Source organism: Squalius cephalus, assembly GCF_949319135.1.
Source record: "Squalius cephalus genome assembly, chromosome: 20".
NCBI classification, from domain to species: Eukaryota; Metazoa; Chordata; class Actinopteri; order Cypriniformes; family Leuciscidae; genus Squalius; species Squalius cephalus.
The window spans coordinates 22,406,431-22,677,303 of NC_137141.1; the positions used below are offsets into that span (position 1 = coordinate 22,406,431).

The following is a 270,873-nucleotide window of genomic DNA, read 5'->3' on the forward strand; positions in this document are numbered from 1 at the left end:
CTCCTCCGCGCACCCTGCTGGCGCAGACATCACACGTCATGAGCATGTTCCATACTATAGGGATCTCCCAGTCACGTGACCCCTAGCCGTGTGTCAGCCATTTTGACGGTATACATCCGTCAGCTACTCACATTGGCTATACTGTCTATGGACTGTCTAATGGCAATAGATCTATTATTAGGGGTGGGTAATATATTAGGGAGTATATTATTATACTAATAATATAATTATTAGTATAATTGTTTTATAATTAGCCTAAATATTGCAATACTTTGCGCTACAGTATTGATATAATTGCGTGCGCAAAATATCTCGATACTGAACAGAATCGAGTTTTCCCCCACCACTATTATTAGCTTCAGCTAACTCTTCACGTCATGTCATCGCACTTATTAGCATCACAAAAATATATATCAAGTATACAAGAGGAAGATAGGAATCATAGATCCATATGAAGCACCGCAAGTTCTTTTTACAGGCATTTAATGTGTAGAAAAACTTCCTGACATTGAGTTCGGTGACATTTACAGCTGACGTTACCTTATTCACTTCCCATCACGCTACACCAGAGCTTCATTAAAAGCATACAAAAGCAGGCTATCGGTTGTCATGGACATGTTACAAAAACTGAATAGACGTAAAAAGTCAAGTAACCTTGTATAATTTCATCTCAACTTTATTGTATATTTTACATGCACTTTTATTATTTGTTTACATTTTTCTTCTTGTACCTTATATCACAAACAGTTGGAAGCCAAGCACCACCATCAGCGTTTTGCCTGTATATTGCCGCCAACCACTTGTTTCTCCGTTTTGTTTCTTTCGGGATACGGTATAAAGATAGGCCTATTCCTTTTGTATGATCACGTATCTGATCGCATCCAACTGCACAGCATCGCTCGGGCATGATAGAATATCGCGACGAGCTGCAGTATCAATGTAGTTTATACCAGAGCCCGTCTCTGTTTATACTGTCTATGAGTATCACCGGCGGTTTAGCATTTTCTATTCCGTCAAAATGGCTGCTCCAAATGGCGTGATGTCACGCGGGATGTCCCTATAAGGCTATGCAGAGTTGTAGACAGACATTCACGATCACCGAACACCAAAAACAAACAGTAGCCGCCTTTTACGGTTCCTCTTGAACCAAAACAATGAGCTTATGCTGTGTTCACGCCATGTCGTAACCGTAATGGCAACCCCTGTCTTTCTTCTCAGAGCTGTTCACGTCCTCAGAATCGGATGTCAACACTATCAACACCGAAATGAATCTGCAGCAGTCAGGTGGTACAAGTAAGAGCTCTGTAAGTTCTTTACGATCATTATTATTGTAATTTTATGTGCTTTGAGACATGAGGTCATTTAATGCTGTCTCTTATGATGCTTTGCTGAATCTCTCTGGCTGTGCGCATTCATGTGTTTTGGAGGAGTTGCTTTGGAGAGCGCTGTGAAGGGAGGGTGGGATCTCATGCTTTCAAAGCTAGATTTTGAGATTTTGCGAGGTTTCCCATTTTCGCAGTCAGGACTCTGGTTGTTTGTGAACAAAACTGTTAAATCTTTGATTTTTTTTTAATCGTCATGTTTGTGGTCTCGCACATAGTGAAAATCTGATAAGATTTAAAAAATATTTTTGTGTGGGACAGCCTTAAGCAAACAATCAGTTCTTGTAATCAACGTGCTGGATGCAGGAATAAAGATCTGAGTGACTTTGACAAGGCGACTTTCTACTGCCTATCCAGTGGTGACCAATGTCCACCATCGAAAGCGCCTACAATGGGCACGTGAGCATTGGAACTGGAACTTGGAGCAGTGGAAGAAGGGCGCCTGGTCTGATGAGTCCTGTTTTCTTTTGCATTAATTGAACAACTGTGTACATGTTTGCCATTAACCTGGGGAAGTGATGGCACCAGGATGAACTGTGGGATGGTGACAAGCCCCTGGAGGGAGTGTGATGCTCTGGGAAATGTTCTGCTGGGAATTTCTGGGTCCGGACATTTATGTGGATGTAAATTTGACACGTACCACCTACCGTAGCATTGTTGCAGACGAGGTACGCCCCTTCAAGACAATGTTGTTCCCTGGTGGAAGTGGCCTCTTTCAGCAGGATAATGAACCCTGCCACACCCATTTTTCAGGAATGGATTAAGGAACATGACGAAGAGTTCAAGGTGTTGCCCTGGCCTCCAAATTACCCAGATCTAAATCCGACTAAGCCTCTGTGTGATGTGCTGGACCAACAAGTTCAATCCACAACGACTCCTTCTAGCAACCTTCAGGACTTGAAGGATCTGCTGCTAATGTCTTGGTGCCAGATACCACAGGGGAACTTTAGGGGTCTTGCAGAGTCCATGCCTCAGCGGGGCGGTGTTGTTTTGGCAGCACGCAGAGGACCAACAGCATATTAGGCAGGTGGTCATAATGTTTTAGCTCATCAGTGTACACTCGACACAAGGCCCAAAACCATAAACAATAAGAAGAGATTGGGTTTCTGTTTTTTGTATTTTTGCCTTTATATTGTTTTGTTTTGTTTATTTTATGTCACATGTTATTTATTTCTGAAATTAACTTGATGAAAAGAAAAGTGTTTCAACCAAAAAACAAAACAAAACTGAAATGCAGTTCGTGCTTTTAACCACTGGATGGCGAGACAGTCCTAAACTTGCAGGACCTTTGTAATGTGCTGTTGCTAAATAGTTTCTATGCTGCTGCGTGGGGTTACGGTGAGCTTATGCTTCTGTATAGTCTCATGTTTTCATTTTTAGGATTTGAAAACAAGTCCCTTCACATTATTATTGTGGAAGATTATAAGTGGAAGAAATGATGGATTTCTATCCAGGTAAAACATCTGTTTTTGCAGTGACTTTTGCCATAATTATCTATCCAACATTTGACAAACAACATTCGAATGCTATAAACAAGCTACTGAGAAGCAGTTACAAGATTGATGAGGGCGTTTCGTTAGAGTGTCACATGCAATAATAATGATAATGATCCTCCCTCTCCTGTTGATAACCATAGGAGGCGGCGATGGATTGAATCATAGAAGAGAATAAACAACTTTCTGTAATTCAGCTCTCCTTGATTTACTAGTTCAGAGTCATTCAGTCTCATACGGCTGGTCTTAATATTTGTGCGGGAATGAAAAGCTGCAGCATCCTAGCCAAGATTAATATGGGATTAACACCCACTGACTCACTTTTGAATCAAAAACACACATACATTTGTTTTTCTGCCATGGTTGGGACTCACCATTGACTTCTTTTGTTTTATATTGAGATAATGATAATGAGACTGCCAAAAATCAAAGATGGCATAAGCAACCAGCTAGCAGAAATAATATGTACTTAGGAGGAGGGTTATTTCATATTTGTATCACAGCACCTTCATTTGCATCTTGCACATTTGGTGTAGCACAGATATGTACTTTTAAACTATGCATGTTATCCGTTTAAATTTAAAAATCACAGAATTATTGGGCATTTAATAACAAATATATTGAAATTGCAGCATGTTGATTAGGAGTGTTGTGAGCCCTTGTAATGCTAAATAAATATCTGAATGATGAAGAATTTGCATCATGAACACATGCACATAGTTACAATTTACACAGCATTGATTTACTCTATTCATCCTCCATCATTTTCTCTTTCCTTCCTTCCTCTTTTCCTCTCTGTGAATCTCATCATCACCACACAGCTGTTGGTTAATGAGACTCTCAGCTCTCATTTTCAGTGTTGGTTGTGATGAAAATGATTTTTCTGCTCTTCCAAAAATACAGAGCGATAGTTGTGGCAAGTGAAAGAAGAAAAGATTAATTACCAAAACTAATGTTGGTGGGCAGGAAGGGTTTTCTGTGCTTGTAGTTACACCGAGATATGAGTCTAAGACAGTGCTCTTTTTCGCTTTATGGAGTTTTTGATGGCAAAACTTTTTGATGGCAAGGACCCCTAATATGATGATTCCCTCTCAAAAGACCCTTAAATTATAAAGGTAATTATATTTTGTCATGCATATTAAAAAATATTTATTCTGTGTTATAAAAATAACATGTTATCAGGGGCTCCTGCAGGATTTTATCTCGGTACGCATGAACTAGGCCTAGCACCCCACCCCTCTAAGAGGTCAATTAAATCAATTATTCCTTTGATACCATATTTGTGTTCTATTGTGCTTTGGTGGGAATGATCTAATAAATAATCTCTTTCCTGTATGCTTAGGAAATCTGATGCATGTAGCTGAGCACTCGGATGTGCTTGTGTAGATAGATGTTTTTTTGTTGTTTTTTTTTTTTAACGTTACTCCAGTGTCACTCACGTCATTGTCTATTTTCTGTTGTATATTGTCTATTTTCAGAGAAACACGTGGTCAACGTGTTTCACTTTATTTCCTGTCACGTGAAAGTTTCATTTTGCATGTCGAAATGTTTGAAACCAGACCACTACTCTACGGGTTTATGGAAGTTCAAGTCCATTTACTCACTGGTGACTGGTAAAGGCCAAGTATGGTAAGGTAACCCATTCTTGGAGTTTGTCCTCTGCATTTAACCCATCCAAGTTAGTGCAGTAGGAGTAGCGAGTACACTCTCTCACACACACACACCCACACCCACACCCACACACACTAACACACACACACTAACACACACACTCACACACACACTGCAAACCGTGGACACAGAGCTGTGGGCAGCCATTCACTGTAGCACCCAGGGAAATTTATAACATTTGTATATATATATATATATATATATATATATATATATAAAAGTTATATGTAAGCCTTTAATACATTATCATATATTCTGCCATATAAACCGTATAAAAAACATAAAATAATTAGAGCACAATTTTCTTGCCTCAAACAACTCTGTTGGTATTATTATAATACTATATATATAAAATACAAATATTATTATAACTGTTTCATGAAACAATCAGAGAAAAGCGTCAAAGATTTAAGAGGCTTCATTTCTCCATCCCGATTCCCTACTCAATATTTTAAGGCCTTTTTGCAAATGCTTCAATCAAGTGAACGTTTACTCATTTTGAGCCTGGTTTTAAACACTACCTATCTGTAATGTAATTTTTCATGTGTGGAAAAAGCGCCAATTAAACAAAACTAAACTATTCAATCATACAACACACAAACGCACACCTTTATTTATTCTTATTTTCTCTTGCTTTCTCAATATGTCGAGTGTACACTGATTAATTATTCATTATCAAAATTCTGTAAAAAATAAAAATGGCTGTAATTAGCACCCTCTCATGTTATGCACAGTGTGTACAGCCATATAGCTGTAGGCACTACTACATGTGATTATAAACGGGTGCATATAACTTTTTTGGTTGGTTCTCCAGGGAGCACCTGGGGATGCTGCTTGTTACTCACACTTTACACGGCACACTTATCCTACCAGCTCTCGTCATCGGTTTCCTGCTGACTGCTCTCCTCACTATCTTCTTTTCTCTCTAACATGGTAGATGATGATGATGATGATGCTTTTATTTTATTTTATTAACATTAATGACACAGACAACAGCAGGAATATTAGGCTGCTGTCACTTTAAGACCGAATGCACGGACCGAATATACTGACACATATCCGGTTTCTTTCTCAACTGTTCACTTATGACATAACCGGGAAAATACTTGCTGAGATGGGTATTTTGACATAATTTTGTGAGTATGTGTTCGTTCAAGTAAATGCGAAAGAGAAATCAATTCGGTGTTCGAGCGCTGTCTGAAACTCGCCTCTCTCTCTCTCTGTGAGTCCCGATTTTTGCCTCATCTGCCGCGTGTAAAATATGTGTAAATTGGCAAGACAAAACATGCCCAAATGATACATTTTCACTCTATGATGGTTAAACTTAGCAGTTAATCCGTGATGAATCACGTGCATGTCGAACTGTGGGGCATGGTCCATACGGATAATGGATCAACTGCGATCCGTTGCACCCCTAATCATTCATGAACACAGTTGGAGAAAAATCCTACTCCAGTAAGTAAACCTGTCCCTGTCTCCAAAAATGTTGGTACTCAAAAGCTCTTCCCTCCACGTTTTCTGGTGCGCATCGTTTATTTTTACCACTTCAGTTATGTGCACCCCTGATTATAAAGACAACAGTGGCCTTGGTCCTGGAAGTTTTTTTTCCCCATAGGGATTTCAAAACCATTTAAGAGTTATAAGCCATGAACAAAACAAATCAGCTATGAGGTGAATCACAACATTACAATCTTTGATTTGAAAAGTTTTTGAAAAACAGACAAAAAGACAAAGGTACAAAACAGTGTACTTAACTATAATCCCATGAAGCTGACTCTACGTCATTTGTAGTGTTTCATGGGTGTAGGCGGTAATGTAGTTTTTCACCAGGAATTACACTGCTGAACTCATTATTTAAAAAGATAAAGCTGAAGTAAACCAGAGCAACAGCTTCAACAAAAGCATAAACCATTAACAACGTCATAGCTCATTGTAGGTCTGTCTTTAAAGGTTTATGCTTAGATGTTTTAAAGGTCTGTCTTAGAAGTTTTCATTCAAAATCAATACCCCTATGGAGAGAATGAATAAGATTTTACTTACGGAACCAGAGTTTTCCACTCAACAGCAGAGAATGCCATATTGACCAATCAGAATTGTTGGCTTATGTCCCCACAACAAAGTTGGAGTTTGCAGTGAAAAAAGTCAAATGTAAATAAATGAAGAAAAGGCACTGAAGTGAGTAATCTAAAACCATGAGGCTCTTTCACTCAGTAAGTGAATCAGATAAACAGCAAAAACTAGGGCAGTCAGCACGACTCCTGATTACAGCTTGTAATACAAAAATTATACCTCTTTCCAAACACACACACACACACACACACACACACACACACACACACACACACACACACACACACACACACACACACACACACACACACACACACACACACACACACACACACACACACACACACACACACACACACACACACACACACACACACACACACACACACACACACACACACACACACAGCTGCCTCCAGCTGTTAGTCAGAAAAGGACCCATCCCTGCTGTGCCCACAGATTGCCAGAGTTGCCTGACGACCCACTTGGTTAATTGCTGGGCACATGTGTGAATCTCTGCCCACATGTCTAAAGACTGAGTTATATTTGCATTAGCAGCAAAGACTTTGCATTGTACTCAAATAGCGCTGAAGTGAATGAAGATCAATGGAGCATGTGACAATCCGAACAAAAGCATCACAGCATGTTTCTTGAGTGGGAAAAAAAGTGTCAGTCAGGATGTCATTCTCTGTCAGAACACAAATTTATACGCAGCATCAGTTCAGATGGAAAAGTGAATCTTAAAGTCACTTGGTTCAATCCATCAGTTGTTGATTGGATGGAGGTTTAAGCAGACTAAACGATTGGAGAAGTCCTGCATACGTCACCAGAGAGAAGTTTGTCATTTCAGCGGAAAACCGAGTTATGACAGGTAAAAAATATGTACAAAATGAAACATGCATTGACAAATTGTTCACAATAAGATCAATAACATGCAATTAGAAAATAGATTTAATTTCACTTAATTTATGGTGGGATATACATTGACAGGAAGCATTTGAATATCTTCTCATTTTTCATGCTAATATGATTTCCAGTTTGTTTTGTTGCATGCTAAACTCATTAGAAATTTCACAAAAAATATAGAACTTAAAATAATTTCTAAATATTTTGTAAAAATAGATTTTGCTGAAATAAAGAGTTCCCTTCAAGCTGTTAGCTAGACTCCAACATAACACACACAAACCCAACATTTTGCGGTTCAATTGCTAACCCAACATTTTTGCATTGCATGCAGATTAATTTACTTGTTGATGTCAGGCTACAATCTATTTTGAAATTTTAAACAAAAAGGACTGAAACAAAAGCCAAGAAAATACATCCTCTCTACTCTTTTAATTCTCCAGGCTAACTGTCATCATACTCATATAGCATATTCAACTACTCATATAGCTAAAGGCCAAAGTATACTTCAGTACGCACTTACTATGATATATATGCATTAAAACTGAAGTATACCTTGGAATTTATGTCCGAAGTTAGCGGTTTTGCTCATTTATTTAGCTAATCCCCAACGCTATATACAGTAAATGTATCCTTGAAAAGGTGGTAAAACCTTAACATGTGATGACACCATAGGATTCTGTGCATGCTAAATAACATCAGTTGGTAAAGCATTCTGAAACACACACACACAAGCAGAACAATATGAATAAAACAAACAATGTAACTGGTACGTGTGTTTTTGGTTGTGTGTGTGTGCATTCATCTGGCTTTGTCTACTGTAATGGGCCTTCTGAGGAGATCAGACTGACATATAATCAATGAGTATAACCACCACACTTGGCTGATCCTGCATACTGAACTCACCAGAGTGCTGAAGTTACCGGTCGACACCACAACATTTCTCAAGGACTTCTTCATTTCTTTAGTTGCTTAATCTAATCACGAGAAGCACCTGTATTTTTTCTATTAAATTCTGTTAATGGAGTGAGTGAATGAGAGTTGTGTGTTGGTATGTCAGACAGCAGAGGGCACTGTTAAAACACTATCAGTCAGGCATTTAAACCAGACAGACATTCTCACACGCTTAAATTCACACATATGAACGCGCACACACATATTCACATCCCTGCTGTCAGGTTGTTGAAATGTCACTCTTCTGTAACTGCCACGTTTCAGAGCACATATGAGACACAGGGCAGATTATCCTAGCAAGTGCGCTTCAGTAAGAAGGTTATAGTGAACAGGGTCAGATACAGTGACCTCTCCTCCCCGTGTCACTGACAGTGTGTGTAGAGAGCTCTCAAAGGCTGGATCGCATTGGTAATCTCAGTTTAAATACACAAATCCCCAGCCTCAATCCAATCAAAACTAATACTCATTTCCACACACACATAAAGATTCTCAGCCAGTGTTGTTTAATGCTGTCCCTACGGGATTTAATCCAGATTACCCAACGTAATCTGCCTCTTTCAAATACACACGCAAACACACACACACACACACACACACACACACTCCTCTAGGGGGTGCTACAAACCAGATGTTTTGGATGATTTTACATTGTGACAAGATTAGAGACATTTTAAGAGGAGGATAAAGCATGTATGTGTGTGTAGAAATCATAATGCTATATATGGCAGCTGTTAAATACTATATAGCAATATCAGTTTAAAAATTGTGAAGCACAACTTATGATGCCATTGTTGTCAGATGTTATGATTTAAAATGCTAAAAATGTCTTGAGTTTTAGAGATTTTGGTCTTTCGCCATTCAAGTAGATAAGAGCTGTACTTGCATGAATAGAAATAATAGCAAATATAAAATTAACCGACTTGCCTTAAAAGGCTAAATTCAATGGCTGGTCTTGGTCTCTTGGTCTTGAGAATTCTTTTGAGGGCTGTTTTTCTCTTATTCATGAGTTCACATTTTTATTTAATACTTGTGTGTGAGGTGAATGTCTAGGGCTAAATACTCTCACGGACTACAGAATTCATGAAGACTAAAATATTTATCCGTAATAGAAATGAATAGAAAAAGAGATGGCAAACAGTAGAGCATGGAGCAAGCAATGCCAATATCATGGGTTTGATTTCCAGGGAATGCATGAGGTTAGCTGTATACCCCATGAAATCAATGCAAGTTGCTGTAAAGCGTTTGCCAAAATGCCAAATGCGTAAATGTGAATGAGATGGTGTTGGGGAGGTGGAGGGATGTTGGATGTATTGTCAGTGTCGCTTTATTACACAGAAGTTAATAACAAGTAACTTATGTTTCAAATAAAATCTGGGCAGTAAGTAAGTGTATCTTCTTCTATGCCAACAAAAATAGTTCCAAAAGAAGCCAAATAATCAAATGTTGTGTGTTGCCAAGTGATGCAGACTGGAACAAAGCATGTGTGTGGCTGTGGACTGGAACAACAGCAATTCTGTAGGTCTACTGTAAATCTGATTGAGTTTTTCCATTGATGAGAGAAACAATCCAGGAGCGAGAGAAGATGCAGACACCTCCAGGCAAAAACATCTCTGCTCCAAATCCGCAATGCTTGCATATTTATTAACTTGACTGCATTATGTTATTAAAATGATATTTTTTCTTATTTTCATTTAGTTTATTATATTTATTTGAATATATATATTTATAGCTAAATACACACCTAGCAAATGTGCACCACTCACTTATAGCCATGGCCAGACAATGGTCATTTTCCCCTCAAATAGATGGTAAATACAATTTCCTCTGCTAGATAAGAGGGAATGAGACATGCCTTGTCCAAGCTCACAGCCGCCGCGTGCTGTCGCCCGGCTTTCCGATGTCTTTTTGATTTGGTGCAAATTAGGCTGAAAATGAAATATTAACCTCCCGAGAAGCAGGGAGATTCCTTAATACGCTTTGATCCGTTTTCGGTGCATGTCTCTCCATGCCAGCCTCGTCAAAACAGCATTTAATTAAAGCACTTAAATGAAATTAACTACTGAGAGCACAAAGAGAAGACTTTTTAGTTAGAGAGGAAGAGGTCTTCAGCACACGGCACGCTCAACTTATTAACAGGGAAGAGATGAAAAGGGTACACAGAGTCTGGCTGAAGTGAAATTGCTTATTATATGCAAATGATTTGTGCCTCATATGTAACAGTATTGGACAAGCTACTAATTTAAAAATTAAAATGCAACCCACACATTCAAAATTTTCAGGAATGTTTCACGACATGATCTTCAGTGTCTAAGGAGAGCCGTGTGAATGTGATCAGGTCTGTTAGCTGTTGTCATGGGCCGTAATTGTTTGTAAGTGTTTTGATGTTACTGGTATTCTCAGTGTGTCTGACACTAAGAGAAGCACGCAGATATCGACTGTTTCTAATTCACCCAGACAATCAGAGTACACTGTTCTCTCCCTCTTCCATGAACCCGCTCTGACCCGTCTCTTTTTCTTTCTGCCTTTTCCCTCGGCGCCTGTTCTTATTCAGACCTTTGTGCTTCAAACAGACAGAAAGATTCACCAAATCCTCCCCTCGTTTCTTGAGGCTTGTGTCACAGAGCTCCCTCAGGCAGGACTTGACCTTGTGGCCTTTGGCTGCTAATGAAGGGTCTCAGCCCTGCACTGTGTCTCATGTCTCTGTGTCACCTCTGCCTGTCTCATCCTCAGACAAGCCCACCAGGTTTGTTCCAGCAGGTACGGCTATTGACCACTTATTGATCTGACATCGGGACTAATCTATCCGAGTCACATCTTGGATTCAGTGACCTTTGGAAAGCAATAATTTAAAACCTGACCACACTGCCAAGTTCAGCTCCTGGTTTATAGTAACACAGTTGTTCTTAATAAAAAAAAATAAAAAAAAAGATGTTAGAGGTGACCCTTTTGGGAGGAAGGGTCTTGGGACCCTTGTGAAAAAGAAGTGTGCTTGATTGTTTTCTATGTGCACTTAAAGAGACACTTCCATGACTGTTAAAAAAATACTTAATGTAACCCTACATTTTAATTGTTTTAATAGTCTTTTGTTGTTCTTTAAAGATGCTTATTTTGATGTGTTAACTAACACTAACATACTCACATACACATAGCACTTGATTAGAATTTTAACTGTAGTGTGTTACATTTAAAGTTAAAATAGTCACGACTGTGTTTTGTTTAAGGACTTTTATTGTGTTTCATGCCTTAGTTTCCTGTGTCTGTTTGTAGTCCCTTTGTAGTTCTTTTGTTGATTGGTTCCCCTTGATTATATCTTGTTAGCTTCTCTGTCCAATAAAGTCAAAAAACAATTGCATTTAAAATACATTTAAATTGTAATACATTTTCATTTATTACATGTCCAAAAATATTACATTCAGTTTACACTTAAGTATATTAGTAATAAGTTCTCCAATGTGGAGCACAAAATGAGCTGTTTTGTAGAATAATTACTCTTGTCTCTTCAATACAATGAAAGTGGATGGGGACCAGAGGCTGTCAGGATCCAAAAAGCACTGTAAAAGCATATGTTTTTTTGCAGTATATTGCATGTCTTCTGAAGTCAAACACTATCTTTGTGTGAGATTGTTTGAAATTTAATTTATTCACTGAAAATCTTGCCTTAAAGGGATAGTTCACCCAAAAATGAAAATGCTGTCATCATTTACTCACCCTCATGTTGTTCCAAACCTGTATGATTTCCTTTCTTCTGCTGAACACAAAAGAAGATATTTTAAAGAAGGTTGGTAATTAAACAGTTGCTGGTCCCCATTGACTTCCATGGTATTTTTTTTCCTACTATGGAAGTCAATGGGGTCCATCAGTCGTTTGGTTACCGACTTTCTTCAAAATATCTTCTTTTGTGTTCAGCAGAAGAAAGAAAGTCATACAGGTTTGGAACAACATGAGGGTGAGTAAATGAGGACAGAATTTTCATTTTTGGGTGAACTATCCCTTTAAAGGGTAACTCTTGCCAAAATGCAACCTAGGGTCTTTTTGTTAATCTACCCGAGGCGAACTTTCGTTTAAAAGCATGATTAGAATGGAAACGCCACTTTTAAGTTTGACCGTATTTTCGTTTTCGGTCAAATTGCCTTTTGAATGGGAGTGCTTGGGTCACTATACTATGATAGCATCAAAAATCGCTATTTTTAAAACACTAAGAAGGCTCGACACAACATGAAACTTTGCTTGAAGTATCACCAGGGTCTCTACACATGAACTCGAGCATTGAGAAGATTGTTTGTGTACAATATTATTCTTATTCAAAAGGCAATTTGACCGAAAACAAAAATACGGTCAAACTTAAAAGTGGCGTTTCCATTCTAATTATGCTTTTAAACGAAAGTTCGCCTCGGGTAGATTAACAAAAAGACCCTGTTGCATTTTGGCGACAATTATCCTTTAACATGCTTGATAGCCGTGGTACCATTCACTTTCATTGTGTAGAAAAAGCATCTGCTTTAAATATCTCCTTTTGTATTTCACAGAAGAAATAGGTCCTACAGGTTAAAGACATGAGGGTGAATAAATGACTAGAGCATTTTTATTTTTCTAGGTCTTTGACGTACAGATAATGACAGACAGCATCCTATATTTGGCTATTGAATCTCCATATTGCATCTGACTCATGGCCCTCTCACGCTCTAATTGTATATTGAAAGCGATTTACAGTAAAATAGACCTCTACTGCGCCTCGCATTGATAAACATCTAAACTGATACTGCGGCTTTCATTTGTCTGCCCGCCCTGCATTTATCTGTGCTGACACAGCTCTTCCAGTTACAGCAGAACCTGTCAATTAACCGACATGGTGATGAATGACATGGTAGTTAAATGATAGGCTGTGCTGTATTGCCAGTGTGATTAGGTGGCCTCTTGAGTGCCTGAGCAAAAAGCTGCTCAGCATCCCACAGAGGTACTATATGGCATGGCACAGGGCCCTCAAAATACATGGCATCAGGCAGACGGCTAAATGAAAAGAATGGCACAACGGGTAAAACATGAGCTGAGCAAACATGCCACAATAAAGAGAGGAGGAGAGGACCCATGAGTGTGTGTGGACAGGTGTTCACTGTTGGCTGCTCTCTCTTACTAATTCACTGCTAATTAATGGACTGTGTAATGAGATCATAAACTGATGTGTCAACAGACAGGAGTGTAGAGGGGTGGATGTGTCACAATGCTCTTACAGTATCTCGACGGCAGATGCATGTCAATGAGTTACTGGTATAGGCTGATCAGGCAAAGTCCTCATTTTGTGAAAACAGTAATATTGTGAAATATTACAATTTAGAGTAACTGTTTTCTATTTTAATATATTTTAAAATGCAATTTATTCCTGTGTTGGCAAAGCTGAATTTTCAGCATCATTACTTCAGTGTCATGATCCATTAGAAATCATTCTAATATGCTGATTTGGTGCTCAATAAATGTTTATTAGTATCATTCTTGAAAAGTGTTTTGCTGCTTAATGTTTTGTTGAAAACATGATATATTTTTTTTTTCGATGAATAGAAAGCATTTGTGAAACAGATTTTTTTGTAACAATGTCTTTGTTAAATATCTTACTGACCCCAAACTTTCAAATGTTAGATCGGTTATACATTTCAGTTTGTGACTGTCTTCCTGTGTGTGTGTGTTTGACAAAGCATCACGTTGTTTCAATTAATGAGTGCTAATTTTCTTACGTTATCCAAACTGTCTTGCATAACTAATAATGCTCACACGGATAATTAAGTTGGTATTAAATATGGGAAACCTTTTTTATCTATATTTGCATGCCAGCGGCATGTTCAAACATTTCAGTCCTCTAGAGTGCTGTACATCAGGCTCACGCTCATTTCCCAGCCTTCCCTCCCTTTTACTTCTTCCCTCCACCTGTATCCTCATTATTTCATTATTTCTCTCTCATATCTTCATGCGCTGTGATTTTCCACTCAGTAAACAATGGTTTATTCAAATGATTAAAAACATGCACGCTGCACAACCAAAACAGCAAAGCAATTCCACTTTATATTTGACTCGTTCAGAATCAGAGTCAGAACTAAAATCGTGAGTTGGATGTTGATTCAGTAACCACTATGCTGGATTTAGTTCAGAAAAGAATTTATAAAGACAGGGAGCTATTCATTTAACGAACAGGATCAGTGGAGTCACTTATTTCGGGAATCAGGTCGCACTATTTGTGATGTACTATAAGGAACCAGCTCACTATCATAGTTTTTATTAATATTTTGAATTAGTTATATTAATATATTTAAAAATAGTGGGTTTATTTTTTAAATATGTTTTTTACATTTTCTCAGCTAATGTTCTTTTAGTACATCAAGTAAACAGAATGAAAATGAGAAATGTTTCCTTGGCAACTAACTGAAATAAAATAAGTTTAAGTAATATATATATATATATATATATATATATATATATATATATATATATATATATATATATATATATATATATATATATATATATATATATATATATATATATATAGTTTTTATTGTTAGCTAGCTATAATAACTCTATATAACTTGCGTTGTAATTTGTTATTGTTTTGTGGCATCATATTCACAGACTGCCAACTCAAATTCTATAACCAGAGCGTTTAGTGTGATTGTTCCAGGTTAATGAAGGGGAAAGAGACAGAGGTGGATGTTCCTTCTACCTGGTCATCTGAGTTTGATTAACCTGTCAGCTTGGTTAAATGTTTCAGCTCACTCACACAGCTGACCAGCCTGCCACTTTATCTCCAACAGGGTCCACAGAGGCTCAAGTGACTCTGTCAGAATGACCCACTCATGCACACTTACAACCACACACACAAACATCCACAGAGGTGTGGAGCTGACAAGTGTCAAAACAGCACCCTGACAGGGCATCACTCAAGAGTCTAACACATTTGTGCCTCAAGACCGCATATTTCTTTTTCTCTCTCTCACTGACACACACAACATTTCAATTGATAGTAGTAGTACACCTCTTTCCCTCTTGATAACAGGGTTTTCAAAGCACTGACCATGACTTATATCAGCTACACAAGATGAACAAGAACAAAAATAGTTTGAAGCGTAATCGTTTACATATACACTCACAGATAAATGGACACAAAAAACACATAGTATTGAACTTGTAGCATATATTTAGGTATGAATTAATATATTATTTATATGTTTATAGTCCTCTGGGGACATTTTCAGAAATTTTGAAATGCGTTGAAACATTCGTTCATCATATAGAGTTAGAGGAAGTCCTTCATGCTTATGTTTTTTTCTCTAAAAATTTACATTTCTGTACGCCGCCCGTATTTGCAACAACAGGCAGATATTTCAGGCATCCAAGACCAAGTCTTGTCTACTTGAATGGGGAAATCCTGAAACCTCAAAACCTGCTTGACAAACTCACATTTAAATAACAAATTTCAAATCAGCAACTAAATCTGACATGAACTGTCCCATAAATGTTGTTGCTTATGCTCAAATAGCATTATAAAGCTTATTCTTCAGGCTATGCCAGCCAATATGCATGTGCAGTCCTACAATATTTCCCAAAGGAGCAATTAAAAACAGCTGCACATAAAGCTCATTCTACAAAAGGCCTAAATATCTGACAAAACAAAGCAAAAATAGTCATGCTAATATGTCCCTCAACACACAACACAAGTTGCTTTATTTATTATTCCATCTGTTTTATTGTGTCAATATCTGTCTCCTCTCCTTTCTTCTCCTCCTTTCCATGCCTCTTTATCATATTCGTCCCCTTCCTTCTCTCTGTCCCAATAAGCCCTTGTAGAATAATGTGTGTTAAGACCTAGACATCACTTCACTTTCATTAGTGAAGAGTGCTTCTCTTCTTTCCTTAATGAGTTTCTGGGGGACAACAGCTGCCTCAATATGATGGCTGCTTTATATGAACCTGATTTATGAGGCATTTACACAGGAAAAAAAAAAAGGAGAGATGACAATAGAAAAGGTGAAGGAGAAAGAGATAGAGACAAAGTGAGACAGAAAGGGAGAGAGAGCAATGTCTAATTCTCAGGGGTGATATAAAGAAGAAAAGCTGTGATTAACTCCCATATCTGATCTGTTATTATTCTCTCCCAAATTAAAATCCAGACATGAGGATATATAAATCCCCTCCACACACACACACACACACACACACACACACACACACACACACACACACACACACACACACACACACACACACACACACACACACACACACACACACACACACACACACACACACACACACACACACACAGACACAGACACAGGCTCAAATAACTCACCCACATTAGCACTTCAACCCACCAGCAGAGTTCCACCTGTGACACTGCAGCTTGTGTGCATTGATAACTGACAGGAAATGAGAATTTTGAGCTGTCTTGTGTCATTTAAATGCACAAGAAGGGAGTGTGAATGCTTGATATGATTGTGTAAGATTGAGGGCATGTTCCTTTAGAAATTAAATCACAACTGAGATGTGTACAGACAGTAAGTCAAATGCTCACAATTTATTTTTAATATGACGTACAACATGAATCATCAGTTCCTGCAGGAACTTATCTGACGGTATACGCACAAAAGAGAGAACACACAAAAAAAATCTATATATGCTTATGTTAAAAACCTGAGTGCGTCTAGGCTAACTATAGGCTTTGTCGAATGTCGCATGGACAAACAGGAAAAAAGGTCTAATCACATCCACTTGTCCGATTGGAGAAAGTGTTAATGGCAGTATGAACATACGCTGATATCTATGGATTTTTAAGGTAATCAGCTGACCAAGCTAGTTATTTTTATTGTTGCAGTTTTATTTGATTTTAAAGGGGTGGTATAATGCCCCCTTTTACAAGATGTAAAATAAGTCTCTGATGTCCCCAGAGTGTGTGTGTGAAATTTTAGCTAGAAAATATCCCACAGATAATTTGTTATAGCATGTTAAAATTGTCCCTTTTTGAGGTTGAGCAAAAACACGTCATTTTGTGTGAGTCCCTTTAAATGCAAATGAGCTGCTGCTCCCGGCCCCATTTCAAGAAGAGGGCGGAGCTACAACAGGAGTGTCCTTAGCAGCTTGCAGACACGCATTAAAATGTCAGAAACTGTTCTGCCTTTTATGTTCAAACTGGAGTCGGACAATGATGACTCGAGAGACTCAAGAAGAAGTGTAAAAATGTAGAATGTAACAGGACATTTCTGAATGGTTAGTTGATGAATTTATGTAGCTGATGTGGAGTTAAAAAGTCATTGATTTGCATATTCTAGCATATTATCTCATGATAATCTAATAAATCACTTGTGTTGGAACTGTTGTAAGATGCCTACAGAGTGACATGATATTGCATTTGTGTTACTGTATTGCAATAAATGTGAAAAGACAGATGCGACAGCTTGAGCAGACTCACAAATGTGCTCTAGTACAACAACTCTTCCTCTTCTCATGGACTCTCCCCCTTTGTTGCATGTTCCCGGGAGCAGGGTTTATGTACATTTTAGGGTTTGTGATGTCACTAACCCGGGGGGAAGCTTGTTTAGTCCCTATCAATCGTTTGTTGTAGTCCTTAAAAAGCGATTTCTGTAAAAGAAAATATCTCCCTTTGCTTTGAACTTTGAGCGTTGTAACTTTGCAGATGTTGTTTATGCTCAAACAGCAACATTACACACTAACTAAAGTTAAAAAAGTGAGTTCATAATCAACCACCCCTTTAAAGGTGCTCTAAGCGATGTTGGGTGATGTCACTTCTTGTTGACGTTCGAAGTATTGTCAAACAAAACGGAGGCTAGCTCGACCCTCCCTCCTCCTCATCCTTATTCTGTCCCCTCCCCCTCCCTTCCATGCTTCCTGAAACAGGCTTTTCCAATGTAAATTCAGGACTTTGCGCATTCCTTCTCCTTTTCCCTCTTCTTTGCTATTTGTTCATCAGAACGTCGTCTCTTTGGTCGTGTGTCAGCCATATCAAAATTCAAGAGAATATAATTCTAATGTTAGTCGTTGTCGTTGTTTAGGACATCTCTCCTCTAGCTAACTTCCCTCTTCATGCTTCTCTCTCCTCCACTCCCCACACCCCCCTTCATGTGCATGCGCACTAACCCCCCAACCCCCACCCCCAAATCATTCTTGTCGGTTATTGGCTGGAACACTGTTTGTTATGTTTCGTGGTCCAGGTTGGGCCAATTTGTTTTTGTTGCCGTTTGTGGAGCCTGGGCTGTCTACAGAGACCGCGTTTTTTTACAGTGTGTTCAGGGGACAGGCAGCTAGCCGATAGTGAGGAGATGTTTGCTGTATGTGACAAAAAACGCGTGACATCACTTAAACACCTTGAATGTTATTGAGTTACTTTTAGATATCAATCTATATATGCGATGGACGTCAGTTATGCTCATCTTTGGTAGCTTCTTTGAAGGTATCTTAAGTAAAACAGCCTTATATTTAACAAAGCACATACAAAAGACCTGAACCGAAAGCGATACAACCTGTTTTACAGAATACGGAAGTTTGTTGAGCATAACACCCATTATGCACTTCTATAAGACTCTTTTATTTAGACCAAATGATCATGTGAGAGCAATGGTACACCGGAGCAGAACAAAGGTGCTCAGGATGCATTTTAAATCCGAAAACGGCAAAAAGTAAATTGTCAAAGACATCCATCTAGCGCAAGCTGAAAAACAACGGGTTAACACCAAAACACTTTGGGTGTGACTGACACAACTGTAGCTGAATTGTCCTAAAGATAGTTCTCAAAAAGTAGCTGTGCTGCAATCAATAATGAGCTTTCAGGCACATTAGACATTGTTTTCCGTGACTGGGATTCCTGTATATTTGTCGCTTTAATGTGCCATCTATGTGAAGTAAAATTGCTCTAAATAGGCAAATTAACCATAATGTAATTGCCTCATATTTTGAGATGGGTTGAGACTGCTCTATACCGTGGGGGGCTGTGGGGGTGTCCCATTCACCAGTGCACTAATTCCTACACGCCCATTTGAAAGCTGTTTAGTGCATGAGAATGAGCTGTAAATGATCGCAGAGGTTTGCCAGAGTGGATTTATGCTGCTGTTTTGTGTCCGTAGGGACTATCCTGCACTACCAGTATTGTGATAAACATGGACCTGGAGAGGAGTTAATGGGCCCATAAGCTCAGCTTATAGGTCTGGCTCTGTTTGTTCTATCAGATGGGGTGAAGTCCAATGAATTTATAAGCAGTTCAAACAGTAACCTGGGGGCCACTCCAGTTACATGGCCACTGCTGCTGGTCAGCGCTCCAGTCTAAGTCTATCAATATGCAATATACATGCAAATTTAGATCTCAAATGATGTAATTGACAGGTTCTCATTCAGTTGTGTTTGTTCTGTCTTTGACATCACAAATGCTTGTTTGATTGTTCGACTGTTCCCCATACAATTCCTCTCCTGTGAATATATACAGTAGTGGCCAAAAGTTATGTCTTGAAGGGATATTTGGGTTTAATGTCCCTGCAAGACTCCAAGCACAACTATGCAATATGCTTGCAAAATCTTTAAAATTTGTTATTAATATTTAAATATTAATATTTCCTTGGCCGGACATAACTTTTGGCCACTACTGTATGTTAACTGGAGTGCTTTACTTTTGAGGTTTCACTGGTGGGGCGTGTGTGTACTGTATGATAGTTCATCAGTTTGTTACTTACAATGAGTATTGACATACAGACTGTCTGAAACTGCCATCAGTCAACAGGTCTTAAGGAGGCAGACCTGCACATTAGCCTTTTAAATGGGATTTTTTTATGGCGATTTACAAAAAACAACAACAACTTGGCGTAGTGAAAAATTAGCGCTGAAAGGGTGTGGGCACAGTTATTTTTGAGGCTGACCTTATTGCATATGCATTTGTGGGAGTTTCCCTTTCAGATGCAAAAATTATGGGAGGAGAGTATTGAAATGAATAATTCAAGGCGATTTACTAAGGTTTGCGCTAGTCAATTTACTGGTATTTGCTCCATTATTTACTGCCCCAAAAAAGCATGTCTTAAACCAGATGCTAATTTGCACTGCTCTTAGTAGATTGTGTTGGTCATTATAGAAATGATCCAGCTGCTTCTGGGTTCATCAATTTGCATATCATCAGGAGATCACGCGCAGAACTTACCACTCCCATCGCTTTAACGATAATTTGCCCTGTTTATTAAATCTGGCCCAAAATTATTAGTCTGTGGAAGGGGAGGAGTCTGTCTATCCTCACCTCACCTCACAGACCTTTATAGCAAAAAACATATAAATATACACTGTAAAAATGTTCTTAATTTTAACTGAAAAAGAATGCAAAAATGATACAGCACACACACTAAAAATGGATTTAGTGTTAGTTACCTTACCATGAGGTAAAAAAATTATTATATGTGCACCACCATTCAAAAGTTTGCAGTGAGTAAGAACAATTAATACCTTTCTTCAGCAAGGATGCATTTAATTGATCAAAATTGACATCCATAATGTCACAGAAGATTTCTATTTCAAATTAATGCTGTTCTTGTGAACTTTCTATTCATCAAAGAATCCTGAAAAACACGTATCACGGTTTTCACAAAAAACACTAAGCAGCACAGTCATTCTCAACATTGATAATAATAACAAATGTTTCTTGAGCACCAAAATGAGCATATTAGAATGATTTCTGGAGGGATTTGTCTTTTGCCTATTCATCATGAAAAAAAAATAAAAAAAATAAAGCACTATATGGCAACAGCTTTCTTACCTGTAGTTTTGCTAGTTTTGCTTCAGGGGATTGGGCGAAACTGACAGAATTCTTTTAGTTTTTTCCCCTCCAATTGAGCAGCATGTTTCCAACAATGATACAAAGTATGAAATCAGCATATTAGAATGATTTCTGAAGGATCATGTGACACAAAAGACTGGAGTAATGGCTGATGAAAATTCAGCTTTGCATCACATAAATTATAATTTAAAGTATATTAAAATGGAAAACCATTTAATATTTTACAATATTACTGTTTTTTTCTATATTTTTTTTTATTAAAAATATATGCAGCCTTGATGAGCATTGAAGAGACTTCTTTCAAAAACATTAAAAATAGTGATGTTTTTTCATAAATAAATAAAAACCGTACTTAGTGAAAAACGGTAAAAGTACTGAATCACCAGATTTGATTATATTTGATAAATGTTAAGTTAATTGAAACTTTTTTTACAGTGAATTTAACATAATATTTTGGCATTGGTCTCTTGCAAATAACAGCTGTTGGGAATTCAGTCGTGAAGGATAAGAGCAGAAGCCGTTCGGTGTTCGTACTTTAAAGGATGTCTTGCACTCTGATTTGTATGTTTGGCAGATAGAGATTGACAGGTAAATTAGAATGAACATGTTAATTTTTGTAATCTTATAATTTTCTATAAAGAGAGGTATATATTTAAATATATAAAATGCTTGTGATACAATACAAAACAATGCAACTTTATTAATACCCACAGGGATTATTGGGACTCATCCCCAGAACATTTTTGTTGAGGACTTTATTTAAACAGTAAGTAGAACAGGAGGATTGATAAAAGGATGTTAGATATTGTATTCATCCAATAAAAACTGCAATCATTGCAGATATGACTTGCAGATATGACCAGATTAGCAAAAGAGAAATAAAATCCCTAAGCCCTTGGTTCTTGTCTCATGTGCTGCAGCACCATGGACAGCACCACAGTTAAGCAACTTGGCTGGCTGGATGTCAACCAATCACAGCTGCAGTCTCTCGACACTCATCAACTACAAGGACAAAAGGAGTGCTGACATCTGTGGCTGATGAGTAACAAGCAGAGAAAAACGTGACCGTGCCAGATTCTCATTTCGTGTCTTCACAGCAGCGACTTCACATCTGCATCGCAGCACATTGTGACTGAACGTATATTGTTTCAAAGAAATAAAGCAAAAATAATTTCGCAAAAAGAAGTTTTTATATTATAAAATAATTGATAGCCTATTGTTTAAAATCAAGTCAAACGTGTTTTTGATTGTCAAATGTTAGTGGAACATTGTGATGTATAGAAGATTGTTTCCGCTACAGAATAATAATAAAAAAAGGTAATTGCGACTTTTTTTTTAATCTCACAATTCTTTTTTTTTTTCTCTCGAAATTGCGGGTTTACATTTACAATAGCGAGTTATAAAGTCAGAATTGTGAGAATTAAACTCAGAATCATATTATATAACTCACTATTCTGAATACTTTTCTCATAATTGAGTGTTTACATCGGCACATTCTTTCTTCAGAATTGGGCTTCCATATCCATATTATATTACTCTCAATTGCGAGTTTTTATCTCACAATTCTGAGAAAATAAGTCCAAATTGCAAGTTATTAACTCGCAATAGCGAGAAATAAAGTCAGAATGGTCAGATAAAAAGTCACAATTTCCTTTTTTTATTCACGGCGGAAACAAGCTTCCATAGTGTTGAAGTACACCTGTGATTATTCTGCTAGGAACTAGCTTTGAACTTGAAGTAGCTTAATACACCTTGACAACAGATGGGCAAAAGTCATTGCAAAAATGTTTCAGAAAATTTATAAAAAGGGTACAATTTGTTTGCAGATGGCACTTGATTTAATATTTTATAATTAATGCAATTATATTCAAAAGTGCTCAGATTTTAGGGCCACTGTATATGGATAAGTCTCAATCTGTCATTCAGAGTTTAATTAAAGCTGTTATTAAGTATATTTCTGCTTGAATACGCCATAGTGTGATCAAAGCATATGGAGGACCATCCCCAAGGTAGCAATGGCAATCCGTTGATGTTTATTTTTGCTGATCTCTGTCCTCAGAGATAAAGCATTAGTTCACAGCAATTCTGTGATTCATTTGCACGCTCACTAACGAACTGATCCATTTCAAAATGTAGGACTTTGTGAGGAAAAAGAAAATCATGTAAATATAACTATCGAATTATACGAGGTGGCTAATTCGTACGAATTCATACGACCTCACTCGTACGAATTCATACGATTTTTGCTAAATCGTACATATTTTACGAATTGCCCAATTCGTATGAATTCATACGAATGACCTACCCCTGACCCCGCCCCTAAACCTACCCATCACGTGGGTTTAGACAAATCGTACAAATTCGTACGAGTGAGGTCGTACGAATTAGCCACTTTTTTATCACTCGTACGAATTGGTCGTGAGATAGTGTTGAACTATCAGACATACAGGATGTTATTGTGCTGTGTGTCTTTTATTAGTTGATCAATCCGCAATTGCTCGCTCACTTTCGCTGATTTGCACTTGGTCGAATCTTTGTTGATATGAATATGTTGACAGGATGATTTTAATTTGAATGATATTCTTATTTTTAATTAACTGTAATTATCTGTGTAGCAAGTAAATTAGTTTTTTATTGCTCTACATTGAAAAAAGGAATATTTCATATTTGTTTACCCACTGAGAAATCATTAACCCCATACTGGAAAGGGACCTTACAGCAACAGCAGGGAAAATTTACTCTCTCTATCTTATACTCTCAAAATGAGGCAAAGAGCCAAACAAAATAATAAAAGTACACCAAAAAACAAGCTTGTTCAATCTGGCCAGATCCTCTCCAGGGGTTTCGGATAATTTTACAAAAGCACTGCGAGACTCACACAAGCACACATATGAATATTGTATAATAAAGTAAGGATGCAGAAAAAATGAGAAGTAAGAGTACAACCTACCAGGCTTTACATCACAGGAGGATCACCTAAAGCTTGCCCTTTCCTTCCTATAACAACCATCTTAATTAGTAGTATTGCACATATGCTTGTCTACTTTCTGCATTGTAGTTAGAGCACACAGAACTATTTGCTCCCTTTATCTGGCTATTCACCATTGCGTATAAATTTAATTATAAACAGCTGGCTTGTGAATGCCGCTAAGAGAAGGGGAGATGAGGGGAACAGCAGGTCCGAGACAGACATAGCAAGGCCTGTGTGAGATGCATTAGACAGATGCATTGATCTTTACAGTGATAAACATTTCATATATATATATATATATATATATATATACATACACACACACACACACACACACGTATATGTTCAGTTCAGTTAGTTCTCTGTCATTGCTGTTTCCCAGCTTGCCTGAGTTTGTTGTTAGTTACCTTGGTTACTCATTTACTTAGTCATTCTGTTCAGCTGTTTCCTAATTAGTACCCTTTCTTTGTTCCTTGTATTTAAGTCCCTGTGTTTCATTTGTGACTGGTCCGGTGTCGTCTATGTATTGTGGTTGTGTTATTTTGCCTGCTTTCATCTGAGTTTGCTTGTGGATTAACTATTAAAGTCTATTTTGATTCTTTATCTTCTTCGTCATGCTCTTGACTATGATGGAAGAACAAAAAGGCAGATTACAGGTTTAATTTTACTAATGAAAAAAAAGTAAAAAAAAAAAAAAACTCTCAGAAAAAAGTATACACCAACTACAACCAATTATTAATGTTCTGTTGGCTCTCTCTTGTTTTTGCATGTGTTCGTTTCTTTATGAAAGCCTGGGCATATGTCCTCACAATTTGCCATGTTTCAATGCATTATCATATCACAAATCACACGATTCCCTTCAAGCACAACTACGCAACACTCTCAGAAAATAAAGTACATAATTGTACCTTTAGGGGTACAATGGCTTGTCACTGGGGCTGTACCCTTAAGGGTACAATATTGTACCTTAATCTTTAAAAGAAACGGTACATATATGTACCTTTTAATGCTTTTTGACCCTCAAAAAGGTACAGTGCTATGCATAAGTTTAGACACCCATGCTAAAGTTGACTAAAAAGAGGAATAAAAAATCATTTTTTGGAAATTGAACTTAATGCCTTTATTAAAAAAATTAGGAAAAATCCAACCTTTAAGGACACAAATTTTCTTTGTGAATGAATAATGTATCATAAATAAATAAATGTTCTTCCTTAAAATACAGGGTGCATAAGTTTGGACACCCCTATGTTAAATTCCCATAGAGGCAGGCAGATTTTTATTTTTAAAGGCCAGTTACTTCATGGATCCAGGATACTATGCATCCTGATAAAGTTCCCTTGGCCTTTGGAATTAAAATAGCCCCACATCATCACATAGCCTTCACCATACCTAAAGATTGGCATGGTTTTATTTCAGTTAGCCTAACAGCTGGTTTAATTTGCATTGAGAGATGATCTTATGGAAAGTACTCCATGCCAATCTCTAGGTATAGTGAAGGCTATGTGATGATGTGCGGGTATTTTAATTCCAAAGGCCAAGGGAACTTTATCAGGATGCATAGTATCCTGGATCCATGAAGTAACTGTCCTTTAAAAATAAAAATCTGCCTGCCTCTATGGGAATTTAACATAGGGGTGCCCAGACTTATGCACCCTGTATTTTAAGGAAGAACATTTATTTATTTACAATACATTATTCATTCACAAAGAAAATTGGTGTCCTTAAAGGTTGGATTTTTCCAAATTTTTTTAATTAAGGCATTAAGTTCAATTTCCAAAAGATGATTTTTTATTCCTCTTTTTAGTCAACTTTAGCATGGGTGTCTAAACTTATGCATAGCACTGTATATGTACCTTGAGGTCCAATAATAAGCCCTATGGGGTACGTTAGTGTAGACTGTACCTTGGGGGACAGAAATGGACTCCTATTTCTGACAGTGAATATGTCTTTAACAAACTATTAATAAAAGGGTGATATTGTCAATTTTCCTGTAGGCCGAACATCATTTTGGCCACTACTGTATATTAAACAATCCATAGATCAAAAAACAATAAATATAGGACATAAAAACACATTGTCAATTCAATCTGAATGTTTAATGAATGATGACAGCACTGTAAAACAGATGACATGAGTGTGAAGTATCTGTCACCCAGAGGTATCTTGCTAAAGCACATTGCTCTGGGTTGACAGGTCATGTGACTCAGCAGAGGGATTTTTCTCTTTCCTTTGTGATAAACAGACACATTCTGACTGTGTCTTTTGCATTGGGGTTACAGAGGGGTGATCTCACATTATTCTATTGGTTTGAGAAGTTCAAAACAATAATTTAGTGATTCTGTTTGGTATTTGGTGCTATATTTATATTCTGACTTGCAGAATAGACATATATTCAACATTTATCCAACATCAAGGTTTCCCTTAAACTCTCCCCAATAGTTTAACCTGCTGACCAACAGGTGTGCTTGACTCTACTAAACAGGCATTTAGTAGAGTGAGCCGTGTCACCTTGCCAATCCATCAGGGTCTGTAAATAAATGAGTTTGTTAAAAATCCATTCATTAATCAACGTACTTGAAAAGCTTAGTTTTATGTTATTATATCATTCATGACATCACTCTGAGGAATTTTGTAAATGCTGAGGGTTTGTCGCAGATTTGTCACCAAGAGACATTGTTTTGTCAGAATAGTTTCGAAACAGGCGGTCCAAAACGGAAGACACATAAACAGGATGTGTCTGGCTGAGTGAGCAGGCTAATTAACTTGAAAAACTATAAAAATGTAAATTTGCAATTTGGTACCACAGGCAGTTAATTAACTGCAGTGGGACAGTTAGGAGCAAATTTAATTTGCTAAAGGAAAGTGGAGAGGGGGAAAATATGATTTCCCTGGACCAAACAATTGGACATCTTGGAATACTTACCGCTAAAATAAATAAATGTAAAATTAATAAAATATTAATAAATAAGTACAAATAAAAGACTGAGAAAAGAGGGTGTTAGGGGTAAAGTGGATGAGAGAGAGGGCTGTAACATCTTGTTGTCACACTGAGTGTGACCTGTGTTGTTCATGTGTGGAGTGGGACCAAACAGACCATTTTTACACTCACACACTCGCATAACCAGTCACCATGCACTTCCACAGAGAATAGATATATTACAGTATCTGTCTAAGGGTACGTTTACACGACAACTATATGCTTAAAACTGAGAAGTTTTTCCTTTGAGTTTTCTGTGTACAGACAACACCATTGTCAAAACGATCCCCATTCACACGGATCCGCGAAAACGTCTAAAAACGCTGTATTCTGCTGCCAGATTAGATGGCGATGAAACACTATAGACTGAACACGCAATACGCATGTGCATGACTTCATCGTCTTCAGAGATTCGCGTTTTTGTTGTTTACACGTAGACCATTTTCAAAAACTTGCACTTTGAAACCCGCTTTCAAAATTTTGCGTTTTCAGGCACCCAAAACGCCGTTGTCGTGTAAATGAAAGGCTAAAACACATAAAAAGTTTCACGTTTTTAGTTGAAAACGGTGTTGTGTAAACAGCCCCTAAATCATCTAGGGCTGCGTTTCTCAAAAGCATTGTGAGCCAAGTTGATTGTAGAGACCATTGGTGCCAATGGCTTGCAATGCTTTCTGCGTTCATGCAGCCTCTGCTACAGAGGAGGTCACATGACCCCCGCTATACACTGATGAGCATTATGACCAGTCACAGGTGAAGCGAATATCATTGATCATCTCCTAACAAGGCCACATATTAAGGTCTGGGTAGATTAGATGGTAAGCAAACAATCAGTTCTCGTAAACAATGTGTTGGATGCAGGAGAAATGGGTAGGAATGAAAATCTGAGCTACTTTGACAAGGGCCAAATTGTTATGGCAAGGTGACTCGGTCAGAGAATTTCTGAAACAGCAAGGCTTGTGGGTCACTCCCGGTCTGCAGTGGTGGGAATTTACCAACGGTGGCCCAAAGCGGGACAAACCATAAACCGCCGACAGGGTGTTGGGTGGCTCATTGATGCACAAAGGCAATGAAGGCTATCCCATGGTACTGCAGTGTAGCTGCAGACCAAGTAGTGGGCCAATGGTGAGCCCCGTTCACCGTTGAAAGCGCCTACAATGGGCACGCGAGTGTCGGAATTGGCCATAAATGTGCCGTTTACCCAGGGAAGTGATGGCACCAGGATGCACTGTGGGATGACGACAAGCCCGTGGAGGGAGTGTGATGCTCTGGGAAATGTTCTGCTGGGAAACCCTGGAGCCGGCCATTCATGTGGATGTAAATTTGACACGTGCCACCCACCTTAACATTGTTGCTGACCTTCAAGGCCTTCAAGAAAATGGTGTTCCCTGCTGCAAGTGGCCTCTTTCAGCAGGACCTGAACATTCACCCTACCACATTGCAAGCATTTTTCAGGAATGGATTGAGGAATAAGATGAAGAGTTTAAGGTGTTGCACTGGCCTCCAATTTCCCCAGATCTCAAGAGGGATGAGCCTCTGTGTGATGTGCTGGACCAACAAGTTCGATCCACGGCGGCTCCACCCTGCAATCTACATGACTTGAAGGATATGCTGCTAATGTCTTGGTGCCAGATACCACAGGACACCTTTGGGGGTTTTGTAGAGTCCATGCCTCAGCGGATCTGCACTGTTCTGGCAGCACGTGGAGGACCATCAGCATATCAGGCAGGTGTTCATAATGTTATGGCACATCAGTCAACATTAATTTCTTTGCATAGTGGCACCAATGAACGATCTAAAAGACAGAAAGTACAAAGATATTGAGAACCAACTCCCAAAACTCCTTCGAACAAACATCATAAAGGTGCGGTTATGATAATACGTTTTAATTACAACACAAGCTCAGCTGTTGTTTTTGTATTTTGCCTTGTGGGTACACATTTAGTGTGAGTGTCGGGGGGGCAAAACTAGCTTTATGGGTATTTGTTGAGCTTTATTTTAGTACAACGCAGTGCTGAAGATTTGAGATGCCATTTTAGCAGATGGAAACAAGCAGCACCGGAATGCAGAAGCTTTTATTGGGCCATGAAAAAAATAATCACCCCCAAATGTCTGATTTTAGAGCAACCCAAAACCACTCATTACTTTGCATATTAATGCACTTTACTGATGTGAGTAATCTCAAAGGGAATGAAGCGTGTTTTGCTTATTGTGTCTGCACAAAGATAGCAAAGCCTCAAATTATACATGTTGTAGGGGAATGGCTTAAACATTAAATAATGAGTTAATAAAAATGCAAAAAGGTTTCTGTAAGGTTACATTTAGGTCAGGCGATAGAAAAAGGCATTAGTTCAGTTTTTAAAACAAAAGATGTCAATGGAAAGTATGCACCATGATACAGTAGAAAAACAAACATATGTTTATTACTTTTTTATAAAACTATTAAGCCCATGCAGCATTTCATATAACTGAAACATATTCAGCACAGTTAGCTTCGAGCTAGCTGGAACTAAGAAGACAGGCTGCCAGGACAAATTTACAAGCAGCTATTTATCCTTTTCAATCCTTCTCTCCCTCTCTCGCTCGCTCTGTCCTCCCATGGCAGTAGCTGCAGTTTGTTATCTTTGCAGCCCTGTAAAAGTTTTATCTCGTAGAAGGAGAGGGATGACCCTGTCAGGCGGTGGTCTGACTTACGGTCCGCTGTAAACAAAGCAGAGAAAGGAGATTAATCGCTGGGAGTGGCATTGGGTTGGAGGAACCTGGAAAAGAAAAAAACAGGAGCAGCAGGTAGGATGCTGTCTTATCAGGCCCGTGGCCCTGAGCCCTGTGAGGTGTAGATCAGAGACCAATCCACAATAGCTACTGGAAACCTAAAGGGTTAGACATAAGGGTAGTTGAAGGACTGAAAAAAAATAAAAAATGCAAGTTGGACTTCCAGCCATTTGTGTGTGCAATGTAAAAATGCTTTTGAATTTAACTGGAAAAGACTGCAAAAATTCTACAGTAAGTTTCATTACTAAATAAAACTGGGTAACACTTTATACAGGGTCCTTGTTACATATGTTACATGTACTTACCATAGTAATAACAGTAAATTATGCATAATTACATGCAACTAACTCTCAACCAAATCCTAATCCTACCCTAACCCGTGAGTACATGTAGTTGCTTAAAATTATTAAGTACTTAAATATATAATTACACTGTAACAATGACACCTTAAATCCCCTTAACGCCTGAATTTATATAGCTGTATATATAAAAAAAAATTATGTGTGTTTTTGCCTTTAAGTAGATGGTAAATAATGTTGAGATTATCAATTTCACTTTTGCACAACAAATAAATAGAAATTTTGGTATGTTGCAAATTTGCGACAACAGGCATTTAGGGTAATTTTTACCCTAACCTTGCACGCTTAATAAACAAACTACAGCTAGTTCAAAACGCAGCAGCTCGAGTTCTTACCAGAACCAGGAAGTATGACCATATTAGCCCGGTTCAGTCAAAACTGCACTGGCTCCCTATTAAACATCGCATCAATTTTAAAATATTGCTGATTACTTACAAAGCACTAAATGGTTTAGCTCCGCAGTACTTGAGCGAGCTATTAACGCATTATACTCCTTCACGTCTATTGCGATCTCAAAATTCCGGCCAGTTGATAATACCTAGAATATCAAAATCAACTGCTGGCGGTAGATCCTTTTCCTATTTAGCACCAAAACTTTGGAACAGCCTTCCTACCATTGTCCGGGAAGCAGACACACTCTGTCAGTTTAAATCTAGATTAAAGACACATCTCTTTGACATAGCGTTCACATAATACATTATAGACGTCTATAATTCAATATTAGGCTGCATAGATTAGGTCAGCTGGAACCAGGAACACTTCCCATAAATCCTGATGTACTTGTTACATCATGAGAAGAATGGCATCTACGCTAATTTTAGTGTCTTTGTTTATCCCAAGGTTTTCCCGCAGCCTGCCGGATCCAGGCCGTTTCCAGATCTGATGAAGGCCCTTCGCCTGGACCCGATGTCAATGCAGTGCTGAAGTGCAAACTAGCCTCTCCCTATGGAGGATCCCTTTCCCACTCTACAGATAAAGCGTCGTCGGGAAAACTCAATTTGCGTATCTACCCCGAATTGATAAAATAAAATAAAATTCTGAATCAAAACTATAAGGAAACACCAGTAATTTGTTTAGGCTTGGTTTTTAGGGAATTCCAAACCTGCACACATATATTCAAACGCACATAACTATTGAACCCGTTCTTAATGCGCATCTGAACGCCATCAGCGTTTCTCACAGGTTCGCGTTTAAAGTCTGTGTAGAGAGAATGGTTTCGTCTTGGCGGCCCTAATTTAAAAACAAATGATCGTTGCGACAGAAGCGAATCAATCAAAACTAACTTTAGCTGGAAAATAACTTTATTAAAGAACCGCTATAAAGCCAAAACAATCTTACGTTAAATTATACATTTATCTCTGTAAAGCTGCTTTGAGACAATCTACATTGTTAAAAGCGCTATATAAATGAAGATGACTTGACTTGACTTTACAAAATGGTAAAATTAATAAAACACATTTTCCCATCTCAGGTATGTAGATTTTATTCATGGCACAAAGTTGTTAGAACTTATAAACTTTAATTGACAAATTAATGAATCTTGACAACAGCAAGAAACAAAACACTCTCCTACTCCCTAACATTGACAGTAGTTTTTATACATTCCATGTTACACTCTGTTTAACTCTTTCCTTGTTTCTCCAGTGCATACATTATATATTCTTATAGTGTTATATCCTAACATGCTATTTTTTGTGAAAAAAAAAAAAAAAAAATAAAAAATTTTTTTTTGGCTGAAACCATCTAAATACAGCATTATTATAATATGTAGCCATTAGCCCAATCCAGCCGTTATGGACCAATGTCGCAAATTTGCTACAAACAGAAATCTACAAAGTACGTAAAAAATATTCGTCACATGAAGTCTATATGAATAACATAGCTATAGAAGCAATCAATAATCTGGTACATATTTTTATCTTAGCACAACTTAACTCATTTTGGGCAATTTCTCCACATTTGCGCCCTTGATATGCGGATTTTGCAAACCAAAATATTAGCTTCGGTGAACCGGATGTAGTTCCCACTCCGACCGCTCCTACGAGAAACCAGTGCGTGCAAAATGTTCCTAGGTATGTATCGAATGTGCACAAACAGGCATTGGGGGAAAACACACGCTATCTCGCCTGCAGTCTGAATGGAAGGGGTTTGTTGCAAATTCGCGACAGTGGGCGTTAAGGGGATTCAATGTAACCAAAAATTGTAATAGATCGAACCATGTGATTTTACAGTAAAACTGTTAAATGTACAATTTAACAACAAATTATTATATTATCTTAGCCTGGATGCCAGCCGAACTTAGCCCCGCCCACAAATTGTTTAGGTCGGAAAGTTCGGTCTGGACTCGATCCGTTGAGGAGCTATTATGCCCGAACAAAAATTGTTCGGACCAATCAAATTGTCAGGGCGGGCTTTATACGATGATGGACAGATGAGCAACGGTAACGTAATCATCCACGTCATCAACGAGCGCTTGGGTTGAATTCAAATGACTGCCGCTGGAGAATTGAGATTTCACGAGTTCACGCTTACAAATAAGTCAGATAGAATAAATGCATATTTGGCGTGCTGTCTGAGGAGAGGGCTCGGGCTCGGTATTCGTCCCGAACCCAAAGTACTCCCCCGTATTCCTGGCTGTGGAAGGACAAGCCGAGAGTGAGTGGAGGGATGCTGAAAACTGTCAAGGAATGTTAGGTGAGTTGACAGAGTGAATAATATGCCTCCTCTCATGCTGATAGTGTAGACATTGTGTTTGATGACAAGTTGATTGGATTGATTATGTGAACGTGCTCCTGCCGAACTTTGTTTATGAAACATCATGTGTAGATTCCGCCATCGCGTCTGTTATAGAAGATATCGACAGCGCATTAATTTTAAAAGAGGAACAGAGAACTGCGATCAAGGCATTTGTCGATCGGAAACATGAATGAAAACTTACTACGTTGCTCTGATTGGTTGTAGGTCTATCCAATTGAGTGCAGAGGCATTTTCTTTCCTGGTTCGGTTAAAACACGCCCCATAATCAAAGCTCAATGGACCAGTATCAGACTCACATTCTGACTAGAATCTGAGTATGACGACGTCAGGCTAATATTATCTATATAATTTAGACTTTTACTTGGGCACAAAGATATCACGCAACACCTGAAATCCGCTATCTCTGCGCCCAAGATATCTGATATCTCTGCGCTCAAGTAGCAGTGCTTCGCCTGTGCTTCACCCCAATATAATCCCATGTCAATATCTGCCTAGGAAATCGCCTAGTCATAATCTGCATTGCTATTTGTACTCGTTGTGAATACACAGGCCACAAGAAGTAATTCATTTTTTTGTTTGTTATTTTGGATCTCTTTTACTCACGACATGCTTTCCGGCAACAAAGGATTCCATTCATTATGCTAAGCTAAGCTAGCGACGGCGCTGCCAGACTAAGACAATACATGCACTGAGACAAAAATGCATTTGCCCACCTATCTAAATATAGGGGAGATGGTGAACAACCCCTATTTCAAAAAACAGTGGTGTGTTCCTTTAAACAAAAGCAAATAAATGAAACGAGCATAACAAAAACGGTGTTGATACCCACAACGTTAATCAAAATACATCCATTAAATCGAACAATTAAAATGTTTGCTGCAGTAAAAGGCTAGCCAACAGCAGAAAGATGTTTTTAATGGTGTCTTATGATAGATCCACTAAATGAAATCAGAGAAAAACATGACAATAAAAGGGTATGAGATTGGAATAGCAATCCCATCCAGCAGTTCTAACAAGTCTCAAATGGGTGTGACCCATTATCATTTACCGACAGAAGTGAATAAGCCTGAAGTCTGACTGCAAATTATTTAACAGATGTTCTGAATAAAACAGGTGTGGTTACAGCCTCTCAACACAGCTAATGAAATCTCATTGTTCACAAGAGAGGAAAGGACTGCTTTTACAGTTTAAAAAACGAGTTGTTAATATTGAGTAACTTACATTTTATAAACAGTATTTGCATTTCTTGTATTTTTGCTTTCCCCATAATCTCTGAGCAACAAGCACAGTTTAGTTCCTGAATGAATCAGTCTTTCAACCAATCAATTTGGGTGAATGATTCAATGACTCGTTCACAAAGACAGTCCTGCGTCTTAAGCCTGGTTCACACGGCAGGATAATTAGGCCGATTTTAGTCCCGATTCACCCCTTCCGACAATCTTAAGGATGCTCCGATATCGTAAAATAAGCTGATCAGATATTCCTGCAGTGTGTGCATACTAGTGTGGATCTCAAATCGGGGATATTCAACATGTTGGATTGTTTTGACCCGATTTCTCCTCATGTGTGGTGTCCCCCGGGGACAAACGAGCACACAGCCTGTGGACTGTGGCGTGTAGATTTTTCTTTCATCCATTGGCTGCTCTATACTATAGTATTTTATCACGCTATCATTCATTCAAGTGCTAAGAAACAATTCAAGCGCGATAAAACGCAAAAAAGAACTTAAATCTGTACTGGCGGCTCGCTCGCTGTCTGTAAATCTCCTCTCTGTGTGATGCACACACACACACACACACACAGAACTCATGCGCACAGAAAGACAGCGCGCTGACGCATTGAGTTCTCTTTCACGCTTGAACGGACAAAAACACACAAAAGTATGCCAAAATGTTCACTTTGTCAAGTATCCTCGTAAGCACAGTATTAAATTACGTTTGATCTCGAGGGATTTTGCGAGATTTCCCGTCTGACATGGGAATGCTCGGGAGTCAAATCGGTTCGTGTGTGATGTGTTGATTTTGCCGTGTGGCTGCGCACCACACACTGTACGACCAAAACTGTTAGACACGTGATTTTTTATCGCCGTGTGTGGGGTCTCTCAGGTTTGGAAAATCGGCCGACAATTTTAAAATCGTCCCGTGTGAACCAGGCTTTAGTATTCGAGAATTGTAACCTTGAACGATCAATCGTTTGAGTGAATTATTGAAGGACCTGCTCATAGTCAAGACAGTCATCAAATTCGAGTACCTGTACAAACTGTTGTTTAATTATAAATATAAAACCTTACCTTGTATATAACAAACAAATCAAATGCACGAAATGTATGTAAACTATTTTACTACTGCAAAAAAGTAAAATGGCCAGTACAGGTTATGTCATATTTCCACACAGCATTGTATAACATATTCCAGTTTTTTTATTGTCTTTTATGATTGTCTTTTCAACAAAACAAACATTTATCATTTTAGTCAATAGAAAGTGTGCTGAACTTTCAAAATTGTATGCGTCTAGACACAAGAGGTTCTATCTCAGCAAATAAGCTATTATAATGGAGTCAGTCCCAGCCTCCCAAAAGTCTTTTGTGGAAATGATAATTAATATTTTAAAGGCTTCATGATGCAGAGAGAAGTAAATAAATAAAGAACAGAGGAAGTGGAGCATTCTGGGATTGGGTAGGAATTGAAAGAGAAAGAGAGAACGCAGGAAACACTGCGTTGAGTTCATGCCAAGAAAAGAAAAAGCAGCCGAATGAAAAGTGAGTGTTTATTAATTTGAGCCCTTTTATCTGTGTAATCGCTCGTGAAGGATTTTTACTGAGTGAAGCGATGAAGACGCAAACATGGTTTGTACAAAGCTTCAACAAATGGACAAATTTAACAAATCTCTTTAAGAAGAGAGCTCCAAAGGGAGCAATTAACCTTCCAATTTTAAAGAACAGCTGCAGGGTTTAGCTGTTCAATTTTGAAATACAACCACCTGAGGGGAACTGTTTAAAGTTTTAATAATCATTTTCATTATGAAGTGTGCACACTCTTCATGGCTTTGCTTCAGTGGATAAGTGCCTTGGGTGGCCCTATGCAGACAAACTTTATCAAAAGTGTTTTGAATTAATCTTCCACATTCAGTATCTTCACAAACTTCATATTTGTTCATTTTATCTCCAATTAAATATTGACAATTAGTGGCATATACATCTACATGATTGTCACCAATCAGAAGAGGAGAATGAAGGTTGTTGCCAACGCAATGAAGAAGATGACCAAACAGGGTATTTTCAAGGCAGATATGCAGATAGGTACATGATCCATACACCAGGTAGAGAGTGGCAAGCACCAGAAAGTGTGGATGGCGTGCTTAAATGTGGTGCTGCTGATGAGGGTGATTGATGGCAGGTGCGGGTGATGATTGAGTGTGTGCAGGTGGGAGCCAGGAGGGATGCTGGGAAATGTAGTGCTGTGGTGACTGGGCTGGTGACTGGAGATTGTGACAATGATATAATGACAAATGTGACTACAATGCAATATTAAAAATGCATATTGAATTAAATCTGATGTAAACTGCAAAATGTTCTTACAAACATTGCACAAATTAAAAAGCTTTTTGCTAAAAGCTTTGACAGACAAACTCCCTGGTGAAGAGCCACACATATAATATTATTATTATTATTATTATTGAGTGCCTCAAAGTAGTGTTTTCTCACAAATATTTTCTTCTTCTTCCTTTTAAGAATATTTGAGACAGAGAGAGAAAATGGTGGGTTAAAACCACAGTCTACCTGCATCCATGCTAACTCAAAGGCTTCTTCCTAAACCACAGTGTTGACCATGAAATCCACATTTAAAATTCTCTGCTCAAACTGTGAAAAACATCAGTGCATTTAATAATTAAGATGATTTTAAATGGTGGACTGGTAGATTGTTCTGTCATGAGTGAATCTTAAGGGTCTGAGGGTTGAGCAAATGTTGAGAAAACACTGTATATGAATAGAGAGTAGAAATGATCTTTGACAGAGATAATGATTCCACAGGCAGTGCAGAAACACTCTCGATATGAGTTCTCCTGCTTGGACTTTGACTGAATAAGAGCTCTGTGATGCTCTCAGACAATTTATCCCCCTGAGGCAAACCTAGCTGACTCTTCATAACAGCTGATCTCGGGAAGATTTATTAAAATGCTGTTTACTGGGAAATTGCTGAATGAAAATATTAAACTGCTCTGATGTGGATTCAGTAGAACTTAAATCAAACAGAGTGTACATCACGACGGTCCTGGCAGGTGTATTTTGTGTACACAGCGTAAAGATGAAAGAGAGAATCATTCTCGCTGTCGTTGTGAACAGTATTACTACTTCAAGAAGTTTCTCAGATTAGTTTTGGCTCCCACGGGTGAAGTTATGGTCAGCAAACCCAGAATTGTTAGACCAGCACTGCAAACTAACAACATCCCCAGATAATTTGAAACTGCCTAAGGAGCACTAAGACCATGTCCATGTCCATAAGAAAGTTAGAAATATCATCAAGGTTTGCTGGAGTGAGTTTTCGCCTAAAACCTTTTTGGCTGCAGTTTCTGAGACTGGTGAAATTTTGAAACATGACAGAAAAAGAAACAAACCATATTTCTCCATATAAACACTGAACATGTTTTGTTCAGAGAAGTCATTCTGACCTTGACTCGTGCATGCTGACATTCTCCTTATTTAAAGAGAATAAATATTATTTAGCTCATTCTGCAGCCTCTAAAACCTGCTGGAGGACAAACATTAAAGCTGTGCATCTCAAGCGAGAACAATAAGAGCCATGTTTTTAAATCCCTGTCAGCAGTTTCATTTTATAAGGAAAACACAATAAAAGCACTAGTCCGTTGGGCGTCACAAAGGTTTAGTCTTTGTGCTCTATAATAGAGGGTGGAGAGAGGAAAATGTGAAGTTATAAGCACATTGTTTTTTAATATGTAAACACTGGGAGGTTATGAGTCACAGGCAGATGTCTGAGAGTTTGTGCTGGGCCGCTAAAAAGAAAGATGAGCTTAAAAGACTCCATGAACTGGCAAAATTGGATCTGATTGGTCAAAAATCTTGTACAGGATGAGTCATCAGTATTTTTGGCTTGTTTAAAAGTGCCAAAATCTGCTAAACTGATTTTTGTTATTGTTAAAAAAAATAAATCTTAAAAATAGACAGGGTAAAAACCTACAGCGCAAATGTAATCTGATTCATGAACCATTAGATATGTTTAGATATACTGTATATATTTCGTAGCCTATGACTTTAAAGAATGTTATATATTGCTGGAAACTTGTTGTATAATTTAGATGATTAAAAGCTCATTCAAATGATGCCACAGTTGGTGCTCACTAAATTTGCCTGCAAATGGATACACAGCTCACAATTATGAGATAAATAGTCATACCATGTGTTTACCTATTATATGTTCAGTCTGCCTGTTGTCATGTTGCAGCCAAATCTATAATGGCGTTGTTGAATGCATCACTTGAGGAGAGCAGTGTCTGCTTTCTCCAGCGAAAAGTATATTTCCATTACAATTATCACACGCTTTTATCCAAAGTGACATACATTGCATTTCAAGGTACACATTTACATTCTTATCAGTTCTTACTTTCCCTGGGAATTGAACCCATGACCTTGGCATTGCAAGCACCAACGCTCTACTGTTTGAGCTACAGGAAAGCCTGTGCACAATCAAAATCAACATGCCATCTGAACAATTTGAGACTTTAGTGGACCCCTGCTCAGAGACAGATTGCAGCTATCCTGTCTGTTTCATTCAATTTGTATTTGTCAGGTTGTTTTTCTCTATTTCCCTGACCACTTTACTTAAAAACGGTCTAATCCATTGTAGTCTTGTATAGCCAGATCTTAGACAAAACATACCGTCTGAGACTCAGGCAGGCACTGAATATGGTTGTGTGTGGGTGTTTTTAGCACAAGTCTAATACAGTCTGTTTATCCTCACTGGTGAGGGTAATGCCAGTTATCATTCAAGCATTCAGTAAGAAGGCAGACAAATCTGCAAGGCGCTCACTCTCTCTCTACCTCACTCTCTTCCTCTGTCTTCTTATGCAGTTTGCTGGAGAAAATCCTGTCGGGATCCATTATTTGGTCTTATGCACCCTGATCCAGCCTGTCAGTGAATTCTTGGCATTTGTTGTTTAGTCACTATTACAGATGAATATTCATACAGGGAAAACAAATAGAGCAAGAATGAATTTGTTAAACGAGCACATTTACAGCAAGTAATCACAGCCAATTTTCTGACAAATAGATTGTTTATTTTTATTTTCTTTGTTTATTTTTTCTTGCAATTGAAAATTCACAATTTTTTTATTAAATAGTAGATTTAATAAAGGTTCACAATTTTTTATTAAATAGATTTAAAGCAGAATCATTGTTGTGCATCTCTGAGTGTTTCCTTCTTGAATGAATCACCTTTTAAATGAACCAGCAGAGTGAACGATTCAATGAAGCACTCATTCATTGAAGTCGCAATTTATTATGTCATGTAAATGTATCATGCCAATTTCATAATCAGTTCAAAGATAATAAATACAAAACATCAAATGCTCTGGAATAAAGAGAAAAGATGCGAACCTGACATTAGAAAATACATGATGCGGAGTGTCTTGCACACACTCCGCATCACAGGCTAATTAAATCGCCCTGAGCCTCTCGTTGCATTTATTTATATAGACAGAAACTTCTTTCACGTTAACAATGGGAATTTGCATTCAGAGTTTACACCTTTTGGGCAGGATGCCATTTGCCTGGAAGACACACACTCCTCTGTGTGCAAGTTATCTCTAAACTCTTAAGAACTTTTTGAACTTTTGGTTTACTTCTTTGGGAATGAGACATTTGTACCAGTCGCACTGAGACATATCAAATGACACCTAACATGTACAATACTATATGATAATTGTTCATATTAAACCATATAGATTTTTGGGTGAATTCAGGTAGGGATTGGCGAAGGGAATGATGTGTAAATTGGGAGGTGATCAACTCAAGTGTGATCGTGTCTCGAATGGGGATGGTAATATAGCAAGAGAGTTCAAATGTTAATTTCCTTTGTTTTCTCAGAGAGTAGCCCTGTCTTCCAGTTCTTCCAGTTTCTCCAGTCTTACAGTTAATTGCCCTTCATTTGTTTTTCTTCTCATGCGAGTCTTTGTGAGATCTCGTCTCATTGTGAAAATATTACTACAATCGACATTGTGTGGCCTCACGGTCCGGATGATTCTTCTAGTGTGTGCATTTGGAGGATTATATTGCTAAAAATCGGTTTAAACTGTCCGTATCTCACAGTTTTAAAATCGGTTAAGATTTGAAAATCATCCAGTGTGTCCCAGTAAAAAACAGATTCGCAGCCTGTCTTAGAAGTCCTTGAAATTTAGAAGTATCTGTATTTTAAGTTTTTCATCTAATGTTTATAGTTTCCCATACAGTCCATACAGACCTGCCCCTATCTGTTTTCCATTGTTCAAACAATAAAAAATTGTTCCTAAAAATCCCCCTAATTCTCAGCTATACTTCTTATTACAGGTTGTCTTGCCGCAAAAGGGAGGAAAAAAACACAAATGACAGATTTCTTCTATGTGAGTATATAGTAGCAAACTGTCCATCCTGCAAAGAGGGACAGAAAGACACATTCTCCTGGGAGATAGACTGTGTCAGGGGAGGTATCTCTGAGTGAGCTGGCTGAAAGCCCTGGAACAACAGCTAAAACACACACACAGCAGCCTGACACACACATAAACACCCAGACATGCACAGAGTATTTTGTTCCACACACAAGCTATGAGTATGACTTCCATTATGAACTTGACCCTGTGACCTCTTGGCAAAAGATAAGACAGATCAAGAGTGAGACCTCTATGGTAAACAGTGTGGGGAAAAAATAAAAAAGAGAAAAAATATTTTCTCCTGTGGTTTCCTGGGTAACACCGTTTCCCCTCGAAGCACTTTATACTGGGAAAGCTGATACAGTGCATGAATCCTGAAACACTCTTCCTCTTTATTTCTCCTGCCTTGGATTGAAATGAAAATCCCAGTGTGATCTGACGCAGGCTCTTGGCTCTATGAGGTTTTGTCATAAAAACGACTGAAACATACTTTGTCTTTCAATGGAGATTCTCTTGGGGCTTGTGTGAGGGGCTGCACTATTTTATTTCATGACTCTGTTGCACTCACTGCAAATATTCAGCCTAGTAATGCCCTACTGTATGTGTATCTGTATTTTGTATGTGTACCGTGCCAAAGTCATGCCTTGTTTTTTTAATGATCTCATTTCCTCTGTGTGTTTGCTGAGATATGGAGTTCGAGGAGACACTAGAGGTCATATATGTTTGATACATACATATTTTTTTATTTGATTTTTTTTGGTCTGGTGCTTTCACGTGGAGAACAAAGTTTAAATGCTTGCTTTATCCAGATGAGATAGGAGAGTGAAGGTCAAGTGTCAGAATAGTGGGATATTCTGTACAGTCTGGATGTGACCTACAAGAGTATTGCTTTATTCCCTTTATATTAAAGCTTTTTCTTTCTCTCTTCATGTGTTTGTCTCCCACACCCACACTGACATGCTGAAATATCAGCTCAGAATATAGCACAGCCCATTTTTTCCTTTCTCACTCTCTCTTCATATTCATCTGCTGTCCCTCTCCATCTCTTTGGCTTGGAGTCATTCTGCTGCCTAGTTCCCTATGTGAATTAGTAGATTGTGAACATTAATTCAGGCACAGGCAAGGACTTTAAACAGTTTGATTGAGACATGATTATGAGGTTGTGCATTACAAAGCAGCTGGTATTTATTAACAAAATCACTACAACATTTCATGGCTAGTATTCTTCTTCTGATATATTTTTGTTTATCATGCAGTGCTGTAGCTAACTCCATTATGAAGTATGTACTCGTCTTGCTTATTAATTAAGCAAAACATTCAATTCTGTTTAAAAGTTTGGGGTCAGCACAAGTTTTCAATGTTTTTTAAGGTCTCTTAAGCTCACAAAGGCTGCATTTATTTGATCAAAACTACAGTAAAAACAGTAATATTGTGAAATATTATTGCAATTTAGAATAACCGTTTTCTATTTTGAATATATTTTAAAATGCAATTTATCCCTGTGATGGCAAAGCAGCCATTATTCCAGTCTTCAGACGCGCATGATCCTTCATCATTCTAATACAGTATGTTGATTTGGTGCTCAAGAAACATTTCTTATTATCACAGCTGAAAATGGTTCTGATGCTCAATGTTTCTGTGGAAACCGAAATGAACTTTTTCAGGGTACTTTGATGGATAGAAAATTCAAAAGAAGAGTATTTATTTAAATATATTTTTTTGTAACAATTTATAGTCTTTGCTTTCACTTTTGATCAATTTAATGCATTCGTCAATAGAAGTATTAATTATTAAAAAAGTATTACAAATTTAGTCACTCACTCGCTTGACCGATGCTAAGGCTAGTAGGAGAGCGGTCTTTAGCGAAAGGGGCCATAATTCGACCAGCTGAGTGGCTTTGAAGGGATGGCCCTTGAGGGCCCTGCGGACCATAGACAGGTCCCATGTAGGAACTGTGATAGGGCTGAGCGGGTTTAGCCTCCTAGACCCCTTCAGAAAACGAACAACCAGGCTGTTCTTGCCTACGGCCTGGCTGGCCACAGGAGTTTGGAAAGCTGCTATGGCTACCACAAAGACTTTGAGCGTGGAAGGGGTGCAACCCTTATCCAGAAGCTCCTGAAAGAATGACAGTACCAGTGAAATGTCACAGGACGTCGGGTCTTCACCAGCTTCACAACTATGCACCAGCTGTAGAAAACAGACCATTTAAGGGCGTAGAGGCATCTTGTGGACGGGGCTCTAGCCTTAGAAATAGTGTTCAGGACAGAGGTCCATCGGCTCCCGTCGAGGGGCCAGGGGTAAAGGGCCCACAACTCTGGTGGGGGTGCCAGATTGTTCCTTTCACTTGGGAAAGGAGGTCCTTCCTCAGAGGAATTGGCCACGGGGCTGCTGAGAGCAGCTGTGTCAACTCTGGGAACCACGGTTAGTTCCACCAGAGGGGGGCCACCAGAATCAACCAGGGGGGCCTTCCTGATCTGTCTGATGACCTGAGGGAGCAGCGCAACTGGAGGGACGGCGCATAGGGGAAGACTGGGCCATTTCGTGGGCCAGCACGTCCCTGTCCCTCGAGAAATATATTGGGCAGTGAGAGTTGTCTTCTGAGGCAAAGAGGCCAAACTCTGCCTTCCCGAAGATACTCCAGATCATACGAACTATCTGGGGGTGAAGTGTCCACTCTTCCGAGGACACGTTGCCCCAGAACAGCATGTCTGCCCCTTGGTTCAATCTGCCCGGCATGTGCGCCACTCTCAGTGAGCGCAGGTTGGGTGGTGCCTATAAGAGGAGGCGTCTCACCAGTTTGTACAGAGGCCTCGATCTGAGTCCACCTTGGTGGTTTATTTAGGACACCACTGCCATGTTGTCCGACCGGACTAAGATATGGTGTCCTTTCAGATCTGGCAGGTAGGTTCTGAGGGCCAGAAAGACTGCCAGCATTTCCAGGCAGTCGATATGAAGCCTTTTTTCCGCGCTCGACCAGGAGCCGGAAGTCAGCCTGCCCTCGCACAGAGCTCACCAAACCGTGTTGGAAGCATCTGTCAAGACCACCTTCCTTCTGGAGACCATTCCCAGATCCACGCCGGATTGGAACCAACAAGGGTACTTCCAAGGGGTCAGAACCATGATGCAGCCGTGATCCACCCTGATGTGGAGGCGTCAGAGACTGTAGTACTGTAGGGGGCTGCATGTGAAGCAGAACAAGCTGAAGTACTGGTGACGCAGAGGCCATGAGGCCCAGTATCCTCTGAAACGTTCTGAGGGGGGCTGAGACCCCAAACCTGAAAGTCACCGGGAGCTGTTGAATCATCAAGGCTTGCTCTGGCGTGAGCGTGGCCCGTATTTGGGCTGAATCGAGGACTACTCCCAGGAACGAGATCCATTGGCTGGAAGACAGTGAGCTCTTGGCAATGTTGATCCTGAGTCCCAGGCATTTCAAATGGCTGAGGAGCAACGATCTGTGAGCGTCCAGCTCGATCTCCGACTGGGCCAGTATGAGCCAGTCGTAGAGAAAATTTAGGACACATACTCACTTCTGTCTCAGAGGGGAGAGAGCCGCATCCATGCACTTCGTGAAAGTGCACAGAGCTAGAGACATTCCAAATGGAGGACCATACATTGGTAAGTCACCCCCTTGAACGCGATTCAGAAGAACGGTCTGTGATGGGGGGCTATTTGGATATGAAATTAGGCATCTTTCAGATCAAACAATCCCCTGGCACACCTGCAGGAGGATTTGTTTCAATGTTAACATCTTGAATGTCTGTTTCATAAGGGTGCGATTTAGATGCCTCGGTGTAGAGAACGTGAGCCATGCTGCTCCTTACCAAGGTGGAGACCACGCCCCTGAAGCAGGGGACCTGCAAGCGAAATAAAGCGAGTAACCTCATTTGATTGTCCCCAAAATCCAGTGTCAAATGGTTGAAGTATTATAGGCTGCGTCTCACGCTTAGGCGGGAGAATAGCACCTGTTGTATCATTGAGATGAAATGGGTAGCGTTTGGCTGGGCAGACGAATGGCTTGACTTCGGGCTTCGCTTTCACTTTCATTGCATTATTCTATAATCTTCAGCAGTCTGAGAAAAGGAGTTTTCCCATTGCGTCTAGCAATGCAGTACGAGTAAACCGAATCGAAAGTGAACTGTTGTTTTAAACTCTTGTGCTAAAACTGCGCAAATGAAAGCTATTGCTTGAAAGCGCCGCGATGAGCAGCCTCAGCTTGTGTAAGTCTTTGATTTCATTTTGTTAACCATTCTCACCTGTGCGCTGGGCAAATAGAGTCTGCTGCTGTGTGTGATTGCAAGGAGGTGCTAATAATATTTTACTTAAATGCTGTCTGTTCAGACTGCTGAGGTGGAGAAAAAGACAGCAAGAAAAGAATGAGAGAGAGAGAGAGAGACAGAGAGAGAGAGAGAGAGAATACTACACCTGTCTTCAGCCATACAGTACACAATTCTAATGGTAAAACTTACTGTACATGTAAGTGTCTGAAAGTTTTGCATCACATTTTTGTCTTAAAGGAGAACTCCGGTCAATTTTAACATCGAGCTCATTTTTTTGTACATTTGGAGTGCTGTCAATACAGAGAACAACGACAAAAATCGGTGTTGCCTACACCGTGTTATCCTCTTTTTAAAATTTGCACCCTGTTGACTTCAATGGGGCAAGTTTTAAACCTGCTTTTAGCCTCATAACATCCTTGATGTGTCATTACAAGTGCACAGGTCATGTGAGTGATTCCTTCGGAGTGAACGCGGTGAATCTGACTGCAGTAGATGTGAAAGATATGAATAAAAATGTTTATTCAGCCAGCGCACATACCTGTATTTACATCCTGTTTTCGTTTTTACATCCTGTTTTTCGTTTCGTTTTCGTTTACTATTTAAGTCCATAGTAATCGATTGTCGAGTTCACGCGCGTGATCATAGGTACTAAACCAATGCGCGTGAACTCGACAATCGATTACTATGGACTTCGACCGAAAACAGGATGTAAATATAGGTATGTGCGCTGGCTGAATAAACATCATTTTTATTCATATCTTTCACATCTACTGCAGTCAGATTCACCCGCGTTCACTCCGAAGGAATCACTCACATGGCTGTGCACTTGTAATGACACATCAAGGATGTTAAGAGGCTAAAAGCAGGTTTAAAACTTGCCCCATTGAAGTCAACAGGGTGCACATTTTAAAAAGAGGATAACACGGTGTAGGCAACACCGATTTTTGTCGTTGTTCTCTGTATTGACAGCACTCCAAATGTACAAAAAAATTTAAAGCTAGTTGTTTCGAAAATATGAGTGGGTTTTCACAACAGCAAAGTTCCCACAGTGTTCTAGGAGAGTAAACGCAGGTACTACTGAAGTGTATAAAGCCCAGTCTGTTGCTATTAAACTTTCAGGTGTCATGCAAGGGAACATAATATGTGTGGAGGCCCATTTGATCTGAAGATTAACCTGGAGAACACATGTGCCAGTCACCATGGAGATTAATGAAATAATATAGTGGACCCTACAGAATATCTCAAACTGTCAGAGAATGAAATTCACCAGGTAATATCACTCTTTAAAGTCAATACGAATCAAAATTGACAAATATATATATATTCCTGGTCTTATTGTGAATGATTTGTTAGTGAATGTAATTCTTAAGACAAAAATGTTTGTCTTCATAATTTTCATAAAAATGTTCATCACAAAAACTCCTTCTTCATCTGAATCAACTTTATTTGCTGAAATCACTTATGCCATGCAGGCATTTGGATATTGTAAATCAATAGTCAGATAGCTGCTTAGTCATCATTTTGGCAAATTCTGGTAACACATTTCACCACCTAATTAATTCCAGATGGATAACATAAAGTCCCATCCAAATTGATTTTTAATTGAATAACCTGTTTCTTTCATTCATTACATTATGAAAGAAAAATGAGTTTCAAATAGCATTTCATGTTGACTATAGAAAAAGGCAATAAAATAATGAAATTGCATAAAATAGTAGATTTCATGTGCTGTTAAAAGCAGTTTTTCCATGGGATTCACTGGTTAAAGAAAGTAGCCCCATCTGATTAAAAATCCTGACTAAATTGGTGTTTTATTCTACGGCATTTAGATTAAGCTCAGAGAATTAATAATTCTCAGGCAAATAAAAAAAAAAGTCAAAAGGGGCAGTCAGTCGGATCAGAGACTGGATTTGGAAAGAATGAGCAAATAATCACCAGAAAAGATTAAAACAGGCCAACCATGGATGACAACAACCGAAAACAAAACAAATTACAAGGCCTTAATATGTCCCTGCAGGGTATTGATTGCTGTATGGATCTGATCTTTGGAATATTATCTAAAGAGTGTGTTGTTTTTCACTGCCTTTAAGAGAAGACTGACTTAAAACAGCTTTTATAATTCAGAAGGATACTATGCCAATTTAGGGGCTGTTTACACAACACCTTAGTAAATCACCTTGCATGATTCATTTAAATAATCTCCTCCCTTAAATTTTGCATTTGAAAGGGAAACTCCTATAAATGCATATGCAATAAAGTCAGCCGCAAAACAGACGCTTTTAGTAACAGCCGTGTCTTTAGTAAATCTTGACAGTAGTTTTCTAATGCCAAAAGAGGGTTTGTACTGGCGCAAGCTGCTAGTAATCTTAGTGAGGATAAGAAACTTCTCCAAAACATAAAAAAATCTTACAGATTACATAACCCAAACTTTCCAAAGGTGGTGTGTGTAATGTATGCACACATACAGTATATTTACTTTTAACTCTGTGGCATTTGATCTTGCACTAGTGCAGATATTCACCAGAATATGATGCGTAAGATGGCTGCATCTGCTTTTGAGCTTCTGAATTATTTGCATACTCTCACAAAACAGCAAATGCAAGTGGCGGAAGGGAAAAGACAAGTAAACAATGAAACCGAACTTGAGAGAATATTGCTACGTGCTCTGTGAATCTGAAGTAAACTCTTGTGCTGATGAATTTTTGTGATGCTGTACAAAAATGTGCTTTCAGATGCTTTGTTTACTATTCCGTTTTCTCTTCGTTACAGTCGCACATTTTCACTTCCTGACAGTCAAGATGCTTATGTGTCGTAGGCTGTGGCTGTTCTGCAGAGAAACTCGAACCTGCAGCCCTAATGGGCCGTTTGGGGGATGCTGATTGGCACATCCGACTAGTCCTGTCGGTGGTTTTCTCTGTGTCCAGCCCAGCTCCTGCTTCTGTTAGTCTGAGGCGTGCATTTTCCTCTGTTAATGGTCCTGCAGCACCAAACTTTCTGGTGATCGCTGTCTAATTGCTGCCTGTGTCAGTGGGATGCTGCATCAGCCCTGAGAGAAGCGGCCAAATGAGACACACATCAAACACGAGCGGAGGCCGTGATGATGAAGATGAAGGTCGGCTGTTTACTCATTACATATCATGTGTGTGCGGCGGAAGCAGTGGGACTGAGTCCTTGGCACATCAAAATGGGGCTCACTCACATACACATCATTAGTGCCATGAGAATGGCATAAATGAGGCCCACGCACTCAGCATCTAATGGTTTGTGTCTGGGGGCAATTCTTTGAGCAATGTCATATGGAAAAACAACATGATAACAGTAAAAATATGTGAAACTATCCACTATGTGTCGTTTAGATTGGACAGGCAAACCAAGATGGCAGATAATATAAAAACCATGGCTAGTTGATTTGGTTACTAGGGACTTTTAACGTTTTTATGCATTAAAATGATCACAAATGCATGGCTCTAATAGTAGCTTAACATTGCAAAATTGTCCCCTCAAAAAAAAACACACACACATACACACACACACACACACACACGCACACACACACGGCATTTCCTTCCTCGGCAGAGTCATAAAAACCAAATAGGAGTTTTCAGAGAAACTGCTTGCACACCACACTGAAGATTAATTACTGTAGCCTACTGTTGCGAAGAGTCCAGAGGCAAAGACACACCAGAGATTAAAAGTGCCAAACTCTTATAGTGGAATGATTTAGTACAGTGGAATTCTCTCTAGATTTAACAGACAATGTGCTAGTAAACCTGAGGATACAGCATCAGTGCTTAAGCTCATGATGCAGGATGGACACGGTGCCATCATCAAAGCAGGGCAACTGGGAATCTTTCCTTCAGGCACTGTGATGAGGGAGACGGAGGCCCCAAGGTGAACTGCAACAGTGGTTCTTAACCTCAGGGGAGTGAGATCAATCAATATACAATTATTTAAAAATGTATATCTGTCAAGAGTTTGGAGACCCATACACAAAAGAAATATATTTGAAATATATTTTCAAAATATATTTTTGGAATATATGCAAATATTTGAAATTGGCCCAATAAATATATTTTAGTTAAATATATGTACTGTAAATATATTTTCATATATGTTTACATATATGTTCATATACTTTTGCAAATTGTTTCATTTGAAATATATTTTGAAATTTAAAAAGTTAACATTTTCACAAACAAACGACACATTTTCAATTTATTTTTTAGATAGACCACTTCAGCCGTGGATGTGGGCATGGGAGAGCAGTGATCTACCACTTCCCCCGCCCACATTTTTCCTACTGGTTGGGGATTGAACCGACAACCCTTCGGTTACAAGCCCGAAGCCCTAAGCCCAAAGCCCTATAACCAGTAGGCCACGGCTGCCCCTTTACTGACTTTATTGGCCTAAAATGACAATTTTATGTAGGAAATAACACACAGAATGCAGAGTTTTTTCCCTTATTTTTACAGAATTGAATACAATTATTTAATAGTGTGTGTATGCAGTGTTAGACACTGAGTTCTATCTATTGTTTAAGTGTACTTCACTGTTGGAGTGTCACTGTTATACTTGCATCATAAATATTGTGCATATTTTCAATATTTAAATGACTTCAGGAAAGATGTCAATAAAACAACAATTCTAATAATTGCACTTAGTGTTAGGTACGTGCCACCTAATATGGCCTAATAGTCCTAGGATAGCAACTATCTGTCATTTTACATTGCAGTCATTTAAATGTAAGTACAGTATTTATTATAGCTGTGTGTCATAATACAGTAGTGAAATATGGTAGCCTACTGTTGTGTATAGGGGAAAAGGTAGAGGAATTACTATGATCAAAATACATTTTCGACCCTTCTTTAGCAAGCTAAACATTTTATGACCATATATTTTGTCATATATTTTACATATGTGTGAAATATATTAATATATTTCACACTTAACATCATATATTTTTGTTATATTTCAGAATATATTTCAAAATGATAAATATAAGTGAACAACAATGCAAATATATTTCAATGTATTTGGAATATATGCCACATATACTTTTGACACTTTAAAATATATTTCAATATATATTTTTTTCTGTATGGGGACATTCATATTTTTTTTTTATGTTTTTGAATGCTGCATTTATTTATTAAAAAAGAAGTTTCCAAACTTATAAGGCTTTATTAGGCTATATATTGTACAAAATGCGGTTTATTTATTTTGTAATATAATTTAAAAAAGAACGTAACATACAATAATTTTTACTGTAGATTAAATTTCTTAAATAGATTAAAGCTATAAATTACATTTCAAAACATATGGGTGACTGCATTTTATATTTAAATTAAATGACAAAACTTATTGTCAAAAAGGTTGAGAACCACTGCAGAATGTAGCCAACTCATTAGACCTTTAAAAATGATCCTAAGGATGTTACTTGCTACTGGTCTCACATGTTTACTTTTAATAATACAAAGAAGAGCCAAACCAAAAGCCCTAAAATAATTATTGGAAAAACACAAATCTAATTAGACTGAATAAAAGATAGATGTGTTGAGAAAATCCATGCCTTATGCACGCACATATATCACTGGAACATAATCACACTTCCCGGTATTGATTATCATTTTGCTACACTATAATTTCCCATTTCCCTTTTATTTTTAAATGACGTTTGATAAACGACAACGGAGTGCGTGTTGTTTCCATGGCAAGATGAACATCCGGTTTTTTTTTTAACCATCCATAGCAACCGCAGCGCGTCTCCAAGTGAGTCCTTGGCAACCCAAACAGACGAGCACTAATGCGACACCAATGAGTTAGCTGGCGTTCTCCGTGCGGTTTTATCCTTTGAATTTGTATTGGTCTTTTTAAACTGAAACTGATTAATTAGCGATGTGTACGAAAATGAGAGCTTTTGAAACTTTGGCTAAAAAAGAACTGAAAACTGAGGGATTTACGGTGAAGTCCACCATGAAGAATTCAGTGGTAAGTTCATGGTTTATTTGTTATTCTTGTTTTGAACAATTTTATTTAGTGACTTGTTTTTTAAATGTATTTTTTCAGGGTGGGATGTTTGCGCATGTAACGTTAGGCATAACCATTGTAAATGATTCGTTGTGATAATGGCCTAGCACTAATGTTCTGTATTCTTCTGCTTCTACAAATGTGACTACAAATCTGTGTTAATGGTTTTAATGGTGCCTGTTTTAATGGGTTTGTGACTGGGTTAATGTCCTACTCTCTGACTTAAAAACCGCATTTCGGATGAAGCTGCAGTCACAGGTCATTTAATGAAATGATTTAGATGTTTGTGTGATATGTAATTTTAGCATCAATCATATTATTAAATGAAGAATTATCCTGTATAACGTTACTTCATTAATTCCGAGCAGTTTGTGATCAGAATTTCCACACTGATTCTCTTTAGAGTCTGGTGGGAATTGTGGGATGCTATTGCCAGCAGTATTTAATTGTTAGACACATAATGGGCAAAAAAATATTTAAATTCATAATGAAAATCCCTCAGACTGGGTATCAAGACATTTAGCTTTAAAGGTTAATTCACCCAAAAATTATCATTAATTACTCACCTCATGTCATTCCAAATCCGTAAGACTTTAGTTCATTTTCGGAACACAAATGATTTGATTAAATCTGAGAGCTTTCTGTCCCTTCAGACAGCTACTGTACGCAACTGAAACCTGGACGCTTCAAAAAGTACTTAAAGAGATCGTAAAAGTAATCCATATGAATTGAACAGTTTAGTGCAACATTTCTGAAGAGACTCGGTCGCTTTATATGCTGAACAGTTTGAATTTAGGCTTTTATTCATGTAAACATTCATCAACTCACACATCACTTGTGGTAAACCAACAGAAGCATAAGCATGTTCGCTTGACGTGCGAGAACTAGTGAGGTTCATTCTTGTGTGTTACGCAGCGCTTTTGAGCTTCCACAAGAGTTTTGTTATCGCGCAAGCAGGTTCGGTTGAGCGTTTGTTTATGTTCTCTGATCAATGTTTATATGTGAATAAAAGCCTAAATTCAATCGATTCATCATATAAAGCGATCGAGTCTCTTCAGAAATTTTGGACTAAACCGCTCAATTCATGTGGATTAGTTTTACGATCTGAACTTTTTGAAGTTTCAGTTGCATAGCTGTCAATGGAGGGACAGAAAGCTCTCAGATTTCATTAAAACAATCTAAGCCTTTAATCAGAGTGTAGGTGATGACATTCCTATGCAACAATTTTATTTTTGTATTCTATAGTCTATACTCTGAGTGGTAAAAACAAAAAGGACATTTGCTAACTTGACCAGGTTGGTCATGATTGGTAGCATTGTCCTGGATGTGCTACATTCTTCTGTATTTTTTTTTCTTTTCTTTTCTTTTCTTTTCTTTTCTTTTCTTTTCTTTTCTTTTCTTTTCTTTTCTTTTCTTTTCTTTTCACTCATATAGCCTTCTATCATCCACAAACAAACAGTCACTTCAAAATGGAGTTTCTGCTTGCTTAACACATATTTCATCACAATGTGGATCCCATTTTTCACTAGACAGCTGAACTGACAGTTACCCATCATTCTCATGCCCCACGACATCACCCCCATCAGTGCAGGCTTGGGGTATAATTGCCTAAAATGGGCTCATCTCTTGATAGCGTCTACTTGTTGGCCAGAGATGAAGATGTATTAGATGCCCGTAACAAGTATAAAAGCCCATCAGTTTAAACTGGCAGCTCTTATCGCCCTGTTGAAAGATAGTATTTTCTTATTTTAGACTGAATCTGTGCATTAGTTGAGAGAAGCATTTTCAAAAATAAGGACATAAAGATGGATTATTACAGTGGCCCAGTAGTGCACAACCAGGGCAGGACTTAGTGGGCTGGGGGCCCCTGGGCTTGAGTTTATGTTTGGGCCCTACTTACGCTACAAACATCATTATGGAGTAGCACAAATTACACACAAATTAAAATATGCTTTGAGGTTCCTAGAACAATTAATATGCAACATGCCTATAGTCAAAGTTTAGTGGTAGGCTAATATTAAATAGCTTAGTCATTATAATACAATAATGCAGGATGTGCTCTCTCGGTTGAGAGAAGATCAAAACTCTAAAGCCAAGAGAAAACAATATTTTTAAATTCATTGTCATAGCTATCGGTCGTCTTATGTCAGATGCTTAAATTTAATCAACAAATTCAATCAGAATGCAATTACACGGTGTATGGCTATTATGACCAAATAAAAGGAAGTCTTTGGAAGGAAGGGGGGCTTTGGGTGCTCGAGCCCCTGCCCTTTTTCAAAAATTAATCAAAAGTGCCCTTCTCAAACTAATATCAATGATAATATTGTGGTCAATCAAACAAAATGCATTTGATTATAATTAACATGATAATGTGTACAAAACTAAAGTATAAAGTAGCTAATAATTTCTGGATATCTGGTGTAACGACCGAGACAAGTCAGACACAAGTATTTGTTAGGCTATAGGTTAACAAATGATATTTAGAACTCACTCTGGGATCTGTGGCCCCATCCCCCCAACAGGGCAAGATCAGATAAGTTGGTTTTATGACTCTTAGCAATGTGAACAGGGCCCCTGCTCACAAGAAATACAGACATCAGAACAGACTTTCCTGCATTCATTTGAACTGATTAACATGAAATGAACATGCATTCCAGAACATTTTGTGAATGATTTACTGTCTTGTGTTGTGTCTTTTAATACTATTATCTGTTGATACTATTATCTCTTTGATTCTATGTATTTTATTATAGAACCAACGGTCAACGTAACCTCACGTATACCATGTTTGGTCTCTATAAATTGGTACTTTGAAGATCGAAATGATTGTGTACATGATATGCCGATAGCTGTGCAACATTAGTATTACAAGAATCTTTCTTCGTCATCAGAAACCAATCCAGCTGCCATTGCAAATGAGCACGCTTAGAACAAAGATTCATAAATCAACCACAGAGGAATCTTCCTGCTTGGAAATTCCACCCTTCTCATTGGTCAAGCACACCCAGAGAGCTGGGGCCTTTCTCAGGCTTTATTAGAGACAAATCCACAGTTACCCGCCTCTCCTCTTCTCTTCTGGCCTCTACTGCTGGGTAGAGGGCCCCAGCAGGCCGTGAGCACCGCCTGCCATCCTTTCACTCTCCCAAAGGGAGTCAGACTATCTTTTCTTCAATCCAACCAAGAAGAAAACTGTAACCTTACCACCACTCTTGCAACGATCAACTCTTGGCTTCTCTGTACGGCTGTTTTTTTCCACAGCCATGTGCTCACTCAGGAGAGAGAGGACTCTCTCAACCACAACAGCATCAAGGACAGCCTCAGGAGTTCAATGTCTTCATTCTGCTCTGCTTGCAACAAAGTCCATTTTACAATCTTGATCTTGTTACATGCTCTCAGCGCTGTAAATGCTAAGAAATAATTATTTTTCGGTGGCCATGAAAGATAGGCTATGCTTTTCTTAGAATAAATGAATAATCAAAAGAGTTCGTTGGAACTGCTTAATTGATTGTAATATTAATTTAGCTACCTAAAGTTAATCCAATTAATTGACCCAAATATTAATAATTAATCATAATTGATAATGACTAGTGCAAAATACCCGTGCAAAATCAGTTTTTGTGTGTGTTTTTAGTAATTGTTGGTTTGGTGTGATTGAATGCTCATTGTTACAATTACACAGAAAAAGTTCAGTGACATTTTTATTTGTGCATGGTAGAAAGCACACAGTGAACTCCGAGAAAACGCTATGCTTGAGCAAACAGTTTGTGAAAAGGCCACTACAAATGATGCCCGTGAAAGAGACTGTGAACGCATTGAATAGGATATGTTTAGTTGGTGAATAGCATAGGCTACTATTACACAGTAGCGTTAACGTTAAGCGCACCTGAATGAAATATAATATTCAGAAGTAAACAGCATAGCTGACATATAGATTCAGTTAACATCCACAAATGAATAAGCGTGTCGATTCAGGGAGCAGTGCAAAGTGCCCGTGCAAAATCAGTTTTTGTGTGTGTTTTTAGTAATTGTTGGTTTCTTGGTAAAGAAAACACATTTTTACTCAAATTAATCAAAATGGATTTATCACATTTTGGAACCAAACTATAATATTCAGAAGTAAACAGTGTAGCTGACAGATTGTCAGAATGTTTATTTTTAAACCACAACCTTCTTGGGGCTTCTTTGACCGATACAACCCTCTAGTGCCAGAATGTTTATTTTTAAACCACAACCTTTTAAAAATGATATATTTAACGATATCTTTAGCATTTCTCATCCAAACAACGTCAAACTTGGCACTGCACTTACTCGTGACCGTAGCGAGACACCTGTCAAGTTTGAAATCCATCGGACTAACGGTTCGAGAGATATGTGGTTAACAGACACACAGACAGACAGACACACAGACACACAGACAGACAGACGTTTCTGTAATTTATAGAGAGATGAGTTATTATTAATATTTCCCCTTTGAGCTAACTTGTTAAACTGGCATACAAGTTAACCGAACAAAAAAACCGAACGAAAACGGGTAAGGGATGGGGCCCCCTACTGGACGGGACCCATGGGTTGCAGCCCAGTCAAGCCCAATGTCCGGCCATGTGCACAACACAACGAAATTTAAAAAGCAAACATAAGTGCACAACACAACGAAATTAAGCCACGACACAACAAAATAAATCCACAACACAATTGAAATGAGCCACAACACACCGGAAATAAGCCAACACAACAGAATAATGCCACAACACAACAAAATAAAGCCGCAACACAACAAAATAAAGCCGCAATACAACGTAAATGCTCCCGCCACCAGAGGGCTCTTGGAGCGCGGTAAAGTTAGTTTTCCATGCCACTGTTCTATAGAGTCAGCAGTCTAAAAAATAATATCAACACCACGATTAGTTTTAACACTATGTAGCTAACCATTGCATATCGACATTTCTTAGCCTAATTCAAAATCATCTACGTGTGTTATAGCTGCATATTTATACTCTAGAATGCTTTGATGCGCTTCCACAGCGCATGATGCCTAAGGGAACGTCTGCCAATTCTTCCAAGTGGTTAAAACGTATAATTTGTATTATACCATGGTCTGGGTGAATACTTGATTCTGATTGGCTGCAGGGTGTCCATTAACCAGGGAAACCAAGTTATTGTTTGTAAAAACTTTAGATTTCGATTGTAAAACTAATTAAAATATAAACTAATGTTTTAAAAATGTGTTATTTGGCATGTGACCATGGTATAAGCTTGGTCTCTGCGCGTCGGACAGTTCACGCCTCGCCGTCGTCCATTAATACCTGACAATGGACACCTCGTCGGGCATTAATCCTTACTTAATTAAAATGACTTTTAACATTCAAAAACAGACATGTTCAAAATCCAAAGCTTGATTGTAAGACTGACTTAGCCTACTACAGGTGACTTTTTTCCAATACCTTCCTTCATGTAATTTACAGTAAACAATTATTTTTAGGAAACAACATTTCTGTAATATATTTGTATTGTATTATATATAGTTTTTTTTTCTTTTATCATGTTTTAAAGGTTGTTGTATGTTCCTAGTAACCAGACTGACTTACTACAGGTGAAATTGTGCCAATAGCTCCCTGTATGCACAGTACACAATTTGTTTTTTATAAAAACATTACTGTAATTCCCTGAAAGGTTTTTTTTTCATGTTTCAAAGCTTGTGGTAGGTTCCTAGTGACCAGACTGACTTATTACAGGTGAAATTGTGCCAATACATTTCTGTAATTCTTCAATTTACCAAATGGTTTTTATTTTTAATTATCAAATTATATTATAATAAATTATACGTTTTAACTAGGCTACTTGGTGGAATTGCCAGATATTCCCTTAGGGATCATGCACTGTGGAAGCAGTTCAAAGCATTCTCGAGTATAAATACGCATGCTATAATTCATGTAGGTGATTTTGAAGTAATATTTTATGTCGATATACAATGGTTAGGCCTATATACTGTTAAAACCAATCCTGGTATTGATATCTTAAGACTGCCGACTCTAGGCTATAGAACAGTGGCATGGAAAACAAACTTTACCGAGAGCCCTCTGATGGTCAGGAGCATTTCCGTTGAGTTGCGGCTTTATTTTGTTGTTTTGTGGCTTTATTTCGTTGTGTTGTGTCTTATTTCCGTTGTGTTGTGGCTTATATCCGTTGTGTTGTGGTTTATTTCCGTTGTGTTGTACATTTTTCTTTGTGTTGTGGATTCATTCTGTTGTGTTGTGGCTTAATTTCGTTGTGTTGTGAACTTATGTTTGCTTTTTAAATTTCGTTATGTTGTGCACTACTGGGCCACCGTAGATTATAGAAATAATCTGACAGATTATAAAAAATTACATTCATGGAGGCCTCAGTTTTGTGTCCTATACCAGAGCTGCATTTGTTACAGCCACACACCATGAAATGAACTATTTCACAACATGGATTGTGTTAATTTATTATCTGTATTTATGATCACAACTATTAACACATGCACAGACACACACATGTCATTTAGCCAACAGTCACTTTTCACTAATGAGCCTGTTTAGCATCTGTATGTGACTAATTAATTACCCTCCTTAACCCATGGCTAAACCCTCGCTCCTGTGCTTAAACTGACCTAAATTTCCCCCATGTGCTAATTAAGGTTGTGATCTAAAGTGTGGTCTCTCACAGGAGATGCTGGGTTGTTGAGGGCATGTCTATTAATTTATGACTGTTCTTCATTATAGCCATCAACTCACTTCAGTATGACAACCAACTAAGTTTAAGTCTTTCCTGGAGCCAAACAGCTGTTTTGTTTCATTATTGTTCTGCTCAGAATATGCAGATATATTTCGGACCATACAGTTTTCCTAAAACTTCATCTCTAAGTGCACAGAGTTAGAGACTGCAACAGACTGCGTCAGGCAACAGACATAGACAGGCTGACCGAAAAAACCCCAAAAAACAGACATGGTGCCTGTTGCTATCTGTCGGTGCAGTGTGAATTGGCCTTTAAATGTAACCAGTATTGGCCTTTAGATAGTGACCAGTGGCTTTTTTAAGAAACTCAACTAAAGAACAACCAACAACATAAAAGAATCATAAAAGTAGGTCACATGACTTGTGTTTTCTGTTCTGAGGAAATACACGATGATAGATTTTTTTTGGGCAAACTATTCCTTTTCCACTTCTAAAGACTTTTCTGATATATTTAAGATATTTTATGGTCCTTTTGCATCCTTTTTGAAGCATGAAAGCTTCCCATTCATTTTAATTGCATGGAAAAATCTCATCTAGTGCACTCTTCAAAATGTCATTGTGTTCCATGGAAGATAGTGGAATGACATGAGTGTGAATAAGATTGCACAGTTAACACAGACTGCATATTTGTATTCCAATGCATCAATTATTTTCTATAGTTTTTCTATGTAAACATGCTAGATTGATGTCTTTGACAATTCTAAATACTAGTGCAAAATGCCCGTGCAAAATCAGATTTTGTGTGCAAAATCAGATTTTGTGTGCAAAATCAGTTTTTGTGTGTGTTTTTAGTAATTGTTGGTTTGGTGTGTTTGAGTGCTCATTGTTACAAATGCACAGCAAAAGTTAAGTGACATTTTTATTTGTGCATGGTAGAAAGCACACAGTGAACTCCGAGAAAACGCTATGCTTGAACAAACAGTTTGTGAATAGGCTACTACAAATGATGCCCGTGAAAGAGACTGTGAATGCATTGAATAGGATATGTTTAGTTGGTGAATAGCATAGGCTACTATTACACAGTAGCGATAGCGTTAAGCGCACCAGGATGAAATATAATATTCAGAAGTAAACAGCATAGCTGACTTACAGATTCAGTTAACATCCACAAATGGATAAGCGCGTCGATTCAGGGAGCAGTGCAAAGTGCCCGTGCAAAATCAGTTTTTGTGTGTGTTTTTAGTAATTGTTGGTTTGGTGTATTTGAGTGCTCATTACAATTACACAGCAAAAGTTCAGTGACATTTTTATTTGTGCATGGTAGAAAGCAAATACTGATACTGACATAATGACATACAATAAATGTGGAAAATTGAACTACACGATTCAGGGAGCAGGCTACACAGTAAACTCTGAGCTACTTAAGCTCCACTGCTTTCTTCAAACCTCTCTGTGAGGGTCAAAAGCCAGAGCTTTTGTGCTTCTTTTACCAATATATATTTAAAGATATCTTTAGCATTTCTAATCCAAACAACGTCAAACTTGGCACTGCACTTACTCGTGCCCGTAGCGAGACACCTGTCAAATTTTAAATCCATCGGACTAATGGTTCGAGAGATATGCGAATAACACACACACACACACACACACACACACACACGCACACACACACACACACACACACACAGACAGACAGACAGACAGACAGACAGACAGACAGACAGAAAGACGTTCCCATAATTTATAGATAGATATAATATACAGAAGTAAACAGCGTAGGTGACTTACAGATTCAGTTAACATCCACAAATGAATAAGCGCGACGATTCAGAGAGCAGGCTACACAGTGAACTCTGAAAAAATGCTACGCTTGAGCAAACAGTTTGTGAATAGGTTTCTACAATGGCTGTGAATAAACTATAATATTCAGAAGTAAACAGTGTAGCTGACAGAGTGTTTATGTCAGAATGTTTATTTTTAAACCACAACCTTCTTGGGGCTTCTTTGACCGATACCAGAGCCATATAGAGAGAGAGTTGCGACAACTCCATTGACAACAATGGAACGCTTTTTTTACAGCAATGGCGGCTCGTAGAGCCTCTCAATAGTTCCCGGAAGTAACAACAGCGCGGTAGAACAGACCGTTTGTGATGCACTTTTAAAAGGTAAGACGTTTAAAGAATAAGATTGTATATTATCAGTACATCTGAATCAAATAAACTTGTGTTTTAAAGCATGCTAGTTGATTCCGAAGCACTTCCTGGAACTATCTGAGGTCTACGCGAATCACGTGACAACGAAGCATTTTGAACTTCCGTTGTCGCAACTCTCTCTCTCTATGGCTCTGACCGATACAACCCTCTAATGTCAGAATATTTATTTTTAAACCACAACCTTCTAAGTGCTTCTTTTACTGATATATTTAACGATATCTTTTGTATTTCTAATCCAAACAACGTCAAACTTGGCACTGCACTTACTCGTGCCCGTAGTGAGACACCTGTCGAGTTTGAAATCCATCGGACTAACGGTTCGAGAGATATGCGAATAACAGACATACAGACACACATACAGACACACAGACAGACAGACAGACAGACAGACAGACGTTTCTGTAATTTATAGATTTAAGAGTTAAAAGTAGTTGGGCAATTCCAGCGTTATGGACGTGACATTTGCAGTCAAAACTTGAATTTTTAATTCTCAGAAAATGCATTTAATACCAATAAATTGTAAACATCTGTTTATATTTCCATACTACCTTAATAAAGGAGTCCAGACATTAGAAAAATATCAGTCTACGCATGCGTTTTATATTTAATATGAGGGAAATACACATGCGTTACGGACGTGACAAAAAAAATCTCTAACTTTTTGTTGCCAAAATATTTTTTAGTAATTCTGTGAATTACACTGCGCAAACCAAAAGTAATAGTACCCACCGAATGAAGAAGGGTTGGCTCTCCACAGAACATAAAATATTCATTTTATGTTATTTTTCGTTTTCGCATTTATGAGGAAAAAACAATGTTACGGACGTGACGTTACGGACGTGACCGCTCTGAAAGCGGCACTAAATACTGCTTTAAACCGTTCACAGAGACCTCAAACAGGCATTTAAAACACCAAATATTAAGGATTGGCATTATAAGCAAAAATAATATTCGATGTTTGTTCGAAAATCGTACCTCTCCCCCAACATGCTCACCGGTAAGACGTGTTCACTCAAATCCAGCTCCAACATTACATTTGAGTAGGCATTTAGTCTCATATTAATGTTTAAATAAAATAATTGTATTTTTTATTTCATATGTTGATTATATGAAAGGATAACAGCATGAGTAAGATCATAAGATGCAAATATATCGGATACGGACCATATCATACGGTATATCAGTGGGCAGACATGATTTTGACCAATTCTTTAGTTTTTTTTAGTTTTTTTGTAGAAAGCCTTTCTTTAATGTGAATTTCGTTTTGTATAAATTGTATCTTAATTTTAATCAATGTTTCATCAACCAAGTGCCTGGATTTTTTTAAATAAGAAGAAAATAGGCTATAGCAGACAATATAATCAGGACACAGAGGCGCCGTCGCGTGAAGTGGAGCGCGCCTCATAAATGAACCGAAACTCCGCGTATAATGTAGGCTACTTGCCTCACATACCTGAGAAATATATCTATAGGACGTCTGAAATGTCTACTTTTAAACTACTTTTAAGTCGTGAGTCAAAATGATTGCAATATCACTGTTATTTTGTCAGCTTGATCGCGGGATTATGATGAATATTCATGTTTTAACCAAGAGGGAAAAACGCGACATCCCGAAGGAAGTGTCCTATGGCTATAAGACATGCTCTTCTTTAAGTTGTACTGTATCATATACTACCTTCTGATATTCATATTTCGTTCTGTAACTGGCAGAGGAAGAGAAGATCCGTTAATGTGCGCTTTATCCGCCGCGCACTGAGGCGATATACAGAAATATACCACGCCGTATTAAAGAGCGGTCTCTATTGTTTACATTTTGTTATAAAATAGACTGAATTTGAAAGTTGAGACATTTTTTCATATTAAAACTAACAAAGCACAAATATTATTGCGATTATTGGATATGCACTGAATATATGTTAAGCCTGAAACCGATCACAAGTGCATATGATTTGATGTGAAGCGTCCGTAACGGTCACGTCCGTAACGCATTATTATGGTTGTTCAAAGCAAAGTAGTGGAATGAAATGTCGATCCTAGTAAGCATAAACATAGTTTAGCTTTGCATATAAAGTTTCAAGTTATTTGCATTTATAATTGTTATATTATATAAACTTAATCTTTAAAACGTTACGGACGTGACAAAGCACTGAAGCGTCCAGACCTCTTTATTAAAGCCCTTATAAATTCAACAGGCAGTGCTGTTATGACCAAATTAGTATATTTATTTCTCAGGCATGCCTCCATCTTTCAGCAAAATGCTTTATGTTCAAATTAAGTTTTTAAAAGGGGGGTCTTTGATACCTCTTTTGAAAGCATGAAATATGGCTGGTTGAAATTAAAATTTTAGCATTGTTGCTCACCTCATATGTGGTGGAAAAACAAGGCAATTTTCTTAAAATTTCTGATACAGCACATTAATACAGTATATTACAGACCTAAATGGACAACTTAAAAGGGGTTTTGATCTTTAGGTAAAAACTTTATTTTTTCATGGTAAGGATGACCTTTGCGTGGAATTGCCCAGTTCACCAATGTGTCTCTAGACCTTGAATTTTTTTTCATTCCACTTCCCTATGTTTCATGTTTTTTTTTTAAATGCAAAAACACATTTTGTTAGCCTAGAAATCTAGACGCACCCTAGCGGCAGCAAAATGTATTTTGCAGCCAGGGCAGTCTAGCAACTCTCCATTGACTTTCGAGCTGCAAAAACCTAAATTTGGTCACGCCAATCACATCGTGTATAGAGTAGGTGGGGCTAGGGCTGTCGCGATAACCGCAATATCGCAGTACCGCGCTATTGACAAGCCAACCGCAGAGGAATTCAAGTAACCGCAGCAACCGCGATATTCACGTCTTTTCTTTTTTCATAAGGCGAAACCCTTCTTGTTTTGAACTTCGTGCATGTGTATTGAATGTTAAATAAGTTAATAATGATAATAAGACGTGGTGATCATGGTTTTATCATGGTGATTTGTACAGAGGCTTCGTGGATTTGCACTTAAGCCTAAACAGACTGTGAATGAGAGAGATCGACTGAGCGCGTGCGATTACCTGCGTCTGTATTTGAGGTCAAGTCATACTCGTGAAAAGGTTGCCGTGTCCAAGGAAAGATAAATATTTGTCCTGTCATCCTTTTAACGTTTAAAATAAAGGGTATTTACCATGAATGGCATCAGCGACAGCGCTGGTCAGCATCCACAGCGCAAGGAACTCGCGGTCGCGGGAAACAAAACTCAGTGAGTCACGCATTGAATCAATGCCATTTGTCTCTATTAAGTGAAGCTTCAGTGTTACCCATGCGACGCATTGCTGGTCAGCTGAGCCTTGAAAAGTGGAGCTCAAAGTTAAAAATAATTAACCTTGTTTCACTACTATCTTTTAATGAATCAATCAGCGTTTTTGAACGTGTTGTTGAATGAATGGTTTAATGACTCACTCAAAGACAGTCCGTTGCCGTAACAACTGCGCTCTGAGTGACAGGCTTTCAATGCGCAGAGACGCTGTTTAGATTCGGTTTATTTTATTTTTTTACAGTCTATGGTTTATTGGTTACTGAAAATGTACTCGTTTTTGTGCATGCTGACCACATCATGACACTTATTTATATAGCAACAAATAAATCAAAATAAATTAATAAATGCGGTAAAACCGCATATCGCGCTATTGAGCCACTCAAAATTACCGCAAGGGAAAATCCTTCACCGCGACAGCCCTAGGTGGGGCGGGCTTAACATAATGACGACAGAGTTGCGACGGTTACTGCATTCTTAATTTTTGTCTGCCTGATTTTTTCTGGTTTTGCCGGCCAGATATGGCAAAAGTTGAATCTATCAACTAGCTCCGCTGTTGGGAAAACGCTCTGGTTGGTTGAAGCGCTGTCCTATTGCGTACAGAGTGAATTTGAAAGACAGCCGTTTATCCCGCCCCTCGGATTGAGCCGTGTCTATGGTGAGTTGCCAGACCCAACATCTTGATGTAGGTCTGGCTTGCCAGGCTAACATTTTGTGTAAATGGCCCCTAAATGATGACATCATTTTTTTTTTGTGCCAAACTTTTTCTTTGTACTAAGAATTCTTTCTGTCTGATTGGACTAGCTCTGTTTAACGAATGTGGGACATGGCATTAGAAGTTCCATTAGTGAAGGAGCATCTTGTGCATGACATATTCTAAAGATACAGCAGTCAAGGTAAAAATAGTTCAACTTAAACGTATTTCACATTTTTAAAATGAAAAAAACACGTTTTGTGTGAATGGCCCCCAAATGATGTCACCATGATTCCCTTTATACTTTTGCAAAGATTCTAAATTATAAATCTGTTAAAATTGGATGGCTGAGTGGACCAACTCTGTTTGTGGAATGTGGGACATGGCAGAAATAACTTGCTGTCTGTAAATTGTGCGGAGATTATCGTCATCTGCACATCGACACGGTTCTGCTTTCAAAGCTGCTAATCTACATCATATTGAAACAGCAGCCCACATATCCTACTGGCTGCATTAAACATTTAGAGGTGTGTTGCTCATTATGTGTGTAAGAGGTAGAAGAGTCACTGGCTGATTCATCCAACAGTCACATCCTCTCTCTGATGGCAAGCTCATCACCGGGAGACGATTAATATCTCCCATACCGCTCTGTGTGCTTAGAAATGCAAGGCGGGGGAATGCTCTGCTAAGTTCGTTATACAACAAAGCGTGTCACCCAGTCTGTGCTGCGTGCACTTCCATGTGCACACAGATTTTCAATACACGTACGTCTCCTGTCAAACTCACCAGCAGTTAATCTTCAAGTGTTGTCTTTTCGATAACACAATGCCTTTCATTAGCACCAGAAAGAGAAAGAGAAGAAGAGAGGGAGAAAATATTTTTTCCATGTCATTCTGTATTCTCCTTCATTTTTATGTTTGTTCGCTGTGTAAATTAAAGGGATAGTTCACCCAAAAATGAAAATTACCCCATGATTTACTTGGGGTAAAGCCATCCTAGGTGTAAAACTTTATCGACTAGTCAAGTCAAGTCACCTTCATTTATATAGTGCTTTTAACAATATGGATTGTTTCAAAGCAGCTTTACAGTGATAATAGGAAATTACCGTAACAGATTGTTTAGGCTTTACTGCAGCTCTAGAATAAAGTTATTGTCCAGCTAAAGTTAGTTTTGACTAATTGATTCACTTCCATTGTGAAGATCATTATTTATTAGGGGCCGCTTATACAACACCGTTCTAACTGGAAAAATCCTTAACGCGCTCCGGCCGCTCATCCGCACAAAACAGTGGTGTCTCGAGAACACACTCCCTGAAATAGGTTTGAAGGTGCAAACGATTATCCGTTATCTCTGCGCAAAACTCAAAAACACAAACCCGTTAAAACACAGACGTCGCGCACATGAGCATTAGCCTACGTGTTCAGTCCAAAGGTATGCGCGTTTGAATGTATATGTGGGTAGGTGTATAGTCCTTCTTTACAAATCAACCCTCAATAAACTACTTGTCTGGCCTTAAAATTTATAATACAGAAATCTTTGTCGCGTCTGAGTAGCCATGCAAACCGGAATTATCACGACAACATTTTATCTGTACTGAGGTAAAGGGATGGGAAGGAGGCCTTCACAGGGGATGGACTGGTTGACTCTTCAGGACTGCATTGTCATCGTTTCCAGGCGCAGGTCCTTTATCAGATCTGGATACGGCCTGGATCCGGCGGACTGTGGTAAACCTCGGATAAACAGAGAGACTAATATTAGCGTAGACGCCATCCTTCTTATGATGTAACAAGTACATCAGGATTTATGGGGAGTGTTCCCGGTTCCGGCTGACCTAATCTATGCAGCCTAACATTGAATTATAGAAGTCTATAATGTGTTATGTGTATGCTAGGCCAAAGAGATGTCTAGATTTGAACTGACAGAGTGTGTCTGCTTCCCGGACAAAGTTAGGAAGATTGTTCCAAAGTAGGGATGCAAATTATCGATTAATTCATTAATCATTAATTGATTGACCTTATCGATCGATTAACGATTAACTGATAAGCGGCTATTTTCCTGAGAATGTAAATTTCTCACGGTATCAATAGTGTCTTTAACATAAAAAGCTAAATATTGCTTATAGGCTACTGAATAAAAATGCATGTTATTGCTCAATTGATGTTTTATTGTAACAGTTGGGATAATGGCATTTATGTAGTTTTAACAAAATAAATTATCTACAGAAAATTAAAATACATAAAAAATAATTGTGCACTGGCTCACCTGTTGCATGTGAAACATTAAGCAACATAAAATAAATTTTAAATAAAAATCTACATGGGTAGGCTTAGCCTACAATATTAAGCCTACATATAATAATCTATCTGGTAAACTACTTGAATGAAAAACTTGAAACATTAGCAGCAGCAGCACGTTATCTTTAACATCTCTAACGTAACTTTAGCCTAGCTTCTAGTTGCGTTGCAGTTTGACGAGTACAGTTTGACAAAAGCACAATGTTGTGTTTTACACAAATATAAGTAGGCTAAACACTTTGCAGTTTTAATGATGTCCTGTATGAACAAAATGGAGTATGTTTTTATGTTTCCACTGTTCAATCGCGCCCGCGCCTCTCTCTCTGACACACACACACACACACATTCCAGCATTGCGCAATCTTGACAATGCAGCCTGTTCATTATGCTGCGTTCACATAAAAACGCGAATAGAGCGTCAAATTCGCGCGTATCGCGTCTAGTTCGCCGCTTGAACATTTTGAATCCATTTGCGCGTCCAAAGCGAGCGTTTAAAGCGAAATAGCACCAAACTGACCACACACTGACCTGTAACGTTAAATCTTTGTCTGGAGCTGAAGCTTTTCATCGACCTTCTCAAAATAAAATGATTAATATAACCCTCCAATGCATAGTTAAGGCCCTTTTGGTGTCTTTGAGATGATATATAATCTTTCTGTCTCCAAAAATCATCAATTGCCTCCTGTGAAATGTCTCCAACTGTGACAGCTGCCATAGCGTCTGTTACCGAATGTTGACTATTTGTCCGACTGAGTGGAGGGGGCGTGGCTTAACCATAGGTCAATTAGCCGACAATAATTTAATTTAATCGAGTAAATTCTTGTCGACAATTAATCGATAATCGATTAACCGTTTCCATCCCTATTCCAAAGTTTTGGTGGTAAATAGGAAAAGGATCTACCGCCAGCAGTCGATTTTGATATTCTAGGTATCATCAGCTGGCCGGAATTTTGAGATCGCAATAGACATGAAGGACTATAATGTGTTAAGAACTCGCTCAAGTACTGGGGAGCTAAACCATTTAGTGCTTTGTAAGTAATCAGCAATATTTTAAAATTCTTACGATGTTTAATAGGGAGCCAATGCAGTGTTGACAGAACCGGGCTAATATGGTCATATGGTATGGTAATATGGTCATACTTCCTGGTTCTGGTAAGAACTCTGGCAGCTGCATTTTGGACCAGCTGTAGTTTGTTTATTAAGCGTGCAGGGCAACCACCCGTAATAACATTACAATAATTTAGCCTTGATGTCATGAACGCATGAACTCATTATTCTGCATTTTTCATTGTGAGCATGTGACGTAATTTAGATATATTTTTAAGATGAAAAAATGCGGTTTTACAGATACTAGACACGTGACTTTCAAATGAAAGATTGGTATCAAAGAGCACACCCAGGTTCCTAACCGACGACGAGGACTTGACAGAGCAGCCATCAAGTGTTAAACAGTATTCTAGGTTATTACAGTACAATTAACTAGCTTCCGGCAGACGGCCGTTATCTCTTTAATGACTGATACAGCCAGGGAGTGTTTACTTTGATGATTGTTTTGAATGGGAGGGTTTGGTAGAGGAGTGCTTTTTGGTATTTTGCTTGTTGGTAGGCTTGAGGTTTACTGTACAGTCAAGAGTACGTTCTGTGGAACTCAAAGAGGAGAGCATAAATTTACAAGTGTAACCTACGTTTATTTCAAGAGCCTTGTTTGTTAGATCATGTAAAGTGGTTCTCAACTGGTGGGTTGTGACCGAAAATCCTGTCACAGATGTGTTCTGATAGGATGAGAGGGACATAACTGCAGCCGGGTGCTCTAAAAGGCTGCCTAACCTATTGTCCTGCCTCCTTTTTGAGTTCCTGCTCTACCCTTGGAGATCTCCGGGCTGAACCTGTATCCACTTGGATAGGGTCACAGACAGAAGGGAAAAACAGTGCTATGCAAATTACAAAATGCAGCTAACCATATAATCACATTATTAGGATGAAAAAATGGGCTTATCAACATTTATTTTAAACGGGTAGAGAAAATGTTTCCCATATCTTTGCATGCTGTCATCAGGATAACCAAGTGTTATTAAACTTAATGCTAATAATTGTTTCGGCCCAGTATGTTGCATTTAATATTAATATTGATTAATCAATTAATTAATTACAATAGGCATTAGATCATTAAACATGACATCATTAGGTGTCTTGGAATCCTGTCTGAAAATTCTTTCATATAAAAATGCTGTCTTTTAAGTCATTGACTGACTGGGCAGCAAGGCAGGTGCCTTCGCTCTTGGACACAGCCAGTGACTTCATTACTTTCTGCAGGTCATAAACAAAGCCCCTATAAAGGACCCTCCATAACCCATCTACTTACATTCCTGGACATTTAGCATCGCTTCAACACACCACTGACCTGAGATCTGCCTCTAAAACTATTAATATCTACCTCTCTCTGGTCTTTTCATGCGGTGGCTGATGTATAGCCAGCCTGTGTGGTGAGCAGCATGATTTGCTGATAAAAGCAAGGCCATTTGATGCCTTAAAAGCTGTGAATCTTGAAGCACACAGGCTTATTATGCTGCCAGATATTTGTGGCCATAGAAACTGAATCAATACAAGTCCTCACATCACCCTCTTCTCTCCCATTTATCGTGCCACAGACAATGAGTGGAAGAGAATTTTATATTTTCACATGGTCTTCACCTCCCTTTAGAGTGGGAAACGCATCATCCTTTCCATGCCTGGTGGCAGACAGCGTGAAGATGTTTCTGGGGGACGGAAGGGAAAGAAACACACTCAAAATCTCTAGAGGGGAGGAGTAAAGGTCCATTCATTGACAAGTTTTTTGTTTGCCATTCATTCCAGAACTGAAGAGGCCAGGGGTCGGATTCACGAAAATCTAATTAAGAAAGAAGTCAAGACATTTCTTAAGATTCATTCTAAGATGTTCGTAAGAATGTTACCAAGTGCAATTCTTGAAAAACTCTTAAGTTCTCAAAAAATTTCTTAAGAACATCTTCTTAAGAAGAAATGTAGGCTTTGGTGTTATTTGATTGAAAGGCGGATATTGCTGAAGACTCGCTGAATGAAAAACACCTCAAGGCCCGTCTTTTTGGAGAAGGGCATAGCTGCCGCCCATAGATCTCTAAATGGGGGTGGGAACTCCAAAACTCTGTATGGCTTTTTCCGATTGACAGACAAACACATGACATGCATGCATGATTTTCCCTCCCCCAAATATTTCATTGGTCATGTCAATCACAGTGCTGATTTCCTACACAATGCTACAACAAATACTAACCCCTAACCCTACCCTACACCCCACCTTTAGCTGTCCCCTGGAGAGCTCGTGGTGGGGAGACTGACCCGGAGCTTTAAACTTGGGGGGATGAGAGGTCTCCTCGACTCTGTCAGAACGCTACTGGCCAAGAGCTCTGAGGCCCCCTCATACGGAGCTATTGCCCCAAAGAAGAAAGTTTGATTGGCTATGTCTGGCGGGCATATTTTTTATATAGCCATATTTATTTTTATATAGCATGTTTTATAACTTTTTTTTAACATGCCTACGGTGTGCCTCCTTTACTTAGAAGGCGGGACGTATTCCGCAATTTTGCACGTTGCAATTTCTCCCATTCATAAGTTGTAGGAGTGAACCGTCTTTCTATAGTCTTTGGTTTAGCTTCAGCCCTAATTAAACACACCTTATCCAGCTCATCAAGTCCTTCAGGCTTATTTGAAAACTACAGGTATGTGTATTAGAGCTGTGTTGGAACTAAACACTGCAGGGCTGTGGCCCTCCAGGAATTGAGTTTTACACCCTGCTCTAGAGTGAATGGGTCCTGCTAGTTGAAGCTAGCGTGCCGTGAACGCATCATGTTCACTCTCAATCACAACTTTTGCTACGGTTACGCCTGGCGTCCACACTACTTTTACGTCTTCGACCCTCGCAAACAGAGAATTTTGAAAACGCTGCAGATCCCATTTTAGTTTGAAAACTCTGGGTTTGTGTTTCACTGTATACAGACCAAAACAGAGACTTTTCGGGCACACATTCGCTTCCTGATTGGGTCTTCTAGAGATCATTGTGTCTCCTTCCCTGATTCGTCAAGCCCCTATCATATGACCATTACGCTACCAGAACACGACGTTTAACAGACCAGATCCGTCTCTCTCAATGTCTCTGTAACAGACAAGCCTCAACAACCATGTAAACAATAACATGGAGACGGAACTGCAAGCTTTCTGACTTTGTTTGCTGTGGTGTGAAGCTGGGTGGGGCCGAGAGCTGTAGAAGTGGAGAGATGCTGGTGGTGCAAATGTTAATGAGCGCCAGCTGCGCCACAGTGTCTCTCTTCTAGTTTATCCATCCATCCATCCATCCATCCATCCATCCATCCATCCATCCATCCATCCATCCATCCCATAAACTGTCTCCATCTATCTGTCCATCCATCCATCCATCCATCTCTGTCCATCTATACTTATGTCTGCTTGTCATGCTTGATGGAGAAATGGATATGGGAGACAGAGTGTGAGTGTCAGTTGCAGGGCTGCATTTCAGCACTGGCTCTCTATTGATCAAACAAACTCTCTGCTCTGAAGGTCCTTGACTGAACACATAGCATCTGGAAATGTTATTGCCTGCATAATTTTTCACCTTTCTCCCCTTTCCCTGGGCACTTTTCTTGTGCATTTCACATTTCAAACAGCAACATGAAACTGTGGATTAGGACTTTAGAGGCTGCATATGCACGCTAACTTCTAAATGCTCTCTTTCTTTAAAATTAGATAACTGTGGATTCTTCTGCACTTTATAGTTTATCTGCAAAAGCGCCTTGTTATGAAAAAGCTTCTTTAAAGATGAATGGATAATGGGCAGAACTCAGAAGAATGTTTGCGTGTGTCACTCTCGGGCTCTCTTTGACCTTTTCCGTGGTGTTGAGAAAAAGTGGAACTTTGGAAGACAGTTGCCCTTTTAAATTAGGTTCTCTGTTAAAATGACGTCTAGGCATATAAATGTACAGGATTGAAATTCAGGATGTAGGCCTAATGGCTGATATTATAGTCAGCTTTATCACATATTTAATTTTACATTACTGTAAGTCATTCTGTGGAATATAAGGAGAAATTTTTATGAATGTACAGGTCACATTTTCCCATTTAGTGGCAGTGGATGGCTATTGGCTATTTTTTCATATATCATAAAAGTAGTCGGTGTGACTCATTTTTTGAAGCCATACAATAGGTTTTGGTGAGAAACATAAGAGACATAACTTAGAGATATTCCAAGTCCACATGGAATGAAAATGTATCCTATCTATTTCCTAAATGCATTTATTGATCTGATTTTGAACAAATCATCCATGCATTTCTAATGTTTCTTTTCTTTTTTCTTTTTTTTAAATCAAAATTTCTCAATCTCCCTATGAAACGACTTTGCTTTGGTGGCGTATGTCGGACTTATGCCCAATCATTTAGTCTGCTTAAATTCCTGCTCTTTCTTATAATTGACTGCAATCTCACATTCAGATCTGCCTCCATTCAATCAACATCCGATGGATGTAGCATTTTTTTTCTTTTTCAATAATCCAAATTATCGGGTAAACTCAGGTATGTATGAGTTTACCCGATAATCTGGATATACAAATGTCATGTATATATGCCACTTCCGTTACATTGCAACTTTAAATTGAAATAATCATTCAGCAAAAACCTTGCTGTCCATTATTGGTCTCCTCTTGTTCTCATTCTTTTATGATATATGAAGCTTTTTTGGCCCTTGGAGGACAATATCCACACACTGCCATTGTGTGGGAAAGAGTGACTGGGACATTCCTCAAAATCTAGGCAGATGAAACAGGTTTTCAACAGGTTAGGTGTCTCAGTGAGTATGATGGTGAAGCCCAAGATGAGGCCGGCATGAGTGACAGCAGCATAGAAAAGGAATGGTGACAGTTAGAGCACGACTCAGATAAAGCTGTTAGGCCTAGATAGCATCTGTGACCCATGATTGGGGTTCGATTCTGTGTCTTTATGGACAGCAGGCTTAGGAAAGTATGATTGGATGTGTTTGTCAATATCGGTTAGCGCAAGGCAGACAAAAGACAATCAATACGTAACATATGCTAGCCGTTCTGGAGATAAGACGACTTACAACCATTTGGCAGGAAGGGAAAACATCAATATCAGCTTTTCAGAATAAAAATTAGAAAATAAATTCTCAGTTGAAAAAATAAAACTAACCAATTTGTTTTGGGTTTGACAGCTAATGGGATCCTGGAGGGAAAAAAATTGGAAGTAGAACTACGAGTAAAAGGCTAATAAAACAATAATGAGCAAAAGGAAATGCAGAGTTAAAATGAGATGAGCCTGTTGCTGAAGATGGATACGTGAGGATTTAGTATACGGTGAAATCGTTTTGAGATGACAGAGAGTATCCTTGGTTCAGGGTCACAGCCAAAGGATGAACCATGTGTCATGGACTGTTATTTAGCTCAAGGCCTTGTGACCACCCACATGCTGTTAGCACATGAGGAGGCACGAGAAATCAATAGGCCTACACTCTGGAAAAGTCACATCATGCCAATATGCTGTACAATGTCCTTTCTCCGACATTCTTCTTTAATAATCCATAAGAAGTACACTGCCATTATGTTGACCTGACCTTTTGGAATGGGAGGGGTATTGGAAGTCCTGAATGAATTGGATGCAATTATTCCAAATAAGCCTGTTTCCCTCCTTTAGCTGGCGCTTGTGACAGACACGTACATCCAAATTGATTATGGTACACTTATTACAGGGACAGTCATTGTGGAGCAACCTGAGGCTAAGTGTTATGCTCAAGGGTGCACTGACTCATGGATCACCTTTTGTGGGGTTCAGACTCTTTGCTTTCCAGCCAACTGTAACAACTATAGGTTGTTGAGTACCCATAGGAAGTTTTCGGATCTGTATTTTGGACAGATCATTTCTTCTTATTATCAATGTTGAAAGAGTTTTGCTGCTTAATATTTTTGTGGAAACCATCCATGATTCATTTTTTTCAGGATTCTTTGATGACTAAAGTTAAAAAGAACAGCATTTACAGTAGTCAACATTTGAAGTGGATCAAAAAAAGTTAGGCTAATCAAAGTTGTCCTAAGACAAGAACGGGTATTGTTCAAAATTCATGTATACTTTGATGAAAGGTTTTGATCCACTTCAAATGTTGACTATTTTATTTGAAATAGAAATCTTTTGTATCATTATAAATGTTTTACTGTCAATTTTGATTAAATTAATGCTTCGTTGCTGAATAAAAGTAAAGTGTTAATTTCGTTAAAACATTTTTTACTGACCCCAAACTTGTAGGCTATATACAGGTGCTGGTCATAACATTAGAATATCATCAAAAAGTTGATTTATTTCAATAATTCAACTTAACAGGTGAAACTAATAGGCTATATTATATAGACTCATTACATGCAAAGTGAGACATTTCAAGCCTTTCAATGCAAATCCTGCTGGAAAATGAAGTCAGCATCTCCATAAAGCTTGTCTGCTGAAGGAAGCATGAAGTGCTCTGAAAATGTCCTGGTAGACGGCTGCGTTGAGTGGACAGCACAGTGGACCAACACCAGCTGATGACATGGCTCCCCAAACCAATACAGACTGTGGAAACTTCACACTGGACTTCAAGCATCTTGGATTGTGTGCCTCTCTATTCTTCCTCCAGACTCTGGGACCTTGGTTTCCAAATGAGATATAAAATTTGCTCTCATCAGAAAAGAGGACTTTGGTCCACTGTGCTTTATTAAATCCAGAGTCAACCAGGACATTTTCAGAGCACTTCATGCTTCCAGCAGGATTTGCACCTGCCCACACTGCCAAAAGAACCAAAACCTGGTTCAATGACCATGGTATTACTGTGTAATTACTGTGTGATTTCATGTAATATTCTAATTTTCTGGTATTTTGATTTTGTGGGTTTCATAAGCTGTAAGACATAATCATCAAAATTATAACAAATAAAGGCTTGAAATATCTCACTTTGCGTGTAATGAGTCTATATAATATATTAGTTTCACCTGTTAAGTTGAATTCTTGAAATAAATCAACTTTTTGATGATATTCTAATTTTATGACCAGCACCAGAGACAATTTATATGAGACATGCCACTTCCTCAATCCTCAATACAAATATATAAGGAAAACCCGTAACGGCAAAGATGGCGGTTGTATGCACATGTCCCGCCCCTCCCGCTGGAAAGCCAATCATCTGCTTTTAACAGTCAGCAACTGACCACTAAGGAGCGAATGTACAGTGACGTGACATAACTGCCATATTCAACCTGCTTTCGCGCTGTGACTGGCGCTGAGCCAAAGACGGACGCGCTCAGCGCTTGTCATAGGCTATTTCACAACTGTTCAGTGTTTTTAACCACATAATGTTTATTTTAGGTTTCAGACATTTAAATACATATAATTGTTTAAGTGCTTGGCACAACACCGGCATTCTGGATAGAGACGTGAATGAAGTTGGTGTCGTGAACGTGAATCCTTGCGCATGCGTAGTAAAAGTATAAACTGTGGGGGAAAAGGCGTTTTAAACCTTATTTTGGGGCAAAGTCATCAAAATTTTTCAGCGATTTTTATCATATTTTACTGCTGTTTCTATACATGCAGTTTTTATGTCCCGGTGTCCAGTGAAAGTGCAGTTCTGACTCTCTGCCCATTCATTTAGATAGGAGCCTGGTCTTGTTAGTCCGAAATAGCTGCCCGGAGGCGTTGCCAAGATGGCGGCCGAGTGGCACGACTTGCCTAAAAGGACTTTGCCAGCACCTGTATTTGGCTTCTCTATTGCCGCATTTGGAAACTTTTCATTTCACATTTGAAAGTAACTTAAATCAGTGGAAACTACAAGGCAGCCAAAACTTCTATTGCTTTATCTCTCCTTTGAATAAATGTTTTTATTTCTTACCTTTTACTTAATGTTTTTGTTTCTTTGAATCTTGAATCTATGTGTATTATCTTTCAGACTTTGAACACAACTGCAGTGCAGGCTTTCTCTTCTGAAGAGCAGTCTTTGTGTGAATTTGTCCCACAAATGTCCCACTCCTTTCTTGTAATATTTGTCTACTTTGATTAGGAATTGTGATTTTTTTCTTCTTCTTCTTTTGCAAACTCAATTAGGCCTAGGCCTAAGTGTTTGGAGGGTTGCCTTCAAAACCTGTACTTTATATGTCTTCCTTTCTTTCCCCAGTTTTCTTTCTTCTGCAGAGACAAATTGTGCCAAAGGCAGTAGTAAGTCCTCAGTTTGAGGAGAGTGAGATCAGTTTAGTTTAGTCACATCCTTTTTATGGTTTTCTTTTATCTCCCTGCATTTATCTGGGCTGCGTTTCCCAAAAGCATTGTAAGCCTAAATAGATCGTAGAACCATTGCCACCAATGGTCCCTACGATCAACTTAGCTCACGATTGTCATGGTCATGTTCTGTTTTGTTTAGTTCCTGTCGTGTCTGCATGAGTTCTTGTTAGTTCCTATAGCTACACAATACCTATACTGTAATTCGGTTCAGCTGCTCCTGTTTAGTTACCTCTGTTAACCTGTGTATATATACTTCCTGTTTTGTTCCGTGCCGTCGATGTTTAATAGTATATAGGAATATCTGTTTCCCCTCAGTTTTCCCTTGAATTAAAGTATTTTTGTATTGTATTTTCCTGCGTCGCGTAGTCATATAGGCCTACTGCTACGCCTGACAACGGTTCTTTTGAGAAACGCAGCCCTGGTGATGTCACTGTTACTTTAGTGAAATATGATGCATGAAAATATATTTAATGATATATATATAATGTTTTTTTTTTTTTTTTTTTTTGTTTTTTTTGAGGAGGCACTGCTTCAATTCTCTCCTGTGAAAAACACCCATGATGTGTTAATCACAAAGGCTGGCAGCTCTAAAACAATTGCAGATACAGTGGATTTGATGATTAGGCTTTTTCAGATGTTGGTCCTCGGCAATTAATTGTTCTGATTACTCAAGCAAAAACCACAGATCAGCGATTCAATGGAATTAGCAATAGAGCATTTAGATAGCTTAATGAAATAATGAACATACTTGTTAGCTCTTTTTTAATGATGTGAAACAATTGTCTAAATAATATTATCATCTTTTCTTGTAATTATAGATTACCAGATTGCGGTGACAAATTTATATTCAAGCCTGACTAAAAGACTACTATAATTGCATGTCAATTTCTGATTTTCTACACCTAAATGTCAAAAAGTACATTGTCCTTTTCATTTATTATTTTATGTTTTAGTAAATTAAATCCCCCTCAGCTATTTTAGATATGCCCTGGTTCTCAGCAAGAGGTTCCAGGTGTGTGTGTGTGTGTGATAAATGTTCCAGATGTTTTATCACATGTCCGGTGTATGGCAGACAAGGCAGTGGTTTTCTATATGAATGTCATAGGGACATCATTACAGTGGTTATTAGGCCTACACAAATCAACACAATAGGCTATAACATTTTGTCATCATGAAAATAGGTTCCTTACAACAGACTCAAGGATGATACATGTTTTTGAAGCCTTTGTGTTCAAAGGTTTTGACATTTTCTGAAATAAAATGCGTCCCTACGATCAACTTAGCTCACGATTGTCATGGTCATGTTCTGTTTTGTTTAGTTCCTGTCGTGTTTGCATGAGTTCTTGTTAGTTCCTATAGCTACACAATACCTATACTGTAATTCGGTTCAGCTGCTCCTGTTTAGTTCCCTCTGTTAACCTGTGTATATAGGCTACTTCCTGTTTTGTTCCGTGCCGTCGATGTTTAATAGTATATAGGAATATCTGTTTCCCCTCAGTTTTCCCTTGAATTAAAGTATTTTTGTATTGTATTTTCCTGCGTCATGTAGTCATATAGGCCTACTGCTATGCCTGACAACGGCGCATAGTCTTTCTTTACAAAGTGACATCGCCAACTACTTGTCTAGCATGCATAATACAGTATTATTTGTCGTTTTCGCGGATCTGTGTGAACGGGGATCGGTTTGATAACTTTGTAATCTGTATAAAGAAAAAACGTTTGCGTTTTTCCGTTTTGCATTTACAAGCATCCAAAAAAGACGTTGTCATGTAAATGAATGGCCAAAACTCTTAAAAAGTTTTACGTTTTTAGTTGAAAATGGTGTTGTGTAAACAGCCCCTTATACTACAGACTCTCTAACCATGATACCTGTTAGATGTTTGTTATACCTTACAAGCATTAGCTCGCTCAAGTTGTTGTCTATTGTCTCTTAGTCTGATCCCTTGTGTGTGTATATGCTCTGGAAATCTGTCAGACAAGCCCATTGTTACTATTAGAATATTGTGATTATGAATGCAGCTGTAGCTTGATAATCTCATGGTGTTAAGAACATTTTCTACCAAAGGAACTAGAATCATATCCGGAATCATGAACCATTACAAAGTAGTCTACAGTAGATGCTGGCAGCATAGCATGGGTCTCAAAGTCTGCCTCTTGACAGCATATAATGCAGCAACAATCTGAACAGCTGCTAACCAAGAGTCAAAATCTCTCAGCTTTCACACATCTGGATGGATACACACTCTTAAATGTGTCCAGATTCCTTTGTAGATTGCAGAGAGTGTGCTGATGGAACATGTCCGATGTTCATGGCCATGGGTGTTATTCTTTGGAGTGCTGTTAAATTGGTTTGCACAGGGCTGAAGGCTGATTACTGGTCATGGCAGTAAATGCAAAGCCTGGCAAGACTGATCAATGTGCTTGACTCATTGAGCTGGCTCAGCAAAAATCAGCACTGGTGACCAGATGCGTGTGTGTGATGCAAAAAGCTACAAGACGTTCTTTATCCACATACCAGCACCCCGCTTTATAATGGCAGTGATCCATCGAGTCCATCAAAGTGCATCCATCCATGATAAAAGTGCTCCACACGGCTCTGGGGGGTTAATAAAGGACTTTTATCATGGATGGATGCATTTTGATGGACTTAAAAAAATATACAGCCGATCACTGCCATTATAAAGCTTGGAAGAGCCAGGACATTTTTTAATATAACTCCGATTGTATTTGTCTGAAAGAAGAATGTCATATACACTTAGGATGACTTTAGGGTGAGTAAATCGTGGGCTAATTTTCATTTGTGAGCTATCCCTTTAAGCATTAAAGCATAGTCCCAGACTTAAAATATGTCAGTGCCATTGTTTTGTCTTTGTCTTTTTTTTTTTTTCTAAGGCACGTTTATAAACGCTGCTTAAATGTCCTAATTGAACTAAGGCCTAATCCTGGCTTAATCTAATCCCTGTCTGTGAAAGGCTAGAATATTATAAATTATCAGATAATAGATAAATATTGCGCAATTTTTACTCCCTGATTTGAAATGTCTGGGTCAATATTATCACTTCACATTTTTGCCTTGAACACTTGCAAGTTTCTCATGCTGGTGGTAAGTGTATGGACAGAAAATACTCTCTTTGATACAAATTGGAATGACAGACAAATTTTTAAAATGCAAATTTGATCTCTTTTCCAACAGCACATTGCTCATCCAGGTTTAGATTAAAACTATTAAACAATAAACAACAACATCATTCTCAGCAAACTTTTGTGCCGTAACTGAGTGAATGTGATACTTATAGGATTATAAGGTTATGGAAGAGAGTTTTACTGGGAAAGCTGAAAAATGCAGATGAGGGCTGTCAAAGGAGGATTTTTTTTTTTTTTTTTTTTTTTTTACTCTGACTCGGCTTTGTTGTATTTGTGTTTTTGTAGAGCTGTGGAAATGTTTGTGATCTTTATGCACTTTAGGATCAGGCTGAAAGCTGGTTGCCTTTTTGAACCGTTTTGAAGCCCAAATGCATTTATTTAGGTTTTGTGCAAGAGTAGAGCTACAGTCTAAAGAAAATCAGCATCAAGTAACCATTTTCAACCTTTTAACTCTTGACTCTTTTTCATAATTGAAATAATGATGTTTGTTTCATCTCTTGTTGTCTTTTGTTCTCCGCAGCGAGCGTTGGCGTTATTACCTGCATGTTGTCATTTTTCCTCAGAATCAGGAGTGACTCAGTTGAGCTCTGTCTCCTCACAGGAGCAACACACTGACTAGAATGTAGCAGGCTACCAGCAGGGAGGAATGTTAAATCAAGCTCTAAACACGACTTTAGGCTCCAGTTCCCCTGATAGCAAAGAATTCCATTTCTCTTATTTGTATTTCGTATTCTACCCAGAGAAGGAAATCTCAAATGTCAGATTTTGCTTACACAAACTTGATAATAGATGGGCTAAAAGTGATTAACAAATTGCTGTATTAATTGCAACAAACAACAAATGTAAATGTATTCGATTTTTATATACCTAAGCTATTCAGAAGTTTGGGGTGGGTATGAAAGAAGTCTCTTAAGCTCACCTTGACTGCATTTATTTGATAAAACACAGTAATAACAATTAGGCCTATATTGTGGAATATTAATACAATGTAAAATGTAATTAATTCCTCAAAGTTTTATTTCCAGCATCATGCACCAGTCTTTAGTGTCACATGCTCCTTCAGGAATCATTCTAATATGCTGATTTGGTGCTCAAGGACAATTTCTTATCATTATCAATATTGAAAACAGTTGTGCTGCTTAATATTTTTGTGGAAACCGTGATACGTTTTTTTTAAGGATTCTTTGATAAATAGAAAGTTCAAATGAACTGCACTTATTTGAAATCAAAATATTTTGTAACATTATAGGCCTAAATGTCTTTACTGTCACTTTTAATCAATTTAGCACGTCATTGCTGAATAAAAGTATTTATTTATTTTTTAAAAATCATACTGACCCCAAACTTTTGAATGGTTGTGTATGTTTAGCATGTCACAGAAGAAAGTCGAAAGCAGACGTCCTATCCGAACAAACCCTTGATATTTCAGAGTTTTATCACCATCACAGAAGGCTGTTATACTCATTTAAAATCTCACATTTGCAGTGTAAACGTTATATAATGTCTGTCTGTCTTGTATAAATTGGATCATTATTTAGGAAAGTTGTAAAATAAGATTAAATCCTCTATGGTTTTATGGACATTAACACCATATCAAACAGCTGACACTATATTTCCCCATTTGATTCTATAATGAATTGCACTACTCATTCCAGATTAGACAGACAAGTTTGGTGCTGCGTGACTTTTCTGGGGACCTTCCGTTTAGATTGTGTGTATGACTGCATGTGTATTAGTGGGTGGACCGGTGAGTATGTGTGTGAAGTGTGGAGGTGAATGCTCCATGAATAAAGGGAGGTAATTTAGTTGCCTGCAGCAGTTGTGTGCAGTCTGACCTTATCAGAGCAGCCTCTGTTTTTTCTGCTAAACCTGGTGAGTCACCAGCCACACACACACACACGTTATCAGAAATTGAATGATATTGTCAGGGGAATGTGTCCTATGAGAGAAGGAGGCGAGAGAGAGCAGTGGAAATGTTAATGCGGGTTTCACCTGCCCAAGCGGAGAGCTGCAGCCGCTCACCAAGCATCCATCAGATGCTCTCAGAAGCAGTTTAGGAGCCCAGAGAGAGCTAGAGAGATGTGGCCTCAGCTTGGGCAGGTGATTGATCACCTTCGTGGAATTACACCTTCTCCAATGCGACGTCAGCCCGAGGATTAATGAGCTGCTCTCTCTCCCTGAGGTAGAGCGGTTTTCAGTGATTGAAACACAGCTTTCATAGAAAGAGATGGCTGAGGACTCACAACTCACTTCCCAGATGAGTGTGTGTGTGTGTGTTCTCAGGTCAACGGCAGATAGAATGGACTGTGCTGTCATCATCTTCCTTTACTTACAGGAAGTGCTCACTTGACCCTGTGTGGAGAACATTTACTTCCTGCCTGGTCATCACAGGCTGAATGCCATCTGTTAAAATTCTGCTGCCATCTAAAGAAATGATTTTAATTGTGTACTAGTGAGTCTCATGTACTACATTGAATTTTCTCACAGGCATTGGTGCAACTATATATTAATTTTGTGATTTTTTTTCTCTAATGAAATAATTTGCCCAATAATGAATATTTTCAAAGCTGAAATCCAGTCATTTCAATAGAAATCCATGCAATCTTGAAGCGTTCATGAAAGTTTCTGAGAGAAGTACAGTAAATTAATCGTTATCTGATCTCTTCAAGAATCACTTGATCCGATTTGCAAATAACATGTTTTTGCTTTTATGTAAGATGTTTACATAGAAAAAGCTATGGAAAATCAGCGCAGTGGAAATGGAACAATCCGTCCTGTGTGAATGCCCCCTAAAGGTGCGGTCAGTTACTGTCGTTTGCAAAATTTTTGCAGGAGAAATCCATTTAAATTAGAGTTCCTTTAATCTGGGATTTTGCATAAGCAAAAGATTTTGCAATGAACAGAAGGCTGCTTGGTTTGAAAGTGAGTTCTGCACTGAAAAAACATCAACAATTGAAATAGAAACAATTTTCACAATAATTACAAAGAAACGGCAAGTACCACATTAAATTAAAAGTGAAATTTTGAAGTAGAAGGAAAAGTATTTTCTTGTAAAACGTACTCCAATAATCTTTGTTAGCCTATATTTACAACTTTCAAAAGTTGTGAGCTGTGCTTCATATATATCTAGAGTCTACACTATTGACAATTGACATTTTTTGCTTGTGAAAGTTTTTGCTTGCCAATTTGTTCACGAACTGGACTTTTTTCAAGTTCAACTCACTGATTCAATGAGCTCAACCAGCTAATGGTTAAATAGCTGGCATTTGTAATTCATGTTTACAGTAAGAATATATCAATCACAAATTCAGGATATATTTCATTCAGACAGCTCGATTCAATCCTGCAAAAGTTTGTTTGTGGCCACAGAGATAGGCCTATGCATGAATGTGCCAAGAGCATGATTCTCATATAAACACATTAGCATAGTTGCATTGTTAACCAAATGCTTTATACATTAATTTAAATTTGAACAGCCATTGCAATTAAGCAAAACAGCACCAGTGTGTGACTTGCTGCATGAATTTATTCAGATGAAGTCAGAGTTTAACGCCAAGGCCTGGAGCAAAGCCCCAGGCTGCCACATTCTCACTGCAGGGGCCTTCATGAGTTCAACTGTTTTCCTGAATAAACATCTCTTATTTCATTTTCTTTAGCTTGTCACATACTCAGTATCCCATATGTTGTGGCGAATGCATCAGTTTATTTATGCTGCTAATACATACTTTGTGTGATCTGGTAGATTGTATTTTATGAGGCAGACATCGTGAATAATTTATGGTTTGTTGTGTGTCGCTATAAAACAGATAAATGCTTCTTCCAACATCAGAAAGAAAGCAGATTTACATTGGGATGAAAGAGGATCAAACACATTTCATTTTCTGTGATGGTTTTAGGACTGCCATTCCCGCTGATGACACAGTATCTGACAGGCTTTCTCTCTCTGTGTGTTCTATAGGTGGTGGGCCCTCCGGCGGCAGGGGCTTTCAGAGAGAGGCCAGCTAAACCCACGGCCTTCCGTAAGTTCTACGAGCGTGGAGATTTTCCCGTCGCCCTGGAACATGATTCTAAAGGCAACCGCATTGCATGGAAGGTAGATAAAACATGACTTGTGCTTCTGTTGTCTTTCTAGTATGTTATGTATCTCTATTCAGATGTTCAGACACACCTTCTTAAATTCACACATTAAACAACCTGTAGCAGATTTCTTCTTTTAGATGCCACTTTCTTGAATGATTCAATTACATTTTACTTGAATATCACATTTCTCAATACATGTACTAAAACAATGAATTGTCTCTGACTAGTGCTCTTTTTACTACATGAACTGAACTTGCCTTGGCTAATTTACCTTGAGACACAGTCATGACTCATGAGAGGATTTTCTCTATGAGAACATTTCTTTTTTTGTTTCTGCTTTTTTGTTGGACCACATGCCCTTGATTTTGTAGAAGTAAAATATGAATAAGCAGTTTTGTGAAAATATTTTTTAGCAAATGACAATGAAAATGTTATTTCTTTTCACTAATTCAATTATTAATTCATAATTTTATCACAGAAGGGGTGTTTTCAAGTCATAACACTTTATGTATGAATTGCATTTTACAGATGCAATAGGTGATTCTCTACAGAAACATTTTTTGTTATACTGGTTGAAAGTCTCGTCATATCCTGATAGCAATCACTATGTTAATCAGTCTAAATGTATTTTTATAAATACATGTACGTTATGCAGACAGAGCGAGAATGGCAGGCAAACAACCTAACTTTCCTTCTGAAAGGACAACAAGTGGCAAGTATCTACATTTCATATTTGACAGGACAGTATTATGCACTGCTGACTATGGCCTGTGCAGATAATTCAGTGAGATTCGACTGTGTTGCCGCTATGTCCAGAAATCACATATGACTGAAGCTGAAATACAGTGCATTCTTTCCTCTGTCAACTTCTGAACTGGAATCATTTCACAATCACGTACTTATGTATGCAAGCAAGCGCTTCTGTTTCTCCCCTCACTGTACTGTAAAGTGTTCTCAACGGTGAATGACACATGATGTAGTCCACTAACTTGTCGTCTCGCTTCTGGTCTGTGGGCTCATATGTTTTCAATGCTAGCAGGCTAAAGTTAGCATTTCCCAGATCACCTATCGCACCTTTAATATACACTTAGGTCTAGGGTCAGTACGATTTTTAAAAATTCTTTCATTCAGCAAGGATGCATTAAATTGATCAAAAGTCTAACATAAATGTATTTGTTTACATAATATATGTGTGTGTATATATTATTATATTTATATGTATATTACATGTCTGTGTGTGTGTGTGCATAGCTGTGTATATATAGACATACACATACCCACAAAAAAACAAAAACTTTTATGTTAGATGCGATTAATAGCGATTAATCAATTGTACAGCACTAGTAATAATATTTCAGTTTTATTTTTTACTTTTTTTTCATCCATTAAAGGAACACTCCACCGTTTTTTGAAATAGGGCTTATTCACCGTCTTTCCTACATTTAGATAGGTGGGCAAACACATTTAGTGCATGCATTGTTTTAGTTTGGCAGCGCCGCCGCTAGCTTAGTTTAGCATAATGAATGGAATCTTTTGTTGCCAGCTAGCATGTCGTGAGTAAAAGTGATTAAAAAATAAATAAAAACTAATTACTTCTTGTGGCCCGCGTATTCACAACGAGTACAAATAGCAATGCAGATTAAGACTAGGCGATTTCCTAGGCAGATATTGACATGGGATTATATTGGGGTGAAGCACAGGTGAAGCACAGCTAGAGATATCACGCAACACCTGAAATCCCCCAACTTCCGCCAACATACCGGCGTGAATAGTAGCTAGCTGGCTATTTTTCCTACAGTAGACATAGTGAATGGCGATGAACATGGCGGATTTTGTCAGAGACGAAGAGGGTGATTTCTCAGACAGTCAAGATCTAGAACCATACCTCTATGAACCAGAGAGAAGAGGAGCTGCATGCTTTGGAAATAGAACAACAGGAGAAGGAGGTTGCGATTGCTCAACAGCCTGAGGATGTGAGGATGAGAGCCAACAAGAACTGGTCTTGTGAGTGTGGGGGAATATGCCAACCTATGCCATCTGAAATAGAGTGTCTGTGCTGTGGCGAGTGGGACAAGGTACTGCCATCAATGACCAGGCTCAACGTGGGGGGATTTCAGGTGTTGCGTGATATCTCTGCGCCCAAGTAGCAGTGCTTCGCCTGTGCTTCACCCCAATATAGTCCCAAGTCAATATCTGCCTAGGAAATCACCTAGTCTTAATCTGCATTGCTATTTGTACTCGTGAATACGCAGGCCACAAGAAGTAATTCGTTTTATTTATTTTTTTTGTTTTTTGGATCACTTTTACTCACGACATGCTAGCTGGCAACAAAGGATTCCATTCATTATGCTAAGCTAAGCTAGCGGAGGCGCTGCCAGACTAAGACAATGCATGCACTGAGACAAAAATGCGTTTGCCCACCTATCTAAATGTAGGAAAGACAGTGAATAAGCCATATTTAAAAAAACGGTGGAGTGTTCTTTTAAATGCATGGCAAGCATTAGAGCATTCAAAAGCATAAAAAAATCAAAATGACCCCAAACTTTTGAACGATCCCCATCTTCATAGGAAAACAAACGTGAAAGAGCTCTGATCAATCAGAGGGATGTTCATTGTCCCCACTGTACTGCAGTCTTACAGCTTGTGGCTGGTTGACCTAATAGTGGACTGTTACTAGTCTGTGTGTGCCTGCAGGTTAGACATTGTGTTTATTTCATGAAGGCCGGCAGTAGTGTTATCAGTGTTAACCTGCTGTGTTCGCTCTAATTCAGAGGGATCAGAACAGCCCCTGACAAGCACAACTTACAAAAAACAGACATTCACCTCTCTCTCCTTCATGAGTATTTCTCTTTTTCCAGGTTGAAAAACTCAAAGCCTCGGCATGAATTATTAAAAGCAAGTTTCAAAGTGAATTTTCCTACGTTTTGAAAAAATAATGTCTCTTTTTCTTTGTGTTGTTATGAAATTGCTGGGAGCCGACAGGAAGTGGTGTATGAAATTGTAGCTGTCACATCTAATGCATCTGTAATGCTTATTGATTTTCCTTCTCATGCTGCCGTTGATTTGATTCTGCTTTTCACACGCAGTATTTACACGCCTTCGCTCCATAAATATAAAACACGTATCCATGAGTAAAATCATGCCCCCATCGACCCCTGTGAAATAAGGGGTAACAGGTCACCTAGAGGTCATGCTGAGGCTGAGAGCATTTGTAAGTGTTTCATTAGGTTTAGGTTAGTGTAAGTGGTATCAGCACATGTGCGTATGAAAGGCTGGTTTATTACGTGAAGTGTTAGCACAGACGAACCCTTGGGGCAATAGTTCAAGATGAGGTGACCAGATCAATCTGTCTAAAATAGAGGTAGAGAAAGCAATAATAGAGTCTTGTTTTCGTCTAGCTGGTTTAATCATATGATGTCAGACCAACATGCTGCAGATCTGTCATTGGGTCAAAGATACGACACTCCGGATCTATTCATTTATTAAACAAATACACAAAAAAAATGCAATTATCCGGCTTGAATAGACCTGATTCTATATGAGCATGTGTTTAATTTCTGAATTAAAATTCAGTTTGATATTTTCATACATGTCAGGATTATACAGTTCTCTTGATATCATAGTTAAGAAAAAAAGCATAAAAAACCAACATGCAAATAAATTTAAAATGAATGAATTAATGATAGCCTACATGGGACCCCTGCAGACCCTCATGACAGTGTGTCATAGTCAAAAAATGTCTTAAAGTATCAGATAATTGGACTTTTGACAAAGCAAGGTATGTTTAAGATGTAATATGTCATGTGGTGTGACTTAAAAATCTGGATATTTAAATAACGATGTTTATGAATGAATAATTCATGATATGTGAAAAAAACAACATTTTCCCTTGGAAAATATAGCCTATTTAAATATATTTAAAAAAAAAAAAAGTTAAGATATGTGCTCTCAAATGTTTGCAGAGTTTGAAAATGTTACATTTCTTTATGGTTACACCAAATGACATTTAGAGTTATTAACTTTAAACTTTTCTTTAAAATTGAATAAAAGTTTTTCAAAACCAACAAGTGAAAAAGAGTGAGTGAATTTGTAAGAATTGACCTTTGTGATGGCCAAAGATGATGTATCCAATGCCTTTAAACATCTGTATCTCGTGTCACCTCATCTCGTCTCATGTCCTCTGTTGAGTGTGTATCCCCCTCTCTGTGCAGCAGGGAGCAGCAGTGCATTCCTGCAGGCGTTTTAAAGTGTTTCCCCTTCTACTCTCCTATGTACCTCCCTGTCTTTATGCTTCATGGTAAACATGGTCCTTTAGAAGGCCCCTTCGAGTTGGTTATTACTGTGTGCGTTTGCATCTTTAAACATTGAGTTTGAAACTTTTGCTCATGTGTGAGCCTTCAGATGTGTGTATTCAGACAGGAGATGTATGTGTGTGTGTTGATGTATGAGGACAGACGCTGCTGTTTAAATGTCAAGGGCAGCGTTTAAATGCACAGGGATGTGAAGTAGAGAACTGATATTTTTAGAGTCCTCACAATTCTCTCGTGCTGTCTCCGCAGTTAAAGCTTTGACATGCGGTGTGTTAAGAACATGTGCGGTAGACTGATAACAGTAAGCAGGAGGTCTCTCTCTTTCTCTCTCTCACTATTTTTCTCTCTCTGTGTGTTTGTGCATCTCTCGCATTTGGCCCTGTTGCTATCAGAACAGTCCATCAATTTTATGGCGCTCCAAAGTATTTTTTTTTAGGGATCTCCATTAAGAGAGAGAGAGAGAGAGAGAGAGAGAGAAGGAGGAGAGAAAGATCTGATGACCTGGGGCCTCATTTATAAAACTGTGCGTAGGAACCTGACTAAAAGTGTACGTGCGCCCGAAAGCCAAAAATGGCGTACGCAAAAAAATATTCAGACTTATAAAACCGTGCGTACGCCAGAACCTGTGCAGAATTCACTTTTTAAATCCCAGTCAGCGGAAGATTGTGCGCACATGCGTCTCCACCCGAAATAACCATATATGGAGCTTACAACGCCTAGTTTTACTATGCAGATCCTCATCTACATATCATTTGCATATGATTATTCATCCACGTGATAACTTAAACGTTATCACGTGGATGAATAATCATATGCAAATGATATAAACGGTAGGCTACAAGAAACATTACATTAATACAAATCAAGTAGTTGTCTATCCTTGCCTTGTTTTTGAATAGCCTACATAAATCAAATAGTGTAAAATACATTTCAGAGAAAGTTTTTCTCAATCTTTTCCACTTGCCGAATTGTATTTTTAATTGATTTATATTTTTAATGGAAACAGATAGGCCTTTGGCATTATTTGCATGAAACTATTTTCTCAGACAATCTGGTATTATCATGATAAGCAATTATCTCTGTGGTTAAAACATTAAAGCACGCCACAGGAAAAGTGTTCAAAAACAATCGCATCCACAACAAATATTTCTAATGATTGAATTAAAAAAAAAAGTTGTAACTTCAGTAATGATTTCATGTTTAAGTGTTTAACTCCATTAATTTGAATGGCATATTTAAATGTTTATATCAGAAGTATTTTATTTATGTAAACTGTTATTTGCGTCAGTTTCACTAAACAGCTCAACACGCTCGCTGCCGCGGACATTTAAGAAGGAATGGATATTTGCTTCAAGTGACAGGCTTGGTGATTGAAATTGTATTTGTATAATCTTTCTGTATATGTTTAATTTTCTTTAGATTTTCTGTATAAAAGTGACCAAAAATACATTTAACTCCAGCTCACCATCGGTGTCGCCAAAGTGCTCCATCTCCAAAACGTACGTACGCATGGGTCAGAGTTTGCGTGCAGGAGCACAAATTTTCCCGTCAAGTTTTTCTTTATAAATCCCACCTTTTGCGCAGGAACTGGCGTACGCATGTTTTCAGCCCCGTTTTGTACGTACGCAAGCTTTATAAATGAGGCCCCTGGTCACTGACAGGGATGATAATCTGGCCAGTCCTCCCCCAAAAACGTGTTTCTATATGCTGTTCGCATCTAAATGCCAACTGCAAAGAAAGAGATTATAGATTAAGCGCTTTAGTGATCAAATATGTTTAATGCTAAATACATGAGCCCATATTTTGTTTTCTGTACTTAAAAAAACGAAATGCTTGCCTTGAATCCATTCACTACAAAAACATTCACAAAAAAATAATAAAATAAAATAAAATAGCTGAGTATGAACTTCTATTCATTTGTTTCTATGGAGTCAATGACGCTTACCTCATTGCCATGGCAATGATTAGCAATGAAGTCAGATTACCTCAGCATTTTTGGAAAATTACACCAGACTTCTCAAACTTCCCAAAACTTAACAAACAACAATTGAACATGTTATAACAGACTGCAATAAAAGGCAAGCCAATTAACATACTGATTTAAAAACAGCTAGCAATCACTGGATTTTGGTGTTGGTTGGGGAATTGTGAACTAGCTTTAGGCTAATGCCTGTTTCACACTAAGACGAATATTCAGTGTTAAAATTCGGTGCAATACATTTTAATTTGAATGAATGTTAATGCTGTTAATGCATCTGTTCAGACCGACATGAAAATTTGCTGTGAATGTGACGATTATTTTACAAAGAGGTGTTCTAATCTCTGTGCCATTGAACTTGTGATAAATACTGACCAACCAATAGGATTTGTGACTGAATTGACAGATTTTTTTGTGCCAAACATGTGTTCTTCTAAACAGGCTTTTGAGGAATTTAATGATTCTGTTTCCACTTAACAAGTCTGGTTCCCTATGGTTTGTTTTTTGAATGACTCGTGGCTCAGTGTACAAGTCAAGAACTGATCTAGTCAGTGATTGAGTCATTATACTGATGCAGATCCTTAAATCATACATTTGAGTATTTGAGCCTTTGTAAGAGGTTCATTCAAATAAACTAGCTCAGAAGAGTCTTTTGATTCATGATTCAAACCACAGACTCTTCTGACTAAGAACAGGTTCTCCATCCATTGATTAACCCATCCATCCATCCATCCATCCATCCATCTCTGTGTTCTATTTTTTATAGAAGCATTTCATAGCAAACATCAATATAAACTTGTTATCATGCTACTGACTGGGGAGGGGGAGTGGAGTGGGTGGCAGGGGGGCCGGGGACTGGGAATCAATTAATCTGATCAAGTGCTTTAGGAAATGGAGAGGGTTAGCGATCTCATCCATTCAATCCCCTGATTGAATTATGCCATGAGGAGGGGGAGGAGAAGAACTGTATGCGTAAGTGTATTAGTGTGTGTAACACTGCAGACACATCGCTGAGGTGGGGTGTTTTTATTCCCCTTCTATTTTATCTCCATCTGCACATTAGCATTTTAATGGGCGGTACCTTATGTGAGCACAGACCCTCTCCTGACAGCTATATGACCCGTCCAAGGAGAAGCATTACTCTCAGGAGTTAATCCCACGGTCCACTTTGGAATCCGAGAGCAGCCTCATTATAGACCTGGCAGGGTGTACACCTGTTTAAATACAGAGAGAAGAGAAGACCTGCTCCTTCTGGATGCCTTCAATCATTTTGCAAAAACACCCTGTCACTGGTAGTTGCCCGCATAGATTTTTGTACAGATCAGGCAGTCCAATAACAACCTCTTGCCCTTCAAAGGGAGATATTGAGTTGATATGGAAAAAGGTGAAAGCATATTTCCAGTGTCGTGTTCAAATGCTAATGCCATCTTTGGCATGGGCACTAAGTTTTGGATACTGTTTTGAGTCAATCAACTGAGCCATAAATGCCATGCCATTAATCACTCTGCATGAAAATGACATAGTTGATGGCAGCACTATGACTGTCATGGGCTGTGACGTCAAAGGAAGCATGAAAGGGAATATAGTCCTCATTTACTCACTCTTATGTTATTCCAAACCTGTAAGACTTTCTTTCTTCTGCAGAACACAAAATAATTTTTTTTCTTTGGTTTCTGTAAAACATGCCATTGTTAGTGTTTTTTTTTTTTTTTTAGTTTTTTTTTACAAATTATACAGTAAAAACCTAAATGTATGGTGAAAACTGCACATTGTTTAACATTGCATCAGGGCTCTCAAGTTTTGAAGACAGGCAAGAGTGACATATCCCCCCCCCCGGGGGGGTTGGACGGGTCACGGGAATGGGGGTGTTTCATTAATAATATTTTTAGTGTTTTTGTTGTTGTTATTAATAATTGCTCAAATACCAAATACAAAGTATTTATTCAATTTCCGCGTGTGTGTGTGTGTGTGAGAGAGAGAGAGAGAGAGAGAGAGAGAGAGAGAGAGAGAGAGAGAGAGAGAGAGAGAGAGAGAGAGAGAGAGAGAGAGAGAGAGAGAGAGAGAGAGAGAGAGAGAGAGAGAGAGAGAGAGAGAGAGAGAGAGAGAGAGAGAGAGAGAGAGATTATGACGGGTGTTGTTTATTGAAAGTGTTTGTTGCCTTTTTGGACTTGTTGCCTTCCACCTGCACTGTCTCCTCCTCTAATGGATCTACCCTTTTCGCCACCTTCTCTGGGACAGCATCCTCTAACCTGGCCTTTTTAGGGGACTTTCCTCTCAGGGCGAATGAGAGGATGCTTAATTGCTTTTTACCTGACATCTTTGAAAGACAGATGCAATGATTAATGCATCCATGGCCAGGATATAATTATAAAATATGACATGATTTTAAAAGTGACCTATAACATCGACTATGCAATACACTTTAATTTATTTAGTGCTAATAAAATTATTAAGCCTATTTGGAGAGAGAGAGATGTTTATAATGTGACAATATATCAGTCATCGTGTGAAAACGAAAATATGACAAGGCCTAGACTACTTGTTCTGAGCAGGTGTTGTCAGTGAACAGGCTGTAAAACTGTTGGCTAAGTTAGACACTCAAGAAAAACTGATGCTAATTATCTGGGAAACATTCTCTAACAGCAGTCAAGTTGTCACTGTTTGTGTCAAACAAGTTGTGAATTTGTTGTAACATTAAAACAGGAGATCATCATGACTTACTCTGTGCTCAAAGTGATGCTCGGAGCTCCAGTGGTTTCCTCTATGGGTGAACGAAACTTTGAACGAAGACGCTGTAGCAGAATCACGTTAACAATTCCAGGATGTGCTTTTTTTCATTGGTTGTTGCGTTAAATCTTACCCAGATACAATAGTGCTATTTTCTGATTGGCTATTGTGTAGCCCCTTTCTTTTTTTTTGATTGGCTGATAAGTGGCAGGCTCGGCTAGGGGAGACGCGCTTGATTCCTGGCTGCCGGTTCCATAGTGAGATCAGCACGGCCAGAGAAATTTTGGGCGCTGCGGCATAAATAGTTTTTCCGCGTGAGAAATACAATGTGTGGCGGGAGTACGTGACAAAAGACCGAAAGGAATGACTGTCACGCTCAATGCGTGACACTTGAGAGCCCTGTTGCATTTTATGTATTTTTATTTTACTGTAAAATACAAATTTACCGGTAATGTTACAACTTCCTTTACTGGTAAATTACTGGAACCAATTACCGTTTTTTCTTCTTATTATTATTCCCGGGAGAGAAAATTTGGCCAGCAATTTTGGACAGAGACACCGTTCCAACTTTAAAATGTCCGGTTAGTACCGGTGTAAGTTGCTCGCGAAGATGACATCACAAGTCCATGTCGTTCGTCCGCCATATTGGATTGAACAGAAAGCGAAACAAATTTTCACAGGTCACCAAATGAAATCGGCGGCGTAGTCGCCAAAACAGGAAGTAGTTCATATTTCAGGAACGCTGTCACGTATCGAAACCAAACTTTGTACATTAACTCGAGACTCCAATGTGAGGATGTACAAGAAAAAAAACAAAAAAAACATTCCAAAATTTTACATCATTTGGCAACCCCCCCCCCCCCCCCCCCAGCTATTTGGCCAGCTCCTGCGCCTAGGCCCTTTGAGACAGAGACACCGTTCCAACTTTAAAACGTACGGTCAGTACTGGTGTAAGTTGCTCACGAAGATGACATCACGAGTCCATGTCGTTTGTCCGCCATATTGGATTGAACAGAAAGCGAAACTAAATTTTCACAGGTCACAAATTTGGTCCGAACTTCACGAAACTGGACATACATGATCATTGGACCAAGCTTCACAAAAGTTACTAGAAGGATTTTTGATTTTCGGAAGCGTTTGCCCGTCACAGCCAAACGAAATCGGCGGCGGCGCCAAACAGGAAGTCGTCCATATCTCAGGAACTCTGTCACGTATCGAAACCAAACTTTGTACATGAACTCGGGACTCCAATGTGAGGATGCACAAGATCTGAATTATTATTATTTTTTTATTTCAGGCTAATTGACAAACCCATTTACTTATGTCTATGCAAGAGTTTCACCTCACACTTTTAATGTTAATGCATTTAGACAGTAGGTGGCACTGTTGTATTACATTTCACAGAGCTGCTAAGTCAGTGTATAGACTGCATTCGTTTTTACTAGGTTTGTCTTAATAAATGCAGGACCTGAATTTCGTTTTTTAACTGTTTGTGCGCGCGGGAAATATGCTGCGCATAACAATAGAAAACAAGGAGAAACGCACAGTCACATGCTCAAACAATCAACAACGTCGCTCTAGAGGTGCGTTGTGGACTGCGAAGTGGACTTCACAGGGTATTCCGCCATCTTAAGTGAGATTCCAAACCGAAGGGAACGAACATGTTCAGTTCGAAGGGCACTGCGCACGGCATAGGGAATAAGGGAACATCGATACATCACTTCACAGGAAGTGGAGAGCTATGATCACCCCACTGTCATTTCGCGCACCACGTCATCACCAGTCAGAACGGTCATAACTAACGTGTGTGTAAGTATTCATACATTTCGCCATTGTTAAATGACAGTATTTTTAATGGTTATTGTTGTGAATATTACATATACTATTTTTGATGATTATAATTTACCTCAGTGAATGCAGCCAGCTTAGCTAGTTTGTGAAGTAAAGTGATTTTATTTTAGGTAGTTGTAAAATAGTGCAATATAATTGTAAATATATAATATAATAATAAAAATTAAAATATGAATGTAGTCCTATATATATTTATGTTATATCATAAGGTGTGTTCGACATCGGCTGCGGCTGGATATAACCGATCGGCGAGAGTAGCTGCGTGCAAGCGGGGAGGAGCTGCAAACGGAGACGTGAAGTCGGACACTTTCTGGTTCCCGTAGTGACCGCTCACGTGGTGTTTGCATACTTTACCACAGCTGAAGTGAAATAAATGCAATATTTGCCTAATAATGCACAGATGTTTCAGAGACATTTTCATTCAATACTTTATGTACTGCTTCATACAGCGTCTGTTTGAACAAGAATAAAGGTCAACATAAGCTACTTTCAATGAAGTGGAGTCTACGTTTTTTAATCAGTTTTAATTTGATAAACATGACACAATATAACATCGCAACTACATGAAAAGAGTGTTTACTGTTATAAAAAACTGATTTGTGAGCTTTAGAGGAACTAAAAGTGTTCGAATAAACACGAAACACACGTGATCGTTGTCATGCGGTGAATCCGGCCAATCATGGAACAGCTGTGTCGTCATCAGCCCTCGTGCAGCCACTCTTGAGAAGCTGCGCTGGCTGAGTTCTCCGGCTACTCTCAAATCACTCTCGCGGTACTTTGATGGCACACGTCACAGTCACGTGGCGTCGTGACGTTGACTTTCTTTGATGACGTTTGCAGGGCGTTTCAAATGAGCGGTTATTGTCAGTGAAGTCCACTTCAACTGATATACCGTGCTCAGGGAGTAGGGGAGCAGTGAACACTGCGTATGGACCCTGTCGAATGGAACGCACCTTAGATGTGTAAAAACAAGTGGAAAGCGCGGGCGCGCCGCTGTCTCCTTTCGCGCTTGCTCTCCCGTGGCGTCTGTCGTTGCTATGCAAGTTATGCAACCATGAACTGCGCTCTCCATGATGACAAGGAAGTATCAGCAAAAGATTGATTGATTTCTAGCCCTTGCATTAGCTTTACTACTAGACATATTTATGGAGATGAAAAATAATAAGGCGCCCTGTACAGCTATGATCAGCTGTTCGGCCGAACATTCAATGTTGTTACGCTGCAAGTTGATCAGTTGGTTCATTGCTGCTGCGCTCTATCACTCGCACACCATAAAGAGCAAATTGTTTTTTAATGTTCAATTTCATGATTAAAATGACATAATTTGGAAGCGGATAATTTCTTCACAAACAGCTCATTATGACTCAGTGTTAGAATGCTGCACCTACACTCGATAGTGTGAATAAGATCAGCGCAACGCAGACCACTGCATTGACAGCGTGAAACATATGATCTGTCTACGGCCAGGGCTCAGCGGAAGACAGAAAATGCCGGTCCAGCGCTGATTGAGGAATTAAATTAGAAAATAAAAGACAGTTTGACATCTTTTTTTCTCGCATCTGTGAATTTATTTTTTAATCATTTGTTCTGAGATGAAGCGAATATATTTGTGCGGGAATTTCTCGCACTATAAAAGCTAACCTTGGTGAAATGGTTTAAATTATGCGCAATCCCCACATTCCCGCACCGAAATTCAAGCCCTGAAATGGCAGCGGGATGTGTAACTCTAGCATATGGCGCATATGTCATATAAAGTTAAACAAGGCCAAACAGCGTTATCCATGTTGTTGCGATTGCATCGCTAGAGTTAGCTAATAGTGAAACTGATAGCGTTTTTCATTTAATTACAATATGAGAACTGACGGTAGGCTATAAAAATCAGCGTTTCTGTGTAGGTGATGACAACCATCTTGACAGCAGCAACCAATGCATCGCTAATTACGGTAGACCTTAATTTGAGATAGTAAATTTGTTCCTAATCAAAGGGAACACTCAACCACAGAACAGCTGGGTGAGTTTTGTATTGGCTTATTGGATACAGTAAATGAAGACTTTGTCAACTTCTTATCAATAGGCTGCTATTTCATCACCCAAAACACTCCCACTCTCTGCTGTATATTCATAACCAAATATTTCAAAACCAACAACCAAGCCACATAAACAATGCCATTGGCACTAGTCTACATTGCAGACATGTCTCTTAATGCACATAACTTTTCACCTTTTTGCACAATCTTGAAAAAAGTACTATTGTTGAAATTCTCAGATCAAGCAAACTTCAACGCACCCTTATCCACTACCTGCTCACGTTAGTGAACCGCACCCGAGCAAGCACACTTCGCAGTTCCTCCGGAAATGCATTTTTTACCAGTAAAGTCTGTATATGTGAAAGGGGCACCACTGCCACTTTTTTATGACTGAAAAAAAAAATTATAATTTTTTTTTATGTTTTATGTTGGTGCTGTATATTTTTATAATTAACATTATAATATTTTAACTACTTTTGAATGGCCGTCAGAGGAGAAAGATGCTTTTTGCCCACATAATGATGTAGTTACGGCATCTGCCTGCAGGGGCTAACTACCCATGCTAACTAGCCAAACCTTGACCCCCCCTTGCTTAAGACCGTAGCCTGTAACTAATCACATAACCCAACTGCAATCAGCAGAGAGGGCAAAAAATAAAAAGAGAGGAATGAAAATGAAAGACCACTCTCTCGAGAATGGAGAGTAAGTGCTTAATTAATTTTACTTATGGGCTGCTACTAGAAATGTGTTTTATCGATCAACTACTGTACATTTGCTCGTAGCCCTACCTAATGTAATGGCCTGGAATAACTCCAGAAAGGCATTGTGGCAATTTATAGAAGGACATTTGAAGATTTGGATGTCAGAAACTTCAAACTGATACAATGTTTGTATGGCAACAGTGCCCAGATCTACTGGGGTTTAAAGCAAAGGCAAAAGAATGTGAAATGCTGGGAAGTTTAAAATTGGATTTTCTAAATCACTAATGATGCTCTTTCCAGCACTCTCGTGTTTTCCAGCCCTGAATAAAGAGAGTCTGTCCATGCCATTCACTATAAGGAGAAATTTAGAAGTTGCAGTGAGTTGCAGTCTTTGATGTATCTGAACTTAAATATGGGTGCCTTTGAGAGCCCAGACTTTGGCCGAAGGAGCAAGACACACCGGGGATGGGTGGATGTCGGATCAGTCGTTCTGCCCCACATTGAGCCACAGAGCTGCAATTGATTGACATGCTCATAGCCAGCAGGCTGCAGATCTAAATGGAGCTTTTAATTAACTAAATGGAGCCAAAGCAGCTGGATGCCAAACACTCCTCAGCATAGAGAATGAGCAGGGCACACACTAATGTCAAATACTAATGCTAGCAGCACACCGGGGCTGGCGGAGGGGAAACGGACTGGGGGGAGTCAGACATTTGATGTTCTACCTCCGTCTGCCTCACTCCGCAGTCTAACTGTCGCTGTCATGCTGGTCTCGTCACTATCTTAGACCCCTGTCACTCACTCCGTCCCCTTGCGCAGAGCTTTTCCCCTTTTTCTTCTTTTTTTTCTAAAAGATATCAGCCTCTTTCTCCACCACACTCTCTCTCTCCCCACTTGCTCTCATTCCTGTCCACTCATCCGTTCTGTCAGAGGTTAATTGGTTTGGAAATGATTCTATTCATTCTGGACCGTAATGCTGTTATCCTGAGAAAGAAGAAATACGCCACACACGCACTTAAGCCTAATTTAAAAGAAAGGATGGGTGGGGGGTGGAGGAGAGAAAGAAATCCAATTTAATCTATTTTTTTTTTTAAATATATTTTAGCCCTGGCCTGTGCCCACAAGTGTTTTATTTAACTTATGGCAGAATTTCATTACCTTGAAAGCTTTTCCCCCCCCTCTTTTGAGAGGATAGACGGTCCTAATGTCTTTCTTGTAACCTCAAGGTCGGCGTGTTTGGATTGGCGTCCCTGTGATTAATGCACTGTAGGGTGCGCAGGCACATACCGGTATGCGCTTGCCGCAGATGAAAGTGCCCCTGTCACTGCCCTTGTTGTGAATCAGGAAAGACATTCATATTCAAATTCAGACACCCACAGGGCTGTTCATGTCTCCCAGGTGTAGCGACACCTCTTCCCTGGGCGCAACTCTATCTGGTTTCTTTCCCTGTCTGTCTCCCAAATGGCTGCTCTGTAACTTTCTGCGACTGATCTGACCTTCTCTCTCCCTGCAGCTGCTCAGATGATGACTGCCTGTCTCACTTACTGTCTCTCCGGCGGTTCCTGTCTTCCTGCTGCTCTGCAGTCACCTTACAGCTGTTTTCTCTGTCTACAGTCTCTCTGATTGTCTTTTTCTCTCTGTAACTACCTTGGCGGTCTCTGTCCTCACATGCACCCTCTACTCGCTGTTCCATCTCAAACTGAACTAAAAATACTGTACTGTTGGTCTGTCAGTCTGACAGTTTCTATCTTTTTCCATCCATCCATCCGTCTGTCGATCCGCCTGTTTGTTTGTCGGCCTATCTACCTGCCGGTCTGCGTTCATTCAGCCATCCATTTCCTCTCGGTCTTCATCATCCATCTGTCTATCTGCCTGCCTGTATATCTGTACCTGCATGTCTCCATCTATCCATCCATTCATCCATCCAACTGCCTGCCTGTCTCAATTCCCCCATCTGTCGTTCTGTCCGTCCATCCATCCATCCATCCGTCCATCCATCCATCCATCCATCCATCCATCCATCCATCCATCCATCCATCCATCCATCCATCCATCCATCCATCCATCCATCCATCCAACTGCCTGCCTTTCTCCATTCCCCCATCTGTCGTTCTGTCCATCCATCGGTCCATCCATTGGTCCATCCATCCATCCATCCATCCATCCATCCATCCATCCATCCATCCATCCATCCATCCATCCATCCATCCATCCATCCATCCATCCATCCATCCATCCATCCATCCATCCAGCTATGTCCATTAATCTGTCTGTATCCATCCATCCATCCATCCATCCATCCAACTGCCTGCCTGTCTCCATTCCCCCATCCATCTATCCATCCATCCATCCATCCATCCATCCATCCATCCATCCATCCATCCATCTGCCTGTCTATCTGCTGAAGTATCCACCCATCCATCCACCCATCCATCCAGTGTAAACCCTTATGGACTATATCGGATGCTACTGTATGTACCACATCAATTTGTGATTATAGATATATTTTTGTTTTGTTTTTGTTCTGTGAATTTATTTATGAAGATAACTAAAGCTACGGCAACACCACATGCTGAATGAAAAAGTGAAATATCATTTTATCTCTCCAGGCTTAGTAGGTCCCTCTCCCTCATGACATTAATTTCTGATGGCAGTGTGAGGAGGTAGGTTGTAGCCTCACCACTATCTCTTTCTTTCTTTCTTTCTTTCTTTCTTTCTTTCTTTCTTTCTTTCTTTCTTTCTTTCTTTCTTTCTTTCTTTCTTTCTTTCTTTCTTTCTTTCTTTCTTTCTTTCTGTGACTCAAATGACATTTTAAGGTAGATGAGATTAGGCACAATCACCTATTTCTGGTGCTCTGGGGTGTTCTGAGAACCCCCAGATATTTGCAGAACAGTGACTGATCTTCAGTCAGTTTAGCTATTGTTTGTGTGATGTGATTGTATGGTTGGTTCAGACTGAGAAACCTGAAAAATGCTGAAACCTGAAAAATGGCATACGGAATACACAGAGGTGGAAGGCGTTGAGGCATGCTCGATTCTGATGTTTTGACAAGATGCCTTTATTGTGTGTGTTGAAACATTCTTCAAAATATCTTCTCTGGTGTTTTGCAGAAGACAGAAATCCATGCAGGTGTGGATAAGTAAATGATGACCAGAATTGTAATTTTTGGGTTAACAATCCTTTTTAATAACAATTGTGTGTGTGTGTGACTTGTAACCTATTTCAAATTAGAAACAAGCATTGCAGTCCATTACTATGTGCTTGATCATGATTACAGCTCATTTGAATTTGTTCTAGATGATTAGAAGCACAGGGATCAACATGAACCTTCAACCTTTTGCTTTCCAGCTCAGATCTGTCCACTGCACCACCCTACCCATGATTACCTACATTAGCAGCTGTATAGATCTGTCTCATCCTGAGTGGATGCCACTGAATATGTGTCTAGGTCACATTGTAAAGCTCATTAGCGAATTTGTCACACTTTCCTCCATTATGGGGTCTGACTGCCTTTGTGTCCTGATGGATGTGGCTTTGAGTCACTACATCAGAACTGATGATCCTGCCCCTGAGTCCTTATCTCCCCACCTAACACACACAAAGATGCAGGATAGAGGAGAAATAGAGATGAATATAGAGAGAGGATGGAGGAGAGAGAGGGGAGGAGTTGCTGACTGCGTTCGTCTTTCTTTTCCTTTCTTTTCTGATAATGCGAGAGTGATGGAGGAGACAGCGAGCTATGTTGTCAAAGTGTCACCTTGCTTTGTTCTCGCCGTGCATAAAAGGCAGAACGACTGGGTAGGCCAGAGAATGACGTGACGTCCTGCCGGCTGTATCAAACACCTCCTTTCACACCAACTGCTCTCAACAAACGGACAGCTACTGTCAGTCTGTGTCACAGAAAAAAAGGGCAAAACAAAAGGAAAGCAAGGTTGAGGGAAAAACAGAGGGAGAGACGCGATGGTGGTTTGTAAGCCCGCAAGAGTGGGGCAGAGGAGGTAGCGCTTTATTAAAACGCTGAATTATTTATGAGGGGCCAAGGTGACAACCACATCTCTGACCCCAATATGGCTGAGAACTGACCCAGCACTGTGACTAAATCTTATTACAGCCCCAGAGCACCTCTGACTACGGCCAGCGTATGTGAGTTTGTATTGCGATGTGTGGCTGTACAGTAAGTGTTTGTTTTGTGTCTCATAATGTAGGGGTGTGTGTGTTTTGTTGTCACTAGCATGAGGCAGAGAAGTAGCCAGGTTCCTAAAAGTGCTGAGCTGTTGTATTTGTCTCCTCCCTTAAATTCCACATATCAGCATATTTTTCTCTTTGTCACAGAGGTCCTCTGAGACACAGACCCCCCCCCCCCCCCCCCAATCCCACACCCACTCCCACCCCCACACTGTTTACTTTTGCGTGTGTGTGTAAGACCCCCTTAAACTGGCATGTGTGAGAGACACAGACCCCCCACAGACCTGTTCACAGGAGGTTTGAACAGTCTCTGTGTGGGTTTCCATTATCTCTGCACCAAGCACCAAGCTCTATTCCAAAGCCTAGTGAAATGCCTTGTTGGCTACCTACAGTAGGCAGCATCATAACTGATATGGAAACTCATTAGTGACTGATATGAAATCCTCTACATGGGCAGGAAATCAGAAAAAACTGACTCGCAGTTGATTTAATAGATTTTGCCGTTAACTAGCATGTTGCTTTTAAATTCATTTATTTTTCATTACATTGAAATTTTGTGTTGATGCTAGCATTTCTCTGTCTTGGATTTCTTTCACTAGCTATGCTTCCATCCAAAGTTGAGAATTTAACTTTTGCGCAAAATTGGAAAATCGCATAAAACATAAAGCAGCGTTTCCATCCCATGTGTTCAAATTGGCTTAAAATATCTGTAATAAAAACGGAAGTCGCTGCAATCGCGGAAGAAACTGTGACTTTTTTCCCCTACATCATAAATGACTTGCATCTCAGAGCGCACAGGCAGAACACAATAAACGCTGTCATGTTATCTTGCGTTCGGATGCCTGGTGTTAGGGAATGCAATCATGCGAGACACTTCTGGGAGGTCATCATACCAAGTCATTCTGATGATAGACTTTGGCTCAGGCATTTCAGAATGACCAAAACAGCAGTTGAGATGTTGTGCAATGAAAAAGGTCTGCTGGTTTGTCCAGTTATCCAATCACAACCACTGTTGAGACTAAATCACGCGAGTTCTTTTTTGTGCATCGAGGGATTTATTCGGTAAATGTGTTTCCATTGTAGTTTATGCGCATGTCTTCTTATCGGATAAAAAAATGTATCCACCTTAATTGAGTGCATTTTTAGAACTTATGCACGTCTTGGCGCATCCCAAAATGCGCATAAAATAGGTGGATGAAAACACTGAGCATGTTATGTTATGCTACCTTAGAAAATGCGCAAAACAAGGTATCTTTGCATAATTGTTTTGGAACAGACTTTGTACGTAGCTCACTAGGTTTTGGAACAGAGCTTAAAGTTTAAAGTTGAAAAAAGGACCATGGATATTAGAAAAATTGGGAATGAAGCACAAATGCACACTAACGTTCACAAACATACACACTTAGAAACAGATGGTTTCTGAGCTTGTCATTATTTTGCTGTCCAGCTGACCATTTGGCTGATCAATGTATGTTTTTTTTGTCGGTCTTAGATAGTCTACCAGCTTGTACCTACTAATGGCTAGCTTGGGCCAGCTAAAAACCAGTTTAGACAAGCAAAAACATTTCTAAAACACAGCTATCCGCTTAAGATTGATTTTTCATATAAGGAGAATATTAAAGGGGCAGTCATAGATGTGAATACTACAACGGATGAGATAAATTCAACATAAATTTAATAAATGATAATAAATAAAAAATGTAAAAATATACATTTACTCTCATTTCCTGCAATGCTGCAGTGAACACCTGTACCTTCCGTTCATGTTGCTTGTTAGGCAAATTACTTATTTCAGATATCTGATGTCTCTCTGCAAAGACACCGGGCTTTAGATTGTTTTGTTGAAAAATCACTTTTTGTGATTTTGTGAACATACAGCTAATCTGTGAAGCGAAATGCTAGATTGATCCATAAGAAATGACCTTTTTTTGATGACTGCACATCCTTGATGCTTTTTCTGACGACTTCAATTCATCAGCACTACAAATGTTTTCCACCGGCTCGCTGTCACGGTCGCGTTCAAGGGGGCCTCGTGGCACCCGACAACCCGCAAGGCTTTACACGTACCGTAGTTAAGCTTCATTATTAACCATTCTGCACTCCACGTTTTCCCTTCATTTTTCAACTATTTATTTGAATCTACAAGCCCCTGCTGTGAACTCTCAACAATTTTTAGCCAGACTTTTTTAGTTCTACATTTTTTAGTTCCGTGTATATATGTAAAATTGTGTCTCTTTGTGAAGCAAGCACTTTGATGTTGCATCCGAGACTTTGAAGTGCTCGAACACATCCGTTGGTCATCCTCGATTTCTTCATCTTTGATCAGGTCCTTTAGAGCAGGGGTGACTAGTTAAAGAGCAGTTACTTGATGTCACACCATGATTCGGTTTACTTTTCAGATGCGCAAGGGCTTCAGAGCCTAGACAAAATCATTTTTCACTCTCTCTGGTCTCTGATGGGATGACAGGAAACCCTGGAGCTCGAATTTGTTGGAAGAAAATTAGAAGCAAAGTATTCATTCAGTCCTCAGAGCCGGCCCGCCCTCTCCCCCGCTTGGAGAAATGGCCTCCATTTTCCACAGTCTTAATGACCTTTCATAATGGCTCTTTGTCAGGGCTTTTATTTATGACAAAATTCAATGCAATCTGTCAGTCTGGGAGGTGATGGCGTTTATAAGAAATGGGCACACTAAGGGAGACTCCATTATGAGAAACATTGTAGTACTGCTTTCCATCTCGAAATAATAACAATAAAAACAACCTATGAGTAAATTTGAGCTTTAATGAAATTAAGCTGGAGCCAAATGGTGCATTTTAGAGAGAATCAACGTAGGATGGAATTGAGTAGGGCTGTATAAAGATGTTTATTGGAAGTGGTGGGCAATCAGATCTGCATTTGATTGGTCGGTAGAGGATTGAGTGTGTTTACCATCTTATAGTCTACTCCTCTGTCTCAATGAACGTCAGTGCCATAGTCCAGCATCTCCTGTGCCACCTCTGAGTCACAAGCAGCCCTTTTCATCTTCCTGTCTGAGCACTTTAATAACCATAATGGCTTTCACAATAAATGACCCTTGGCCCAGACAAGAGTACGCATTGCAGGGTTTGAGTCTCTCGTGAGGACGCTTGTTGTTACCCATCCTCCCTCAAAGGCTGGGGTCTGCGGCAGCTCCAGTGCTCAAGCAACGCTAAATCACTTCCTAAGTGGACAGAAATGTTCTGGTCCTGAGCCATGGTGGTTCCGCCATTCTGCTTAGCATCTTTTTCCCATTCCCTCCCCTGACAGTTAGAGGTGAGATGAAGTGCTGTATTATTTTGAGTCTAAATGAAGATAGGTTGACCCTTCTCACGCCCGACTCTGACAGCCTGTCCACCTGACGGTCGTGTCTTTCGTCCCCTCCTCATGTTTCCATGCAGATGTGATTTTATTAAAGGCACTGGGGCTGAGGACATGGCTCAGCTCATTTACCATCAGAGGGCATGACGAGGACAAATGCAAATTGAAGTAATAAAGAAAAGGTGGAAAGCGTCCCACAAATAGACTGAACATATCAGCTTCAGTCAAATCAATTACAGCTCCTGATAAATTTTGTACTGATTTCTGACGGTAAATAGTGTGCGCTGCTACACGTTGAGATGTTTTTATTTGTTGCTAGCAGTTAGGGCTTATGCACTTGAACACGAGGCTGTTTTTCGCAGCAGAACCTTGAAATTATGAGGACAATTATGTTTGATTAATGTGAGAGCTGGCACATCCACATGAAACTCTTTATTATTTACTCACCTTTGTGTGTTTTATTTTTGGGAACACAAAAGGAGATTTTTTTGCTGAATATTTATGTAGTATATTTTTATTTCAGCACCATATCAGTTATTGGCTGATTTTTCATATTTTTATAAATATTCTTCCTGTGTGTTCCATAAATATCTCCATACATGTTTGGAACAACAACAGTTTTACATTTTGGATGAGCTATTCCTTAAAAAGTCTATCAAAAAGCCATTCCTTAAAGTCAAAATGATTTTGTTTTTTTCCTGTATTTAATCGTTGTAATGTGATAATGTAATCTGATAAGATCAGTGATTTGTGAATTTTTTTTTTCTTTCTTTTTCTTCTTGATCGCAAGGACATGTACACCCCGTGTCTTTGTGTGTGTGTGTGTGTGTGTGCATGCTCACTGATTGCTGTTTATTCTCCTAATACAAGAGAGGTTAAAATAAACTAAATGCTATGCTGGGTACTGCCAGATATGCTTGAGGTCAAATTTTCGAGCTTTGTAAATGAATTCCTGCATTAGTTCTATGATATTGCAGTTCTTTTATCAGAGGTGAGAGAGATGTTGAATGAGTGATCGAGAGAGAGAGGAAAATAGCACAAGTGAGCTTTTTAGTCCATTCAGAGAGGAAAAGTGCTCCATTCACAGCATTTAATGTGCTCACATTCCTTTACACTTCCTCCACAATCCCTTTCTCCTCAAGAGCCGAGCAGGTGTCTGGAGCAGACACACACAGGAGCCTTTTCTTCCTCCTCCTCATTTATATTCTGATTAAGAGCAAAATGACACATCAGTGGAGTTTTTTTCTTCAGCGCATGGTTCCTCTTCACTGCATTGCCCCTCTAGTCCGGGTCTGGCTGTGTAAAGAGCTCAGCTGCGGTTAGATGCGGTCTAGAGGAAATGCATTTGTTCAATGATCTGAGCTTTGTGTGTGTTATTGCCCCTGAAATTGATTGATTCTGGCACATTTTTGTACATGCATACACATTAAATTAAAATATATAGTTCACTACTGTTCAAAAGATTTTTAATGTTTTTTAAAAGAAGTCTCTTATGCTCACCGAGGCTGCATATATTTTATCTAAATGCATGAAGGGACCATTCTAGATACAGTACCTGTCAAAAGTTTGGAAACATTAAAATGTTTTAATGTTTTTGAAAGAAGTGCTCACAAAGGCTGCAATCAAAAATACAGTAAAAACAGTAATATTATGAAATATTATTACAAATGAAAAGAACTGTTTTCTTTTTTAATGTATTTTTAAAATGTAATTTCTTCCTGTGATGTCAAAGCTTTATTTTCAGCATAATTACTCCTGTCTTCAGTGTCACATGATCCTTCAGTAATCATTCTAATTTGCTGATCAAGAAACATTATTATTATTAGGAAAGGAAATGTGTGTGGAAACTTTGATGAATCGAAAGTTCAATGAACATAATTTATTTGCATTTATTCAATTTATTTATTACATTGATTAAAGCATTTATTAAATTGACATCTTTTTGTACCATTATAAATGTATTGCTGTCACGTTTGACCAATTTAATGCATCCTTGAAGAATAAAAGTATAAAATTCTCTCTTTTTTTAATCTTTCCACAAATGTTTGAATGGTATCATTGTTTCCACAAAATGTTAAGCAGCAAAAATTTGATAATAATAATAATAAATGTTTCTTGAGAACCAAATCAGCATATTAGAATGATTTCTGAAGGATCATGTGACACTGAAGACTGGAGAAATGCTGAGAAATGCTGTACAGGCCCCCACTGAGATGCTGATATTTTTGACATTTGTTGTTTTAGATTACAAACTGTATTATTGGATTTTTCTTGTGTTTAAAAACATATAAGACCGTCTGAATCCGCATCTACAGTACTGTCTGCTTTAAGGTAGTTCGTTTCTGTGATTTATCAGCTATGCTGGCAGAGATTTCAGCATCCAACATTCTGGCCAAAGGTGAGAGGTTTCTGCTGAGTTTGGTTTTCTCTTCTCTCTCACTCAGTCTCTTTACATTCTCGGCCTCTCTCTCTTGGCTGGAGAGCTCAGCCAGATCCTGCGTCCCGTGTAGATGTGTGGGTGTTTGGTCTCCAGAGGGGCCTGACAGCATCCCTGCCTGCTGTGTTATAACCCCGCGCTGAGGCCGACCCCCTGACGACATGGATCGATACAGCACAGCAATGAAGTGGCCCATCGATTAAGCCCATGACAGGGCATTTAAAGGTTTAATCTGGCTAACGAGGATAACCTTTCCCTCAGAGGCAGCAGCCTGCATGAGAGGAATGTACTTAAGGAAATCAGGAAGCCCAGAGCTGGATTAGATGACCTTTAGTGCATTCAGACATACAGTATTTCTGGATGAATACATCCAAAATGAACTTTTTGCAAAACCTCCCAATTTTGGACCCTGTATCCAGGTGGTTTATTAACCCTTGGAGCGAGTTCCCCTATATGCAGACTGTTACATTATTGGTGTCTTTATTGCTGTTCTTATTGATATTGTTGTCTGCCTGGACGCTTTGGACAGTTTAAAGGCACAATGTGGAAGATTTTTGGATTACAATATCCAAAAACCACTTGAACAATGTCATATATTTTGTTTACTTGTGCACTTACATTATCTCAAATGTTTCCAAGAATGTTTAAATCCAGAGAAATAAGCAATTTTAACCAGGACACGGGCCGTGTCCATGCGTCATACCCGCGTTACCGTCGATTAACGGTTTTATTCTGTAGAAACCATGAAAACACCAAAGATGCTTTAATATATTATGTGTTTTATTAGACAGGTGCGCAACTGTTTGGATACCTTTATTGACAGAAAAATAATCATTGTTATATAGCTAAACACAGTCTTATTGTTTAAATCTCGTTTTCTTGATTTACCGCGAGTACCATGTTTTACCATACCTAATATCAATCTAGCTCACTGCAGTGTGTAACAAGTGTCTAGTAGCCACAGAGTAGCGAACACACAGAGTAGCATTATAATATAACTTTCATATAAGTTATATTATATAATTATAATAAAAGCTCTATTATTATGAAATCACGGAGTCATCAAGCTACGCCTTTTTTTTTTTTGAATAAGCGACCTCTAGCGACAAAAAATTACATAGTGTGCCTTTAACACACCCTGGTGAGATAATCATTTCTGTATTTGTCATGCACACGTCTGAGTGTAAAGAGTCATGACTTCAACAATGCTTCATAAAATATTCATGTGTGCAGCTCCTTTAGATGTGAGTGTACTGTAAACTGCAAGCTGTGAGTCTGCTCATAAGCTGCGTTTGTTATTGCTGAGGACGTTTTTAATTTCATGCTTTTGGGCTGTCAGCCCTATTTCATACTGAAAAGCTTTGTAAACTAAACTTCACCCCTCTCCACACAGCGTCAAGGCTCCACAAATGGCTGTAATATTTTCTGCCACTTTTAAGTCCTCAAACGACAGTTAGTACTAATGCAAATGTGCAAACTACTGTCACTGGATCTCTGAATGCAGTTAGAGGCATCACAAACGCACATGCATCACATTGACCGCTGAACATGGATGGCTCTCTGGATATGTCACTGGATGTTGTGAGATTGAGAGAGAAAGACAGAGATGGGAGGAAATTATGCAATGATTATGCAAAGCTGTCATTATAGCAAGTTTTGCAAGCCAAATTAGAGTTGTTGTGGTATTTGACTATACAAAACTCCCTGCCACAATATTGTAGATGGTTTTCAAGGTGTTACGATGCAGTTGCTAATGTGTTTTGTGTGGTTTTTAGCTTTTGCTAAGCAGTTGCTAGGGTGTTTAGAAAACAGTTATTTTAAATTGTAATAATATTTAATTATATTACTGTTTTACTGCATTTTTGATCTAATAAATACAGCGTTGGTGAGAATGAGACAACATTTAAAAATCATACCAACCTCAAACTTTTGAAGTTTGAACTTTGTAGTGTACGTACACATTCTCATTGTGAAACAAAACAGAACCGATTACATGTGCAAGATCAGTTTAACAAATATGTGTGTGAGACAGAAGGCAATATAATGAAAACACAGGGTTTGAATCTCAAGGGTACAAACCACTCTCTGTCCTCAAACAGCCTCTTAGAACATGAAACGCCTCATATCTGCTGGAGGGGTGAAAGAGTCAAACTCTCCTGTGAAATGAGGTGTGGGCATTTACACACACACACACACACACACGCACACACACCATCATCAGCAGCCGTAATAACTTTAAATGTGTATGACTCCCTGTGAGCAATATAGCAGTACCATTACAAATCAGTACAAAGAGAACTCTCTGTATGTCTTAGAGAGAGAGAGAGAGAGAGAGAGAGGGAGAGAGGGTGTGCAAGAAAATGAAGATGATAGGGAAGCTGTAGGAGAGGAGTTTGTGAGTACATTAAGGTTTCAGAGCCAGCCCAGCATGTATGGCCTCAGGCTACCTGCTAATACTTTCATGTGAGAGCTGTACATGAGAGAAGATGAGCTTCACCTGGAGTGAGATGCAAACTTAAGAGTCCTTCCTCTTACTTCCTATAGAAATAAAGATTTTTGACTGCTGATCTGGGTCTTCCCTTCAAACAAAGTTTTTTTTTTTTTTTTTTGTCTGTCCATGTGCTAAAGTGCTATCTGCATTGCCTTTCCAACCACTGGACTGGAGAACTGCCTGCCACAGCATGCCTCCTAGCCAAGGCCCTGAGGAGTGTGTCACTGTAAAAAGACTACAAACTCCCAAGCCACAACAGTTGCCCTGTTCCAACATGTAGTGAGTTGACATAGTCAGCGTTTTATGCCGAGTTCACACTGAACGATTTTAGGCCCGATTTTCACTCGTTGACAGGTTTTGGGAGATCGGCGACAAATGCCCGAAATCATAGGCAAATCTGTGCTCGTTCACACGAGTGACAATCACCGTTAAAACATATGTTCTGCATAGTATGAATGTGAGTTATGAATAAAATTTGGACATCCGCCATATTGTCACTGTCATGTGACCTACTACAGTGTCAGTTGTCTCGCTTCACTGACATTCACAATTCCATCGAATGCACACTTCAGACTCTCAACGAAAGTAGTAGATCATCCAGGTATCGCCTACTTTTTTTTGAATACTACATATTCGGACATACTACTTTGTTGGCGTTCTGTTTTTCACATACTAGGCTATATATACTAGGGAAGTATTCTGTCCCACAGAAGAAAAAAAGCCATAGCCTACATGTTTAGAATTGCATGAGGGTGAGTAAATGATGATACCATTTTTGTTTGAACTATCCCTTTAAGGTTACTGTACTTGTAGTTATAGCTTTATTTAAAACAATAGAAGTCTGCAGTATGTGTGTGCAGGTGCATGTTTTTATGTGTGTCCTATGCTCTGGATTGAACAGGCTCAGATTTACGAGGATTCAAAAGCATTTAGATCGTAATGTCTTCCCGTCAAGTTGTTTTTACGACTCTGCTGCCGTCAGCTGTGTGGTTTTAGCTTGTTTATTGCTGATAGTGGACTAATCATGACCAAATCATCAAAGCTTGCCTGACCATGCAGCTTATCAAAACCACCATTTTATGGTTGAAGACACAGGAATTGCTCCCTGTTGTGTGTTTTTGCGCACCGGCATTTTAGCACACGTGTGATGTAGGCAATGTTGCTTAGTTATTGCTCTTTCTTGGCAGTACTGCATGTGGCATCTCAAACTGTGCGTTTATCCTTCACATTCTCTCTATTTGCATAAACTTACTAATCATTTCACACATCCATTGCTGTTGTTTTATTCGTGTTGAAGCCGTTGTCTCCCAGATGTCTCTGACATTCTCTCAGCGTTCGGAATTGTTTGCACTTTTAAGTCATAGTTTTTCCCTACCAGCACTCTGGAAACAAATCTTTGATAATAATGAATCAAGGTTGTGGCAGCCATTAGTAAACTGGCAGTGTGGAATGGTAGTCTTTTACAATCAAAGCTATCTGTGGATCACTGCAGCATACACACACAGCGATTTTATGAGGAATGATCTTCACATCTTGAGCTATTTGGATCCATCACGGCTCGTTCATGTGTGTTCAGTGTTCCCTGTCCCCCTGTCAGAGAATAAACCAACAATAAGAGGTAATAAATGAATGCATGTATAGCATGTCTGACTTGTAATATAGTTCTCTTTGTATGGGCCACAGCCTTAATTTTTTAATTGAGCTGCTGATACATCAGAAATGTAAATGCTTGCTCGTAAGAATGATAAGGTAACTATAACAATAACTATAAAGTTTTAACAATCGTTCTAATTGTGTGAGAACAACTATAATGATAATGACACAGAGGAACAATATCATTGGAATCACTTTCAGAGCAATTTTTTCCAACTGATAATAACAATAAAAACAGCCAAATTGACAGCCAATCAGAATCCCCTTGAACATTTAAAGTGGCAGATGACAACTGCAATGCGCTTAGGATAAATTGAACTTTATCGTACTTTGGTGTGGACGCTAATATAATTATCATTATAGTTATCGTTCTTGGTGTGAACAGGCCTTAAGAGTCTAATTAATTAATTAAATGAATTCTAATTAATCATATCTGCATTGTGCTTTTGCTTTTGAAAGAGGGTGTGTCTTAAAATTAGAAAGTCAAAAATGTATTGGTTGTTTCCATTAGTGAAAACATTAAGAAAAACAAGTAAAGATTGAGAAAAGTAAGTGTCAAATTCTTTTTTTGAAATGATTGAAAAAATTATTTATTAATTTATTGTATATGCTCATTTAAAAAGAATATTATAATTATTTTTATGGAATATTGTAGTATTTATTAATAATGATTTATCTGTGCACATATTTTTTTAATTCATGTGCCTCCTTGTAATCTTCAGTCAGATCAAATCATAATCATTGAAATATCTGAGTTTTCAGCTCAGCTGATCAATATAAGTTAGTCAAACGGATTGCTTTTGCTTTAAATGCATAAATATTCCTGACAGCCAAATCAACCATACTGTCTCCAACTTGAATTTTAATCAGTATTAAAACAATGATGTCATTCTTTTGTAAGGGGGTGATATGTAAGGGATAATGTAGAGGAAGCGGAGGGGTCTTGAATCAGCCTGAAGGGGTTGTATTCGCTATAACAACTGCCTCGCTCTACATTATCACGCTTATTACATGGCTACCTACCAAATAAATCAATAATTTGACACAAAATATTGATTTAAAAAGGAGTTTATTGATTTAAAAACGATTGTATTGCTTCCGCTAAAGAAAATAGTCCGTTCCGTCCCTACGGTTAGAATCCTGCGTCCATAGCAACGCTCTGTTTTTCATGGCAACGGTGTGTTATACTTAGCAGCGGTCTGTTATCAAGAAATAACAGACCGCATTCTACATTAGAATTCAACCAAGCCATGCAATAATGTATTATAATTCATGATTATTTTCTAGTCTTTCCCAATGTAAATACTGACTGGTGACATACGTTTCTTATACCAAATGATGATGAGTAGATGACCTCAGGTCTCTTTTACACATCTGATATATGACAGTACAGTATATAGACCTGATTCACATATCACCTTGATTCTTTTTGTTGTTTTACGTGTGCCATAAAATGCAATAAATAACTGGGACAAAGATACAGAGAGGGGAAATTATGGAGTAATGACATCATGTGCCACCGGGTGCCTGTAGGAACAATGAGGGCTTTATGTTGCATGGAAGAAGAGAGCACAGATCTCTAATGGATTCACAGACTGTGAAAAAAAAATAACACTGTGTTGCTCTCCATGCTGTCATTTCAGATTTTATATAGCATTATAAAAATGATACAGTAGCTTTCATAATACAATGTGTGCTATAAATTTCTGCAGAATTAGATATTCTTTGAATCAGTCATGTTGAGAAACCATTGTGCTTATAGGATGTATGCGAGCAGCTGAGGTGTGACCTCAGTGCAATACCTCAGCCAGCTGTTCTTACACATTAGCACAAACATCTGTCAGAAAACTTCTCCTCTGATTATGATTTAATTAAAACATTGCAAAAGAGCCTGGCGAGATTAGGAGGAGGGATAGAGACAGACAGACAGACAGAAAGGGAGAGCCTAATAAAGCGGTATTAAGAGCAGCTGAGTGTGCAGATTGAGCCCCGGGCACAGCAGTGGTCACCGTCTGCCCAATCTGGAGTGGTGGAGAGCAGGTCTCTCTGAGGCTCTGCCTGCAGCTGCACTCTCACTCATCTGCTCATTAAAACTGCTGCACATAATTGAGGCCTATTTAAAGTGGCCAGACTTAAAGGGTGGTCACACTGATTTGCAGCTGGAAAGCAATAGGAAGTCATTCATTTACAGTGAGATCATCCATCCATCCATCCATCCATCCATCCATCCATCCATCCATCCATCCATCCATCCATCCATCCATCCATCCATCCATCCATCCATCCATCCATCCATCCATCCATCCATCCATCCATCCATCCATCCATCCATCCATCCATCCATCCATCCATCCATCCATCCATCCATCCATCCATCCATCTCTGTGTTCTATTTTTTATAGAAGCATTTCTATTAGAGATGTCACAGTTTATCTCTTTGATGTTTACAGATAAAAGTGAGCTAATTATGGAAATAAATGGGGTTATTAATAAAACAGGCATACAGTGCTCTAATGAGCTTGTTTTGTGTATAATTGGTCAGCATCATGCTCAGTTTAATTAGTCTCTGAGCTATTGTTGACTGGAGCAGTTTGTGTTTGAAGTGTTAGCATCACCAATAGCATCTGGGAGTGGAATGGGCGTAGCACTTCCTGCTCCTTTTACTGGATGGTTTAGTCAAAATTACCAGTCAGTTTCCAAGTGTTTAAATTTTAAAGTCTCATAAAGTGGCCGACATGAAGGCCACACAGCATTTTGATTTAATAATGAATGAAGGCAATCAAATCAGCATGTGTAATGGGTTTGGCTAGAGTCTCCGGGCGTTCCTGGTCCGGTACTTATTAAAAACATCCTCACAGGGAGAGAACAGAACTGATAACTCAGTATACCTATTTGCCTCTAAGCATTAAACCAGCCACTGAGGGAATCAAGTCTAGACCTCTTAATGCTCCTCATTGCTAATGCTCAGGGAAAAGCTATTTTTTGTTAAAGAGAGTGTTGCTAATGAACTCAGACCTAATCAGGAATGAAGTGATAATTGCATTTACATTTATACATGGGGCAGTTGCTTGCTTTAGCAACCATGATGGCAACTAAAAGAGCATATATTTGTTTCAAATCCTAGATGGCAGATGAGGAGAGAAAAATGTTGATTATTAATATTAATATTTAACTCAACACTGAAGAGCATTAAAAGTTTGGCATTATTTACTGGTACTCACTTTTAGCTTAGCATCATGCTAACAACAAACTATTGAAATGAATTATGGGTCAAGTCTCCTGTGCAGAACATTATTTGTATAGCGTTTGATTATGTAGAGTGTTCCAAATCCATCACATCCTACTTAGTTATAATGGTTATAGTGCTGCATATGTAGGCAGCAAGCTTACTAGGATTTGAAATTGTTATTTTGTTTGTATGATTTACATTAGCAGTTAGCTCACTATTCAAGTCACGTTAAAAGGAGATAGCTTCTGTGCTGGTGAAATCTCAATGCTTTAAATCTTTTGGTAATCAAGTTTATGTCTCTTTGATCTCCCTGTCTGTCTCTCTCATATCAAGACTCCTTAGATATGATCAGAGTGCTGTCAGTTGTCCGGATTTGTGTGTCAGCCGACTGACAACTGTGATTACATCTGATTATAATGATGACAGATGGATGTGATGATGACATTTAGTCAGCACTTAATATTTTATACACTCTTTCATGTCTTCCCATCTTTCTTTTTATTTCTTCTGTTTTATGACTATGCCACCTCAGCCAGGGATCAGTCATCCCCCGTCTGTACTGGACACTGATTTAGAGCCCTTAAACCGAGGGATGTACCGTGTTCAGCACGGAGCAGCTTTAAACTTAGAAGTAGATACAGAAAGGTCTAGTTGCTTGTATTAATGTGCGGTCACATTTACTATTGTTCAGCGGATTTTGGCGGGTCATTTTAATAGGTATTCATGTGATAGGGGATTTCGCAATAAGGACAAAATATTTCCTCAGATATCACTGTGTTGGCCTACAGAAAGCTACTTGGTTTTGAAGTGACATCTTTGTGAGTTATGCTTCATGCATTATACATCATACACTAATGACAATAGACCTTTTTTCCTGCAAAATTTCGCTAATGTAACTGCACTTTTATGTCAGCTAATACAAGCATACTCTTGATTGATTTCAGAGAAGTTTCAACAATGAAATGAGATAAAGGTAGGCTTTTAGTAAAGTGTTGTTATTGAATATCCCTACGTGCCGGGAATTACTAATAAACCGTGTAAACAAAACATTAGTCATTTAAATAGCCTTCTCTATTATGCTGTTTTTTATTTATTTATTATTTATCATTTGACAGAGTGGCAAGCGCATTTATAGAAACAAATATTGGATACGTGACTGGATCCATCATATAGCATGCTCTGTCACATGCTTCTAGAAAAGGCTTTACTGTGAATACTGTAAACATTTATGCATACAAAGAAGAAGAGAAAATTGCCTCCAATTCAATATGTTCTCCAATTATCATGTGTAATAGGCTGTGAAATCCTCATATCTACGCAGTCGGTTGGAAAGGCAACAGAAATGGCCTGAACACTTAGCCTAGATTCTCTGCCCTCAGTGTGCTAATGACAGACAGCCCTGTCTCCACCGCACACAGAGAGAATACCAGCCATATTTCATTCAAAGGCCTCACAAGAATCCTCATATTTTCTCATTAACTCACTCCTTTTCCATTTCTGCCAATCTTTCCCTAAGCCCAAAAGTGATTAGCAAAGCCCAAAAGTGAATTCCACTTCCACCTCTCTCCGTACCCTCCTTATTCTCTTTATCTTCCTCCTGACTATAGACAGGATTGGCACTGTTCTAAGTTACTAGAAGAGAAAAAGTTTTGGTTGTGGTTTTACCAATCATTGCTAACCGTGTTTCAGTGAACAATTCAGCTAGAGAAACTCCATTTATGAAGACAGACTCAAAGAAGTGACAGGAAATGATGGAGAAAGAGGAGGAACGGGGCTGAGAAATGTTAAGCCATATTTAAACTCACATGGCCCATATGAGTACTAGTTCAAGAGCTGGATCCTGGCATGATAGGTAATATTGGCAGTTGCCTAGGGCAGCAGTGTTCCACACACAGCTCTCAAACATGCACTTCACTTCTCTATCACTCTCTGTTCTGCCTGTCCCTCTCGTTGAAAGTTTTGAATTTACTTGCTTTATTAAAAAGTAAATTCCTCTGAGATCTGAATTAAAGACTTTTATTGCTGACACTTTTTATATAAATTAATGTAACTGTTTTTAATTGTATTACTGCATGTTTGAAACTTGAATTCTTATTTTTTTCTTTCAAAGTTAATTTAATTTAGAATTTTTGTTTTGTTTTAGGTGTACAGTACATAAGCAATTGTTTCTTCTAGGTAGGGGATACACATTAAAAAAGATTTTGTGCATTTTTAAATACAAAAATTGGAGTACGTTTCTACAAAAAAAAAAAAAAAAAAAAAAAAACATTTCAGTATTTCTACTTTAAAATTTCCCATTTAATTCATTGTTATTTGCAGATTCTTTGTAGTTATATTTTATGTATTTTTAAAAATATTTGTATTTTTTATGGCAATTTTTATCAGCATACCTAATATCTGATTTAGGACACTATATGAGTCAGGACCTTTACTGACCAGTTCAATAGGTTGGAGCACATAGCCTACTACTAACCAATAGACCATAGCTCAGTCAATATTTAAGTGTTTTTTTAATATTTCTTTTTTTCTCTCTCTCTCTCTCTCTCTCTCTCTCTCTCTCTCTCTCTCTCTCTCTCTCTCTCTCTCTCTCTCTCTCTCTCTCTCTCTCTCTCTCTCTCTCTCTCTCTCTCTCTCTCTCTCTCTCTCTCTCTCTCTCTCTCTCTCTCTCTCTCTCTCTCTCTCTCTCTCTCTCTCTCTCTCTCTCTGTGTGTGTGTGTGTGTGTGTATGCTCTTCCCCCTTCTGAATGCATTTAGTGCCTAAAGAAATGAGAGGAAAAATGTGACTTAGAAACAGAATGAGAAATAAGAATGTCTATGTATCGTGAGTGTGTGTGTGTGTGTTGTAGAGCCGTGTTGGCTCAAGCTGTTTGCGCCTGCAGCTTTTTCAATAAACCCGTCAGAGACAAACTCGTCTCCGTCTGCTGGCCGCTCACTGAGTTTCCTGACAATACCTGTCAACTCTCTCCTACCTCTCACAGCCTCATGGCTGCAACTCCAGCCTGTCTGCTCTGGAGCGCTGCCGTTACAAGCCATCACCATCCTAGAGCTCTTCAGAGCTGATGTGTGCCGATGGTCTCTCTTGACATTAGCTTAAGTACATGAAGAAGTGTTTTTGTTTGGTGATGGAAAGCTGAGGGTGAGTCACACAGAATTACAGTTATCCAGGCCAACTGTACGTTACGCACATTATCACAGGCTTTGGATTTCTTTACCTTAGGTGACCGGAGAAGCAGAAAAGCTTGCCTCTTCAATGTAATACGATTTTCTCGTTCCTATATGTCCTAATGGTTTATTGTTCTGCTCATGTTTGCTCAGCGAATATAGCTTTAGTAGTAAGGTAGAGAAACTTTTTATATATTATCACATTACATTACATCATACAGAATGTATGTGTGTTTACATATTATTTTATTATAAAGCAATTTAAATGAAAATCATTACTCAAGGTAATAATTAACCATTATTAATATTATTACGAGGAGGCAATCATCATGCATTAAAATCATTTAATGCACAGCTAGCTTTGGATTATCTATTACATATAGCATATGTAAACAGTACTGACAATGTGACTGACACAGCCCTTCCATATCCAAGAATAGACTTTTGTCCACTGTAGTGGACATTATATTTTAGTGAATTTCTCTGACGTCATACATGTCACATGACACAACCTGGGTGTCCTGTAAAGAGCACATTCAGGACTTTTCAGAGATACCAAATGTTTGGAGGTTTCACCATGAAAACAACTTCTCCTTGGTCTTTAAAAATGTCTGACATTAATTTAGTGATCAAATGTAGCATTCTTATGGAAATATGATAATATATTGTAATTATAATTTAAATTGGACTACTTTTCAAATTGTATTTCATAAAACAACATCTCAGGAAAATGTTAAGGGGTTTCAAATAAAAAAAATATTTTCTGTTACAGAACAGGGCATTGATTTCAAACGTGTCCACTGTAGAGGACATCAGGACTTAAATCATGTTTATCAGGCATTTTGTGAGACACAACAAGTGAATATGGAAATAAATTATACATCAATATTCCTATGAAATATTAGATATTATTATTAAAATGTTGCCAATTATTACTCCAATTATTACACTTATTTTTTCATTAAATGTTGCTCCAAGAACACATTAAGGTGCAAATTAGATACAGTTTATATATACATTGCATTGAATGGGAATATTAATTTATGGACATTTTACCCACATATTGCATAATGTAAAATGGTGTATCAATTCATTCCGTTATTTCTTTCATAACATAGTTGAGAATAATCTTTATACAAATTTTGGTTGAAAAAATCCTGAAACCCCCAAATTTATTGGTGATTGAAAAAAAAAAATCCCATTGTTTTTGCCTATACATATAATTTCATGTCATTTTATTTTTTTAACAACTTAGTCCTGGCGTCTACTACAGAGGACATAGCATAACTTATGAATAAAATATTATTTTGCAAAAATGTTTTTTTACCATATGTTTATTGTGATCTAAACAGTGTGATGACATGGAAAAAAAACTAAATTCAAAAAACTTTTTTTTTCTGGGTCCCAGGAGGATATGCCCTGCATTTCAACCATCTCAGAAAAACTGAAAAAACAAAAAAAAACAAAAAAAAAACAGTCTGATTTCCTTTCAGAATGAGCCTCTAAATGTATACACCCCCCTCCTCTCATGCTTGAAAAAACACTCCTCTATCTTACAGCCACAGTCTGGGAAAGAGAGAATGTCAAGTTATTTTCCTCCCTCTGAAATGCAATGACATATTTCAATTGCACAGGTCACACTCTCATAGCCAGGACATTGGTTTGAGCATTTACCTCCTCTCACATGGAGGGCAAATTTCAAACTGTCATAATGTGTGTCAGGCTGACTGTCCAACTTGAAATTTGTGTAGTATTTCTTGTATAGTTCATGTCTATATTGCGTTCACTACAATCTCACACGTCCTCAGGTACTCAGAAAGTGTCCTTGAGTTTCTCCTGCCTACAGTGAGTGCCTGTGATGGTATAAACTCAAGTGGCCAGTTTGGTCATTCATCTTCATGATAGACACCACGGGTTGGCCATTCCCCCCCTACAGGTGTCTTTGTGCTCGGCACGCTGGGAGAAATGTGCTGCTGGCGCTCACATCAAGCCTTATGTCTCACCTCAATGCCAGAGCGTGTCTGGACTGCCGACAGTTAGTTTCAGCTCTGCCTCCTCCGTTCCACTGCAGCCATACAAGCTCAAACTACACCTGCCTGTCTTTCTGCCCAATCTGTCAGGCATTAAGAGCTTTCAACAGCCCTGCTCATGGGCAGATACAGTTTTAATGGCTTCCAAAAGGATCATAATTGCAACCATTCAACAGAAACTCTTTCAGTGAGACCAGCACTTTACACATTTCACTGACTCCCATATTTGACTATTTCCCTGCACCTGTAGTTTCAGTGCTCACTTATTTGCCACTGAAATCTTTACTGTCGTCATAGTGACTGCTATATGACTCTGGCCTCTGTCTGGCTGACCCATTATGATCAGACTCGCTCTCTTCAAATCCCACTTGACATTTCACTCATGTCTTTTGAACAGACAGCAAATGAAATAATGTGTAAATAGTAAAGAATGGGTTAGAAATAAATCTTACAGATTGCATTAGAAACACACAATGGTGTCTCTTCTGAGCCATTCTGTGGTTTATGACGCGGCATGTGTGACACTTCTCATATTTCCTTGTTTTTGCACTGGTGACAAATCATTTGTCTTCCCTTTAACATCTCTGCCAGCCCTTAATCAATATGTTGCACAAATAGTTTGACAGACGTAAGCTATCCAAATCTTTCTGAAGGACAAGCGCTCACACACCAGGAACGAGCACTGTTCAAAAATTTAGAATTGTCTCTCTTTCAGTTCAATTGAATTCAATTTGCCACACCCCACAGGATATTGAAAAGCAAAATGAATTACAACAAGTGGAATTTATTGAATTAGTGAACACATGTGTGAATACTGTGATGTTTTAGTATGTGCGGTAAAATGAAAACACTCTGCTATTGTGTGTGTTGTAATTCGTGAAACAGGCGTGAAAGTTATGGCATGATGCAGCAGACACAGTATACGACAGCCTTCAGATTGCTTTTATAAAATGGTTAGACATGCTACATAATAACAAAACATTCAATACTTGATTGAGATGTCATTTTATTAGGCAAATTTATCAAGTATGCTCTGCTGGAAGGGAGATTGAGTGACAGGAAGTGTATTCTATTTTTATAACTTTATGTATTAATTTTCCAAAAAAATAAATAATATACATACATATTTAATTAAATGATGATAAAATAAAATAATTAAGGTACAACTTTTGTCATTTGGCTTTATTTAAAAATTATTTAAATATTTCAAAATTTCTATTTCAAATCAAAGCTGTTCTTTTGACATTAATAATAACAAGAAATGTTTCTTATCACCAATTACTGTGTTAGAATGATTTCTGAAGGATCATGTGACTCTGAAAATTCAGCTTTGCCATCACAGGAGAATAAATTGCATTTTAAAATATATATGAAAATAGAAAACAGTTATTTTAAATTGGAATAATATTTCACAACAATATATTATTATTATTTTTTTGTATAATAAATGCGGCCCTTAGAGACCAACCCCAAAATTGTAAACGCTAGTGTACAATACCAAAATGTTTAATTAAATCATGAACAAATATAAAATGGTGATAAAATAAGGTACAACTTTGCAATTGCGGCTTACTATTTTATACATACTCGGCTGTCTGTATGAAAATAATTCTAAGTTTCAAGTGACGCTGATACATAAAATGTATTCTAGAAGGGCTGTTTGTCTTTCTCTCCAGGGGTGAGTTTTGTAAAGATGACTCAGCACACTGTGTTATAATCAGTATATGTGTTGGCACTGAATTCACAAATAACTAATAATAATATCCCTTCAGGACCCACATCAGGTGTATGTGCATTCATGTTCAACATGGCCTTATAAACTTCCTTGGAGATACATACATACAAACATACATTTCTGCTTTTCTATCATGTTAGAGACTTTTTATTGACTGCTATTGTCTTCATACTGAGTTAATTATATGCCCTAATCTTAAACCTAACCCTCACAGTAACGCTTCTGCATGTTCAGATTTTCATTACACAATTTAGTAAAGCCATTGTTGTTGCCTAATTTCCACAATGTTGGTGTTGAATATCCATGTTGGGACATTTATTCCTCACAATGTAGGCAAAAGCTGATCCACCCACTCATACACTCGCAGTGTTCCAGTGATTAATGCTACAGGCAGAGATTGTGTCCCACAGACATCACCCCAGTGATGCGAGACATCTGTCTGTGGTTAGCTGCATGAGTCTCCTCTGGCTTTTCATGTTTTGAATCACTATGGCTCTCTGTGTGTGTGTTTGTGTGAGTATCATCTCTCTACCAGCGCACTGCACATATTTGCTTTTGTATTGGAGTTTTGCTGTATGACTCACAAAGATGATCTTGACCAAGTCAGAAAAGGTCAAGGTTAGCCAGTAAATTGGCTCTAAGCAATCCGCCCTCGTGCTAAGCTTATGATGCTCTCTCTCTCTCTCTCTCTCTCTCTCTCTCTCTCTCTCTCTCTCTCTCTCTCTCTCTCTCTCTCTCTCTCTCTCTCTCTCTCTCTCTCTCTCTGTGCGTGCTTTGATGTCTGAGGAGGGGTTTGATGAGGTCTGGCCACTTTCAACCTAACAGCTCCTGATATCAGTGACACTACGACTACAAAGAACAGTTGTAAAGGAGTCATGTGACACACACACACACACACACACACTTCACCAACTATCCCATCATTAAATCAATCAATAGAAGAAAAACATAATAAACAACCCCACAATGCACTGAAAAAAATATATGTATTAGGTTCTTAATCAATGTATATTTTCCCCCAATAAAATATTTAAACAATTTTAAAATGTATTTTTAAGAATTAGATTTCTTTTTACCCTGTTGTCAATTATTTTTATTTTTTTTATGTTTAAAACAGAAATCTAACATATTTAATGAAGTTTATACTTAAAAAAGGAAATATAAGATGCAGATGCGACAAAAATATTCTGGGTTATAAATTTTTAAGGCCAGACAAGTAGTTTATTGAGGGTTGATCTGTACATATATTCAAACACGCATACCTTTGGACTGAACACGTAGCCCAATGCTCATGTGCGCGACGTCTGCGTTTTCGCGGGTTTGCGTTTTTGAGGTTTGCGCAGAGAAAAAGATAATCGTTTGCACATTCGAACCTATTTCAGGGAGTGCGTTCTCGAGACACCAGGCACTGTTTTTGTGCGGATGGGCGGCCGGAGCGCGTTAAGGGTATTCCTGTTTGAACGGTGTTGTATTAGCGGCCCCTAAGTTAATAACTAATGATCTTCGCAACAGAAGTGAATCAATCAATCAAAACTAACTTTAGCTGGACAATAACTTTATCCTAGAGCTGTTGTAAAACCTAAACAATCTGTTACGGTAATTTCCTTTTATCTCTGTAAAGCTGCTTAGAAACAATCCATATTGTTAAAAGCGCTATATAAATGAAGGTGACTTGACTTTGATTTGCGATATTTTGCACGTTGGCTTGTTGAATAGATGCTTATCTGCGGTGATGCGTGTTGCAGTAGCGCCTCATATCGGGCTATAACATTACATATAGCCTATAACACGCTCTCACGTGTATTTTTTAGCATTGTTGGGAGGAGTAAAATTTACATACAGTGAGGAAAATAAGTATTTGAACACCCTGCTATTTTGCAAGTTCTCCCACTTAGAAATCATGGAGGGGTCTGAAATTGTCATCGTAGGTGCATGTCCACTGTGAGAGACATAATCTAAAAAAAAAAAATCCAGAAATCACAATGTATGATTTTTTAACTATTTATTTGTATGATACAGCTGCAAATAAGTATTTGAACACCTGAGAAAATCAATGTTAATATTTGGTACAGTAGCCTTTGTTTGCAATTACAGAGGTCAAACGTTTCCTGTAGTTTTTCACCAGGTTTGCACACACTGCAGGAGGGATTTTGGCCCACTCCTCCACACAGATCTTCTCTAGATCAGTCAGGTTTCTGGGCTGTCCCTGAGAAACACGGAGTTTGAGCTCCCTCCAAAGATTCTCTATTGGGTTTAGGTCTGGAGACTGGCTAGGCCACGCCAGAACCTTGATATGCTTCTTACAGAGCCACTCCTTGGTTATCCTGGCTGTGTGCTTCGTGTCATTGTCATGTTGGAAGACCCAGCCTCGACCCATCTTCAATGCTCTAACTGAGGGAAGGAGGTTGTTCCCCAAAATCTCGCAATACATGGCCCCGGTCATCCTCTCCTTAATACAGTGCAGTCGCCCTGTCCCATGTGCAGAAAAACACCCCCAAAGCATGATGCTACCACCCCCATGCTTCACAATAGGGATGGTGTTCTTGGGATGGTACTCATCATTCTTCTTCCTCCAAACACGTTTAGTGGAATTATGACCAAAAAGTTCTATGTTGGTCTCATCTGACCACATGACTTTCTCCCATGACTCCTCTGGATCATCCAAATGGTCATTGGCAAACTTAAGACGGGCCTTGACGTGCTGGTTTAAGCAGGGGAACCTTCCGTGCCATGCATGATTTCAAACCATGACGTCTTAGTGTATTACCAACAGTAACCTTGGAAACGGTGGTCCCAGCTCTTTTCAGGTCATTGACCAGCTCCTCCTGTGTAGTTCTGGGCTGATTTCTCACCTTTCTTAGGATCATTGAGACCCCACGAGGTGAGATCTTGCATGGAGGCCCAGTCCAAGGAGGCCCAGGTGTACAATTTTGTCAATTTTGTCAATTTTACAATTTTGTCTCTAGTGTCTTTGGACAGCTCTTTGGTCTTGGCCATGTTAGTAGTTGGATTCTTACTGATTGTATGGGGTGGACAGGTGTCTTTATGCAGCTAACGACCTCAAACAGGTGCATCTAATTTAGGATAATAAATGGAGTGGAGGTGGACATTTTAAAGGCAGACTAACAGGTCTTTGAGGGTCAGAATTCTAGCTGATAGACAGGTGTTCAAATACTTATTTGCAGCTGTATCATACAAATAAATAGTTAAAAAATCATATATTGTGATTTCTGGATTTTTTTTTTAGATTATGTCTCTCACAGTGGACAATTTCAGACCCCTCCATGATTTCCAAGTGGGAGAACTTGCAAAATAGCAGGGTGTTCAAATACTTATTTTCCTCACTGTATGTGGTTTCAACAACCAGATGCATTTACACTTGTCCAGTTTCGTCTGGAATGCGGCCCAGACCACCTCCTGATGTGGTTTGAGTGATCGGATTCAAATCCGTCTCGAATGTGTTTCGGAGGGCATTTACACCTGGTCTTTTCACGATCGGATAGCTATCCGATCACAGAAAACACATGAAGTGGCCAGGTGTAAACAGCCCCTATTATAATAGATAAAGATAAATTTTATATATATATATATATATATAATTATTTACTTATTATTATTTATTTTTTTTATAGGAATTTTAAGCTGTTTTTACTAGAAAAAAAAAAGACAACATAGTGATTTAAAATTTTGTTTCAGTGTGAACACAACATCATGACACCTACTTGACAGAGACTTGTGACAGAAAGAAGAAAAGAAAGAAAAAGACAGCAGTGTGTGTGACTTTATGTCCAATACTCAAGGACAGGAAACAGTCCTGGTCTATTCACGTCTGTTTCCATGCTCATAACCCAAGGAGAACAGGTGCAAACGTGTGATCCAACAGGAAGTCACATGTTTGAGTGTTCTAAAGCCCCTGAACAGCTGTCCCCCCAGTCTTCCCTCCAGAATGTGTGTCGGCATGCTTGGGGGCACTAAAACGGGGGCTGGTCTTTATGTGGCTTGAAGCCTGTGAGTATTTGTTGAGGCTAATATAAGGACAGACGCAAAGAGGGGTTATTTAAAAACACACAAACCCTTTGGCCTTCCATAGCTTAGAATAACACTGACCCTGCATGTGTGTTTGTGTTTTAAACAGGTGGAGATTGAAAAACTGGACTACCATCACTACCTCCCCCTGTTCTTTGATGGTCTGTGCGAGACAGTTCACCCCTATGAGTTCTTCGCTCGACAGGGCATCCATGACATGCTGGAGCACGGTGGCAGTAAGGTCCTGCCTGTTATTCCACAGCTCATCATACCCATCAAGAGTGAGTGGCATTAAGATGACACCTACTCCCTGTCTAGTACTAATTCCTGTCCAAAGTAACACTTCTTTTTGTTGTTAGTCACAAAATCATTCAGTGGAGGTCAATCTGTCCCTGGTACATAGTATGCACTTCATCTGCATAAGAAACCAAACAGCTTGGAAGAAGAATATAAGAAGCATTCCGAAGCGAGAAAATGATAATAATTAATATATATAATTAATATATACACACTAAATAAATCTGGTTTATGGAATGGTGGTAAGAAGCAAACCTTGAAATGCTGAAAATGTTTATCATAGCTGGAGTTTGGCCTAAGTCATGTGAAGGAAACGACAATTTAAAGGAGAAAACAGTATGATGAGAGCAATATTGGCCATTAAAGCTTTATTGTTAGCCAAGGGTTGTTGTGAAGCTGTTACTATTATGGAATAAAACTTACTGTTATTTTTTTTAATTACTGTAAAAGAAACACATAAATGTTTTTGCAACAAAGCAAAAAGACCCCTTTTAAGGTAATGTAATACCGAATTTTAAAACATTTGTGATTTTGTATGTTGTTGTTTTTTTAATGGTTAATTTTTGCTTGTCTTCCTGTTCATAAAAATGGTATTACTTAATATATTGTATTATATAATGCATTTTAAGAGCACAACTGGCCCTATTGTCAGCACAACAAAATAAGACAAAATAATACGGTACACTAATAAAATACACTTTTCTTTGCAATAGACTGTGAAAACTTCTGATACACTAGAAGGTCATGGATAGAAAAAAAGAATGAATTAAGCTAATTTTCAAAACAAAAACTGATCGTACACATACAGCAAAGGTCACTCTGAAGAGAGTGAAAACCAGAAGGTCGATGTTCTGCACTGGCCCGATCAAAGCCCAGAATCAAAAAATAAATGAGCTCTTATGGGATGATTAAATAAAACTATTCTCCTCCTGCTCGATTGAAGTTTGAACTAGATTAGATAGATGGATAAATAGATGGATAGATAGATAAATGAGAACAGTTTCCCCCCTCTCTCACAGGAATGACTGCAGATATGTTTGTATCAGGAGTTAAACTAATGCAATTACTGAAGAGTCTAAATGTCATGATCCTGTGGTATTTAGAGAAGGAAAAGGTATATGAGGTCATTCATTTTTAGAGCCTAATATGAAGAAGGAATTAATGGTTCCTTTATTTAGAGAGATTTAGAAACAGATCTTCACTCCTCCAGACGCGTCACACATCATGCATTATTGAACACTCCTTCGGTGCAAATGTCACACCGCTGGAAAACAGTTTGCCGTGTTTGTTTGGTAATTAGAATTTCATCGTGTGCTGTTCAGATATAGGAGAGCAGGAAGTAAATGGAAATGATTGTTAAAGTACAGCACACAGCTGCCACTCAAAATAAATGTCTTTATTCTGCGAAACACATAAGTCGGGGGGGGGTTTATGTTCCACAGAAGGAAGAAAGTCATACAGGCTTGGCTTGAAATGACGTGAGGGTGTGTAAATAAATAAAAATTTTGGGAGAAGTGTCCCCTTTAACAGATAGGGTTTTTTATTATTATATGAAGATACCTCATAAAAACCTTGTTCAGACAGGCTTGAGATACATCATAACATCATGTCTAATTATGTATTATTTTATAATGTTCTCTGTGGTCCACTTATAATGTTATCAAGACATCCTAATTTAGATGTAATAGGCTATTTTCATAACCTATTTTTGACCTTCTCTTAAAACACGTTTTGATGGGCGTGCGACATTCAAGACTTAAGTAAATGCCTACTGCTATAATTGGGTAACAGTTTTGCATATAAAAATTTTCAGGATTACAGTGAATGGCTTAGATCAAAACAATAACAAAAGCTGCATTCTCTACGTGCTTTCTTCCATATCTAATAATCCAATGCATAGCTTACCTGATAAATGCCAAAGCAAAGGAAAGAACAGCAAATCACAACTATTAAGTTTGACTGCAGCACTATAGTATAACTACTCAAATGATCTGTAACAGACAAAGCAATAGTGAGACATGGTAAAAACATTGTTACTCACACTTGTGTGTTGTCACATTACTGTCAGATCCAATATAGTCAAAACTGCATCAACTTTTATTTTCAGTCCCTCTGAAAGGCCTGTGTCAAATGTGTCTTGTTTAAAACGAATCCGTGGTAAAATGAAGCGAACAAACTAACAGTGTCTTACTGACACGATCTGACTGGAGCTTCATCCACGCTTTCTTAATGTTAGGAATATTAATGAGAATAACCCCTTCTATGTCAAAAGTTTTGATTTCTCAATCAAATGATGCAAATTAAGGCTTTTTTAAAGAATTGAATGGACACCTTCCATTTAGAGCCCGTGAAGAAAGCATTTTTCAGGTTTTGGACATAGTCTGAGAGCAAAAAAGTGCAAATATAACACCCCAGTAAGGGTTGTAACAAATGGCAACATTTTTCACACATTGTCAAAATATTCATGACCTCAAAGTGTTTTGGGACTTTTCTCTTTCTGTCTCTACATCTGTCTGTGTTTGTCTACAGATGCCCTCAACACGAGGTGCAGGCAGGTCATCTGCACCACGCTGAAGGTTCTGCAGCACCTGGTTGTTTCAGCAGAGATGGTGGGTGAGGCGCTGGTCCCGTACTACAGACAGATCCTCCCCATCCTGAACATCTTCAAGAACATGAACAGTAAGCAACTCAAACACATCTACAACAACTTTGGGTTGTTATAAAACATTATATGAAATATATACACCATTCTAAAGTTTGGGGTCTGTACGATTTCTTTTTTTTTTAAAGAAATTAATACTTTTATTCTGCAAGAATACATTGATTTCGATATGTATAACGTTCCAAAAGATTTTTCTATTTTAAATAAATGCTGTTTCGAAATTTCTATTAATTAGATAAAACAGAAAAAAAAAAGGCAAATATCACAAATATTCCATAAAAGTATTATGCAGTTGTGCCATTATGTGACACTGAAGACTGGAGTAATGATTGCAGAAAATATAGCTTTGCCATCACATTAATTAATTACATTTTAAAATATATTAAAATAGAAAACTATTTCTAGTTATAACTAACTAGTTATTTTAAATTGTAATAATATTTCCAAATATTACTGATTTTTTTCTGTATTTTTGATCAAATAAACCCAGCCTTGGTGACTTATCAGAAATATATACTTAAAAAAAAAAAAAAAACGTACAGACCCCGATCTTTTGTACGAAAATAATTTATTTTCACATGATGTCACAACAGAGCTTTCTGATGTACAGTAAATGTTTCTGAAATACATAACTAAGATAATTCCAATGGATGCACCATGAGTGTGGTATAGATTTCAGCTGTGCGGTTACAGGTATGTGTATTGCCAGTTTTGAATATGGCTCATTCAATCTGATGTCGAAACTGTCGAAACTTATAGTATGTTTTTTAATGACTACATTCTTTACTTTTTCTGCTGGTTTTACACATTTAACCGTTTTTTGTATCTCTGTGATCTGGCCACATAGAAAAACACTGGCAATTAACATTGATTTTACATTGATCCCTGCGGCCCTTGTCTTGCTAGAGATCAGTGCTTGTCTTTTAGGATCCAAGCCTTCAGCTCTGATCTTTAAAGCTGTTCTCAGATCAGCAGGCATCGGCACTGCTCTGAGTCACTCTTATTGAACATTCTACATCATTACTGAATGCTTATGCCGACTTTTTACATGCCAATGCCAATACAAGTCTACTGGTGCCTGTATTTCCATTGATTGTGTCGTTTTATTTGTCTCTCTTTGTCATCTGATGTCTGCCATCCTTTCAAATATGGTTCTGCGGACTGACATGACCGTTCTGTATTCATTGTGTCCTGGTGTCGGACAGTTCACGGTTCTTTTCACCGCCTTTGTCAGGCAGACTATAGGCCTGCCAGACATCTTCAGACGTGAGGACAAGCATTGTGGATCAATCACCTCATCACAGGCTTAACCAGCCGAAATGCTGCCACCTCACTCCTCTGATCAATATCCAATTTGAATCTTTTGTCTTCTTAATTCCGTTACATTATCTACTAATGTTTTGTTTGAGAAAAAGAAGGAGCACTGGAGGAACAGAGAAAGCTCCTCTCATTAGCTTCAGGCTCCATGCTAATCTCCTCAGTGAATTACCGATAGGTAAAGACTCTTAAGTGTTTAATGCCTGGTTTACAGGCTCAGGTCAGGACTGGTTAGATCCAAATATCAGTTTCAGAAATCATTGTGCATCTTGTCAACTTGAGAAATGAGCAGCTGCTATTTTAGTCTTCATAGTTAAAGCTTAGTTAAAGGGATGGTTCACCAAAAATTCTGTCATTATTTACTCACCCTCAAGCTGTTCCAAACCTGTTTGAATTTATTTCTTCAAAAAGGAGATATTTTGAAGAACATGGGTAACCAAACAGTTGATGGACCCTATTGCCTTCCATAGTATGGAAAAAAATACTATGGAAGTCAATGGGGTCCATCAACTGTTTGGTTTCCGACATTCTTCAAAATAACTTATTTTGTGTTGAGCCGAAGAGATAAATTCATGAATGTTTGGAACAACTTGAGGGTGAGTAAATGATGACTGAATTTTCATTTTTGGGTGACTGACCTATCCCTTTAAATAGTCTGATTGTATGAGAGAGAGATATATATTTGGAGAGCTGTAGTTAACTTATGTTGGGCTAAAAAGGATCTGACTTTTTCTTTTGGATTTCTCTGGGGGTAGATGCTGATTGTGAATATCCTGAACCGGATCACTCTTAGAGTATGTCATGGGCCATGTGTGTGTGTTTTTATGCGTTGTGGCAGTGTGGCCAGAGGGAATTTGTGTCTACATAGTGGTCTTTTGTTCCCCAGGATGCAGCTGTTGGCGCTTGTGGTGTTGTGTGTCCGTGTGATTCGTCCTGCTTTCTGTGCTTTACAAATCTTTTTTTTTCACAAGGTCACATTTGTCCACATTTGTTGCTGTTAAATAAATAGCCTAATATTCTGTTTAAAAGTTTGGGGGCAGTAAGTTTTCTTCCTTTTTCAAATGCATTCATATTTTTATTCAGCAAGGATGCAGTAAATTGATCAAAACTGACAGTAATGGCTTTTATATTACTTTTCTATTTTTAAAAGAAATTCTGTTCTTTTGAACTGTCTATTGATCAATGAATCATGAAAGATTATAAGAAATGTTTCTTTAAGGAGCTATATGCAAGACTTTTCATGTATTAATTGTTTTTTGTATTGCCAATGTGTGTGACCAGCTTGTAATGAAACTTAAAAAACTAGACATTCCCCGACTTCCTGGGTTGTCTATAAAAGCCTGTAGACTGATTTTTATGTGAAGGACTCGGGACGTTTGTTGCCGGGAAAATAACAAAACAGTGTATTTTTAATGATCTCATCTGTTGACATGATGCCGGTGAATTGCAGAGCTGGTGCAAACACTTTTCTCATTCATAGATGCTTTTTTCAAAGTGCCTTACAATAAATTTAAAGTATACATTTTATCAGTTTGTGTTCCCTGTGAATCAAACCAAACGATCTTGGCATTCTGAGCTAGGCTATATAAACTTTAACATTTTTGAGTAGACTATTTCTTTAAATATAAAATTAGTGGTAAATGTGTTCTAGACAGAACTCCTTAACCCTGGGGTAGTCATAAATGAACTGCTTCAGTGTGCAGTTTCCCCAATGTTATTTCAGTCTGTTTAAATCATTAAGAGTAAGGAGGTTTAACCTCTCATAATTCAATCAATATGTAGCACTGCTTTTCCCCAATTTCTATGGCTTTTGTGGTCTCTTGAGCTTCAGATAAACTTTTTCCTGATTGTAGCCGTGCTGCATTTTCGCTTGTGTGTGCACTTGTGTGAGTGTGTTTGTGTGCTCCTGTACTTGAAACTACTGAATATGCTGGAACTGTAAATGCATGTGAATCACAGATGCAGTTTACACGCTTCTCTTGTTTTCCGGCTGGGATGAGTCCTGTTGTTAATCAAACACGGTGACGTCTCATACGAGGAACAGATCTGCTCCATCATGCAGTAGATTACACACACACACGTGGCAGTAACTTAATTTCCTGCCTGCTTGCCTCTGTCCAGTACACACTCCTTGAGGAGAACACACTCCCTGCTTAGCAGGACGCTTTCTGACAAATGTGTGTGAACAAATGTCCTGCTAATGATGCTTAACGACCCCGAGCTGTTCTGCCGTTAGCCCCTGCTTCACTCCTGTGCTCCACGTGCATGTGTGAGTCTTTTTATTGGCCTGCATTATCTTTGTGCTGTTAGTCTGCTTTCCACATTAATCTGCGCCCAACCTGCTGTGATACACTCCGTTTGGTCCTTTGAATCTTCCTGATGGGAACGTCGACAACTCCAAGCGCTGACACACCCACACAGAAACAAATATACCCGAGGCAGATGGAGGAATTTTTAAAGCATTTTATTTGAAACAAAAAAAATTATTTGTGTTCGTGAAATGCTAGTTCTGCAGGGTCAGGTGGTATTATCGTGGCGATCTGGCTATGTTGTTCCTTGTGTGTCCATGGCAGAGGTGCTATTAGCCTCAGTTGTTCCTTATTACGTTGCCAGTTGTGCTTTGTACCTCCACTTAGCGTCTCCTCCTATTGTGCGATTGGCTCTGGAGGGCAACAATGAATGACACACAGCAACGTGGACTTTATAAGGCTACGTTCACACTGTCGAAATGTTCCATTAACACAGCAACTTACAGTAGCGTCTTGAATACTGTCTGTATCAACGTGCAATGGGGCCCATATTCTAACCATAGCAACAATGACCAAAGTAATATCAAAGATGGCAATGTCCATAAAACTGAAAAGTGTTTATATCTGGGTGGGGGGATCATTTGAATCATGCCGCTCGCACGTAAAACACAAAACTGATGGGAGCACCTCTTGTGGAGAACAGGGACTGTATCAAAAACCTTCAGATGACACACAACTCGTAAGTTATCAAAACCACACATGGAAACCCCTCAGAATGTGGTTGTAAATTTCTGGGTGTGAGTTCGGTTATAGAATGTGTTATCACTCTAGTAAATATCCGTACTGTGTGTGAACTGTGAACGCAACCATATTAAGGACTGGCCATATATCACATATTCATACAGTAAGTGATAAGCAGGTCCAGACAGAATTTTCTTGCAAGCTAATAGTGTATTCAAATTAGCCAAAATATTTAATAAACAAACACAAAAGGGACAAGGGAAGTGTAGAATGGGATGTGTATGGGTAATGTACAGGAGTGTCGCTTAAACTGCCATGGCTTAGGAATGTAATTTACATGGTTAAACCAGGGGTTTAGAAAAAAGAAGCGTGAAGTCTGCACACTGAAAATAGCTGCTCCAAACAAATTTTATTGATAGCGCAACGTTTCGACCATCAGGTCTTCATCAGGCACTATACTCATGTGGAATAAACACCAACACTTTTATAGAAAAAGGTGAACATGTTAATTAGACACATACTCAAAAAATGTGACAAACAATTAAAAAATAAAGGGTTTTTAATGCCACAGACTCAAAGATCCACTTGCGATAAAAGCTATATATTTGAAAGTATTAAAAGACATTTATACTTTTAAAAATATTATAAATATTTGTGAAATAATATCTGGAAAATATTTACATTCTATTACACTGACACTAAAACAATGACTGTAAATTAAAAAATAAAAATATTTGATTAATCTCACAATTTCTGACCAGTCTTAAGAATCTTAAGAACATGTATTGTCAATAAAAAAATTATTAAATTAGTGAAGGATTTTTTATTTTGGGCCTTAGTTTTTCCTGCTGTAGCTTCCCCCCTAACCACTCGCTTGTGTGTACAGTATGCATAAACTTATACACTAGAGAACATATGCTCATAATAATACAGTATATTTGTGCTAGTCCATGTTTTTGAGAGATTTCTTAATAAATTCTGGTTTACCACTGCTGATACGAGACCCTCTTCTCCTGTAAAACTATATTCATAAGAACATGCTCGCACAAACACAATGCAACGCAATATAAGTTTCATACCCTTCTCCCTATAGGCTTGTCATTTTCCTGTTGATGTCACACGCCTTCCTCTCATGGGGGATTTGAGCCAATCTGGCCTCCTGCAGGACTCTTAAAGGAGTGATGAATTCATCACCTCAGCCACTGCTGCCCCCAGAGAGAAGAGAACAGCTCTAGAAAAGCCCACCATTGTACAAACAGCTCTCTCTGTGCCCCCCTGTCCTGCCTCAAAATCCTTAATATGCACTTAATGACACTGCTTTCACACTGACAGACAATTTGTATTGTATTGTGTGTGTATATACACTCCCCGGCCAAAAAAGTTTGGATGTTTGCATTTAAATAGGCAAATGCCTTTATTGCCATTTTTGCAGTGATTATTATGTTTCTAGCATGTTATATGTTTGGCAACAGTTCTTCTAAGCCTAATTGAGGGAGTGTGTAGCTTTTTATTTCTTAAAGGAGAACTCCGGTCAATTTGAACATTTTTTTGTAAATTTGGAGTGCTGTCAGTACAGAGAACAACGACAAAAATCGTGTTGCCTACACCTTGTTATCCTCCATTATCCATTGTGATCATAGGTAACTAAACCTATGCGCGTGAACTCGACAATCGATTATTGTGGACTTCGACCGAAAACAGGAAGAAAATACAGGTATGTGCGCTGGCTGAATTAACATCACTTTTATTAATATCTTTCACATCTACTGCAGTCAGATTCACCCGTGTTCACTCTGAAGGAATCACTCACATGGCTGGGCACTTGTAATGACACATCAAGGATGTTAAGAGGCTAAAAGCAGGTTTAAAACTTGCCCCATTGAAGTCAACAGGGTGCAGATTTTAAAAAGAGGATAACAAGGTGTAGGCAACACCGATTTTTGTCGTTGTTCTCTGTACTGACAGCACTCCAAATTTACAAAAAAATTAGCTCAATGTTAAAATTGACCGGAGTTCTCCTTTAAAACTACAGTCCGTTGTTTATCCTCTTTGTCGCCATCTCTGTTCGAAATCTGCAATTGCAGTTTATCGTATCAACTTTACGTGAGTTGTGCCTCGGCACGGCACAGCGCGGATGAATCCAATGTTTTGAGGAGAATATGCGGCTGTCAGTCACCGCGCCGGTGTGGATACTGTCATTCGGAATCACAGATTTTACTTTTTGGAAGTATGAATAAGAATTTTCACTGGAAAAGTAACATCCACTTTTGTTCTGACCAACTAAGGGGAAAAAAGCATGGAAGTAAATCACACTGATTAAATCTAACGATCGCTTATCATATCACGTCAAACCGTGCAAATTATACTTTTTCAAATTGTTAATGTTAACAACATCAGTATCGCGTGACTACATTTAATATCCTTCTGATATTTGCCCTTCCTTTGCATTTTACAACGGGGGAATCTCCAGTTGTCACTGTTGATTGTCGTTTGAACCTTTCTGGATCCGCCATCAAATTGATAAGTTTAATTATATCAAGTACTGTGAGAAAAGGCTATAAATCTCCACCGCCAACATCCTCACACGCAATATAGCCTACTATTCTTTATGTGTACAGATGTGACGTAATTATTACAAGCTTACCGTTTTGAAACGAGCTAAGGCAAGCAGATCGTTTTGAACACTGGCTGGTTATGTACTTGCTCAAAAAATTATTTTGGATCATTTTTAACCCAAAAAAGTTACGGAATGCAGCTTTAAGCAACTTTTAAGAAAATAGACAATTTGCCAATTTAAATCCAAACAGCAAGTTTTTTGGTTGGGCAGTGTATATATATATATATATATATATACACAGTATATGCATAGAAGCATACGGTGTGGATTTGCCTGCCGGCTTCCGCAATGTTTATCATCAGAAGGTTGGAGGCTCCAAATCAGTCAAATTTGAGACGGGCCCCTTGGGTTTCCTGCCGAGCAGCGGCTCCAATTTAAAGGTCAACTGATAACGGCCCAGGCTCATGAATACCCTAAGACATTCTCCCACCTGTCTCTCTCTCCATACGTCTGGCTATCACTCACATACACACGGATAACCTCATGCACCTGTATTTCTATTCTCTCTCTCCTCCAGACTATACTTTTTGTGTCTGCATGGCCTCTCTGAATGTAACTATTTTCTTTTTTATTATTTCTCTCTCTTTTGTAAGACATTGTCCATGAAAGTTTTTGTAAAGAGTGTGTTTTTGTAAAGGACAGCAAAGGCACATTAGAGGTCACACAGTGATCATAGTTTTTGGCATGTACTGTAACTAATAGCCTAAATGTTTTTCAATTAGGGATAGGCCTATACATGTTATATATGGGTATTGGATATATTGACTGGAATTGTATATTTTATTGTTCATGCATATTTTCTCTGTGTTTTACATTTAGATGACCTTTTCTGTCATCTAAAGTTCACTTCCAGTTATTACACTAATGATTTAATAAAACTGTCAAATGTGATCTTTACCATTTTTCACACAATTTTTCAGACAATTTAATGTTGTAATGATTTTAATATCGGCACATCATTAAATTAATTGTGCTAATGCCTAGTGCTAACTGCTCTCTCTAAGTCAGCGTTGCTAGCATAATACATAGGCCTAAGTTAAATCCATTCTAGTTGATATTATTCTACAATTATTCTTGAGTGCGACTTTAGGGCTCTCAGTTGTCCAATGTTCTGACAGGCATTATGTCTGGATCTGGACAATTAGTTACAGGACTGAGTGTGTGCATTAAACATTCTCTGTAATAGACTTTTAAACACAGACTTAAATTCTGCGATCTTTGAAATGACAGATGGCCTAATTCACTTTCTCTCGCTCTCTCTATTGATCGCTCCAGTCTTTATGACTTGTGATCTGCCTGTGTATTAATCAGTAGAAACAGTGATGTGCCATCAACTGATGTGCTTTAACCCTAATGTTTGTAGCAGCTCTTCTTTGAGGCTCCTCTTGAGCTGGGCTTCCTTATTCAGTAGACCAACACTGCTCCTTATGCCTTTATCTGATCTTCTCACAGGTAAATCAAAAAGCTTCTCTTTTTTTTTTCATTTTACTCTCACCTCTTCTTTAGTGCTCCATCTAGGCTAAGCTGCGCATATGCATGGCCACGTACTTCTGATGTAGCTCCCATTTAGACTCAAATATATGTGGGGAAATAGCTAGTGCTTTCATGAATTAGAGTGAAATAAATGGGCAGTATTTTAACTGGAGTCTATTTGCATGTCCATTGATTTTTAGTACGGATCTTAAGGTCCGTTCACACCAAGGACGATAACTATAAAGATAACGATAAAGATATAATTCTAAAAATCGTTCTCCATATTAAAGAATAACAGAGTTCACACCACAACTATAACGATAAAGATATGAGGAACGATATCGTTGGGATCACTTTCAGAACGATTTTTTTCCAGCTGTCGAACGATAAAACACTGACAGCCAATCAGAATCCATTCTAATTTAAAGGTCTCGCGCATTTAAAATGGATCTGGATCATCCGGGCGCGCGTGCTTAAAATAAAAAGACCGTTATCGGTCGCTGGTGTGGACGCATTTATAGTTATCTTTATCGTTATCTTTATAGTTATCGTGCTTGGTGTGAACGGGCCTTAAGGCTGTGAGAAATGTTGTGTGGAAACAGGGCTGATACATTTGCAATATAAAGACCACATACTAAAAGTACAAAGACTTAAAGTTCATAATGGCACATATGGAGGCCTACAGAGGCCATGCACTACTATTATTTAAAGTCTTATCTATCTCTATAATCTTGGGATTTTCTTCTTTTTTTCTTTTTGAGAGAAAGAGAGAGGGAGAAAGAACCTTAGGAAAAATAACAATTTATGGCCTCTGGATAACATTATTTATTAAAAACTATTTTTTATTGTGATGTAATTTAATCATATGTATTTTATAAATGTATAATCATTAGGGTGAAACGGTACATGTATTCGTCCCAAACGGTACGGTGCGGACGTCACGGTTCGGTGCATGCAGTCACACAACGAATACAGTCAGCCACAGGCGATCCACACTCCAATCCAGAAGGGGGCACACACGGTATTGCAACACTGTTTGCTACCAGTAAAAAGCACAGAAGAAAAGAGATCATCCCTGACTGACGTTACTACTTTCTACTCAAGGACCTTGACAGAAATGTAATGGAGTAAAAAGTACGATATTTGTCTTTCAAATGTAGTAAAGTTAAAGTAAAAAGTTTCCAGAAAAAATAATACTCAAGTAAAGTACAGATACTCAAAAAGTGTAGTTAAGTACAGTACTCAAGTAAATGTACTTTGTTACTGTCCACCTCTGAGCAAGCACAGACACCTGACCAGACCTGCCTTCATATGAATACGATATAAAATAACTGTGAAATGTAATTTATTCTTGTTATGACAAAGCTGAATTTTCAGCAGTCATTTACTCCAGGCTTTAGGGTCACATGATCCTTTAGAAATCATTCTAATATGATTAATATGCTGATGAAATATTTCATTTTATAAACCCCATATGAAGCATCAAATGTCATTGTCACATGATTTACTTACATGAGTATTTCCTTCCTGTCTGGTGCAGTAGTTAATGTGTAGTGTTTAGGGGTGTAGAGCAAATCCCTATAGTGTCTTTAGTAAAGACTTATGTTAAGTCTCATGATGCAGCATATGCATGAGCACACAAGAGAATTAAGCACACAAACACACACAACCAGACAGAAACACATGTACTTCATGATAGACGACTGCTGTTCTTGCTGTTTAGCTAGTGAACTCATCGGTCACCACTGACAACTCCATCTGTGCCTATGCTATCATATGTACACAATCACACAAACCACACACAATCACACAAACCACACACACACACACACACACACACACACACACACACACACACACACACACACACACACACACACACACACACGCTGTGTCTCGTGTGACAAAGCTCTTAAATCTGTGCGGCTACCATCCAGACTTCATTTCCACTCTACAGCACCTGTGTGTATCCTTAATTCAGTGTTAGCCCTCCAGTAGAATGCTTCCTTATTCACTACCACCTGAGACCCAGACACACACCCCCCTGACACCAAGCAGCTGAAGATGGTTCTATTTCAATGCAAATAGCATCTCATCCACAGGGTTGAGGTCTGTAGATTAGATTTGTGAGTTTTCCGTCTAGCTGTACTCTGCAGCAGGGACTCTTTTAATCGGCTGGATTGACTTCTTAATGCCGTAGTTTCTGTTTCTGAGTTGAGCAGAGTTTGGTTTAATAAACTACCGATCTCTCGCCACTCCTGCTGAATGCAAGACTCTCGCTGAGAGCTGACCTTGACTCTGTAACAGTGACTGGAGAATATAGGCCCTGTTCACACCTATTAAAATCCCATAGCAAATGGACAGCTGAGACAGATCACTGTTTAAATCTGGTGTATTTAGTACTGTGCAAAAGTCTTAGGCATATTTGATGCTTCAAAAAAGCATTTGCTATAAGATGCTTATGCATATCTTTTGCATTTATGTGCCAGGAGGAACTGTACGTTTCCAAATATTCCTAGCAAAAATTTTAATAATACACTGAGACTACGTACAGTGTACATCACTATGTTACAGTATATTGCTGATCTGTATATCACATTTCACAATACATATCTCTATGTTTTTTTTTTTTTTTTATCTATACTTTGTCTGGCATATCGGATTAATTTAAATTATTTATTTACTTGTCAGTACTGAATACATAGTTGATATTTCTCTCACTTGGTCTAGAATAAAGAATAATAAAGAATTTTTTTTTAGTGTACTTGTTGTAGTGCATGCAGTGCAATCCCTACGTGAAGGATATTTGCAGCACTGCAATAATTTGGTCAAAATTTGGTATCTGAGGCTGCAAAATTAAGCTGTCGCTGATTTAGAACAGCCTTGATGTCAGGAATGCCTCAAAATGCTGCCTTTGTAGGCAATACAGGTTTTGGAACAGAGGAGATTATACCAAAGCAGTTTAATGTTATAAAGCACTGCTTCACTCCAGTGTTTTTGTTCTCATCTTGTATCCTCAATCACACAGATTACAGCCAATTAATCTCTCACCTTTGTGCCACTCCCACAGGAATCTGACCTAAATACATCAAGATGAGTTTTTAATCTGAGTGTGGATGGTAAGGATAGTGTTCAGAAGACTGAGTCTCAGAGTGTGCTTTGATGACCAGGCTTCTGGTGGAGCCGTGAAAGATCTCGTTTAAAATCAGCATGGTTCCTTCATCTGTCACACAGCAGTGTGGTTTGAATCAAGAGTTCTGACTCGCGTGGCATAAAAGCAGAAAAATTAGGCAAATTTGGCTTGTGGTTGAGTATAAATCTTCCTTCATACAGTATGGGAAGTAGAGATCTGCCATGTCTATATCTCTGTTACTTAACTTAAAGGGATAGTTCACCCAAAAATTAAAATTAGCCCATGATTTACTAACCCTCAAGTCATCCTAGGTGTATATGACATTCTTCTTTCAGACGAATACAATCAGAGTTATATTAAAAAACACCCTGAATCTTCCGAGCTTTATAATGGCAGTGGGTTGCAACCATCAGTTTGAAGCTCAAAAAAGTGCATCCATCCATCGTAAAAAACTCCACACGGCTCCAGAGTGTTAATAAAGGCCTTCTAAAGCGAAGCAACGAGTTTGTGTATGAAAAATATTCATATTTAACACGTTACAAAGTAAAATTCTAGCTTCTGGCCAAACTGCCATACGCAGTTTACTTGCGCCTAGTGCACAATTTATGACGTCGGAAGTAGCGTAGTGCGTCATGGCATAGCGTAAATATCAGCAGTACGTCACAAGTTGCGCAACTTTTATGTTCTTTTTTTATATAACTCCGATTGTATTCGTCTGGAAGAAGAATGTCATATACACCTAGGATGACTTGAGGGTGAGTAAAACTAATTTAAATTTTTGGGTGAACTATCCCTTTAAGCCTTGTTTACACATTGCAGTTTTTTGTTTTGTGTGGAGTTTTTATTTTGCTTTTTTTTTTTCATTTTCTTTTGTTTGTACTTTGGCAATAGAAATGCACTCATTTTGTCACAAAACGCTACATCGAAACTGAATAGAGAATAGAGAAATAAAGAATGAAGGATTTTAAGGGAAAATGCAGAAAAAAATGTCTGAGAAAATAGACTGGAGCCATATTTGAACAAAAACAGTACAAACATGACTCAAACGAGTACCATTGCCCACCCATCCTGTGTTTCACTTTCATTTCCTGTTTTCCCTGAGAAAGAGAGAGAGGGTGAAAGAGAGACTGGGTAAAGAATAATAACATGATAAAAACAAGCATTTCCTCGGAATGTGTGTCTGGCTTGGTGAGAGCTGACCGGAGCTCAATGCCCCGAGGCCCACAGCTGGCCCCTGACCCACAAATGAAGAATTAGCAGAACGGCCTGGCAATTACAAACCAAAATCCATGGGCTGAGCGTGAATGCCAGAGAACATTCCTGCACTGGGAACGCCTCCCCAAAGCTCTTCAATTTGATCCAGACATAAAACATTCTCACATGCATGCAAGACTAACCCTTGAGAGTAAAGAAAAAAAGAGAGAGCAGGTTGAAGGGCAAATAAAATACTCTCGCCCCCTTTCCTCATTCTAAACCAGCCAGTTTTGACGGAGAACCTCAAGATGGAGGACCTCCCTGCTGAAAAGACCAATATGGAAAGGTCAGGGGTGGTTTGTTCATGATCACATAAATAAACTGGAGATGAGGACAGACAGTATAGTTGAGGTTTCTCTTTGAGAAGCAATTCGGCTTGCATTTTTCTGCTATAACACCATAGAGAAAGAGAAAAGGAGAGAGAGAGAGATCAGTCGCTGTGATAATTGCATGGTTGAGGTGGACGGAGGTTAATGAATCTCTCCTTCATCACGCTGACCTTTCCAGTATCAACCCTCTGTTCTTTCATATTTTAATGACAACCTTTAAATAATTTATCTAACTTATTTCCCTTCATTAGCTGTCGCCTGTGACATTTTCCCACTCCGCCTCACATCTTTCAGGGAATATCGCCATCGATTTTTTTTTTTTTCACTTGATATTTCTTCAATCATGATTCTATTAAAAATTAAGTTATCACACACACTATTTTTCTCTCTCTCTACAGTACATGGTTGAGGTTTGAACATGCGGGAGACGTTTGTAATCAGAAACTAATGTGAGCTCATTAAATGTACCTGGATTGACAAATTATGAAAGAGAGAGGGAGAGCGTTTATCGTTAATGTACAGGCTCTTGTGCTGAAATAAGGTGTAGCGAACCATCTGCTGTGCAGTTATGATGCACTGTGAGACATTTATGACTTTACTGTAAATATTATCAGCAGGGAACTGATAATAATGCTGTTTATTGTAACAGTACCTTGACAACTATTGTTCTGAATTCCGCTTGTCAACGTTTTTAACGTGTCAGCTAAAATGATCTAACAGCTGAACGCTGTTGACATACACAGCTGAACAACATTTTTTTTTCAAATAGCAATGACTTGGTAGCATTAGGAATAGATTGAACATTATAAATGTGTTCAGGAATTTATTGCTCTCTTTGAGTTTCCTGTATAATTATAATAAGTGCATATTGTTTTTAGCAACATTTGATTTTGAAAATCAATATATTTCAAATAATTTTAAAATATACAATATTGTTCAAAAGAAGGATTATGTGACACTGGAGACTGGAGTAATGGATGCTTTGAAAATTCAGCTTCGCCATCACAGGAATAAATTGTTTTTTAAAATATATTAAAATAGAAAAACTGTTATTTTAAATTGTAATAATATTTCACAATATTACAGTTTTTTGCTGTATTTTACTGATCAAATAAATTAGCATAAGAGACTTCTATTTTTACTTTTTTTTGTGTGTGTGTGTGTGTGTGTGTGTGTGGACATGTTTTTCTACACTGGTGGGGACTTAAACCTGAATGCACACAGACTCATGGGGACTCGTGTCACCGTGGGGACCTAAATTGAGGTCCCCATGGGTACAAAAGCTTATAAATCATACAGAATTAGTTTTTTTGAAAATGTAAAAATGCAGAATGTCTCCTGTGATGGGTAGGTTTAGGGATAGGGGCAGTGTAAGGGGATAGAATGTACAGTTTGTACAGTATAAAAACCATTACGTCTATGGAGAGTCCTCACAAAGATAGTGCACCAGACATGTGTGTGTGTGTGTGTGTGTGTGTGTGTGTGTGTGTATTGGGACCATTGAAACCATTGACAGGGCAAGTAGAAATCTAAACTATCGGCCTGACCAGAAATCCTTACTGTTGAGTCCTGTTGGTAAAGTAAGGTTTGTTGTGCAAAACTAAAATGCTGTCTTGGCTGGTTGCCAGAGTGTTCAAATGTGGTTGCTAATTTGAAGTTGTGTGGTTGCATAGCGTTCGAAGTGTTGAGTTTGCTATGAGGTTGCTAGGTGGTTGCTTGCTGGTCCAATTGAAAAGTGGCCACCTCCAAGTCACTCTGCTATTCTGATCTCAAGATATGACCTATGCCTCGTTTTTAAAGCAAGTCTATGGGACTTTTATTGCCAAACGAAAATCAGACATCTAATGAATGTTTAAAAGTTACCATAAATTGAGAAAATAGAGAGTTTTGTGTCTGGTAAAGATTAGACTTTTAGGGGTGATATTGAGAAAATGAAATGCAGAACTACTCCTGATTCCAGATGTGGACATGAATGGAGATTTGGTTAAACTCCTCTGGCTCACAATCTCAGTTTGACGGGAAACCCTCGTGGGGAGAGGAACAAAGGAGGGAGGGAGGGGGAACTCCTGCTGTCTCAGACACTCTAATGTCTCTTAGTAACCAGCCAAACTGCCGCACCCCCTCAGTGCTTTGTGGTGCATGCTTCACCGACAACTTCCATCTGAGCTTTCCACTATTTTCATGATAAATGGATCAATTAGAAAGACGGTCCGTTCTGGCCATCTTTCCTTGCGCTGGACATCTGTTGTAGTTTTGTTTTTTCTGCACTTTCTGCACTCAAACTTCGGGGTACTCCAGAAAATCTGCTTCTGGCAGGGAATGCAAGCACATATGTTTGTTTGCGTGCATGCCCAACTTTGCCCGCGCTCGCTGAGGGTGCCATCCGTGTCCGCGTGCCATCTTGTATTGAGGTTGTCAGATGAGGGTTCAGATTCTTTTGACAGGTGTTAAGCACAGGAAGAACAAGGAAATTACAGAGAACGGGAGAGGGAGAGATTAATTAATCAACGCCATATGTGGCTGCTTGATAGTTGAGACAGCATCTGTACATTCACAAACAAAGTAACGTAATTAAACACACTGCCATTTATGAGGTACTGTACTGCTGTGTTTACAGGCTGATTTGATTTCGGTGAGTAATAGGGCTGAACCTCAGCTCTGATTAGAGTAAACAGATCTCATCTGATACGACACCAGCAGTTAATGGAGCTGAAATGAGAAAAATGCAATTCGATCAGTAGGGAAAGAATCCAAGCCCCACAATTTCATCCCAAGATGGTCATGGCTAACTTCCTGTTTTGCAAACTGTATTTTTGTGTGAAAGGTGCCCTGTATGTGTTTGCCTTGAGGAATGCTTCTCTCTCTCTCTCTCTCTCTCTCTCTCTCTCTCTCTCTCTCTCTCTCTCTCTCTCTCTCTCTGTGTGTGTGTGTGTGTGTGTGTGTGTGTGTGTGTGTGTGTGTGTGTACCTTTATATACATTTAGGGGGCAAATTTGTACCCAGAAGTGACTAAAACCTGCCAAAATCTCCAAAAATCTCCTCATTTGTAAATCTGGTATAAAAAGAAAGTAATTAAAGTTTTTTTAAAAAATGTAAAAATGCAGAAAGTTTTCTGTGATGGGTAGGGTTAGTGTAAAGAGTTAGAATTGGTATAAAACCCATTACATCTATGGAGAGTCCCCACAAAGATAGCGAACCAGATGTGTGTGTGTGTGTGTGTGTGTGTGTGTGTGTGTGTGTGTGTGTGTTTTCTGACTAAAGGGAATATTGGCTTACAGTTTTTCTTTGGGATCTGTGGATAACAGTAAATGATGTGTCTGAAATGTATTTTGTTTTCCTGGGAAAGCTCAGCACACATACACATATACACACACACACACACACGCACACACATACCGAGGCCACTCTAACCGATTGGATTTAAATCAAGTTGTATGACGGCTTTTCAAATGAAGCAGTAAAACAGATGGAAAGCTTCAATGAAACATGAAATGCATGCAGCAGAGGGTTTGAGGGGTCTATCTCCCACCCTCTCTGTCATTCTCTCATTTTCTGCCTCCCTCACAACTTCCATTTTCCTCTCTCATCCCATCGCCGGTTTTCACTATTACACACATTCTCATGCTGTAATGAAATATCCTATTTCTGCAGCTGTTGCATTTTCTGGACAGCTTGAGCTTCCCCAGAATAGACAAACCAATAGTTTTGTCAAGAGTTAGTGTGATAAACAGTTAGTGTAGATACCTTGTCTGTACCATCTCTACTACCATATCCTTCACTGGCTTAGAAATTAGAAATTAGAAAGATAATTTAATTTAGAATGCCTTTTAAATTCAGATTAAAGTTGTCATTTGAATTGAGGTAACAAATAGGATGCAGGTTATGTAGTTTGTAATGATAATCGTTCAGTATGATTTACCCATAAACATGTTTTTATACATAAATCTTTGCTGGCAAAACATTCCATGATCATTTGATAATATTACAAATTTGTGTATCTATACACAAATATATAAATGGACTTAAATGTATGGTTAAAGAATGTATTATTTTAAATCAGCATATTAAAATGATTTCTGAAGATAATGATGGAGTGATGATGCTGAAAATTCAGCTTTGGCATCACAGGAATGAGTTACATTTTTAAAATATATTAAAACAGAAACGAGTTCTTGTAAATTGTAATGATATTTCACAAACTTAACATTTTACTCTTTTATTTTTACTGTTTTGCCTTTATGAGCATAAAAGTATTCATTAAAAACATGAAAAACTCTTTCTGACCCCAAACGTTTGAATGTTAGTGTAAATATCCGCAATAACAGAAAAAAATGTTCAGTGAATCAATAGGCTAATCAGTCAAAATATGCATCCATCAGTGGTTTGTTGCAGCTTGAATTGCACTAATAAAATTCCTCTGATTTGTTACTGTTGAATGTCTGTAAGTGGCAATTCTGTCAATTCTTTTATTCATTCCAATTCAGCATCCTGTGTAGTGTAGCCAATTCAAATTCCAGCTCATGAATCGAAAGAGAATTTTGCCCATCCCTGCTGTCATACCATAAATCTTTCAAAAGAACAAACCCGATAAAATGATAAACCTGAAGTTGTCCCAGAGGCTTGTGCGAGAGTTGTCGGGTGTTATTTTCAGCTGATGTTCTGCCCGTGTCAGTTAATAATGCATTTTTGTTACTCTATAAAGTTAAGCTGGTTAATCCCCTTTTCCCTGAGAAGAAGAAAGAATGTGTGTAAGTTTTGTTTTGTAATGAATCTGGGGCTGTCATCAGTATTCACAATGTGGTATTGTACTGTAAGCTTGTCAGAGCTGTTTTTCAGTGGAGAGTATCCTAAAGGAGCAAAGCTGCTTTTGACCTGATAAGCTCATTTGAATTCCACATTAATTACTCAAGTACCCTCTAACTCTGTAACGAGACCTCACAGCAAGAGTGAGAGAAAGAGAGAACGAAACGGGAAAGGTGGGGGGAAAACAGAGACGGAGACAAAAGGGAGAGAGGGATGGTAAATTAGCCTACCCGGCTCCAAGCTTTTTCTCTGCCTTGTCAAGGCTAAACTGAGGGCAGCAGGGAGTGGGGTCCAATGTGTCAGAATCTCCGTGGCAACCAATCCCTCAGCCTCCCGTCTGCGCACACACACACACACACACACACACACACACACGTGTGAAGCCGCACACTACTGTGAACAGGCTGGTGTATGGTTTGCATCTTTGGCTAGATTGGACCTGTTACAGCCTCAAACTATTTGACACATTTCTCCTCTTCTTTTTTGCTCTGCAGACGCTGCTGTTCTTTTCTCTTCCTTCCTATTTCAGCTCAGCACTCGCGTCACTTGAGCCCAAAAACTACATCTTCCACAATCCTCTTATGGGTTCTCAGTGGTTTCCTCTGTGCTTGTTCAGTTTGCTTAATTGAAATGAGCTAAAACTACATTAAATTATAACTTAATGTAATCACTTTCAATCCACTTGTAATTATAATTATAAGGACCCCTACCATGCTTTTCTGACATTACCTTTCATGTAGTGTTATGTAGCTGTTTGTGAATATAAAAGGTCTGCAGAGTTTCTAAGATCAAAGTGTATGATAAATGGAGTTATTGTCGTCGGCCAAAAAAAAGGGATGATTGCAACTTCCTGAAACGAGTTGTCAGTAATTCCAGTCTTACTTCTTGCACAAACCCATATAGGTTGCGAAAAAATGTCTACTTTGACCCGGCCTTGATCACTATAGTTGTAGCTGAGGCCTCGAAGAGTTTGGTTCGTGTTGTTGACATGTCAAGAAGACCCTGTTTTCTGCACTGCGAAAGCTAACCTAAAGGATTACATGCTCTTCTAAAGGATGAGGACTCGGGTTTGATTTGATACGGTAAACACAATTACAGTAACACAATTTTTACAGTTTGTATCACTGTGTATACAAGTTCTGATTAAGCCAGAGGCTGAAATTCATACAAGGGAATGGCTGTTTACATCCGCTTTAAGTGGAAGACCAATCACAACAGACTGGGCCATCTGACCAATCAGAGCAGGTCAGGCTCTCAGAAAGGAGGGGTTTAAAGAGAGACCGAACCCGTTTCAGACACTGTGAGACAAGAGGTGAAGTATATATTATGAGAAAATTAAAGTAATGTTTTTTTTTCTTTTTTTACCTTGAATGCATTTAAGTCTATTATAGAAGACCTCAGAAACAAAATTAGGAACCTTTAAAATAGCATAATTGGGTCACTTTTAATAAAGTCTGTTTTTGGAGAGTTAATGTTAGTCAGACCATGTCAGTCCAGTCTTTTCTGACTTTATAGTACATGTAACAGAAAGTTATATTTAGCATGCTAACGTGCTGTTGCTAGTATAGAGGGTATGCACTGATGTCACTTACCCACCGGAACACACATGATTGGCAAAACATCCTGCAATGTGACTGGATTTAATAGGGGAAACTGTGAAAACTAGAGTAAAACAAATGATTATCTTCTTAAATTAAGGGCAGTTGGAATCGACAGTGTTCCTTAAAACTTACCAAAGAACCAGTGGTCCATGGACATTGACATGAGGCCAGGAATCAGGTTTCTTGACATTTACATGTACCTGATTTTGATGCCTGGGAAATACATCAAGCAAAGCCTGTGAACGCTTTATCTACAACATTATAAAACCAAATCAACATATTAGAATGATTTCTAAAGGATAGCTTGCCATCATACATTCAGCTTTGCCATCACAGAACTAAATTACAGTCAAATAGACAAAAGAAAACATTTATTTTCAAACGTAATATAATATTTTACAATATTACTGTTTTTACTGTATTTTTGACCAAATAAATGCAGTCTTGGTGCAAGAGCCTCCTTTCAAAAACATTTAAAAACCTTATATAATCTTTTGAACTGAGTTGTATATTCAGTATGTGGTAAAAAAAAAAAAAAAAAAAAAAAACAGCAACAACAAAAAAACACAGAGGTTTTGGTGGTATGGCACACTCAGACCCCCAAGCTCTGTCCACACAGCTCAAACCATGACCCCCTGCACTACACACACGTACACATTTTACAAAGGTACACTTCCTCTCTTGAGTCCCTGAGCTGTCTGTGTACAGCTTTGGTTGGTTTTCAGCTCTTTCCTTGGTATTTCTGTACAGTGTGTATATGTGATGTGTGCTTTTTGTGTATGTTGAGTCTTTCGCTTAACTAGAACTAATCATTTTGACATCCACACGGTCTTGAAAGCACAAAAACATGCCTTTTGAAAATTCTCCCAGCATGCATCTCTCCCATTCCTCTAAACATTACTCATTAAATCTGGCATACGGATGATGTGCAAGCTATCCACATTCTCTTTTTTCAATCTCTCAAAGGCGAATCCAAAAGTGATGAATCGTCTCCATTCCGCCGAACTTTGTTTGGAACGAACAGGCAAGCCGAACAGGAAGTGATCCGTTAAACAGCCATGGGCCGCTACACACAGAAATCATTAAAACGCAGGGAAAGGAGCAGAAAGAACTAAGGAGACAGTTATGGAGGGCCCGATTATAGAGCAGGAGGGCCCTGGCCTCAATTAGAGCCTGAATATATATGTAGTCTGGACTCTAATGAAAATGGAGCCTTGTGCCAGCCGTAATTTCCCCTATTGAGCAGATACAGGCAGCTGAAATCACAGGATTAATCTGTTCTCTCTCTCTTGGAGAAAAAGAGGCAAGCATTTCCCTCTCTACCTCCTTCCCTCCCTCCCTCCCTCTCTCTCTCTCTCTCTCTCTACCTCTCTCATCCTTCGCTTTCATAAAACTGTTACCTGCAGCCATTGCTGAGACATACACTAGGGAGTAGATGGTTAGCTGAATACTAATGACTCTGATGCGTGAGTAGCGAGTGTGTGTTTATCTTTGCTCTTTAATCAACATTCCCCATCAATTGTGTGTGTGTGTGAACATGTAAATTGGCACAGATTTCAAAAGCTTCTTAAACTGGTTTCACGGGTGATGAAACTGAATTTCAGTTGGGTTCAATAATTCATGTGTGTCAAATGCTGTTTCACACTGACTCACTGATGGTGGTAAAAAAAAAAAAAAAAAAGTCTTGGTTTACACCCGGTGACCCGGACTCAAAAAAAGTATTGGTTTAAACCTGTTTATGTCACTTTATGCTGTTTTACGTGATAGCTTGACGCGGTCACATGCTCACATGTACAAACATGTTTGACCTGCTGTTATCTTGCTTGAAAGTGCTTTTAGTGATGTTAGCCATTTCACTAACTTCCTCTCTCAAAACCAAACGCAAACATGGGATGCTGGCACGATACCAATACCGTGAAGTCCCGTGAAACATGGGTCACGATAAAACAGCTCAAAGACTTGAAAATGGAGCTGAAATGGAATGGCTGTTTCAACGGTTCAAACACGATAGAGCATTATCCTTTTAGCTATACTCACAAGACATTTAATTTCTGAATAGCCAGGATACATACAACAACTGACTTTACATTTATTTGTTTCCGATAAAACTAGACATCCATTTAGATCCACTCATTAGACATTTCACTTTAAAAGTGTCAAGAAACATGCAAGAAGCAACGTAATATCATTTTGCAGAAAAATGGCTAAAGCCTGGGATGTAGATCTGTGAGATATAAGTGGATATTTGTTGTGTTCTGTTGCTTAAAAACATCGCTTTTTAGTGTGTTCGGTAGAGCATGTTGTGTCATTGTGTTTGATTGTGTGTTGTTTACTCACAAGAACAGTGCTTTTCTTCTGCCCTCTTTCTGATCCTCTCGTTTCTGTCAAGACATTTTTTCCTTCTCTGTCTCTTACATTCTCTCCTATTTTTCCACTTCGCTGTCTGGTGGTGTTGATGGACAGGATCAGTTTATGAACGTTGAGGTTTCATCTTCTTATTATCTTTATTTACTTTATTCATTTTTCGTTTACAAAGACATCAGTGCTTCCATTTTCTATTACATTCACTAACAATGATGATGACATTTTAAACATTTTCGTAATAAAATGTCAAATTCCTTTTTCTTGCTAAGGCTAATTCGCTAACACTTAATGTATCTTAAGCACACATTTAACTAACATTTTCACAGTTTTGCATAATGTTATACTTTCAGCTTGAGGTTCAGTTGACAGGTGCTATTTTCTGTGATTTTTTTATTTCTTCACAATTCTGCTGAAAAATTCTGCACTGCTGGTCATCAGCATAATGTTTTGCATGCTGGAACCAGCATTGGAAGCGGGAGAGCTGTTGGACCAGCTACACCAGTTTTGCTTGAGAACAGAACGACTATGCTGGAATGCAACATGGAAACCAACATGGAATTCTGGTTTGTGCTCTGTATTTTTCAGCAGGGATATCACATTTAACACACTAACTTGTCACTTGTGGAGATAATGACACAATTGTGGTGCAGTTGTAATTTGTTTCATGCTAAAAAGTTTCCACTTTCCAGGACCATTTTAATGTAACTTTCATATACCTAAAACATTTATAAATGGGCTAAATCTGTTAGCTTTCTTAAAAACCAACCGCTGTGACATAAATGTGCCCATAGTTAAAGAAACTCCCACATGCTACTCACCCACACATTAACCTGCACACACACCTACTTGCTCTCACACACTTACATGACAAAGGAGGAATGTGATGTAAGAGAAAAAGCATAAACGAGAGAGAGAGAGAGAGAGAGAGAGAGAGAGAGAGAGAGAGAGGAAGTGTGTGGTAGCCTCTGGTGGCCCATCTGTCTCTCTCACTCTCATTCTGACTGATGTAATAAACTTGACTGCTCCTTATTCAGGCTTCTGTTTAATGTTGCAGCTCTGATTACACTCATAAGGCACATACAGGAAGAAAAAAACATTAGGGTTTAGAAAGCATGAAATGACAGGTAACATTAGTCATGTGACCCCTGAGAGAGTTACAGAGCTCAGGCGTTCACTCAGGGAAGCTCTGCAGTTCACTGCACGCTAGATCATTTTACTGAACCTGTTCATAAACGCATGCATTCATGTTTAAATGTGTGTGTGTTTTGTTCCTGTGTGAAGTGTGATTTTCTCACCTTTTTTTTTTATTAAACTTAACCACCTTCAAGTGTTGATAGAAAAAAATGGGTCTTTGTTTAAAAACATTCTTTCTTTTGATGTATTGCATGTCCAGATATTCATACAACAAAATATTCTGAGGGCCATGACATTTTTGTGAAAATGGTCAAAAACCATTTTTTTTTAGGCTGGCAACTTTAAAAAAAAAAAAAAAAAAAAAAAAACGCTGGCGGTGAAAGTGTTCATATTTTGGTGGAAACCATAATACACTTTTTTTCAGGATTCTTTGATGAATAGAAGAACACTTATGTGAATATTTGGAATGATGTCGATGTCTACCATGTTACGGCTCTATTTTTGGTGCTATAGGATGCATCTCTTTCTGTCTTATAGTCAAAATCAAATTTTATTAGTTTCATTAGTTTGTCTATACAAATCACAACATTTCCTAAAAATGGAATGTATAAATTGTCTCTCTCGCCATCTTTCCATATGATGAATGAGGTATATCAGTGTCTTGTGCCCTCCCACCTCTGCGAATGCCCCAGTTTAGCAGCCAAGCAAAACCAGCTCTGCCTGGCGCCCCATCAGTCATCACACATGCAGTGTAACAACTGCAGGCACAAATAGAATCATGTCAGATAGCACGGGCCCAGGAAATATGAAAACAAATAGCCCTGTGTTTGGCTAATAGCTGTCATTTAAGCATCCACCCTGAGGGAGAAGAGAGAGGAAGAAGTGAGTCTGTGTCATGTATACAGACGGTAATGAGGTGAGCAGGGAGAGGCTATTCCTTTACCACTACACCACTGATGAGGAGGGTAGTCATGTGGGACGAAGTGAAAAAGCACATCCCAGTGCAGGTCTTTCTCTCCCTTCCTGTCTTTCTAGCTCTCTTTGTCTTACCATACTCTTGTTGTCTTGCTAGTGGTCTCTCTCCATCTCTATATTTATTTTTAACTCTTGGTTTGCAATATTTCAGCAAATTAACTAATTTAATGTGCATGTATTTGTTATGTAATGATGTTCAGCTGAGTTTTAGAAGTGAAAAGTATTGGTTCAGCACAATGTCCTTTCTGGGCTCAAGAGAACAGAGATTTTTGTCACACTAGGCGCGTTTCCATTAAAGATTCGCGCAAAACTTTTGCGATTTTTTTCTAAATATCGATAAAAAACGATTGCGAAATGACGGCGTTTCCATTAACCGATGTTATGCGACTAAAACGTCTAAATGACTAAAGTCATTCCAAAAATCATGGCAAAGGACGTTGGTAAGTTTATATATATATATCACAGCCACGTACCGCACTAGACATTATTATTATTAATGGAAGGGAACGTAGGCGTGTTATCCAAGCATTAATGGCAAGGAAAGACCCTTAGGCTATACTGTGAGCGGCACATATGAAGTGTTTCTGGGTTTTTCTCACTCATTTCTGCTCCGAGGTCTTGATTGTGGCATTTCTTTGAGGTTTAGAATCCAGTATTTCTGTCATTCTTTTGTCTTTTATGAATTCAATAAAGAACTTTTGTCTCGTATTCTGTCCAAACACACCGCGCCTTCTAAGTCAGGTGACCTGTAAATGCGCAAAAACAGTTTCCATTGCAGTTTTGCTAAATATTCCTTTTTCGAATTGCCTGAAAAACCTCCTCATGCGAGCGTAAAAACTTTTTTGCGATAAATGGGAGTTTTTGCAAATTGACTTGTTTCCATTGGGCGTATTTTCAATTCGCAATTTCAATTTGCACAATTTGAAGGGTAATGGAAATGCGGCTACTGTCAAATAAGCACTAAAAGTCAATATTTTTGTTAAAAATGTTTGCCAGCGATGTCAGTGATGTCAAACTTTGCATTGAACTTCATTGCTTTTGTGTCTCGTAAAAAGTTTAAATATATGGCAGCACAAATAAGATTTGTGAACATTCTTCTAAACGCCTACTTTCGTGTTCCCCAGAAGAAAGTCATATGGATTTGCAAAGACGTGATGACATGAAGTTTAAACTAAATTTATGATAACTGTACAGACTTAGTACTACTCTAGCTTATAGAAAACCACAGTGTGAGTAACCTCAATTTCCTCTTCCTTTTAAATAAAGGGCATCTGCTAGCAATAAACTAACATATGCGCTTAACACTCTGACATGGTTCACTAACTCTCCAACATGCTTGCACAGAATGAAAGATATTTGTTTTAGCAGTTTTTGCTTTGGGAATTTAGCCTGATGGTTTCCTGAATCTGGTCTGCATGAATGAGAACGAAAACATCTTATCTCTGATCTATCATCATGATGTGGCAGCTCTCAGTGTAACTGGTTTGTTTTGACTTCGAGTCATACAGTATGTTGTTTTGCTCTCAGAAGCTACCTCATTCCCATGATTTCCTATGTGGTCCTTGAAAGCTGCTGCTCCCCAAGCCTCTTTTTTACAGAACACTAATTATCATTTATATACAAACCACACACACACACACACACACACTGGGCTTTATGTAAATAGCGTTCTTAAACTCTGTTAAGGAGGTGTGTTGTCCATAAACACACTGAGCTCCTGCCTGAAGACCCATAAAATGCTCATTTACTGGAGAGCTGCACCTCTTCTCGTAATATTGAGAGAGAGAATATGAACCCTCTGAATTTTTTGTCACATAGCTTTGGATTTTAGTAAGGGGGAGTTAAAGAAAGACAAAGAAAGTGAGAGCTTATCAGAGTGCTGGTGTCATGGTTGGGTTATGCATTTAATCACTTTGACAGGACATGGTTTCCTTTCCCGCCCTCCCTTTTCCCCCACAGCCAATCATATTAAAGAAATGAATAACCTCCACCAATGAAAACCCCTGGAGTGGAATGGATTGGAATGCTAATAGGCCCTATGGGGGAGGTAAAGGAGTGGAGAGACGGATCAGACGCTCCGTCTAAAGGCTCTTCATCCCACTAATGGAGGGAGCAGAGAGCATTTTAACTCTTGGACATACAAGGAGAGGTTCATAAGTACTACAGACCATTAATTCATTAGCGTGATATGCAGCTAACTGATCACTGTAAGGAAATACCAATCACAGCAAACAGGGAGAATGAAATATGGGCATTTTAGTGTTTATTGCATCTCAGCAAAAGGATACAATTTAATAGGAAAGTACTTAATGGGCTTAAAGTCCCTGTGAACCAGAAGTTGCAAACGACTTTTCTCCAGTGTTGTGACGTATTTCCAAGTGAAACAGAATATTGAACAGAAGGCAGGGTTTTACGTTAGCGCACCTCCTCTCCATCTCTGCTCATAGCAGACTAACGGTTTGAGGGTTGTGGGTAAGCGTTTTCAACCCAAGCCGTCAAACTGACGTCATCAGAAAAGGAAAGCCATTCCAGACCAGAAGTAACTTTTCAGATTTTGATTGAAGATTACCACGGCAAACAATTTTTTTCTGTGTATTAACTTGCACGGTAACATGCGCTAACAAAGTAAATGGGGCAATTTTGATTTCATGTCAACTTTAAAGGGCCCATCTTGTACACTTTTAACTTTTTTTTAAGATCACTTGTAATGTTAGTCTTAAAGGGGTGGTTGATTATGATTTCACTTTTCTAACTTTAGTTAGTAATGTTGCTGTTTGAGCATAAACAACATCTGCAAAGTTACAATGATCAAAGTTCAAAGCAAAGGGAGATATTTGCTTTTAAAGAAATTGCTTTTTAAGGACTACAACGAATGGCTGGTAGGGACTACACGACATTCCTCCCGGGTTAGTGACATCACTAACCCTAAAATTTACATAAACCCCGTCCCCAGTGCATGTGTGTGTGAGGTAAAATGACACAAGCTGTTGAAGCTCCACCCTCTGTGCCGCGAGCAGCAGCTCATTTGCATTCAAAGGAACAGACACAAAACGGTGTGTTTTTGCTCACCCTCAAAAAGTGACAACTTTAACATGCTATATACAAATATATGTGGGGTATTTTGAGCTAAAACTTCACATACACACTCTGGGGACATCAAATACATATTTTTCATCTTGTGAAAAGGGGTGGTACATTATACCACCCCTTTAATGTTGTAGTCTCTTTTTATATGACCTTTTCTCAGGATGGTTTTGCTGCTCTATCTTCTTTTATGATTGGCTAACCACTCTGAATGTGGCATTCTGGCATAGGTGATGCCTCAATTATTAGGATAGACCAAGGTGCTAAACTGAACAAATGCTGATATATGATTGTCGGCAGCAGTGTTTGAAATTTTTTTTAAGCTAAATGTTTGATTCCTTTTCTGGATGTTGCTTGGAAAAAAATCGCAATAAACATCACTATACTATGGCACCACCATATTACTTATACAGTATCTTACATCTGACTGGAACAGGTCACCACAACCTGAGTAGAATTATGAGAATAGAAATCAAATGTTAAATAGCATTTTAAAAACAGAAACACTACAAGGGAGGGGCGCTGCATGTGTGCTCAGGCTCTGGCGTTCTCTCAGCACCTTCAAAATAAATGTCCTCTGCGACATCAAAATAGAAGTCACAATAATAAGCACGTCACTACAGAGTTCCTATGGTGGTGCGAATGCAAGCAGGAAAATGGCCCTTGGGGAACCCTGGTGGCTAGTTCCTTCCTATAACTAAGTTCCTAGAACTAACTACCCAGTGCAAAAGGGACTATATAGTACACTTTATAGCATCCTTTTTGGGTGGTCTGATACCCCTTTTCCACCAACACGGTTCTGGTGTGGGTTTCTGGCCCTTGTCCTTTCTCGAACCTGTTTGCGCATTTCCACTGCCGAAAAGGGGGTTCCTGGCTAGAAAAATCTGATCAAGTCTGGCCCAAAAAATGTGTAACCTAATAAGGCTGTAACCTAATAAACTACGCAACACATGGGATGTGCAATGTTTTGTTTATTTTTTTCTGTCTGGTTATAGTCTCATAAATGACACATAACAGCATTACGTCACCATTCGCTCCTCAAGTCTGTGAAAATCATGTGGCCGGTTTGTGACGCTCTCCAATTTGCCTGGCCAAAGACAGGCTTTGGCTCCAGAATGCAAACCATTCTGCTGGAAAAGGGGTGTGAGATCATTTGGATTGTTCATATGCATGTTATATCGGCCCGAGACCACCTGAGTGCTTAAACAAACTAGGTGTGAAAATGCCCAAAGATCTTGTCTGTAGTTGAAGTATCATCTGCTAAAGCTGTTGCCTGGGCAAATGACTAAATAACACTGAAATAACCTTCCTTCTTCTCCAACACTCCAGTACGATGGGTCAAGTCTGGGTGTAAAAACTCTTCATCTCATTCCCAGCTGTCTTGGGCCCCCAGCTCATCTTTCACAAACAGCAACTCATGAGAATCTCTCAGCACTCATGTTACATGTGGAGCATTTCCCCTTTTCTGTCTGTATGTGCCTGTGTGTATTTCAGCTTAACGCCTCTTTTTCTAGGGAGCTTAGCAACACTGATTACTCAGACACCATCTTTATACACCCCCTACACTGTAAAAAAAAAATACATCCCCAAGTCAAAAATTTCTAGTGACTGATCACATCTACATTTTTCAATTAGTCTGACGTATTATTTCTCATTGAGCCAATGTTAACAGACTATTGCAACAAGAATTGCACTTGGGCCAATTTAAAAATTTAGATGTGACCAGTCACTAGAAAATTTTGACTTGGAGAGGTTAGACATTTTTTACAGTGTATTTCTTTGCTGTGTCAGGCCATTGCTTCATTCTTTCTTTTGCCCACATGTTTGCTCTACATTTCGTTTGTAGCTCAATATCAAAATAATTGGGTTAAAGTTTCATTCCTTATGTAAATTCAACACCTCAAGAGTAATGATTCAAACATTAATATCTCCTTTTTTCTCCTCAGGGCTTTCCAAAAATTATTGGTAACACTTTACTGTAAGGTCTCATTCGTTAACATTAGTAAATCCAAGAACATGAGTTTGTTAAAGTCAGTTAATAAAAAATGTATTGTTCATGGTTCATGATTAGTTTACAGTGCATTGTCATGTTAGCATATACAACTTTTATTTTTAAAAAAGTATTTGTAAATGTTGAAATGTATACTAACTAAGCTTAACAGATGCAGATATTGTTCTTTGTTAGGTCATCTTAGCTAATGTTGGTAACTAATGTTAACAAATGAAACCTTATTGTATAGTGTTACTAAATTCTTCACACAAAGAATTCTAAACTATGAACTAGTGGATGAAACCTGAGATGAATCACAACTTTTGTTTTGCATGAACAATTGTCCACCCCATTATGAGGTGTAAATGAGCTATTCACACATGCACACCTGTTCACGGTGCAAAGGTACATTTCATCAAGCTGTTGGACATGAATATTAATGCTACCACCATTAGCAGAGCTCACGCAAGGTCAGGACCTGTGAGAGGAACCGCTGAGAATGTTTAAAGAAAAAAAATAAGAACATTTTTATGTATTATTTAGAGTAACCGCTAATTTGACATCTTTGTTCTCACCTGGTGTGTGTGTGTGTGTGTGTGAGTACAGGATGATGTAGTGGTTTGTGATGTGTACGTCAGAGCTGGCCATAGTGTACATGTAAAGAACAACAAGTGCTTATTAGAATATGTATGTATGTATGTGTGAGCTACATAATCTGTTAATAAGGTGCTAATGATAGAGATGGCAGAGACAGAGATGATGCAGTGCTGAGTTAGTGATGATGTGTGCTTGAGTGTGTACGAGTCTCACACACCCATAAAATGGTTGCTCATTTAATTTAATTCTTCAGGCCTTTGGTTTGTACTGAAGAAAAAACTATAGCTTGTTTTCTTGCTACGTATTTCAGACTTGGTTTTCTGCAAATATCATCATCTAAATTAGCATTTTTTCTTGTTTTCTAGTAAAAAAAAAAAATGTTTTCAAGATAATATGATCTTGAATTAAATGTTTTAAAATGAATAATAAAAAATGTAACATACTGGCAATTTATTTTATTTCTTTATTTTTTTGCTTTGTTTTAAGCTTAAACCTAACAAAAATGTATGCGGTTAAATTACTTAAAATATACAAATTTTGAAAATAAGTATTAGGTTTAGATTTTTTACTAGAAAACATGAGAATATCGGTTTTTGAAATTTTACTGGAATTTTTACATTTTTTTAGAAGTAGTTTGTTCTTTTCTCGTATGTTTATGTAATGAGCAGTCATCTGAATCGTGTGTTTATTTTGACAGATTTACTTGGTCGTTTGGCAAATGTCTTGCCTCACAGTGCTGCACTGTTTGTACTCTCTTTACACCCTGTCGGCCGTTAGCGGGAGTGTAATCCAATATCAACAGTCTGTGCGTGAATCAGTCCAGTTAAACCCAAATACAAGAACCATCAGTTCCCCAGCTGCTGCCCTAGAGCAGACCTCCAGCCCTGAACATGTCCAGAGAGAGACTGAGAAAGAGAGAAGCATTAGTTGCTCTGGTATGACAACCCTCTTGACGCCCACCTGACTGTCTAGATACGAAAAGGGAAGAGTAAGAGAGAAAGAATGGTGCGAGGGGTGAGAATAGAGGTGTGGATAAAGAGTCGAAGGGGGGAGGGATGAAAAAGACAGCTGTTGAAACTCATCTCACATTTACAATGAACAGATAGAGAGAGAGTACAGATATACTCACACAGATGGAAGTGGGTTTCCTTATGATTGACATCTTACAGAGAAATCAAAGAGAAACATTTGTTCAAGACAAAATAACATCCCTCCGTATACACACAGATTCAAAATTTGGATGTAGTTGCTTTGCCGGATTGTGACTAACATTTGGTCCATATTGCAACTTAATCTGGCCAAGAGCTGCCCACTTACACAGGGACCGACTGTCTGACCATTTAATGTGAACAAGCCAAGAAAAATACAAGCCAAAAATTTTCTTTTCTTTTTTTGTATGAGAGTAAATCTGAAATGTATAGAAGCTTGTTTCCACCTCAAAGGGGAAAATTCTTTCTCACACCTTAGGCTTTATTTATAATTATTGCGATTATATATATATCACACAGTGTGACTTCAGTTGTTATTTTAATCTTTATCACACAATTTTCTTTTTCAATACATTACCATTTAAAAGTTTGGAGTCAGTAATAAATTAAGAAAGGACACATTAAATTGTTCAAAAGTGACAGTAAAGACATTACAAACGATTTCTATTTCAAATTAATGCTGTTTTTTTTTTGTTTTGTTTTTTTACTTTCTGTTCATCAAAGAATCCTAAAAAACAGTTATTATAAATAGTTATAGTAATAATATTTCACCATATTGCCATTTTTAACTGTATTTTTGTCAAATAAATGCCAAATAAGTTTTTAAATGTCAAATAAGAGACTTCAAAAACAAGGCCTTACTGACCCCAAACTTTTGAATGGAATATTTTTAATCTTTAAACAGGAAAAAGCTTCTAGGAAAATTTTATATAACACAGAGAACAAAATGGAATATGGAGAAGATAAATCGTGGATATCTTGTGGAGGAATTACAAACTACATTTTTTGGATGCCATGAACCTTGTATAAAATTCAAAACCAGCAACTAATTATTGCTCACTGTATGGAAACTAAACACAGCTTTTGTTCCTGGCAGACTGATACAAATCTGTGCACTCTGATTCCCAGAATTCGCATGAATCAGATTGCAATTATTTTCAGAAAGCTTTTGCCATTTTGTGTTCAATCTATATCAGGTTATTGAGCAGTCCATATCTGTGGATGTGCCGTCTGAGGCTGAGATTAATCTTAATAACTGATACAGAAATAGGTGTATTTATTTATGTGTGTGTTGTTTGTTTTCCTCTATCCGAGGGGGTTATTGGTATGATTTTGGTTTCTGAAAGATGCAGAATCCTCCTTCCTGCTTGAACTTCACACCACCCCTGAACCCTACAGATCAGAGCCTGGACTCCACATGATTCCAAACAGAAGCATATCTGTGCGGTTTATGCACAGATGGCAAATGAAGCTCTCCTACCTCTTCAAAGCATTCTCCATATACCTCTTTGCTTTAAAAACTCTGCTCATTCTAACCCCCTACTTTCTCTCTCTCTCTCTCTCTCTCTCTCCTCCTGCTCTGGTGAAAAGATGCTAAATGAGGTAGAGAAAGCAAAGAAAGCCTGAAGGAAGGATTACCGGAGAGAGCTGATTTTATTTTCCTGTGTTTCTGATGTGCGAATGATGCAGGGCCTGCAGTGTGATTGACAGGTTTCTCTGGTGTGGCCCATGAGCATGATAGTGCAGGATACTTGCAGCCTGTTGGTTACAACTGTACAGATCCACAGCAGACGGTCGGTCACACCATTGAAATGAGTGTCTGGGGTCCAGATAGCATAGGGTGGTCTGTTGCATCTATTTTTGGATCCAATCCAGATTGACTATATATAGAGAATATCTAGTCAACAGGAGGACCACATGCAGCCTTACAGCCTTTATTTTGTGACTCTCAACATGCCTAATTATGAATATACTCCCATTCAATGGTTACAAAAGATGTCTGTTTCAAATAAATGCTATTCTTTTGAACTTTCTATTCATCACAAACGCTGTCACTAGGATGGTACCCTTTATACAGGTTTTAATATGTACTGTACCATTTAGATCCATTCAATATCCACTCTTTATTCAATATCCACTATTTTGGTACAAAGGTGTACCTTTTGAAAGGGTATCACCCCAGTGACAGCTTGTACCTGAGAGTGTAATGATAAGTGTTTTTTGAGCACCAAATCATCATATTAGAATGATTTCTGAAGGATCATGTGAGCCTGAAGACCTGAGTAATGATGTTGGAAATTCACATCACAGGAATAAACTACATTTTAAAATAGAAAACATTTTTAGTTATAATATTTTACATTATTACTGTCTTACAGTGTTGTTGTGTTTTTATCAGATTTTAGATAAGAAGCTAATTATAAATACAAAAATATTAAATCAGATTTTACAGCTTTCACATATGTGATTTCCATCTTTTCCCATTCAAGTTGACAGAAGCTGTGCTAACTAAGCATCCAACTAACAAAAACAATGTTCTAAGAACGTTTTGCTAGTTTTCATGTTAAGTTATGAAAAATTATTTCTGAAAACAAACATCCAGTTTTCAAAATGTTTTAAAATATTTTTTTTTTTTCTCTTGGTTATACGAATGTTAAGGAAACATTGTGGGTTACTTTTGAATGTTCTCTGAACTCTTTGAACTTCCGAGCTGCTTAAACAGGTCTGTCTGTGTACAGGTGAGCATATTTACACACCACAAGACTTTCTTCTTTTGTACTAATATTTTATTGACGGCTGTGTGTTTTGAGACCTGTGTGAGAGGAGTTGGTGTACGGAGTAGATGGAAATGATCCACAAGTCAGTAAATAAGAAAAGCAGATGAAGACATACAGTTACGCAGACTCTAGACAGACAACAATCACTCACACACGCTAGAAGAGAGAAGCTCCCTACTTAACTGCTCTCTTTTCATGTGCCTGTCATCCTTTCCTTTAATGAGCAGGCAGAAGAGACGGAAAGGTGTATGTGTGTGTGTTCAGGCTTCTTGTGCAGGTGTAATTGGGCCTGTGACCTCAGAAGAAAGTTTGTTTGGTAGGTAGCGGGAGGGCTTGTGTGCTTATGAGGAGTCTGTGTGTATGTGTGATGGTGGAGGACTCTGAGTGTGAATGTATTGATTTGTGTGTGTGTGTGTGTGTGTGTGTGTGTGTGTGTGTGTGTGTGTGTGTGTGTGTGTGTGTGTGTGTATGTGTGTGTGCTGTAGGTTACCCAGTGATTGATGGGTTTCTCTAATGTGACATCAGAGAGCCGCAGAGATATGTACAGGAACATCCGCCAAACACACATATTCCTCCTCCTGATAAATCATTACAGATTTGTTCAGTGTATCTGAGGTTCACACACTCCTGCTGAACAGTCATCAGAGCTGCTTCATTCAGAATATCAGTGTGTGTGTTTGTGTCTTATACACTTTATTAGGGCTTTTAGACCTTTAGACATCACAAATGCTAATTTAATGCTAATATGTGTGTGTTGTGTGCAGGAAACTCAGGTGACGGTATTGACTACAGCCAGCAGAAAAGGGAGAACATTGGAGACCTGATCCAGGAGACGCTTGAGGTGTTTGAACGCTACGGGGGCGAGGATGCCTTCATCAACATCAAATACATGGTGCCCACCTACGAGTCCTGCCTCCTCAACTAAAAAGAGCGGAGAACTCACTCGCAACACACACACACACACACACACACACACACACACACACACACACACACACACACACACACACACACACACACACACACACACACACACATACATTCTTATTCAAACATGTAAACACACCCACGTTATGTTACATTCCTAATTTCCGACTTTATTAAAGTCATAATGCAGATGTTATGAGTATGTGCACCACAGCTGTCTGCATCGGAGAAGACACCCACACACACAGCTTCCTAAACAGACACAAGGAGCAAGGAGCACAGGGGTCAATAAATCTCTTGGTGGCAACTAACCTGCATTTAATTTTCATTCTGTAAAGAATTATCCAAAGAGAAATGTAGAAAATGCACACACATCCAATACAAGCTGTTATCTAGATCAGTCTATATATATATACTTAATTATCTGCCTAAAACTGACATATTTACAAAAATGTGCAAAATTTTTCAAAAATAACATTACATTATATATAAGTATTATAATTTATATTGTTACAATATATAACTATGATAAATAATAAAATCAAAAATTAAATAAAATGTTATATTATATTAAAAATCAACTATAATATTGATATGATCATATCATTTTCATCATATATGAATCTTTTAATTGTGTTCAAAAGCTTCATCTTGCCACAGAATCTCTTCTAATCATACTGTTAGTTTTCACAGAAAGTCACTGATCTAATGTAGTTTCCTGATATAATGAACATTTCCCTGTTTTTTCTTCCAATTTTCTCAGCGGTTCCTCTAAGGAAATAAATAAATAAATAAAATAGTGAGATTCCCCCTCTGGCTGTTCACTCACCTTCCAACACTCACCACCAACACTTTGTTGTTTTCTTATTATCTCTTCTACCAATTTATTCCCACCTATTGTAATTGGGAATACATTTGCCCCATAATAACTAATATTTCCTCTTTGGCTGGAGTTAACTTTCATCTTTCAGCAAATCATGTGATCATCACTTAATTCATATTCATAAACCATGGTTAATGCATTGAGCCGGTGACAGAAAGTAAACATACTAGGAGAAAAGTAATATTGGCCTAAAATATGCATTTTTATATTCATAGCCAACAACACTTTAGGTCTAATTAATAAGCATGACATTACTGGGTTAATAAGACTGACATTACTGGGAAGTTTAGTTATCATGCTTTCAAATGGTATCTCATATGAGTGTATCCGTGGTAACTGGGATTTTAAAGACTTTGAGCTTTTAATACGCCTTCCCACTTATGACTTCCACTAACAGATCATTTCAACACTCCAGCTTCCGGCTTTCTTTATCTAGTTCTCCTTTTTTATCTCTGTCTCCTCCGGTCAGCACTTTGTTGGGTGTTTATATTTTATATTTGAATGTTTTTAAATCTTTGTTCTTGTTCCCATCATTTTATTTGACTATCTTCTTTAAGTACGTGTGCAGAGATGTTAAAGTGATTTTAGACTATGCCAAAATGATCCAAAAATCTATGAGTTTTAGCTATGAATTTGATGATTCCCAAGCACAACACTCTCACATTGTAACATAGCCTTGAAATGAAGCAAGGATACTGCATCTAGATGCAGATAAAATAATGGCTCCTAACATGAAACATATTCCATGACTTGAGCACGAAACACATGAAATGACACATATAGACTTCGATTGCCACAGCTACTTGCAACGAAACAATAATCCACAAAAGACAAGACAATCTTAACAAAAGAACTATAAAGACCAAAAACAAAAGATAAAGCACAGAAACCTGACACACATACACATATATATCTACATTCAGACGAAGAGCACACTTGAACCTGAAGGGACATAGAGAGTGCACAGAATAACACATGACAGATAGCAAGTATTCAGATAGCAACATTATGTGCTTTTGAAAGCCATGAACCAGAGCTGAATGGAACTGAATGAAACGCTAATTTATCAGAGTAACACACACACACACACACACACACACACACACACACACACACACACACACACACACACACACACACACACACACACACACACACACACACACACACACACACACACACACACACACACACACACACACACACACAGAGTTGGGGGCTTCCCTCATGCTTAGCAACCTATATATTCTGTGAAATCAGATGCCTCAAGTGTGTGTTGGGTTTATTTTTTTCACTGAATAGTGGTTTTGTAGCATACAATGTTATATGCTTACAAAAGTATACAAAAGTCTTTATGCTTTTAACATCAGATTAAGCAACTATCTGTGGAATTATGGACAACAGGCCCCCATAATCACTACATGTATATTACTTTCTGGCTCTAATGTATCATGCCGCCATATACAGTAAGCGTATACCGGAAGGATGTGCATTGTTTTCCCAAAATATTTCCTTTAGCAGCAACAAGGACAAAAACTGTGCTGGTATGTATTTTTTAAATGCGAGTCCCATGAGCTGATGTTTACAGAGAGCTGAGATTTCTGGAACATTTGAACTCAGTTCAATCTAGATTTGATCACACCGCCTGTAAATTACAGCTCTGAACAGACACAAGGGGGAATTGAGGTGGGATTTGCCCTCAAATTAGTTTTACTGCAACAATCGAGGTCAATAAAGAGACCTGGAGTCCCAGCTTGAGTCCTAGAAACTGTGATGGTGAGAGGAATAGCTTCAGTAATCATTTACTCACTTTTATTCCCACAAACTTGTATGACTTACTTTCTTCTGCGGAACACAAAAGAAGAGATTTTGAAGTGTTTCAACTGTTTTTACCCATATAGTGAAAGCCAAAACAACTTTCATGGATGGACAAAATACACGGAGACGCTTAGTGTATTTTGCGACAGGCTTTCCTGTAGCTCAAATGGTTGAGCGTTTGCGCTTGCAACGCCAAGGTCATGGGTTCGATTCCCAGGGAATGCTAGAACTGATGAGAATGTAAAAAATGTGTACCTTGGAATGCAATGTAAGTCGCTTTGGATAAAATGCATAAATGTAGTTTCACAGAATAAAGTAAGTCATACAGGGTTTGTAATGGCATGAGGGTGAATAAATTTTGACAGAATTTTTGGGTGAACTATTCCTTTATGTCTGTTCTCATTTGCCTGATTTGGCTCCTTTCTAATTATATTCTAATTCAGTCGATTGTATAAAAATCCAGGCATATACGGTATAAAACAGGGATGGAGACGTTGGTGTGAGTGCAGAGGAAAGGAAAAACATTAGACTGTAAGAATGCCAGATTGTTAGGAGCAACAGTGCAGAGGGGAGGGAGGGAAACGAAGGGAGCAGCAGGAATAAATAGCCCTCTGGGACCTATTCTTCTTGTTCAGCGCATCTGCCAGGGGCAGCGCGAAACCCAACGCCAGCCAGTGAGCATGTGCAAAGCCCTGAGCTCAATGGAGATTTATTTCAGAGTGACTTCATGCTTCAGGTGTCACCCGCACCTCTCAACCCCAGACCACAACTCCACAGAACGGACAGGAGCTCTGATGTTTATTCCAAAATTTCACTTAAAAATGTTATTGATTTGGCCTCAGAGCTGTAGTAAAGAAGGTAAAAAAAAGTGTGTGTGTGTGTGTGTATATATATATATATATATATATATATATATATATATATATATATATATATATATATATATATACATATATCTTCTGTTTCATGCTGGCTAAGGGTATAAAAATGGGTATAAAAATGTACATAGCATTCCTGGTTTTATTTTGCTCGTTATTCCAAATAAAAAGTTAAACTTGAAACCTTGAAACAAAAACTACCACCTGGGTCCATTCTAGTACATACAGCCCACTTTTCACAATCCAATCAATTCGCAGTGGACTAAATCAAGTCCCACTCTATTTTTGTCTCAGTTGAAATCCTGTTTCACTCAGACATGCATCAGATTATTGCAGTAAAATGGGTTGCGTATGCCGTTTCAACTTGACGTCAGTGCATTTTAGCAATTCTAAAATTCTGTAACATCTTGCCTTTCTCCAAGTAGCAGAATTGAGCTGTTCCGTTGAGCAGTCTTTTCTAATATCGGACTCTTTGAAAACGGCGTCTCTTTAAAGTAGTGCTGGTGTGTAGCGTGGTGTGTTTTGAAGAAGGCTCACAGGAGGCCGATGGTTTTTCGGCAGGAATCTGGAGAGATCTTCTTCTCTCTCATGCTGCAGATCGGTGGGGTTCTGCTGTCTGATCCTCGCTCCTCCTCTTCCTCAGCCAGACGCTCTTATCAGACTCAAACACATCTGCTGTTACTCTGCACACACACAAATGCCTGTACAACCACCTCCTCTGGACCACCGTGAGAACCAATCACACACAGATAAACATACACAGTCACCTGGATTTTTTTTTTAAACTTCCTGTACAGCAATGCTATGAAGTCCTTTGTTTAATTCCATTTTATTACTTAAATCAATCACTACCTCGAACTCAAAATACAATTCTGCATCAACGAATCAAAACGTAAAATAGTTACCAATTCCCATGAGGGTGTGTTGAGTATTTAAAAAAAAAAAACATATTATTTATGAATTATTAATATATGACATTTGTAAAACAAAAACAAAAAATTACCTTGAAAAATATAGGTTGAATTTTTTTTTTTTAAATAATGATTTACTTTTACTTGATGGTTACGTCACATGACATTTTTATTACTTACTTTAATCTCATTAAATTGAACTTTTCTTGAAAATGGTACATGGTTCTTTTCAAAACTTGATAAAACCAACATGAATACAAAAAGTACATTTCTAAGAACTTGTGTTTACATGCGTTTTATACATTCTTATATGTCATTGACTTGGAGAAATTGTGTGGTGTGAAGACCGTGGTCCCTGTGTGAGTGATGAAGGACGGTGTGTTTGCCGTAATCTTCGCTGCAGACCCCTGGGGAGCCATAGAGCCATGAATGACGTGGCGGTCCACGGTGAGATTATACCGAACTGGGTGGAGAGAACAGGATCCATCAGTGCTGTCACTGCCCAACATCTGACCATGCACGCACTAAGCAAGAGAAAGCCATTTCTTGTTTTCTTTTAGTTTAGGTTTATACCTTCTTTTTTCTCTAACTCCCATAAATACTCAGTGACACTCACGCACACACTCCCTTGCCACTCTTCACTTCACCTCAGCAGTGTGTGATTTCTCTCTCTTTAGATATCACAATTGACCCAGATTTCACTCTCTGGTGTTCCTGCACCTACACATAATCTCTCTTGTTTTATGCTTTTGTATTTTTTATTTTAATATTTAAAGCATTCGAGCTTTCTTCAAACAAAATAACACAAGAAAGTGTGTGCTTTAAGGGATCTCACGTTATATTCCAGACAGTCATGCCACCTACTGCTTTTCTAATCATCTGCCGGTCGGAGCTGACCACGGGATCATGACTGATGCCCCCTCTGAAGCTCACGTCTCTCTGCTCCCTGCCGCTTCACAACCATCTGATTTCATATTCAGTTATTATCTAGAGTGTCATTAATTGGATTAATTGTAGAATGAAACCCGTGTTATTAACAGAAGAGGAAAATACAGGGTTTAGGTGGGGATTAATATCTTGCACTACAAAACACACACTCACACACACACGTGTGGCCTGTCTTAGACGTGGTGCCTAGTAAAATAAAAATGTATGTGCTAGTGTTGATAAGGATTCTTATCTGAGATAAATGCTAAATCTTTTGTGCTGCCTCGAGAAATTGGTGATTTTTTTCAGTCTGTTACATAGGTGACTGAGCTGAAAAATGAGATTAAATGAAGAAAGGATGAGTCAAGTCAAGTGAATAGGAGGATGCATTGTGAATCATATGGATATATTTGTTTGTGGCAACAAATGAGGAGGTCTGTAAAAAATGGATCATTCCCATTCATCTCAAAATGCATTCAGCTATTTTTTGCTCATGTGCATCCAGTTCTGGACAGTATTTGGAGCCAATCTCTTTGGAACCACAGGAAAGCGTCATCATAATAATGTCCTTTTCTGGTAGTAGGCCTATAAATCTGATATTATTAGCTGCTGTGTTGTCAATAGTTAAAGGAATGTGACCTGTTATCTTCCATGTGGATAACGGAGGAGCTGGAGAAGGTCAGCTAAGCATAAAGTCACATCCTGATATAGCGTCTGTTCACATGTGTCTCACTTACTGTCGAATGTGAAACTGATCTGATATCCATTTTTTTTCTTTCAATAATGAGATGCTTGATAAATGGTCAAGATTGGTCAAAAGAACCAAGCTATGGTCTAAAAACAACTGCTGAAGGTTAATGTCCATACCACATGACCTTCCTACTGGATTGATCTACTTAGTGAACAAAAAATAGGCTACCATAAAACTAATAAAAATGAATGAATCGAAGACGTGATAATTTGTGCCATTATTAACTAATTATTTCCTTGTGTCTTTGACGGAAGAAAGTAAAACGTATAGGGTTGGAATAACATTAGGGTGAGTAAACAATGACACTTTTTTCATTTTTGGGAGAACCATTGGTCTAGAATGATAAGTCTTCTTCTTCTTTTTTTTAAATAACTTGACATGTTTATGTGTTCTTTAGTGCATTTCATCGTATTTTCAGAAGGACTATTGTATATTGAATAACACCAAACATACTGATATTTTTAAAAAGGTTACCTACATTTTAAGGCCAGAAACGCGTTCGTTTATGAGTTGCGCTCCGACACATTTTGGAACGCAACATTATAATACGTTCGAGTTCTTGCATGAAGTGCCTTCCTGCCTTAAACACAGAGAATCACATTACATGGCACAAAACTGACTGCAAATCAAAAACACACATAACACGATGTAGTTATAAGAGCAAAACACCACGTAAAAATACCACACCCAATCAAAACACAAATGCCAAAAACTTGTTGTTTCACAGACATGTTGCCACAACGTTTCACAATGTATCATCCCCGCTGGCCGTGACTTCTGACTATTGGTTCTGATCTCTGTCCATCATTTCCGGCACTGATTCATGTGGTTAAGGCACTAGTCCCGCCTCTTCAAAACTATGCGCTGATTGGCCATCCCGCGCGTCCGCGACGTGCACGCAGCCAATGGGCGCGAGGCGGGTCGGGCGCTCTCGGAGGTTCCTCAGCGAACGCGCACTGGTGGCAGTCCGGAGCAGTAGCGCTTGCTCAGTTCAACGAAGAGAACCCGACGAGTCCACATCGCGCGACTCTATCGAAGGGAGAGAAAGAAAGAAAGCGAGAGAGAGACTGCGCCTTAAAACCAGACATTATATTTGGAGAGGGTTGCCGCAGCCTGGAGGGGGAACGAGGGATTTGATCAGCACCGTTATTTTTTTCTTTTGTGTTTTCTTTTTTTTCTTTTCTGGGGGAAGGATTGTGAGCGTTTGTGTGCAAAGATGATGGTCGGGGAGATGGAGGTGAAGGAGAGACCGAGGCCGAGTCCCGACTATCTCATGCAGTTATTAAACGAGAAGAAGCTCATGACGAGTTTACCGAACCTGTGCGGCATCTTCACACACCTGGAGAGACTCTTGGACGAAGGTACGTGTGTGTAAACTTAAACCACGAGTGTGTATGTGGTGTTTCACAACTTCACAAACTATTTGTTTTCAGCGAAGGGGACTCAAACCGACGGTTGGGGTTTCTTTTTTTTTAGTAGACTTACTTTTCATGTCTACTTTTAAACGTTTAAACAGCTTTGGACAGTTTTTAACAGTTAGAATTTGAAAAGTATCCCCCCCCCCACCCCCTTCATTTCGTGTGTGGGGCGCTAGCGCTGTTAGCAGTCTGCTAAATCAACAACTTCTACATGTCGTCATATTCGCTAATTTTCACTTCTTTAAGATCTTTTAAGAGTTTATTCTTCTAAGTGTTTGTCTCGTGTTGTAAATGACATATCGCCAGGCGTTTGAACGGTTCCTAACTTATTTTAGGGTGTGAGTGAGGTTAGCCTAAGTTGGTAACGTTAGCTGCGCACAATAAACTTATCGTTTATTCTTTCGAATTAATGTTTGAGTGTTTATTTACCCAGGCATACTAAAATATTCATATCTGAACTGAACACAAAGGATTTAATCAGAACAATTAGCTGTTTGTTTGCAGATTAAGATTTCCCCCCCGAGGCATTCAGATGAGTTTTGCATGAATGCGCCCTATGGAGAGAGCGAGAGAGGCACTGTGCAGCACGTCTAAATGCCTAGACACATCTGTGTCAATAGCACAACATAAACGACTGTTTATTCTAGACACTGCCATAGCTTGTAAAGCTATTTTATTTTTACCATGCAATCTGGGAGGGTGAAAGTGTTTCAGTGGCAGTGATATGCAGCAGGTTTCTCTCATTGCAGCTTGTGTATCTGCATCATCACTCATTCACTTCACGCGTTTATTTACACGCGCTGTTTGTGTCTGAATAGCATGTAGTTTATAGTCAGGCTTTAATCTCCTTCTGTTCCGATGCGGAGAGGCTTGAATTCCAACACACACACGTTATCCGTCTGCATTAGTTTCATGAAGTGCACAAATGCTTGCTCTATTGACGTGCAAACACGCGGCTCTGTTTGTCTTGTAACAAAGAGGAACGAGTAGCCGCAAAATCTGCCGCAATATCAGCTATGTTTGCGCTAGTATTCTCTCGGCGTGTTGCAAAATCACCCTGTGCGTCACTGGGTAAACTAGTTTGTTTTTTTGACTGATCACAACTCCACATACCGACACAACCCCAGAAACCACACTTCAGATTGGTTGTTTGATTTTGACTTTGTTCAGTCACACCGCTAAAAGTTTTTCTGCTTGAGCTAATGCCAAGTTCATGACGGGACTTGTCCTCAGAGAATACATTTTTTAAATGTTCAATACGAATTGACATTTTTTTTGTTTGTTTTACTGTACGAGTAAACATGCTTTAAAGGTATAATTCCACAAAAATAAAATCTGTCATAATTTACCCATCAAGAATATACGAACTTTGGAGACCAAACTGTTTTGGAGCCCATTGACTTCCATTATATATGGACCAAAAATCCTACATTTTTCAAAATGTCTTTGGTTTCATAGAAGAAAATCTATAGGTTTGGGATGACACATGTGAGAAAACGGCATTTTCATTAACATCGTAATGTTTTAGTATGTGGACAGTGGTGAGCTATCAAACTACAAAAGTTTTTACATCTTCAGTAGGACTTTTTCTTCTCTCTCTGTCTCTATACGTAAATGGCACAGATGTGTTTTCTTAAGAAGTCTTCTACTTTGTCCCTTAGTGTCTCCTTGAGAGATTTCTCATGGAGCTGTGCGCTCTGACACCAAACAGCGAGGTGTTAGTTTCTCCTGCAGTGATTCAGCCTCATGTTTGTGTATCTGCTCTCATTCTGCTCTGTTTACCTGAACTTTGCTCCTCTCTTGCTGTAATCTGTTCTCCTCAATCCACTCAAAAATGCTGAAACCGCAGAGGACAACTTCATCCTTCGTTCCCCCCCCCCTGTGACACACATGGATTGGACTATGTGTAAAATCTCTGCTTTATTTGCATACTGATTTGGCTATGCAAATGAGCAGCTCAGGATGATGTGGGCCAGTCGTGTATTTGTAACGGTAAATACTCAGACTTAATGCGTGGGGAAGAAAATTTGTACCGCTACACACACTCTCCTGACCTCTGCTTTACATCAGACCGATATGGGGTTTTAAATGGCTGATACTGGTGATATAATGCCATTTTTAAACATTTATTAAATAAACATTTATTAAAATCGGAATTGATGAAATTGAATGTGCAATATTGATTGGCAAAGCTGGCGGTAGATTATGGAGCTGACACTAGACGGAATGATTTCTTCTGTTTACTGGACACAGTTATTGATGTGAATAATCGCAAAATGGAAAAATTGGCTGATGTGTTGGTCTGTCACGAGTTTTAGGGGGGCCGTGTGCTCCATCTTGACTGATGCAAGATCAGGTTTCACTCCAGATCTGTGCTATCACAGGATGAGGTACGCTGCAGATCAGTTGAAAAAGGCACTAGGTTGTTGTTTTTCAGCAAAAAACTGATCTGAGAAGGTTAGACAGATGGTAGTATCTCAGGTATTTCATTAAGCACCGCTGTTGTTATTGTGGAGTGTTTAAAGTGTAAATGAAGCACAGGCTTGAAACATTTTCATTGCAGCTTCACACTTTTCTGGTGTGTGAAAGAGACGGCGTTTGGGGGTTTGGAGGTGAAATGTGGGAACACTCTCTGAGTTGTCTCCTTGTAAGAGTTCTCGTGACAGCTGCGCACAAACGCTCATAACTCAAATGGATTGTGTGTTTGCAGCTGTTGTCATGGCAAAGGAAAACCAACACCCTTACATCTCCCTCGTCACCCTCTCTGTTCCCTGCACAAGACAACTGCTCTCCCTCCCTCTCCCTGCACTGCGCAAGTGTGTGTCAGGCTGACGAGAGAGAGACAGGTTTGCAGAATGCTTGTGATCTTCAGAGGTGACCCTGCGGGTGTTTTTAGAGCTGTCTTTGATAAGTCAGTGGCAGCTGAGTCCAGTGCCAGAGCTCAATGCTTGGGTGTTCAGAAATGGACACAGACGTGGAAGGAACGAGTCAAGGTTAAATAGCTTGATTTCTCAAGCTCACACAGGTTGTTAGGAAATGATTCTATCTAGAAGTTGTTTGTGTTTTCTGTGGCTCTTAGAAATGCGGTCACCACCGTTCAATGTTTTTGAAAATGCTCTTATTCTCACCAAGCCTGTATTAATTTGATTAAAAATAACTGTTTTCTATTTGAATATATTTTAAAATCAAATTTTTTTTTCCAGTGAAGGCAAAACTATTTTTAGCATCATTACTCCAGTTTTCAGGCACATGGTCCTTCAGAAATCATTCTAATAGGTTGGTTTGGTGCTCAATAAACATTTATTATTATCAATGTTGAAAAGGGTTGTGCTGCTTGATATTTTTGTTGAAACCATATACATTTAAGGATTTTTTTTGATGAATATGAAGTTCAAAAGAACAGCATTTAAAATAGAAATCTTAGTCTTTACTGTCACTTTTGACCAATTTAATGCATCCTTCCTCGATAAATGTTAATGACCCCAAACTTTTCAATGGTAGTGTGTAGCTATAGCCTATTAATTAGTTCTCTGGAATACATACAATCCTGTAAGAAACTTGATTCTGATTGGTCAGTGCATAAGCTGTATACTGTAATTAACAAATTTCCTTCATCAGCGATCAGGAATTAATTTCTTCTTTAGATTCAGTATTCTGAAAGTACTCTAATTTAGATGCAGCGTGTTTGAGGTCATTCCAGGTGTTAACAGGAAGTGATTCTTATAGGTTTGGACCCGTGGGACCCCTTTACAGCATCTAGTTTAATTAGCTAGCAGGATCCATTAGCTCAGGTGCTCGGCTCGAGCCAGGGTTCAGTAGAGTGAGTGTGCAGATAATTTTATTCTCTCTATCTTTGTTTCTCTCTATTTTTCTGTGTCCTGCTGGGTGATGATAAATTGAATAGCAGGAAGAGGTTGACAGGGTTAGCGTTGGGAACAGAGGAGTCTCGCTCATTTTCTCTCTCCCTTCCCCCCCAGTGGCGGTGTGTGTGTGGACTGGCCCCTGACTCGGCCCTTGTGTGGCCCCTGATAAAGTCATGTCTGTGTGCGTCAGGCTGTGCCCTGTTATCAGGGGGTCTCTCTTACGAGTGCAGCGGTTTCTTATCAGACTTGGCCCTGCCAGTACCGCTGTCCGCCTGACGCCGCATAGCCACTGGCACACACCCTTCAACAACTTTTCCATACAATGAAGAATTTATTTAGATGGTACAGCTGCAACATTTTCGCTCTCGTTGAGCCAGATTAAAACTTCTCTTCTTGCCACTGTAGCTGGGATCCTGATAGGCTAAAACTGATGCAATGTTTCAGACACGGTGACTAAATTCCTAGCTACACTCATGCTCATGTGCTCCCTGTAGGAGAACAGCAGGGCTTTCATGGGCCAGCTTGCACAGGAAGAGGCTGATTCAGTGTTTTTGGAAGGGGAGGAGTCCTTTTCATAAGAACCAAAAACAGTTTCTCAACTAAAAGTCATGATTTTATAGCACGAGGCAATGTGTGTGTCTGTAGTTTAACTGTGAGTAGTTCTAATGTGGTCTGGAGAATCTATCCAGGAGCGGTTGGTGTTTATCCTCTCACTCCGGAATGGGGGAAGGGCTCCACCCTTTTACATTCCACAACTGCCTGAAATATCTCCACACCCCTTCACACTGCTCTTTCATGCCATTTCTCTGCTGTTTTTCTGTTTTAAAACCAGCAGCTTGGCGACACCGTGTTGCGTTTTCCTTGAGTTCTCACTCTCCCTAATTGAGCAACAGAGGAATTGTTTGGCTAAAGCAGACAGCAGTATTCCTTTGTGCTCATCTACACATTTATTAAGCAATTGAATCCATCTAATGTTTATTCTGTTTCCTTAAATGCTATAATTAGGGATAATTATGATCACTCTTATTTTGTTTGGGCTGGAAAATGGTCCTTGAATTGATCCACATGGACCGTGGCCTCGGCCGGAGGTGGTTCTGTTTGACTGTCTCACCCTGCGATTTCAACTCTTCACCTCCGATTCGCTCTCAGCAGCAGATAGGCAACACTGCAGGGTTTTTTTCACTGCAGAAATAGGTGTCTCCAAACCTATGTGTTTCTGTCTGTTTTGAGTGTTGCCTAATAGAGAGGGCCAATCAGAGCGTACCATGCACCAGGCCTCGTGGGAGAGCACAGATGTCATTGTGATATAAGTGGGTTATTTGTCTGTGTCTTTTCTACAGTAAATGATGTCTGACTGATTCTGTTCAGAACATCATCTGTAGTTGCATTTTTGACACAATTCTCACTTGCTAATAGAATATTTCTCTCTCACTTTCACAAGAAGGGTTCTTGCACCTTTGATCAATTTAGTATTCATTTATTGCAACAACAACATTTTTTATAAATACTGACCCCAAACTTTTAAACAGTGTATACATCATCTCTGCAATCCTAAAATTTGAATGTTTTACACAGTGCGTTGCAAGTGTGATTGTGTCTCGTCTCACAGCATATTCGGGTTCATTGCGGACGGACAAACTGCTTGCCGTTGGAATCTTGTTGTGCAAGGTTAGGACCGCATAATTCCTCTGAACACGCAGTAGCATTCCAGAACACCTGATACTGACAAGCCAACCGCCAATATTTTTCTTTTTTCATAAGGCTCAACCCTTCTTGTTTTACACTTCATACATGTGTATTTAATGTTAAACAAGTTGATAATGATAACAACAGTGAAGAATGTAATAGTTTCTTTTTTGGCTCTTTTTTACTTAAGATTCTGTGTAATTTTGTACAGAGGCTCTGTAGATTTGTACTAAACAAGCCTAGTTATCACAGAGAGAGAGAGAGATTGAGTGATGAGCGATCAACTCATTGAGTGTGCGATTAACTGCGCCTGTCCTTCAGGTCAAGAATATGTTCGTGAAAAAAATACGTTTGCTAATTGCCATGTCCAAAGAGGAAAGCGATCTTTGTCGTAGCATTCTTTTAACATTTAAGGGTATTTCCTATGAATAGCGTCAGCGCTGGTCAATGCATTGAATCAATGGAATTGTCTCAATGCAGTGAATCATGGCCTCCAGTGTTACCCCGGCAATGCATTGCTGGTCGGTTGAGCCTTGTAATGTGGAGCTCAAAGTTAGAATAATTTCAACATCTTGTTTTTATTAAAGAATGAATCTGCGTTTTTGAACATTTTAGTTGAATGAACGGTTTAATGACTCACTCAAAGACAGTCCTTTTCCGCCACCTAGTGGCATAACAATGTAACCTGCACTGACTGAGAGCCTGTCTAGAACACGCAGAGACAAGCACTGCTGATGCTGGATACTATTGTCCTTTACGATTACTATTAGCCTTTAGTCCAGTCCGATTCGAGGATCGGAACTAACTGTTATACACACAACAATAGCCCAACAAGCTTATTTTTCTGTTATGTGGACCCTTAGTTTGACATTTTGTTCTGTTTCCTTTAGTCCCTGTTTGTCCGCTCTGTTTAGCTTCAGTTTCATTGGTTACTGATTATGTCCTCGTTTGTTGCAATAGTTATGTATCCCCTGTCTACTTTCGTTTTCTTTTTCTGGCCTGTTTATTTAGCTCTTTGTTTAAAGAATTAGTTCACCCAAATTTTTTTAATTTACTCACCCTTGTGGTGTTCCAATCCCACAAGACTTTCGTTCATCTTCAGAACACAAATGAAGATATTTTTAATGAAATATGAGCCAGTTCTGTACTCCATTGACAGCTACGCAACTACCACTTTGATGCTTCAAAAAGTTTATAAAAACATCATAAAACTAATCCAGATAAATTGAGCGGTTTTGTCCAAATTTTCTGAAGAGACACGATCGCTTTATATGATGAACAGATTAAATTTAAGTTTCTATTGACATATAATCTTTCATCAGCAAACATACAGCAGCTCAACCGAACCTGCTTGACGAGCGAGAACAAACCTCATTGGTTCTTGCGAAAGCTCAAACGTGCTGCATAACACGAGAATGAACCCATCTGGCTCTCGCACGTCAGACATACATGAATGTTTATATGTGAATAAATAAAAAAAGGCAATCGTATCGCGATGTTGAGACACTTAAAATCACTGCAAGGGAAGTTCCTAATTCTTCACCTTTTGTTTGTTCTGAAAATCCGGTTGACATTGTGAAACCAAGACCAACATTCTAGAACAAACCATTGACTATTTATAAAGCACTTAACAAACACAAACAGCTGTTTTACTCTGGGCAGATGACTACTTGTGTGTGTTTGTGTAAGCTTTTGTAGTTTTGTCTGTGTGTGTGTGTGTGTTCTAAAGGCTAAACTGAAAGCATTCACTGAAGCTTAGTCACCTGTTGTAATTTTAACATTCCACTACAGCCAACTGTGTGTGTGTGAGGGAGATTTCTGTTTCACTGTGGATGTTATATCTGCCTCCATCAATCCCGCTGTCAAACGCAACAGAGAAGCCACTGTCGTCCCCTCGTGCTGCACAAAGCTTTGTCTTTTTCTGCTAACTCCTCGTTACACTGCTGCATTTGTGCTCAATTAGCTCTTAAACGTGTAAAAAAAAAGACCATGTCATGACTGCACTTTGTGAGAAGGTTTAGCATGCTAGTGGGGTCAACAGATTGATTGTGTGCACAGAGAGAGCGATGGCAGGGTCGAACAGAACCGGGTGGCAGAAAATAGCGAGAAAGAGACATGGAAAGACAAATGGTATGTTGTGAATGAGGTCAGCCTGCATGTAGCGGGGTGGGCTCACAGACACGTCTGCAGTCGAACAATGAAGCATTATGCGTTCAACATAACCCTCTCATACACACATGACATCACTGCTTTGGCATACGGGATGTGACCTCGGTTACAGTTTCCTGTTTGAGCCTTTTCTGCACCCGGTGTGACCAGCACAATGCTGATTGTGTGAGGCATTGCATTCTTTCACTCTTTAAACGTTCAGAAAGCCACACAGTAGCCACACAAAGCATTGATCGAGATCATAAATGAATTTGGCTTTATGATTGAAGTGGTTTAGATAAGCCTGTTGCAGTAAAAGGAAGCCATAAACGCATTCTACACGTGTATACGGACACAATTGCATTCTTAGCCAATGCCATCCTGATGCATTTAACAGACCACAGACCTTCAGTTGACTGAACAAATAAATGGATTTTGTTCAGGTAGCTATACTAGCTAACAATAAACAGTGCTACAGTTTAGCCAACTAACTGTGCAAGATTCTCTTTAAACTGTTGTTGTTGGGGTTTTCAGACTTGGGCCTGGGGGTGGTGAAATTTGACACACACACACACACAAAAAACTAAGTTCTAGAATTATATCATGAAGAGTTCTATAAAATACATTTGATTTAAGAATTTAAATTAACATTTTAAATGTCCTTGGCATTAAAAAGTTTGAAAACCTTTGGTTTAAACTGTTGATTGTTTCCTAAAGGTGAACCTTGCAAAATGGTTTTGCTTCAGAATCCAGGTTTCGTTTCACATTGAATGTAAAGTGTCTGAAAACAGTAAGAAAATTACACAAAAATTACTATAAAATTAAATTGATTAATATAATATTAATAGTGCCGTGTAGTACATTATCATTCCAAAAAAACAAAAAAAAAAGTAAAGAAATGCTTGGATGCATCATTTTGCTCAAAAGTGACTAATGTAAAGAAAGTGACATTTATAATGTAAAGAAAGATTTCTGCTTCAAATAAATGCTGTTCTTTTTAACTTTCTATCCATCAGAAATTTGAAGTAAAGAAATGTCACGGTTTCCACAAAAATATTAAGCAGAGTTTTCAACATTGATATTGATCATAATAATAAATATTTCATGAGCACCAAAGCAACATTTTCAGAATATTAGAATATTTCTGAAGGATCATGTGGCACTGAAGACTGAAGTAATGGCTGCTGATTCAGCTTTTCATCATCTTTTCTTTTCTTTTTCTGTATTTTTGATCAAATAAATGTAGCCTTGTTGAGCATAAGAAGCTTCTTTCAAAAACAAAAAAAGTAACGACCCAAACGTTTGAACATTAGTTTACATGGGGCCATTGACTCAACACTTTGAATAACATAACATTTTATAAATGGATGCAAAACAGCAGAGTGTGATTTAATCTCTATTTGATGTATTTGATTTGCCCTTTTAAAAAAAAAAAAACCTTAATGTGTAATTTTGTTTATGGTTTGAGGATGATGGACATGTCCATGTTGGCATCCACATAATTTGCCTAGCTTCTACAAAGTAACAGATGAATTTGCAGTCAGGTTGGATGTGTGATCATTTTTGATTAAAGTTCATCCAAAAATGAAAATTCTGTCAGTAATTACTCACCCTCATGTCATTCCAACCCCGTAAGACTTTCGTTCATCTTTGGAACACAAATTAAGATATTTTTGATTAAATCTGAGAGCTGTCTCACTCCTCCATAGGCTTCTATGGGATCGAAACTTGCTGGCCCAGAAAGTTAGTAAAGACAATGTTTAAAATAGTCCAAGTGACTACAGTGGCTCAAACCATAAGTTTATCAAGCAACGAGAATACTTTGTGCGAAAAAAAAATAAAAAAAATAATGACTTTATTTAACTATCATTTTATTCTGTGTGGCCCTCTGAGTGAGTTCACGTAGTGTAAGGCGCTTGTCTGAAGTTTAAAATCATTGGTTACCCGTAAGCCAATCACATAACGTTTGGTTATGGCGTGTGTTATGCGCATGCTCAGCCGCATCTAACTTCCACTGTAAACACATGTATGATACGAAAACAAAACCATCGAGCGAAATACCGGAGTGAACATGGCTGTGAACGACTTTTGCAGATTATGTGAAGTAAATCTACGCATCCACGGTACAATCAGTGTCTACGTCACGGCTCTCAGCCCGCCCTCTGTTCGTTGATTGGCTGGCTGTTTTCAGGCCGGAGGAAAACGGAAAGCTATTACGCTGTCTCAGACTGAGTACAGAAGCGAAATGAAATTGAGCGGAAGAAAGAAGTCTGACGTAGTCAGGCTAGCCATTCCTATCTCTACAGACAGATCTCACAGACAGATCTCTACCAGGTGTCTTTTCTGTTTCTCCCTCCTTTTCTCTTTCTTTGCCAGAGGCCTGCATCTCCTCTCTTTAACTAAAGACTATTGCTCACATATAAAGTCTATAAGAGAGTCTGTCTGTTTGCATTAGTCAAGAGTCCCATGCGGATGCTGCTTTACTATGTTAAACTTTCTTTCCATTCTCTCTGCATCCTTCAGTTCCTGTCCTTAAGACCATCAGCTGAAAGCTTGTGGTGGACAAAACTCATTGTGACAGCTGTTGGGTCACGACATTGTGAATCTATTTTAATAATTTTTTCTTGTGCGCTTCATTTTTCTTCACATATATGAATGTGTCACATCTTACTGTTGTCCATCTAACGCTGGAGTTTTAATCAGTTCACATTTCCCCTCACTCCCTCTCCCACACATGCACAGAATTTCTGCAAATATTTGTTTTATCCTAGTTGCCGTAGGCAACCTAATATTAATGACTGAACCTCCAGGTAGCTCCTCTTTCTGATTGGTCCTTGGATTTTGAAGCAGAGTTTCACTTCAGAATGCCAATGAACTGGTTTGACACATCTCATCTGCTGATCTGCACTGCATGACTGGAAAGTCTCTTGATAAATATACCGTATCGCTCTTATTACAGGTTTCGTCTTGTGATATGGGTGGCCCAGGATACCTAAATATTAAAATCAACCACAAGAGTGACAGAGTGAGAAATAAGTTCTATAATATAGTCCTCTATCACTTAACATGTGATTTTAACATAAGTAACATGTCTTCAAGACTGGCAGACAGTCTCCTTCCTGTCATGCACGGTTGTGCTCAGGCTTGTCTGGAAGCTTCTGTTGTTGTGGTGCTGTTAACCAGAGTGCTTTGCTGTCATTACTACTCCCGTGAAGGATGGCACTTCGTGTTGTCTGCCATCCTGTGTCCCCAGGCATCTCTTATGAGATCGGTTACATAGTAAAACTAGCACCTTGAGATCTCACTCACTCTCTCTTCTCCCTCGTTCACTGGTGTAAATGGTCCTTGTCATTGGCTGCCCTCATTTCCTGCTAATTAAAAGCAGAGGAATGCAGCTCTGCCACTCCAGCTCGTGCTAATAGAGGACAGGAAAAAAGAAGAGATGATGAAAAGGAAGAGTAGTTCAATGCAGACGCATAAGCCGGCGGTTTTCGCCAGTGCTAGCTTTTGTCCACTCACATCAGAGACGAAACCACAGAATCAGATCAGTTCTGCCCTCCTTCACACCACTGGTGATTAGTGCTAATATTGGTGTTTTTGACACCACAGCAAGTTCTTTTAAAGAGAGGCTTTGAATAAGTTTGGTTTTAAATGGAGAAGGGAACAAAGATGTTCAGTTTGTTCTTGTTTGTTTTTGGTTTGTCGTACTAAGCAAGTTTGTTACCATGTTTCAGGAGGATAGGGCGGGTGTCCTGTCCAGGAGGAAGGAGGTGTTTAGTTATCTGCTCTTAGCACATTTACTGACTGGTTCCTTCCTTCCTGCTTCAGCATTCAGTTCTTCCTGTCATTGTTCAGCAAGTTTACTGCATTTTCTCTCTCACTCTGTGTGTGTGTGTGTGTGTGTGTGGCCAGTGAAAGCATTCTTGAAAAATGAATAGATAATTAATGCCCAACTTGATCATCTGCAAAAAACAAAAAGAAATTTGAGTAAATGTTTCACATGTAACCTGTGGCTGATCTGAGATGGTATGTATCTCATACAGATGTCACAGGATCCTCTTTTCTGAGCAGTCACACACTCTCAGGAAGTCTTGCACACTGTTGATGGTCTGTTAAAACATTGATGGCTTTTTCTTTCTGCACAAGTTCAGAATCCTCCGTTTACTTCCTGTTATTCCTCCGATCCACATCCTACTGAAGTGTCGTTGTTTGGTTATGCATGTGTTGGTGTGTGTGTGTGTGCACAGATGGAGTACAGTCAACAAGTCATATGGCAAATGGAGTGAATTATCTGTAAATTTGTAAATAGTATAATCAGTTTTTCTTATCTCACTACTGCAACCTGTTTAATTCCAGAAACATCTGCTCTGCCTATGTGTGTGTGAGAGAGCGAGAGAGATTAAAGTGTCTTGGTTTGTCTGTTGGCTGAGGTTTACTTGCAGTTCTTGGATAGTAAAGTTGTTGTAATTTACTAGGTTGGTTGTTGTCGATTTTGTTGAAATTGCGTTCTCTTGCATCAAGGTTCCCTACTGTTCTTACACGTCCTGCATGTTTATTCTCAACTACATGCTAAACAAAACAATACTATTTTGTGTTGGTCGACCAATATATACTTGCCATATATATTTGCCGTTATTTGGAATTTGAGTTATTTTGACACTGCTGAAAAGCTCTGGAGAGCACAGATTTATTTTTTTGAGTTAATATTTTTTACAGATTCAAACAAACCCATAAGAGTTATTTGTTCATAAATCAGACTGCAGTGTTCATGGTGAATATTTGTTGGTCATGCATCCAATAAACATAATGCAATAGATAGGCGTGTTGTTTATTTATATTTTTGGTGTTATTTCATGATATTAATTGTCTATTTAATCGCATTCGGTTTAGACTAGAAACTCAATTCTCAAAATATTTTTTTTGCTGTGGTGATTTAATAGCAGCACTGTGGCTGAGTAGTGATACAGGAAACACTTGTGCATTCATGTGTATTTGGCTGGATCGGCTGCGCTGTGTCAGTTCTTTTGTTCCCCAGTGTCCCAAACTCACCTGCCTCTGAACAGACCAGCTGTAACCAGCCTCTTCTTGTGACCAGAGGCTTCTTGACGCTGTTGGATTCCCTGTATAGCATGTGGGTTGGGTATAAGAGTAATCTACAGGCTGTGGTTAGACCCTGCGCCCTGCTGGGCAGCCATTAAACCACCGCAGTAACTGTTGTGCTCTCGTCCTGAATGATAACCCAAACCCACCCCCTCCCTAACAGCTCTACTCTATAACCCTGCACCATATCATCAAGTGTGACAAGCCTCCCTGCTAAATTTAGCTCCTCATAATGGCTCTGCGGAAACCCGGACTGCAGCAGGACAATCTGGGAATGCGCAGGGAGAAGATAGAGAGATCGGAGTGTGGGTTGGTCAGGGATCAGGTTCATTCTAGTACAAATGTCCAGCATTCTAATCTTTTAATCCTCAGCCTTTCTGATATAATATAACTGAGAAACACCTGTTTTTGTCTCTACACTTTGTGACCTGTTGGTTGTTGGACATGTTGGTGCTCTCTGAAATTATCTTCTGCCTATGGAATGACTTTTTTCCTTCCTTCCTCTCCATCTGATGACGTGTTGCAGTTTCTAATACAGTTGATGTGTTTCCTCATGGCTGGTGATGACGGCAGACACACTTGGATCCATCTCTTTTTCCATGCAATATCTGGCCTAAACTGAAGAGCTCAATTTCCACATCAAATTGCGACTGTGGGACTTGAGTTTTGTAGTGTCTGCTTTGGAATCTTAGTGTTTAAGGGTCTTTTACTTAATGAATTGTGTGTGTTTAAACTTTACTAACCAGGCTCTTATGCATTGTATAGTGTTCAGTAAATGTGTGCTTATTTGAGAGCCCCCACCACCGCCTTTACTTACCCTTTTACACTGAACTGATGCTGGTGCTCATCCAGGGGATCTCTCAGAATCGGCCTTCATTTCCACTGAATTGAGCTGAACAATTACAATGTGACACGTTGCAGACATTACCCTGCACAGTTCCAAATCGGGCACTGGCTGCAAGGGTCACATTAGGATTGGGAATTTAGAACTGGATCTTATTCAGTATAAAAAAAAAACCTTAAACTTAAAAAAAATTTGAATCGGTTCACTTAAACATCTAATATAAAAACTTAAAGGGAGAGTTCACCCAAAAATGAAAATACTGTTATCATTTACTCAACAACCTCATGTCATTCAAAGTCTGTATTACTATCTTTCTTCTGGTTAATGTAAAACAATATTTTTTGAAATCTCAGTTTTTTTTTTTTTTGTTCGTATAAGTCAAAGGCAACCAAAACTTTACCAACATTTTACAAAATATCTACTTTTGTGTTCCACAGAAGAAAAAAAGTCATGCAGGTTTGGTACGACATGAGGGCAGGATATGACAGAATTTCCATTTTTTATTAAATGTCTCTAAGATTTATTGCAATCATTGTCAAACTCATGAGTTATTGATTTGAATCAGTGAAAAATATGAAATAAATCTTGTGTAAAGTGTAACTGGAACCAGAATTGTTAAATTAATTTCAATAAATGTTGTAGGATTCAGTGGGTGTGTTGTAGTTTGGTCTCTGCTCATTGATTACATTTGACTTGGTGCTTGGTGGCACCAACCATGTAAGCTCTGAATGAGAGAGATTCATTTATTTTTATTCTCTGTTTGACTTTTTCACCTCTCCCTTTCTCAGAAGCTAAATTCCTGTTTTCTTTTTTTGTCTCCTGACAGGGAGCTGAGGCACTGCCCAAAATAATGAATGTTTATTTATGAAACTCAGCTCTAATATTTACGAGGACAGTCTCTGCGAAAATGTGATTCTCTGAGTAGTTTTTTCTTTAGGCCTATAGTCATTTAAAGGAAAGAAGCTGCAATAAAACAAACCAAAAACAAAAAAAACAGTTAATTACCCCGAGACCAGTCAATGCTGGTAATATTTGATTAGTAGTTTTACATTTTATATACTACTACTCTTGCCCCTGCTAAGATTATAATGCATATTTCTCGATTCTATCATGTTTTTTCTCTCTCCAGTTATTTCCTTGTAGGAATGGACACAAACATACAGAACCTTGTTGTTTATATACTATATTCTTATTATATAATCATTCTTATATATTTTATATTTTTATTCACTGTCCAAATTGCTTTGTATATCATATTTCCTTAATGATGTTTTTGCCCTATCAAGTGTTTAATTCTTTATTTATGACATGGGAAACTTGGATTTGCTTCAAGGAAATTGAGAATCTCTTGCATGTTGTACGTGTGCAAACGAGCTCCCATCACCTGATTTTTGACAAGCTGTTGCATCTCGTTTAAACTCCACAGCGTATTTCTCTGGAAGAGCCATATTAATGCTGCGGGAAAATATTCTCCTCTCCAAAACATGAAATGCAGTGCTGAGTTCACAGAATTCATGCATGAAGCAAACATTTCTGAAAGAAGTTTTAGTTGCTGGCCGTCAGCAGTGAAATATACTGAATTGCAAAGGATTTTACACTTAAAAAAAGGTGTGGATATTTGATAAGACTGAAGGCCCTATCTCGAGCATACTGTTTTCTCTCCCCCCCCCCCCCCCCAAAAAAAAAAAAGAATCCTCTTGTTTCACTGTCTGAAAGTTTTAAGTGCAGAACTATATTGTCTGTTGAGATAGTCGTTTGCAGGTTGAATAAAGCTGCAAATGCATTAAGCAGGAATCTTGTGGCTGCAGAGGCTAGCTGTGCTTTATGATAGCTAAAGTGCATTGCTTCAAAGTGGAAAAACTTGTACATCAGCAGACTTTCATCTCAAGCACCTCTCTTTTATTTTAATCTTAAAGAGCTTTGAGCGCTCACCATCCTTTTGTATAGCATTTACTAAAGTTCCAGTGAACTCACTGTCTCTTTAAACTCTTGCTGTTCGCTCTGCTTCATTCTCCCTTTCTTCTTAATGCAGGGAATATTAGAGTCCATATTATGCCCTTTTACAAAGTCTTGAATTTTTTTTTGGGGTCTACTAGATTAGGTTTTAATGTTTGAATGTTAAAAAAAAGAACCTTTTCACATATTTTACTTTATTGCGGCACCTTTAAAGGGCACCTATTATGCCCCTTTTTACAAGATGTAATATTGGTCTTGGGTGTCCCCAGAATGTATTTGTGAAGTTTCAGCACAAAATTCCCCACAGTTAATTTATTATAACCATTTGAAAATGTCATTTTTTGGGGCCTGTTTTAAAAAGAGCTGTTTTTGGTCTATACCACCTTAAATGTAAATGAGCTGCATATCCCCGCCCTGCTGGACCCAGATGATGAAGAGACTCCGGCACAGAATAAACACGAATGAGAATGGACTAAACGTCTCGGAAAGGTTATTTGATACATTTATGTACATAGAGTTTTAATCGCGTCCCCTTTGCAATTATGGATGTGCAACACACACACACACACACACACACAAACAAATTGTGATAACTTTCGCGCAATTTTTTGAAACTAACTTATACACACGCTTATGTGGCAAATATGAGAAGATGGCTAACGTTACAGAACCAGAAAACAAATGCTGCAGGGAGATAGACGTTTATACTGTCTATGGAGATAGAGGTATTCATTTGACATTTTTTATTGCTGCAAAAAATTATGTACGTGACATAAAACTGTCTGACGTTTGTTGAGACATCCTTTGACGACGACAATAAATAGCTTTAGACGCATTTGTTATTGAACTGGCTGACATGACATCGATTGAAATGACTATTTGCTCAAAAATGATAAAATACACTTACTTCTTCTGGAGGTGACGTTGGATCGCGAACAGTTGGAAACGATCCACACTTGAGGATTAACTTTGACCCTCGTTCACTAAACAGTCAGTCAGAAAATGAATCTCGTATGAAGTTTAAGTGGTGCCTTTTCTTCATAAATAAAATCCATCCGCTGCGTTTTCAGTGGCTCTAATGTCAGTGAAGACTAGTATGTCTATTCTTACATCCCACAACAGAACACCTAAACTTCTTAGGAGACATTACCGGCTGTCGTTGAAACAATATGGCGATGGTGTGCAGAACAGATCACCGAGGGCGGGGTCTATGCCAAAACCAGATGTCAATCAAACCGCGTCGGTGGGGCTTAGCTCATTTCTACGTCACAATGAGGAAAATCTAGAACAGCTCGTTCTGAGACAATGCTTATGATTTATTGAGATAGTAAAAAAACTACTGGGTGGATTTTTATCATTCTAGGGTGGTTTTGCCCACACACTGCCAACACACATTTATGTTCAAACACCATGTAAAAGTGAATTTTGCATAATAGGTGCCCTTTTGTTGTTATTGTTTAAATGAGGAATATTGTGACGTTTACATTCCTAGAAGAAAACTCATTTTGGGGAGTACAGAAAGTGCTTACCTGATAACTCCCTTTTGGAGTGGACTTTGTGATTTGACATTTTTCATGCTCAAACAGCAACATTACACTATAAAGAAAGTTGAAAATGTAAACTGTCTTTGTCAGTTATATTATATATATAATATATATATTATATATATTATTATTATTATTTTTTCAAAATATCTTGTTCATCTGGAGAAAGTAGTTTGAAATGACATGAGGGTGAGTAAATGGTGACAGAATGTTCAATGTTCTTTTGATGGATGGATTGGCAGTGAAAAGGGCTGGAGAGAGGAGAGAAAAAGAGAATAGCCTGTTCTGATATTCCTCCATTTTATGATCTCGGAATGTTTAACATTGTTTACCTTCTCACCAGTTTTGACAAGGATTGTTTTGTTTTTTAAAGCCTGTCTCTCCTCCTTGCTTTCTAATATTGTGCAGTGTTAGATCAGCGAATGTTCTCTTTTGTTCTTTTTGTTCAGCGAATGTTCTCTGAATGTTCTCTTTTGTTCTTGTTCTTGTTATTGCAAGATGATCTATTCACAAATTGTCACCATTCGTCGTTTTTTTTTTATTTTTTTTTTTTATCCAAGGCAAAAACTGCATTGTTGTTTGTCAGAGCTTTGTTTCTATAGCACATTTACAAAACAATATACAAATTATTCTTAATATTAATATTACTAAAATGATATCAAATGATATCACTATCATTCTCACAAGAGAAATATTAAGCCAGTAAATTAAGATAATTGATATACCGTTATCAGCATTGAGGTAAATTCAGCTCTTGTCTCAGAGAATTAATAGTTAGATGCCAAAAGCTCAGTCAGTTTTTGCTTTCACTTTCGGTGAATAATTGACTGGTTTGAGACTCCTTCAACGGCAAAACTCTCATGCAAAGTTTGTAAATTGCATGTGTGATATCCACAGGCTCGCCTTTTGGTTGAAATATTTCTTTAATCCGACGTGACATTTTTCTTCATCATCACCACACAGCCGCACACACACAGAGGTGCGTTTTAGATTACGAAAACTCTAAATTGATTCCTCTTTCGCGTCTCCTTGACATACACACAATATTGTCAGAATCCCCATCTCGGAAAGTATTCTTGTAAACACACTTCGGATATGTCTTAAGTGAATGTTAAACAGTTGAGAAAGAAATCGGATGTGTATCATTTAAATTGGATCTGTGCAATAGGTCTTAAAGTGACAGCAGCCTATAAATACCTGCTGTTGGTTGTCAATGTTAATCAAACAACAAATCATCAGCTTTAACAGATTCATTTATAATAAATTTATATAGTGAACACTATAGTGTTATTTTTAAGGCTGTAACGATATTCAAACCAAACTGAAACTCAAATTGTCAATTTTATCACGAAATTCAAACAATTAATGCCTTTTAATGTGCTTGTGTGTTGCATACAAGTTGCGTACAATTTGAAATTTGAGTGTTGATTATTATATATAAAAATGAATGGCAACTGAATTTAGGCTGATAGTTTGGGCTCTGTTTGGGTCCCTATGTAGTTTTACAGCATTAGCAGATATATTTATTTTAATCCTTTAACTTTATATTATAACTGAATTAATATAAAGACAGACACAATTTGTTCAGTAAACCACTGTTTAATAAAAAAAAAAGCGATTGTGGGGCTCAGTGTCCTGCTTAATAGACCCGGATCTGATGTCACCACTTCTCCACATTCCTGCCTCACCCCTTAGTGGAGTTTAAACTTGTGACCTTTGTGCTGGCAAACAAGGTACTTAACCATTAGGCTACCAGCGTCCTGGACATTGAAATTAGGACTTTTGTGCCTGTTAATGGCATGTGCTCTATCGCTCGCTTGCTCTCTTGCTGCTACTTTATGGTAATGTGGCATTTCAGTGTGCCTCTCTCGTTCAGCCAAAGGACAGAAACACTTTAGTTTCTATTTTTCATTGGCTTTTTTTTAAGTGCACACTAAAAGAGTGCTTTTAGATGAGGTTTGAGTGTGTGTGTATGTCTGTGAGACGAAGACTGGCAAAAATAAAATGTTGCAAATTAATATGCACTGTAGATTATCATTTACACTGTTTATTTCTGATGTATATTGAAAGGTCCCATGGTCAGGGATGTATACTGTGTGAGCCTGGGAGAAGATTTAAATGAACATGTTCTTGTTCATGACACATTTCTAGTTCAGTCGAGGATATTTAAATTTTTTAATTCCTGCTTTTACTCGAACCTACTCTCTTGCAGTCCAAGAATATTAAACATGCAGACATGCAGCACTTTTACTTCAGAGAACCAGAGATAAATCCTTCCCTCTCTAGTGTGAGAAAGGTGGAGGGAGAGACACAGGGTGAGACCGAGGGATGGAAAAAGAGAAGGGTGGAGGAATACGAGGTTGCTCTCAGGTCGAGAGAGAAAGATAGATTGAATTTGTAAATGTGACTAATATACTTGCAGCGATTGTGTCACCTCCTCTGGGACTCATTGCATGTGTGAGACAAGATCCGTTGTGTAAAGGTTTCACCCTTACATGGTCCAAGAGCTGCTGCTGTTCTGATCTGGGTGTTGCGTCACCCTTCAACCCCCTTCCAGGATTCTGGGGCCCCATGAAATGCGCAAATACACGCAGTTTCAGTGTTCTAGGCCTCCTCAAGTCAGTTCTGCAGTCACCTTCAAGGCACCTACACACACTCGTTTGCACTTTATCAAAGAATGCTGTAAATCCATTGAATTCAATAAGGACTGCCATAGAGGTAAAAATGCAAGGGTTTGCATCAGTAGATATGTGACCAAAACTTTTAACACACTCTTAGACCATCAACCAATGAGAATTTCAGTGAGTTTCCAGTTTTTTTATTAAATCCAATTTGCTGGATTTTTGCTTGAGTTTATGGATCTTACACTTTCCTAGCTGTTGAACAATCTTGCCAGAGTGTGTGTAAGCGCTATTGATGCTGTGATCCCACTTTTTTCATGATATTGCTTCGAGACAGCTGACTACATGTGTCAGTGGTGAAGTATGTGTAGTAACAAACATAACTAATTGCAGCACATACAGAAGACTATATATTTGAGACTTTTGCCATTTTAATCATTTCAATTGTAATGCGATTTAATTGTCTACCCTAGTTGTGACCAAATGCTAATTTTCTTTTCTTTTGAGAGAAATTAACTTTTATTCAGCAAGGATGCATTACATTGATCAAAAGTGACAGAGACTTTTACATGTTTACAACAAAATTATATTTCAAATAAATGCTGATCTTTCAAACCTGTCCTGAATCCTAAAAATGTATCACTGTTTCCACAAACAAATATTCAGCAGCGCAACTGTTTTCAGCGTTATTGTTAATAAGAAATGTTTCTTGAGCACCAAATCAACATATTAGAATCATCTTTGAAGGATCATGGGACGCTGGTGACTGAAGAATTAAATTACAAATAGAAAACGGTTATTTTAAATTTTAATATTTTACAATATTACTGTATTTTAGTGTTTTTTTTTTTTTAATGCAGTCTTGCTGAGCATATTCAAAAGACTTCAAAAAAATCTTAATGACCCCAAACTTTTGAACTGTAGTTTGCAGAGTGGTGAATGACATTTGAGAGCAGCAGACTTGAATTCCTGCATGCTCATCAATCAAGGCTATCGTATAACTTCAAAACGCTAGGAATATAGCACACAGTTCATTTTACGTTTTTGAACAACCATGACTAAACCTAGTATTGTATTTACATGCCTGATACTCAATCCATTTCAAAAGGTCACAATCATTCCATCACTTTTCATTTTTTTTTTAGCTTTTTAATTCTCTATCCGGCAGGTGTGTTTGCTTCACCATCTGGAATTCAAACCCTAACTATCAGCTCATTTAGCTCACTAGTTTTTAAAACACAGCCTCTGTGTGTGTGATGAAGGGAATGATCATGAGGTGTGTGTGTGTGTGTGTGTGTGTGTGTGTGTGTGTGTGTGTGTGTGTGTGTGTGTGTGTGCGTGACAGGAATGGACATCCTGAGCTTAATCATGTTTTGGCAGCAGCAGTTTAACCTCATCTGAGGCTGGCAGCTTTGAAAGAGTCTCTGTTTAAAAGATCTCAACATGTGCATGTAAATTCCTGTTACTGTGAAATTAAAAATTTAATTTTTCCATGCAATTTGGCAACTGAATTTAGGGGGATATGCACTGGAATCTCATGTTAATGAAGGGGGTGTTGCATTTCATGCCTTTTTGTCTCCCCCCCCCCCCCCCCCCCCCTCTCATTCAGCCGTTTCTGATCTGTTTGTCTTTTTTTGTCTACCTGCAGAGATAACCAGAGTGAGGAAAGACATGTATAACGACACAGTGAACGGTCTGGTGGACAAGCACCCACTGGAGTTACCAGAGCCAGTGGGACCCATCGTACATCTGCAGGAGAAACTCTTTGTACCGGTCAAAGAGTACCCGGATGTGAGTCTCACTTACTTTGTAATTTTTTCTGTCAAAAGATGTCACTAGAGTTGTCAAAAGTACTGACTTCGGTACCAAGTTGGTACTGAAATTTAAAAATGGCCAATTAGAGACATATATATATATATATGTTGAGCATGTCATCACAATGAACAATCAGAGGTAGTGTTGTCAAAAGTACCGGTACTTCGGTACCAAGTCGGTACTGAAATTTTTAAAATGTGACGATACCAGCATTTCTGTAGTACCGGTAGTACCGAGTACCGGGTATATTCGGCACCCAATAAAAGGCAGCTGCTTTCAGTCGCTCCGTGTTTATCTAAGTGCGGGGCTCCAGACTAACTTTTTTACTAGGACTGTAGCCGATATATAGCCTACCACAATATATATAGTTTCTGTGAATATTAAACCGCAAAAAGACTATTTAAATATTAACCCTGCATGTTCTGCTTGTCTCTGTGTGAATGGATGGCGCAAACGCGCGGTTTCATTTAACTTACCTCACACACACACAGACGCACGAGTGACGCTCGTGCTGTTTTCAGTCTCTGCTGCCTCACGATATGATGACATGATGAAATTCATCTCCAGAGCCGTTCTGAGAGTCACTTCATGAGCATTTTACCGTTTAATTTGAGAAAAACTATCGTCATATCATACACACACAGAAACTCAAAGGTCTTCACGGCAACCCGTCAAAATAAAAGTTCGGTTTAACTTGAAGAAATTGACAGAAATAATTATATTAGGCTACTGTACAGTAGATGTAGCTATGTCTCCATGTATTAAAAATACTACTACTAATAATAATAATGTGTGCATTTGAAGGTTGCTTATGTTTCACTTGCTTTTTTGAAGTAATATTTACGTTTAAACAGCATGTAGCCTTCAGTGCTTTTATGTATAATTTACTTATGATTACCGTCATAAATAGTAGGCTAAGTCATTGAATTGAATTTAATATTTTTTTCAAATAGTTAAATAAAATAGAAAAATAGTTCCAACAGATTTTGCTGTGGTACCGAAATTGGTACCGAAAACCGTAAAATTTTAATGGTATCGATACCGACTACTGGAATTTTGGTACCGTGACATCCCTAATCAGAGGTGTTTAAGATTGTTCAACAGCACTCAAAATGCTAGAGGGAAATGCTGATATCGTCACATTTTTAAATTTCAGTACTGAAGTCGGTACTTTGACAACTCTAGATGTTACCCATCCTTTTAGAATCAAGCACAGTGATTGACTGTTGCTATAGTGACGGGTGATTGACAGTTACAGTGACTGATGAAATCTATAAGTGAGAAGGTTTACTCCTGGTGAAAACATGACGTTTGGGAGTAAATAAGGACTCCCTGTCATAAGCTAGTTCAGCAATGGTAGTTTTTCCAGTATTAGTCCCCTGTAGGGAGCTGGGAATGGTGCCGGAATGCCACAGGCCATGCTCTAGTAGTAGAGTAGGTTCTTTTTAGCTTGTGTTGTGCGTTTGAGAAGTTTAAGAGAAGTGTTTCCACCAGCGTACATAATGTAGCTTGATGTTTAGATGGTCTTGTTTGACATTTCTCTCATATTCTCAGACACAAACACACACACATTGATGGCCATGTCACACAGGGAGCAATTTTGCTGCCTAATTCTTCTGCTAGGTGGACAAGGGAGAGGAGAAGAGAGAGAAAAGGGGGGTCAGCAGAGCATGAAATGCGTTTTCCCTCTGACGGCCCGATAAAGGCCACCCCATCCGTCCCAGCGGACCCCCCCCCCACACACACACACACGCGCGCGCACACACACACACACGTAACCCCAGGTTTCTCAGAGTTTGAAGCAGAGTTAATTATGATGGAGACTACTGCTCTGCTTATCTTTATATTGTGCAGAATGTTACTTTTTTAAATTGGCTTTTACTTTTAAGCACTTTGTGTAATGATTGTTGCTTTACTTGAGAAATATATTCACCTCTGGATGACCCAGAAAGCTCTGTGTATAAAGGATTATCGTTAGTGGTCGACTGATATTGTTTTTTTGTGGCCGATGCCCATATCTTAGAGAGCAGGGGCCTCATTTATAAAACTGTGCGTAGGAACCTTACTAAAAGTGTACGTGCGCCCGAAAGCCAATAATGGCGTACGCAAAAAAATATTCAGACTTATAAAACCGTTCGTACGCCAGAACCTGCGCAGAATTCACTTTTATAAATCCCAGTCAGCGGAAGATTGTGCGTACATGCGTCGCCACCCGAAATAACCATATATGGAGCTTACAACGCCTAGTTTTACTATGCAGATCCTCATCTACATATCATTTGCATATGATTATTCATCCACGTGATAACTTAAACGTTATCACGTGGATGAATAATCATATGCAAATGATATAAACGGTACAAGAAACATTACATTAATACAAATCAAGTAGTTGTCTATCCTTGCCTTGTTTTTGAATAGCCTACATAAATCAAATAGTGTAAAATACATTTCAGAGAAAGTTTTTCTCAATCTTTTCCACTTGCCGAATTGTATTTTTAATTGATTTATATTTTTAATGGAAACAGATAGGCCTTGGGCATTATTTGCACGAAACTATTTTCTCAGACAATCTGGTATTATCATAAGCAATTATCTCTGTGGTTAAAACATTAAAGCACGCCACAGGAAAAGTGTTCAAAAACAATCGCATCCACAACAAATATTTCTAATGATTGAATTTAAAAAAATGTTGTAACTTCAGTAATGATTTCATGTTTAAGTGTTTAACTCCATTAATTTGAATGGCATATTTAATATAAATGTTTATATCAGAAGTATTTTATTTATTTAAACTGTTATTTGCGTCAGTTTCACTAAACAGCTCAACACGCTCGCTGCCGCGGACATTTAAGAAGGAATGAATATTTGCTTCAAGTGACAGGCTTGGTGATTGAAATTGTATTTGTATAATCTTTCTGTATATGTTTAATTTTCTTTAGATTTTCTGTATAAAAGTGACCAAAAATACATTTAACTCCAGCTCACCATCGGTGTCGCCAAAGTGCTCCATCTCCAAAACGTTCGTATGCATGGGTCAGAGTTTGCGTGCAGGTGCGCAAATTTTCCCGTCAAGTTTTTCTTTATAAATCCCACCTTTTGCGCAGGAACTGGCGTACGCATGTTTTCAGCCCCGTTTTGTGCATACGCAAGCTTTATAAATGAGGCCCCAGGGTGGCCGATGTAAAGCTGATATATATATAATATATATACTTTAATTATAGCCTACATTCTCAGTGCCGTAAAAATAAAAGTCCCGCATCCAACACATCGGCCAAATAGAAAAACTTATCGGCCGATGTTTAAAACAATGCCAAATATCGGCTGGTTTTGGTGGTTGAAAAAAGTGTCTTGCCACTCACCAAGGCTGCATTTATTTGATTAAAAATACAGTAAAATGGTAATATTGTGACCATTTATTAAGATTATGTTGAATTTTACATAATCTTACCTACAATTTAAAATAACTTTTTTCTGTTTATCCCTATATATTTTCAACAGCAATTACTCCAGTCTTCAGTGTCACGCGATACTTCAGAAATTCTAATATCAATGTTGAAAAAATAACTGCTTAATTTTATGAAAATCATTTATAATTTTTTTTTTCAGGATTCATTGAATTAAAACTTCAAAAGAACAGCATTTATTTTAAATATAAATCTTTTGTAACATTATAAATGCCTTACTGTCGCTATTAATCAATTTAATGCATCCTCCTTATACATATATGTATGTGTGTGTGTTTAAAGCCAGGGACACACTAAGCCGACGGTTGGCTGTTGGGCCATTTTTGAGTGTCGGCCGACTATTATTATTATTTATTTTTTGCTTTGTTCTGCACCGTTGGCACCGCACTGTCTTTTTTTTTTTTTTTTTTGCCAATTCAACATGTAGAATCGGCGTCGGGCCGTCTATGAGAGAGAGAACTCTGATTGGCTGTTCAATTTAGCAAACGAGTCAGTGCACGAGAATACGACCAAAGTGATGAAAGCAAGCAAAGTCATGACGGCATAGACAGAAGTCTGTTCTAATTTTACATAATATTACCTGAGCATTCCACTGCGCAAATATTTTCACAATAACATGAGCGGAATGGGATAAAGAACGGGATCAGCATGATTGATATTCAAAACGGTAAGCAAGTGCTGCTTTATGGTTTGTATACCTGCAGTCTTGGTTTTGCTTTCCCTTTTTGAATGATGAAAATAGACAAATATATCTGCTTAAATAGACAGTTATCTCCTTTACACGCAGGCGCAGAACGCGCGTGCTAGCTGATAGTTGGCTGTAGTCCTGTTGGTGTGTTCAAGCGGATTTTTCTTCCCTGACACAGGTGACACAAGGCGACAACACGGTTGGCTTTCATCAGCAGCTCTAAGTCTTTGACGTCGGTTTGATGTGTCCCTACCTTAGGAGTGTGTTCTTGTGACTTTCCGTCTCAGAATAGCAGGAACAGCTACTGGGAAACACGGCTGTATAGAATGAACTCCACAGCTCCATCATGCCATGAAAAATAGTAACTGTTTGTGTGTTTCGAGCAATGCAAGTGGGAGGACACACACACACACACACACACACACACACACACACACACACACACACACACACACACACACACACACACACACACACACACACACACACACACACACACACACACACACACACACACACACACACACACACACACACACACACACACACACACAAGTGTACATTAGAATCCCCAGCTGACCCCCTCAAAACTGTTTCTCTCTCACTGTGTTCCCTGCAAGTCTCACCTCATTATTCTTCCCCCTGGTGGTTAGCATGAGTCATTGTTTCAAAACACACACAAATAGACGTTTTCACCCGAATGTTCTAACCACGCAGGAAAAGGAAGAATAATTATAGCCGTTACTAGTTTATGAGCGGGGCAATGCTATCATGCACTTCAGTCACAGTCTCTCTGATTTGCTCTTTCAGACAGGAGAGTTGGCTTGGTCATCCAATCTGCAGCTTGATTGAGAATAAAGTGTCCATGATTGGTGATTCGGAGGTGTTGATATTTAAATAATGCTTTCTCAGTTTCCTCTCAGTTGTATGGAAATAATTTGGTGTTTTATATTGTAAACTTGCTATATTTTAAACACACTGCGGTTTGACACCTGATCTAGTTACAGTTCAGGAAGAAAGGGAGCTTGCTTTACATTTTGAGCTCAATTCATGATTCTAGCACTTATATTGTAAAAGGTTATTTTAAAGTGAAGTCTGGACTAGAGAGGTAAAAGCACGCTAGGAAGAGCCACACACGTGGGCTCATTTGCCTATGTCAGACCCCTCATTCCAGACTAAACGTCTGTTCGCGCTTTACTGCTTTGAGAATAAACAGAATACAGACTCTGCTTTGAGTAAACTGACCCAGTCCTGGTCTTTTCTCTCTGTGTGTGTGTGTGTGTGTGTGTGTCCAGGTTTGGCTATACTTGTGACGGCCAAATGTCCTCACTTGTATAGTGAAATATTGTGACAACTGACTAGTCAAAACATTTTACTGGTCCTCACAAAAAGGCTTCTTAATTAGTCAAAGCATGTTTTTATTTAAACCTAGTATTTTGCACATGTGATGGGTAGGTTTAGGGGTAGGGGTTGAGTTAGGTGATAGAAAATATCATTGGCCTGATATAAAATCAATTTAAGTCTAAGCAATGTCCTCACTAATTCACTATATTAAGGCAAGTGAAGGCCAAGTATGGTAACCCAAACTTGCAATTTGTCCTCTGCATTTAACCCATCCATGTTAGGGCAGTGAGTAACACACACACACACACACACACTCACACTCACACTCACACTCACACTCACACACTCACACTCACACTCACACTCACACACACACCCTGAGCAATGGACAGCCTTGCTCAAGGGCACCTCAGTTGTTTCCTGTCGGTATTGAGACCTTCGGGTTACAAGTCCGACTCTCTAACCATTAGGCAACAGTTGCCCCATATAGTGAAACAAACTTGTGTGTGATTTATAAATATGAAATATTTTCACATTTCTATAATTCTGAAGGACATAGGAATATAAATAAATAAAAATAAAGGAGCCATAGAAAGTAAAATGGAGTAAATGGAAAATACAAGACATTTTTTTATTTATAACTGATTCTCAGAAATAGAATTACAACACAGTGAAAAAAAAAAAAAAAAAATGATTTTTTCACTTTCATATATATATATATATATATATATATATATATATATATATATATATATATATATATATATATATATATATATATATATATATATATATATTATACTTTTTTTTTTTTTTTACTATTTATATTAGTATTCTCAGCAGGATTCTAACACACACTTATTGGTAATTAGGTCTTGGTTCTTTTGTCTTTAGCACAGAATGTCCATTTCATAAAAATAGCTTGTCCTGTGAACGTGACTGTTGGTTTACAAGTGTGTATCTGTGAACTTATGCTCAGTTGTGCGGCCAATCTAAAGAATCTAACCTTAGATCAAACATCGGGGTCAAGCCATGACCTTCAAAGCATCTCTAAACTTACTAGTAGTAGCCTTGTTTATAAACCTCTGTCTATATACAGTAAGTCTCTCTCATGAGCTTTTCAGATGGAATAGACTGACTGGTATGTCTGGAAGAAAAAAAGGTGGCTGACAGACCAGGTCTATATGGAAGTGACAGTTTCCCTCCCCCTCTCTCGCTCTATCTTTGTCTTTCCTCTAGTGCTGCCAGTGAGTTTCAGCAAGACGTTTAGCTCCCTCTCTCCTTGGACAAAATCCTATTACTTCACCTGTCGTCTACAAACTGCTTTCTGCTGTAACATTGCGGTCTGTGTGTGTGTTTTGCAGGCCAAACACACTGTTATGAATATGCATGTCTGTGGTGTAGAGTATGTGGCCACAGGGCTCTGTGAATAATTCTGATTAATTTAGCTGGTTACATTGAAATTTCATTCGCATGCCATACAAACACCTGTATGAGTGCACACAGTCACATCTGCATCACATAAATTGTGCTGGGATCTGGCAGTTCCTTTCCAGCTAAATTCTCTCATGGGTGCATAACGGCATTATTCAGGCCATATGTGTGTGGTTGAACATCTGATCTCTTCTCTGAGATTCAGGAAGTGGTCACCTCTGAGTTCTGGCTCGCTTAACGGCAGAGACGCGGCTGTTCTGCTGCAATCAGCTCACCGAAGCAACAAGCTATTAATAGAGTCATCCTTGAACTGAGAACGGATGGGTCTCCTGTCTAATGCTGGGATTGTTATTGAAGGTTTTTCATAGTGATTTTCTTCCCTGTCTGATGGGCTCATTGGGGGATGGAAAGCTGTGTTTTTTTTATGCAAGGCAATATGAAGGTTTAGTAGGTTGGAGATCATACTAAAGCCCCCAGTTTTAATTTGCAGGTTATTACTGGGGCTTTTGAAGCCAAAGGACTCCAATCGAGCCTCGCAAATGACATCGAGCTGTTTCTGAAAAGCTCACTGATTCATCAGAGGAGGCCCGCCCGCACACAGACCCCTCATTTACCACTTATGCTTTTCTGTAGATCCGCGCCTTTTCATTTCCCTGACGTTGGTTCTTAATTGCCATTTGTACATGCAGATGTTTCATATTTTCTGCATGCTCTCAGAAGTGCAGTTTAAAAAATTATAGCGGCACTGCTCATTTGAAACATTTTTTTTAATGTCAGTTGTTCTGCAGAACTCGGGAGAGGGAAAACGTTCTACAGTTGTCGGAAAAGCGACATGGTCATGTCACCGTTTAGGTCTTAAAAACTGTGTTTTAAACCTAACGTAATAAAGTTAAAACAAGCTACAAAAATAATTATTAGAATTCAACCTACCAAATTGTTTGACTAGTTGCCGTGTCTAGTGCCAAGATGGCAGATTTGGCCTTCATGGGTGTGTTTAGACATGCCCGTGATGCCTAAAAACACTGTCTGTAGTAGTGTTGTCAAAAGACCCAGTACTTCGATACCAAGTCGGTACTAAAAAAATTTAACCTTTACGGTACCAGCTTTTCTTAAGTACCAGTGGTACCGAAGTACCAGGTTAATCCGGTTCTTGATGCGCTGTCCGAAAGGTGCGTCCTCTTCATAAAAACACTGAGACATGGTGACCGGCGGCGCTGCTAATGTGGTGGCTCTGAATCCACTTGTTGACAAGAGCCATATATGGAAATATTTTGGATTAGGCTAATGTCACGTTGCCACATAGCGTGTTTTTTGCGCGTGCAAGAAAGCGAACTGCCCTCTCCATGATGATGAGGAAGTATCAGCAAAGAATTAGATTTCTAGCCCTTGTATTAGCTTTACTACTAGATATATTTATGGAGATTAGAAATAAAAAGCCGCCTTGTACAGCTATGATCAGCTGTTCGGCCGAGCTTTTCATGTTACGGAAATGCCGAAGCTGATCGGTTGGTTTTTGTCACATTTCCTGTCTTCATCTCGCCGCGGCATAGCCTACATTTGAAATAACGAATTTTGCACACACAAAAAACGCGATATGAACAGCCCCTAAAGTGGTATGTGCGTTGTATCGGGGTAGTTTTACGAGTACATGAGCATAGTATTGGACCGACACCCGAGTACTGGTATCAGTATCGGTGCATCCCTATTTATGTCATTGATATCAGTCCGTCAGAAAAGCAGTTCTAGGCTTATTCTTGGCTGGATAACTCTTAGCAGGTTTTAAAAAACCTTTTAAAATTAAATATGAACACAATTTTGGATTAAATAAAACACGTTTTATCTCCTGTATAGTTTGATAACCAACACATTGAGTGAACAATATATTTTTACTACATTAATTAATGTTTGTGAATGTTTAATACAAACACTTGTTTGTTCACTTGTTCATTGTGCATTAAATAATGTTAACAGATAAAACTTTTGATTTTAAAAATGTATTGGTACATTTTTTAATTAACCCCAAGGAGAATATATGCCACAGTATATAACTATTGTTTGTTAGGTCATTTTATCTAATGTTATCTAACAAAGGGAATCCTATTGTAAAGTGTTTTTAATACTACAGTTTTCATCTTTGTAACCGTGATATACACTTTAATATATGTGAATTTAATCTAATTTAAGCTTTGGTACCGAAATTGGTAGCGAAAACCATGGATTTTCACTGGAATTGGTACCGAATACTGAAATTTTGGTACCATGACAACACTAGTCTATAGGCAACTTGCAGGGTTTTAAACCACTGTGTAAGGCTGATGAATTTCAGAGACTGTAATTGGGGGGCCTCTGCAGACAGTCTTGGCAGGTGGACTAGAAGCCAACAGCATCTACAGGGATGCATATGAAATTGTTTGTGTGTGTGTGTGTCCAGTGCAGTGGGCTGACTCGGAGTGAGAGAGAGGGAGAGATTACACCGTCTCTGCCTCCTTTGCCCTGTTCAGCATGCTCGTGTTAATTCAGACACAAATTACATTTGGCTCAGAGAGAAAGAGGGCAGGACTGACAGGCAAAGTAAAAAGTGACAGGTTTCATCCTCTGGTTCTTCTCAAATCAAGATCCATATCAATAAGGCACTTCCTATTAACAATAACAGTAGTATTCACCTGTTGTTCCTTATCTGGATATTTAGATGAAAATTGTTTGTATTTAGTATTTAATAAACAATTTAATTAAAAAAGTACTTTTCCAAAGTTACACTTCTGCTCTGTTTTGTAGGGCTGAAACGATTCATCGAGTTACTCGATTAACTCGATTACAAAAATTCCTCGAGGCAAAAACGCACACCATAGCGCGTGATACATTTTGAATTTAGTTGGCGCGATGGCGGAGAGTAAAGATGTCCATAAACGGCAGAGAATGTCTAAAGTTTGGGATCATTACATACAAAAGGAAGAGAACAAGGTGCAATGTGTCTACTGCAAAGTAGACCTGGCATACCACAACAGTACGACTTCAATGATTCAGCATCTGAACCGGAAACATCCACTCCATGCTGTTTCACCAAGCATCGCTGAAACAAGGTAACGTAGCCTAAGGCCCCAATCACACCCGCCTCTCCATTCACTCGATTGGACAGTGGAAAAAAACGCGATGACGTCAGTTGTTTTGTTTTTTTTCAACTTCAAAAACGCGAGGCGCAGCAGGCGCATAAACAGCGTGCAGAATGCTCGCTGTCATAGGAAACCAATTGAAAATAGGCGCCTATCACTGTAAAAAAACGCGTCAGGTGTGATCGGCCCCTAAACCTATACATTGATGTTGGCTGATTTTTAATCCCATAGTATATTTGTAGCGATGTCGTGATGCGGTTTGACTAGATATGATGTTTAGCTTTGATGTTTTTAAGTAGTAAACGTATTCACGTTCAATTGCAATATAGCCTAAAAAAAAGAACACCTTCTCTCACACACACACACACGCATGCACCCTAGTCTCTCTCACGCGCCAGTCAGAGCGGCAATGCATCACATATGCTTAAACTTTTATGTAGCCATTGTATACATTGTGTACCTGTTTGGCTTGATATTTTATATTCATTTATTTTTGTTCTCAGGTGGGTAATTTGCAGAAGGTGCAATCTTTTTTTGTAATGTTGTATTAAAGGAGAAGTTCACTTTTAAAATGAAAATTCTGTCATCATATACTCACCCTCGTGTTGTTTCAAACCTGTATAAATTTCTTTCTTCTGCTGAACAGAAAAGAAGATATTTAGAAGATTACCAGTAACCAGACAGTTTTTGGGTCCCATTGACTTCCATAGTAGGAAAAAAATATACTATGGAAGTCAATGGGACCCAAAAACTGTCTGGTTACTGATAATCTTCTAAATATCTTCCTTTCTGTTCAGCAGAAGAAAGAAATTCATACAGGTTTGAAACAACACGAGGGTGAGTATATGATGACAGAATTTTCATTTTAAAAGTGAACTTCTCCTTTAAGAAGACACAACTAAGGCCAAATGGCCTTTACTATTTAAGTTTGTATTCATAGTTTTACATGTTATACATGTTTTACAGTAAGTTGACTTAACTGTATTGTTATATAATTGTTGGCACTGGCAATTTTAAACACTAAATGGGTAAAAATTGCAATAAATAGGCTTAGCCTAGTTTTGGAGCCAAATGTTGGAGTTGGAATAAATACCTCTGTTTTTTTTTTTGAGAAATAAAAGCCAAATGCTTGATCATTTTACAGCCACATCATTTTCGTTATGCATTATTTGTTTTGGTTGTTTAAAAACACACATTTTTTTTTATCCGATTAATCGTTCGATTAAGTGCTAGATTAATCGATTACAAAAAGAATCAATAGCTGCAGCCCTACTGTTTTGTAATAGTTGTCTGTACTTGCTTTTTATATTCAATCTTGCGGTACTACCAATATTGTTGACTCTCGAATGATAAATGCTTTTGCTTTTCCTCATTTGTAAGTCGCTTTGGATAAAAGTCTCTGCTAAATGATTTAACTGTTAATGGAACTGTAGCTTTTAGTAACTCTAGTCATCTGTTAAACCACCTGTTTACCACACCACCCCTGTGCTCATGTGGCTTTTGTTTGCTTATATTTTGTTATTGTGTGTCAGAACTAAATGCTTGGAGCTTACAAAGATTGATTTTGCTCCTGGTGTTTAGAAAGGATTAAACAAGAGAAAGAGAGGTAACTAGATGAAAAAAAGATGATTTATATTAGGGATAAGTCTCTCTCTCTCTCTCTCTCTCTCTCTCTCTCTCTCTCTCTCTCTCTCTCTCTCTCTCTCTCTCTCTCTCTCTCTCTCTCTCTCTCTCTCTCTCTCTCTCTCTCTCTCTCTCTCTCTCTCTCTCTCTCTCTCTCTCTCTCTCTCTCTCTCTCTCTCTCTCTCTCTCTCTCTCATATATATCCATCCATCTCTCATTCTCTTTAGAGAGAGTAATTACTTTGCTCTCAAAGGACTTGTGTCATAATCTTTCAGATTGGATTTTCTGCCCTCCAAATTATTACATACACACATGCGTATAGAGAAGGAGAGTGAGGGATGTAGAAGAGTGGAGAATAGAAGTCTAATTTGGACCAGCTATTCAAGGTTTGTACTGGTGGACTGTCGTTTTGCGACTTGTGTTGGATGACATAATTTGGAATTTGAGAGTGCATTTCTTTTGGTGTGTATAAATGTGTAAAGCCTGCCATATACACTACAAGATATTCGGGGTGATTTTGGACCGATTTCTCCCCTTCCGACAATCCTAGGTAAAGTCCCGATTATCTTGATGGTTCTACAGATTATCTTATCAGATTTTCCTCACCAAGACTCACCAACAGCTCGCTCTGTAACGTGTAAAGTCCATGTTCACACAGTCTCCACAACTTCATCTAAACAGTTTTCTTTTTTTCCCTGCAAATTTTCTGTAAAAACAAGTCCATAGACTATATGTGCCATTTCTTCCTGCTGGTCGTGCGCCATATTTGTTCACTACGAGTCGGTTTTCATTTATACTTCTGCGTCGTTGTCCGCGTTGACGTGCAATTACACATGCAGAGGGAGCATGTGAAACCAGAGGGAGGGATTCTCGCAGACCAATCACAGTGCTTGCGTAGTGTATGACATTCAGACTATTATTTTTTTTTTAGCTTTAGGGCATGTCAAACTATTTTTAGAACACACATTATTATTAGAACACACATCATCATTAGTCTTCTAGCAACAAGGTGCATGTTTCTGCGAGAATTTGTTCGAACAACTTTTCTGGTAGTGTGTGATCCTCAGTTGTTTAGTGTATGGTGTTCAGTTTTTCTCTCATTTATAAATTCAGCTCAAGTACCATGCCTTAAATTCTGTTGAGATTTGAAAAGTGAAGTAGTGTATTCCAGGCTTATTAGTTTGAACAATTCATGGAAAAAAGTAATTTGTGAATCAGACTACAATGGTTGCGTGTTTGTTGTGGGCAGTCAGCGAGGACAGCTAGTTTGTAAGATATGTTGTGTATTTATCGTCTTTGTATTATCACATTAAATTCAGACTGCAAGCTCACAACTCCAGCTAGATTTAATAGTCATAAATGTCAGTTCTGGCATTTTATATAAAAAAAAAAGTTCTGAAAAAGAACTGGATCTTGATTCCTAACCCGACTCAGATCCACAGCTGCCAATGGAGATTAAACTGTTTCTCAGCTCTGCCACACCACACGCTTGCTTAACACAGGTTAATTAGTAATTAGCAAGGGCGTCCGATAGGTTATCTCTGCTTCTCCCTCTCCCCCTCACTCTCTTGCACTCAGTTTCTCTTTTAGATATATAGCATATAGATTAATTGAATGATATACTGAAACTTTTGAGATATCATTTTTATGATGAAATAATACAGCAAACCAAGCAAAGACAGCAGCAGACTGATCATGGGTTGTAATGTTTTCCTTCTCCCCTCTGGAGGATTGAACTAAATGTGATGCAGAGAGTAAGACATAATGCAAATATGGGGCAGAGAAAGAGAGTGAGGAGGTGTACAGGGATGACTAAGGTAAGAAATGAAGTGCTGAATAGAGGATGTGTAAAGCTGCAGAGGAGGGAGGGAGGGAGGGAGGTGCGGCAGAGGTGACGCTGTGTGTCGACACCTGTTTACAGAACGAGCTGAAAAACGGAGGACAGAGCAGAATACAGAAGTGATGTGGTGAGAGAGAAGACTGTTTTCTGATGTTTTTCTTCACAACGGTGACAGATGTGCTTACACTGTGGCGAGCAGATTGTTATTTCGGTGTGTGTGAAGAGTGTGTCTTGTATCACTCCACTGGGAGGCCACAGTTGGATGCATTACCTCAGAATTTATTTTCCAATTTGCTGGATTAGCTGTTTTCAGCACTCTTGCTCCGCTCTACACGTGAGCTGTCTCCTCTGTTTCTCTTGTGCTGTCCACAACTGATCAGAAACTCTACTAGTACGTTTAATGCAGTATTGCACTTTTCTCACTTTTTTATTTCTGTCTGCCCTCAGCTGATAAATTTATGTAAGCAAATACGGCTGATTTTCTGAGTTCTACTGAACTAACTTACTCAGCTGCATGGTTTGGTCCTTGTTGTCAAATTTTTGAATTCATATTTTTGTAATGCACCAAGTTAGAAGGTCCCTGTGTGATTTACAGCATTAGCTGAGGGTCTAATGTAATGTGATATACATTTGAGTGAAACCAAAGTGTGAAAAAACAACAACATTTGAAACATGCATGGATTAATCATTTACAATAAAATTTATAATATGCATTCTGAAAAAAGGATGAATCTCTGTAGACCCTCAGTTTGTGTGTGGGTCAAATCAGCTTGGGGTATTAAACATTATAGTTGAAACATTGGTCTTTTTCCTTTGAACTTTTAAGATGAAATGGAGTGAAATGAGTGGTCAGCATGGAGCTTAACATCTAAGACTATGCAGCTTATTTGCTACGTTGTTTGACCTTATGGCCTTGTGTGTTGATTTGTAATGTCAACATCTACTGGTTGATTTGAATAAATGCTGACAGGTGCAGTCTGAATTGGCATGAATGCTGACTGCTGTATTTTGATTGGCTGTGGAGAAGCTGAGAGTGTCTGAATGCACCCTATCAAAAGACACGGCCTAATTTAGAAACAGACTCCAGACGAGGCACAGCCTACGGTTAAACTAGACAAACTGATCGCAGGTGGACATTTTATTCTGAATGCCCCTCTGTGATCTTCAGCACTTGAGCTTTTAAACTTTGACCTTCACATATCTGAATTTTACAGTTTCTTCTCTGTCTCTCCCTCACACCACTCTTTTCCCATCCCAGATGAGTGACAGACTTTCAAATATTCCCATTTTCCTCTCCTCCACGTCGTTATTATTTTTCTCAGCAAATTTCTGAAGGACATGTGTGTTCTTGGTTATGCCGTTACCAGTACGTGTTAAATGTTCAGCAATGAAGAGTCGTGACCTTAGGAGCAGGGTGGAGTGATTGTGATGGAGGACAGCGAGGTAAGAGAAGAGAGAAGGGAGCGGGTGGGTAGGAGGTATAATGTTGCGTTATCGTTGCTGCTCGTTTGTCTCTGTCAGGTCTCTTGGCTGCGTCCCTGAACTGCTCAACTCTCCGCTTGCTCTCACATTTAGGCTGTTCTGTTATACATCCCTACAGCTTAACACTGACAACCTTGCGCACACACTCCTCTGCACGATTCACGAAAGGCATTGATTCTCTCTTTACTCTCTATTAGGACCCCTGTTCATCAAATCATTCAAAGTCATTCAGAATCATTCCAATTAGTTACGTCTGATATGATGGTGGGTATTAAAGTTTTAACATTGTTGTTGTAATAATAATAATAGCCTAATAATGGATAATTAGTGATTATTATTATTATTATTATTATTATTATTATTATTAATAAAAATATTGGCTAATCAGTGTTTTTTAGCGTAATAAAAACGTTATTATTATCATCATCACCATCATCTATTATGTTAAAAGACACTGATTAGCCAATATTATTTAACACTAATAATTAGTCTAATTTGATGGTGATTATTAATTACAAGTAATTACACTCTATTAATAATAATTTGATTAATATTTAAAGGGGTATCATACAAATATTTGACAGATTTTTTTTATAGGTTCACTTATAATGTTGAAGTTTTCTGCACAAAAAATCCAAACATAGGCTATATGTGGAAAAACAATTATTTTTAACCCTCTATCTAAAATGTTTTTAAGGGTGCTTTAAGGCTTGTCAGTAAACGGCCACTCATTGCTAACATCATTGCATAGGAAATTGTCAGTGCCCTCTCGCTATTGCATGTGAGTGTTTTGAAAACATTATCCATGTAAAACCATAATTTACAGACAAAACATTATGAAATTTAGTTTTGTTTGAGATGCAGCTGCTCTCAGATCCAATACAGCTGACTGCTTCATTTATCAACAAAAGTTTCTTTGCAAACTCTTTTACACGGTCCCTCGTTTACAAAACAATCTGCAGTCAAATGAACAAACGTATAACCCTCCTGACATGGTCCTGGACGGCATTAAAAATAAACCATCCACTTGTTTATTTGACGCTGGTATCCCTGTACAGAGACACAAACAAGCTGGTTAAACAGCACACGGCAAAACGAACGTTCCTTTACTATTCTATTTACTCTTCCATTTGTTCTCTTGTCGGCAGACTCAAGCGCTTAGAGTAAAGTGAATGGGCATCTGTATACTGTATCCAGTGTAGACGACCTCAGTGATTATTATGGTTTCTATTTGCTGTTGATGTGACGCTCTCAACGAATGCAAGTGTCAGCCATTAAGCGACTGAATGCCAGTGGGAGGGGCTTATTGTGCGATGATGTAAAATATTCCTCGATGTCATATGCAAATGTATTAGCATGTGACATCACAAGTCCCCCAATATCCAAATGAGCTGTTTGTGGAGCTTGATTAAATAAATGCTTTGTTTATAATGAGGACGTTTTAAGCCCTGAGTGTGACAAATCACTTTTTTTTTTTTTTTTTAGAGGTGGCACAGCTATTCCTGTAAAAAAAAAAAATTTTTTTTTTTTACGTTTAAATTGAGCGATCATATGTGGACTGGTTGCTGTGAGTTATTTCATTTAACTTGTATAAATAACTACAGCGGTCAAATTGTTGTTTTCGTTCTGTCTTGTGTCTAGATTTTATTTGATTTTCCTTGTTGGTGAGATCACTAAATGAGCAGATGTGTGACTCTCTCACACACACACACACACACACACACACACACACACACACACACACACACACACACACACACACACAGAGAGAGCCCTGTTTTTTTTTTATGTCAGATGTTTGTGTGGTGGTAGGGTGGAATTTTCCAGGCTTTTTTGTGGTTGATCTCTTCCCCTCTCAGAGACTCTCACAAACATGATATGCAACCATAAAGTCAAAACATTTTCTCATCCTGTCGTCTTAAAACGATAGTACTTCTCTCTCTCTCCTCTATCATTCCTCTCGTGCCTCCCTTCCTCCCTCTACAGGAAGTAAAATGGTGGCATCTCCTCCAGGCTGTAATTACTGTCTGGTTCCAGTATTCAAAGTGAGCAATTTCCCCCACCGCATCAGGCCGCTGCTCTCTGCCATGTCCAATCAACATCAACACACATACTCGCAGAGGAGAATCCTCTCTCATCTGCATGGAGAGAGAGATTGTGCAGGTGCGCTCCTGTGGAAGAGAGGGATTGATGAACTTCTGACGATATCTGATCATCCTGACATTGCTCTGTGCGCGGTGGTGTTGCATATGTATTTTTGCTGCTGTTTTATCACCGTCTGGTTTGTTTACATTTGCATGATGGTGACAGACAGCCAGTGCACATGTTCACCTAAGGCATTGTCACTTCTGGCTGTCTCATGAAGGTGATGTAATGTGATGTGCGGCACTCTCAGCGTCTCATGAGAGAGCTTTTGGAATGTATGTGAAGAGCTCCAGCGTATCTGATCCACCTACACAGTCGGAGCTGTCGGATTATGCCGTGTCATCTGTGTTGGAACAATAAGCCGTTAGAGAGAAACAGCATTGTTTTCCTATTTATTTAGGCAGGTCATGCCGCCTGTTCTTTGAGTTTGACTAATCGTGAGTCAGTCTTTTGAGTTCTCTTTCTGTTGATTTATAATGCACACTGCAAAATTGTAGGAGTGACGGCTGTGATTAATTATGGGTATTGAATCCTGTACGGCATATAGGAATAGGAACACTCCTGGTGGTTGACATTTTGGCATCTGTGGCTTGTAAAAAGAAACCTATCAAAAGTGTAACCTGTGTTAGCTGTTAGATTACCAAGTTAACAGTAGCAACTGGTGACAAGTTGTGACATTTTTGTTCTTTAAAATCTATTTAATCCCATGGGTTACTTTTGTGAATGAAATTTAGTGTTCAGTTTAAGAGTTGTTAATGTTTTCTCTACATAAGCCATTTAAACATTTTCACATGACCAGAGCAATTCCTGCTCAGAGCTCCACAAAACAAGCATGTAAAGCCTCTCATAATGCAGATATACACTACCATTCAAAAGTTTGGGATTATAACTTTTTGTTTCTTAGTTCTTTCATACAGCAAAGAGGAAGAATTAAATTTAGCAGAAGTGACAATGAAGACATTTATGATATTCAAAATATTTATTTTTATGTTCGGGTTTCTGAAGGTTTCCACAAATATATGAGAAAAACACAACCGTTTTTTTCACCATTGATAAGTATTTATTGAGCACCAAATCAACATATTAGAATGATTTCTGAAGGATCATGTGACACTAAAGACCGTTAATGGCTCCAGAAAAGTTCAGCTTTGCCATCACAGGAATAAATTATATTTTTAAAAGATGCCAAAATAGAAAGCATTTATTTTAAATTGTAGTAATTTTTCACAATATTACTATTTTTACTGTATTTAAGGTTAAATAAATGCAGCCTTGGTGAACACAAGTTTTCTTTCACACACAGTAAAAAAAATCTTACAGACCCCAAACTTTTGAACAGTAGTGTAGATCTATCACATATAGATGTGATAGTATGGTATGTTTAAATCGTCTGTTATTGCTTAATTCATAATATTGTTCTGGCTCATGCTCACATGACAGCTCCAATTTTAATACATGTTAAGTCCTATTATAAAATTGCATATTTTTTTAAACTATTGGTACGTTTAGGTGAAATAAAGAAAATTTTAATTAATACAAGTTATTTCAGTTCTGAATGCACACTGCAAATGTTTATTTTATTTTATTTATTTGGTTGTCACTACCTGAACTTTTTAGGAGGGATAAGAATATAGTTTTAACTCTCATAAACTAAAATAACCAAACTGTCTGCATGCAGAACTGGATTAAGCACTCAGAAGAGGAGCGACAACCGAATTAAGCTGCAGTGTGTATGTGGCCTGTATTCGTACAGGACAGGATTAAGCTCGTACAGGACGACTGACTCTGTCTTTACCCTGAGTCAGAGAAGTGAACTGATAGAGATTGAAAAAGAGTGGATTTTATTTTATTATTTTAAGTTGGAACTGTGCTGTCAGAGAGGCGCTGTAAAGCTGGTAGGATTACTGGGGTAAATAAAGCGTGCTCTCATACAAAGCCCTGAAGCACAGCGTCAGGGACAAGGGCCACGATAAGACCCATCCCCTACTTTAATTCTCCCCCGTTGTTTCATTTCTTATTTACATTACATACAGCCAGCTTTTCCCTTTTCCATGCCTCGGAGCACGATAACTGAAAGAAAGAATTATGAAGGACATAAAAAATGAAGAGCAGGAAGGTGGAAAAGCAAAAAAGAGGCTTTGCAGCGCTGCTTAGCATTCTGTTTGGCAAACATGAGCTTGAAGATGTTTTCAAGCTCTCGTTTTTCTATATGGCTTGGCTTCCTGATTCACTGAGGCCGTAGCTCATAAGTGGCTGCCAGAGGAGGAAGAGTGATTAGCCGCCTGGTCAGTTGAGGTATTCACGTCAGTTAAAAAAAAAAAAAAATATTGTAGTTTTTATTTATTTGAATGTCCCCACAAATTAGTGTCTTGACGTTTGCTGGTCAAAAAGCTACATTGGAGCTAATTGAATTATTAGTGTGGGAGAGAGAAGCCTTTTTTGATTATTTCTTGAAATACATAATTACACACTGTGCTCACAGTGTCTGATGGAGGATTCTGAGGATTTTATTGTGCAGCTAATTGAATTATCTTTCCAGTACATACAACTTTCTTTGATTATTAATGCCACTGCTGTTCTGATGATTCTGCTGTGTTTGTGTGTTTGTGTGTGTGGTCAGGGCTGCTGCTGCACCGTCATGTCGTTCCTAACCTGTACGACAAAATTAGGCAGAATGACAGTCTTAGCCACAATTTACTTTCATTATATAGTATAGTTGCAGTTTAAAGTAAATAATAACTCCTTTTAGGTTCCAATTAAAGTTATACATGTTTGAAACTACCGAAAGGTGATTAAATGCTGACAAATCTATTTATAGATGAACCACTCCTTTAAAGTGTGAACCTCTTCTTAGTGACTTTAGCAGCAATACGTGTGTATGTGCAACATCGTTTTCTAAAAAAAAATGTTCTAAGTTTCTGAATGCATTGTAATCTCTCTCTCTCTCTCTTACTCTTGTTTTTCCAGTATAATTTTGTTGGGAGAATACTTGGCCCTCGTGGACTCACGGCAAAGCAACTGGAGGCAGAGACTGGCTGCAAGATCATGGTGAGAGGGAGGAGCTCCATGAGAGACAGAAAGAAGGTGAGATACACATAGAAACATTTGATTTTGACATGAGATACAGATGTACATTTACTGATATTATCAAAAAGAAAATCTGTAAAAAGTTAACTAACACCTAATTTATACTGGGCCCATTTAAATAGTACTGTGCCCTAATTTAAACAAATCGACTGATGCTTCAAGGTGGTTCCCACAGCAGCAACCAGCACTGTTCAAATTCGCCTGTGTTGCATGTTGTTCTGATCTGCACTGTCCATTGGGCCATTGTCCATTGGGCCTGAGATAACCACATAATCAAAAAGGTGGGGCACCAGCATGACAAAATTGACACACCAGTAGGACATGTTGAACAAGCATGGACAAATGTGACCACTTAGTCACAATTTGGAGCTTCCTCAACCACCTCTTCCTCCTTCACAGACAGCGTTCTGCTGACGTTTGCCATTTGGAACCAGTTTGTCCTTAATGAGCCAATTCGCTCATTTGTTCTGTCCAATGTCTTTTTTTCTCTCTCCAGCACACACTCATGGTTAGCTCGCAGCACTCCGGCTGAGGCCCAGTTCTATTTCAGGCCTGGCTGTGGTGTGGGTGTCAGAGAGAACAAAAGCACATAGTAGACACACTAGAAAGTAGGACCTAGATCTTCCCCTACAGTCTCAGAAGAGACCCACTGTGTGATCAGCAGAGGAAGAGCTAAAGCCTGAATGATGGAAAATTATGGCTTCAGGTGTGAGTTATGTTGCACGGAGACATAACAGTACTGCCCTGTCAGCTCTAGAGACTTTCTCAAGGGGTTGGGCAAAATTTGTACGTGTATCTGCTCAGCACTACATGCTGAAAAATCAGAAGAAATGGCTGATTCTGTAGTAAGCAACTGAGCTGATTTAATTCTAAAGTCTTGAACAACCCACAGAGACCTTTTTGCCAGGAATCAGCAACATTTGTCTAGTCTAGTCTTTCTCTTTGTATCCCTGTCAGCGTCCCAGTGGAGCTGTTTTATCAGGAAATCCCCATCACTGTACATTAGCATTACCACACACACACACCTGGGCCCCAGCTGTGCTCCCCTCTGGAGAAGCCATGTGTGAACTAAAGGACTTGATACAGAAAAGGTTTAATCCTAGAAAGAAGTTATATTTCCTCTATTATAGTATTTCTCCTCTATTATAGTATTTCTGTAGTGGTCATGTCTTTATTTGCCCTGCTGAATGCTGTTGTCTGGATGACTAATCAACACAGAGCTTGAGCTCTCCTGATTCCTTCCAGAGTTTCTCAGAATAGTCTCCTGACTGACTCTGTCATATCCTTTTCCACCAAAGTTATTGCTGATTCTTGGCTGGGGTACCTGTGAATCTCCTCCAATCATCCCTTCCTTACAGTCAACTGCAAGCTCTCATTTAGATCTGCCTCTATACAATCAACAATCAGTGGATAGAACCAAGTCCTGCCCTACATTTATTTTATTTTTTGATCATTTGTTTCATGAAGATGTAGATCACAATACAGAAGAAAAGATCTGTCACTGCTTCCATTTCATCACAACTTTAACATCCAGAATAATTTAATTCAACAACCTTTTGCGGTTTTAGTGGCCAGATAGTTAGAACAGACAGTGATTTTTGTCAAATGTAAACCTTGATGGTGAAGAGAAAAATTCTGTTCTAAAAATATGATCTATCATCGCCATTTTTCAGCTATTGTCCTGTGTATGTTTTCATGCTTTAATGTTTCAGTAGTGAACGAGAGACACGCACACCGGAACTGACAATTGCGAGTATAGTTGGACCCATCTAAAGAGAGAGACTTGAGAGGGAGACGAGTTTGGGCTGAGGGGGTTGTTTATTTAGCGTCCATTAGAAAAGCTGTTTTTGTGCTCTCAATAATTTAAGTGCTGCTGCCTCTGGGGACAGAGAAGAGCAATGGAGATGTAGAGAAAATGGATGGCAAGAGAAAGGAGTGACTTATTCAGAGAAGAGGTGCAGTGGGAGTCTTTCTCATAACACAAGGTTTGGTTCCAAATCATTTGTGGGGATGCGACAGTGCAATGAGTTGTTAGTTAGTGATGTGTTTAATGTTTGCTCTGAAAAGTAAAGGCATGGATCACCTGAAGTCTCAGGAGAAAACGCTTCGTTAACCTTAAATCAGACTGACATTTTATTTAGCAGCTCCCCAAAGGTGGTTTAACCCCATTTACCCTCTCAAGAACTGCGTACACACCGGTTCACACAGCCTCAAGAGACACTACGTCCTCGCGCTTGTTGTGTGTGCGTACTGAAGCTGAGCTCAAGCAGATGTAATGGGTGAGGACAGGACAGACAAACTCTGGATAATAACCTGTCCCTCTGTGTAGCCTTGTCCTCTGATCAAACGCTGTTCAAATTGAGGACTCTCAGAAACCACAGCATAGATCAAATGTAACAGACAACCACCCTCACCGAACCTCATCACAGAACCTCTCCAGAGAAACAAAATAGTCTCTAAAGCTTTTTTTCCCTCCACTGTCCTTCCTCTCTTTTTAGTTTTTACTCTTTGAACTTCGTTAAATTGAGTCTCCTTTCTTTTTCTTTTTTACACCTGAATCACAGCACACATTTATAATAGGAAATAAGTTCCTTAAAGTCGCAATATTGTGACATTCGCGAAAGTAGCCTTTTTTTCCCTTTTATATTATGACTTACAGATCTGTTAAACGGTTTATCAAAAAAAGATGTTGTTCTATCCTGTGGGTGTTGATTGTATTGAGGCAGATCTGTGGGGTTAATGCGAACTAAATGATCGGAGAACTTTTGATTAAAAAATTATGAGGACATTTAAAAATGAAGCATCCATGAATGAATTGTTTACAATAAGATGCATTTTGAAAATAATGTGGTGGAATTTTCATTTCGTGCCAACTTTTTTTAGAAGTTTTCGAAGTTTTGTGACATTTAAAGCATTTAAATTAATGTGATTAACGAAAGTTAAACTTTATTAATAATTAACATTTGATGCACTAAACCTTTTATTTGCCCCCCCCCCAAAAAACTTGGCTTTTGGCATTTTCTTTTAGTGTGTGCATTTGTCAGAAGAACCATTTCTTAGGAATATCTTGTGTTAGTTTAGTTGTTTCGTTAACGGCATGTGCCAAGAAAATTAATGTGAACAATGTTAGAATCTTCCTCATGTTCATTCAAAAGATATTTCTTGAACCACTCTCCTTCCCATGTTGGTAGTTTGAGCTTTTTTTCCAGTCAATTTTCCACTCCTGTTGAACAGGTGCCTGTAAACTACTCCTCCCGGGACAGCTGTTCAAGACTGTAGCTTGAGTTCTGCTCTGGTTGATATGAACTGTATTTATAGGGTCCTGGGATTATTTCCAGCCAGGCCAACTGACTGCCAGTGGAATCGAACCAGTGCCTTTGCAGGGTGAAATTTATTTTGCTCTCTTGTTTTTGATGCACATACAGTCAGAGTGACATTTCGGACCATATGCACATGCTAAAGGTTCACAAACCCACTCGCATCTCCTGACGAGTTGCTTCTGGATTCATTCTTGTACTTTTATAGGTCTGTCATCACATGTGTCTCCTATCACATGTGTCGGCCCTCCACTGGTTTCGTATGTCGGTAAACAGAATCTCTTCAGAGGCTTTCGGGTTGTTCTACTTGTCCTGCGCTACCCGCCCCTCACCCACCTTTAGAGGACATGGTATTGACCTTGCTCCCTGATGGGCGGGGGTGGGTGGGTGGGTAGTTTACAGTCCATGGCATGCCTTTGCTCTGCTCTGAGCTGAAGGTCTATCTCCATACATGGATCCCAAAGCATTTTGTGTTCACTTTGAGAATAGTGCAGTAACTTTTGCTTTTAAAGGGTAGCCTAACTAAACCCTAAAACAATTTTTTTTTAGTTAATGATTTGTAAGACTGGGGCTTTATTAGTGCTGTTCATTGATGTAGATTTTAATTCTACAATATATGGTGTAAAAACGTCTGAGTGCTGCCCTCTTCAGGTTGAACGGTGGCTACTGCAGTTGAATTTTCCTATTGGCAGTTGTGGTACCCTGTGACGTAAGCAGGTACCAGCTCATTAGCATCTAGTTAGCATAGCATTTATATAGTTATTTAGATTATTTTGTGCACCCTAGGTAGTTAATTCGCAGTTAGTGTAGTATTGTTAGAAGCATAGTATTGCATCAGTTAGGATAGCTTCAAGTTAGCATAGATTTTTAGCATTAGCTTTATCTGTATTTAGTACAGTGGTTATGATGGGACGTAGGTGTAGTGTTGCTGGTTGCAACAGCACAGCTCGCGCTGTAAAGGGGCACAGTGCCAAACGCTGCTCCTCCTGCTTGGACTCCATCACTGCAGCGGCGTCTTGATGTGAGTGAGCATATATTTTTAGTCACAATTTATGTTCTTTCCTATTAGGCTAAAGTTAATCCTCTGGGGGGCGGCAAATGCACCGGCGCGTTTTGCTGGATTTTTTCACATAGCAGCAAAATAGACTTAAAATACTGTCATTTATGGTCATACAGACTTAAGAAATATGAAAAATAAACTGTTAAATGTCTAATTTTTTTATGTGGCCACTTACAATCGAAGCAAAACATTCTGCTTTTGTAAAATAAAGAAAATAAACAGGGTATGCTTTCTGCCTCTCCATGAACTTTTTTCTGGAGCACGTCTCTAAACTTATACAAAACTCAGCGAATACTATTCACCCAGGCATGAGCAATATATCTTTATAAACATTTAACTCTCTGCTATTCAATTATCTAATTCAAAACGAAAACAAATATTCTCTGTTTATGTAATCTGTATGAAAAGATAGAGATGTCAGTCGTTTTCATGGCAACTCATCTGCTTATGTGAACATGCCTACAGAGAGCACGCGCTATTGAAACGGGTCTCAGGTGCACGCCCCGCCCTCTGTTCGTCCCTTCTATCTCCACTGGGCTCTGCCCACTTTTCCAGCATTTTTCAAATATTGCCAGTGGGTGGAGTCAGGCTCTGACCAGGGGTTGAGTTACCCTTTAAGAGTACTAATTTCAATTCACGGCCGCTAAGGGGTGCCAAACCGTTCGATGTGCTAACTGTCTACTTTTACTAAAAGGGCAACAACTCTTGAACGGAATGAGATATTTTCACCAAACTCAGTACACGTGTATGGACTCAATCTTTGGTCACAGTAAAGATAAAGCGCCACCAAGTGCCCAATCGCCCTGATAACACGTAACACCCCAAAAAAAAAACATTGAAAACCGCTATAACTACGCAACCGTTAGTCTGATTGACTTGACAATTTGCATGCAGTGTTTTGGTCCAAGGAGCCATGATTGTCTATGATGAATACATTGGCCTATCTCAAAAAACATCCCTAAATTTTTAGTCAGCCTTGACCCCATCAGCACCCATGTTATAAAGGCCTTAAACCGCTTGAACCTCGATAATTGCTGCTCGCAGCTATGTATATACACATTTATTTATTTATTTATTTATTTATTTATTTAATATCACAATATCTTTATCATGAATTCTTTTGGCCATGATAATTGTGTAGAAAAATTGTACATTGTGACAGCACTAATGCACACATTCACAGTGTATTGTACATTGATCATTACCATAGCAACAGTATCCATGGCAGTGCCTGGGAAAGCTGTGTCATAGGCACTCGACTGGGTCTCAGTCGGTGTATTAGTAAGCGTGTCAGGTGGACCCTTCTCCTCCCCGCTGAGATCCACCACTCGTGGTCATTTGTGAAGCAGGCATGCTAATTGAGGTGTCTGACTGAGCAATGATCTGAAAGCATCATTGGAAACATTGGGGGAGGGACAGATGCCGACAATGTACTTGTAATCAATGTGAACGAGCCGTTTAGGGCCGGTCAAGTGGTCTTTAAATGACTTCCCTTGGAATTCTGTCTTTTGTATTACTGATCGTTTCATGCATAGGAGGTGTGCAATGGGAAGTGGATATGCTTTTAAAATATTTTTTTTTTTAGCATTGCGCCATCTAACTTTTTTACTACTTTATAGTGGACATTTTTAATTTATGTAATTAGATATGTTTTTGCTATGTTACTGTAATGTTACTGTAGATTTGCTTGATATGAAGATTGAAATGTATACCATAGCTTGGTGTCCCATACTACCCAATTTCTTTAAAAAAAAATCCTCAAAAGAGGGCTTATTTTGACCAGGTTCAAAAACAGTGCAACTGATTTGAAATGAACAGTCAGGCTCTTGAGAGGTGTTGAAATCTTGGTTGTTGGGTAATTGTTGGCTTTGAAATAGGCCCACCCTCAAGAGCCTAAAGTTTTTTTTTTTTTTTTTTTTTTTTTTTAGAACAGTTTAGCACCTCCAACTGTTCAGACAGCTCTACTGTAGCATAATGGCTTTCTTTTGAGGCCGCTGTTAACCCAAGCCAATCAAATGGTCATGCACACCAACTGCAGACCATTGTAAATGATCACTGGGAGAATTGTGCTCAAAGAGCCTCATTGCTCATATTTTTGGTCTCCACTTAGATCAGTGCGTTAGTCTGCAATGGACTTGCACTGATCAAAAAAACTGTAGCTTTTTATGTATAACCTGTAAATTTTAGAGACTGAATTTGGCTGATATGCAGAGATTTTAATTAATATTCTATAGGGATGCTCCGATCAGAGTTTTTGCAGCCGATAACGATTATGGATTGATTGGCCGATCCTGATCATTCAAGCTTTGTTTAAATAATAATTAAGCGCTCTGTTGAATGTCAGTGTTTTTTTGTTTTGTTTTTCAGGTAAGTAATATCACAGATGAAATCAACAGTAATGCTATATATTGTTTTAATTGCGAATCAAATAAGCACAACAAATATAAATTTTACAATGAACATTTTAATAGGCCTTTTTTTATAGCTGCTCACAAAACTTGGTGTGTTCTGAACAACATATGACCATACTAAAAATTAGTAGAAAGACTACTAGGTACTAGAATTTTTACATTTTTACAGTCACTTTTCTGGTGAAATTGCATGTGGCAGCTAACTGACTAATTGTGAATGTGGTGGTGGTAAATATTCTACTCAGATTCCCAGCTCGTGTTAATGTGCTCTGGGGTAATAGCTAACTCGCTGTGAGGCTGCATTAGAGTGTGTGCTGTCATCTATGGCAAGAAAGTGTCACACTCTCACACACTGACTCAGTTTGATGTCCTGTAAAAAAAAAACAAAAAAATTCCTGTCATCACTGCTGCTAACATCTCTCTCTCTCTCTCTCTCTCTCTCTCTCTCTCTCTCTCTCTCTCTCTCTCTCTCTCTCTCTCTCTCTCTCTCTCTCTCTCTCTCTCTCTCTCTCTCTCTCTCTCTCTCTCTCTCTCTCTCTCTCTCTCTCTCTCTCTCTCCCCCCCCTCAGGAGGAGCAGAACAGAGGGAAGCCGAACTGGGAGCACCTAAATGAAGAGCTGCATGTGCTGATCACAGTGGAGGACACGCAGACTCGTGCCGAGATCAAGATGAGAAGAGCGGTCGAAGAGGTCAAGAAGCTACTGGTGCCTGCAGTAAGTTGCAAACACGTTTATACTTCCTGATCGTACTTGTGCTTCCTGTTCTGGGTGTGACGCCTTTGTGCATATGGGGTGGATTTTAATCCCACCCTTGACCCTGGCTTCAGTCTTCTGCTAGATTTGATATTTTTATCTCAGGCTCCCAACAGAGAACAAATGGCTCTCTGCAACCTGCTTCCCACATATTTCTGCCCCATTCCACCTTTCTATTCTCCACTCCTCCAACGGTTGCCGCAGGGGGTGGGAGCGCTTAAGTCAGGGTCTCTGGCTCCAGGCTGTTTTGCCTGCAGTGAACAGAATGGCTGGACAGCTGCAAGAGCCTGTTCCCTATCAGGCAACATGGTGGAAAGGCTTTGACCTGCTGAAACACGGCCAGAAGCCATGTGCCGTTCCACCCAGCCATGTGCTTCTCACTTCATTTCAGAGCGGGACACACAGTCCTAGACATTCTCTTACTGCTCTCAGGCACCCGCTGTCTCCTGTTTCTTTTTGTAGGTTTTTCTTCCATCTCTCTCTTGGCCAGAAACCCTACATTTTGCCCCTTGTTTGGGGATTTTTTTCCTCCTTTATGCTCATATCTCTTTTGTTCCGTTTGAGCGGGGAGGCCTTAAACCTTCCACACACATGCACATGAGTGTACACACACACACACACACACACACACGCACACGAGTCGGGAAGAAAACAAACATACACGACTTTGTGTGTGTGTGTGAGTCATTCTGTACTGTGTGTGGGTGGGATATGAGTAAATGGCTACATGCTCTCCAAATTTTCGCACCGACCCTATGAACCCCTGAGATCAAAGTCATCTTCACTGTGTATACCCCTCTTTTGCCATAAACACACACACAAACCATGCTCAGGGTCTCTGGAGGACTGTATTTGTTCTACTCCTGTATTTCATTCAATGTTACACAACACTTGGTATTTTATACAAAACTAATATCTTTTCTTTTAGAACAGATTTTTATAGCATAGATCTAACATACTGTACATATTTGTATTTGTTCATCTTTAAATTTTTTAAAGTGGTAGTCTAACCAAAACTGAGAAATGTCATCACTACTCACCCTCATGTTTTTTTTTTTTTTTTTTTGGACCATATGAGTCAATGTGGTTCAGTAGTGTTTTGAGCCCCACTGACTTCAATTGTATGAACAAAAACATTTGAACCATTATTCTAAATATCTTTTGTATGAATGTGTGTGCAAAATTTTAATGAGTTCTAAAAGCCTCAAAAATACTCAATGAGTATTAAAATTTGATGTTACCATGGCAACACCATTTACGATATCAAGAATACTTTTTGCAATTTTATATCAGCTGTGTCTTGAAGTTGAAAACAAGTTTGAAGCAGTTTGCGTAAATGTAAGATTTCAAAGTCTTTGTAAGTGACACACTTCCTGCTGCGTTATGACCGTGACTTGCAGTAGTCACGACCATGTGATCATGTAATGAAGGTAAGCAAATGATGGCAGAATTTTCATTTTTCGTGTGATCTGTCAGTCCATACAGAGAAAGTTCTTCTTAAACATGCTTTTTCTGCTGGTTCTCCGTGTGGCAGATTGACTATTGCCCTTTATCATGCCAAGCTAAACTGGATTAAATGACAAACTGTCCATCTCAGCCCATGCAGTCTTAATGAAGGATATCTCTGGCTCATTTAGAGGCATGAAATTGCCTTATTAAATACATCATAAAACATACTGGGTCACAGTCTGTTTCCCCTCGACTCTCTTCGTTTTGTCATTTTGGAAATGATTTGATTGGTTAGAGCAGAGAGAATGGGGGCAGTAGCATTTCAGAGCTCTCATAGAGAGGCTCTCTGCTTTATAAACATCTGCTATATTGATTTTTACCTACCTTGAGAGGCAGCTAGCACATTACCACATGAATTTGTAATCCTGGCTTGAGCCCTGAAGAGTTGCCACAGCCGAACGGTTCCCGCTCGCAGAGACCCAAATTGAAATTTTCAGCCTTGCTTAAAGAATCAGTTCCTCACAGCATTTGAATGATCGTCAGACTCTGAGAGAGAGTGAATGAACGGCGGGTATGCGTGCGCACAGCCTCAGAGGCCAGGGTTAGAAGGGGGTGATTGAGAGATTCGGCTCAAAGGCCCTGTGAACTTTTCAACTCCCAGCGAGAGACAGAAGAAAGGAGAGACAGAGAGAGATTTGAGTCGAAGGTGGGCTGATAATGAAGGTAGTAGCGAGTGAGAGGATTAAGGCAGGAACGTAATGGAAGGAAAAAGATAAGGATTGTGCCACACTTTTATATGCGGATCGCTTCCCACATATATCATATATGTGAATTGATGGATCTTATTCATAGGGGTGCACAATATATTGGTATCCACATCAGTTAATGTCCATTTATTTATTTTATTTATTTATTTATTTTAATATTGGTATTAATTGTTTTTATTTTTGTCTATCTTTAAAATGAATATGTCATTTAGTGGTTATTAGTCAGAATTTGAATATCTCTAATTCTTGTGTACACATTTATTTCTATCATTTATTTATTAAAATATATGACTCTTGCATCAAAAGCCGCTTGTAATGCAATGAAGAGTTTCTTTTTGTTATCGAATTAAGTTTGCAAATCTAGGTGCATCAGCATCATATAGGTTGAAAAGAGTTACCAGATGCTGGTCAAACAGTTTTTCTCTCCCTCTCAATTTCTCACACCCACTGTCCTCTGACAGGGACACCCTGTCTTTGTTCATGAAAGTGCTGACACGCACGTTGACTTGTAAAACTGTGACCTATGAAACACTCAGGGCAACATAGGTCTACAAATCCAAATCTTTTTGAGTTTGACTTGGAGCATAAAATTAAGATTTAGCGCTTCACAAATTCAGTTTCATCCGGTTTTGTACATTTACAGCTCAGGAAATAATCAGTAACTTTAGAAGACAAGCGGTTCACGTGAGAGCACAAGGAGTAGGAGGGCTGATGATTCTTTCTAAGATGACAGTTCAAATTTATGCTGTTGTGAGAATTGTTGAACAAATCACTCTCTGCAAGCCAAGTGATGCTAGTATCCTACTGCTAAACAGAAATAGAGGACGGTGGAGACAAATGCAGGTGTGGAGTATGGACACCGATTAAACACTGATAGCTGTAGCTTGTAAGGTAACCCCCTCAGTTAAGTTGCATTTTTAAAATCGTTTTTTTTGTGTGTTCCTTTTACGTTGTTCTCTGTCCAACTATTTTTGAACACAAGTTCATATCCTATGTGAACGTCCCTAACAAACACGTCTGTTATAATTCAAAGTTTCCTTGATCAATTAAAATCAATTGTAAAAATACAGTTTGCACATCCTTGTTATGTTCATGCATCAAATATGACTTAAAACAGTATTATGAAATGCTAAAATGAATTACTTATTTACTGTTAGAATGTGCAGGCTCCATGTTTTTGCTAAATCCACAAGGAACTGAGAATGGCATTGATTAAAAATGAATCAGTGATCTTATCTCTCAAATTGCATTTGCTAATTTCCATTTAAATGTGTTGGTTGTATGAGTAGATCTTATCATGTGTGTATTTTAATGTACTTGTATCCAACAAGATTATGAAACATCACCCTTTCCTGTATGCCAATTTGTCCTTTGTCATCGTTTGTCTCTAAATTTGCAGACTTGGGTGCTTACATTCCCAGTTTGCAAAGCTGCACGGATTATAGCAACTGCGCTTAAAAAGCAGCTCTAATTTCGAGCAGATTCGATGACAAGCAGATGCCACAAACAGAGATGCGTTGTAGTCCAGGGACATGTCTACATATCAGATCCCTGTTAATTTAATTTACTGGTTTATACTTCAGCCCATTTGGAGATGATCGGAGAGAATAAAACAGTGTGATTCCTTCCTACGAAGTAATTAGCCTCTCAAATGTGTTAAAATCCTGACAAATTGGTTTTCTCGTTAGGGGTGCTAAACCCAGGAGAGCAGCCGCCCGTGATGGGTGTTGTGGATTTAGCTTTTTTAGAAGATGCAATGTGTCAAAGTTACCATGAGAGATTCTGTCCTACAAGGTGACATTGCTCATTTCCCCTCAAGGTGTGTGTTTGAGAGAGAATCTGTCTAACAGACAGCAGAAAGTCACTTATCATTGACAATAGCGGTGTTGGTATTTAAGGTCAGTGTTAATCCTGCTCAAAAACCCAGTGAAAGACCTTCTGGGAAAATGCTAGCCTGAGATATTCACCCTAAATAGCCCCTCGCAGCGGACTGTGCGCTATATACACAGAACCGTTCTTTAGCATGTCTGCTCCCAGTTGGTATTGGTGCACTAGGGAATGATGGGAAATAGAAGCTCACACCTATGACATCTCATTAAGAATCTAGGCCACTATGTGTCCATTCCCTTTGCCTCAGCTAATTAAAGTGGCATGTCAAAATATTTTTCTGGGTTATTTTAGCGTCAGCGTGCTGGGTTGACAGGAGCGAGCAAAAGTTTAAAGTTTAACCCTTTCACCCGCAAGTTTAAAATACTCTAGCGGACCTTTTTTTTAAAGAACGGATCACCTTATTATTTCCATGGCAACGCGTAATCCTGGTCATGGGACACCACAGCCACAATAGCACTGTATCGCTTTTATTTGTTTTTTCCTTTTTTTATTTAAAATATTTTGAAACTTGTAAGCCATCAACAAAATGTCATCAACTTCCTGATATTCTAATTCTCAAATACGTCTAATTGAACGTGTTTACTAATAGTTTATTTTATGGCTGCCCCTGGCTATAAGGAACATGTAGCATATCTTTGTGTTCGGTGTTTGTCAGGGAGGAACTTCCTGCTAGATTGTGACATCTGTAGTAACAGTTTTGCCTCCAGAGCTCAGTGGCTTTGAAACTTTACGTGGGTGTGTATAGTAGATGTAGCCCAACAGTCTGGCCCTTTCCTTTATTCCTTCCTTTCTTATAGCTTTCCTTTTTTTAACATTTCGTTTCAACTCTACTTGCGCTTGTAGGCAGAAATCGACTAGAGAACCAACTTGCTGCTCCCCGTGTCCTCCATGATGCTTCCAATATCTTAAAAAGCCACAAAGGAAGGGGGAGGGAGGTGAGAGAGAAGAAGAGGAATGGGGAGCTTTGCTCACACAACGCTCCCAGCATCGTTCTGTGAATGGTCTCGTCCTTGCCTGTAACAAAGTGACTGGGTTAGCAGTGTTTGCACTGTAGCCTGGAGCCCTGTTCCCTTCTCTTGTCTCTTCCTTTCTCACACACACCCCCACTCTCTCTCACACTCTCTCTCTTGGCACATCTTTCATCCCGTGTACTCCAATAACCATAGCATTCAGTGCCTCTGCCAAGCACAATGAGTCCTGATCTAGAGAGGTTTCAAGCCTCTCTGAGTTGTCATGGGTGCTTTGCATTTGTAATCTTTTCCCAATTCAGGAACGCAGTTAATTTCACACCATACACCTGGTTATAGACCTCTCACTCACTCTTAGGCTCAGAGGAAAGGCGAGGGAGAGACAGATGGTGTATAATATACGACAGGCGCCGTGGTCTGTGGGGCGTAACGTCCTCGTCAGCCAAATTCTTGCCGTCAGCTCGCGGGCTGCGTATCTTGTGGTGCACTGCCTGACACGACAACTGTTCTGGGCAGCCAGCTCTGTGATCAATAAACACCTTTTCCTGAGCATGCATAATCACTCTCACCTCCAATCAGACCCATGTGACAACACAGTACAAAATGCAATCTGGCTGCTTGCCATGGTTTTGGCATTGCATGTTCATTTACTGATAATCTTTGTTTAAAATTTATTTATTTTTTCTCTGTTTTTTGAGCATGTGATAATGGCAGTGGTGTGCTGTGTAGTTCACCCTAAAAAAAAACATTTTCTTATTTACATGTTGTTCCAAACCTGTATGACTTTGTCAGTGGGGTCCAATTTTTTGGAGAGAACCATCGCTTTAAGCATGCAGCTGCATTTTTTACTTTAGAATGGCTGGAATGTAACCATACTGTACTGGATTCAAAACGGCTTGGGTTTCCTTGGCCGAGATCATTGAAGATCTTGGAAGACAAAAGACAGGAAAAAATCATAGTGAATGCAGCCACCTGTGACGACAGCCTCCCGAAATGTGTGCAAGTTGCCCTGCAGGTCAGTGCAACCCGTCCGAGAGTGCTCTTGTGTCCCTGTTTTCAGAGCATGTGTCGCATCCGATCAGACTCAAGCCCCAGCTGCAGGGTCTAGAGTGTAGGATCATGGGTAATGGGAACATCCTCAGCCGTGAGCTTGTAAAAGCCCCGTGCGCCGCCTCTGTGACGTGGCTTGTAGATAGCTGGAGAGACATCAGCGCTCGTTGCTCCTCCTTGCATAAGTGTTGTTACAAGCAGAACAAAGGGTCAAGGGACTTGATACTGTAGACATGCTCAAAGCACAGTGTTGTATTTTGCATATGCAGAGAAGTTTAGAAGGGTAGAATAAACTTCTTAATTAGGGATTCACAAAATAGCTATTTCATTTGTTTGTTATTAGAAATTATATTTTATCGTATTAGTCAAAATTGTGTTGGTCAGTATTGGATATATATCGACCGATATTGGATATGTAATTGTGTATGCTAATTTAGCTATTTTTTCACATTCAGATTGCGGTTGGGTCATCTAACAATCACTTAAAGTTAAAACACTAATCATTTGATTTAAAACTGTAAAATGTCATATTTACCAAATCTCAAAACGAATGTTTATTTTTCTTATTATTTATTTGTTTATTATTATTTTTCTTATGTTTTATTTGTTTTATTTTTCTGAATGCACTTGTAGAGTTATTTATTTAGCTGTTTTACTGGCCATGAAATGAAAATATCACACTATATCTACAGTATATCACACTATATGATATCAGTTTTGTAATCTGCTTTGGCCAGATTTTCATATTATTTTTAGTGTACACTTTGCAAACTACAGTGTCCTCTTATAACTGACCATGTGTTAGTCCTTAGTTATTTTGAGAATATGGCCAAATGGGACATTCCCGAGAGCCTTTTTTTCTTGGAGCGCTGGCAAACTTTTAATTTTACAATATCTGATGGTGTCGATATGGTAGCTGGTCCTGGCAGTGTGGACCGTTTCACAACTAGAGGCCCAAGAGGTTGAGATTATCTTTCTGTGCTAGTCCTGCTTTATAGTATGCACTCCCTCTTTATCTTCTTCCCTAAAGTAGCTGTCCTCTTCTACGTGTTGTGGTCTTGGTTGGAGCCATGGTTTGCACCCTGGGCTTACTGACCACCAGAACCGCAACAGGAAAATGCTTCTCTTGGGGTCTGTATGCTAATCCGTCCTTTGCTGGCAGCATTTTCAAACGCTCCGTTGGACTGGCAGTTCGTCAGACTCACTGAACAGAATGGAAAACAGCAGACCCAGAATAGACTGGGATTTACTGTGTGCCTATTTTCACCTGAGCACCTGCCATTTTAAAGGCACAAATTCAAGCAGCGATGTGCGAAGTGAACCACTTCACACACAGTGCAATGGGATTTGTCTTTTAATTTTCAGCTTTAAAGTGATTTTCCTGGCTTAACAAGTGTCACTACAAATGAGACCGTAGTTGCATAGAAAGAATACTGCCATTTATTTACTGTAAAATCCTATCTCACATCACATTATTTTAGATGCTCTCGTCTGCTGCTCAGCTGTTTTGTGGTTGAAAAATAGTCTTAATGTTAATCGCCTTTCTGAAGTGGAAATGATAAACTGATGCTGCAGGGAGCGTTTTATTTAACTGTTTTTTGACTGTTCTATTAGAGCGTCTTTTTATGATACTGATACATAATTTACAAAGACAGGCATCATTTTGTGCTTTTGGGTTAATGCCACTTATCTCGGCTAGTGAACATGCGGTCTCGTTAAGTTGTTGTTCTCTCTGGGATTTCAATTGCCCACTCTTCACAGACTGCTATGGCCCTGTGAAGTGCTCCAACAGTGACCCTGAGGGCCTCCCAGTTATCGGCTAACTATGCATTTCAGAGTACACTGTGCTGCATAGCAGTGTGCAAACGCATAATTTAGCTGGGATAAGTGGTGCTACAGTTTTCAGTGTTCTCCCAGGTTTAGTTAAGAAGGAAATTTAGATTAAAAGAAAAAGTTCAGTCTATTTGCATCAAAGCAAATACTGAACCAAACAACTCGGTTTCAGCTAGCATGACCTAGTCCTTTAGCCTGTCCGAATATTCCATCCGAAAATTAGCTGTACCTCCCCCGAAAAAATAAAAATCAACAATAGGCCCAAGAGACAAAATACAGAGCAAAGGAAGAAATGCTGATAATTGAGAATTTTTGTACAACCCCTTGTGAATGGTTATGCAAAGGTTTTTCTACAGCAGTTTTAATATTATTTATACAAAATATAATATAATTTTAATATAAACCCTTTATCGGTGTTCAGCAATAATGTGAAATAAAATTATCAGCTTATTGGTGTCAGAAGTAAAATTGTATTTTATTATTGGTGCATCCCTAAGTAGCCTAATGCTGCCATCTCAACCCTTTTTCTCCTTACCTTTTTTTTTTCAGTCATAGTCTTCATTTCCATACAGTGTGACAGACCTCTGACAGTGAAGGATGATATTTCAGCAATAACGGACTGTAGGTTTACATTCAGCATTTTGAGTTGGTTGCTGAGATGATAATTTAAGACGGCCCTGGACAAATAATCTGGATGGGTATTGGTTGCAACCATAACTTGTTCCAGAAAGAGGCCCAAAGTCAGCTTGTGACTTTGAAAAGTTGGAGTCCATCCCCAAGCTCTCCTTCCTGTAACAAGCTATCTGGATAAATAACATAAACCTCTTAGTTTGCAGCCCACCTCTTGAGGTTAGTCCTGCCCCTGACTCTTCTGAAAACAGTTGGCTGTAATCTCTTCTGGTTCCCATAAAAGACCCCCTGTGGATATCAGTCCAACTGCATTTCCTTTGAACAAGCTACTAATCCTTTTACTTTGGGGAGAATAGCTGCAGACTGAAACGCCAGTGTTTGCACTCTAGCCTAGTTACGGGGATGTTTTTGTGCCCCCTTTGGCTATCTGCACTCCCACCCTTGTTACATGGTGTCTGGGCTAATTATCTGCTCATTCAGAGTCAGAAGAGGCCAGGGACCAGTAGGATCAGTCCTGGCATCAAGAGAATCCTCTCAAACCAATGTCACGGAGAGAGCCAGGAATGATTCCTTTCATCTTCTCGCACTGTTTTCGGGGGGCGGATAGGATTGTGTTGGGGCATACTTTAGCAGTTGTAGACAATACCAAAATTTGGTTTCATGTTGAGCATTTTGTCCCTCCTATCTTTGGTCACAGGACAAGTAGCTTGTCTGGTTTTAGAATTTTTTCTATTTTTATTTATTATTATTTTTTATCTTGACCTACTCCAGAAGCTTTTTGGTTGCAATTTGGCCCAATATGTCTCCATTACTCTTCGTTTGTAATCTCCCATTGCCACAGTGTCTCCTGAAGTCAGCAGAACACGTCATCGAGATTGTGTGTGGATTCAGTTACTTTCAAATGCAATATGTTTTCCAATTTTGCTCAAGCAAAACATCTTTTCACGCAGCATGCATTGATATATTAGGCTCTGTGCCTTCTGCTTGCTAATATATTGGCCCTGACCCACAGAGCAGTTTGGCTATCACAGTAGAGACCTTGACTGCGCTGGCCAACACTTTTTAATATTGTGCATTCGCTTTGCAGCTGCTATCCTTGACTGTGAAGTAACCTCTTCTGGGCCGTCGGGGAAGCACTGTTTTCAAATTAGCCTCAATATGGTCCATCAGTCCACACTGCATGTTCAAGGGGCTGTCATAAGAGTGCTGCTTTTATTGGGATTTGCAGATTTATTTATTCAGGCCTTTTTCCCCCCGCTGATTCATTCCTCCCATTTGCCCCCGATGAATACAAGGTTAAGGGGGTTGTAAAGCGGGCAAGGTTGGGTCACAGTCCAGAGCTGACAGCCCAGGCGGCACAGAGCACGCGGATCAGCTTTGACTCTCAAATCTCAGAATCTGATGCAAATCTGGCAGTATTTAAACCTCCAGATCAGCCTTCCCAAATCCTTTCAAGATATTCTCGGCTCGATTGGGTGGCATTAAAGGATCATAGGAGCAGAACAAAACATCGTCTGGCAGCGAGAGAGAGAGAGAGAGAAATAGGAAGAGGGGAGGGGAAATTAGAAAGCGAGAGAGAGAAGAGGGCGAGCCAGCTGAAGGTTTTACAATGTGTTGCACCAATAGAAATCATGGATCACTTTAATGTTCCCTCTGTTTTTGCACCCCTCCCTCCTCATCTTCTGTTGTGCTTTATTTTGTTTGTTCGCTCACTCTGATCTCTTTCCTCACAGCCCTCTCTGGCGAAATCCAGCGTAATCCCGTATGGGTGCCTTTGTCCAGTGCATGTAAACATCTGTGCAGCACTTTAAATACAGCTATCACGCTCCAACCTGGCCTACATTTTCATATGGTGGTCATTTCACAGACCTTTATATTCGAAGCAATGTATATGACACACATTGTGCATCTTGCTTTAGGGGAAGACTGCTCAGAGATCAAACTTGCAACCTTTTGCATTTTCAGCCTAGATATTTAACTGACTATATGTAATACAATTAGGTTCACTGTGAGAATGCTTGTTTGTGTTTAATCCCCGCATTTTAATCACCATCCATTGCTTTTATGTGTGGATCCAAATTCCTGATCTTGAGTTGTGATATTTTTTTTGAATAAGGCATTATTGATCACTGAATAAAAGTAAAGGCATTAAAGCCTTAGTTTTTATTTTTGTTTATTTATATATTTAAAGTAATTTATAAATGTATTTTACTTTTTGTCACTGTACATTTAGGATATAGATTTTTAGCTTTTCAGTGAAAGTTCCCAATGAAGTCCATTCAATTACCATTACAAACGAGGAACACATCTGTGCTTTACTCTTCCAAACTTTAAACACTCTGTTCCATTAACAAACTAAATAAAGGAAAACATTATTAGTTTTACTCTGAAAATGTCTTGAGCTCAGGTTTAGTTCCACTCAAGCTAACTGTCTGAGCGTATGCAGGGCATTACCTCCATGCAGTTGACAGCAGAAGGGTGGTGTAACTGCTTGTCATGCACAGTAATCTCTCTTCACTGACTGGGTGACTGCTGAAGTTCATACTGAAGCTCATGCTGAAGCTTTCACAACACAGTCAGGATTTTTGAAATTATTTCTGAGGTGCATAAAACTGTCTGAATCATGTAGATTGTTGGATATTTGGTGGTGAGGGTGGAGTTGAAAGATATTTTTTGTATTAAAGGGAACTTTGGTAGTGCTGGAAGTGACAAAGGTAATGCTAATAATCCTAGAGTTTTCTCTATTTTTTTTTTCTTAAATGTTTCTCTGGTCCACTTTTCTTATCTGGTGGTCTGTGTTTTAGTAAAATGATCTTGAATTGTATTGCAACTTGAAAGGAAACACTTGTAAAAACCTGACTTGGCTCTGTATATGCAGTTTCATTCCAATATAATTTAAGCATGCAAGATTTTCTGATGGACGTAAGCACTTGCTGGTGGACACCACAGATCTACTGAATCTCACTGAAAAAGCAAGTGGCCTCAGAAATGGCTGTAAACGATTTATTATGTAGAGGAAATGCTGTAGTTCTGTGTGTGTAGCAAAATTGATGTGCTCACAACCTCTGCTTTCACAGTCTACCGTTCCCTGTCCTCCCCCACAGCCAATGAGAGCCGCTTCACTCCGCTGCCCTTACAAATAGACCCCATTGATTGAATCTGATTCCTGTGGATAGAGCAGGATTATTGAGCGCCCTTCCCTGATGTCTCACACCCAGAGTGTGTGTGGAAACGTTCTCTCTGTGTCAGCTTTTGTTGCTTAAATCAGAGGGATGTCTCCCCAGAGCCTAGCCTGCCCCCCCCACCCACCCCCGTCTGATGACACACCGCTCTCTGGAACGCACACTTCCTTTATTTTACTTCCTCCCTCCCCTCTCTCGCCTGCAATAATTTCTTTTCTTCTTTTTTTTTTTATTTTTTTTAATTTTTTATTTTTTTACAAACATCCTGTGAATTCCTGTATCTCGAGAGGCAGAATCAGAGAAAGAGGATGGTATAAAAAAGAATGAAGGAAAAAATCTGACCTGACCTCAAACAGAAATGTCCACTCTACAGTGACTCTGAGGAGCTGCGTCATCGGCCCTTGAAGGAAGTCTCTGCTCCACTAACCCCTGTCATCGCAGACCTGTGGGGAGTTACTCTTACTGACCAGAGGCACTGCAGTCTCATTAAATACGCTGCAGAATGAACCAGAAACAAAGTCTTAGTTTGTGGGACGAGAGAAAATCGACTCAATCTTCTTTTACGGTCAGCACTGAGATGTTGTTATTTGGATTTAGAGCTGAGCCAACAACACAAAGTCCTGCTTCAGCAGAAATGAGAGCGTGATTGTTTATGGTGTTTTGTGGCTTTTTTGACTCGTTTATCCTCTTCCTCACCCCTCTTAGAGGGATAAATAGGCCCGGCTGCCCCAGACCCTGATTTCCCTCTTTGCACTGACCCATTGCTTTAATCTATTATTATAATACAATTTTATTTTTATTTTTTTACCTTGTGTGAGTTATTTTTAGGTTGTTTTTTTTCTCCTTTTTTTTTTTTTCATTATAGTAGTTTATATAGCGATGGTTTCTCATTAAAGTCAGCTTCAAACTGAAAAATTGTTATCGTCCGTTCACATTGAATGGAAAAAGAGTAGCCTAGATATTCTGCCTATTAACTTTTGTTTTTTGTGGAAAGTCTAGAATGACATGAGGGCAAGTAAATGACACACTTTTGGAGCTTATCGTATCTATCGGTGTGGCTCTGTAGTGGTGGTTCACCCTCATTGGCTGAAGACCAGTGTGTATGCTTGAACAGGAAACCCTGGAGCAGATCTTTGCCCTTGTTGAATGGCAGACTCTTTGTCAGTTCAGACAGTATTAGAGCAGCTGTGCCGAAACTGAGATCTGCTAGCCAGTGTAAGAGCGAACAGACATCATTTGTAAGGCGGAGGAAGGATGTGTGACAGGAATGCTGCTCGGTCATTGGAAACTTTCAGTGTGTGCATGTCTGTTCATTTTCACTGTGTATGATAGGCTCGTGGTAGAGGATTTGATCTGGTCTCACAAAATTTACAGGACTAATCCTAGGTGAAATGTGTGAAGGACGGCGCTGAACACTGTTTTTATCAGTGTTTTGTCTGGCTCAGAAGTAGTCAAATTAAGATTTTTCCTTTCTTTTCTGCGCTATGTTCGATTTAACCTGGGTCTGTTTTCTTTGTTCTGTCTTCACATGAGTGACATGGCTATCCATGAGCTCCTCGGTTGTGAAGGGTTCAAACAAAAGCTAAACTTTCTATAAGAGAATGTGTCTCTGTTGAAATACTGAAGTGCATAGGAATGGGTGAGTCATTCATGCGGGGGCATTCCGTAGCTTCAGTGCAGTTTTTATTTTTCTCTCTGATTGAGGAAATTACTCAGGGTCTCTCTCAGCTTTGAGTCATGTGGATGTGTAGATTTTGACTAATCTATAGTAGTTATTTCTGTAGTCAAAGTCCTTTAAGGGCAACTCTCACAATACCACTCCAATATGGTGTCTGTCAAAGTAGTTTGGCCTTTGATGTGTGCTCTCCTAAGTTAACTCTGAAACACCATGAAAAGTTAAAGGTATCCCAGTCCTCCAGTGTGTCTGTAGTTTGATATGTAAATCTGAATTCAGCTGGTTGCTCCTCTGTCTTTCTCTCTTCTCCTCCTCTTCTCTGCAGTTGGAAATACGAGTCCCTTTGCATTTTTGGGGGATTTTAGTAGCTCTGTGTTGAGAGATCTCATGTTTGGTTTACTCTTTACTCTTTCTTAGTAATCAAAAGTGTGCATCCTTCCCTGTCTAGAAGCACTAGACTTTTAGTTCCTGCTGAGAGTAGATATGTTTACTGTGTTTTACTCCAACGCTAGTTAGTTAGTTAATTAGTAATGTTCATTTAAATTCTAGGAATTTTGCATGTATATGTATGTATGTGTGTGTGTGTGTGTATATATATATATATATATATATATATATATATATATATATATATATATATATATATATATATATATATATATATATATATATATTATAATATAATATAATATAATATAATATAATATAATATATATATATATATATATATATATATATATATATATATATATATATATATATATATATATATATACAGTTATATATTAGTTATCATTGTTATTTGCTTTTTATGAATAATTTTCACTTGGGTTATATATTCACTCAGTCACTTTAAATACCAACCTGATTTTGCATTAATGCTAGTTGGTGATTGATTGTGAGTAATGAGGGTCTGTTTCTTTTCTTAGGCGGAAGGAGAAGATAATCTAAAGAAGATGCAGCTGATGGAGCTGGCCATTCTGAACGGAACGTACAGAGACACCAACATAAAAACGCGTAAGGAGAGACATTTACACCAACAGCTTAGACACTTAAGGAGCTTTGTATAAACACACTCTCCTGAATAAAATGACTTAAACATCAGCATACCCACAAGACAAATATTAAGAAATGATATGAGTTCAGCTGTGATTGTGTTCACAGTGACAAAAGACACTTTTTTAAATGCTTACACACGCAAAATCACACCTGAATGTGTTAGCCATAATCCATCTCTTATATCCATCCTTAATCCATGTGTAAATGAACAAACACACACACATGCAGTGACATATAGAATACTTTTTTTTGTGCTGTCTTATTCTGACCATAAATGAGCAATTAAAAAAGCACAGCACTTTAGAGTTCATCAGACAAGATGCTCGTGTTAATTCAAGAAAGAATCCTTACCACTGCAGACTCCTCATGAAAACATCTAATCATCTGCCCACAGTCTAGTATTTCTGTCTCTCTTTATCCCTCCCTCTGTCTCTCCCTCTCTCTTTTTCTCTTCCTCCCTCTCTTTCTCTTTCTCCCACTTCCTTTCAAAGCTGTTCCAAATGCAATCACAGCCTGTGTAATGTCGGTGTGGCGTACAGAATCATTTTGCTGCATGATTGTGATTTTTAGGTTGTCTTCAAGTCATAAATGTGTATTATTGCTCAAAGGTATTTGCATACAACTCCGCCCATGTCATACATATCCATTACTGCAATGCATATCCACATTGACATAGAGAGATTTGGGCTTGTATATACTGCTAAAGTAACATTTGCATGATTGTTATATATGGTGTATGTTTTTATGATTGTGTGCATGCATATTTGGATATATATGACAGGGACATTTCTTTGGAAGAAGCACACCTGTTTGACTCTGTTTGGCTTCAGTGCAGAATGCTTAAAAGCATTTTAATTTTCAGCCCTTGTGGTTATTTCCTCTCAACATCTGCGCTAAATGTCCCAGTGGCATGTGGAGGTTTTGCTTCATGTGGGAAAGCTTATGGCAAGTTAGTTGAATCAATTCTAGAAAGTCCACTGTAGAGTTACAACCCTAAGAAATAGCATGATGTTTTAGCTCATGAAGTGGTGCCTCCTCTGCATGCCACACAGGACAGTAAGTTCAGATGTGCTGCTTTAAATCAGTTACTCTGTGTATTAGTGCCTGTGTTTTGATGATCGGTTTGCCCTGTTATGATCAATCATCAGTTTCTCCTTGTGTTTTAGTTTTGATTTCATTTTCTGTAATGATTTTGGTTGTGGGGTTTGTTTTAGTTTGCTTTAGAATGTGACTTTTTTGTTGTTGTTCATTGACCATCGCATGGACTAATTTTCCTTTATTTTTCCCCCCACCCTCTTTTTTCCTCTTTTCATGTACTTCTGTTTTCCTTTCCCTGCCTGTGCTTTTCTCACATCTGTTTTTGTGCCTTCTGTCCATTTCTATTTTCCCCTTTCTGCTCTGAAAATTTTACACACGTTCACACACCAAACCTACTTCTACGGCTCTATCTCTCCCATTACTTTTCTCTCTGTGTCATCCTGTCTCTTTCTCTCTTTTCACTCTTTCTGTCTTTCACTCTTTCGTTTACGGCAGCCACCCTTGCGTTCTCTCTTGCAGCAGCGGCAGCGGCTGCTCAAGGCCAGCGTTTGATTGCATCCCCTGCGGGTCAGGTCCTCCCCCAGTCTGCCCTCAGACCCCCCACTCCGGCAGGGACCCCCATTATGAACATCATTCGGCCCACTCAGATGGCCACCGTGCTACCCAACGGCACCCCTACATTGGTGCCCCCGACGCCTGACGGGGGCATTATCTACACCACGCCCTATGATTACCCTTATGCCTTGGCACCCACGTCTCTGCTGGAATATCCCATCGAGCACAGCGGAGTCCTAGGTAAGCGGGCGTGGGGGCTTGGCACTTCACCCTTTGGTGCCCCGCAAGAGGGCTTTGCTGGGGTGTTTTACGGGGGCATGTTCGATGGGGCGTCTCCCGGCCCCGTTCAGGACTCACTCAAAGGTAAATATGTAATGACTAGCTCATGCTAGCGGGCTGGGTAATTCAGGTGATTAAAGATATAGCTTCCTAGGCACAAAAAGAAACATTTTATGTCACTGAGACGGGCTGGGAAAGGAACCACTTAAATGTGTCTAAAACAAGGTGTGTTCGTCTTTCCAAATTGTATTTTTTTTTTTTTTTTTTGCTGCTGTGTAAGAAGTCTTTTCTCAGGACACACGCACACACTCGCTATCGCAGACAGTGGCGACATGCTTGCTTGCACACATCTTTTTTTCGTCTCTCTCTTTCTTGCCGGAGGCTTTGTCAGGCAGGCTACTGGTGGATCCCCTTGGATTTCTCCTGGCTTTTGAAATCATTTCTCTCTTCCCTGCTGTAGCAGGCCTTGGTACCGGTGCCGAGCGGCAGAGAGAGAGAAAGAGCCTAGAGTCCCGTTGGGGATGTTCATTAAATTCTTCCACTATTCTCACTGTATCCAATTGTCTTATTTTTACCCTTGTGAACTTGAGTGCTCGACCCTATTCAGAGAGAATTACCCATACTCCCCTGCCTAGCGAGGGGCTTTCTGCAAGTACTCGCAAAGAAGATAGATAATAACTACGACATCACAACCTCTTTTTCAGACTCGACACTATGCATCAAAGCAATGTAAACATTAACAAATCAATTGTTTAAGTGGACATGACAATCAATAGCATGATGAAGTCACGTGTGCCAGCAGCTGAATGTTACGCTTGAAAAGCTTCAGTTTGTTTTCGTCTTTGATCCGATGGAGGGCTTTCTGAGTTCAGTTTACTGGATGTTGTGCAGTTGGCACATTTGGGTCTTCTGCTGTTCTGACAGTGCCGGGGTTTCCACTTTTAAACTTATAAACACTTACAAGCTTAGCAGCCTTTTATTTACTTATAGTATCGATCCAGCATCAAACCACACCAGTCTCTCTCTCTCTCTCTCTCTCTCTCTCTCTCTCTCTCTCTCTCTCTCTCTCTCTCTCTCTCTCTCTCTCTCTCTCTCTCTCTCTCTCTTGCTCACACTCTCTCTCTTTCTCTCTCTCTCTCCTTGCTCACTCGCTGGGCTTCTGTGCAATCAGAAGTGATTTGCTGGACATCTGCTGTTACAGCATAGCATGTGGGCGTATACACACACAGTTCGAAGGAAACGTTAGCGCTTCCAGAATTAAAAGCATTTGTCCTTAGCAACTATTCTGAGATGTCATGATGTGATTTGGTAGTCATCACACCTCATGGAAATCCACAGAGTCATACAGGATTACTAATGCTTAAATCAATAATGAAGATTTCCCCCCAAAAAAGATATGAGGGAAACATAAGTCTACAGTTTCCTATTGTAGTTTTAAATATTTGGCTAGTCAGTGAATAGATTCTTTCAGACAGTCATTCCTCTCCTGGTCTCACTCAATAATCATAAGACTGAAAAAGCTTCCTTCACCAATCTGTCTCAAGGTCTGTGCATGCCAAGAGTGAAACAAATCAAAACTGGTAATTTAATGTTACATCTGATTTTACAAAATTCCCTTGCTTTAATGCAAAATACAACCCATCAACTCTTTCAATTTATAACTAAATAACCTGTAAATCGTCACACTGCGTTAAGTGAATTTTGTTTTATCAGTTGGGTTGCATTCTAAAAGCTGATAATACAGGTTATAATGCAAGCTTTATTCTGTTTTGAGCATTGATATAGGAATATAGCACAGTATAATTAGAAATAAGTAAATTTTGTCTGTTACCACTGTTTATATTATGTTCTTTTGAGTCTGAGCAACTGCCAGCTCCACATCTATATATATATATATATATATATATATGTATATAATTGATTGACTATAGAGAGCAAGTAACGTGACGTAAAGGAAAACAACTTCATTCATGTGTGAAAATGCATTTTCACTTTTTCACAATTTATAGAGAATTTTGACCTTCACCATGGAAGCAATTACTACTCCACTATCAACAGTTGTTTCAAATCGATTTGTTCTGTGCATTACCTTTGAGATTGAACAAGGAGATAATGTAAATTAATTAATTTTATAATCAACGTGCTTAGAATTTTCCGTCTATTTTGGTTTTCACTGGTCATCTTGTCTTTTTACATATGTAGTCTTGTGAGCAGAGCAGAGTTTGTATTTTAGCCGGTTTGCTGAAATGTAGAAAACCAGGTGCTGTCACACAGTAATCACAGGGTGTCAAAACTTGATTACAATTTGCTATCAAATGACGCTGCTTCCTAGCCTGGGTTTCCCCATACTGCCTTGCTCGCAGCGCGATTTTATTCACGCTGCTAGGCAGTCTGGACACCATGGACCAAATTTTCCCCTGAAAAAGGGAACCAATCAAAGAACGGGGAGGGAGCAGCAAGACGATGACGACACCGAAGCAGTTTGTTTATATCTATGGATCCAACATGGCATCAGACTCGACGTTACCTTCTACCCTCATGTTTATCTTGCACAAACGGTAATATTCGCTAAACGCCATCATGTACAAATAAATCTTTGACCCATCGTCTTTTTCCTCGTCGAATTTCTGTCACTCTACATACGTCATCTGGTATAATTGAATCGATTGGCTATGAGCTACATACAGGCGCATTTGATAGACATTCATAGCGCCCAATAAACGGCTCTGGGCATTTGTAAACCACGCCTCAAATACGAGAAAATGAACACGTGGTTCCCAGACCAAGTCTCAAATGAGACTTGGTCTGACGTTAGCCAGGCTAGCTGCTTCCACTGTAGTAATTTGTTTTTTACTAAAACACACCTTGTTTTTTTCCCCATTGCCCGCCCGTCTCAAATCTTACGAGTTAAACCAATTACTATGTAATTTTAAGTTGTAAGTTATACATTGATTAAATTCTGGGTTTTTTTGGTATGCATTTAGTACACTTGTATTTTTTTATGAATTGTCTACCCAATGTTTTCATATTGTGAATATGTATTCTATGTAGAAACAATTTAAATTTAAATATAGATGCGAATTCATGTAAAGCCTGTTTCACAGCTAGCCTGCTCAAATTGAGCCTCTTTTTGAACGGATCTCTTAGATAAAAGGTCAAAATGCTCTGTATTTCTCTGGTTTGTACAGTTCTGCTGCAGCGTTTGAGGCTGGTTGCATGGTCTAGCTGTGCTCCACAGGCTTTACATGTCTTTTTCTCCTGGGCTGAAACATTTCTAACCTTATGGACCTGTTGTAATCTAGGTGCAATGGCTACTAAAGTGCGGAGACATGATTCACGGGTCCATCCTTACCAAAGGATAGTGACCGCAGACAGAGGTTAGTTAGAAAAAGATACTTCTACCTTTTTTATTCTTTGTATTGCATTATCTCTGAACGGGGGATTGTATACGTTTATATACACTGCGTATCTTTACTGTGGAAATGTGTTTACATATGAAATGCCTCTGGAAACACTCAGGTTTATGGAAACATGACTGTAACTGAATTAAATACCATTTGTTTAAGTTTTATATATCAGTGCGTTCCTTAACTACATCTAGATCCAAAAAAATAGATTTTATTATTTGTTTTGTGTTGCTTTGTTTTTCTGATTTGTTTAAATCGTTTTAAAATACAAAGAAGGGACTGGAATAATTTTCCGTTGCCAGCAAAGCCATTGTCTAAGTGCTTAAGTTATTACCTCACTATTTTTTTTATGTCTCAGGTTAATCTCATCGGATTTTGTTTGTTCATCTCTTTAAGTGTAAAATGTACTTCACACCCAGTTATCTTTTAGTTTTACTAAAGGTACTATTTCTTGAGTATTTTTTTATAGCAGATGTATTTTTGAATCCTGTGTATACGTTTACTGAAAATAAAGAGAAAAATCCAGTGATTATTTTGCGACCTTTATCTGTTTATTTGCGTAACGTAGCACTAGCTCTCTGATTCCCCCTCACAACTAATTACACTGTTCGTAACACGCATTTCGACTCGACACTAAAATGTTACTAGTTTTTTTTTTTTTTTTTATGTGTTTCTCATTTGTCTACGTTATACCTCTCTGCTTTTGTTTGTGGGAACATGGGGCATTTTAGCGCTTTGATTACATGTAATAACGTTCTGATTGTACTCTGATCATGACGTTAGTGTGTCATGATCATAACGAGGTTTAGCCTGTGTTTGTCTCTTGGCCATGGATTTGGGGGTTAAACAAAGATTGCATTCATTTTGCTGTTAAAATGATGTCATTCCGGTCTCTTCTTGCTAACTAATATCTTTTCTACCTTTTTTTTTTTTTTTCTTTTTGTTGTTTTTGTTCCTAACCACCTAGCCGCCACCGGCAACTAACAAATGACCTCTGAACTCTGAACTCTTCACCCAATGATGAGCCGCCCAAGCCTGCCTGCTGATCAGATTAACTGGTAATTGCCTTTTGCTAGCCTGGTGGACGCAGAGAGAGAGGCACCTGTCCGAGCAGTGATCCTAACACAAACCAACATAAAACACAACAACCCTCCATACCAACACGTTGTGTAGCGATAACAACTATGATACTTTATTATTTTATGTTGTTTTTTTATTATTTCTTTCTTTTTCTTTTTAAACCTCAAATGACTGGGTGGATGTTAACAGTGATGTTGCGTTACCCAAAAATCTGCACTGAAGTTTAAAAGCAATAAAGAAGCGTCTTCTGCTAATTCAGCCCTTAAATGCATTTATACTCACAAAGCTCCAGATAAAAAATAAATAAAATGATGATGACCCCAGTTTTATCAGTTATAACGCTAAACGGGGCGTCAGGATCCAGATTATGTCTATACGCTACCCCACCCATTTAAACTGTCACTATGAATCAACAAAAGAAAAAGAAGGAAAGAAATCTGCACTCACACCAACTTGTGTATTTCCTGTCCTTCTCTGATGTAATCCTGTGTTTTTCATTTGATTAGTTTTACTGTGCTGACACATTCTGGGTGTGCCTGTCCAGCTGACTTAGAGCATGGCTACAATGACAGATTGCAAAAAGCTTGTTTTGATTTCTTTGTTCTGTTACTTCTCCCTATTTTATTTCTTATGTTTCCATGTATCTTATTAGCGTTTGGCAATACTAGCAGATTTATACGTACTGCTCATTGCAGTATCTGTGCCAGCTCAGTAGGGGGCAGTAGGCAGAGTCAGGCAGGGCAATAGCAGGAGAGATTGGGGTGAATTGTTTTTGGAGTCTTTAAATCTAGGATATTCAGGGTTGGACAGCTGGGATATGAACCGGAATCAGTTTACCGAACTATGCCATCCCAAAAACTCTCAACCCCTCCCTACATACAGTGCCTGAACTTTCTACAAATCTTTCTTTGAATGAGCTGTGAGATAAAAGAAAAAAAAAAAAAAAAAAACACAAAAAAAAAAACACAAAGTATTACGTGTGCGCATTTAGCCAAAGGGTTTCCATTTAATGAACTTCATATACATATACATATATATACATATACATATATATATATATATATATATATATATATATATATATATATATATATATATATATATATATAATACACACACAAGTATGTATCTAACCGCCAAGGGTTCTGTCATGCTAGTCTAGGGTTTGAAAAGGTTTGGTGCCATGCCTGTATCTATATGTTATAATAATGAATCAAAAATGGATGAAATGGTGATGAATTGTACCACAAGACGCTAATTTCCTTGAGGATGTACAAAAAAAACACTAAGGAAGATGAATGAGGTAGATAGAACGGGGGAGGGCATTACCTCACTGCTGTGTGTACACACTTTTCTTTCTTTTGTTTCTGCTGATTTATTCTATAGAAAAAAAACTCCCACCAAAAATCAGTCAGCTGAGCTGAAACAAAATGCAAGTGTTCTTGTTAATGCCCTTATTAACTTAAATTCACGAATGAGAAGCAACTGTGAGTTATTTCGATTAGTTTCAAACGCCCGTTTCAGATAGCCCATCCGCAATGTGTCCTGCACAACCCCAGCTACTGAGCCCACTCTCTCATTTCTATACACCCCCTTAAAAAACATAGGATGTGAAAGCCATGTCTGCCTGTTCGAATTGCTTTATACATACATGATATATATATATAAAATGTATACAAATGTAGATATGTCATTGCATATTAAAATACAGAAAGATCAAAATTAGATACTTTTACAGGGTGCTGGAGAAATATATATTTTTGGCAATTTTAGCTTTTTATACTTAACTTGCAGTTACAAAATATGAAACGTAATACAAAAAAAAATATATATATATATAAAAACGTTTGTAGAATAGTACAGCGAAAGGTGGTAAAGAAATGTTGTGTGACTTTGGATACTATTGGCCAGGGGGGAAAAAAAGCAGACCAAAATAGTCAAACCTTGGAATGTTGGAGGAATTGCATGACGTGAGAGGAGAAGAGTACAGTTAGAGAGATAAGTGCCTTACCGACGGTCGTTTCTTTTTCCGAGTGTTACATTCTGTTCAATAATATCCAGCACCAACTAGAAGAGCGCAGAGCGAGGGAGGGTTTGTGAAGAGGAAGCACCCCAAGAGTTAAACCACAAGGCTGTTGCAGTGTTGTGCCACTGAATCTATTCTATGCAAAGGAATAGCAGTCATTTGACCAGCTAACTATGTGCCATGATTCGTCTTCCCAAAATTAAGTTGAAGTCTGGTTGTTTTCCCTTTAATCCCCATTTGAACAAAGTGTTTTATTTTTCTCTTTATTTTATTGCATTATTATTCTTATATTATGAGGACAAAATCAGCAATGCTGTCTATGTATTTGGTTACTGTGATTTTTGTCGAGAACAACTGCCAATCATGATGTGGAAGTCTGCCAGGTGTTTTAGAAGCGAGATTTCTAAAAGAAATCATTTAATTGGACTTCACCTGAAACCTCCTCTTGTTTCAAGACTTGCAAACTGAAAACTTTCAATCATTGCCTCAATTTTTTTTCGCAATCGTGTTGGCCAAAACATACTTATTTTTATGCCAAGGAAGTAATTTTTTTTGCTTTGTTTTCAAAGACCGGGAGAGAGAAGGGCAGAGGGAAAGAAGTATTTAGCTCACTTTGGGAATGGCCTTTTTGGTGTTCCACAACCGAAATATGTAGCTTTACAGTGCACTGATTTGAGAAAAAGAAATAATGCAGGGGGAGAGAAAATATAGCAATTTATTAAAAGTGTTTGTGAGAAGAAGGTCACAAGGATATCCGTCTGCTGCCGCATTCGTGCCAAACCCGTGAACAGTCACACAAGAGCCACAGTATCAAATCACAATCTAAAGATCAAATCTCCCCCGTGCAGTTTTCAATCGTTGAAACAACCGGAGGTGTTCGTCAGATTGAATAAGATCACGCTCAACTTTGTGTCCTGTAACCCTGGCAGGCTCTGGTTTAGTCTTGTTCTTCACTTTTGTTACACAAAAAAGGTCAATGTCTTTTTTTTCTCTCTCTCTCTCTTCTCAGTGTTAGATACATGTTTTTTAAACATTAAAATAATGAAATGCAATATTAGAGAGGAGCAGAGATGACTACAGAGAAATGGACAGTATTAAACGAATCCCCTCTGCCATGTTACTACGTGCTGTTAATGTTTTGGACTTGGGTTAGTCCATCAGGTGTATGGAGAAATCTCTTGTGTTCTCTTCCGCCTGCCTACTACATGTGTAATAATGTAAATTACAGCCATTGTTACAGGTTTCTAATGTATTTTTCTAACTTCATTTTCTATGTACAAGTCATTTTTTTCTGATCTCCTTTTGTGATGAAACCCACTACACGTTTTTGGTTTGTTTTTTCATGTCCTCTCTTCTCCTCTGCCCTCCCTCTCGGCCCACTCTACTCAGATATGTCTCTCTCATTGGGAGCGTTGCCTTTTCCTACAGTTATTTTTGTTTTCTTGCTGATTCTTTAGCTTGTTTAACTCATTAGCAACTTATTAGTTCCTCTTGTCATAGGTATTTTTACATGCTTGCATTTAGTTTTTATGGTGTATGCTGTTATTTTTTTCTTATTAACCTCCTTGGCATTTATTTTAATAAAACATTCTTAGTAAGAATTTTACTAACTTGCTGATATTATTTTGTGTTGTGTTCTTTTTTTAACCAGTTTAATGAATCTACTACCTTGGTCTGGTTCACGGACTAACACGATTAAATCTGGTGTGTGAACACCCTCACAGTTTCTCACATATATTCACACACACACTACTCACTCACTCACTCACTCACTCACTCACTCAAACAAATGCATTTTTCAGAGGTCCATACACATTTACAGTTCACACACACTCACACTCACTTTCACGCAGTCTAACAGGTAAATGTGCACGAGGCAGTCCGTCCTTCACTCCGCTCCTGCACTCTCATCTTTGTCGCTGTAGAAATCTTCCCAAGCTTGTCTGCCTCACTGTTCACGCAGTTTATTGGTGCTACTGGTGTTTCCTTTTTTTGTTTTGTTTGGAAAAAAACGCTGCTTTCAATAGAACTGGATGTAATTGGGATTTAGATCCATGTAAAGTTAAAGCAGATAACTTTGTTACAAAACCCGACAATAACTGGAAGTATTTGTTTTTGTAGGCTCGAGAACTAGTTTTTCTTTTGAAAAAGTAAATGTCCAGTGGCGAGCATCAGGAATCAGTGCATTTACTGCCACTTGTCGAATGTATTGTTTTAGAGTGACTTGTAATGCTCCCATGTCAGTGCAAATTAATGTCCATCAGTGCACCTTATCTCGACATCCTGATCCTTCATTCAGCCATCAGACTTCATATGTAACGGGTCATATGGAGTTTTTGGAAGGTCGTTTGACCTCAGAGGCGGCGTGAGCTTGTGTCTGGAGGGGCTGCTGGCTGTTTGCTTTCACACCTAAGCGGACAAAAGTACTAACCCTTGTAGGAACTGCTTGGGTCTTGTCCTCACTGAAGGATATTTAGGATAAGTGAAATTCAATTTTCTTTTTATTTATACAGTATTTTCTATTGGGAAATGTTTTGTAAACAACCAAGCACAATATGTACCAATGTGATTTTGTTTTTTGTCCTCATCCTAAATTTTTTACTTATTTGAAATGCATTGCAACTGCACAAATAAATAGTGTGTTTTTAGACCATTTTTATCCCACTGAGTGAAGCTTCAGAATGGAAAACATGCTTTATATGTTGACTGACTGAATTTGTATTAATCTTCATTTTGAAGAGCAATCAACTAAGCCTTACTATTATATTAATAAAGGGAAGGTTTCTCAAGCAACAAAAAACAATGCCCTCAGGGAATTTTTCCTCACAGGTCACAATCACCAGCTTCTAATTGGTTAATTACACAATTATTTTAATAATTCATCTGATTTTGATGCACCTGTACTTTAAGACAAACTGAATGATGCTATTTGAAGAATTTGTAGTTTATAGGAGCATATACAAGAGTTTCTGTGTAGAGATCTCTGTGCTGTAGCACGTTTCTCAATGGCCTGTTAGCAGTAAAACCTTATGAATAAAAAAATCTTCAGTGCAAGAGTGTTTGCTTTTGTTTTTAAAGAGACTTTTTTGCTGAAATGTCCCAGCAAACTGTCCAGTTTGTTTGATATTCCGGTTTTCCAAAATGGTTTGTCAGATATTTATTTCTGATATGCTATTCAGTAATACTTTTGTCCATTTTGCTAACGTGTGTGTATAATAAATATATATTGAATATATTGAATTAATAATTATAATGAATTTTTCAGAAATATGAACACTGAGTATATATCAAAGTGTATCATCAAATTTTCATATTCATTTTCATAACTTCATATCGTTTTTACATTGTGTATAAAAACAGAATGAGATGAAACGGAAGACAACCTGTTTTTCATGTAATATGTGAAATAAAGGGCTGTTTCTCCCGTATGGTACAGTTTGATTGCTCGTAAGATGAGACTGTTTTATTTAGAGCATTCTTCACTGAGGACATCAGAGCAAGCTCACTGCAGTTTTGAGTTTGTAGCCTTGTGCTCAGGTAAGTTACATTCAATTAAAGAAACGGCAGCCAGTTTAAATGTCACAGGTTTATTTGCTGTACCGTGTAATGAAGCAGATTCTGTGAAGTCGGACCTTAGGGCAGAAACAGATGGATGTTATTTGTGCTTACTGTGAACTTGATGCAGACTCTAAAATGCAATCTAAATATGATCTACAGTCCTGGTCAGGATTATTGGCATCCTTGCCTTGGTAAATATGAACAAAGAAGCATGTGCAAATCTGCATTAATCTTTTTGACCTTTTATTTTTTTTAAATCCAACCTTTCATTGAAGTCAAACAATTGAAAATGGGGTGAAATCACATGAAATGTTTTCTCTAATACACTTTTGCCACAATTAATGGCAAACTTTTATTCAATACTTTTTGCCAAGATAACAGCTCTGAGTCTTCTCCTATAATGCCTGATGAGTTTGGAGAACACCTGACAAGAGATCAGAGACCATTCCTCCATACAGAATCTCTCCAGATCCTTCAGATTCCCAGCTCCATGTTGATATACTGTACTCTCCTCTTTAGTCTTCTATCAGGCCTGGGGACAGGGGTGGCCATGGCAGAACCTTAATTTTGTGCTCAGTGACCCATTTTGTGTTGATTTTGATGTTTGTTTTGGATCATTGTCCTGATGGAAGATCCAACCACTGCCCAAGATTTTTAGCAGAGGCTGTCCAGTTTAGATTTTTTTTAAATCTGTTGATATTTGATAGAATCCATGATACCATGTATCTGAACAAAAAATAGGTCCACAACATTAAAGATCCAGCTGCATATTTAACCATGGGCACGGGGTACTTTTTATCTCTGTGTGCACCAAACCCATCAGGTGGGTTTGCTGCCAAAAAGCTATTTTCTTTTCTTTCTTTTTTCATCTGACCACAGAATCCAGTCCTGTTTGAAGTTCCAGTCGTGTCTGACAACTGAATATACTGGAGTTTGTTTTTGGATGAGAGCACAGGTTTTTTTCTTGAAACCCTCTCAAACAACATGTGGTGATGAATGTGCTCTTGGGGTTTCGGCTTTCTGACCCCAAGACTCAACTGTTTTCTGCAATTCTCCAGCTGTGATCCTTGGAGAGTCTTTGGCCACTCAAACTTTCCTCCTCACCGTGCATTAGGACGATCAAGACACACGTCCTCTTCCAGGCAGATTCGCAATATCTTTAGTTGATTGGAACTTTTTAATTATTGCCCTGACAGTGGAAATGTGAATTTTCAATTTTCAATACTTTCTATTTTGTAAAGCTCAACAATATTTTTCTGCACATCAGAAACTATATTCGTTGGTTTTACTCATTGTGATGGATGATTAAAGGAATTTGGCTTTTGTGTTTCCTCATATTTATATTCCTGTGAAACAAGATGTCGTGGCTAGACAATTTCATGTTCCTGCACCCTGGTGTGCTAAAAATGTTTTTTAAAATATGAATGGGAATACTTCAGAGATACTTTAATCATAATAATGTCTAGGGGTGGCTATAATTGTGGCCATTGTGTTTTGGAGAAAAACTTTTTATATTCTATATACTGATAAGATGTTAGACATTCAAGTTTTTATTCACATGACACTTTTGCACCTTTTGGGTTTATTCACCTCATGTAATATATCTCCCTAGAGAATATAACCTTGCTTCACACTGATCTGACCTACTGTAACGGCACATGAATGATTCAAAGGGGGTCTTTAGATTATTAAGTAAAGTTTAGAATGGATTTTAAACTATCTTTCTTACTCACTACAGTACGTCTCTCAATCCATTGGCTTATTTAGGCTCTGTTCTGGCACCCCATTGTCTCTTGCTCTGGGTGAGAGTTTTTTTTTTTACAGAGACGGAAGTCTGTTTTGGCCAGCAGAAGTCGAGAGATCAAAAGAGTGTTTGTAACTGGAGCAGCTGGCAGCTTTATCAAAGTAAGAAACCGAGAGGAAGAGAGGGAGGTGTCGCAAGTAACAAATGTCCCCAGTTCCTGCAGAATAAATCAGGAGCATTCATCAGGACACAGCTGTGTGTGGTGTGTGTATTTCTGTGTGTGAAGGAGAGAGATACTCTGTTCTATGTGTTTTTGGCATCTCGTGGAGGTTGATGAATAGTGTCTTGTGCTTCAGGTCTCAATGACCAGCTGGTGTGTAAAAACTTTCTACCATTCCAAATCCTGTTTATTGAGAGAAAGAACGTACTATTTGCTTTTGCTGCTTCTGCATTTTCATTAATGCAATGATCACCTCATAATGGTCTGTCAGAATCGGAATGGTCAAAATATTCTAAATAGAATGATTAGGGGGGTTATTGGAGAATTAATGATAATTATTGTCAGTGATCTGACGCGGTGTAGATATCAACTAAAACTATTAAAACTGTTTTTGTTCATTTAAAGATGACAAACTAAAATGGAAATTAGATGTTTTGCCTTGGCAGCGAACTGAAATAAAATAAGTTTAAGTAATTAAAATTGCTCAGACTAAAACTGAAATATAAATTAAAGCTAAAAAGAAATAAAAACCTTATATAAATTACAAAAACACATTCAAATGAAACAATGGGAACATTTATATGAATAAGTCCGTATATAAATCAGTATATAAATAATACTAAAATAACATAGATCTTATATGGACTGTTACATTTATTTCTCTGTAGGCCATGGGCTGGATTCACACAAAACTTTACCAAAAACCATTTGTTTACCAACATTCTTTTAAATATCTTCTTTTATGTTCTACTGAAGAGAGAAAGACGCATGTTTGGGTGAGTAAATGTCGGCATTTTCATTTTTCTTTCATTTTTGGTTAATAAATTTGCTCCATGTTCTGGTTTCACTTCATTTTGCTTTAATAAAATAACAGGGAATTTAAACAGAATTGACTCATTCATCAGAGGCCTTTATACCTATAAGCCTACATACACACAGAATTGATCATTCCGTGCATATTAATCAAAATATTGACAAAAAAACTACAACAATATAGCATTTTTACATAGGCTACTCGCTGACTATAGCGACTTGTTCGCTAACATTGACGTTTTGAAGCAGTCTGTGAAGAGTATGACTGAATGATTGACAGGAGCTGTTGTGGGAGGATTCAAAAGCCAAATTTTTCACACAGGGAAGAAGTGAATTACAAACTGTCGTTTTTCTGTGTCCGAATGGTGTTCGTTTTCAGAGGTTGAGAAGCCTGTAATATGATTCGCTTCAATTCACACTACGTCGACTTCCTCTCTGTAAAGCAGACGGACTGAGCATTAACATCTGCGCCTCTCTCTTCCTCCATCTCACTCGCTCTCCATCATTTCCCTTCATGATAAATGAGCATTTTGTCCCTGACTGTGTGCTTCCTCTATTCCTCTAATTAATCTGTTTGGTGGGTGTAAACATTAAACTCCATACTCCTCTATCTTAGATTAATCTCTCTTGTCAAAGATGCTTCTGTACAGAGAGTTCTGGAGAGAAAGTGTTCCCAGAGGGCAGACAAGGTCTTAGATGTTCAAAAGGACCATTCACACAAGACACGCTCTTGTATTTAAAAAAAAAAAAAAAAAAAAAAAAAAACTGCTAGATGGAGTAATGGCATCTTAAAAATGTGGCACTCATGCGTAAGATCCCGGGCATCTATTTTCTGTGTAAGTAGCTACTTGAATGGGAAAGACCAAAATCTCCAAAAGAGCTGATTTAAATAACATTTCAAATCTTCAAATAAAACTAATTGCAACTGATAACTCATAAAAGTTAATTCTTTATATCAAATCATGCTACTGGTCAGGCTGGTCCATATAAAGATAAACTAGGGCTTTTTCCTAGTTGTATTAAGAATAAATTTACTCCAAATTGATGCTGTCATGCACTCTAGTAATACTACTTGCATTTGTGATACAGAAATATCCCATTTCAAAGAAATGGCGAGAGAGAACCAGGCCTGGGACATTTTACGTTGCTGTTTTGTATTATGCTGTAGTTGGCCACTGCCTCTCCTTTCGTTATGTTGTTTATGTCTATTGCAATTAAAGTTACATTTAACATTTTGCAGTTACATTTGATCACCTAAATTTACATTATTTTATAACATTCTAATGAAAATAGCCTCGAGTGCTGAATTACAACTCATACGGGTCACTTTATTTGAAGAAATAAAATTGTGGAGAGCCGTTTTACTTGGTCAAAACAATCATACTCCTGGTTAAAACTGCAAATTTCTCTGGATTTAAACATTGTTGGAAATATTTGGAAATATATAACATTGTGCTATATATTTTTGGATATTGTAATGCAAAAAACTTACTTAATGTGCCTTTAATTAATGTTTAACACATTGTCACATGAACAACAAGTGAGTAAACAGAAGTAGTATAGGCAGCATCACAGTAATGGTTCCCGGTTAGTTTAGAATCGGACACAAACGAAAAACTCAGTAGTCTAACGACAATGTTTCTTTATAGGAAAGTCTGTTCACTCGCCAGCCATATTTGCTACCTGGCAGCTTTTTCGGGCATCCAAGATCAAGGCTGCATCCGAAATCGCATACTTCCCTTTCTATATATTAGGCGAAAAACAGTATGTGTCAAAAGATGTATGTCGAATTCACAGTACTCATAAAAGAGTATAGGCAAAAAGCACCCGGATGACCTACTTCCGGCAAGATTCTGAAGTGTGCATACGATGGACACTTTACCATCCCATGAGGCCACGGGAGAGGATTTGTGAAACGCAGTGAAGCGACGCAACTGACACTGGTAGGTCACATGATAATGACAGCATGGCGGATGTAGTACATCCAAATTACATTCGTACTTCACACATTCATACTATATGGAACATACTTTTTTAGCTGTCGTGAAGTAATTACTTATTCAAAATAAGTACCTACTCAAGAGAGTATGCGATTTTGGACGCAGCCCAAGTCCATCTACTATAATGGAGGAATCCTGAAATCTCAAAAACTGCTTGCCACACTCACAATTATACATCTAAAGTTAGCTAAAACGAACTAATGAACGGGTCCGATGCTATTTCGTGATTCTATTCCACTCATTAAATGGGATAGACTCATTATTTAAAATGAACCGGTTCAGTATAGTCATTTTCTTGAGAGTCGGCCATCATGGCTGTGTTAGTTGAGATATGCAGAAAACACAGGTACACGCTGATGTTATTACAGATGATGACGAAACCATATATGTGACCCTGGACCACAAAACCAGTCACATGGGTCAATTTTTTGAAATTGAGATTTATACATCATCCGAAAGCCGAGATACAACTATTTGAAAATCTGGAATCTGAGGGTGCAAAAAAAAATCGAAACATTGAGAAAATCGCCTTTAAAAGTTGTCCATTTATGTTCATGATTGTGCGGCATTCACTCACAAAAATAAATGTTTTATATATTTACAGTAGGAAATTTACAAAATATCTTGATGAAAAATGATCTTTACTTAAAATCCTAATGATTTTTGGCATAAAAGAAAAAGCGATAATTTTGACCCATACAATGTATTGTTGGCTATTGCCACAAATATACCCGTGTGACTTGTGACTGGTTTTGTGGTCCAGGGTCACATATGCACACGCACATACATGTTTCCGACTGGATTGAAATCGCATGTTGCCTCACTCCATGAAAGAACCTTTATTTCCTAGTGGAAAGGTTCTTCAGATTATCAATATATTCTTTATGCAAAATTTTTCTTTTTAGAGGTACAGTAGAAAACCCCAAAATGGTTCCTCTATTACAAAAAAAAAAAAAAAACAACAACAAAAAAAACCTTTTGAAGTCTTTTTTAAGAGTGTGGTTAGTTTTGAAAAAGCCTTGACAACCACAAGCTCATGGTTTTAAACCAAGATGACATTGACCTATGAACTGGAGAGTTACACAGATCCGCTATCGCCACTGTGCCCTTGAGCAAAGACACTCATCTGACCGCCCAATTACTCCAGAGGGACCATCGCTGCATTTACTGTGCTGTCGATTCAGATAAAACACTACTAATGGCATTTATGAGGCAGACTGTGAGACTGTTGTTTAACCTGTTGATATGCTGTGTGTTTGTCCTTCATACCTTGTCTTTTTCCTTCATTCTTTTTCCAGTAGGCTACTCCACCTCCCTCCCTCTCTTTCTGTTTTCTGGTGTAGAGAAGCCTCTCCTTTTCATCAAGGTCCAGGCCAGCTCTTCGAAAATTTAATTCGATGTGACAGGCACATCTATTTCTCAGCCAGAATCACTGTAGCGCTTCGGTCCAGATTACATGCTACTCTCCACAGGTGAGCCGTGACCTGCACAAAGCAAACAGCACGAAAGGCATCCAGCTAATCATCAAATGTATGCCTCATCCTCCTCGTGATTGAAAGCACCGAGATAGTGAGGAAAGATGATTGGGAAATAATTACACAGATAAAGGATTCTTCCCCACTTGATTTGATTTCAGGAGGACTTTGTGACATCACAATTTAAATTGATTGTAGAGGACATTATGAAATCATAATGACCAGTACTAATTACTGTAGAAAGAATCAGAGCATTATTTGCTTTTGAGTAGTTTTTAGAAAGTTTCTCTTTACTAGTTATATTTTATTTATTTATTTTATATTTTAGGGCTTCCAAAGATAATGTGCTAACTGGTATCATTTAAAAATGTTTAACGGTTTTACATTTCTTTGCACAATCTATTGTTATTGCAGTTAGGTTATTGGTATCAAGGTATGTCATGATGATTCAAAACTACAACTCAACTAATTTTGTGGCCATTTTCCATTTAATTGATTTTGGAGCAATGAAACATGTGTCTTATTTGAGTTAAGTGTAGTTAAAGGCCGTTTAACGCCAAGGATGAAAATTATAATAATGCCAATAACTATAAATTAAACATTTTAATAATCATTCTAATTCTATGAGAATAAGGAAGTCCACAAGTTAACAACATATAAAAACAATATTGTTTTGGGCTGGGTTTCCCGAAACCTTCTTAACGCTACGTCGTTCTTAAGTTACACCTTAAGCTGTACCTTGTCGTTACGTTCTTAGTTAAGTATATCTTCTGTAAGTCATACTTTCGGAAGGTTGGTCTGGACCACTCTTAGCTTTACCTTATCACTGTTGCAGGTCTATACGAATATAATTCTGAAGTTTTAATACACCCAGACAGTGTTCAGTTAAGCTAATTCAACTGTTTTCATGCAAAGAATAAAATTGTCATTACACTGATTGTTGTTAGAATTTTAATTATATTATTATATATAATAAAATTTTATAAATTTATTTTAATTAAAGAGCGCTTTTAAAGGCCAGTGAAAGCATAGGCTACTGTCAGTTAAGTCCTATTCGGACGCTAATATTGTTTATCATGGGCTCGTATGGTATTTTAAACATTTACAGGGGTAAGTCGGTTATTTTAGTGCCGTCCAAATCCATAATATCAGTGTTTTTTCTCACCCAACCCGTGTAAAAATCCCTGGCCAAATTAGTACCTACTGTTTTTTGACAAACAGGTCGTGTGGTCATTTAATTGCCGTCTGAATCCACATCTCTGCGTTTTCAAGAAGAGATTCAAAATTCACTGTTTAAATCCTTTTTGATCACTGCCGAGCACCGTATGTGACGTACACTTTTATTACTGAAATGCTTGAAAGTATTTACAAGAACAATATTTCATCGCAGCTCCACCTCAGCGAACAAAAATGAGAAAGAGAAGAAAGCACATAAAAACTTTAAATGGTTATTATGGCAACAATATATGATACAGTTTTAAAATATGTAGGCAGGCTATTATAGGCTATTATAGTTTGGATTATTTTTTATAATATCCCATGAGTCCTAATAAATGCAATTTCAACTATTTCTGAAGTGCTTCTTTTATAAAGATCACCGCTTTCTCACATTAACAGCCCCTGCAAGAGAGAATAATTGATTCTCGAGCCATCGATATCAACCAATTCAGCACCATCACCACGGACAGCACCGGGTAACGTCGCACGTAAGAAGGTATATCTTAAGCAACTTCCTAAGGTATAGTTCGGGGAACACGCCTAGAAATGGTATACCTTCAGTTAAGTTATACCTTAAGAGTCTTCGTAGCACGCTAAGAGACAACGTTATCGGGAAACTCAGCCCAGATCACTTTCAGATTTTTTTTTTTTCTGGCTAATGAACAATTAAAAACATTGATATCCAATATGAATCCACAGGACTTAAAAGACCTCAAGCATTTAAAGTGACAGGCGACATAAATGCACTGCTTATAAGGTATAACTTAACTAAAGGTATACAATGTCTAGGCGTGTTCCCCGAACCATACCTTAGGAAGTTGCTTAAGATATACCTTCTTACGTGCGACGTTACCCGGTGCTGTCCGTGGTGATGGTGCTGAATTGGTTGATATCGATGGCTCGAAAATCAATTATTCTCTCGTGCAGGGGCTGTTTATATGAGAAAGCGGTGTTCTTTATAAAAGAAGCACTTTAGAAATAGTTGAAATTGCATTTATTAGGACTTATGGGATATTATAAAAAATAATCCAAACTAAAATAGCCTATAATAGCCATAGCCTACATATTTTAAAATCGTATCATATATTGCTGCCATGATAACCATTTCAATTTTTTACGTGCTTTCTTCTCTTTCCCATTTTTGTTCGCTGAGGTGGAGCTGCGATGAAATATTGTTCTTGTAATAAAAGTGTACATCTTACGTACGATGCTCAGCAGTGATCAAAAAGGATTTAAACAGTGGGTTTTGAATCTCTTCTTGTAAACTCAGAGATGTGGATTCAGACGGCAATTAAATTATCACAAAAAACAGTAGGTACTAATTTGGCCAGGGATTTTTATACTGTTACTAAATTGTATTAAACTGTTATTTTTACAGTTACTGGTGTATTAAAACTTCAGAATTATATTCGTATAGACCTGCAACAGTGATAAGGTAAAGCTAAGTGTGGTCCAGACCAACCTTCCGAACGTATGACTTACAGAAGATATACTTAACTAAGAACGTTTCGGGAAACACTTATTATCGATAAGGTACAGCTTAAGATGTAACTTAAGAACGACGAAGCGTTAAGAAGGTTTCAGGAAACGCAGCCCAGAACATTATGTTCTATTGTTGTGAACGCCAATATAGCTGTTGTTTTAGTTATCGTCCTTGGTCTGAACAAGCATTAATAATATGGAGCTCACATCATGTCAGAATAATCATAAAATTCCGTCATGATGTGTAGGTATAACACTGTTCTAATGTTATAATTTAGTTGGTTCAAGAAATGATGTTCTATGACTTCATTTGACTGCATTATTACATAACTACAGTGCAGCATCTGTGAATACTACTGCCTTTGTTTTCCACTTGACCTTTTGAAACGTGCAGAGAAATACCCGTCTACCTTCAACCAACTGAGTCAGAATGTACAGGAGAGACTCTCTATCCGAGAGTCTGACACAGTCCGGCCCGAGGCACAATGTGTGTGTGCGTAGAGAGAGAGAGAGAGAGAGAGACAGAGAGAGTAAGAGTCCTATCATGCCGGTGTGCTGAAGGTAAGGGTTATTCCAGTCAAGCACTGAAGTCACTGAGGGGCTTGTACATGTCGGTTCTTGTCGGACGCGGCAGATTTTCTCTTTCTCTCTTCCCCTCTCCCTTTCTTCCCCTATTCTTCCTGCCGACCCGCTTTTCTTTACTTTCTGTCTTTGTCTCTTTCCATCTTTCCTCTCCCTTTGAGTCCTGCTTCAGTAGACCTGCAGGTTTTAATGGCTCTGTGTAACAGTATAAAAGCAGCGGGTGCATTGAGTCATTTTAGCCTGAGGACTCAGACTGACTCTGTTTGTTTTTCTATTTCAGCTGTCACTCCGCAGGCCTCCACATTCAAAGCTCCAAATAAATGCTAAAATACAGAAATAAAATGGTCATGGTCATTTTATTGTGCGCGGAATAATCTTCGCCTGCATCCTCATATCAATCAGCTTAATGAGGAGCTGAGACAGCAGCACCGCATGGCAGTAATAATGGAGTACATTCTGGATTTGATGGTCAGAAGACAAGCTGAGACTGCACTGTTCTATGGTCAGCTACATCATTAAACACACGCATGCACTCAGCACTTAACGCAACTAATTTGACAAAATTGAAAGAATAATAATGATGTTTTTCTAGACACATCTTATCACATCATATCCTTCCAGGTACAGAATCTGGCACGGTCAGTGGAGTCAGTAGGTTATTAGAGCTGCGTCCAAAATTATGTACTAATCTTTGTGCACTTGTCCACCTTATTTTTCAACATGATTCATTAGCTGCTATAGTTAAGTGCAGTGATATTTGTGCTACGAACCAATGTGTTTGTGATTAAAATTGAAAATAATAAGATATTTACAATATGAATATCAAATACCCATTTCTAATAACAAGTAGCATAATGGATTATTTTTATACAGCTAAAATAACTAGTGGCTGATATGAAGCCTAAGTTAAAAGTTCTTGCATTAAAAATAAGTTTACTTTTGACAGAGTACTTTTATGCTGCATTTGAAATCGAATACTTCTTTACTATCGTATGCGAAAAACAATACGCCAGCAGAGTTGTAGGCTATGTCTGAATCTATAGTTTTCGAAAAACAGTAGGTGAAAAGTATTCAGATGACCAACTACTTCTGGCGAGATTCTGAAGTGCGCATACAATGAACACTTTACCATGAGGCAAAGGGAGGCGCAACATGGTGAGTGTACGTCCGAATTTCATTCATACTACTCATACGCTATATAAGAATTCAAATGTAGTCTACCTACTCGTCTATGGACCACTAAAACGTGTTGGTTTGAAGGGATGGCATTTCAAATGCACCTGATGTGTTGCTACTAGCTTTAGCATGTTAGCAACTTTTTTGTTTGTTTCATGAATAATGATTAGAAACAGAATAATACCATTTTAACCAGTTATCAGCATTTAAAAATAATAGTTTCAATGTGGGTTAATGTGTTTGTATTGTTGTGGAGCGCAGAATTTGGGTTGTTCACGGGCTATAAAACACTACCTACAAAGCTCCTGTGGAAGACAGCTGGATCTAAAATCTTCGGATTACACACAGCATTTATGTCCGTCTCTGTGAGTTACCGAAACCAAACACGAAACATTCTTTAGACAAAGTAGTTTACCTGTACGCTTCTGTTCAAACACCGCAGGTTTACCGAAAATGTGTTTGTGAATTTTGAAAATGTAAGGGTTTTTCGGTTATAAAATGCGGTTGTTACTCTCGTTAATAACTGAATAGTTTGGGGACGCAAGTTATAGAGGCGTGTTTTTTAAAAGTGGAACTTCATTTAACTTTTTACGGGCTACTTTTTTAGAAACGCCGTGTCATGTGGTGCAAAAGATGGCCTGACACGACCATTGGAACCTCTAATCAGAAATTACATTTGAAACTATCTGTTTTTTTTTTTTTTTTTTTTTTTTTTAAATGCTTTGACTGATCTCACACAAAATCGCAAATGTTTAGAGACTTCAGAAAGACAGCCTCTCTCTCTCTGTCTCTACATCAACAAGCATTCATTTCCCCATCTCAAAAGCGATCCACCAGAGCATGCCAAGAGATAGAGAGAGAGAGAGAGAGATGAACTGCTGTCCTCATTCATTCTACTCTGTTGCTGCAATGGCCCGTGTCATGTTTGACTGGATCAGTTTGGGCCAAAGCAGACTGCAATGATTTGAATTGAGCTGTGTGTGTCAGCCAGAAAGACCAGGGAAAGCTTCCCTGCATAACAGAGGACAGATTGTGCATTTGAGGAGAATAAATAACCATATCTCATGTAGAGATATCATAAGAGACATTAAACTGTTAAAAGATATCTGAAACATTAAGCGGTACGATTTGCATTTGGTTGTATCACCCTATTGTTTTCCTAATCCTAGAGAGACATTTTAATGTAGACGAGTCTTTTCTCTGCCACTTGTAAACCGCAATGTTATTTCAAGTCAGTCTTTGGTTGTGTTTGGGCTATTCGTGACCTATAAATCACTTGAGTCAGTGCATATCTGTGTGTCAGTGAAATGAAAATCTTCTCTCTGTCTGTCCTGAACTAGAGGACACTTTTGATGAACATTGGGAGTCTTACCACAAACCCATTAGAAATTCTCCTGCTGGTTTAAATCCAATAATTTGTGCTCATCTTCTACAGATCAGAAGTGGGTTTTCCTGCAGCCGCCTGCTGTTTCAGAGGCAGATTCATTATCTGTTGTTTGGACAGGGATTATGCTGATCAGGGCAGCTTAAGGCCCCAGATATAAAGACTCTTAATAAAATTTGTCAGTCGAGCTGAAATGCCATGTTATTTCATGCCACACAAGCACATGTTTCCATAAAAACTCACTGCACACCATTGAAACTGCTAGAAAATGATATTATAATTTTTTTTGTATTTCGCTTCAGTCCTTCATCTTCATACAGAGCCTGACTGCTTAGTGCAACATACACTGCATGCTGTAATGCTGAGACCTGTATAACAAAGCATCTGACTGGAGTGATAAAAAATTGCTCAAAAACTGAGCTATGTGTGAAATAGAGAGAAGAATTTTTCAGTATGGAAACAGATAATGTTCCCCAGAGGGGCGTTGTGTTTTAGTCACTCAGAGTCAGAGAATGAACTGCTCAAACTTTTGCTGATTATTAATGTCTTTAAATGCAAATGTGCTGATGACTGGACTTCAGTCATCTATCACTCTGACCAAATCCTGATGGGTCAGCCACATTTTGGATAGCACTGAATTATCTCTGAGTATACAATTAATTATCTGGGCTGCGTTTCTCAAAAGCATTGTGAGCTAAGTTGATTGTAGAGACCATTGGTGGCAATGGTTTGGTCTACTTAGGCTTTCAGTGCTTTTGAGAAATGCAGCGCTGGGCAGCAAATGAGAGAAAGTAAGTATTATTTTTTTTATTCAGCAAGGATGCGTTACACTAATCAAAAGTGATGGTAAATACATTTAAGTGTTACAAAAGATTTCTATTTCAAATAAATGCTGTTCTTTTGAACTTTATATCCATCAAAGTATCCTGGAAAATTATACTTGTGCACCAACACTGAAGACTGGAGTGAAATGGAGAAATTTTGCACCATTCCTCTTTCATTGCTGTCAATATTCTGGCGACGTCTGACCTGAATTGCTTTCTCAATGTCATGCCGAAGCATCTGAAACGGTTTGAAGGCGTTCTGTTATTGAATTACTTCTGTGCTTTGTTCGTTGTCTTGTTGCTTCACCCGACTTCAGTTGAGTTTCACTTGGCATTCATTGAGCATTCTGTGCTGTGCTCTTGCAGTCATGTTTGCAGGACGCCCACTCTTAGGGACAGAAGTAACAGTGCTGAACTGTATTTACTTACAATTTGTCTTAAAATGGACCAATGAACATCAAGACTTTCAGAGATACTTTCATAACACTGTCCTGTCCTTTTTGTTTAAGGCACGGTTCACATTAGGCAATGCTTCTTGTGAATAGCGAAATTGTATCATTGATTGTGTTATTTGTTTAAGCTGACTTTATTTATCTATTTTGTGATATAGTTAAAGAACAGATTCAATATTATATAACAACACATTTAGGCAGAAATCTTGGTAAATCCAAGGGTTCACATACACAAGTTCAAAAGTTTGGGGTCAGGAAGATGTTTTGGTAACACTTTACAATCAGGTCTCTTTTGTTAAAATTAGTTAAATCGTTATATGATGTGAGCAATGTGTTTTAGCCCCAATGTTGGGAGAAGAAGTTTCTATCACTTTTCAAACCGATGGGACCAGATTGTTTATACCCGATGCCAAATAGCCCATTCCAGGATGACACACTAGTTTTTAATAATAGGAGAATAATGCAGATAACTAACTTTAACAAATGAAACCTTATTGTAAAGTTTTAACGTTTTTTAGAATACTATAACAAGTGTTAATGTGTCTATTAATCAAGGAAACAAGGACAAAATGTATCATGTTTTCACAAAAATGTCAAGCAGCTCAACTGTTGATCATGCATTCAATATTGATGATAATAAGAAATGTTTCTTGAGCACAAAATCAGCATGTCTGAAGGATTTCAAAAGGATCACTGAAGACTGGAGTGGAATGGCTGCTAAGAATTCAGCTTTGCCATATAGATTACATTCAATTACAATAAACTGCAGAAATTGTGAAATGTATTTTTACTGTATTTTTGGTCAAATAACTGCAGCCTTGGTGAGTATAAAAATAAACTGCCATGAAATCAAAGAAGTTTTGTTGCTTTTAGTATGAATATGTTAGCCTTACTGGTATCTATAAGCTAGTGTGCTCCAAAACAAAGACAAAATTCACATTTAGAAGATAGAAGCATTCATAACTTACAATCTCTCTCTTCTGCCAATATGGATCAAGGATTCTTTTGACATCAGTCTGCACTTCAGCTTCTCATTAGATTTTATGTCTATTCAAATGCTCTGTAGAATCTGAAGCCCCGCCCCTACATTATAAATAGATGCTGAAGCTGCAGCTGAAATCGGTCACTTGTTCACACAATTACTATTTTCTACATGGTGAATGGCACATAGTGCACCATATAGGGGATAGGGAATCACAGTGCACACAGTCTGCTCCGGTCCAGAGACACGATAGCACAGATCATACCAGAAAACATATCGGACCCAGTTGAATTCTGCACAGAATGTTATATTTTAAAGCGATATGGAAGAGATTAGGATGGGAAATGGTTAGAGATTAGGAGGACACTGCGGTTTTACCAAACTCAACGGCTCTGGCCGGGCTGTGATATAAACTAAACGCTATTGGCTATTTAAAAAAAAGTTGGTAGCTGCTCGATATGTCCAGCCCTGTCTTCCTGTTTCAGCTGAAATTGTCAAAACATTGAATAATGCTGCGCCTTTCAAGGCACTTTAGTGGACCTTTAAAAAAATCATGCTGAACCCAAACGTTTAAACAGTAGTGTACTTTTTCATACGACTGTACTAGATTTCATAAAGAATTGGCAAATGACTGTCCTCCATGATCGAAATTCTATTTTTTTTTTTTCTATTCACTATCAGCACATGGTCCATAGTACTACCATTCATACTGCTGACCGATGTTGACACTGAGCTTGTTAACGTGATACTGGAATTCAACACTGGTTTCCTGCCAGTACAGCACCAAAGGGGAATCTCATTTTTCACGGTACATCCATTTTTTTTTTTACTTCACTGAGTTGAAGCATCCAGATCCAAGATGCACTCAGTGACTGCAGTCTCAAACACACACATATGCTTATGCACTTAGAAACAACCATCATCAACCGTACATTATGTAGCACGTTTCCATCTGTGAGTGCTGGTGTGTTTTTCCACTTTGGCTTTTTTCGTTTTAGTGTCTTGAGAAAATCTGTTTGCCTATGAGGGGAGCTTTCACCCAGAACAACAGAACTCCAGCTAATTGCTGCCAGTGCCCTCAGGCTCCAGTAAAGAGAGAGAATGTAGAAAAAGAAAACCGTATCAGTGAGAAATATCAATGGAACAGGTGAAGAGAGCGAGAGGGAGAGAAGTGAGAAGAAAAGAAGCAGATTGTTTCTGCAAAAATATTAATGAAAAGTGGGAATAGAAAAGCAGAGTGGGTGGAACATGATCAATACAGTGTCATGACATCAGTCTGGAGGAAAGAGTCAGTGACGCTCACTCTGAGGAGGAGGAAATGAGTTTTGGTCTCAGCTGAAAGAAAAAACAACCAGCGCTCCAGTGTTGTGTGTACTAAAATATACCCGCTCTTCTCTGATTCATCTTAATAATTAAGCAGAGTTATGGACTGGCAAAGTAAAGATTGAAATATGCTTAATTAAATATTGATAGACAAACAGTCTCTGATGCAGTCATTGTTTTACTTGTGGATGAGGAAATAGAAGTTGTGATTGTTATTTAAAGGAATAGTTCACCAGAAAATTAATATTCTGTTTTGTTAATATTCCCTCTCTTTTTATTTAATTTTCATAATTTTATTTGTAGATCTGCTGCATAGATATAGGTGATATGACCAAAATCTAATTTCATGCTATGATCAATTTTATTTCACGATAACGATATATATTTTTATTTGATTTTTGTTATTAAAAATAAGAACAAAGAAGCAAATTAAAAACAATTAAGACAAATACAATATAACAAAAATTCAAATTAAGTTTTTTAGGTACAATAGATGTAGCCTATTTAACGTGGTTAGAAATAGTACACAAATTGTATAAGAAATGTATGTCTAATTCATACAGTGAAGATATGCAGTGTTTTGATCAAGGCTCCAAAAGTTATTCAGTCAAGATATTCAGTAAGTTATTTTCTCTTTTGTTTGATTAACATTAATGACACAAAGAGCAGCAGTTATATTAGACAGGGATATTAAAATTACTCACCCTCATTTTGCTCATGTATGGCTTTTCTGTGTTTTTTGCGTACATAAAATAATATTTTAAAGGATGTTGGAAACCTAATTGGAGCCCATTGAGTACCATTGTGTTCACTGACCGAAAAAAACAAAACAAATCAAAAACACCTATATTTTTGTTTCTTTGAAGAAATAAAGTCCAACAATTTTGGGAACAACAGGAGGAGGGTGAGTAACTGATGGCAGAATTTTCATTTTTGGGTGAACTAAAACTGAACTGAAATTACAACTGAAATTCATTCCACAAATGTCTCCCCAAAATGAGCACTAGAAAATGCAAAGAAAATGTAGCAGATTCTATCATGCTTTATATTCCAAGTCTTTTGAAGCCATACATTTGGTGACTAAAATTTACCGCAAGCCGTAATTCACTGATACCTTGTCCCTCTAGCCTACATCCGTGTTCAAAATGGTGCTTTGCAGATGGTTGCTACACACAGAAAATCAATACCATTTTGGCATCAATGATGCTGACATGTCATTTTAAAAGTCACGATGTAACGGAAGTAGTGACAGATGCTTTCTTCTGCATTGTGATGGACATCCATCAATGAATGGCTCAATGAATCGGTTGTTGATTGGATGGAGGCAGATCTGAGTGTGAACTTGCAATTGGTTGTAAGAAAGTTATAACAATTTGATTAAAAATTAATAGGTAAAGACAAATTTCAAAAATCAAACACACATGGATCAATAAGATCAAAAACATGCATTTATAAAATAGACAGGGTGAATTTTCAGAAGATAATCAGTGAATTTCTTCTAATTTAGGAACTTTTCTTGCCCCAATTTTTCCATGCGTGTCTTTTACACTATTAAAAGCAGTAGTGCCCGATGGAGTTTTCCTCAGGTTCCCATTTTGAATTGATCACAAAAGATATTGTGATTCATACATTTATTTAGGAAAGTCTGCCCTTTCTCATTCCCACTTCTGAGGCTCAAAAAATCCACAAGGTATGACCGTGAGTGTGTTTGTGTGCATGTCAGACTCAGCCGGAGGACATGACAGGTTCCTGACAGCAATGGGACACAGCTACCATTTTGAATACATATTAATTTCAAGCTTTGTTGGAATGAAAGACGAAAACACACAAACAAAATCAAACATGGTGAAGGTCTGGCACTGGCACCCTGGCGGGAAGGGAGCTGGTGTCTGTGTGTGTGTGTGTGTGTGTGTGTGTGTGTGTGTGTGTGTGTGTGTGTGTGTGTGTGTGTGTGTGTGTGTGTGTGTGTGTGTGTGTGTGTGTGTGTGTGTCAGACTGCAGCTTACAGAGTTTGACACGAGGACCACTGCTGACGCCACTCTCTGTCAGCCAAGTAGGTGCTGAGGCGTGCAGGGGTGTTTCTGTGTGTGTGTGTGCACTTCTATTTATGTATTTCTTCTCCCACTTCCTGCCTGTCAGAAATGTGTGTCTCCTATTACCTGTCTGTCAGACATTACTGTGGAGTGTGGAAATGCCCACCTGACTCACCGTCTGAGACGGTCATCTCGAGGTGTGTGTGTGTGTGCACCGGGCACAAAAAATGATCCAACTCCTCAGGACCTCCTCTGCTAGGTCTAGTGACAGTGTGCGAGTGCAGTTAAGAATGAATCATGGCCTTGTCCTGTTTAAAAATGATTTATGTCAGCGAAGGATAGCAACTCTCAGAGCAGTTGATTTCACATTCAAGAGGGAAAACTTTGTCCTCAATCAATAGTCAATTAATAATCTGCTCATCACATTTTCCAACTTGCCGACATCCATCATCAAAACCTCAGACGACAAGTAAAGTTGATGACATGATGAAATGTCTTTGGTAAACACCTCTTGATTGTGCAGGAGAGCAGAGGGAGAGAGAGGACAGGAGATGAATGGAGAGCTCCACTCTTTGCCAGAGACGTTTGACCTTGCCGACTGTTTAACTCATTTCTGCTTTGTGTTTGCTTACAGGATGAGGCTTAATGCTTCTTACATTGTTGTTGACTTTCCTCTGAAGCATTTATAGTGCTTTCATTGATGTGAGGAATGAAGTTAAGCTTCTAGTTATCATTAGTATTATTTTGTTAAAGTATTTAAATGTATACTTTTTAAATAATAACATTTTCTATTTTTGTACAATTTGGACATGCGTAGAAACGTATGGATTATGGATTTATTGACGGCATCTAAAATGTAAAATAGTGTTTATGTAATAGAGGGCAGCTAGTAAGAGTGTGTGAGTAAACCTCACTCCCCTGGCTTCAAGAGGCACACCAGCGCCTGACGCTAGAGGCTGCAGGAACCCCCCCCCCCCCCCCCCCCCCCCCCGCCGTTTCGAATCCCGCTCGGAGCAGCAAGTAGAAACAGAGGGGTTACATTTACACATACAATTTTTTTTTTTTTTATTCAAATATTATATTTGTATAGCTACATTTTACTAATATATATATATATGTATATATAAACAAAATTAATTAAATTATTTAATTGAAACGGGTAGGTGTAGATGTAGGTGTGTAAAGCAACTGAATCCTTCCAAATGCGTGAAATACGTTAAGATAAATCTCACAAAACAGAACCATTTTATGTCAAATTAGGAAAACAAATGAGATTAAGCATTTGAAATAGCAATAAAATCTATTATTTCATAAAAATAACAATTATAAAAATGCTGGGTTGTTTCAATGTTTGGGTCAAATATATGTATTTTTTTTTTTAAGGTGACCTTGGGTTGATATTTTGCTTTAGTGAAGTGTATAAAGTCCATTAAAATCATCTACCAGAGGTAGAATTCTTACTCATGAAATGCCTGGGTTAAAATTTCACATTAGTACAACTTATTTATCATTTTGTAATCAACTTAAATTGCAGTTCTGTGCTAGTGAGGGTAAAACAAGGAGCAGATTTAATTTGGTTGAATTGGTGAACAGTGGTGAACTAACCTTTACTGCGGCAACTTCATGTAAACGTTATCATGCACTAACTACTTAATGCTACCTACAATTCCTGCTTATAAACATGACTGTTCAACAAACAAAGATAAACACAGGGATAATTATAGTAACTCAAGTATAGCTCTTAAGTAGTGTTTCACAAAACTGCACATGGCCCACTTGGCGTGTTTCAAACTGTCAACTTCAGGTCAATGATTAAACAAAAGACAATCACATTGCAAGCCAATAATTCAATCATTTTGTCTCAATTTACAGGTACATCTGTATAACATCTATCTGGATAACTACATCTGTAAAAGTAAAGAGATTTGAATGGTCATGTTTAGGTGTGTGTGAATTCTTCATCCTATTCTTCACAATTAGCTCGTTTTAATGTCACTGAATGGAAACTGAAGTGAAGGAAACAAACAGTATTAGGAATTAGAGTGGATATGATGTGCTCGGACAAGTAGAGGACCTCAGAGAACTGGTCTATTCAACAGCTACAATACAGCTTTCATTCAGTGCACACACTTTGACAGACATTCTTCACAGTCCAAGAGTCTCAGAGCTTTCTTGTGAGGTTACTGCATGAAAAACCTCTCTAGCCTCTCTAAAAACACACTCTTTTTGTGAGAAATAAAGGAATTTTGGACCAGCGTGCAGACCCTCAGGCAAGTTGATATGACTAGAGCAAATAGCAACACTTTTGTCTTGTTTGAAAAGATTCTGTCAGTAAGATGAAGAAAAAGTAGCTCCCAGCTCTTTAGCATTGGCACACTCTAATGGAGAAACCATTTTGTTTGTGTTGCATCAACAAGGATTTTATTAACGGATTATTTTATCATTACTGCTGCTGACTGTAATCAGACAGCAATCGCAACACAAGACACATTACGTATCTTTTAAAATAAAATGCTTTAGCATTTGTAAGATTCCTTTGAAATAACATAAAATAATAAGAAAGTTAAAAAGTGTTTAACAGCTGAAAATGAATATGATTTAAATCATCTGTAAATAGGCCACATATTCTTGTTCATCCTCATTTCTGCCTTCTGAAAAAAATATGATGACAGTAAAAACACCTTCAGCTCATGCAGAATGAAATCTGCTGGTGTCTTCAATCCTTTCTCTTAAAAACGTCCACACTGACACAAAACATGAAAAGAAATGTTGTCCTATTCACAGCTGTCAAATCCACATCGGATTGTGATCTCGTTTCTATTGTCTGTCTGGCTGATGTGTGTCTTGTCCCCGTTCTCACCCGATGCCACTTTTGTTGCGAGTTCATTTCACATCAGAGGCATTTTAACTGTCTTTTGCTGGAATTTCTGAGGTCCACCTCCTTGAAAATCTCTTACCATCACCATCGCTGCGACAAGAAATGCACTTTAAACAGCACATGAGCCATCTTCAGTCAACCCTTTCCTAATCTGCGAATTGAGAGTGAGAGGTTGTAGTGAAAAAGCGCTATAGTGATCTGAACAAATGCAGTAAATGGCAGCAATCACAGCAGCGTCATCAGAACAGACTTTTTTATTTTCCTCTCGCAATGAAAGCGGCACTCTGTAATTACCAGGACAGCAGATGCACAGATAGGAACCTATGCTGTAATTTTACCCAATTTAGACAGCAGCCTGCCAGAGACCTGCAATTTCTTTCTCCTTTAGCTTTATGTTAATGCATCAGAGCAGCACACGCTTAAAGAGCAAACTGTTCAGCTTTACACACACACGCACACACCTACGCCCTTCACACTTGATCGATGGAATTTTACTTTTTCTTTTCTCCAGCTCAACTGCTGGATTCTCTTAGGGAGAGCATAACTTCTACAAGAACGCAAGAACTCGGCTCATTCAAAGGTCAGTGGCGTTTATGGCAACATGTGAGCTGGCAAGGACAATCAGAAGTGAACAGCATTGATGGTGGCTTGTGTCTTATGAAGAATTACACCGTGTCTACGCCAGACGGAAGCAGTGTGATGCGACATGACAAAAGCAAATAGCATTATAATCAGTGATGCTGTCTACACTGGGTGGGGTGCAGCACAACGCAACATGACAAATGTTGGACAGTAAACTGATGCCCTGTTCTATTTCTAATGTACTCCAAGGACTCTCACTACTTCTGACGCGAAGAAAGAATGGATTTACAATGGTCACCCTAACCCTAAGCGATCAGTCAGGAATATGTGTCTATGTGAGCGCACTGAAAGCTAGGGCTGGATTATTGGCTGGGTTGGTGGGGCCAATGCCCAGGGGCCTCAAAAGCCTTAGACAGCTAATGGAAGCTGAATATCAGGACGCCCAGTAGCTTTTTATAATGTCAGCCTACCTAAAACGTGTTTGGTTTTCTTGTTTTAGCCAACTTGCTCTTGATGTTTAAAGTAGGGGTCTGTTGCGAGAGTGGGCCCAGGTTCTTTGTCGCTCCATGATCTGGCTCTAGCCCCATTGTATACATGTCTGCGGTCAGAAACTGTATGAAAAGAGTCACTATGTAGTCTGGCATCACATCTGGCAGGCTTGACCCCATGTGACCCCCAGACCAAGGGCGTAGGTTTGGCCTCAGCTTTGGTGGGGACATCCCCCCTCCCCCCCCTCTATCTACAAAGTACAAAAAGTGGCAAAAAACGGAATATTAAAATGTTTTACTCTGGCCTTTGTATGTGGCAGAGAGACAGCCCTGAGCCCTGGTAACTTGCCGTCGGCGTCGTCGACACGCGCGCGCGCACACACACACACACCACCCGCTCGCTGCCAGTGCAAGCACAAAAGTAGTCCCGGCCCGCGCGTGTAGACTGTCAGATACACCGCCGCCAATCAAATTACGGCGTTTCTTGTACTGTCGTTGTTTTGGCCGTTGGAATCGATCCAAATAGCAGCGCAAAGATCCAAATAGCAGTTCAAAGGAGCTTGCTAAATATTGGTGGGGACAAATTTGTCATCTCAAAATATTGATTGGGACTAGTACCTAGCGTCCCCCCCTAAACCTACGCCCATGCCCCAGACACATTCTTGGGAAACTGAAACAATGGGTTGAATAAAGAGAAATTTGGCGCAGCGTTGGCTGTCAAATGTTCATCTGAATATTTATATGTATGAAAATTGGATATTAGTTTTTCCACACAAAAAAAGTGACAAATAAGACAAGGTATTACATTGTTTGCAAGTGAAGTCAAACTCCATTTCTTGTGGCCTTCAAATTACAGTTTAAAAGTTTAGGGTCAGTAAGATTTTTAAAAAATGTTTTTACATAGAAGTATTTATGCTCTCAAAGGCTGCACTTGTTTGATCAAAAATAGTAAAAATAATATTAAAAATAATAGTAAAATAGTAAAAAAAAAAAAAAAACAGTAATAAAAACTGTAATATTCAAATTTCAAATTTGAACCACTGCTGTACAGCACTGCATAATCTGTTATAGGTGGCCATGAGAATGGTGTTCTCCCTCATCTGTGCACGCCACCCACCTCTTCTGCGTTCTCACCTACCTGAACACAGAGAGGGCAACAGCGGGTGTGATGACACGTAGCTAAGAAAACGCGTCATATTTCACAGTTTTAATGCAAGTCTAACACGGTGGCCTGCTCATTAGGTGAACATAATTAATCGCCATTCACTTTCAGTAAATTGGACAGGCAGCTCGCATTGATCCCTGGAGCCTCTAAGTCTCGACTTGGGGAAATTTAATACCCCCAATGGAGAGTGAGAGAAGGAGAAAGAGAATGTTCATGATTTGTTAGACAAGGATGCGGAGAGAACCTGATCTAACCCCATTTAAAGACGTTCTCATTAATCAGAGCATAAATCCAGCGCGCTCAGGCTGTAGACAGTGTTAGCGGTGTCACATTTTAAAGGACAACATTCCCCTCTGAGCAGAATTATAGTTATTTCAGGTTCAAGCATGAATCGAAGGCTTAGAGATTACAGCTCATTAAAGCAACCAAACTGGGCCTGTGATGCATGGTGTATTGAAGGGGTTTTGCTTGATTTTGTGGTGGTGGATAAATCAGAGCATGGTTTGAGAGACTCATTTGATACCACATTAAGAAGGGAAATTGTTGTGCGGCGCATCGCATGTAGCGTTAATCCATACATCTGCTGAGAGATGCCTGGATCTGTTTCATAAAGACAGCTACATTTATCCAGTGGAGAAGTTGAGTCTCGAACACACACACAGGCACGCCGAGAGGACTTTTTTTTCTAGAAATTTGGCAGATCTTGAAAATACTTCCCTACTTCGTCTCAGGGTTTCTGATGTATTCGGTGGGATTATAGATGCAGGACGTATGTGTGTTTGTGAGTGTGTGTGTGTGTGTCTGCATGAAGCTCTGCCTGCCTGCACGGTTGGCTGTATTGAAGATAAGCTGCTTTTCTTGATAGCGTTCTATCCTGCTTTAATTACCGAACTCCTGAGGCTGCGGACGGCTGGTCTGCAGTCTGTAAAAACAGGAGTGGCTCTGCACTCTAATCTCAGGACTAAAGAGACACTGAACTGCACTGGCCAACTGTACTGAACTGCCCGACACATTGCTATGAACCTGGCTTGATTCCGCAAACAACTAACTCTTCGCTAAGCCCCACCGTACAAATGTTATGTGTCTTTGCACCATCATTTTCTCAAACAAGCTTTTGTTATTGTCTTATGCAAGTCTAAGGAGTATCTGTGTGTTTGGATAGTTTTAAATACAATTTTATGGAAATTATATTAAAAAATGTTGGTAAAAAGTTGTTGCCAGGTCACTTAATGACAAATGGTACACTGAAAGAATACAAGTGCTATTTTTTTCCCCAAAAATGTATAACATTTGTTCCAATGTAAATTAATGTTTCTAATATAGCACCATTTAATAAACATACTGATTCACGTCATTGAGCTAAAGATTTATAGTGAGTACTACAGTGAATACTTTGTAGAAAAGTTCAGGTTTTCTCATTATCAGTTTGTAATCTCTTTCAAATGAGGCTTTCCTCTTTCCACTTGACTGTTAGAGAAGCATTTGTTTTGATTCTGATTCGCCATCTTTGCAGTTTATAATTATGATAATGCATAATTGAACAATTTACTTAAAGCTGCAGTCCGTAACTTTTTTTGTCTTATCCTGAATCACTACAGTACCCCTATAATAAGTATTTATATTTGGACTATTTTGGACTGGTACAGACTAGCCCAGTACCTGCGTGACTCGTCATAGACATGAACAGAGAAGTAGCTCTGGCTACAATGTTCTTCCGCAAGACGCATGCAGTTCTGTTTATTAACCACTGGAGCGCCAAAAGTTACGGACTACAGTTTTAAAGAAAACTGGCAAGTAAAATGCATTGTGATGTTGTAATTTATTCCATTCCAAATAAAAATAAAATCTAATCAATGTTTACCAAATTTTGTTTACATTTTATTGATAATCACACTGTTCATGGAAATGTCAGTTAAAAACAGGGGGCGGAGCATAGCAAATCATCAGTTCACATGAATAATTGAAACAATGTGAGTTATCCTTGTTAGAATCAGTAGCAAAAGTGTCAAATGCTTTGACACTTTTGTCAAACATAAAGTTTGAGAGAAGCACGTTCAAATGATCCTCGACAGTTTTTTTCTGCATCCCATTTATCTGATTATTTGTGAGCGTGGACTCGTGAACATTACCTTGTGCACTGCATGTTTGATCTCTTGAAATGGCTTGACAAATGCAGTTTCCTGTCTTGTGAAGACCTGAAAATGTCCTGTTGAAACAGGAAATTTGGGCGCTACTCCTCGAAGGACTTAAAATTAAGCAGTTTGTTATTTCACAGTTCACACCCATTCTCCTTGCTAATTGAGAGATTTGATTGGACAAAAATCAGGTGTGTCATCAATGTTTTTGCTCAATGTTCAATGTGTTTGTTCCATTTAAGAGAAAGATTGCACATTTTAAATGAGTTTAGTGCATATTTTTAAAGCAAGTTTTGATGTGCTTTTTTCAGAAGCATGTGGTGTAAAAACTTTCTTCTAGCAAAAATCCTTTGGGTATATTTTAAGGAAGGGGAAGAGCACTTAGATCTCTCTCTCTCTCTCTCTCTCTCTCTCTCTCTCTCTCTCTCTCTCTCTCTCTCTCTCTCTCTCTCTCTCTCTCTCTCTCTCTCTGTGTGTGTGTGTGTGTGTGTTCAGACTACATTACGGTTGCCTCATGGTTGTCATGAGGGGCTTCAATTTCTACCCTTGGGAGAATTTCTC

At 38.6% G+C, this 270,873-nt stretch overlaps 2 protein-coding genes across 6 annotated transcripts; both read left to right on the forward strand.

Annotated features, from left to right (window-relative positions):
* Window positions 1-1,198: 1,198 nt before the first annotated feature.
* On the forward strand, window positions 1,199-162,003 carry pacrg (PARK2 co-regulated). 2 transcript variants are annotated; one of them, XM_079854304.1, is made up of 5 exons: window positions 1,199-1,304; window positions 82,676-82,810; window positions 124,785-124,956; window positions 127,502-127,651; window positions 161,825-162,003. In XM_079854304.1, the coding sequence occupies exons 1-5, from the start codon at window positions 1,266-1,268 to the stop codon at window positions 161,983-161,985; spliced, it is 657 nt and encodes a 218-aa protein (XP_079710430.1). In that variant the 5' UTR covers window positions 1,199-1,265; the 3' UTR covers window positions 161,986-162,003. The 2 variants fall into 2 exon arrangements, with proteins under 2 accessions (XP_079710430.1, XP_079710429.1); XM_079854303.1 differs by lacking the exon at window positions 1,199-1,304 and adding an exon at window positions 50,806-51,014.
* Window positions 162,004-169,086: 7,083 nt separating this feature from the next.
* On the forward strand, window positions 169,087-243,562 carry qkia (QKI, KH domain containing, RNA binding a). 4 transcript variants are annotated; one of them, XM_079853278.1, is made up of 8 exons: window positions 169,087-169,516; window positions 190,984-191,126; window positions 211,251-211,367; window positions 218,728-218,871; window positions 233,284-233,371; window positions 234,947-235,369; window positions 238,588-238,662; window positions 239,660-243,562. In XM_079853278.1, the coding sequence occupies exons 1-8, from the start codon at window positions 169,372-169,374 to the stop codon at window positions 239,674-239,676; spliced, it is 1,152 nt and encodes a 383-aa protein (XP_079709404.1). In that variant the 5' UTR covers window positions 169,087-169,371; the 3' UTR covers window positions 239,677-243,562. The 4 variants fall into 4 exon arrangements, with proteins under 4 accessions (XP_079709404.1, XP_079709405.1, XP_079709406.1 ...); XM_079853279.1 differs by having other exon boundaries at window positions 234,971-235,369; XM_079853280.1 differs by having other exon boundaries at window positions 169,090-169,516; window positions 234,947-235,246.
* The last annotated feature ends 27,311 nt before the right edge of the window (window positions 243,563-270,873 follow it).

What these genes read in the sequence shown, in the direction of transcription:
- pacrg (XM_079854303.1), top strand. Translation starts at nt 50,922, where the DNA reads ATGTGTACGAAAATGAGAGCTTTTGAAACTTTGGCTAAAAAAGAACTG. An exon ending in CCACCATGAAGAATTCAGTG is followed by an intron (nt 51,015 to 82,675) that starts GTAAGTTCATGG and finishes TGTGTTCTATAG; the next exon opens with GTGGTGGGCCCTCCGGCGGC. An exon ending in GCAACCGCATTGCATGGAAG is followed by an intron (nt 82,811 to 124,784) that starts GTAGATAAAACA and finishes TGTTTTAAACAG; the next exon opens with GTGGAGATTGAAAAACTGGA.
- qkia (XM_079853278.1), top strand. Translation starts at nt 169,372, where the DNA reads ATGATGGTCGGGGAGATGGAGGTGAAGGAGAGACCGAGGCCGAGTCCC. An exon ending in CGGTCAAAGAGTACCCGGAT is followed by an intron (nt 191,127 to 211,250) that starts GTGAGTCTCACT and finishes TTGTTTTTCCAG; the next exon opens with TATAATTTTGTTGGGAGAAT. An exon ending in AGAAGCTACTGGTGCCTGCA is followed by an intron (nt 218,872 to 233,283) that starts GTAAGTTGCAAA and finishes TTCTTTTCTTAG; the next exon opens with GCGGAAGGAGAAGATAATCT.